This window comes from Hoplias malabaricus, chromosome 10 (assembly GCF_029633855.1).
Source record: "Hoplias malabaricus isolate fHopMal1 chromosome 10, fHopMal1.hap1, whole genome shotgun sequence".
Lineage (NCBI taxonomy): Eukaryota > Metazoa > Chordata > Actinopteri > Characiformes > Erythrinidae > Hoplias > Hoplias malabaricus.
This window is the reverse complement of record NC_089809.1, coordinates 30,230,687-30,519,044: the sequence shown is the minus strand read 5'-3', so window position 1 is coordinate 30,519,044 and position 288,358 is coordinate 30,230,687. Positions and strand designations below refer to the sequence as shown.

General features: G+C 40.6%; 2 protein-coding genes and 1 long non-coding RNA gene across 6 annotated transcripts in view; 1 reads left to right on the top strand and 2 right to left on the bottom strand.

The window, feature by feature from the left end:
* LOC136708075 (uncharacterized) overlaps positions 1-827 on the top strand; it is a 4,885-nt gene extending 4,058 nt beyond the window's left edge. The window contains exons 2-3 of the long non-coding RNA XR_010804311.1: positions 314-363; positions 530-827. This is a non-coding gene — a long non-coding RNA (uncharacterized lncRNA). The remainder of the gene's footprint in view (positions 1-313; positions 364-529) is intronic.
* A 2,321-nt stretch (positions 828-3,148) lies between these two features.
* tgfbr2b (transforming growth factor beta receptor 2b) lies at positions 3,149-53,716 on the bottom strand. Of its 2 annotated transcripts, none has more exons than XM_066683366.1 (8): positions 53,533-53,716; positions 23,960-24,110; positions 23,094-23,284; positions 12,305-12,609; positions 11,363-11,863; positions 9,978-10,119; positions 4,431-4,558; positions 3,149-4,077 (listed from the first exon to the last, which is right to left on the bottom strand). In XM_066683366.1, the coding sequence occupies exons 2-8, from the start codon at positions 24,103-24,105 to the stop codon at positions 3,889-3,891; spliced, it is 1,602 nt and encodes a 533-aa protein (XP_066539463.1). In that variant the 5' UTR covers positions 24,106-24,110; positions 53,533-53,716; the 3' UTR covers positions 3,149-3,888. The 2 variants fall into 2 exon arrangements, with proteins under 2 accessions (XP_066539463.1, XP_066539462.1); XM_066683365.1 differs by lacking the exon at positions 53,533-53,716 and adding an exon at positions 32,301-32,533.
* A 13,120-nt stretch (positions 53,717-66,836) lies between these two features.
* Positions 66,837-272,192, bottom strand: rbms3 (RNA binding motif, single stranded interacting protein). Of its 3 annotated transcripts, XM_066682765.1 has the most exons (14): positions 229,261-230,342; positions 192,919-193,076; positions 176,242-176,300; positions 171,744-171,835; positions 117,987-118,144; positions 116,401-116,480; positions 95,046-95,152; positions 91,950-91,993; positions 88,707-88,803; positions 84,863-84,913; positions 75,660-75,770; positions 74,985-75,074; positions 71,770-71,897; positions 66,837-71,285 (listed from the first exon to the last, which is right to left on the bottom strand). In XM_066682765.1, exons 1-14 carry the CDS (start codon positions 229,333-229,335, stop codon positions 71,282-71,284), a joined length of 1,254 nt encoding a protein of 417 aa, XP_066538862.1. In that variant the 5' UTR covers positions 229,336-230,342; the 3' UTR covers positions 66,837-71,281. The 3 variants fall into 3 exon arrangements, with proteins under 3 accessions (XP_066538862.1, XP_066538863.1, XP_066538864.1); XM_066682766.1 differs by lacking the exons at positions 66,837-71,285; positions 229,261-230,342 and adding an exon at positions 271,748-272,192 and having other exon boundaries at positions 71,766-71,897; XM_066682767.1 differs by lacking the exons at positions 66,837-71,285; positions 229,261-230,342 and adding an exon at positions 271,408-271,712 and having other exon boundaries at positions 71,766-71,897.
* Positions 272,193-288,358: the final 16,166 nt, after the last annotated feature.

Genomic DNA, 288,358 nt, shown 5'->3' with positions numbered 1-288,358 from the left:
TTGTGCCCCCTCCCACACCACAGTATCTTCACAGCCACGCTCCAGCATTTAGGATAAAGTCTTCTGAGACCACAGTTCTTTAGAATAAACATCAGTTGGGCAGATATCTACAGTCTTATGCCTATTCTCTAATATAAGTTAAAGGCAACATTCATGATTTTAATCCAAAAATAGTTTTAATAAAATTCAAATGTTTCCTCACCATTTGCTGCTCTCCGGTCTCTTGGCATGCTTGAAACTAGTGTGTTTATGAAGCCCCAGTGTTGAAAAGCATGCTCCTAGATGATGATATTACTCTATTCCTTCTCTATAGGTGGGCAACATTGACTTATTTTTGCTGGAGATGGAACTGAACCTAAAATGGTAAGAGCACCTACCACATGAAAGTAAACACAAACCTAAAATGCTACAAAACTAAACAACTCAAGGTGCAAAGTTTCTGTGGTAATTCAAACAATGTACGAAATGTACAGACAAGTTACATTTCAAACAACATTAATTAATTCATTGCCTATTTGCTCCACTGCAGGGCTGGAGCATACCAGGAATCACTGGGTGCAAGGCGAGAACACACCCTGGAGGCGTCAAACACTCACACATTCTGTATAAATAACAGTTGTTTTCAAACATTCCGTTCCACATTAAAATATGCAGAGCTTCCGAATATAAACAAATGAGAGAACACCATTTCCCAACTATCATATCGTTGTTGTCCACTAACAGCTCGAGTGTGACTGCTCCACGTGCAGTGATAATAGTTATATATGTAACTGCACTGCTGTCATGTATGATGTAATGCTGTCATTCAGGAATGTCCATACATTGAAACTGACAGTTGCTGTGAAATACCAGTGTATGTTAGTCACAATGGTAGAAATTCAGTAAGTAAGATGTCAGTAAGTTTGACATTCTGCTAACAGTTTCCCAGAACAGAGTGTGAGAATGCACCACTAAAATTAAAGTTCTGTCTTTCATTCACGCCTGAAGTCACTGACTACTCAGGAATGGAATGCTCTGTGAGACTCATCAAGCCCTTCAGGAACAGACAGCCAATCTGCAACTAGTCATTAATAACTGTCAGTCATTTCCTATGAGATACAGTGCAAACATTTAACACAATTACCAGAAAGTGAAAATAAATAAGGAATGCGGATATTAATACGATTTAATATAGATAAAGAGTGGTGGTAAAATAATATTTACTTTTCTATCAATCTGCAAACCACAGGGTAGAATCCACAGATCTATATATTATATAAGATCTATATATTTGAGGAAATTGAAAAATATTATGTGGTAAGTAGAATGTCAAAGGATAAATAATTCTAAAACTGGTGCTCAAAATAAACATGCAAATTGTCATAATCAAATATACAACACTTAATGCTTTCCTTGGTAATCTTAACAGTACTTAAAGATATTGGAGAAATGCACTATTTTGCCATAAGTCTTCACTCGTCTGCCTTTGCATGCATATTAACTTGAGTGACATCCTATTCTTAATCCATAGGGTTTAATATGTCGGCCCACCCTTTGCAGCTATAACAGCTTTTACTCTTCTGCAAAGGCTTTCCACAAGGTTTAGGAGTGTGTTTATGGAAATATGTGAGGTCAGACACTAATGTTGGATGAAAAGGCCTGGCTTGTAGTCTGCGCTCTAATTCATCCCAAAGTTGTGTGAGTTAAGGTCAGGACTCTGCGGAGGCCAGTTGAGTTCTTCCACACCAAACTCGTTCATTCATGTCTTTATGGACCTTGCTTTGTGCACTGGTGCACAGTCATGATGGAACAGGAAGGGGCCATCCTCAAACTGTGCTCACAAAGTTGGGAGCATGAAATAGTCCAAAATCTCTTGGTATGGTGAAGCATTAAGGGTTCCTTTCACTGGAACTAATGTTGTTTTCCACTGCATGGGTCTGGCTCGTCCAGCAAATTGCCAAATGGATAAGTTTGATTCGTAACTCCAGAGAACGTGTCTCTACTGTTCTAGAGTCCAGTGGTGGCATGCTTAACACCACTGCATTCAACGCTTTACATTGTGCTTGATGATGTAAGGCATGGATGCAGATGCTCAGCCATGGAAACCCATTCCATGAAGCTCCCTACCGACTGTTCTTGATCTAATCTGAAGGCCACAAAGTTTGGCTGTCTGTAGTGATTAACTCTGCAGAACGTTTGTGACCTCTGTGCATTATGCGCCTCAGCCCGCTGACCCCACTCTTGTCATTTTACGTGGCCTACCACTTTGTGGCTGAGTTGCTGTCGTTCCCAATTTCATCCACATTGTTATAATACCATTGACAGTTGACTGTGGAATATTTAGTAGGAAGGAAATTTTAATACTGGACATGCATTGGTGGCATCCTATCAGGGTACCACACTGGAATACAATGAGCTCCTGAGAGCCAACCATTCATTCACAAATTTTTGTAGAAGCAGTCTGCATATCTACAACTGTGGCCATGGAAGCGATTGGAACACCTCAATTCAATGATTTGGATGGTTGAGTGAATACATTTAACAATATTATTTTGAAAAATAATCAAGGTAGTTGTCCATGAAGACTCAAGGAAGTGTATCAAGTTCAGATTTCAGCATCACTGAATATGATTGGCATTACTTAAGATTGTGTAAAGCAGAAAAGCAATCTACGTGTAACCCAGCCAGACAACCAGTCATTTTCTATGAAAGCATGCAATCTGTGGACCCAGTTTGGTGGCAGGTGGAAAGCGACAAATCAAGCTGAGATTTTCCTACTCAAATGAGTTATAATTCAGATATGCAACCAAATATAATGATTGGTTTAAACAATTTCTCAGACCCACAAGTGATCCATCATGAGCAACCCTGGACATGCCCACAAGAGACAAATATGGGGTGTCATGAGTGACTTGGGTCAGACACTGGATCAGACTGAACATCTCTTAAATCATATTTGCAGAATTCTTGGAAAAACTACTTCTTGTGAAAGGAATTTTTCTCAATCCCCTTTTTTCATGAGTGAAACAATACAGAGCCTATGTTTTCAATGAAAGGCAGAAAAAGAGAATGTAGATAGCAGAACATGAAAAGCTTGAAATCCCCCAGAAATGAACCAAATCCAGGCATTAATAGACTAAATACTGTACATAAATGTATTTAATCATAAAAGATTACAATATATTACATACAAAACCATAAAAAGAAAGGCACAATATCCTTGTGTTCCTGACAGGTATAATATTACACCTTTGGAAATGCTTTAACAAAATACTGTCTCTTACACGTGATATTATAAGTAGGGTTCTGTTTTCTTTTTTGGCTTAGAAAATTGTAGTAATTTTTCACTTAAAATTATTTACAATGTGCTTATTTTCTCTGGCATACATGTAAAAAAAAGTCTTTGTTAAAACAATGACAACACACAATACTTACTCAGACAAGCCCAGACTGACACACACACACACACACACACACACTTTTATATAAACAGTGCTGAGTTGATATGTACAAGTTGTATAATCTCTTGTGAATACCTGCTCAGGTGGAGAAGTCCACAGAAATCCTTGGCATTAAAAACACCTGTGATGCATAGGTAATCTGATAAAGTGCATTAACTCTTTGGTTATGAGACATATGAAAAGCTTTAGGTTCTTCATTTCCCCACGGCCTTCACCCTGAGGCCCCTGAAACACACTCACTTGCCCTCCCCCTGACACATAAACGCATACAAAAACACATTAGCTGTAGCATACTGAATGTATCCTGACTTCCAGTTTCCACTCTTTGAAGGCAGAGCCTTTTCTTTGGGAATCACAAAAGCGGCGTGCAGATGCGCCCAGTTGGCCACCAGTCGGCGAGGCAGACAGAACAGTCCACAGAGGCTGTAACTGAGCTCCTCCATCTCCCTCACTTGTCATCGCTCACGCTCACAGAGCAGTCTTCCGGAATTTTCTCCGCGGAGCTGCTGCGGGTGGAAAGCTTGTCCAGCTCATCGTCCATCTCCCTGAAACGTTCGGCCACACACTGCGCCGTGAGCCGGGCCTCGGGGTCATGGTCCCAGCACTCATTGATGGTGGCACACACTAAGGCCACACCCTGAAGCACACACCACACACACACACACACAGAAAGAGAGAGGAAACAAAAGAGTAGGTCACATGCTTTTTCATTTATTCATTATTAAGGCCATATTAAAAAAAAACCTTTCAGTGAATTTAGCTTACACTGTTTTCCTTGAATAGTTATTGGTCAAAATAATGTAGTTAGGCCTATTACATACATTCATTCATTCATTCATTTATCTTCAATAACCTCTTCATTCTGGTCTGGAATTACTGAATGCAAATCAGGAACACACCCAAGAGGCTACAATACTTACAGCATTAAGAGACAATAATTGGCTGTACACTGGCTGTAAATGACCTGTAACTGTAACTGTGCTGTCTTACCGGGTGTTTGGTCCAGCTGTTGGGGATTTCAGGCCGGCCTCTGTCTCGGAGAACGTTGTCCTTCATGCTCTCCACACAGGGGTGCTCTCGCACTTTGGAGCCAAATGGAGGTTCATAGTCTTTCACCTCTGTTAAATACATAGACGTGCAATTAACATTTCACAGTGTAACTGTACATGTTTTAAAGAGATGTTTTGCTGTCTAAGCAGAGTAGAAATGCTGAGCTTTGGAAAATGATGAAGTTGAACAAGAATTCTCCTTTGGAAATAATGTTTGGTTTGCTCTGGCAACTCTCTTTACATGGGTAACCAAACAACAAATACAAAACAACACCAGAGAGATTGGTTTCTCCAGCCGAGAGCCAACTACAATAACAATAATGCGATGTTATGATGGTGCTTAGATTGTTTTCCTTATGAAAAACAAATTGGGGGAAATGTGCGCTAATCGCTGGACTGTGCCAAGGGAGCACGAACCAGCAGTGTTCCAGGGTAATTTCCCAAAACCCTGTGAAATGGAGCTCACAGCAGCTGCAAAGACCCATTCCTATAACTCTCTCCAGTTCACACACGCACATACCCATTTAGAAAACAGCCAATAATGTCAAATGCAGGGTGTTAGGCTGAAAACAAATGATAAATGGAAATGGAAATATTATAGCAAAAGAACAGAAAAAAGAGGGGAACATCTGCTATTTCAACACCGGTCAACATAAAATCCATTCCCACAAATGTAAGTGGAAGAGTGAGTTTACACTGGAGAGTGTGTTCTCAACAGGAGAGATTGCGGTATGTGGTTCTGCCCCACGTTGCAGGCCCAGAGGAAGAGGCTAGGCCAGCATGGTGTCCAGGAGAGGAAGTGCAGGCCTGTGATTGGGCCCCTGCAGAGTAGCTGACTCCACAAGCGGACACATCCTGTTTTTGACTAGTGGACTTCCCCTGTTTCAGTGCTTTAACAAAACACTCCCACCACATGTGCTATTTCTGCAAAGGATCTCAGCTCGGCATATTACACAGTAAAAGGTAACCTGGAAGAATCTGGACACCCACACAGACACCAGCTTGAGTGCAGAGGGAATAGCTTTCCCTGATCACCTTAAATGTACTGTTCAGTAATCGCGTCAGTAATTCACAGTGCAACATGAAGCTCTAGTAAAGACTTCTTCACTCTCTTCCCACTTTCTCTCTTACTCCTCTCTGTGCCGGGGGCTGATGCCTGAGTGATGTGAGTGTGCTTGCTATGTGAGGAATGCCGTGGTTTTGGGAACAGATGTCCCATGGACTGAGGCCTCCCTTTCTGGGCCCAGTCGGGCCGCTCTGGCAGAGCGAGCCGGGGGAAGCGCATTTTAACGACCTTTTCCCTTTCAGATTATCCGTCTGAAACCTCCACAGGCCTGGCTGTCTGACTCTGCGTCTGGGAAACACTGGATGAAAAACAAAACTTAATCCTTAGAAGTCCAGAGTGACTTCTAGGACTTGATGTTATTCAAACTGTAATGACAAAAACACAGATTTAATTACACTATAAATCCACCTTAGAAACGGACTAATATTGACCATCCACACTGAAAATTTTGCAACCGGCTGCACACTGCACACTTCAACACGCTTGGAGGAGAGTGTTGACTGCCCAGTTCCATTCAATTACCTAACAAACCACCTCATACTGAATACTGAAGCAACAGAACACGAGAGGGAGTGCTTTATTGTGAACACAGCTGAAGGTGAGTGCTGTTGGTAAATCCTTCCACCGAATTATAGTTCCTCAACACGTAGCTTGGGTGTATGTCACAGAAATGAGCTCTACTTCACTGCACAGACTCTTATCAGACTCAGGTCACTAACCCTCTCACAACACTATCGCTAACCTGCTGAGTAAACTACCCAGAACGCTAATCCTCTGAATCAACTACTCCAGATGTACTTACTTCTGCCCAAAATGTCTTTTTCTATCCCGGTGCCAGCTGACCTGCAAATATTTCAAATTTCTGTATGTTCCCCAAGTTGTGCACTAAGTAGAGAGGTAACTTTGTGGTTTCTACCAGCTTCTAATGTAACAATATACATATTGAACCACAGCTGCATGACTGAATTTTAAAAATCTGTGCTCAGTTGTAAACCCTTTCATGTAATGTTGGACTATGTAGGGAATGGGTATTGATTTGAGACCTGCCAAAAATGTGCAGCTGAAAGCTCCTCACAAATGCTTAAATGAAACTGTAAAAGGACTGTTAGAGCAAGTGCATCTCCAAGGAGCTTTCTCTCCTGGTAAGTGTTTTCTGACTGTTTTTCTTACTGTTTCTTTTGTATTCTCTGCATCAATTTAGTTTTGCATTAGTTTGTTAGCTCATAGTTTCTTGTTTACATATGTACTTACAGATTAAGGATAATACTAGATTAATTATATGTTTTTCACTTTAAACTACACTCTAAAAAAATATAAATCTTTCTTTAGTGCCAGTGACTACCCTCAGTCTCCATTTATTACAAGAAAGAAGTTAAAATAACGTTTTTATAACAGTGAAAATTAGTATTGTTGGAACATGTTTTTTATCTGTATTAGTATCCGTGTATAACCTCAAAGTAAACTGAATATAGTTTGCTGGTGTGAAACATGCCCTGGATGATATTTACTGGTGAAAAATGTTTGAAGGAGCGCTGCATCAAGAAAAGAATGGTTAGCTAAAGATCAGCAGAGTAATACAGTGGATGTGAAAAAAAAAATCACGTTATTGCAAAATAAATCCACAGTCAGAGCACTTCTCAACCCATCAGACTGCGTGGCCAGAACTAATAAATACTGACAAATAACTCTGTTATATGATGTTTAACTTCCACAAAACTGAGACTTTACACTGAATAACTTCTCATCAAACAGTTTCTAAAGTATCTCCTCTACCATGTATGATCACAAAGCTTGCTTTTGTTATTTCAACGGCCAACTGTGACTTCTGAATTTTAAATCCATATGAGAGCACTGCACACAGTTAGGAATAGGATTCCTGACCTATTTAACAGAACAAGATAAAGGGCCATAACATTGTTGCAGGATGGGAGGAACTAGGGTACTGAAGGACTGTTTTGGCATGAAGTCAAGTACACTGAGCTATTTGAGTGTGCCACAGAATGAAGCCTGTATGGCACTGCAGTAAACTTGAAACCTGTAGTGATGGATGGACTTGCCGTATGGGGTGCTGCCACCTGCCACACAGCTGCTATGCCCCCTCCTACCTCTGTGTGGAGAGGAGCAGTGGGGTGTTTCATAGACTGGCTGCCTCACAGCTCTCCACACTGCTTTGCTCTGTACCAGCCAGGGCCGCACCCCATGCTAATTCAGGACATGCTAACAACAACACAGCGAGCCAGAGCACAACAAATTGGCCGCAGGTTTCCAGCAACCCTTCATGGTCCATGCTGTTTCAGGGCAGGAGTGGCCAGTGAATTCGGGTGCTACATGAATACAGTTTCAAGTATGTCTCCGAAAATGGGAAAGGAGGAGCAATCCCTTCTTGCTGGGGTTTGATTGCATTTGAATTATTATGTAAAGTATTGGTCAGATTCAGCTTTCCCTTTTCTTAGATATGTCTACTAGCTCCGGTTTTTACAAGCTCCCACTACACTGTTACATTGTGATTAAAGGCTTCTTTCATTGTTGTTGTTTGTCGAAGCATCTTTACAGCTTACAGTAAAGATTGCAGTGCTTCTCTTTCTTACCTGATGTGCTAATGTGTACCACCTGGCTAACAAACAGCTAGGGGAAAACACATACGAAACCCACCTGCTACCCATTAAAACAGTCAAAACAAGGAAAGACACAGTGTCATTGATTTGAAGCAATAATTTAACACCCCTTTTGAAGTGAGTGAATGAGGTTTTTCACACGTAAAAATATAACTTTCTTTAAACAATATTAGGTAACACTTGGAGTTTCTGCTCCTGAGGCTCCACACAGTGTAATTTATTTAACCAGAACTGTGCTGAAAACAATAGAGAAGGGAGGGGGTAACAACGTGACTGAATTTAAGATGGCATAAAAATTTCAGGTCTGATTAAAACTCCATCCTATAAAGGGAGTGCAACTCTGGATGGTTCCTTCTGATAACACCCACCCTGACGCTGTGTGCCTGGCTGAAAATGTCTCAGGCTCTGCAGATAAACCCATAGTAGCAAAACAGTGAGGCTCCTGATGTCCCTCTCAATCACATTGGGAGCATGTTGGGGCATGTAGGTAACATAAACCCAACAGTGGGACAGAATGCTTAACAGCACACATACGCACATAGACACAACCACACACACACAAGGCCCATTAAAATTGCCAACACCAACACAGAAGCTCTACCCTGTGACCTGCGTGCTTGAATGCCAGCAGAATACATGGGAGCTACTGACTTCCACATGGAGCTAAGCAAAGCATGAATAATCAAGCAGTCGTAACGTCTTACACAATATCAGATAGCTCCTGTTTCAGTTAATACAACTTAAACACCAAAGGTTTCTAAATAGTTTGTTGCTTAGATAATTAGTTCTACAAAAAAGTATTTAGAGGGCATTTTGTACACCTTTTCTACAATAAAAGCCATGTTTCTGGGGTTTTAGTTAAAAAAACATCATATGCTTTGGTCAAAATACCACAAGGATCATGTAACAACATTTTTAACCTGTCTAAACAGCCCTGTTCAGAACAGTCGGTTTCAGCACCTGTATCCTTTAATGACCACAAGCCACTGTTGACCCCAGCAGAAGCTCTGGTTTTTAGTCATTTTTACTTGGTTCTCTTTATTCTATTCTTGTTTATGCTGTTTTGACTTGTTTTGAGTTATTTCACCACACTCCTGGTGTTTGTTTTACACAATTTAACCTTACTGTATGTAAACTGGACAAACTAAAACAAAATATAATGAGTTATTTGTTGAAAGAACTGGACAGAATTTGTCCTCCAAAAAAAGCAGAGCATCTTCATTTTTAAGAGTGTGCCTGATTACTATGTAATTTTTTTTCTTTTTTACAAAACTTTCACACATAAATGCTCCTGTGCAAGTGCAGTATGAAGAAACTTAGAGGTGTCTTTTTTCTACCTGACCAAAGAAGGATAAGTCTGACTGTCCATTTCACATTCTAAACATTCTTCACATTCCAGCAGAAGAGCAAACAGCATAGCTACACAACCACTTCTATTCTACTTCAGGGTGATATGGAGAGGCCTATGAATAACAGGAAATGGCAGATCGGTCAAATCCGTATATGGGTTACATTGGGTATACTGTGCAGAGCTCTGAGACAATAGCCTGACAGCAGAGGAAAAACAAAATGCCACAGCCTAATGGGAGAAATAGCTAACCTATTTCCATCCACTCTCTTCTTGTGGGGCAATGACTGACTCCATGGAAATAGAACTGCATTCTTTCAAGGTTGGTTTGGGAATGTTGACATGAATCTGCATTCACAAACCCTTTTCTCCACGCAGTGCCACAAATAGCACTACATGTCAGTGTTATCTTGCTACTTTATTGTCCAGCTGGTGAAGTGATGATATGTGAATGCTCACCTCCAATGGCGTTACACCTGGAGGTGATCTCCCACAGAACAAGAGCCATGGAGTACACATCTGTCTGCTTGAAGGATTCAATATTTTCCAGATTGATTCTTGACTCCAGCACCTCTGGAGCCATATACCTGGCTGTTCCAACCTGTAACAAGGAGACAGAAGCATGTGTTATTACAGTTCCTTTGTAGTCTAAACTCTAGGCTTTGATCTCCATCTTGGACTTCAAGTGTTATCGCTAAGAAGTTTAAGGTACAGAGACTTTAATCTCTAGTCTGGCGCGTCTTATAACTACACAGCTAAAGCCTCAGCCCTTTGTTTTGCACTCATAACATTGTTTGGCTCTGGTACTTGCAATGACGCTTTAGACAAGCTAGCAGATTTGTGTCATTAATATTCTGAGAAACATTTAAGTGTTTGAATAACACCATGACAGAAAAGGAAATCTTGTAACAAATAAATATTGTAATGTGGGTTTAAACCTCAAAGTACGTCAACCAATTTTTTATGTAGCTTCAGAGAAAGCTGAAGGAGTTTTGTGTAGTTGCTGACTCATTCACTTAACACCTTGTGTCTTTGCATTTTCAGCCTGTGAATCATAAATCAGCGCAAACACAAAGAACAAAGGTCACACATGCATCAGGACTAAGAGATGCTTGAGGGGATATTCCCTGCAAGTCAAAGCAAGGCCCTGCCCAAACTCTCACACTAACATTGTCAGCAGTCAGATTCACTTTAACTAGGCAGCACACCAGAACATCACACACTCCAGACACAGTGTGCACATGGTGTGAGAAAGAGATAAATACCTGTATGTCAGGTAGCAATTTTGAAAATACATATGCAGTGCTACATTCAGCTAGGAGAGTAAAATTATTTAGCAATTTTCTTGTAGGTAATGATGTGGAGTATATATTTTACCATTTAGATTTTAAACCAGCTAGTTTTTCACACAACATATTTACATCAAATTTCTGCAGAAACGATTTTGTCATTATAGGCACCTAAACACTTATAAATGTTTTAATAACAAGCCTGTTACTATATTGCAAAATATGAAATATGATGAGAGTCAAAATGTATATTCTGATCCCTGAGAATATTTCTGGGGTTGCCAACCATATGAGTTGGCTCTTGCATGCAGTGATGCTAGCATTGCAGATGAGTTATATGCAAATGAAAATTCCAGATTAGTTTTGAATGGGGTTTTCTGATAAATCACAATTTATCATTATTTTTTACTTTCTTTTTCTATGCTTTACTTCTACGAGTCCTTGTGTATTTTTAAACTCTTATGTTCATATTGTGTTCGGAATATGTAGAAATACAGTGGCAATGTGGTATTTCATATTTATCGTTCCTCCACCAGACATAAAATATAAACTTGCCTGTCCACTGTTGGCCAGGTCGTCCACAGACAGGGAGTTGTCCAGGCGCAGGCCCAGGCCAAAGTCACACAGGCAGCAGGTGAGGTCATTCTTCACCAGAATGTTGGAGCTCTTGAGGTCTCTGTGGACGATGGGCACTTTGGGCCTGCCGCAGGGCGTGTGGTCACTGTGGAGGTGGGCCACGCCTCGGACCAGCGAACTGCCCAGCAGCCGCAGGTCCTCCCAGCTGATCACGTGGCGCGTAAGATACTCCTGCAGGTTCCCGCGTGGATGGTATGCCGTGATCAGCCAGTACTGCTTCTCCACTTTTCTCTCCTCTGCCGTCAAGAAGTGCAGCACGTTCTCATGCTTCAGGTTAATGTCCGAGAAGATGTCTTTCTCGTTCTTCCAGGAAGCGTACTCCTCATATGGGAAGATCTTTACCGCAACAGTCTCAAACTGCTCTGATGAGCTCTGCTTCAGCTTAGCCTTGTAGACCTCTGCAAATCGCCCTTTGCCCACCTGTGGGCAATATAAATGTTTGTAGCATTACTGTAACACTGTTAAATTATTCAATTGTTCATTTTTTTTTCATCCCAAATGGATGTTAAATATTCTGATAATGAAAACAATAGCTTAATTAATAATTAATTAATGAATAAATCATTAAAATGATTCAAGCCAATTTTAGACCGTACAATTTCAATGTTTTTTTATGAACTTACTGCATGTCTGCCTTTTATTTTCTTTAAAATAATTACTTTTAAGAATTTTATCAAACTGCTTGCTTTTCCTTTGGAAATAAATTATTATTAACACATTTTTAATGTTATTGTGGTATTTTGGTACATTTTTCAAATATTTTACTTGTATATTTTTTCTCTATTTCATGGTAAACCTTAGAAATCTTAAAAAAACCCCTCTTCAAATATCATGAATTTCTACTGTACTGACTGCTCTTACCTGCAGGTCCAACTCTATGGGCAGTGGCTCAGTGTTGTGATTGAGGCTGTTGGCGTGTGTGGAGCTGCTGTCGGAGCGGTCATCATCCATCATTATGGCACAGGCGTCACTGCAGTCCAAAGGCCCTTTGGGACCTTTGCGCTTCAGTGGCTTTTTGGTCTCCCACTCATTGAGCTTGCGGCGCCGTTGGATGCGGTACCAGTAGAAGGAGGCAACCACGAGGACGGCCAAAACCAGCAGAGGCAGCAGGCTGACCAGAATCACAGACACCACTTGGTTCTCTATTACATCTTGGTCTTTTTTAGCTGGAGAAGAACAACAAATGTTAATTTTCAAAAACGCCTTATGCAGCACAATTAAATCCCCTACACTGCAATTTGTCTCACACCACCTACAAACACTGTTTCTGTGAAAGCTTTTTATCATTTTTAATGCCAACAAGTATCTGTGATTTGATCATTTTCTTAAAACTTTACTTGACTTATGAAGTATACACAGATTTACACTGTGATGACTGCTACACACAACCACAAGGGACAGAAGCAGAGTTACCACTATGGTACATCACCTTTCCTTTTAACTTTTTAATATTTTGCGATCTGAAGATTACTTATTGATAATGTTATTCAAGTGGAATTTTGAGCAATTGATACAATATGACTCCTGTGTCCATACCATCATTCATTCATTCATTCATTCATTCATTCATTATCTGTAAGCGCTTATCCAATTCAGGGTCGCGGTGGGTCCAGAGCCTACCTGGAATCATTGGTCGCAAGGTGGGAATACACCCTGGAGGGGGCCCATACCATCATAATTTTCCCAAAATAACTGAAACTTTTACTCATACCACACATTACCAAAGTTTTAAGATCAGATATGAGCTTGGGCCTAAAGACATCGCTTTGAAATTTGCGTGAATTTTTTTTTTTACTTTTTTAACTGCTTGAAAATTTAATAGTGGCTTTGTTTGTTACTTATTTTATATCTTTAATATTTATCTTCTTATAGTGGAATTTTTGGAAACTGGAAAACATTTTTCTCTTCGCACATTTATTTATGAGAAGTAGCTTATATTTCTTTTAAAAGTTTAATACATTCTTTGAACACAACAACTGTTCTTCACATCGTTTGATAATTTCATGATGAATGGACCAATAAAAATGCTCCAAAATCTTTTACACTGCCTTCCTTTGAAAGTTAAGAAGTTTGTTTCCTTTTATATTTACAAAACACAATCAATATGGTCAGTGAAAACATTGGAAATGGTTTCAAGTTTCAAGATTACTAATAAATCACATATTATTGTTTTTATTGCATTAAAAAAAAATAACCTATTCTCTTAAATTGTATTGTAAATGTTTACAAATGGTTCATTTGTTATGACAGCAACCAGACGAGTCTGCAGAGTGGAGATATTCTGACTTTAAAAAGGTTATCAGTTGGATAATAATAACTGTTGATATACAGCCCCACAGATTTCTGATTTCAACCAAAACCTTGCACATAAAATAACAGTATTTTATATCTGGCTTTATAACCCACAGAAGTGAACAGACACAACTAATGTGAGAAATATTTAGATGCTGCTGCTGACAATTACTCAATCTGAGCAACACACATGAAAACACGGTTTCAAAACAGAAAATCAATTCAATGACCTATGTCTAAAAACCCCACATTTCTTGCACAAGTACAATAGATTTTTATGATGACTCAGTGATTATTTTGTCTGTCTTAGTCAAAATGTTTAGAAAAGTCCATTGAGTCACTCTTTGAAACAGCTGCAAAGCATCTGGGTTCACATGGAAGTTTATAGAAGATAATCTGGTAAACTGTCAACCACTAACAACACAAAATACTAGTAGACTGTATATTTACACTATTTTTGTAAATATGTCTCTAGGATTTCATTTCGGCAACAAAATAGTGCCAACTGATAAAGGTACCAACAAGATATAAATATTCATACAAATACAAATAAAAATATGGCCTAATAACTGAAATTATTAGTTTACAAATAATCAGATCTGTTCACAAAATGTTGACATCTAATTTAAATTCTGCATATTAATATAGAATTTACACAAATATTCACATAAAACCACACTGTGCTTGAGTTTCTAAGGGGGGCGATGAGGAAAGGGCTACACACTACACTGTGCTTGAGTTTCTAAGGGGGGCGATGAGGAAAGGGCTACACACTGAGGCTCTGTTCTCAGGGACTGTCTCAGTTCTTCAAGGAAATTTACCATGCCCCTCTGTCTGCCTGCCAACCTAAGGTTTGGCATAGCACCTCAAGCATTGCAGGTTGAGTCTGGAAGCCTCCTGCCAGCTATCAGGCACAGAGGAAAGGACAAGCTCAGCCTGTCTACATTCCTCTGTCTATCTCTCTCTCTCTCTCTCTCTCTCTCTCTCTCTCTCTCTCACACACACATATAGCACTACGATCACTAAGAGACAGACATAAAACACTCTGAAATAGACTGCTTTCCCTGGAACATTTAACATGACAATAAAAGACAAGACTGTCTGGAAACAAGTGCAAAACAAAGTAAACCTAAAATTAAAAAGACTTACACAGGGTAGAGTCAAATTTGAAGATTTGTGCTTATTATAAAGTGTAATGCAGTCTCTCTCTCTCTCTCTCTCACACACACACACACACAGCCTAAGACCTAAAATAATTAGGAAAATAATGCTGCATTTTCTAGTAACATAAGTCAGAGTGCCAGCCACACTCTGGTGTGTAGAGAGAATATTAACTAATAAAAGCATATTTTGCTCCAGACATACAATTAAACACATGGCTGTGTGCACAAGTGTGTACGTGTGTGTGTGTGTGTGTGCGTGTGTGCCAAACTCTTTCTAACAGGCTGTAAGAAGCTCATGTTCTCCAAAGCCCCTGACTCACATGTTAGTCAAATAGAGGCTAATTGCTTCAACATTCTCAGCGGGTTCTGAATAAAACAGCTCAGAAAAAAGGGGAGAAAATGTGTCTCGTTTTTCATTAAAAGCAACATCATTCAGACATAATTTCACGTGAAAACTATGAAGACTAATTGGCAGACAAATGAACAGCTGCTAAGCACCTTCAATTTCAAAATATGGCAAGGTTTTCTGTGAATAAATATGACATTCCACACCCTGAAGCAGTGGACAAGCTTGTTTTTGTCTTTGAGCTGAATGGCTACACAGATGAAAACAGATAAATTATTAGATTCTTGGACTGAAGAAATTGGCAAAGATCCTGTTGTAAAGCAGGTCATGGCACTTTGTGTGGCAGATTATTGAAACATGATCTAGGGCTGTCACTACTTTTGAGTAATGTCCTTATTACATTTATGATAAACCAATGAATAAAGCCAAAAAAATCATCTTCAAACTGCATTTTCACACATTAACGTTCTGACCAAGGTCCAAACCAAGGTTGTTGATTTGTTTCCTTGTACACATTTGATCCGTTTCATTTTCACACTGCAATTAAGTGAGCACACTAAAGGACTTCCTATGCTATACCTGTCAACATTCCCTTTGTGGGCTACATTTCTTGACACTGACTGGTTTGTAGAGGGTGTGCATCTGAAAAATGAATAAATCCTACATTTCTACATTTTATTGTTTACTACCACTATCTATTTGTGGCTCAGGTCAAAGTTATACACAACACATAGGACATGTATTGCTTACATATGCAATGCTTATCGTACACATTTTCGGTTCCACTTTAAATGACTGTTAAATTCTGTGCCTCAAACCACACCCGATTGCAGTTCATTATCAACAACACACTGTGCCCTACTGATATTGGAGGAGTATTATTTTAGAGACTAGTGTGCGGTGTGGTATAAAGCAGAAGTAAGAGTGGGATTGACTGTTGTCAAATCTGAGCTTTAATTTAGTTTTCTACAGCAACAAACAACAAAAACAATCCATGTGTAAAACCGGAGAGAAGTGTTACTTTTCCCCTCATGTCTAAAACTATAAAAGTTAAAACATGCATAAACTGTGGAAAAGTGTTATATCACCTAATGTTCACTGATGACAAACAGTCTTCTCTTAAAGCAGCCTGGTACGGTTATGTTAACAAATTTACAGTAACAGTAAACGTTTCCATGTTTTGTTCTATTCATGAAGTGAAGGCAGTGCATAAATTGCCTAGTAACATCCATCTCTGTCATATACTGCTTCGACTTCCTATTATTGTTCCAAAAATTCCAAACCATGTTTTTCACACTGCACACAAACCAAACCCTGGTTTAGTTTGATCCGGACTGTGACCACCGCTTCTGGTCGGACCACATTTATGTCCTTTGTTCCGGACGGTGGCCTGAGGCACCTTTCACACTTGCTATTTTGGTTTGGAACAGACTGCACCCTTAGGGTAAGAATCAGAGTTGGTCAGACACATCCACTGACATGCAGTGTTGACACTTGTGCTATTCTGTATATTTTTTTGCATTTACAAAAGTTAGGATGTAAACAGAACATGTAAACAGAAGTGTGCCTGACAGGCTGTTTCATTCAGTTTTTCATTGAGAAGGTACATTTCAATCTATATATATTTATTGAGTAATCATTACAAGCCTAAAACAGTGTTACATTTGCATGATAAAAAAACATCACTTTTTACTACCAGATGTGCAAGTGACTGGCATTTAGACCTTTCTGATCTTCTTTTCGGAAAGAGCGAATGGGAGTTCTGCCAATGTGTGATTGGTAGCATGCATTCAAATGTGGTGGGGTCACTGTTATTTGTTTGTTATGGTTACAACTATGACTAGTTTCACAGCATGACTAGCACCATAAAAGTGTTCACCTCTTTTCTCTGCAAGTGAGTTCTTTCTCTCCCTGTACCCCTCACGCCTCTCTCTCTCTCTCTCTCTTATTCTAGCCAGCAGTGACTCAGTCATGTCTTTAAAGCATCTGCTGTGTGACTGGAGGCCTGGATTCCATAACGCTGGGGAAGAAAAAAAAATATCTTTGCAGTTGAGACCTGTCAAACACTTCCCAATTCTTCTTCTGGCTTTTCTTCTCTTTCTTTCCTTAAAAATAACCTGTGATGTAGGATCAACTGACTATGAACAATCCAACTTCACAACCTGACTCTTAGTAAGAATGACACATGCTGAGGTGTTCCTAATCCTGACTGAGAGCTACAGGAGAGTAATGTAAAGACACAGCTCTCAGTTTTGATAGCCTTGAGCATTTCCACTGCAACAAAGTGAAGAATCTGTTGTATCTTTCAGGAATAGTCTCAGAATTTAAGCAACGTTCAAAACAGATGAAAAGCAGAAAACAATTAAATGTGGAAAATCAATAGTAACACAGTATTGTGCCCATTCCTCAGAACAAAGAACAGAACAAAAGTTCTAAGCCAAACCAAAAATAGAAAGAGACAAAATGTGAGTTCAAAGAAAAACGTGAAGGAACGGAAAAAACAATGAAAATTACCAGCATGAAATCTATTTCACGCTTGTTGTAAGGGACTGTGACTACATGCACTAACTGGCTGCAAAAGCCAAGTGTGAAACTTGTTATGTGTGAAACTGTGACTATAAAAACAGTGCCGAATGCCACTTTAGAGGAACAGTCCTGAGGTGCTTCCAACAGCTGTAAATCAAGCGAGCTGCTGCAGTCCACATTTGTCACTCTCCCTGTTGAGACGATCAAATTTACAACTCCAAAAACAGAAAAACCTGTGTAACTGACACAGCACAACACTCACTCTCTGAAAAGCTTTATGAGTTCTTTATTAGAAACAAACGTATGTTTGGTGGAGCGCTAATCCTCATGATGCTATCACTAGAAAGAGAAAAACAGGGATGTGCTCACCATTCATTTCAATCATATCTGTCCAAAACATGCTGCCAAGAGGTGAATTAAGAGCCAGATTCAGAGCTGTTAATCATAATAATGAATCAGTGCTCAGCTATTTTCAAGACACAAGCAGCATTTGTCATGTGATATTACACTGCCCAACTAAACATTTTATCACCAATTTTGTGGCTGAAACATTATAAGTTCTCAGTAGCCACATGTGCTATATTCAAATGAACTCATAAAGTAGAAATATTAACATACCCACAGAGTGACACACACAAATTCACTCACACACACACATCTATGGACACTTTTGAGTCGCCAATCCACTTACCAACGTGTGTTTTTGGACTGTGGGAGGAAACCGGAGCACCCGGAGGAAACCAACATGGACACAGGGAGAACACACCAAACTCCTCACAGGCAGTCACCCGGAGCGGGACTCAAACCCACAACCTCCAGGTCCCTGGAGCTAGGTGAAATCCAACAATCCAGTCCATTTTTTGTGATCATCAAACAAACAAACAAACGTACAATCAGAGTTACTCTGATATTGTTCTGCATTTTGCATAGCCGGCAGGCATTTCAGAGATTTCCCACCTCCTCGTCTCTCCAATCACAGCATTAGAATTACATTTATATGACAGCGCAGAGGCAAGGTTAAATGGAGCATAACAAACACAACAAGTGCAGAGTAATAAGAGCACTACAAAAATTTGGAGAAAATGAGAATGGATGCCCTGTGGAGGGTCCACACCAGGGTGTAATACCGGCTTGTGCCCAGTTATTCCGGGTAGGCTCCGGACCCACCGCAACCCAGAACTTGACAAGTGGTTACAGACAATGAATGAATGAATGAATGAGGAAGGAGAAGAAACAGAGCCTCACTATTGTGTGCACTGTGTTTGGAATGCAGGGGCTAAAACTGGGATGTTTAGAAAGGGATGTGATCCTTGTAGTATCAACAATGCCATCATTATCACAAGGGCACTGGAAATAAGAATAAGAAGGTGGGTAAACAAACCTTTAACAACAAAGGTCTTTAGTGCGCTCGCTAAACTGAATTGTGCAACCAACACTTAAGGGATTAAATGAATTCAATGTAACAAAATCAAGAATGCTGGTTCAGAGCCTGGGCTGGACTTTCAGGTGTGAAAACTCTCTTCATCAAAAAGCCAGTGCATTGTTGATTCCTCTTGAGTCATTCTCTGCCGGAGGCATTTTACCCTGAAGAAAGTGTTTTTTTTCTGTGGGAAAATAATTTGTATATTTGCTTTTGTTTGAAAACGTTTCATATTACAATCCAGAATGTACAATGTTGTGTTTGCAGTCACTGGCTACGTTAACAGGCAAAGATTTCCTCCTATCAGATTGAATTCGTTCTGATTATAGATTCAGACTGAGGTGTTTATAAGTACACTCCACTCACCAAGCGGATTAAAATCTCAGTTTATATGCGTGCTACAAGTAATCCGATCCAAAAAATGTGCATGCACAGAATACCACTTAGTATATACGTCACTGGAGTTTACTGTCCTCGAGAGAAGAGTGATCTCGTTTCTCTCATCTGTAAAGACTGGTGGAAGAGAGGAGCACTGAAGGAATTCACAGACAGGGTGGAAGCAGAATTCCGTATCACACGGCAGTCTTTCATGATTTTATAAACATGCGAGTTGATGAAAGATTATTTTGCACCCCCTCCCCAGAACACACCATAAGACCCCTAGGTCAGTAATGTGTGCTGCTGTTGCCTTGCACAAGCTCAGCTCATGCACAGAATGTACACAAAATTTCCAAATAGGTGTGTGTAAATGGATACAGGTGTTTACATGGCTATTATTCTTCTATTTAACAGATTATTTAAAGGATTACACACCTCATTGAATCAGATAGAAAATGTAATCGGAATGACCCCCATCAGACTACTCTGTATAGCTGTATACATAAACATGTTTTATTTCAATTGAGATAATAGTTGGATTATTAATAGATTATCAGGCTGCATGCAAAACAAAATGCAAAACAAATTCTCTGCTCAGTGTAGTTTACACCACTATATATTTAAATTAAAATTAGTTGCTGGCTGCACCTGGCAGGGTAGTTATCAACTATCAAATCTGCAGAAAACATATAGACAAAAAAATTGTGTTCTGTGACCTTATGGTAATATGGGGATGAGTGGTCAGGAAGTTACCTGAGACACAAAAAAGCTTGAAAAGCAGTTAAGTCTTCCTTTTCAAGTGTTTATTTGTGACACCACCAGAAATTCGGAAATAAAATACAAAAATGGACAGAAACCATATTTACAATATTTACATTAATCACACTGGTAAGAGTTAACACTAATGCTGTGTTCGATTGATATCGGAAACTGGGAAATACCATTTTTCCGACTTGGGAACTGCACCCGAACGGTGGACAATGTCGTATTTACCACCGGTAAACTCGGGATTCTTAATGATACACGAGTTTACGAGATGTGACGTATATCGCAACCTTTTACTTCTTTCCCAGGAGAGAAAGGCAAATATGCATTTGAATAGTTTTATTATGCATGTTTTCTGTAAATAAAAGCCAAATATTATGATCAGTTTTGTTATTACTCAAAAACCGTTGAGTTGTTATTTAATGGTAAAACACTTTTTGGGGATATACTATGTACAGTGGGTGGATCTTTAGCCAAGCTCCCGAACGCAATGAAGTCGTATTTACTACTTAACCACCCAGTATATACAACCATCCAGTGAGCACCTGAAAGCAGCATAAGGTGGGATAGCTGCTACACAGCTGACTTTAAAAAGGAAAGTGCTAAAGTGCTCTTAAACCAGTAACACCCCTTTAGTGTGTTCCCCTGCCTCTAAATACACTAAAGCTTAAACTAGACCAACAGGTAATTTAGTTTACAAGCAGGTGGGCAAACTATAGAAACTGTTACCTACATTATATGCATTGTTATAAGGATATAAGCATGCATGCACTTGTGGAAGTCCAGGTAAGTTTATTTGTATACAGTGTTAGAATCTATTTATAGCCCCCTCTTTCTGTCTAATAACACTCTAATGCTTCATGCTAAGGCAATAAAAGCTTTGAAATCTGGATGATGCAAAACTCCACACACAGTTAATTTCACTAAGTTATTACGTCAGTGTAAAACAATGGCAGGCATTTCTGGATAAGTAAACTGTGGCACCATTCCAGTAAATAAACATAGATTTCCTGCACATCCTCACTAAGGGAAGAAAATACGCCTTCCTCTCTGTCAGAACCTCAAAGAGCATGGCCTGCTTTCACACATTTCACCCCTTACACACCTGCTTAAAAGGAGATCTAAACGCCTGTGCTCAGTGTGTACCAGTGTGAGCTATTTCAGTTACCTGTTGTGCTAGTGTTGTTTATATGCATTTTTGAGAACATTCAGAAGGTACTGGGAACAACACACGGTGTGTATACCTCCTCTGCCTTGTTTACTTAGGGAACACTGAGTCAGAGAGAGCGCCGTGCAGCCAGCTGCTTGGCTATGTGGTTGTGATGTCTCTGCTTTGAGTTAATAGGCAGGAAACCACATGTCTGAGATCCTCCGCTTGCTCGCCTCACAACACAGACTGAGCCAATCTGTCTGAAACAGGCCACAACACAGCTAGCAGTGCTGAAAATTGATGCACTTTTGTAAACATAGTTTTCACATGAATAAAACTTCAGTATCAACACGTTTCTTGCCAAAAAGTAGTAAAATGAACAACAAAACTTTGTTGACATTAGAAACAGAATACGAACAGCTCCAACAGAGCATTAAAGTAAGTCACCACCTCTTCATAATCAAATGAAAAGGTAGGTACACCGAAAAGAAGATATGCAATTTGTTTACATCATTTCCACAAATAAAATAGCAATAAACAGCAATAAAAACACAACTATTGCCAAAACCAAGTGAACTGAAAGACAAAATTGTTCTGATGTTAAAAGTGGGATTAGGATCATTAGAACATAACATTAAGCTTCCTCTTATCATGACCTTCTGTTGCTATTCAACCACAGATAAACTACAGATTATAACGAACCTTCATTCACAACGCCTCCGGCCAGTCAGATACAAGCTAGATATGACTCAGGAAAGAAGTGCTGTTATTGACATGACCAGTGTTTCAAAAAATAGAAAAAAAAAGAGCCCTTTCTACTCTCCTACACACACACTTTTACATACTGGGCCTTCTGTACATACTCTGCCCACCTATCAACAGCTTGGAAATACTGCTCCAGACTATCATAACCAACAGATAGACCAATACACTGCAGATAAAATGGCTTATTTATATAGTGCATATATTATGGAGACCACAGATCTTATAATTTACATTATAAACACAGCTCCAGGGACCTGGAGTGTCTCCGTGGGTTTCCTCCGGGTGCTCCGGTTTCCTCACATGGTCCAAAAAAACATATGTTGGTAGGTGGATTGGCGACTCAAAAGTATCAATAGGTGTCAGTGTGTGAGTGAATATGTGAGTGTGTGTAACCCTATGAAGGACTGGCGCCCCCTCCTGGGTGTGTTCCTGCCTTGCGCCCAGTGATTCCGGGTAGGTTCCGGACTCACCGCGACCCTGAACTTAACTGAATAAGTTTAGATCCCTGAATTGGATAAGTGATTGCAGACAATGAATGAATGAATGAATGAATAAATCAATAAATGAATAATGTGGCTTAATTTTTTAGGATGTGAAATCATTATTAATTTAATGTCTACACCACCTATAGTTCCAATGTCCTGGCCATCATCACTATATTTGTATTTCTTTCATGTATCAGCTTTCAGTAAAGGCCTTGGACCTCTGGTTTATAAAAGCATATTTATATCCTAATGATTTTGAGAAACAGGTGAAATTCCTTTTTAAGTAGCCTTAGCAGTTTTTTCAAAGCAGAAAAGCTAAGGGGAAAAAAAGGAATGGAAAAAAATGAAGGTGGAGCTCACAGTGAGGGAAGTACAGGATTTCGTTGCACTCGTCTTCCGTGCATGAGCACATGTAGAACTGACCACTGTCTGTTTTATACTCCTTCATCTCACATGTGGTGCTGTTATAGTCCTCCAGAATAATACCATACACAGGGTAGGACGGGAGGTGACACACTGTCTCAACTGTTTGGTTGACATCGTTCTTCCTCCTGAAGGAATGGGACACAGCCACAACAGTACACACACACACACACACACACACAATGATTAAAGGGATTATATAAAGTGGGAGGGACTCAGTACAAACAAAGTCATTCTAGAATGTTTCTATGTTTGTCCAAACATAATAAACCCATCAAATTCTCAGAACCCTCTAACATTAGTTTGGCTTTAACTTCTCAGAAACAAAATGACACACTGATGGGAAATAAACACTTTACTTGTGTTCATGATTTAAAGTAATAATTTGGCAAAATGATTTTACTAATTTAACACATTTTAGTTCAAGTTGTTTCTTACATCCAGTGTATTAGATCACACCAAACCAAACCAAACATACAACCAATTAGCATTAGCACAAATCATGGACTATCATAGTAGTAGTATTGTAGTACAAGTGAGTGAATGAAATGTGCCATACGATTATGCAGCAATGTTTTAAGTTATATATGCTGTATTTTAAGCAAAAGCTGTGCTTTATATGGTCCTGTTCTAAAGTTCTAATATCACAAGTCAGCAGATTAGCTTATTTACAAGGTCAGGTTTGTAGCAATCGGCTGATGTACAGGACTTAGTTTTGTAGCAATTTTAAACATCTTGGATGTGTGATTATGACCTGCTTGTTCTTATGCCTTATGATTATGAAAAGAAGAGCAGTGACGTACCAGACTGCCACGCAGATCTCATCAGGATTTTCACAAATAGACGTGAGGTTGCAGTTGGCCTGGCAGATGCCAGTTCCGTTACACAGTGAGGGTTTTACATCACAGAACTTGCACAATTGCGTCAGCTTAAATATCCCAGGAACCATCCCACCTGCAACAAAACAAACAATAAATCAGGGTACATATATCGAGACATTCATCAGTTTGGTTTTCTGACTGTATGAGGCTAAATCCAAAAATTGAAAACTTATTTAATACAGATTTCAATCGTGTTGCCAATTTTCTATGGAATTTTCATGGAAGAGATGGCATAAATAATTTGGTTTCATCAGCTGGGATCACATGCTGCTGTTTGTGGCAGGAAAATGTTGACAGGAAGGCTGAGAGCTGCTGGTTATAGGCTGGAAAGGCGTATTTGTCGTGTATTGATTGTACTCCCTCAATCTGATCTTACAGTCCTACCACTTTCTTTACAAAATGCAAAAACAGGAAAAAGGATCTTTCCTGAAATTCAGATTGTGAGGAGCAGAAATGAAAAACTAGAAAAAAGTGAAAAACAATACGTCCCATTTTGTTTATTAATGAAATAATGAGGATTTACACCCGATTTTCTGGTTTGGATTTAGCCTCAAACTCTCAGAAAACTAAACTGATAACTGTTACACGGACCCAATCCAAACTGAAGATGTGTGTTATTGAAGTCACAATCTGATGCTAAAACTTTCTAACTTTTGACCATAAGGATAATGACTCTAAATGGCATTTAAAAGAAAAAACTGTGCATTTGTTCCAATTCCAGTCCACATTTTCCTTCTGTTCCAGCTCCTGACAAGCTGGGCCAGGTAATTAGCAGTCTCAGGCCCTTAATTACCTCTCCTGAGTTGTGAGTCAGAACTGAAAAAATATTGTGCTCTGAGGATCCTGGATCATGAATCTTTGTTGTGTTATTACATTTCGGATCCCATTTCCTATCTTCAGAAAGCAGTAGATCAGCATGCAGGTGGAGGAATATATAGGGAGGGGCAGTGTGGCATTCTGGAGTGATCAGTATGATCTTGTGTGCTGATCTCCTGGGCCATCTTCTGTCTCTGACCTGTTCAGACCTGTTCTCCTCTCTAGAGCCCACTTCATACTGCTCCTTCATGCACTCCAGTCAAATAGTTCTAGTCTTGGATATAATGCTTTTGGAACAACTTAAGTTTTTAAACCCTAAGGATCCCATGTGGCCTACGCTTTCACCATTCATTTTATAGCAGCATTATGTAAGTTTGACTAATTTGGGGAACTGGTGACTTTCTGGTTGAAATATGTAATTGCACTAATGTTTGGAAGAACATTTTGTAATGTTATTCATGCTTCATTCATGTTATACATGCATTTAAAGAGAACTCAATCAGAACTCAGCGAAGGAAAATTTGAGGTAGAACAGAACATTATAATAAGAAGTTAGACTGTGTAAAGTGAGAGGTGGTGTGAGTTTGTAGCTTAAATGTGAACATTTTGGTTAAAAAACAGGAAAGCTAACCCAAAGCCTATGGCACAATTTGTGCCTTAAAGACATCCATTTAAGGTAGAAAGCAAATTTAGAATAAAGGCTTAAGGGACCACAAACATATGCCCATTTCAGATGAACCAGAAAAAAAAAATTTAAAACACTGAATTAGTTCCTTTTCTGACTGTAAAGTTTACAGTGGGAGCTTCAGTATTACTCTGCATATCGGCCAAACAAGCCTCATTTCATTTGTTCTCTCACAGGGACTGGGGAGTCGTGACCAAACAAGCTTCTTTTTGCCACACCAATCTGTTCCTCCTGAGGGAGCCTGATTCCTATTGCTACATATTCAGTAATATCTCTCTCCCGAATTCACTAAAAATCAGAGCTGTATAGATAGGCACTATGAGTCATGCCCCAACTAACATCACTCAGGTAACCAGGCCCTGAAGTCATACCCCCACTTTTTTTTCGCCTGTATGTGACTACTTTAACAACGACAGAACTCACACACTAGTTTCACTGCAGAAAACAAACATGACTGAGTATTTCCTGCATAATAAATCTTCAGATGCATAACTGAAAACAGTGTCTATGGTTATGGGCATATTGCTATTTAATGATCACATATTGTGGAGTGTCCTTAAACTTTTTAAAAAGTTAATGTCATGCCACATTGTGGAACCAAAAGTGCTTCTTCTATGCCATGATTTTGCACGTTTTTATTATTTTAACTCAAATTCAACATGATATGTTGCTAAGGTGGTGTTGGGCTGTGTGTTCAGTCATGTGCATTGTTCACTGCAATAATTAAAGACAAACTGGACTAAATGTTTTCTGAAATTGTTTAGTGGTGTGTTTTCTGATGGTATTCACAATATGCTCAAAACCTGGTGAAATAAGGTGTATTTTATTATGAAGTTGATAAATATTTTCTTGTTGCCCACACACAATTACACACTTTATTCCTAAAAGTTAAAATGTTAAAAGTAAATGACCACAAATTAGCTTCTATTGTGCCAATTATAAAGCAATTATACAGAATGCAGTGTTTAAAACAGGTGTAAATAAGAGGTGGAGAGCATTCTCTAATTTGGTGTGAATGGGTTTTATTTACTATAAATAAATGCCATGCACAGCCATGGTCAATCAAGGCATAAGCAACAGCTGACTACCCTGTTTTGCATGTGTGTGTGCAGGGAGGTGGGGGGCATATGCAGTCATTAAACAGTGTAATGTAGCCCTTTAGAACAGCTGTCAACTTGTGTAATAAGCATGCCACCCCTGATAAAAGCCTTCCTCTGCCCTGATAAAAGGTTTTCGCTGCTTCTGGCTGCCTGACAGCTGAACTAGTAGAGCAAAAAAAAACACTATGCTGGATAAATAAAAACTGTTGGAGCTGAGATAGAAACCACTAATGAATCATCAGACCTCAAATCTGACAGGAATTGTCATAACCCGCAAACGTAGCTGAAGCGCTCAATTTTCACTGTCAATTTTCAATATATATATATATATATATATATATATATATATTTAAAGGATACTGCCATGCAAAAATATAAGCAAGATTTAACTCTGGTCTTGTTAGACAGTTTCAGCCCCAGGCTGAATATACATCATGTGTCATTCATTCTCTAAACAAATAAATTAATTTTAAGACATGCAACACAGAAAATACTTCATATTTGCAAGTGGTGCTGTCACTGTAGAAAGGACAGTACAGAAGAGAGATGGCAAGAGTCTTATTTATGGCACTTTTCCACTTGGAATAATCCAAGTGGAACAATCTGGTACCAGGTCCCTGGAATAGAATACTTTTTTAGTCCCTTCTTGCACCTGGTATGAAGCTAATATTTTTAATTAACATTTTTAAAAATTAGCATAGATTATGAACACGTTTATTCTTTATTTTTGACTTAATCTGTTGGTTTCATTCATTTGCAGACAACAGCATAATAATCTAGTGTAATTCCATAAAGCCATAAATTGTAAGCATCATTACATCCTCCATGATGTCAGGTTTGGCTCCACAGTCATGCACTGAGAAAATAATTTGAGAGGTCCTCTCACCCACTGAAGTTCTGCACAGTTTCTGGGTTAATTCAAGGTGTCAATAAGATCCTTTTTGAACCCTCCCATCCTGGCCACACTTGGATAAGCTTTCACTGAATCAGCATGCGAGTTAGTACGATTTCCTTTCCAAAGCCATATTACTGAACATTTAGAAACCCAAACTGCCTGTACCCACATGTTCCTATTCTGCATCTGAATATGTAACACCGTCACTGTGCTGCTCTACACCCGACCTAAACGTCCACAAATCTTGTCTATAAAATTCCATGTGCATGACAAATCTAAATTGTAAACAGATATTGATTGCCAAAATTTCTTATTGTAAAAACACTAGAAACTATGGCCACTACATCCCCATGTCCCTCTAACTTGTGTTAGTGTTCTCTCTACTCCTCCCACTGAAGGATGAGGTGACCTGCAGCAGGAAGGAAGAACAGACAGTGTGGAAATGTGGCTTCCCTTCCACAGCTAGAATAATAAAGCAGGACAACTTTTACTGCTATTAAAGAAAGTTAGCAATGCACTGTACTTAGTATTTCAAACTTTGAACCTCTCAAGATTGTCTAGGAAACCTCTGAGAATGTAATATACAGTCAAGAAGTATTTGGAAATAGTCTTTTTTTTTTTTGAGTTCAGAGTGACAAAAGCACCATTCATTTTCTAGACCATCTCCCCTCAATCCCATGTGTTGGCCTCTACAGGAAGAGCATGTGGACGGTTTGGGGAAGCTGATCTCCAAGTCTCTGGGTCATTGAAGCGGGCCAAGATGGGATTGTGCCTGCCACGAGGAGAGGAAGACTAATATGGTCAAATCAGATTCAGCCACTTTGAGGTTACACGACCCCTCTTCTCATCCATAAATAGCTGTTTCTCAGCTCCGCACCCAGAGGCCCAGAGAGGCAAGAGTAAACATGGGCTCAGACTCACGCCCCCTTTCGAAATGCCCTGTTCCTTATGCTGCTCTAAAAGACCTACAAAAGAGCTCTTTCAGCCTGCAACCGCTGCTCTGCTGCCTTCACTGAAAACCCATTCACTCAAGTCCATCACTTCTAATCTTCTGATAGGAGAGCATAGTATAGTACTCCAGTGGCCGTGAGCTTCCTTTAGACATTTAACAGGTGTAGATAAGGCTTTTCAGGGCACTGGTGATTCAAAGGGTAGCACTTTATTTATGGTATAACTAAAAAGAAAGAAAACGGGTCCACAGAGGATACGCTTTCTGTTTGATTGTGTATTTAGGTCTTGAAGAGCTTGGCTATTGATGCAGAAGTTGCTGTGCTGTTGTAAAAGGTCAGTTCACACAAACTGTGCAGAGCTCCTGATAAGTGCGGAGGGAGTGGACACTGTCCCGTCACCCAAAGGTCAAACCAGGGGACACAAATAGTGGGGCATGTTATCTCAGAGAAACGTATGCTTATCAACACCAACACAGTTACGTCAGAATAAGTGCCAGACAGACAGACAGACAGACAGACAGACAAACAAGCAATCTTACAGACGAGCAGATAGCCATGTGCACACAAACTGGTAAGGTCACGCTTCCACAGGCAGGACAAAGAGCCTCCAAATATCTGTATCAGGCCTAAAAATGTTTGTGTGATTCTAGACTGCGTGGCTGTGTTTGAGTCCAAGCTCTAAATGGTCAGTGCTGAAGGTGGAAAAGGAGCAAACAGGTAAAGCAAATGGCAGAGCTTCAACGGAAGGCATTACGCCCACAACCAAGAGCTTTCTGATGTAATGTACTATATGTGAAGACTAAAGCAAGCCAAGACATTGCTACACTTGGGCACCGGCTATTACACTGGCACACACAAATGTATCTTTGTAAACTTGAGCTACACATTTGAATTCCTCCTGAAATAAAGTAGACTGGACTAAAATGAAAGTGTGGACTTTGTTTTCTCAGTGTAAAATGCATTGGTAACACTTATATTTTTGATCTGTAAGTCAAACAATTGCATGGGTTCCCTTTCATAGCAATGATTAGTTAATGGAGTTTACAGAGCTTGTCAACATGAAAAAGGAAAAGATCCACTAAGGGATGTCTGGGAACTGAAGTATTGAAAATAATTGCTTTTGACACCTAAAGCGTTGCAGCCCACCTAACATATGACTAAAGAATTCATGATTTACTTTATTATTTAACAACAATAATAAAATAGATGTAAACTTAGGTTTCAAATAACTGTCAACTGTTAAAAAAACTGTAAATAAACATACTGCCAGCTCAGATATCCGTTAAGTTCTTTACGTACACATTATTGTACAGTAGAGCATTTTACATAAATATACTGTAATTCTATAAAAATAAAATCCCAGTGTCATGTGTCAAATGTGACTTCTATCAGAGACTGAGACCCAGCTAACACCAGTAGCACTGACCCAACTTCAGCTTCATTCTAGATACTGTAGTTACAGCTCCACCCACAACAACAAGCCACTGATATACTGCCTCTACCTCTCATAGATTCACCATCAGACAAACACAGATCTACTTCATCTCTACTGTCTTTTCTGTTATTTTGAAAGCATTTACATTTCTAATTCGATACATTTTAATTTATTGTAATAATATTAGTAATATAATAATAATAATAATAATACTTTACTTGTGTTAATGCTCTTAGTTTTTTATTTATTACTTCTGTAGGGTTTGCAGGGAATTCTAGGAAAGATCCTTTTTCCATTAAGAATGAATGTGAGTATCAAGAGCTAACAGAAAAATAAGATAACAGACTAAATAATGAAAAGTGTGCTGCTGCAAAAATGTAATTTACAGAAAATAACAGAAAATGTTTAGAAAGTAGATTAGAAATATTAAGCACTTCTAATAATATTTTCCACTTATACGGATATATTGTAGATTCATACCTGTTTTCTTTGCACAGTGACTCTGTCAGGCCTTAACAAGGATATCAACAGGCTATCATTTCTGATAATCAATTCATATACATACAGACTGGGCCAAACCTTGCAAAATGCTTTGTAATAAACACATCATAACAGAAAGCATGATGTCTGAGCAACATAGGACAAAAAGACCCATCAGTCTCGTCTATCACAGACAGGTTGCTATTTAAGACGGGAGTCGAGGCAGGGAGGGCCTCATTTGATATAATTAGCGCCTAACTCACCTGTAATCATGGGGTAAAGAACTGAAATTAATGACAAGGGAGAGGAGAAGAAACAAACAGCTCACGCTGTTTGAAGGAAGGAAGGGGTGTCTGGCTGGAGCCAAAATGTTGCCCTCCTTAGATCCAAAGTACCAAAAACACCCACTAAACCCATCAGAGGGACGAAGAAACGTTTTGCTAACCCCCGGAACAGCTACTTCCACACTGACACACAGCAGAATGGTGATGACTTATTTTTACCTTTTTACCTTTTTACACGCCAGCCATGCACACTCAACTGTTTTTTTAATGGCAACATAAAGGAAAATCATAAATTTCCTATTAATTTTAGCAGCAAAACAGTAAAGAGCTCATTTCCATAAATCAGTCCAAATGACAGCAGCATGTTCAACAGTCTGTAAAATTCAAAACCTAAAGAGTTTGAAATATGGCCATGCAAAAAAGAAATGAAGACATACAAGAATACAATGTCATAAGTAGACAACATGTAACGCAGAAACACCAGAAAAAACAAACAAACAAAAAAGCTTGTAGCAAGCTCCTTGTGAATAAAAGCTGGGAATATACAAAACCAATGGGAAACCAAGGGTTTAGCTACATCACCTTCTTAAATACAATACAAACCTCTTCAAATCTCAACTTCATAAAGGACCATTTTAGAGACAAAGAATTTAAGAAAAGAGGGGTAAGAAAACAGTACTTTAAATATCTGTGAACCCATTAAGCTGTTGTTTAGCCTAGCGTTCTCCATGAACCCCAGTCACATAAACAACCTCAGGCCCACCACAGCAAGTAGCTACAGACATAGCACTAACGCCATTACTATGAAGCACCTGTGGAAATATGTGACTTATTACACGTTGCGCAACTTCACGGGTTTTGTGTCCCACTTTGAAACACAGCCACTTTGACCTATTATCAGAATAACCCAATAAAAGAACACCTGTTTAAACCTCGTTGGCAGTTTTCAACACTGAGCACTATCTACTGTACACAGAGACGTGGGGAGAGTCTCCTACACCCTCAGGTTTAGGTGTTTCTGCACAGCTGGTGGTTTTATTTAAAAACATAAAGGCCAGGTATATATGAGAAGATAAAGTGCTTCAGACTTGACTTATTTCAGTCGTTCGAACCTGGATACATGTCTAAGAGTTTCAAACGACCGTTTTAACGGTTACAATTCTGAGAGGAAAAACATTACCTCACAGTTTACTGCTTCTCGCTTCAGTCGTTACGTTACACTCTCGTTCAGTTCTGATTTCTGTTCACGGAAAACCTTTCGCTGTTTACCTTTAATCTTACATTCGGCTTTTATCGCTTTAAGTGTTAGGAAAATTATCGACAAAAAAAGTGTAAAACAGCTACAAACAGGCTTCAGTTCCTACGCTGACAGATGCTGAATGCACTTCACTTTCAACGGAGCTCTCCTTCACTCAGTACGAAAGTTTGTTTTTCCTGTGATACATGTCTGAAGATATTGTCTTGCTTTACTGAACATTTTGTTTACTCTTTTCTTTACTGGAAATGTGTACGTTTGCCTGGCTCTCGCCACCTCTGCTCGAGTGAAAAGTTAAAGCGGTGTTTAAAGAGTTTCGAGTCGAGCTCTGGGAACTGTAAGTTGTCAAAGAAAAGTACTCACCGACTCCAGCTGCAGACACGAAGAAAGTGGCCCACCACAAAACACTAGACCCACACAGCTCCATCAGCAAAGTCTCACCTCTCCGAGCCTTTCATTAATTGGAAGAGAAGCGCGGCGAGTAGTCTCACGTAAAGGACAGTGTGTGTGTGTGTGTGTGTGTGAGAGAGAGAGAGAGAGAGAGAGAGATAGAGAGAGAGAGAGCGCTCAGAATGTGAGCAGCTCTCCGAGGGAGAAGCTCAGTGCTCTGTGGGCTGAACCACTCCAGCCTGAGACAGGAAATCTTTCAGTAAGGGCAGGACTTTCCTCCTCCAGCCGCCCTCTCGCCCTCGGCAGCTACACACTTTTACCCCAGCCTGTAATTACACGCCTCGCAGTCTAATTTAGAGTACACTACTTTAAAATGACACGTTGACAGTAATGTACACATTGGACTTATTTTTTATGCAGATGATATAGTCTCATTTATGAAACACGCGTAACCCACAGCGGTATCATATTTCAGATTCAGGTGGACATTTGCTGAAGGAGAGGAGTAAGTTTGACTGATTTAAAAAAACTCAGATTAAATGACATTAGATCAGTCCAAGTATGTTTGATCATTTAAAAAAAATAATTATTGAGAGTGAGTGAGAGTGAGAGAGAGAGAGAGAGAGAGTGAGAGAGTGAGAAACCTTTGGTGACATTGATGACACTTGTTGATTCACAACTATTTATATAGAATTAGTAGTAATATGGGTGACCAGCCTGAGAGAGAGAGAGAGTGGAGAAACAACAATAAGTAAAAGAAGAGAGGAGAGAGTGAGAGGGAGAGAGAGAGAAAGATCATATAGACTGAAATATAGGGTGCCCTCCCACTCTGTTTTGGTTGAACGTAGCCAGACTGACAGATAGACATACTACAAGCCTAGACATGCACAAAACTGCAGGCCCACACACACACACACACACACACAACCTGGCGATGTGCCACCCAGCCTGCTGCATACACCCTTCTTCAGGAGATAAAGAAAAAAGAGGAGTCAAAGAGTCTGCGGCACAGAACACACGCCACAAAACCACAGCACTTGATGTTGAGACACATTAGAACAACGATCCAAACTGCTGCAGATAGGGCCGTGTTTCTCCACACAGACCCAAGGGTTCTGACCCTGAAGCCCTGATGATCATGTTGAAATATTTGCTATCCTTATATAACAGGTCAAACTGCACCACCCATGTCTTTCTCTTTCTTGCTTTCTCTCTCTCTCTCTCTCTCTGATTCTCTTTCCCTCTACATCTCAGGTTCTCTTTTTCACACATATCCACACAGTATAACCTCAATCTCTCCACCTTTACACTGTTTATACAGAGTGTCTCAAGACTGAGCCCCTAACAGAGTCAAACCCTGCACTCCCTCAGTGTCAAATCACCTGCACTGTATTCCTGCCCTCAGCTCCCTGCACTAGTCCTCATCTCCATTAAGACCCATTTGGCCTCAGTCATTATTCCTCACTGCAACTTATTTATCTCCACTCACTGCCAAGGGCACGTTCCCCTTTTATGCATTTCTTTGAAGTGAGCACAACCTCTTGGCATGGCCACGGCAGGTTCTGAAATATTTGGGGGATCTATTAATCTCTTCAAGAATGTTCATTTTAGAGATATATCTCATGTTCCTTATTAGATGTTCTCTCTTTCTTATGTTGGAACTGAGAAAGACCATGAATAGGAGAGAGAGAGAGAGAGAGAGAGAGAGAGAGAGATTAAAAATAATAAAATTTATATTAAAAATACTAGGGATGCAAAAAAATATTCATTTGAAAAAAGGCCCCAAATAAAGAGAGAAAATATATAATTAAACTATAGTTTCCTACCAATAGGTCTATTAACGGACCTATAGAGTCAATCAGCAGCATGTGTATCCTCAAAAGACACAACAAAGCTTCATGTACAAATGTTGCAGGCCTATCATATAATTCATTCATTCATTATCTGTAACTGCTTATCCAATTCAGGGTTGCGGTGGGTCCAGAGCCTACCTGGAATCATTGGGCGCAAGGCGGGAATACACCATGGAGGGGGCGCCAGTCCTTCACAGGGCAAGACAGACACACACACACACACACACACACACTCACTCACACTTATTAAGTCGCCAATCCACCTACCAACGTGTGTTTTTGGACTGTGGGAGGAAACCGGAGCACCCGGAGTAAACCCACGCGGACACGGGGAGAACACACCAACTCCTCACAGACAGTCACCCGGAGCGGGAATTGAACCCACAACCTCCAGGTCCCTGGAGCTGTGTGACTGTGACACTACCTGCTGCGCCACTGTACCGCCCTATTGTATAATAGTGTATTGAATTACTTTAAGGTAAGATTGTGAACACTGTCATTCAATTGAGCACATAGTGTGTAAGGTCACCATATTCAAGGTCAAGTGTCAGCTAGAGATTTTTAAAGACACCACAGCACAGTTCCACAGTCGAGGAACTCGGTTCTCTCAATGGAGTCACAAAGTAAATTTAATGCCAAAACCCATTTTACAGAGCTCAGGTAGAGAGCCCTCGTACCCTACAGTGAACAGTGCAGCCTCTAGAGTAGCTCCTCAAAAAGAAAGTAGATAGAGAGATAGATAGATAGATAGATAAATAGATAGAGAGAGAGAGAGAGAGAGAGAGAGAGAGAGAGAGAGAGAGAGAGAGAGAGAGAGAGAGAGAGAAAGAGACTCTAAAGCTCTCCCTTCCAGGCCTTGGGTTGAGTAACTTTGCGCTATGATGCCATAAGAGAAAATTATAAAGGTCTCCAGAGATCTCTAAAGAAGAGGACTGTGTTTAGTAGAAACTGATTTATCACTCTGTCTCCCGTGCTAATTTTATCTTCTGCAGAAAAGCCTCAGAATTAAGACGTTAGCCTATATTCTGACAAGAAAGTTATTAGCCTCTGATGATACACTGCTGTTTTATACTCTTTCAGCAGGTGCCCTTAGGCTGCCACACAGAAACCAACTTGACATTTTACACTTGATGACAGGGCTGCCACAAACACATCTAAACACATCAAATGCTTTCACTAAATGACTCAAAATAAGCATAGGCAACTACGCTGCTTCTATGGTTATATTACCCCTTATTTCATATCAAAGCCCTCGGAGGGTGCTGTGAACTTTATTCAGGTTTATTCTTGGCACTCAGGCAATGTTGAGGGGTTGGATTTCTTTTGGCACGCTTTGCTTTGACACAGGCACTGTGCCTCAGTGTCATCTGATCCAAGCCACTGTGGAAAATGCCAGCGGATGGGATGCATCATTCACACACACACACACACACACACACACACACACACACACACACACACACACTGCAGGTCACAGGAAAAATGGAGGCAATCTTACTTGCCATTGAAGGATCAGTCCTGTATTGTTAAAGGCTATTGTCAGAAGTGGCTCCTCACACAAAGTTCATTTGATTTCCTTACACTTTGTAAATGACCTGAACAGCTCTCTGCTCTCAAACCTTTTGAAGCAACATGTAACGTGAGAGTTAGCATGTTTACAACAGATGGGAATAGTTACAATGTTTAGTTTTGCCAAAGGGTAATTTCCAGTAGTCTTTGGATTTGACGGATGGTTCTAGGAAATCTTTTAGCTATAGAACCATTACATTATTTGGAGTCTCCTTCGGTTTTAAAGACATTTCCCACAATTTCCAAATATGCTCATCTCTAGACAAATCACTTTTGTAAGTTGCTCTGAGCAAGAGCCTCTGCTAAATGCCTGAAGTGAAAATGTAAATAACGATCAACAGAAACCAAAATGACATTAATAAAATCACGGTTTAACTCAGTTAAAATGTACCTCCAGCACAAAAAAAGAAAAGGAGAAAGAGAGAAATAATTAAAAGAAATTGCCCAGCAAACCCACATCTATTTTGTATAATGAAATGTTTAACACAAGATAATGGATGGTGTAAATGGAAAATATCTTATTGGGTGGTCTAGAAACTGGGCATGGAAAGATGTAGGTTGTGAGTCTACCCTGTATATGAACACCTTATGTGAACCTTCTTCGTGTAAGTTTGTTTATATTAACCCGATCACACAAATTTGATCATCAAAATCATCCAAAACGTGTAGGCTAACTGAATCAGTCTTATACATATGCTACAAATCTTCCTACGTACCCAAACATGTCTCTATATGGTACAGAGGTCTGCAAGAATCAAGCAGGATGCTGTTCTGCACATCCTTCAAACTCAGCTGAAGCTGCAGAATTTTAAACTAAGAATGCAGTCCACGTTTTTGCAAGCCTGTAAATCCAGGCCTCACATATTCACATTCACATTGCATCATATTCACACTCACTGCACCTATGCTGCACTCATTATCAGCTTCACAAACAATAGAGTCAGATAGACCTATAATATTCAACCTTACACACAGACAAACACATACCCAGAGAACACACTGTGCACATACACATGTAGACATAGGATTCATTTCATAAAGCTGGGTTTGTGCTGTTCATGTTAGAACATGCCTAGTGCTATATTAGTGTGCTGATGACATTCCACGGGATATCAGAATAAAAACAGGATATCAGTCCTCAAGGAGCACCTAGTATAAGATTTCATTTTGGTTTTTATACAGTTTGTTGTTCCCAGAATACAAATCAGTTCTTATAGCCATACAAATCCTGCATATAATAAAGGGGAATGGGACTTATGCTCACGTTGAGAGGGCTGTACAGAGTGTGAGAAGCCCAACCACGGGATATGGTTTGAGAGACTAGAAATTAAACATCTGTAATCAGTTCTAATTTGAATGAATATGATTTGAAATATGCTCCTTAATATAATACATTTTTATGGTGAGTCTGGAGTATACACAGAATCACTGGGCGCATGCCAGAAACACACTTAGACAGGGCACCACCCATTTAGTCACACCTATGGACAAATTTGCATAGCCAATCCAACTGCCAATGTGTTTTTGGACTGTGAGAATAAACCTATGCAGGCACAGGTAGAACACACAAACTGCTCACACACAGTGACCTAAGGCAAGGCTTGAACCCACAACTCCAGGACTTTGTGCCACCATCACTTTGGGTGAATCCCATGTTACCTTTAGCCTTACCCCTCTGTTAGTGTCTCAGTTCTTGTTGGGAAAGAAGGGTAGGGCTGAGAGGGAGGCCGATATACCCCTAACAACAAATTTGTATATAGGAGCACAGTTCAAAAATGGGCTATGAACTCCATGTTCATCACCAGCAAGATGACAACAGCAGGTGAACAAATAAAAAAAACACAAGTATTTTTACTGACAGTAAAATTGTAAAAAAAAAAAAAATCTTGTGGTTTTCAATTGCACAAACAGCCAATAAAAAAGCATTTGTAATAGGTTGATAAATCTACCATGCCTGATTCCAAGTGTGAGTTACAGAAATATAACCGCACCCAGCACTGGATTGTAGAGATGAACTGCATTCTCTGGAGTGATAGAGAACCATTCTTTACTTCTGAGAATAATTGAAGCAGCATTTCCAGACCTAATCGTCCAACATGAGTTCACTAATGTTATGAGGATGAATGTAATCAAATTCTATAAGCACTGTTATCTAGTGTAAATATCTATCTATCTATCTATCTAAACAATGCATGTGTATAACACTGTGAGGAGTTGGTGTGTTCTCCCCGTGTCCGCACGGGTTTCCTCCGGGTGCTCCGGTTTCCTCCCACAGTCCAAAAACACTAGTTGGTATGTGGATTGGTGACTCAAACAGGTGTCCGTAGGTGTGAGTGAATGTGTGTGTGTCTGTGTTGCCCTGTGAAGGCCTTGCGCCCAATGATTCCAGGTAGGCTCTGGACCCACCGCGACCCTGAAATGGATAAGCGGTTACAGATAATGAATGAATGAATGAATGTATGTGTATAACATCACTTTCCAGCAATTCCATCAAACACTCCCGACATGCTGACAGTTGCAGGAAAGAGCTCTGTGTTGTTCTCAACAGGAAACAAGTCAATTTATCCAAAGTCATAATGACTGTTTACTACACTGCAGAGTTATCTAGCTGGTGGTCACTGTACCCTTTTTATATAATTGTAGAGGCAGAGTGTTTTTAGTGAACTCAATCCAGCTGAAAGTAGTGACCTCCACACCGTGGATTAGGGTCAGCTTTGGCACAGACACAACATACCAGTAATAGTTCTTGGACAAGACTCCCAACGTAGCATTAGCAAATTTGAAAGTTACCCTGGACAAGGACATCTGACAAATGCCATAAACATGTTCTATTATGTTGGAACTCCAGTGGTTAGGGGACAATTAAAAATTTGCAAGACCACTTAAAACCACTTTAAATGTTTTTTAACCTTTGGCACGGATAAACTACAGAGCACAGATAAGCAAGAAGATGCCTTGCTTGTTATACAGCTCTATTGTTATAAGTTCTACAAATGCCTTGTGCCTTGTAATTATTTTGGGGAAATAATGAGACCACATACAAATTCTCTTTAAGCTCTGATGGATGAAAATATGTGCTGTGTGTGCATATGACTGTAACATTACCAAAACTTGCTCACAGTTACACAACTCATAAATATTTTGGGATGTAGTTAGATCATTCAGTTTTTCATCATTGTTACTCATGGAGGCTGGGTGGCCACTCTGCTCAGTTATCACTCGGCAAACACAAATGATTGTGATGGAAATGAGCAATTAGCTGAAAAACACCATTGTTCAGTGAGGAGGGGAAGCACTGAGAGAGAGAGAGAGAGAGAGAGAGAGAGAGAGAGCTATAGATTTTTTTTCCTATAACAGGGTACATAAGCCAAGACCTATTAAGAAGCCTTATTTCTAGGATTGCAAGTGTGTCATTATCTTCTTCCTCTCAGTGGCTTATTGTCTCCATCTGCTACCTGGGAAATTAAGGAGAATATACACTATAAGTCCAAAAGTTTGCAGACTAAATCTAATGAGAGACTCTGGCTCCTTTAGTGTGCAGTCAGTGCTGACACATGCACATATGCACACGTAACTTCTTTATTATCTTTATAGAATAAAGGGGATGAACTCTATCAGTAGCGTTCATTTAAAATGTGTTTCACATCCACAATGGCAAATAGTGGGGATTTTCTCTGTCCTCCATCACCCTTCACACACAGTCTGTGACTGTGACCCCATACGGAGCACGGAAACAGGCTTTTCTCAACAGTAAGCAGTTTGTGGAGGCAGGAGCACCGAACTTTGGTGCAGACAGGAAAGCAGGAAGTGGGACACTCCAGCTTCTGGACAGGAGGTGACCATGGTCGACCACTTCTTATCTTCGTATTCCTTGATCTCATTATCACTTGCTACAGAACTTCTAAACATGCAGAACAACTAGGCTTTATTTCTTTATTTGTAATTGACTTATAAATTAAAAGCAGAAAATATTACAACAACATTAAGGCAAGGTTAAAAGTACAGATATGTGGCCTTCAGGGACCGGGCTCTGGAAAATGTGCAGATGAGCCAGCAGTCACAGAGTTGTCCAGAGGGATATAAAAATGGAGTCGTATCCATGATGCAAACCTTTTGTGTATGAAATATGCATCTTAAAGAGAACATATTTTACCCTTTTGTATTCTGATGTAGGTAGACCACAATACACTTACTGGGTTGTTATATTTCACAGTTTATTTGCTGGAAAAAGATACCCAAATTATTATGCTCATGCACAATTTTACACTACGTCACTTTAAACGTTGCTAGAGACCTCTTTCCCATGAGCGCAATCCTGCCTTTCTGCTGAGAAGTAAAACCAGAGAGGTCTTCTTAGGGCCTATGCTACCACTATTAAATGGTTTCGGCCTTTTATGAAATGGTGTACTGATCCTTTTTTGGTGCATATGGCATAGAGCAGCTGGCCTAACCCTCCATATGTTCTGGGAGTGTCTCACTATCAATAGCCTTTGGTCAAATACTGCAGCTGTGATGGCACTGGGACTTTGCTCACAGTTTTCTCACTAATTTCCCTCTAATGGAAGCTTTATATTTCTTACTATAGAACCATATTCAAAAGGTGTTGTGAAACATACAATGATCCAATTTGATTTTTTGCTGTTGACTAAAGATGTGTGGAAAGTTTAAAGTTTCAGTGTTTTCCACAGCAGTTATTATATTGCTCAATTTTCTTTAGAACAGCTTCATGGGTAGATAATTCATTTAATTGTTTTGGTCAGTTTGAAAAGCACAAAGTAAACAACAGGAGTACTGCTGTAGTAAATGCGCATACAGGAACCAGTTTATTACCATTATATCCAAATGCCTTCCATTTATTTCAGGAGCACTGAAACACTACAATTCTCCCTGCGTCCGTGTGGGTTTCCTCCGAGTGCTCTGGTGTCCAAAGACACACGTTGGGAGGTGGATTGGCGACTCCAAATTGTCCATAGGTGTGAATGTGTGAGTGACTCTGTGAGTGTGTGTTGCCCTGTGAAAGACTGGCGCACCCTCCAGGGTGTGTTCCCGCCTTGTGCCCAGTGATTCCAGGTAGGTTCTGGACCCACCGCGACCCTGAACTGGATAAGCGGTTACAGATAATGAATGAATGAGTGAATTTAATGTTCTTTAATTTTACACATTTCTATAATTAAAAATGACAAACATTCATCTCTCCTTTTGGAGCAGAGAATGCAATGTACACAACTGCATTCTATGCCCAATGATGTACCCCTACCATATCTTTTTTCTGATAGTATATGTACGTGTGTGTGTGTGTGTGTTACCATTTCCCTTGCTTTCCCTTAATAAAGAGAGACTTCATGTTCCGCAAACCCGTTTGAGTTGCAGCCACACTGCGGCTTTTGCTGCAGTGATCACAGCGATCTGACTACATGAAAGAGGGTCTTAGATGGAAGGAAACTAGTCTTTAGAGTTGGGTGAGGACACAGGGCTGCTATGAACCCCATTTCCAGGCCTGATTCGCAGGAAGCTCTGCTGGAATGCAGTGGAATGCTTTACTGGGGCAAACCCTAGAGTCAGAGGAGAAACCCCCTTTAAAGGGTGGTGGTATGTGGCCACTTGGGTTAGGGATCTGGCAAAGGCTGAGCGTTCATAATGAGGAGCAGGTCTGTCATTACAGGATGAAAGCAGGAGGGCTCAAACCAGTGAGGGGATAATTACAGGGCCTGCTGACGATGGTTTGAGATACAAGACCCTCAATGTTAGGAAGCTCTGGATTTAGTGTTTATGATTTAGAACAAGAGCTTATAAAATGTGGTTGGAGTAATGTACATAGTTTAGAAAAGTCTATTCTTATGTTCTGTACAAAGAGAAAATGACTATTATGACAAAGGAAGCATATAAACCCAAGAAAAAATAAATCCTGAAATCTGCCCAAGCAGTCAGTAGCAGGAAAACAGTGCAGCTCATGAACTACAAGCCAATCAGATATGAGCTGCCACTACATATTAGGGTCATCAATACTGACAGAGCTTCTATTCATCTCTATAACATTTAATCAAGATAGTGATTAAGATATCAACTGATTATTTGATCAATTATGTTTAAAGTGCCCATATAACTTTATATGTAGATATTTCTGAGGCTCATAAATGACAAATTTATAATGTTTTATGTACCTAATATAGCTATATTTGTCTCATTAAAAAGCAGTCCAGGCTGAAACATTGCTCATAACCTAAACACGAACAAGTGGAGCTGTACTGCAATAGGCTGAATATATAGATGCATGTTTGATTTTTTTTCATGACCTCACAAACATTGTATTTACAACAGTCTATTTTTGCATTTTATTTTACCTGGACTGGTGAGGAGCCTTTAGTGTATTATTGTGATTATACCACAGTTTGTTATCACTGTTTATTATTAGGTTTTAAGATAAAGAACCGTGAAAAATATATATATATTTTTTTTAATCAACCTTCCATGAGGTAGAATAGTTCCATTCCATCAAACATTGTGCGATGTTGGACCCGTCCAGGATTTCTGAACTTTGGTTCTCTCCAGCGAGCCGATCCGTGTTCACACCAGATTTCTTGTGAAACAAGGATGCATTACACAGAGCTGCTCTCTGTCCAAATCAGGATAGAAGCAGAGATAAATGCATCAAGCCAATAAAATGTCATGGTTTAACCATTGTTTACAGGGGATCAGATCTTAGTGATATATATCATACACTAAACGATGCCAAGTTCAAGCTGAATATTTTGGAGTATCGCTCTAGAGCCGTGCTGCTGGTGAAAAAAGACGCGCCTCAACTTGAGTTAAACCCAATCATAAAAACCACATAAGTAATTGTCTACATCTTTTATTTATTTACAATTTTCTTTTGTTTACACATCAGAAAGAAGATAACGGTCCACTGCGCCATAACCATTTACTCTGTTCAAAATATTGTTCACGAACGGAGAATGAACTGGATCGCCATTGGGTGAAAACGTCCATGCAGAGCTCTGTTTTGTAAGCGTTGGCCTCGTTGCTAGGTTACATGTGTTTTGCGGAGTGATACCCGAAGAGCTTCGGTTAATGTAATGTGCAGTTACTTGTCACTGTATTGTCACTTGTCACTGATAAATTCTGAAACTCTAACAATATTTACATGTTATACCACAATTAGTTCCGACCCTACAATGTGACTGGCAACATTACACGAACATTACAGGAATGGCTGTCCACTGCTATGGGTGTGTGTTCACAGCACCTAGTGCACTAGTGTGTGTGTGTGTGTGTGTGTTCACTATCACAGATGGGTTAAATGCGTAACACACATTTCGTTGTACATTGTACAGTGACAAGTAACTGCACATTACATTAACCGAAGCTCTTCAGGTATCACTCTGCAAAACACATGTAACCTAGCAACGAGGCCAACGCTTACAAAACAGAGCTCTGCATGGACGTTTTCACCCAATGGCGATCCAGTTCATTCTCCGTTCGTGAACAATATTTTGAACAGAGTAAATGGTTATGGCGCAGTGGACCGTTATCTTCTTTCTGATGTGTAAACAAAAGAAAATTGTAAATAAATAAAAAGTAATTGTCTACATCTATGTGGTTTTTATGATTGGGTTTAACTCAAGTTGAGGCGCGTCTTTTTTCACCAGCAGCACGGCTCTAGAGCGATACTCCAAAATATTCAGCTTTAATTTAAACAGCAAGAACTTGGCATCGTTTAGTGCATGATATATATCACTAAGAACTGATCCCCTGTTAACAATGGTTAAACCATGACATTTTATTGGCTTGATGCATTTATCTCTGCTTCTATCCTGATTTGGACAGAGAGCAGCTCCGTGTAATGCATCCTTGTTTCACAAGAAATCTGGTGTGAACACGGATCGGCTCGCTGGAGAGAACCAAAGTTCAGAAATCCTGGACAGGTCCAACATCGCACAATGTTTGATGGAATGGAACTATTCTACCTCATGGAAGGTTGATTAAAAAAAAAAATTATTTTTCACGGTTCTTTATCTTAAAACCTAATAAACGGTGATAACAAACTGTGGTATAATCGCAATAATACACTAAAGGTTCCTGATATAATGAACCTCAAGTGTATTATTGCATAAATATATCATCATATTTTAAAAAGGATTATTAAGTTTCCTTAACTTAGGGTTTTAAAAAATGCAAGCAGTATATTCAATTTGACTAAGAAAGAAATGCATAGTCTTTTAGTGTCTGTGAAGTTCTTAAAAAAAACAAACAAAAAAAAAACCACAAGCCTGGAAGCTCTTAATCAGAATGAATGATCTTTAGAAATCAAGTGATCAGGTTGAATTCAGTATTGGCGACAGATCTACATTGAAACTAAACTGGGGTGAGTGAGTAGAGCTTTTCTCCTGGCTGTAGACGAGGCAGATCCCACCTCTCCTAAGAGCACCGGGCAGAAGAGAGCTGAATCTGAGCCATGGCATTTTTTGTGGGACAGGAAATCCCGTCAGGAAAGCGAGGATCCAATAACCCCAAGCCCAACTACACAGGCCTCGTCCCAGCTCAGCCACTGTCAGCTATTACACCATAATGATTTACTGCTGCTGAGGTCTCGGTCAGCCGGCCTTATCTACTACAGAGCGGGAGGATGGGCTCTAATCTCAGCCCAAGAAGAATAACAGCTGATAAGTCTTCTGCTGGGATGCTCTATGCAATGTGTGTGTGTGTGTGTGTGTGGGAACACACACATGAATGACATGTCTAAACTAAAAACCCCAGGGGGGCTTATGCTTTTGTGCCCCACAGGAATGAAGTGTAACTAGATACAATAACTAGTATCATATGCAGAAATACTAGCTCCACCACATGTTGCACACTACTCTCCACAGAACGGTGAAACCTGTGGTATGTACTACTACGAGTTACAGGAACTACGAGTTATAGAAACACTGAATGCTCCCAACTGATGAAGTGGGAGCCTTGATATAAATGCTTTGTCTTTAACTACACGTTTACAACATTACTGATGTGTCTCTGTGGCACAATCGTTTAATGGGTTTGGCCGTTAAACAAAACGCTGGCGGTGTGAGTCAATCCAGTCGAATCCCCAGCATGGGTTGGGGTGTCATAGTTATAATTGCCACATAGCCACAGGGTTCAGGGTCCTGGCTCAATGGGGTCCTCACCTTGGGTCACTGAGGAGATTGGTGTGTTCTCCCCTGTGTCTACTAATACGAGTGTCTGAGTGAATGTGTTATGCCCGGGGATGGACTGTCCATGGTGTGTTCCTGCCATGCACCCAAAGGTTCTTGGTGGGCTTCTGAACCACTGTAATCGGGTTTAAGCAGTTATAGAAGATGAATGAATTTATAAAAATGAACAAACATGGAATAGATACAAGTTTCTTTAATTAGGTCCTTGCAGCCACAAACCATATATGTGAAATTGTTCTGTTAACACTGTTTGAGGATGACAGAACTAGGGTTTGCCTCAAATTAAGATTTGGCCCCTTCATTTGGTGTATCTTTCAATTTAAACATACGCTCATGATGAGAAAGGATTTCCATTGCTAAAACTGGACAACAAGCAGTGCTACTAAAGAACAGAAATGGCTGATATGTGGTTTTTCATTGCAAGAGATTAAATGACCCTACTGTAGGTCAGAGTACAGACAGGCCAAGCTCAGATAGGCTGGTCATGTTGCACAGTTCACAGACAAACAGTGGACCCATGCAGTTGTTGAGTGGTATCCATGAGATCGAAGGAGACCACTCTGAAGACCTCCATCAAGAGGGAAGACGAGATGATCAAGACAATGGGAGTTACATGAAGAAGAATCACAAGATCTAGGAAGAAATGGACGCGATGTTGTGACCTGTCTGACAGTCTGGTCAAGGTGAAAGGGACTGCAAGTCAGAGTATGCCATTACATTATATCTCCTTTAAAAAAGCAAAAGCCCACTCATATATATATATTGTACTTTTCAAGATAATGACCTATTGAAAATGTATTACAACATATGACTAACGTAAAATCCTCCCAGGCGTAAGTACTGTACAGCAGTGTTTGTGGGTCAGAACGTTCATCATTAGGTAGGCTGAATATTATCTTGTATGCTCTCACTATCACATAATGATGCATGTGTCGCTGTAGAGTCAGGGGCGGCAGTCCTAGATGCTGATGATGTCATTGCAAATGGCTTGTGCAATCCCAGAAGGGCTGAGAAACACAATACTAACATTCGCTCACTCAGTGACTAAGAGCAAAACATACACACACAGGCCCAAGTGGACAGGAAGTGCTTCGTTTTCCCTGTCAGTTCAGGGCGAGGCCAGTGAGGCCGGGGATAATGTTGTTATCTCAGGGGAAAGACTTAAATAGGCCCTGGCAAATACACTGAGTGACTCAGGATTGTACAACTGTTCAGTACGAGAGTCCATGCTTCATTAGCTCCAGTTTGTAAGGCAAAGGAGAATACCGCCACAAACCTAACATAGCGCTGACTGATCAAAATAATGCTGAAAGGGGGCTTTCAGTGGTTGGAATCACAAGCAACTCATACTCATAGAACACTGCTGTACTGAAGTGCAACATTGCGACACAGTTTCATGTTATCAGTTTGTGAGTTAAATGCTAGTTGATCTGATGTCACCTTTTTCAGACGCCTTGAAAATGTAATGCAGGGTTTTTGATCATGACCTGAATGGTTTTGCTCTAACAAGGTACAGCAAAAGTATTGTATTAATTATTATTGAACCCACTTATTGCCTAATAGAGTTCCTTTATTTATTAAAGAAGATAGGCCGTTAATGAAATCATGTGGTTTGGTAAGAGCTCTTACACAGTAAAGCCTCTAAAAATTCAGCTGATTTTAACATGAGTCCTGCTTAAGAAGCAATGTGTTACACTTTGACATCTTACAAGTGCTCACACAATGTTTACTGGAACCATATATTGTCATTGTCCAATAAAAACATCTCCATTATTGACAGTTTTTAGTTTACTGCATCATTTGAACACAGCTGACTTCCACTAAAAGTCAAGGTTTTATTTTCCTTCCCCTGTAAAGTTGCTATTTTGGAGATACCCGTTTTTTTTCAATTAAATTAATATCTGGACATTTCCTTGTAGCCTATAATCATCACAGCATTTTGACTAGCCAAATCTCTTCACTTCCTATTTTAAGCCCGTCCAAATAATGATGAAGTGGTTTCGAATGGTCAAAAATGGCCAGTGGTCACATGCCTGCAGCAAGTCTAAAACCACAAAACCGATCAAGTCTGACAAAACAGCCAATCTGCATTTGACTCAGCTGTCCAAACAGAGCTGGAGATATGCAGCATGTTTTAACAGCTGTAAACAATGCAGCAGGACCGCTCTATTCACCAGAGTTGTACTGGACTCACAGGGAACAGGCTTTAGCCGAACAGTGACTGTGCACATATTGACTTTACACTTTTCCAGGATGACATGCCCAGGCCAGGCCCACAGCCAACACAAACGTTCTCTTCAGACTCAATCACTGTTTCCAATCACACCAATCCACACTGCTGCCCGCCGAAGACAGCTAAGGGCTAGGAATTAAGTCGGAGTCAATTAGGGACGTTCCCATCTGCAGCAGGGTGTGGACAGAACAAAAACATAGTTCATTTGCCAGCGATGCAGTAAGTCCCTCGCAGCTTTATGAAGGCTCTTCACCTAGGCAGCTTCTCCCAGCCCTCTATAATGAAATACTTGTGGTGATTAATGTGGGGAGAGGCCTCTGTGCAGGGGCTTCATATAGTCCTTTATGAGCTAAGTGTCGCATAGGTGTAGAAAGAGGGGCCAAACCTCTGTGAAGAATTCTAGCTTCATGTCATCAGTGTAGCCTGTAAATAAAGGGATAACAAAAAGTATCTTCCTCAAATTCTTGGCTTGGACATCTGGATTTAGGAGAACGGGTATAAAACTGTAATAAAAACCTTAATATTGTGAGGAGTTTAAAAGCATGCAGATGGTTCTTCAGTTTTGCATATCCTCACTATCAGGAAAAAAACCTGAACTGAACTGGTAACTTTACAGGAGATTGAAATACACCTTGTTACTTTTAATGGAAATTAATTAGCAATTATTAATACCACATTTTCTGTTGGTCTGTCCAAGATGTCATTTTTGTCAAAAGTGCAGACACATCTCTCATCAGTGAAATGTTCTATAGCATCACTCCACACCTCTGTTTTTAAGTGTATATTTTTTACATTTGTGCAATGAAATAAAATCCTGAGTCAAAACTAAGAGCAAAACACAAATCAAAGAATTTCTATCGGTTCAAACTTCAAGAACATTTACCACACTGTAAAGGGCTGTGGGTGGTTTAAAGAGTAGTATGACACAAAGTAAGAAACAAAAAAGTATAGTTATGAGAGTTTGATATCGCTGTAACATGTGGGAACATGGGTGGATATAATGAGCAGCAGCTAATTAATTAAAAAAGCAGTTTTGGAATTTACTGCAGAGATTAGGTGAGAGTGGAGCATGGAGTGAGGTACAAATGACGACAAAGTGAAAAAACAAATCCCAACATTGTTATCTAATAACAGATAAACATGGAGGCCCTAAATTCAGCTCCTGAAACAATTGGGAGAAAAATGACATCTGCTGCAGCACTCAGCAGAGTGGAAAACAGAGAGCATTGATATGAGGCTGGCAAGGAAGGGAGAGAGGTAATAAGTGATGGAGAGGGAGAACGCGAGAGGTCATATTTGAGAGAGAAATGGAGAGTAAGCAATCAGAGAGGCAGGGAAAGAGAATGAGACTAAGCAATGAGAGAGAGAGAGAATGTAGATAGATGGAATGTAATGAGAGAGTGAGAGTAGACAATGAGAGAATGAGAGCAAGAAAGAGAGAAAACGAGAGTAAGCAATGAGAGTAAGCAAAGGAGATAGAGTACTTCTGTCAGCACAATGTGATCTGTTTTGGTCACACCTAGAATTTCCCTAGTGAGACATTTCCTCGAAGCGCTCTTATACGAGTGATAAACTGTGTATGGGATTTAGTAAGAAAGAGGCTTGGGTGTATCTCTCTCTCTCCCACACACACGCTTATCTCATTGTCCCATTGCAAGGGAAACAGGAGATGTTTATTTGTTCATTCAAACACAAAAAGAGTAGTTAAATAATATTGTGTTTGTTCATGCAAATGAAGAAAACCATGTGCTTGTTTATGAAATCTGCATACATTTTCATACTGCACCAAAAACTGAAAAATGTGTCATACCAAGTTACCAAGGCCAGAGAGAGAGAGACAACCGTGAAAAAGAGAGAGAGTAATAGTAGACCTCAGTGCAGAGGAAGTGGGTTAAACCCAGTCTGAGGGGGTGTAGTGTGTTGCCTTTAGCTTGGCATCTGCAGAACAAGTGTTTGAACAGCTGGGCCACAGCCTGACAGTCTCAGCAGACAGTAAAAAATAGTTTCATATTTCACAAAAGTCACCTTCTTACATTAAAAACTCCACTTTCAACAATTGTGAGAGGCCTGAAAGGATGGACGTTTCTCAGTTAAAGCTGCAGTAACTGTAGGTAAGCAACTGACAGGCAAAATCAGACACGGTAGGGTGGCATACGAGTCATTTCAGACTGTTTTGTTTGGTTTAATGTTCATACCTTTAAAACTAAATGTGTTTTTTTATTGCATTTTTAAAATATTTTTAACTCAATATTCACAGACATTTCCACTGTCACTGCTTTTTTGCAAACTTGCTAACACAACATCACTGATATCTATAACTGCCCAGATTAGCTCTGCTAGCTAACAGACGCTAACAATGGCTAGCAGTGTGCTTGCATGCTGAGGGGAGATGATGGGCCATCCTACCAATCCAGAGAGAACAAGGTCAGTTGTGTTCTCCCTGACTATGGTTATGAATGGCAGAATTAAAAAAGACTTGTGTTCTCCAAACAAAGAGAAATTAGGCAAGCCTAGTTTTGCCACACCGCCATTAGCCATATAGCCATTCAATTCAACCCCCGTGCCTTCTGCTCACCTTTCAACAACGTCATCAAAGTGAGCATTTTAATGAAGGATTTAGGGCTTATGGCAAGAAATGGGACAGGGAAAAGCCTGCAGACAATTTTGGCGAGTTAGAAATCCCTGCCGGATGCATTTTTAGGTCCCAAGAAGAGGACTTGAAAAGAAAAGAAGATGTTTGGTCGCCGCAGAACAGTTCCAAATTCATTTCATGAACTGGAATGTGAAATACAGCTGAATTAACAGTTCCTACTCTCGCATGCACGCTTTAACATTAGGAGTCGGTCAGTAATCATTATTTTAAATCACATTGAAATAATACAAAGTACAAAAAGACACAGCAAGCTCTGGTTCCCAGTTGCCATTTTAAAGAAAAGCAGAGTTGGTAAGTTTCATTATAATGCATCACTTTACAGCAGACCACTCTGAATGCTTTTGTTTATGATCCAGGATTTGAATTATGCAGAATTTATTGAAAAATGAGTGGGATTCCTCTTACAGTGATATCTGAGCTCAGTCTAATTTATCTACAGCTGTAGACGCTGCATATTTTGTTAGAGAAGCTTTCTGCATTGTGCACATGGGTTCAGTCTTCGCTCTTCCTGCTGATGAATGACTGCATGTTGAACAGTCTGTTCTTGTTTAAATCAGAGTGTGTTTAATCAGTAACATATGATGCTGTTTTCCAGGAGCTGACTGATGGGGAAACGAATGAAGCACATCAGTCATGTTTTTTGGATGTATGAATAGTTAGATGTTAGATGATAGATGTTGGCTGTCTATGCTTTTTTAAAACCAATGTTTACATGTTATTTTATACTAGTTTAATAAAGCCTACCTGCTTTCTCTAGCCTCTTTTCATGCTCACCTTTATTCATTTTCAGAAAAGCTCTGGCAAAGTGCAGAAGGTTTTAGGTGTGTGTGTGTGTGTGCAATGAATCATGTGAGAAATTGTAAAGCATGTTTAGTGCAGTATGTTTTTCACTGACCCTAGTCCACCCTACCGGCTCTACCTCAGCACTCTGGTATGCAGTGTTCATAGCCTCCTCCTACTCTCTCTCTCTCAGCCTACAAGTTCATCTTTCCACTAGACAAATACAGCTTTTAAAATCAGTTTATTCCACTTCCTTCTTTTTTTGCTGTCTGTTTTGTGCTCTCTCAGACAGTGTGTGACAGAAGGTGACTTGTGGTCAAGTGCTTCATGCTTTACTCATGCATAGAATTGTCTTGGAAATGTGAGAGAACTCATGGGTGTGAATGAGAGACTGGAAGACTAAGAAACAGCAACAGTGAAATAGAGTGAGACAGGGTTAAAAAAAAAAAAAAAGATGGAGAAACAAAAAACTGCAGTGAGTGACAAATGAAAGTCTGATAAATAGAGAGAAGGAAAAAAAACAAGATGCAAAGACAAACTGGAGAATAAAAGACAGAGGGAGAATGAGGGGTGCTGCCACTGAGGAAAAACAAGTTGTTTACAGAGGCCTCTGAAGGAGCTACAGAATGTTATACAATATACAATTCCTGCCTCTAAAGTAGAGGCTCAGAGAAAGTGGAAAAGCACATGATTGTTTTTTCAGAGTCTGCCTCAGAGGCCGCTGCGCATTCTAACATTCTGCAGCTTCCTTTGAGGCAGCAAAACTAAAGACTAAGATTTTTGCAGCGCTTTTAACAAATTATAAAGCAGATCTTCAGGGAAAAAATAAATTAAATTATATCACACATTAATTTCTTCCAAAGTCAGTCAGAGCAGACAACAGCGGGGTTCTAGGTGAAGCTTTACCAGTTTATGACACAGTATGTGAAAATCTCGGCCCAGAGTGTGCTAACCAATCAGGTTCATCCTTGCCCTTTGGCTGGTGACCAAACTACATTATTTCTGTCTAGAAGGCAGCGCTGTCTCCAGAACCATTTTGAATAGTGATTGCACACAAGCATATTTTAGAGAGAGAGAGAGAGAGAGAGAGAGAGAGAGAGAAAGAAGGAGAATGAAGCACTTCTACACATGTGTATGTGCTGTGTGTGTGGTCAGTTCATAGGGAATTCAATCAGCCAAGCCACTGAACTCTAAACCATTTTTATGAGTGTTCCTTCAACAAGCACCATCTACACAGTCTAGACTGCTTATGACACTGTGTGTGTTTACACCAGAAGGGCAGCAAGGATAGCAGCATATGGAGACAGAAAGAAGAAGAAGAAAAAAAAGCGGTCATGGCTGTTACACAAGAGTAAGGAAGGTGAAACGGAGAGAGAGCGCAGGAATCCACACTGAACTCCTGAACTCCCTGTCTGAGGATACATTGCAGCTCAGGAACTGTAGAGTGTCAAGCTGCAAACTGTGGCTCATGAAAGCACGGCTTGATCAAACGCTCCTCTTAACTCAAGAGGACAAATCTGGTTTAATTAGTGGCCATCTTTAATGGTCAGGTGACTCCTGGTGTTTGCCAGAGAGTCAACCCGCTAATTAAAAATCCCCAGCCCCCCCAAATGTCATTTTCAGTGAGTGCAGGCAAATGAAGTGTGGCAGGCAGAGTGAGAGCCCTCTCAGTGTGTGTTTATGTGCGCGCGGTGTTTACATAGAAAGAAACCGTTGGACACTGCAAAAGGGACAGACAAAACTCAGGTATCCAAGCTCCGCCCACGAATTGTGCTCCATGTTCTAAGCTCTAATCTTTAGGTCTTCTCCTTACAGTACCACACTTCGGTTAATGTAGGTGACCTACATAAAGTTTCTATTTTAAAATGGGGGAAAAGAGTGGAATAACAAGTCGTCCCTGGTCTACGTATTTTATGGACCCTAGGGTTTGGGTTGTGAACCCAAGACACAAAACAATTACAAGGTAAGTCAATGTGATTTATGTAAAGTGGTAGAAATAATAAAAGACACATTAACAGTGCATGAACTGGGAGCATTGTGCAGACTCAGGTGTATAGTATTGTGGTGCCTAGGGCTGAACAATCTGTGGAAAATATGTAATTGTAATATTTCTCACCAGTATTGCAACTGTGATTTAAATAGTGATTATTGTCTAGAAAAAAAAAAGATGATTAATCTTTCCGGCCTAGCGGAGACCCTGAGCTCAGCATGGTCAGCAGTTTTGGATAAAGACATTGTTTCCCCCCTATAATTTTCTAGCTCTCATACCAACCAATATGCATGCTCAGCTACTATAAGGTGCACAAGCTAACACCAGCGCATTTCAATTACTAATTCATCTTATACAACTCCTTCATCCTGATTACTGTCGCTGATCACTTCCCTGAATTACTGGGATGCAACCTTGGGGTGGACAGGGTGTAAATCCATTGCATGGCATCTCACCCAGTTACTTACTCACTCTCACATCTGGACAATTTCACACAGTCAATACATCTACCACCGTGTGTTGTTGTATTGATGGAGGGAACTAAAACGCCCACTGGAAACCAGGGAAGAAAACACCAAACTCCTTATAAACACTGACTTGAGGCAAGGTCTGCATACATGAACACAAGACCCTTGAATTGTGTGTAAGCAATATTAGCCTAATGAACCACTGAGCATTTCAACTGGTTCAAAATGCCTTCTGCAGCATGGATAGTACCAGCTCCTCCTCAACACAACAGTATTATATTTCAGTGGACACTGAAGTATTTACAAAACCACCTTAGGGTACAAGTTCTTTACAGAGTCAAGATCAGTTATGTGAATCCAAATAGAAAAATTATTCATTCACAGCAAATTTAGGGGCAGCCCCTGCATTTCCTAGTCATTCTACTCTTCTACTATCAAGATGGTGCAAACTTGCATGAAAGAAATGACTCACCTTTGACCACGCATATCTTTTACCACAAGAGAAATCCAAAGCTTACTCTTACTGACTTTTCTTTTTGATTCTTAAACTGAATCAAAATTGTGGTGAGCAGACAACACATGCAGAGTAGCTTTATTATAGGTTAGTTTACAATCGCTATCAGGACAGTCATTGATCAAAACACAGGAAGTCACATGCTACGCTGGTAAATCCATAATCATCTTACTGAAATGAGAGGAGCTTAAATCTCTGAGTCAATGAGTGTCTAAATAGCTGTAGGTGTGAATCATTGCCAAGGGGTGGAGCTGAGGACGAGCCACAGCAGGAATGATCCATTCCCCAGATTCAATCCAGTCCACAGAGAAGCTGTGATAGAAAGCCTATACATTTTGAACAATATCAGATTTTCAGATCCACTGAAAACATGTGGATGAATAATGGATGGAAGCTTGACCAAGGTAATAATGGACAACAACAGTTAAGCTAAGCAGCGATTTTAAAACAAGGCTAGGAATGAATCAATTATGTCTTTAAAAAAAAAGCAGAGTCAATTTTACATTGACAACATGAAAGTCAGAGGTAATTATGCACTGATACAATTAGAAGCCAAGCTGATGTATGCCTTCCCACACCACCCTTCAGTAAAGCTCAAGCAACTTCATAACATTCATTCATTCATTCATTGTCTGTAACCGCTTATCCAGTTCAGGGTCGCGGTGGGTCCAGAGCCTACCTGGAATCATTGGGCGCAAGGTGGGAATACACCCTGGAGGGGGCGCCAGTCCTCCACAGGGCAACACACACACACACATCCACTCACACCTACGGACACTTTTTGAGTCGCCAATCCACCTACCAACGTGTGTTTTTGGACTGTGGGAGGAAACCGGAGCACCCAGAGGAAACCCACACAGACACGGGGAGAACACACCAACTCCTCACAGACAGTCACCCGGAACGGGACTTGACAACTTTATAATACTTGCAGCAAAAAGAACACTAATGATGGATCACAGATGGGTCAGTTTGGGTGGAGGGGAGTAGAAGGACGGTGGCATTGGAGCTACACAGTACACAGACTCATCCCAATTGAGAGCAGATGTGCTCTTGAGACACTGACTCACTTCACATACAAATAGAAAGTATGAACTAAAAAAACACCCCCATCACTCCATTAACACTAGTGTAGAGACAACAGTGCCAATGTATTGTTAATGTTTACAGGAACTCTTTTCTTGGAGGCACAGATGTGTAAAACTGCTTGGCCTTTGTACTTTGCTCTAGTGATAATTTGGATTGTCTTTTTATTCATTGATCTGGAATCTTAATTTTCCCACAAAGTCCAATATTCCCATAAACCCTCACCAGTCCACAATGTTCTCTTTCTGCATCAATCCATTTCAGAGGAACTTGGGCCCAAGGAATTTGGCGGTGTTGCTGGATATTGTTGATTTGTGGCTTCCACTGAGTACAGTACAGTCTTAACTTGCATTTGCAGATAATAAATTGTGTTTACTGACAACAGTTGTCAACGTGTTCCCAAAAAAGGCATGATGGTTTTTAATGCACTGTTCTCTGAAGGATAAAACATTACAAACCTTCAGTTGTGGTTTTGGGCCTTTTGGTTAATGCACAGAGATTTATTCTGATTCCTTGAATGTTTGGATGATATTATAAACTGTAAAGGGTGGAATACCAAAAAATCCTTGTTCGTAAATTGCTGGATTATTCACTGATGCAGTTTTTGGCAAAGCAGCAAGCCTCAACCCATGCCTTTCCTAGATGTGTATTCATTCTCAAGCTTGAATTCATCACAAGTGTAAGATGGTTTTTTCCAACATTTCACAACATTCCTTAAATGATGCAACTTTTTTGGGAATGTGTTGCAGGCAATCTCTTTCTCTCTCTCGCTCCAACAAAAAAAAATACTTAAATAAAACACTTGATATGGAAACTTTGTACTGTTTTTGTTTAAAAATATTTCTGTTCCTTCCTTTAAAAACTGAATATACCACGTGTAGCACTTTAGTTCTGCTCTTCAAACTGAAAGATTGAACCAGGTGCTTCTGTGAGATGCAGGAGAACATTTTTTTTGAGAATGACTGTGTATAACTAAACTGAAAGACTAAATCCATCAACATAAAATATCTAGTGTCTATTCTGACACTCAGTGATCAGACTACAGGTGCAGCATCAACCCGTCATGTTTTTTTTTTTAGTAGTGTTTCGATATTTTATATTCTCCAAAATGAAGGTTAATGTAGATTAGCATGCTGGCTTGCTCTGTTGGATTAGGCTATTTCTAACCAGCAAATGTTTTAGCTTGTATTTATTACATAAACAGTCTTCTCAGGTTTAATTTTGATTAAACACATAGAAAAGAAAAAACCCACCAGGAATCTTTTCTGGTGTATGCTGTTAAGGTCTGAGAGGTTGGTGCACTGTGAAAAGGCATTGGTGAAGCTCCTTGGTGTACTCCACCCTGGTTTTGTTACCTTCTGCAGTGTCTTCCTTATGTGAACCCAGACGCTTGCACAGCAGACCAGCATCATTCTGGTGCTGTGCTATGACAAGGGCAGACTGAAGGGTGGGGGTGTGGCTATAATGCTCCACAAGTCTGTCACTCTGTGATCGAGGTGGACTAGTCTTGGCTTTTCAGATGCCCAGTCAATAGCACGCCTCCACCAAGTCTGCTGACTCATATTTGCTCCCCTGATACCTGTGAAGCTACCCTGGCATGCTGACTATGTAGAAAAATAACCATCCACCAGATGCTCAAGTGTCATGGCTGCACTCTGGGACTGCATATGGCACGAGCCACTTAGTAAAATAATCCATCACTACAAGGACAGAGAGGTTTCCAGCATCTGTGATGGGGAAGAGGCCCTGGACATCCACAGCAATGCTCTCCATGGGTGTACCCATGCACAGAGACTGGACTGGGGTGTACAATTGTTGCGGCAGCCTTTTCTTAGCAGTGCACTGGTCACAGCAGTACACATGTCTAGCTGACAGCCCAGATAGTAGAATGTCAAAATGTCCATTTCCACAGAAAGCGTAAAAGTATAGTCTTTCTCAAGCTGAGGGGTTGCCTGAGATACTGGCTCCTCCCTCACCTGGCACAGTAATAAATTCTGAATGCAGAAGTTTGTCCCATTCAGCATGAAGGGCCTAGCCACCTGCCGCTGTGGTGTAGAGTCCATCCAGTTCAGCCTTTGTCTGTGATCCAGTCATTCAAGTGCCCGTAAAAGCTCTGTATCTGTTTCTTGGGGAATGCAGGCACCTTGAAGTCATCATTTGGTCTCTGCCCAAAGTGATGTGGTAGAGCTGCTGTTAGTGCTATGACATCACTGTGGTGCAACGATTGCCTCCGATCTGCCTCTGAGCGCTGACCACAGTGATTACTGCTAAATGCCAGAGTTGCTCTCCTTACGCTGCCACTGTCGCTGTGGTAGAACATTGCCATTGCTCTCCTCACACCACAGTTGCAGGTGCGCTGTTGCTGGGTTTCCAGTCTCTTTTCTACTGGCTGTCCAAGCCTTGGCTGATTGGCCCCATCTGGTAAGGGGCAGGCATGACTCCCACATCTTGCCACACACCAAAACCAAACACAAACACACACAAAACACTACCCTCCAAAATAACTGCATGTGGAGTCCAGGCCCCTCCCTAATCCACAGTGACTGATGCCAAATTATCTATAATCATTTAATCATTTTTATTTATTCCTTGTCTCCTGTTTGTCTGGTGCTATTTCTCCTATAAGGGACTTTAAGCTAATTATCCAAGCTAAGTGATCCAGCCAGCAAACCCATGTGAGGCTTAAATAAACAACTGGGTACAAGAAAGTGTTGTCCTTGGGTAGAACGCTGGCCTCAAATAAGGATGCCCTGAGTGGACAAAGTTTGGTAAAACCTATGTTTTATCTCATATTCACAGCCCATGTGAGCGTCACTAATAGCCCATGTAAGATCCTACCCATATCCATATCCTTCTTGAACCCAGCTAGCCAATGTTCCACCCAAGGTGGGCTGTTTGGGATGCAATAGGGAACAAAGCAATGCAGTAAATATTGGGCCAAACCCACCAAGAAATTTCACAAGTCTTAAGTCATGAGTTCTTCAGAATGACTTTGAGTACATCTGACTTGCTAAATCTGTGCTTATCTTTCCTGATTTCACAGTAGATTCCAGCACTTTTTGCACGTTATTGCATTCTTAATATACAAGAACGTTCATGGTTTTTTGCAAGAGTAGCATCGGCTGTGGTTGGTTAATAGTGGCTGAATCTCACACTAGACTGCAGTAATCAGGGGGCTCCTGGTGCTATTTGGCATATCAGTGAGCTTAAGTTAACATTCCATTTAATTAGCTCATTACCACACTGCTCAAACATTACCCTCCCCCAGGACCATTACACAGAACATACTTAATATGCTGCCAGTGCCAGTGGAATGTTCCAGCTACTCCTGAGAACACTTTGCATGCGTGCGTGCACACACACACGCACACACACAAATGAAATATACACACACACACACACACACATACACACAAACCCTGCTACACCACTGCTGTGATCTGCATGGAGTTACAGCGAAGGATGAGGCAATGGCGTAAGTGGGCCCATACTGTTCTGTGAGAAAACAAACAGAGGCCAGGGAACAGCTATAATTCTCTCATCTCCTCTCTCCCTCTGCTCAGCTCTGATCTTGATCATGCTTGGCCCCCTCTGCTCTGGTCTACATGGGAAATACGCATTCCTCCAACGTCATTGAGTTCTGGATAGAAGTTGTTGCAAGACCCGGGGCCATTTTGAAAACATACTTAGGAAGAACTTTAAGATTCATAAAGAAGTTCCTAATGTTTTTAAAGCGACACGCCATTGTTTTTCAGCCTTATCTCTCTCTGCCACATCTGCAGCACGCCATCCATTACTGCAGACAAGTACTGAAGCCCTGCTGACACAAAGTCAATAGCAATGTGCTGAAGGTGTGATCTGAGTCAACAAGCTTTGTTTAGTTTTTTTCTTTTTCTTTTTTTGACTAAGTGCAAGTGAACCGTATGCTACAGAAGTGGTTGGTTTATTTCATGTTATACAGTTCTCAAATAGAAAGCTCTTACTGTAAAGGGGAGACATAAACATTGCCGCTCACTTAAAGCAATAAATGAATAGTGTGTAAGAAAACTCCCTTCTGAAGACATATGTATTGACAGTGGGGTGAACATTAAAATATGTACAGTAGCTATGGACTTTTTTTTTGCACTGCATTGCACTCTGTATTTGGTAGTATGTGTCTTAAAATCATTGTTTCAAAGCACAGAAGATGCTGTATGAATTAAAATTCTCCTGTTCTCTAATTGAAAGGGGACAAAAATGATCATTCATTCATTTTCATAAAGGTTTTGACATTTTTTTAGATGACCAACTTATGATTAAAATTAGCAGTCCTTTGTGCACACAGTGCTATTAATGGAGAAGACAAAGTAGGGCCAGTATCTGGCAAGATCTGAAATTTAACAGTGTAGAAGTATATTCATTCATTCATTATCTGTAAGCGCTTATCGAGTTCAGAGTCACAGTGGGTCCAGAGCCTACCTGGAATCATTGGGCGCAAGGCGGGAATACACCCTGGAGGGGGCGCCAAGTCCTTCACAGGCACACACACACATTTACTCACTTCTACGTCACCAATCCACCTACCAACGTGTGTTTTTGGACTGTGGGAGGAAACCCACGCAGACACTGGGAGAACACACCAACTCCTCACAGACAGTCACCCGGCGCGGGAATCAAACCCACAACCTCCAGGTCCCTGGAGCTGTGTGACTGCAACATTACCTGCTGTGCCACCTCCTTTTAACTGATCAAATCAAGTGTTTTAACTGATTATTAATGAATATTAACAACATGATTAATGAGAATGTATTAAAAACATGATTAATAATTAAAAACCATTTATAAACCTTTGTAAGTGTAGCCTTATTCTAATGTAATACCCCTTCATTTTAGAAGAAATGTGGCATTTGCAGGTGTCCACAGACTTTTAGACATGTGCTAACTTTCCATTTCAGTGTGTTTTTCTTCCTTCCTTTCAAAGGGAGTATCTATGATTGTGAGGAAACACTGTATTCTGGTTTGCTCAGGTCCTCTGGAACGATATGTCTGAGAAAAAACGTCTGTTGTTTGTATGTAGGTTCTTATTCACCGTGATTTACCACAGAAACTCATTTGTAACTTGAGTTGTTTAGTTTTCTAGCACTTTGGGTCTGTGTTTACTTTCACACAGTTAGAGCTCTCCTGACTTTAGATCTACAGCAAAAAAAATAAGTCAATATTACCCACCTATGGAGCAGGAAGAGCAACATCCTCATCTAAGTTCACGCTTTTCAATCTTTGGAGCTCTCATCTTTGTCTAAAAACCTCCAAAATGTTACTGTTGTGAGCAGATCAAGACACAATGTGTTTTTTTTTACACATTTACTGACACCGAGGCTTCAAAAACACATAAGAACTGTAGCAGACTAGAGAGCTAGGAAATGTTAAGTAAACATTCTCAGATCTTTATAAAAAGTGAAAACAGAAAACAGAAGGGGCCCTTCAATGCAGCTAAACTGACAGCTAGATTAATAATCATATTACACTGTGTCTATAATGACATCAACATGTCTCTCAGTGGTGGTTAGAGATTAGCATGCGTGCTGTGTTCTGTGGCTTAGGATTTGTTTCAGCTAACTAATGTTTTACTTATGATTTATTATAACAATGCTCTTGTTGTTTCATACGAATCGTCAGGGGTAACATCAGCAGGAGCTGGGAACTCTATTTAATGAGGAATTGAACAGGACTCTGACACCAGGGATTCCCAAAATGATGAGTTCAGTCAGACTGAGGGACAAAATGCATTGTAAGTGCAAGTAAATTTGAGTGCCATAAACCAATCATGGGGACTGGACATCTGGTTTTAAGTTGGAATGCTTTATATGATAGTAGTCCAATGGGATATTTCATTTAAAAATCAAAACGGTAATCACTTATGGCGCAAGAAATAGTTTGATGTTGAGCTTTATTGATCTTTATTTTTTTCATTTTTGATTTAAGTCGCAACACTGTTCGACTGGAGAAGCTTGAAATCCTCTCACTGAGTGGGAGTTAGTGGAATGCCCTTCTCCTCTGTGTCAATACAGCGCCTACTCACCACACACACACACATTCACTTACTCACTCGCACTCACACACATATACACACACCCGTACACTCAGCGCCACTGTTTATGCCTGTTGTCAGGGCCGGAGCCATAGCAACGGCTCCAGCCATCTGAGCCTCCGTTTAGCTATCCATATCTGGAGAGAGAGCATGGAAACATGAGGAAAAAAATATGAGTGTCTGCGTAAAGTTCCACATTCCAGCTCTGGGGGAATATCAGAGGGGAAGAGAGAGAGAGGAAACAGCAGGAAAAGAGAAAGAGACAGAGACAGGGAGAGCGAGGAAAGATGATGTCTGTGTGAGAGAGAAAGAGAGAGAGAGAGAGAGAGAGAGAGAGAGAAAGAAAGAAAGAGAGAGAGAGAGAGAGAGAGAAACATTAAGGCCATTTAAAGATGAAGTTGGCGGTTAATGTGGTGGTTAAAACTGATGCCCTCCACATGGCAGACTAGGTTTCAATTCCCACCTTGGGCAGGAAAACTATGATATGATGCAAGTCCTTGAGTTACGCTCCTAACACTACTTTAGCTCTGTGATATCATTATGATTGATACAAATGCTGTAACGTGTAAATGTTCTGTACAGTTCTCAGTGCTAAACCAAGCTGTGGGTTTGGCTGGAAGCAATGAACTCGGAGGGGCCGATCGGTGGGAGGTCTGCCTCTCCTACTCACCTCCAGCCTCTTTCTGATGGAAACACAGCAAGCGTCCAAATCTCCTCACACTCACTTTATACACACTGTAACAGGGATCTGTGCAGGAGCATGTGGGAGGCTCAGTTAAATAAAGGGTTCAGTGTGTGTTTCAGCAGGTTTCACTAAAACATATAATATCTTTAACACACACACGTCTTCTGTAAACATTGTTCCTCTGTTTACCCATTTATAGCCCAGGGGAATACTAGGAGACGAGGTCCTCACAAGGATAGGAATGCAGTTAAAAACTGTGTTCAAACATTGTTTGGAAGCTTGAATAATAACTGATATTAACACTCCACTCCAGACATTTAGTTTTTAAAGGGACCTATTTTACACATTTTTTTAGAAATTGAAGGAACACTAGGTAGTATTTTTACCTTCAAATTACAGCTTGTGGTGCTCCCCTGACTTGAAGTAGGAAGAACAGGGCTGCAGTTATTGCAAATCTGAGCTGAGCACTGCAGAAAGCGCACTATGTAACTTTGGAGAACGGTAAGAAATCATCATTACCAACAGTCAGAAATCAGTCCACTGACTCAGGCTTTATTGTCTATCTTTGCTTTGCTCTCATTTTTGGGGTTCCTCATAGGAGAGAGAGAGAGAGAGAGAGAGACAGACAGACAGACAGACAGAGAGAGAGAGAGAGAGAGAGAGACAGACAGAGAGAGAGAGAGATGGGGTGGGGGTGACAATCTGACAAAGGACAGAGTTGTTCAGGCACATTGAAACGTATGGACAATGAACAGAGACATCTTGGCTTGTGCGAGTGTTCTTCTTCATGTTTCTCCTCGTTTTGCTGCATGCCAGAACACAGAGACAATACCAGTGATGGGCTTCATTAGGTCGGTCCAGGAGCTTGGCTGAGGTCCCTCACAATTCAGTGTGTTACCATAGAAACCTCTCCCTCAGGATCCAGAGTTTCTCCCAAGTCTGTGGTCTGCAGGTAACCGTAGAAACAGCTCTTCCAGCTGGCGAAGCACTCGGGCGAAGCTGCCAGTCCAAACCCCCTCCCTCACATACATACACACACACACACATTGGTTCATGCCTCAAGAAATTACTGCAGGGAACTACAGCCAGCTCCTAGAAGCTCCTCACTGCTCCAGTACACTGAGCTCTCTCTTAACAGAGGCCTTCAGCATTTTGGCCTGCTGTGTTTCCACTATAAAGACCAAAGAAGGTGAAGAACTGGATTAATCAACAGAATGAATGTGTCCAACTCAAACGTCTTAAATGGGATGACTCTCTGACTATTACAGATATCGCAGGAGGCCAGGAGATCAGTCATAACCTGTCATTAAAACCCAGCAGTGAGGGGCTAATGCTCTTGTGAGCTATGATGATTTAATCTCTAGAGCTCCGACCACTGAAGACTGACATTAATGCACTACGGTGCAGGTTTAATACAATAGAAGCAAATGGCCAAAAAGGCTAAAGACACTGCTGCTGGAGGTGGCAAATGTAATGGGTTATCTACAAAAAACCTGCAGATGATCACAGACACAGCTTTTAAAGTAGCATTATAGGCGTTATAATAATTTCCTCTCTTATGCTTTATGTAAAAGCTTGCTTCTAAAGTCTGTGTTTGTTCAAGATTAAACTGTGATGAACTAAGCTGTAATAATGACCTTGTGTCCCAGGGTTTTTAATGAACCAGTCAATGAGAAATCATGATCATTTCAAAATGTTACTGGCCATTATAGTCCTTTATGTTCAACGTTAAGTACTGATACGGACGGTGCCTTCTGTCCGTACTCTGCGTTCATTTTGTATGTAATTTGCACGTTTTCCGAAAGCTTTCGGATGCGGACAGGACAGAGCAATACCACTGGAGATTGTGGGGGCAGTGCTAGATGCTAATAGTGATGCTAATCTCTCTGCCTACCTCTCAGGAGCACTATGCGAGTTCCCATGCCTGATGTGCGGGGGTTATACCTGGCAAAGAAAGTTCTGGAATGCCCGGTCGGACATCTGAAGGTATTGGAAATCACGTTCGTCATCAATTTCCCTCATTGGTAAGAAAAGCGAATACAATTCTCCGTCCAAATGCCGCGCAGTGTTTAATTAGGGTGACAAGACGTCCTCTTTTTTAGACTTAAAAAATGTCCGGGCGGAATTTTGTTTTTCTAGAGCTTACATAGAATTTCGAGAAGCGTTTCGTTCACAAACTAGTCCCGCCCTCCCCTACTCCGATTGGTTCGCTTGAGTGAGAAGGGGGCGTGGTGAAGTAGCCTAAAATCTTCGCATTGGACGGTCTGACTGTAGAGCTACCGTTATTGGTCGAAATCTCTGTAAACATTTAATTGGTCAGTCTGCACGTCAGTAGTCGTCACCATCTCAGATATGGTCACCCTAGTTTAATGGCTCCACAGACCACCACCATCTAGAACTTTTTCATTGCTTTTGAATTAAATAAAGAACTAAACGTTTTTCTGCCATGTTTGGTTTTTACTCCGAACTGCCCTCTACTGGATGTGGTGGTCAAAAACCATGTCAACAGAGCTGAGGCGGAGCTGTATGTGGGCAGTGACGGTTATATCGCTTAAAGCATTTCCGTACGCAGAGGGAGTATTAATGAGGCTTTACTAGTGCTGAGATACATTCACCAAATATTAGGAGAGTAGACAACTGAGAACATCATTAGAATAATATATATTTCATTAAAAAATTATTATACTTCTATTTTCAAATTGCGAGTTCCTCTCATTCAAGAAAAAAAAACCTTTACTTTGTGCACAAATAATGACTGGCTAGCAGCGTTCACATAGGCGTCTTTATGAGCCCCGGGGAGATGACATACAGGAAACAGTGAGAGACAGAACACACGGACTGGAGTCTGGAACGAACTCTGGACTGGAACAAACTTCAGACCCTAGAAAATGACAGAAACAGAGGGAGAGAAAAAACATACACATAGATACACAGCGTAACTCTATATCTACACTAAAAATAAATAAAATGTTAATAATATAAATAATATTTGTATAGGTGTGAAATCAGTCTATATTTAATCACCAGCCTCAGTAAATAGGATTATTATCATTAATAATAATAATTCTTAATTTCCTATTAGTATTTTGCATGCTGAGAGAGAAACATGCAAACACGCCAAAGAATCGGATATCTGTGACATTCCCTTGGATCTATGTCCACTGTGGAACGTAAGGGGCTGTTGTGCCTGTTTAGTTATTGACATAAACCCTTAGTGAATGTGTCGCAGATGTTCCACAGTGTTTACACCAAGGGAAGAGAAGTGATCTTAAAGTAGATGATGTATTTTGTGATTAGGACCATATCACAATACACTGTGTGAGTGGTGGTCAAACAGCACAGCACTGTCATGGAGGTGCTCCTGAACCTTTCCATGTGGCAGCCTCATCATCTGACTGTATCCTGTCTTTCATGTTGTGTTTCTATTTTGAGAAGTTTATTGTGCCCTTTGAATAGCTCTGCTGTAACTTCCCCCCAAAATTCCCATAGGTTCTCCACACTGAAGTGAGCATGAAGGCGATGGATGAAGAAAGGGTGAGCTTGGGAAAGGGGGGAGATGGTGGATGGTGGGCAGTCACTGGATACAGGAAGCTGAGCTGGTGTGTGATTTATGAGGGACATATGTTCAACTTGTCAACAAGAGTGTAGTCTGTAGAGCCATAGCACACATACCACAACACTGCACAAGTCTACCCTCTGCAAACAGGCCTTGTTAAAGGATAACAGCTAGCTAGACATCCCTGTATTTAGGAAATGTGCAAAGCATATCAGTGGGTTTAGTGTGTGTGTGTGTGTGTGTGTGTGTGTTTAAGGCTTTAACACTTTAGCAAATAAAGTAAATAAGGGAATACGTAGGCTGCCAGCAGAGTTTTAAAAATCCAATTTCAGAAAAAAGAGAACAAATCCCCTACTGTAAGGAGAGGAATGGCTCTGCCTCTTTTGCCTCTCCAAATGTCAGAGATGAAGATGAGTATTGTATGGACCGCGTGGTGAGGGTGATGGGGTTCGTATGTAGGGAGGGAAGGACAGAGGTCAGCAGCAGAACTGAAACAGTCGCTTGTGCAGAAGAACAATCTCTCCATCGATCCGGCTCGGCCAAGTGGGAGGAGGCCAGGCGTGGAGGGTCACTGGCCACTGCGGCAAGGGGCAGGGTTTAGTGACCTCTCATTCTTTCCATCGGAGTGTCCTTTCTCTCTTTCTCCTCTCTCCGTACTCCCATAAACACTATATGTCCAGAAGTTTGAAGGCACTCCCAATAACGAGGGAAGCTACATGTAGAGTTGTAGAGTTGAAGGGTTGAATCTCCAACCAGTATCTCCGGAATGAGTTAAAGTGGAATTACTCATCCAAACCTGATCTTTTAATATCAGCACATAACTTCATTGATGCTATTGGGGCTGTATGCAATCAAATCCTCACAGACATGGTCCACAATAAACTGCATAATCCAAGAGTCATCGATCATACCCACAAAGGGTCGGTGTGGCTGCAGCTTTTCCCTCTGCCTGACCTTCTTAATTGGAACGAAAACCTGCAGCCACACCAGCCCTTTGAGGATTGGATTTGTGACCCGTAGCAGAATCAAACCGCTGATGTTATTTTCAATGTATAGACAGGTGCATTTTGTCCATTACACACTGCCCACAAAGAAATAAATACAGTGAAGAAGGTTTGCTAGTGTTTTAAGCAGTGAGCACTTATTCCACCATGTAGACTGTAACCCTATAACCTTTGACCCCAAGGGTATTTATAAGATTTTGAAGATATTTAAAAATTGAGAATATATAGATAGTGTAGAGTAGAACCTTGTGTTGGATTCAATGACTGCTTTTCAATTTATGGATTTTAATTAAATAATTAATTTGATTGTTTTACTTCCGAGTTTCATTAAGGAATCATCTACAGCTCTGTTCATATTTCTGGACAGGTTTTAAAATGTTTAATTCAAACAAGTTATATCTAAATTACTGTAAAATTTGCATTAGAATAGATCTTTACATCAGTTTTTAAAATAAAACCTTCAATTTAAAATAACGATTCCACACTGATTCTGAACTGTTGTTTCTATCACGGAAATGATACATTATTGCATTATATAATCATTCATAATTATATCATCACTACTGCCTTCCACCATTAACCCGCGGCTGTTTATATTCTAAGGAGTTTGGACAGCAGTGTCATTCTCCATTAGAAGGAACTTCCTTCAGCAGGCTTTACATCTGAGCACATGCTGCAACACATTTCATACAATTTCTGCATCTATGGTCCCCTCCACTGGCCTCCTAGTGAAATTACATGTAGATATCACTGCCTCTGACACGCAGCTCTGTCCCATCCGTCACGTAAAATACGGGAATATCATTTAACACATTATATAAACAAACGAAGAGCACAGACGGTCTCATGAAAATGAGATTCTTTAGACCTTTTTTATTGAAAGCTTCATTGAAAGAAAAATAATAAACAGAAGTTTAAACTGGACATCCACTGATTTACAGAAACTCTCAGGATCACGACTCAAACACACGGGAGGCATGAATGTGCAGCAAATAAAAAAAATAGCATCCTAGAACTGTTTCACTTTCATATTCCTTTCAATAACACTTGTACAAATAAAAAGGATTCCATAAATAGTTTTCTATTTCCTCTGTCAATAAGTTACTTTTAGAGGTTTTGATGTTTTGGCTGAATTTGGTAGAACATTGTTTGTTTGCTTGTTGTTTTTTTGTCTTGCTTTTTTTCCTATATGACCCTCCCATTGCTAAAGATGGAGATTTTGATAGGTCAATGAACATTTATACGCCATGATTATCTCCGATGGTCCGTCTGATCTGAAGACAGAATTTGAGACTCCATCCTAGTATCCGATATAATGTGTAGTGTTATGAAACAGGAGCACCGTCAAAGCCAGAAATGATCTTACTCAAATAACAGGAGGAGCTCCTTACTCTTATGGTCTTTCGTAATTTTGTAATATATTAATTATTTAAGGCTTTCTCTTTAATTTTACAGCGTGGAAACCACATTAGCGATCGCAGAGTACAATCCACTTACTGTAGGCTACAGCACAACAAACAGAATGAGATCTCTGTTCTACGGTTTAGAGCAGCTTCCTCCGTATCTGCTTATATTCTGTAATACAGGAGATATTTGGACCCTTTAAAACGCACGGACGTGCTCTGAGAGGTGAACACATGAAGCTGCGGACACTTTGAACACCCGCTAAGCTGGTGGTCCTTATGATTGTTTAGAAAGCAGCAGTCATTTAATCTCTTCCCCATCTGCCACTGTGGCCCTCCAATACTGAATGCTTGATAGCAGCAATTGCATGATAAATGAACTCTCCTGAAAGGCAGTAGGAAGGAAAAAAAACAGAAAACAAAACCCTTTGCTATAGACTTTGCTTTTCATTTTTTTTAATCCAAGAAATGAAAATGTGTAGCTAGCTTGACCTCCACATTGTAACAGAGCTTTGCTTAGTGTAGTCTTTATACTGGTGAGACACTACCATGTGGCCTACATACTGTCCTTGTGGAGACACATGGCAGAGAGGAATTCATATTCATTTAGCCTCTTTCATAAGAAAAAAGTCCAAACCCCACACACCAACCCAACCACTACATTTGAATTAGGTCACTGGATGGCAACATCGTTGGTAACATCAGTCTAACTCTACGGTAGTGTATCATCTCTCATTCAGGAGCGAGCAGTTTGCTTGAGCAACACCAACATATGGGAAAAATGCACCGAAGGCTCCAGCACCGCTGTTAATCTGACCTCTTGTGGCCCATTCAAACCACCCTTCGCTTCTTTAGGATGTTACTCAGTGCAGGCTGAGGAACCAAGAGTCTAGCACCCAGAGATCCCCTCTGTGAAGAGACAATGAGACATGAGCTTCTAGAAACAACAAACACAGATGAACAACCAACACTGAAACCAGTCCCTGGACTGAGGAACAAAAACATCTCAGGGTCTGAAATGGTCTACTTTTAATTTGGAGAGGAGGGGGAAAAAAAAACATTTATGAAAATGTCATGCCAAAGAGACTTCACGACCTCCTCCGAGGCCTGTCTGAATCTCACTATGTGTATTTAAACTCCATTTTGAGCAATGAATGTGTTATCAAACAAGGATCTATTCCAAAGCAAATCAAGAATCACAGCAGTCAAGCCTCTCTCAGATGAAAAGAAAAGGGCGCTTATGTTCTGCGAAGTTGAGACCATCAGGAACGATGGTCAAGTAGGTCTCTCTGTTTACACATATAGCTCTTCATTGCTTTGGAACAAGGCACTGGAGTAACCACCTGATCCTGCACTGAGAGGTAACCTTGGTTGCCCCTCTCTCTCTCCTTGAGTTCTTTACTTTGATCAAATGAACTTTGACTGGGGGTTTCAGCAGGTGGGAATGCTAACACTCAACCCTACAACACATACACATCCCCTACAGCGAACAACGGCACTGCTGCTGTTTATCTGAACTGATCGTAATGGGGACATATTAAACAGTAAAGCTGCAGTGTATAACTGGTGGGGATTTGGAGACCTCTCTGTTGGAAATTGCATGCAACATCTGGAAGAACATTTTGTAACATCAGCAGGGCTCTGGACACCTTCCTCCCCATCATTGGAGGACCTGCATCATTGGAGGACTGTCTAAAAAGCCAACTCTCATCTTGTCTTCACTAGACTTGTGCTGATTTTGTTCTTGAGACTCAAATCCCCACATTCCCAGCACGTCGAGCCCGATCTTAGTTTCTGAGAAAAGTCTTGCGTAATCTGACACCTGTACAACACTGTCACTGTCTTTAAGTTTTAACCAAATCATTTTAAGCCTGTTCCCTGTAGAGGATGTGTTACATGTTATCTCTTATTAAAGCAACAACGCATGTACCTTGACCAATGGTGTTCACACTTGCATACTGCTCTATAGTATAGTGGTATAAAAGTGGGGTGTTTGTTTAAAAGCTTAAAACAAACAGTAGCAAGAGAGCAAATGCAAATCATAGTTTTTTTTCCACTGGCTCCAAAGCATAGTTTGATCTTACGTGACCTGCTAGTAGTTCACAACCAGACGGTCATTCACAACTGGTAGTTTCCTTTTTCCTCACGGTGGAACCACTTGAATTTGAGGTAGCTAACTGCAGAGAGTTTAAACACACACAAGTGAAGACACATTCCTACTTTGGCAAAAGGTATGACATGTCAGCCACACTGAGATATAAGAGTTTTCTTAAAACAACTCTGTCACTAGGGAGACAAGCTTGTCATTTCAGAAACGCTGAATCTGAGGATCCATGCAGAATGTGTGAGAGTGTTGAGTCAGTGATCTGGGGGGGTGCTGGAACATAGATGTACAGTGTCCTATTTTCGCTGAGCTGAGAGACAGAGAAAACCCCACTGATGCCATCTGCTGGGGAGAAGTCACACTCAATACAAAGCCCACTGTCTGGAAGTCTCCACTGCTCTCCATCGAAGTCTGAATGATTGGCAGAAAAGCTGCAGCAGTGGAAGGAATTTTAAACTCACAGCCCCTACCCAACACCCGATGAAAAAGTACCGGTTTGGCCATCAAGGTCAAACTAATACTTCTGAGACACAGAGACTAGAACAACAAGGCCAAAAAATATCAAATAGAAAAGAAATCGATCTACTCCACTGTCTCTAAGGGGTTTTCTTCATCTTTGGTATAAAATATGCCATCCATGGGCTGCATTTGATCCACAGCTAAGAAAGACTAAAGAAATTGTCAACAATTTCCTATTACTATTGCTTTTTGCACACATTTTCTTTATTTTAATTCAAAAGCTCCTATCTACTTTTGCGCTGCCAATATTTTTAATTTTTTTTTTTCTGGTTTAAGTTTTTGATTTTTTTTTTGATGTTTTTTTCTCGCAATGAAACAAGCAAAGCAGGCTGAAAACACCTTAAAGCTCATAAAAAATATTGCAGATAAAAACAATAATGCCATTAAAAATGATCTGCACTACACAATAAACTGCATTTCCCAGGATGCAGTGGTTTACATTTTTCTTTTTTTTTTTTTTCTAAAAAATGCAACTCTCTTTTAAACACATCACTATATTTTGACTCATTAGTCCTTTCTTTTCAACACAACGTCGCCACTGATAACTTAAAATGTCTTCACAAGACCTCTCTCATTCCTCTGTACAGGTAATATCACAGACGTCCCCTCCGCCCCAGGCCTCGCGCCACTCCATTAGTCCGTTCAGACACCCCCCTTTTTTTTGTTGTTTTTTTTTTTGTTTTTTGTTTTTTTTTTGTTTTTTTGTTCCTTTTCAAGACGTTCAGCTGGGAAAAGTCTTAGACATTTCTCAAAATTAAGGCAACAAAGATGATAAAACATTGATATTCTCTAGAAAACTAAAATCTAACTCATAAAAAAAATTGAAAGTAAAGTAGCTTAGAATCCGAGGAAGACTTCTTTTTTTTCTCACTTTCTCGCTCACATTCTCTCTTTCGCAAAAAACGTGCTTCCTCATCTAATAGAAAACTTGCTGTAGCTGAAAACCTACCTGCACATTCAGAAAATAACTGGAAAACTTTGTACTTGTTTGAATTTCATCACTTCATGAAGGAAAAGTCTTGTAAAGTTGTAGATTTAGCCATTTAGCTCCACCTCCAGGACTGCATATCTCTCTTCTTTAACCATAATGGTGGCTTTCAGAGGCTCCTCTCGCTCTGCCCACATGTCTGATAAATTCTCTCTCTTTTTTTTTTTTGGTGCTTGTGCAAAGGTGGACACAAACGTTTTCTGTTCAGCTTTTCCTTTTTGTCCTCCTCGTCCCCAGCACAGTCCCCCAATCTCAAGGCAACACAGTCACCCCGACACCCCTCCTCCTCCTCTCGTTATCTGACCACAAGGGGGAACAGGAAAAGCAGGAGCCAGGGAGGAAGCGGCCAGGGCAGGAAGAAAGAGACAGAAAAAGAAATTTTAGGGACAATACTGATAGCAGTTGAAGAAATGAAATGAGCAAATACACTCTTAAAAATAAAGGTATAAAGAGACTTTGCTAGTTGGTGCTCAAGGTAGAACTATGGATGTGCATTTCATTTACATTTGTGGCAAGTAAAAATTGCACTAATTCACAGGGGCTTACGAGTTCAATAATTGTAGGTAGAGTTGTTGTCTTATAGGGTCTTGCCAGTGAACTAAGTTGGTTTAGTGAAGTTCAATAGCAGCAGCAGGATTTAAAGAATTTAAAGGATGTACCTAACATTGTACATGCTTTCCAATTTAGGAAGCTTAGGGAGCATTAAAACCCCAAAGAATGGCCTTTAATACAGTGTCTGAGGGGTGTGTTTATGTGTGTGTAGGTAGAGATGAAGTGTCTCACTTTGCAGGCTGGTAAGAGTAAGTGGGTGCGTGATCGCTGGTGCCGTCCACACATAGAGGCTGCTGCTGGCCACTGGCGTCCTGGGCAGAGGGAGGGACGCTCTGTGGGGATGCCTCAGTCACCACCCCCTGGAACAAGGGAGAGCCAAGTGAGTCATCATCATAAGACATGTCTCTGACAACTGTTTATTCAAAAGTCAAGACAGAAATCCAGAAGCTGAAACATTCAGTGAAGTGCTAATGTGTGAGATACAGATACAATGGATTTGTGGCTAGCTGCACATACACGGCACTGTTTTTAACCTTAAATAACTGGTCCATGGTTATTTCTGCCGATACTGTATGTCCAAATATTTATGCATACTCTTTCTAGTGAGTGAATCCAGCTGATAAAATGCCTACCCACTGCCTACACAGTTGTTCAATTGCACATACGGTTTTTATAGTCTTCACATTAAGGTGTTGACCAACAGAATGTGATGATGCCCATAGGTCTGGGTGGTATAACGGTAATACTGTATACCACAGTATTTAAAAATGTGGAGGATATCTCAAAATAAGGGCAGTATTTATGGCGCGTGTGTGGTGTGTCAAATTTCAGTTCTGTGTCTTTAAAGGTACACTATGTAGTATTTTTACCTAAAAATTACAGCTTCAAAAAGATTGTGAGGTTTCTCCGACCTGTAATAGGGAGAATAATGCCGTCTCACTGCTCCCAGAGCTTCTCCTCTAAAAACAACTTGGCCGTGCAACTTCAGAATCATGGGGCACAGATATCTCGCGAGAAATGCGTAACACTTTACTACAAGAAGAATCCAGCTTGGTTTTACGAGTACGAACATTATGGCAGAGAGTGCAAGGAGGAGAAAGAGAGGAAGGGAGTGCGGCTGTTGAAGAGTTAATGTTGGACTGACTTTACTCCGTAGAGTGAGCCGAAACAGACATGAAGACACAAGTTGGAATAGTATTTTGTTGCCCTTTCTTCATGTGTTGCTGTGTTAGTTTACTAAAGTGTTATAATCAGGTTTTGAGAGGTTTACTGTGCAGTGGGCCAGGGTTTGCAGCTGCTAACTTTAGCCAGATTAGTGCACATTTTAGCTTTAGACATCGATTCTGGTAATAAGTGCTCTTCACTGGTTGCTGTGTAGTTGATGGCCAGAGATACACTTTGTGTCAGTGGAAGGACAGTTGTTATAATCAACTTTCTAATCAGGTTTTTGAGTGTTACTGATGAACGAGGGCCAGTGGTAGCACCTGCTGACATTATTTAGTTTATTTTCAAACGTTTTTGTTCCTCCAGCACCAGTCGTTGAAATTTGCTCTCTCAAATTGAATGTGTTATTTTATCGTCGACACGTGTGCACTGTCGGGTTGTGCTGAGCTGAATTGCATAGTGCTGAAAACACTTTACTCAACCCACGCTCACAGATATGAGGCTCACGCAGCCCGACCTCCAATGCACGGTAATACCGCACACCATGTTAATATTTTGAGTAGGTATAATGGTATGAAAAATGTGCATACCGCCCATTCCTAGTTGCCTATTCTGCTGTGAGGCAGTGAAACTGTTCTTTGGATTGAAGGACACCATCCAATACTTTGGGAAGAGATTATTTAATACTATTGATTTCAGCAGAAATTTTGGATCAGCAGCTGACTACAGTGTAAACTGTAAAATTAATGAAGGAATAAAAATAAAATTCATATTATGCGTGTGTGTGTGTTCAGCTGAGTCTCAGCATGTGTCTCTCCTGGTTCATGGTCAGTGGTCCTGCTTGCAAATTCTATCAGTCATACTGCTTTCAAATCAGATTTAAGGCCAGCTGATTCTGGAAGGAGTCTCATTACCTGCCTACCGTCATTCATTAGCTAGCCGTTAGCATTGATTTTCCAGCAAAAGCTTGACCCTGATATTCCTAAACTAGCATTTGGCTCCTTATTTTGGTGAAGCAAAAGGACACTTGGAAAACATGTCTGTCATTTTACTTTGGAAAATTATATAACTGTACAGATATCACCACAGTATCCTTGACAACGGAAACCTACAATGACACATGTTCATGTCTAGCCCTGATTACGATTTATATTTCCAAGAAACTGTGTCAGACGGTTTGTGAAATTGAGACTATGACTGATTCGGTAATGTTCCGACTGGCGAAAGTCTCATTACAACTGCAGACACAATATTACAAATTACAACTGCAGACACCATACTGAACCCAGCGGGTCTTATTAACCCTTAGATGTCTGAAGCTATTACTGTAATCTTCCCACATTAAGTAAATACAATTACAAAATTACATTAGTAATACACAGTTGGATTCCAATTCAGTGTGCAGTGTGCCCATGTTCAAGTCTGCCCTTCTGACAATGTCCAAAACAAAAAAACCCATAAAAAATTTAAAGGATGTGCATGCAGGAAACTGCATATATATCAACAACTTAAATCACTGAATGTAACCACTTATTGAGTTCAGAGTCATAGTGGGTCCAGAGCCTACTTGGAATCATGGGAACACACCCTGGAGGGAGCACCAGTCCTTCGCAGGGCAACACAAACTCACTCACACACTCACACCTAAGGACAATTTTGTGTAGCCAGTCCACCCTCCAACCTGTGTTTCTGTACTGTGGGAGGAAGTCAGAGAACCTGGAAGAAACCCACAAAGACACAGGGAGAACACACCACACTCCTCACATTTTGTCACATACTGTCAAAATTGACAATAGATAAAAATTGATATAGTAAAAATAGATAAATTGAAAACAAATTGTGAGCACGGTGGTGCAGCAGGTAGTGTCGCAGTCACACAGCTCCAGGGGCCTGGAGGTTGTGGGTTCGAGTCCCGCTCCGGGTGACTGTCTGTGAGGAGTGTGGTGTGTTCTCCCTGTGTACGCGTGGGTTTCCTCCGGGTGCTCCGGTTTCCTCCCACAGTCCAAAAACACACATTGGTAGGTGGATTGGTGACTCAAAAGCATCCCTAGGTGTGAGTGTGCTCTGTGAAAAACTGGTGACCCCTCCAGGGCGTGTTCCTGCCTTGTGCCCAGTGATTCCAGGTAGGCTCGCTGCTTGTATGAGCAGATCTGACAATGAATGAATGAGTGAATGAGTGAATGAAAACAAATTGCCCATTTGTACCCATCATACTGGATGAAATGCTGGATGAAGTGGTTTGGTCATATGGTGTGTGAGCGCTGGAGCCTAGTGAGGCTTACCTCCACTGAGACGGCTGAGGCAGGCACCGGAGTGTACTGGGGAATGTAGGTTCCCTGCATAGGAGCCGCAGCAGCTGCCGCTGTCATGTACTGCAAACAGAGAGAGAATGCTGGTCAGTATTGGGGACAGGGTCAAATGTCCATACTTAACCAACTCTGCATCCTTTTAGGAAAACTGCCCAGGTTTGGTACATTGGATAACAGAGTGTGAGGGTGGGGCCAGGCTAGAGAACGCGAGACAAATAATGTTCTCTAGTGGCCTCCGAGTGCTGAGGCGTCACCAGGGATTCCTTTTATTTAAATTGATATCTGGCTGTCTTTCTGCTCAAAGTTCTTTGGTTTGTGTTGAGTGTAACCAAACTTATCATTCTAGCCTGAGACTTAGTTTTGGTGATGCCATTTCTAATGAATGTTTTTTACATGTTATTCAGCCATTAAAACTTGTATTAAGAAATTGTGTTAAGAATTACTAAGTAGGTGTGACTTAATTATACATAAATGAGCTGAAAGTGAGCCTTGGGTTTTAGACAGAACTTCAGAAGCAGCTGAATGTGATAATCAGGAACAAAGATAATGAACACTGTTTTAGCGTTACACCACTACCACAGACATTAAATCAAACTTTTCTTCTCTGTATATAAACAGAGAGGTATTCTATACACTGAAGTGACGTACTGTGCCAGCGGTGCCAAGGGACAGATGGTTCATCTGTTGGGTGAGGGGACCCATCATGTTGGCTGGCTGCATGGAGATGGTGTGGTCCATGGCTGGTGTGATCACAGCACCCTGTGGGTGGGCACACACACACACACACACACACACACACACACACACACACACACACACACACACAAAACAGCAAAGGTCAGACAACATGGAGAAGGTAAGAGGAAATTAGTAACAATTCAGTCCCAAGTCTGCATAACCTTCAGAGTTAATGCCCTTAATGTAATGCATTTACATTCTCCACATCCACAGATCTCTCTCATTCTCTCCTCCTCTCTTTCTCTTTCTCTCATTCAACAGAATGGTCCAGATCACCCCAGCTGGGGCCTATTATCGGGGCCAGACGTGTGTTGTTCCACTTCAACAAATGAAATAATGCGATCCAAATGCGCGTCATGCATACTTCTGCAGAGATGATGCATTGCTCACTTAGCGGCGGTGCTCACACACACTGCGGCTGTGTTTACGTTTCAGGCACGCTGCTCCACGAGTGTTAACACATGTGAGGTAAAAGACAGAACTAGCTGCTGCAATTTGTAACTGCTCACCCCAGACTTCAGCTGCCTCCGTTGCGTGACGTTGGATAAGAGATGCACACACACACACACACACACACACACGTCTTGGCCTGATTACGATTAATATATCCTTGGGGGCTCTGGTCAGGTAGTTCGTCAAAAAGAAGTACTGTACTGAAGTTTGTACAAAGTGCGCTGGTGCTGGAGAAACCACAGCCTCGTGTAAAATATTTCTTATTAGGTGTGGATTGCTATATGTCTAATCAGATAGTTTCTGCATGTGTTAATCAGGGGTCAGTGTCTCTCTCGTTCAATGAATAAGTCGGACCAATCCATAGTCTGGCTTCATTTAGTTGTTTAACTGTATAATTTTCATCATTAAACCAATGAAAGGATAAGTTTTAAACAATTACCGTTACACATTCTTGAACACGTTATATTTTTATTGGCCTCTTATGAAGGATCTAACTGTGAACAAACTATATGGTGAACCTCAGTTAATTACGAACAGCATTAGGATTAGGACAAGGCTCATGGACTGGATTAGGTTTTGATTTGTGATTGATGAATTTAATAGTCTTTCATTTTAAAGACTTCAACCATTTTCTGCAAAATTCAAATACAGTGGAACCTCTACCTACAAACTTGATCCGTTCCGTGACCCGCTTCGTAAGTGGAAAAGTTCGTTTCTCGAGTCAATTTTCTCCATTTAAAATAATGGAAAAGCAATTAATGCGTTCCAGCCCCCACCCCGAAAGTCACCCTTTTTGCACTGATATATGTTTACAACACTCTCAAATTAGTAAAAAAAATACATGTAGCGTTACTAAAAATAAAAGAGAAATACAGTGGTAACAGTGATAAAAAAGAAATAATAAAGCGGTTACACATCGCTACCTTGAAGACGTGACGACTGGCTGGAGGAGTAACACAGGCACTGGCTGTATGACGGGAGGTGGGGGTGGGTGGAATAACGGAGAGTAGGCGGGTGAATGTTGGGAGACGAAGCGTAGATACGGCTTAACTTAGCACGAATTTCGATGTCTGCTATTTACACTAATGCTAAATTGCTAAAGCTACAATTTGCTAATCTTAAAAGCTCACTCAAGTCTGGGCGCGCTGGGAGACTCGGGTTCATTTCTAGAGTCATGGTTCATTGGTGGAGGCAAAAAATATTCAAATGCCCGGTTCGTATCTTGGAAAGTTCGTTAGTAGAGGTTCCACTGTATTTGATTGTAATCGGTGTAATTTAAAGTAGCTGAAACCACACATTCTAGAAAAGCATATATTTGTACTTTACAATAGTGTTAAAAGTGACTAGTGAACCTACACATATTCACATATGTAGTGTTGATAATGGTAATACTGGGGTAAATCTAAGTGCCCAACTGCCTAAAACAAACTTCCAAACAACAAAATGAGTGTAAGAAAATAAAATAAAATAAAATTGCATTAGACAAACGTATCTGATGTTTGTACATGTTATTTTCACTTATATCCATCTACAGAGTGTGGCTGTGTAAATCAATAAATACACACTCCATGTGGTCTACACTCTGACCAACATCACCTGTCACTGCACTGAACAGAACAGACACATATGGCCACAGTCACCGGGTAATGCCAGAAGCTAATCTGGGAGATAATTCAGTGTTGGCTGCATAGTCATTTTTTAAAAACTAAACAAAACAAAACCTATTAAAAACCCAGATTGTACAATGTGAGCTTGAACATACAATGGGGGGGGGGTGACCTGCCAATACAAAGGAAGGGGCATTTCCTCTTCATTTATGTATACAGATGAGTATAAAAACCCATCACATTTTAGAACAGAAAAGTTCCTTCTTTCACGCGGTCTGTGAGCACACTGAAACAGGTTCTAGGCATATAGTCTGGTATCACTAGGCTTAGACTGGACAGTAGGACAGACACATGACTGCCAGTTTTGAATAGTTTCAGGCTGTGTGATAGCATCTGTTGTTTCTGGCTGTGATTGGTTGACCATGGCTTTCTGTAATCCAATCAGTGCAGTTCCCGTTATTAGGACTAACTTCATTATGACGTGGATGATGGGAAGTTTAAAAGAGCTGATTACACTGTGAGGCAAAAATCTGCCCCACACTGGTTCCAGGATACGAGATCACCTTGTGTAGTGGCATCATGTCTAATTATTTGCATAGAAAAAGTCAGAAATCTGGCTCATATATTGGTCATTCACTTGACACTGGAAGGACGCTAACATTTTAAAATTTCACATTAACATTAATAATAATTAAAGAAAGAAAATAGCTAATCTACTAAAATATTAAAAAAATGTAGTAGCTATAACTTCATAAAGGTTCATTCAGTCTTTGCAGAAGCTGTGTTTTTGGGTTGTCTCTTTGTTTCTGGAGTGCCTCTGTAAGAGCCCTTCACATACAAAAATACTGAGACATACACATACACCCTCTCTGTTCATCTCTGTGTGTGAGCGCGGCTCAGCGGTGCTTGTACTTTCAGAGCGTGTGTTTAAAGAATAAACTGTGCAGACACTTGGCGTCAGAAGAGCTGTGTCTTTATTCCAGGCGTCAGAGCTAAACTGCTGGAGCTGCGCAGTGTGAGCTGTGCCTGTCATCTCCACAGCGCCAGCAGCCTCCAGCTAACAGCTCAACCCCGCCCCCGACAAGCTCCCATAATGAGAGGAGGAAAAAAGAGATCCACTTCGAATAATTCTCCACTCTCATTTACAGCCATATCAGTGAGGGACTTAGATGATTAAGGGCTGCAGGGTTGTGTGTGTTGTGTGTGTGTGTGAGAATATGATTCCCCCAGGGCGTGCATGCAAACCTGAGACACACTCAGAGAACATTTCTGTAGAACAGAGACACAGTCTCACTCTCGTCCTTTTGCTTTTCTCAATGAAATCTTCTTAAAAAGCTTCTTTGGAGCAATGCCAGATCAGAACCAATTGAAGATTTATAAGTGGCACTCCTGCCAAAATTAATAATGTAACCATTGCACCCTGGTATCCCACAGTGGGGCTGGAATAATATCTGAGGTGAGATTTTCATGTTTAAAGAGTAGAACCCTCCACTGGTTTTATCTTGAAAGTGGGAGGAACTAATAAAAAACTGGTCTGAGATGGATATTTGGGGAGGGTGAGGGGGTGTTGTTTTTAATTATTATTATTATTTTTTCCATTAGCGAGCGAATAGCAAGGGCATACATAATTAGGAAGCCAAATACCAGATGAGGACAACTAAGTTAGCTGGCTGATGGGGACAGTATGCGAACACTGTGTTCAAGTGTGTACCTTTTTGTTTTGGATTTCTGGCACTGAAAACTGCCTTGCAAATATACATCATACATTTTTTAAAAATTTATTTAAACTTATTTAATTAGATAGCAGGGCGGCACGGTGGTGCAGCAGGTAGTGTCGCAGTCACACAGCTCCAGGGACCTGGAGGTTGTGGGTTCGATTCCCGCTCCGGGTGACTGTCTGTGAGCAGTTGGTGTGTTCTCCCCGTGTTTGCGTGGGTTTCCTCCGAGTGCTCCGGTTTCCTCCCACAGTCCAAAAACACACGTTGGTAGGTGGATTGGTGACTCCAAAGTGTGTGTGTGTCTGTGTTGCCCTGTGAAGGACAGGCACCCCCTCCAGGGTGTATTCCCCGCCTTGTACCCAATGATTCCAGGTAGGCTCTGGACCCACCGCGACTCTGAATTGGATAAGCGGTTACAGATAATGAATGAATGAATAATTAGATAGCAAATGTGTAAGTGTAAAGGCTAAGAAAGAAATCACTAAAATATATCCATTTATATTTTTTCCCTCTTTGGTCCAGGCCGAAAGAACCAAACTGCACATATATACGCACCCTAGCACTAGCTTGTTTGTATTATTTGCCAACAGATCTGTGGCTAGGCTCAGAACTTGCATTGGTTGCCACCATAGGCAACAAAATCTTAAACCAACATAAAATCCAGAATACTGTCAAACCAAAGAGGTAGACTAATATCATGTTTAACTAAAGATTGCAGTGAAATATATCACGTTACTTATTAAACTATAGATTTATGGTGGAATGCCCATATAACAATGGAGGAATGCCCCCTGTACCACATAATGTAGAGGCTCTGGACCAATTAAAGGTTTTCTTTCCAAGAGTACGTGAAGTCAGAGCCAAGGACCCATTAGGACCTTTTATATGGTAAGAGTGTACTAACGGATAACAGCTTGAATGTTCCTTTAGCAACAGGAACATAATATACATCTCTGGGCTTGACCGCTAACTTCAACTCCTTGATGTCAAAATGATTAGTTGCTTCGGGTCTGTAGCCTGGACATACAAACCAGTCTGGGAAGGGTCTCTAGTGACATCACAGGAAGGCAAGCGGATGCCAAGAGGAAAAGGAAGTGGCCCTGTTTGTCCCTTCGAGGCTGCGCTGTTGAAAAAAACAGACTTCTTGGAAGGATCTTTCATATCAATCTTAAATATGTTTGCTACAGAGATGCGCACGCACAGACCACAGAGCCTCAGAGGAAATAATGCCTAATAATACATATACTATCTGACTAATTACTATAATTGGGTATTGTGCGGTCGGTATGTTTAAGTGTTGTTCTGGCACCGAGTCTTTTGTCTTTTTTTCAAACAAATACATGTGCATATGCAAACAGTACAGTACCTGCCAAAGCACATTCACCTTTTCAAGCTCCTGCAAACAGAGTGCGTTCTGGGGAATGGCAGAGATAAAAGCCCTAAATCTTTATTCAAACATTTGTTCCTTTGTCTCAGCAAATGGCTGTGACTGGCAGCGACTTAGGGAAGTGTCTCATTTCTTTTCTTCCCCACTCCGTCGCCGTTTCGCTCTAAGCGGCTTTGCGGTAATGCACTACGGCGGTGATTTGTTAATGTTCATTTCCTGAGAGGGATTTGGGGACGATTCACATAGGCATTCTTCTCCTGAATAAGATGCAGTGGGAGGCTGCATGCGTGTGTGTGTGTGTGTGTGTGCGCTGGAAAGTAGATGGACTGCATGTATATGCATGGCGTGCATGTTTCTGTTTGTGTGGACAGTGTAGAGCGAGAGGTGTGTGGGCACGGTGCTAGAACACACACATATGCATACATTCATCTGTGGTGCTTTACTTTGACTGGAAAGTGACGCAGAACAGAAGCGATGGTAATTATCAAAGAGACACTGACACAGTGTCCGGAGAGTGGAGCGCACAGAGAGCCTCCATTGTCTGCTGATCTGCTTAAATCCTCATCTCCAGCTCCAGTCGCTATGGTCACGTGTCTCCACGGTAACAAGGTGCCAAACGCACAGCTCTCTCCGGTTACAATGCCTTCCTCTCTCAGACGCTTTTAATTGCCTGCCTTCTCTCTACACAAGAGCAGGAGGAGAGAGGAAAAAAGAGAAGGGAAACATTATTTCTCCCTCCGTCTTGTTTTCTTTCCAGGATTTTCAAACGAGACAGGGATCTTCACGCTGACTCCGACAGCCTTTCACAGGAAGTTGCTTTTTTTTTTTTTTTATTCTTTCCCAGGCGTCTAAGGTCTTATCTGACGACTTGCCAAATAATCAGACAAGAGGATTTTGTTACAAAACACATTTACACATTATCACCCACCCTCCCCACGCTGGAAAAAAGAGAAAACACCCAAGACAGGCCCTTTTCCAGAAAAGATCATTAGAGAGATAGACAGATGTTTGTCCATTTGTCTCTCTCTCTCTCTGGTGCTCTTTCTTTCCCATTTCCTCTCTCGTTCCCTCTGGATTGCGGAGACTAATTCCTTGTGTTTTGATTTCTTTTGCAGGTTACATCCTGAACCTCTGAAGCGGCGCACTGAACAATTTTAAGGAACATGCTTACATGCTAACATGGCAAACTGAAGACTCTCCAGGGCATTAAGACAGAGAAACTAAGGCCTGGGCTAATCTCTGAGTGGAGGGCAGATACAAGGCTGCCGGTCAGTGGGCAAATCTCCAAGCATGTGCTTGGGGTTACCTTCCCATTCAAAAACTTAATGAACAGAAGGTGAGGCTGTCTAAGTATGTGTGTGTGTGTGTGTGTGTGTGTTTGTGTGTGTGTGTGTGTTTGTGTGTGGTGAATTTTCCAAGCCTCGGGTGGCAGGTGTCCTTCCTGTATCCTCATTGTATGGCCAATCAAGACAAAGAGAAAAAGAGGCAGGGGAGAAAGGAAAGAGCGATAGAGATAGAGGCAATGCAGGGGAACGCAAGAATGAATTTGTGAAGTGAGAAAGAGGGAGAGAGAATGACAACGAGAGAAAGAAAGACAGATTGTGGGAGTACAATAGAAAAAGAAACAGAGAATATATAAAAGGAGAGAGGAGGAGAGGGACTGTAGGGACCGCATAAGGAGAGAGAGAGAGAGAGAGAGAGAGAGAGAGAGAAAGAGAGAGAGAGAGAGAGAGCAAAAGGAGGACTGAGTGGTAAAGAGAGAAGGAAAATGCTGAGAAAATGAGAGTGGGTGACTAGGTAAAATAAACAGCGACTCAGACTCGGGACCTGTATGACTCAAGTTCTAAGGGCTGCTTTAACACACAATCACTCTGACTCTGAAAATAAATGATCCACACATTGCCCACAAAATTACAATCTGCACGTGTTTCCTGATACTGCCACAGGGGGGCAGAGCCAGCACTCAGCTTCACATTCCCAAGGCCCTTAGAGACTCTTTTACCTGTCCACATTCCTCGTCCTTTCACCCTTAGGGTGCCTACACACCAGACAAAACACAGACGGAGCAGAAGCTGCATAAGCATTCAGATCTCGTCTGTCTAGAGGGAAGGAAGGGTAGGGTTTGTACAGTTCAAAACCAAGTGGGTGATTCAGATTTTGGAGCCTAACTATTGAATACTTCATGAAAAGAAAGAACTCACAGTTTATAAACGTAACATTCAAAACAGATGGTTACATACAGAAATATTCAGTTTGGAAAAACGTGATATAAATGTACAAATTTTAATTTCTAGGTTATGAATTTACTTTTTGGACTCATAAAATGTTTGAGAACCTTTAGTTCTGGTCTTATTTTGTCACCACAGACGTAGCTCTGTGTTGGAATTCAGCTAAAGTCAAAAAGTGTGCATTACTCTGATGCCCAGTAAAACATCTTTCCTCTGCATTCGGGCCTCTTTTAAGTCAGACAGAGATCAGAGAGAATGTTCTGAAATACACAGAGATTTTGACACTACATCACACACTGTACCCTGAAAACACACACACACGTGCACGGTCTTGTAAAACAGCACAATCTCTCGCTTGTTAATTGTATTACAGTATTGGCTTTGGAAATGCCAATATTGCAGTGCTGCAATATGCAAAAAAGCTTCTAACTAATTAGTTTCTAATCATGTGCCCTGTGCATTGACCAATCAGACACTCCAAATGAGTTTCTAACAGTGTTTTAAAGAATCAAGGTTTTCAAGGCATCCAAAAACATTTTCAAGCATGGCACGATGGAGGAGCAGATGGTGTTTCTGTCACAGCTCCAGAGTTCTGGGGTGTTGTGGGTTCAAAGCCTGCCTCAGGTCACTGTCTGTAAGGGGTTTTGTGTTCTCCCTGTGTCTGTGTTGGTTTCCTCCAGAGGCTCAGATTTCTCCCACAGTCCAAAAAACATGCCAGTGGGTGGATTAGCTTTTCAAAATTGTCCAGAGGTGTGAGTTTGTGAGTAAATGTGTGAGTGTGAAATGATGGACTGCTGCCATGTCCAGTGTGTGTCTAGCCAATGATTCTGAGTAGGCTTCAGACCCACTGCGGCCCTTAACAGGATAAACTGGGCATAGAAAAATGATGAAGGAATTATTTTGATCATGATTTCACCGGTTTGTTTTTAATGTACACTACAGTGCAAAAGTCAGAGACCACTTCCTTTAAATGTACAAGTTGTTCGTTTTGAGAGGATATGTCTGAGGAAGATTGCATATAAGATTACCTACCTGCATGAGAACAGCGAAAAATGTTTTTATTCAGAGCTTTATATAAATAATACATAAAGAAATATACAAAACAATGGGACTCAACCTTGCAAGATGACCTGGGAGAATTGTGGTTAAATTTTTCATGTGTTAGAACAGAAAATAAGGTGCCATGCTTATTTAAGATCTGGGGGAGGGGAGAAAAAATAAAAAGGCAGGTTAAATGGGTCTAAAAGTAAAGCTTTACTAAGAAAAGGGAAATCAAACAACACTCGTTGTGTCCTCAGAAACACTGTCTGGCCACATCAGAGCTCGGACCTCAGTGTGATTGACTGTGTTTGGAATTATTCTGGAGATATAGGACAAAACTAAACAAAACAACACAAAAAAACATGAAAGCACATTTGCTGAGACAAAAAAGTCTGAAAACTGGCGGAAGGTAGACATTGGGAAATGTGGTATTATATTATTACACGCTGAAGGCTTGAGTGATAAGTGGAAATGAAATAAAGGGAGAGTGTTTGTCTCTGTTTCGGTGCAGTACTTTAGGACAAAGCCTATTACAGCCACAGTATGAAGCCTATAGTAATAACACGGAACATTATCGGTGTCATACAGCAACATCATGTACACGAGTACACTAATACACTAACAGAACTTCTCACTCACTCACACTCAAACACAGACGTAACAGATGGGAAGGACTTACAGTAGGTTGCATAACGTACTGTTGGTGAGGCATCCAGGATGTACTCTGCACCTGTGGGGAGAAAGAGCATTTTCTCATTTTCCCTCCTCTTCCTCCTCCTTCTTCCAAAACCCCAGACCAGCGGAGGCAGTGGCCAGAAATACCGGCTGATAATTACAGTGGGATCGGAATGCCACGAGGAGCAATATTGTCTCCTAATTACAGCAGCGCGGCAGCGGTTTCATCATCAAAGCTCGGTCTGGCCCAAAATCTCAACTTTCATCTCCCTTGCCTCACCGCTCAGCTCATAAAGCCCTACACAAATATTCCTTATTATTGCACTTGCACTTCAACAAATGCCTCTATTGTTTTCACAACACGCAATCTAGTGAACAGCGGAAATCTCTGTAGCTATATGAGAAAATATGCATGAAAATGTGTTGTAGAAAGCTTATTTAAATGTGTGCGTGCCTTAAAATGTACATAGCTCATCAGTTTTCTGCATCGAGACGGAGAGTATAAGGAGGCTCTGTGGATCGGTACACTAGTGTGATCATCTGGCAGTAAGTCCTCTAAGGTGTGTAAGCACACACCTCATCTCTCTCCAGCTGCTGAAAGATTCATGCCCTCACACTAGCTCCCACTCTCTCTCTTTTTCTCTTTCTCTCTCTCTTTTTCCCATCCTTTCTCCCCCTCCCCCATTTATAAACCTGCAAGGGATATAGTTGTCTCTTGTTCCATTCTTTCAAAGTTTAGGGGAGAAATAGAGGTGGCATTGCATTGATTTCCCGTCAGTTCCAGTTGGAGTCATTTCTTTGTGTTCACTGCAGTGTGGGATTCAATATTAATTCACTAAGGCCGGGTGGGGCATATGCATATTATATCACAATACTCAATCAGGAGATACTCTAGCCCTGTGAGAAATACAGGGACATCAGCATACACATACTTTGTGCCCAAGCAGAAGCCTGTTAACTGTTTATACAGCATTTGGCACTGAATATTAGGTATTAGAATTAATATATAGATTATTTAATGGTTTTATGCAAATACTATGCCATTTTATTTATATGACCTAAGCATATATATATATATATATATATATATATATATATATATATATATATATATATATATGTGTGTGTGTGTGTGTTACTAATTTTTCAGCACCAGGAAAACCAAAGCATTAAAACTGTACATTTAATACACAATTAAACAGAAGCCTTCCATGTTTTTCAGGGGACTTGCTTGCAACATTTAAAGAGATATTTGTGCACATCCACAGTGTACTTTTAGATGTTTTTTATATTTTCTTGTTGTCCTCATACATTCAGTTATACAAAAACATTCAGTGATGTTTGGGACAGTGTTCTAATGTGGTCAGCCAAAAACCAGGAGCTTCTTTGTTTGATCTTCAGACTTATCCATAGGCGTGAGTGAATGTGTGTGTGTGTGTCATTCTGTGAAGAACTGGTGCCCCCTCCAGGGTGTGTTCCTGCCTTGCACCCAGTGATTCCGGGTAGGCTCCGGACCCACTGTGACCCCGAACTGGATAAACGTTTACAGACAATAAATGAATTCTTTCAGACCCACTTTTGTCTCCTCACAGATGGCAGAGATTCATTCATTCATTATCTGTAACTGTTTATCCAGTTCAGGGTTGTGGTGGGTCCAGAGCCTACCTGGAATCATTGGGTGCAAGGCGGGGATGGCAGAGATATGTTTAGTTATTTTCAGATCTGAAGTAACATTGGAGCTTGAATTCTCTCCTGTCTTTCAAAGACGCAAGCCTTAAATACTGTTTATCTGATGATGGTTTTGGAGGCCTATCAAGCCTTGCACGTTCGCTTGTGCACAGCTTCCCATTTTGTCTGTATTTTTTAAATATAATTTTCAAAATCAAATCCAGTTTTGAAAACTCTGGCATTTTTCACCCATTTTCTTTGACTTTGCCCTTCCTTACGTAAGAGGATTATCTTAATTCTAATCTCCTTTGTGATATCTCCCGAAAAATGAATAACTTGTGCTTAATGAGCATTTTGATCATAAATGAAATAAAGGAAGGTTGCTCTCTGACTTAGCCTTACATCTGTGTCTGGATACAGACGTGAAAACAGTATATACAGACTTGTCACAAATTAAAGGGTTTTTGGAAAATGTTGGGCGACCAAGAGCTCCAAGGACAGTTGCAGCACACATTGATATAGCGAGGTTTATATATTGCAACCCAACTGTAATCTCCCACTCAGTGACCTCTGCGGACACTATAGACTGCTCTTGCTGATACAGTCTGATCACGTCTTCCATTGACATTCAGTCACCTGAGGATCAGCTGCACTCCTGTTTTTTTCTCTATGTATCACACTGCTTCACAAGCTCCATGGTAACTGAATGTGGGCTTTAAACCACAGTCTCTAGCTATATTTACTGATGTGTCGTCCTAAGGCATTTAGGCAGTCACTGAGACTGAAGCTTATTCAGACTAATAAGGAATGTATTTCAATCACGTAGATTGTGTCCTCTTCTCATCCTGATCTATAATCTAGGCTTAATCTAGTCTAGATTTATTACTTTCTTAAAGGCTAAGCACCAGCTCTATGAAAGTGTCAAACAAATAAATACAGTGAAATTTGAGTTCCTAACTTGTTTACTGATAGTCAGAAAACATGATATTTCTTACTAATTCAAGGAATAAGGTTTAAAAGACCGTTGCCCCTCCCCCCAACGGTGTTCGGAAACTCTAATAGGCGTCTTGCATGTGACGAAGATGGTAGACAACAACTCTAGAAGTCGCACTTAATTTAATGTAAAAGGATGAAAAGGTGTGTTGTTTTTGGCTGCAACAATTCAATGTACAGTGGGACATCTGTGCACAAATGGCCCAAAGATCCCCAAATATCCAGAAAATGAACTAAATTTGTCAACTTTAAACGGGCACTTTGGAAAGAACCATCCGCTCACTCCGTTATCTGTAGTGCTCATTTCACTGGCACTTTTCCAACAATATGGGCATGTAAGGAAGCCAGCGAAAGGTGTTCAAGAGCCTCTGTAACATGGAGGTAAACTGTTTTAGTTGGTGTTAGTTAGCGTTAGCTTGACTTGCTAAACTCGGAGGCTCAGATTATACTCGGCTACGTAGCTGCATTACGGAGGTTTATAGTGTCGGATGAATTCGAGTTCGACTTCTATCACATTTACAAGAATAACGGTACCTCCATCAGTTTAATAAAATTGTCAGTTTTAAAGCAAATTAAGCTGCTATTTTCATTTTAATTCATACTTATATATGTCAGTAACTAAAATAATGTGAAATATTCATGGAGGACCATTAATTGGTGCTTAGCCTTTAACTGTACTATGCAATACACACAATAATCTGTGCCTGCACTGTTTCCCCACTCACTTATTCAAGTTTGTTGTGTGTAGTGTATGTGTGTTTATATGTTGTGTGTTTGTCTGTGTATGAGAGAGACCACTAAGGGCAGGTTGCCGTGATGACAGGAGGAGTTTCGGGATCTAAAGGGCTTTGCTTCTTCCCAGCTCAGCACTGTGTGTTGTTTAGTTTAGCTTAAGCCAAATCAATTAAGAATGCTCATTGCTCACAGTCAATGTTTGCTCTGCCTTTCCCTGACTCTGACTCTCTCTCTCTCTTGCTCTATCCCTCCCTCGTACTCCTTTTTGTTCAAGGCTGGAGCAGAGTGTTAATAAGCTTTCTCAACATGGCAAACAAAGGGAGAGATAGAAAAATATGTTTCGCCCCCTCCTGTGCTTGGTGTTTGTCTATAAGTGCATACATACTGTTGGGAGAGTGTGAGGGCCTTTTGTGCTTGTGTTTATGTGTCTCATCTAAAGCACATGACCTTACCTGATATGTGGAGACAGGAGAGGCAGCAATGAATGGTGTGATTGATGTCTGGGCGATCATGCGGTTGGTGGAGATGCTGTATGGTGAGGGGTAGAACCTGTAGGAAGACACACACACACACACACACACACAGACAACTACACATCAGCCGTGCCAATCAATCAAGGGTAATAGGCTGTTGATTTACAGCAGAATCAAGTAGAACTAAATTACTAAAAAGGCTTAGGGCTATCATTAGGAGAATACTCTCAAGCTCTTATTCATCATGGCAAACTCTGTATAGATATTTTAAATAGACAGTTGTTGCACTGTAGGTTGAAAGGTAACATCCTTTTTGAATGAATACATTCAGTTCCTTCAAAATGGATCTATTAAACCCCTTTCCCACAAGTTAACACAGTTCCCTGGTCTTAGGAAAATGACTGTGGCAAACTTTGGTAGAATCAAACAATACAGCACCATTCTCTTCCTGTGAAACCAACCAAATTTAGAACTACTAGTTTCAGTGCCTGTTCCTTTAAATGAGTCTGAGACACAACTCGGTTCAACACAAACCCAGGAGTGAGGAGAAGGGGTGCTATTTTTAAATTGTTTAAAGCTATTTTCACATCATTCTCTTTCTTGTTTGTTCTTGTTTACTACATATACGTATTCTTATGCCTCTGTTATCGTTGCATATTTTCTGATCCATTTAACCTCACCTTTGAGCTATAGTTAGAATTAATATCCACACAAAAATGGGACGTAAAATGTATCTACTGCTTACACTAGACAAATGCTCACAATACTGTTTAAAATGCACACATCCATTTTAGATATTCGTTAATGCACATATTTTGTACTTTACAAAACATCTACATAACTATCCCTTTAATTATTCCATTTGTAATTAACCTGTACTGTATAATGTGTTTATAATATTCATGTACAATATATTCCTGTACACTAACACACAACCATTAAAAGGATGGACTCACGTTATTAACTGCTCTTAATTTATTCATTAATACGACTGAAATACTTAAGTGTTAAGTTTTAGGCATTTTATAAACACAGTGATTACATCTTTGTCAGCCATTTTGTCTACGTTTGTTAAGATTAACAGTCACAGAGTGTTTCTTAATCATTTAGAGTGTTTATTATTAGGTATTATCCATTTGTAATATTTACACATTTTTAAATGATAAAAAAGAGTATAATTTTTCACTTGATATTTTAATGCAAATGAAGTTACAGTGTTTAAATGTGTGAAATCTCACTTGTCTAATAAACGATTATGATGATTTTAGCCGAAACAATGATATTTTTTATCTAACACTGTGTAGTGCACGTATGTAAGCATGCTTTATGGTGTGGTGTGGGCTTCCCTACGGCAGGTTTGGCAGTGGAACGCTGGGCCGTGACTTTATTTATCATTGTGTACCTAGAGCGGACATGTTTCATCTGCTAGGCCTGTTGCTATACTGTATCGATTGGCGTGCCTGGCGGCTGAGTAATGGAGCGTGGGGAGCAAAACGCTGTCTGGCCCGGAGTTTCCACTGCACACACCCAGCCGGCTTCGCACACCAGGACCAGAGTGACAACAGCATGTCACACACCATCCGGACACTAGCATGCAGCCAATTACGGGGATACAAATGCATAGGGAAGGAGGTCCCATGGCTTGTTTTTGTTTGTGTGCTAGCAGTACATGTGATTCTGCCTTGGATGTAAGGCTCTGCTGTAATTTACACCAGCCATTATCAGCAATGGCAAGTGGTCGGTAAGACGACATGGCCCATTAAGCAATTTACAAAGGTCTAATTGGGAACAGAACATTGGTAATATTACAGTGATAGCTAACAGGGTTGCAACATGGTCCGGCCATATTGGAAAAAACTAAATGAAGAAGAATGGGCCAAAAGCACATACAGAGACAAGGACTAATAAAAAAAGAAGCACCAAAACACTGTGTCCTGTTTCCCTTGAGTCAGAATCTGCTACACATCCTCCACTGCTTTCTATATAGAATTTTATATACTTAGATTTCAATGTCTTTCTTCATAAAATAATATATAATCTCTTAATGTTTATTAGTCATGAGAAAAAGAGAGACAGAGGTACATTGGATAATAGAGAACACACATTTCTCTGTTTTCTACTTTCCATTATGTTGTGTCATCACCCTAAAAACAGTTAAATTCACAACAGCTTCAGCCAAGTCTCAGCATTTATCACAATTTATGTTTATTATTGTAATCTACCTAATTATCTGTTTATATTGACTGTAATTAGTCATTAGCGTTGTTATTAGCTAGGGAGCTTTTATTTGGCACTGTACACTTGGCTAATACTCCTCAGCTTGTTTTATTGCAGAAAATAATAGTAAATTATTTTTTTTGTGATCTATTTTCTTTTAATTTCCTGTTAATCAAACAGTACTATCCCAAAATTTCAGAACTGAAAAGAAAAAAATACCCAAACATTTCCCATTCCACCATTTATGTCAGTAAATGTTACTGAAATAAGAAACTCAGGTGGAGCTCAGATCACCTGTAAATGTATAAAATGACTGAATGTCAGTGTAAGACTAATGCTGAGTGAAAAGCTGTTATGGAGATTCGCTAACTTGTGGTGGCCCCTGCTTTGTGTGAGCTGGTAAGTGCTGTGTCAGGCTGCAGAGAAAGTGTGTGTGGGCGAGAGAGGGAGAGTGAGTGAGAGAGAAAGAGAGAGAGAGAGAGAGGAGAGAGAGACAGAAAGAAAGAGAATAAAGAGACAGGCAGAGACAGAGAGAAAGAGGGAGAGTGATAGAAAGAAACAACAAGAACACAGAGAGAGAGAGTGAAAGAGAGAGACACAAAGAGAGGGCTGTATGTGTTCCCTGGAGGGCGCTATGGCTTGCAGGGCTGAGGGTGATGGGGCGAGAGCGGCACACACACACTCAGTCTCACATTTCCCTGACTCAAGCAGCCGCATCAGGCCTGCAACCCATACCTGACGAAACGCTTACACCCTGCAGTGCAACAGTGCCACAAACACAGATGGGACAGGACAGCTTCTTTGTGTGTGTGTGTGTGTGTGTTTGTTTGTGAGTGGGTTAGACTCGAGCATTAGTCATCATGCCTCAGACTTTGCTACCCTTTGCTATAAGACCAGCGTGACAGCAGAGGGGGAAAACTAATGAAACAAAGGCTTCTGGGGAAAATGAGTTAGTTTAAAAAAAAAAATCAAACAAACAAACAAAGAAAGAAGAAAACAACTCACCCATTCTGCATTGCAGCAGGGTCGTAGGGCAGGGCCATGCCACTCTGAAAAGCAAGACGCACATGAAAAATTGTGAGCGGCTGCTCTCATCCACACTGAGGCGAGACTAACATCAAGCCGTGACAGATGCTGTAAAATCTACTGAGTAATGCTGGCTGAAGAGCAGGGTTGTCTGATAGAGCCTGGCCAAATGCTCTTTATGTCTTTAAAAGCACAGGCCAGGCCTTGTAGTGGCGGATCTATTACCCCGGAGAGCGGACGGACGAGAGCGCCTCACTCGCCTTTGATACGCCACAAAGTTATTTGGTATTTACAAGGCTGCAGGAGGCATTGCTCATGTTGACACTGGCGCGCTGGCTAAGTGAATGAGAGCAGAGGGCTGTGCTACTCACCCTGCATTGGACTAGAGCAGATAAATAGGCCTCGTATACCGCAAGCTGCAGGGTGCCAAGCTCTCGGTGAGGGGGTAGGAAACATGCGGACTGATGGGATAGCCCATGTGTAAGTTACTGTAAGTCCTGAAGACCCCTGGAGTGCCAGTATTGAGCCTTCTGTGCAAACACAAACACCTGTGTTAGCCGCTCAAGCCAAATGTCCCACGGCTGCCAGCTTGTGGTAATGGGGCTAAACGTGGGTCCAGTTTGGGCTGGCATCTGGCATGTTTCCCTGAAGCGTCTGAATGCCCAGAAAATGCCAGTGCTCCCCCTTTTTGGCCATTCTTCCAAGGCCAGGCTGCTTGGAGGAACAGCCGAAGAGAGATTAAAGGACTGAAGCAGAGGCAGGGAACTTAAACAGGGCCAGATGTGCCCGTCAATCAAAACAGCACCCCCACCTCTCCTCTCTTCTCATCCCTCTTTGCCCTCTTCTTCTCTCCCCTCCAGCACAATCTGAGGGCACCCTCAGCAGCAGAAGCCTCTCATCTCTCTCATCTTCCTGTCTCCGATGCGGCTATCCACCTTGCTGCTTTTGTCCGTGAGCTGTTCCTGCCTTGTCAAGCTGAAGGCGTTTTTTTTTCTTTTCTTTTTTTTGAGTATTTTTTTTTGGAGAATGTGTATTGGATGCTTAACCCCTTAAAACACAAGGGCCTGGATGTAGGCCCACAGATACTCAAAATATCTAAAAATAAAGGCTCCTGTATTGTCTCATGCATGTTATTTTCCAAAGGGGGTGGGGGGGGGGGCACTGGCTCTTATCTGGGACCAACCTAAGAAGCCTGTTGGGCACTTTTAGATTTAAGAGTGGTCTCAAAACTACCATCTGAATACATGGTTGCTAAAACATTACAACAAATACAAATGGATATTGGGTAAATTGGGATTTTATGTGTGTGTGAGATAGTGTAACAGTTTGTAAACCTCTGCTGAAGGAGCCCAGTATTTGTGGTTACTTTAAAGTAACTTTTGCAGCTTGAATCCTTCAGTCTGTTCAAACATGTGTGCTGAGTATGCAATGAATGACCGCAACTAAACATGACAGAACATCTCTTCTAAAAAGACAGAAAGGTTTACAACTTGTTCATTACATTTACATTAATCTGTATAGCTTCTAATGATACATAGAGATTTTTTTGAGGGGAACAAAGCACATTTATAAAATGTTCTTTTAGAAGCACCTTGGAGTAGCTGATACCGATAATAACCGATAATTTTTTATTTTTTCCTAATTAAAGCATATTCATATTGGATTAAAACAAACTAAATGATTGTTGTCACAGGACACGCCTTTTCTGTACTTTTTAATTTTGTCCTTTAAGTTTATTAGGTGTAGTTCATTTATACCTTTATCAAAGATTTACTGCTGGTTCCGGATGAGTGGTTTCTAGAGGAGCGCTAATTAGTGCAGCACCGGTTTATTTTGGAGAGCGAGGGATAGTGCGGCATAAAGAAGCTCAGGGCAAGCGAGCGTGTTTGAGCAAGTGTTTGTAATCGCTATTGTATATCTATTTACATGTGTTTTATATAAGAAGGGCTCCTGCACTGTGGTGTTTGAGTATCTTATTGTCGTTAAACCTGCTGTGTGTGTGTGTTTACACCGCTATCTGTGTATGTGTGTGTGTACAGAGCGCCGCTCATATTTTAAATTAGTTTTCACCACAGAAAACTTTAATTTTAATCCCAGAGACTGCTCTCTGTAGAAACTGTGAAAAAAAAAACAAACAAAAAAAACACATTTACAGGTATCAGTGCATATGCACAAGCATGAAAAAGGCGCTAAGTTACCGTAGTGATATCAGCTAAAATTCCAATATCGGACCGATAAAAATAAATAAAATAAAAAATCCACATATCAGCAAATAATATATCGGCCACCAATATATCGTGCATCACTAAAATTAATGTATACTCTGGGTTGTAAAAGCAGCATCAATTTTGTCTCTGTTCGACACATCTGTGTTGCACCATCTGTTGTTATGGACAATAATTTTGACCTGTGTCTTTCTTATTAAAGAAACAACAGAAAAGCTGTTGACCCAAATCAAATGAGACGGCACTGTGCTGTGGCTTAACTCCACATCATTTTTCAGGAATCTTCCTTGAATTATCCAGGTATAAATCAAGCTGGATATGAAGTTTAATATAAGCTGTACATCTTGATCATTTGTTCTGTGATAGGACTGTTTTTTCCCAGGTTTTGTGGCGAATCCTTAGCAATGTAGAGGCTCCTGTTATTCTGCATGTAGACACCAGAAAAGTAAACGTAACAGGAGCTTTTTCTGGTTCTATCAAAACACTAACTTTCTAAAAGCATCTTGGCCAAAGTTTTCTGTCAAGAAAGTGTTCTGAAGTCTTGGTTTGTTTGAGAATAATGGTTAAAAATAGCAATTCCCCACAGTCTTTCCGTTATAAATGTGCTTTGAGTCAAAGAGTTTTCCGTCTTCTTTTATGTACGTGGAAATGTGTCTAAGGTACTGTACGTGGTAATCAGTGGTGTGATGCAGATGCCGGAGACAGGGATTAGGATAAAAGACACTGGACTATTCCTTAAATAACTATATGTGAAGAGTAGTAAGAAAAGAAGTGATAACAAATGTCAGCAATTTAGACGTCAATGGGCAGCGGGGGGGGAGTGGACCCAGTTGGACCAATCAGTGCTCACCTCTCCTTCCCGCGGCCATGGCCGGCCGTTCTGAGGATACTTGGTCTGACTCTGACGCTTCTTCTGTCCTCCATCTGCAAACTTACATAGCAGTGGCTCTGTCGGGGCTAGAGAGAGAGAGAGAGAGAGAGAGAGAGGAAAAAAGATCAGTCAGCTGGTCAGCAGAGTGAGAGAGCGAGTGAGCGTGACTGCTAAAGGTCAGCGGCAGTAAGCTGATGGAGGGGTGATGGCCTCAGCAGTGCCGGCCGTCAGTTGGTCCGAACAAAAAGGAAATGTTACACTTCGGGTATCCGCACAGACCCAGAGAACCCCCCTGGAGAAGAGAAGGCAAAGCAAGCCCCCGCTTTGAAGTCAGATTCCCATCGCATTTCTTTTCTCTTTCTTGCATTCATGCCCCTCACCCCCACTCCCCCTCTCTCTCTCTCTCTCTCTCTCTCTCTCCTGCCTAGATGCTGGGGCTCCAGTCTTGGCGTGTGTTTTCTCCAAAAACTGACATCAAAACAAGCTGGCTGGCAAGCCTTCAAAGCACCAGGCCTGATATTGTTGAAATAATAAGCGCCTTAATCGCGATGGTAAATAACTTAAACATTATAATGGCCCGCGCTCTGATGGCCAAAAGTGATATCTCCAAAAAACCGCAAAGCACTATTTGTTTTCTGTGCTCATGCAAGTGCAAATCTTGTGTAATAAAAGAGTGAGAAAAGCAGTGAGAGAAGGCATTTCCACAAGTTCAGATGGGTCAGTTCACTCCGCTGAATGTCAATCCGAACAATTCAAAAATGACTGGCTTGAAAATGACTGTATTCCAAAGGAGATCTGTGCACAAACACACCTTGGCTTTCTCTATCTCTTTTTATGTGCCTATTTCACAGACACATATCGCACATCAGTTATGATTATAACAGTGACTGGAGGCAGTAAAAGATACTATTATGAGTGTCTGGAATACTTCGAACCCTCCTATTTTTTTCCCTCGCTTTCTCTCTCTCAACAAATTTCTGCGAGCCATAGCTAAACTGATTTTGTTTCCCCAGCAACCAGCAAAAACTCATTTCGAGCGAACAAAACGTACAGTATGATATGATCTGGAAAGAGCACTGATAGATGCAGGAGAATCTTTTTTTTCTGCTTTGTGTGGTCCAGACAACTCCAATGACTAATCCAGCCTCACAGCTAAATGCCTTTACATTCACCTCTAAAAGAATCTCAGGCAGGGGGAGAAAACACTCGCCAGCTCCAGTGCCTCAAACACACTTTCACCTGTGCTTCTTCATTTACAAAGAGGCAGCAGTCCTAAGTAAGCTGCTTCAACAAAAGCATCGTCTCTCTTTTGGGATTTGTATTCTACTTCTTCCCTGATGAACATGCAAATGTATAATAAATACACCCTCAGCACTGCACCTGCTGGTGTCCTGACCTTTACAGAGCTTAACTATAGGATTATACATTTCTACAAGTATGACAGTACATTGCAGGATACACGCCTTCAGATACCATCTATCTATCTATCTATCTATCTATCTATCTAGACATTAAAAAACACTTGAAATACATCAGTCTGTGTGTAATGAATGAGTATAATATACAAGTTTCACCTTTGTATGGAATTACAGGATTGTTTTCATGATATTCAAATGTTATGACCAGCATAAAATACATACATACATGTATGTATATGAGAGAGAGAGAGAGAGAGAGAGAGAGAGAGAGAGTTTAGAAGAAGAGAAGTAAGGAGACAACAAGAGAAGAGATGATGAGACGAGAAGTGAGGAGACAACAAGACAAGAGAAGAGATGAGAATACTACTTAAGCTAAAAAAGAGAAGACCGGCAGACTAGAAAAGGCAAGATCCCTAATGAGAAGAAAAGACAAACGGGCAGAAAAAAGATGAGAAGAAATGAAGAGCAGATATGACAACAGCAGACATGAGGAGATATCTAGAAGAAGATGAAAAGAGAAGAGAATTTGGGAAGAGAAAATGAGAGATGATAAGGAGAGGAGATGAAAAGAGAAGACGATGTGAAGAAAATGGAAGATGAAATGAGAAGAGATGAGAATATGTGGAATCAAGGGAAGAGAAGAGAAGAGAAGAGAAGAGAAGAGAAGAGAAGAAAAGAGGTGTTTAGGGTCAGCTGGAGCCAGCAGATAAGAGCCCCTTGATCTCATATAGGTGTGTGTATGTGTGTGTGTGTGTGTGTGTGTGATGAGTGAGGAAACCTTTCTCCTTCACCTGTGCGGGGTGTTTTGGTCTACACCTGCAGCCCTGTCATCACTTTCATATTACCCATACACACACATACAAACACACACACACTGTCATGCGCTGATAAGACCTGTGCACAAGCACTTCCATTGTGGGCGAGAGACACTGAGGGAGGCAACAGAGCAGATCCCAGCTTTGGCAGAACGTTCAAAATGTTAGCGCAAGCAACTCTCCCACTGTCTCCCCTGGTCCATCTCAAACAATGGGACAATGAGAGTGAGAGAGAGAGAGAGAGAGAGAGAGAGAGAGAGACACACACACAGATTGTTGGGGGGATGAGAGAGGCAGAGTATGTGTTTGTTTCAGCTGAGAGAGTGAAAAAGCCAAAGCCTTCGCTTTAAACTCCTTTCCCAGCACTGTGGGAAAAGGGCTAACTCTGAAATAACAACCAACACTGTCATAAAGCAGCAAGGCCAAATAACTCAGGGAGTTGCACTACTCTTAGAGCCCAGAGAAATAATCGTGGCCATTTTATGAGCACAGTCTCTGCCTGGCTCTCACTGCGTTTGTTTTCTTAGTCAGGTTGCCCTGAACCTTAAACTGGTGATTGCCAGTCCAGCAGAGTGCATCTAAAACCTGCATCTCTGAGATCTGACTCACTAACACACTCTGGATATTATCCAGAGAAATCTTATACACACACACACACACACACACACTTCAATTTAAACAGTTTTATACTCGTTCCAGATGTAAACCATAAGTAGAAAGACACGTCTGGTTTCCTGCCTTAACGCTGCAGTGATGACCCTTACAAACAAAAGTTAACAAACACCCAAATCCTTTAAAGTACATTTCTAAACCTCCTCTTAGTGAGTTCAGACCACATTCAGGTCGTCATTAAGATCACAAAGGTGTGTTGATGTGGTCACCAGAGACAAATGCTCTCTAAAAATCAATATCCATGACCAAAGCATTCATTCTTTTTATGTAGGCAACACGTTTAGGCTACACGTTGTCATGTCACCTATCAATATCATGTGACCCACATATAATTTGAAGTGGAATGGACTGTTATTTGCTTTATCCAATTAAGCAACATGGAGGAAAGACAACAAGAAATACAAACCAGGCTTAATGGTGGAAGAAAGAGGAACTAGAAATAATCCTCTGTAGACTGTCTGAATAATTAGGTGTATATTACTTTTACATGTGTACATCTTCAACGCTTACATTTTAAGGACAGGAATAAACTTAAGAAGTAGAAGGGGTAGTTTCCCTAAGATACATTTAAATCCAGGCCTTTGTCTTGAAAGTGTATGAAAATGAAAACACACACACACACAGACAGTGGGACGTTGGCAGCAGGAGTGCACTGGGCTGGTGTTGGAGGAGGTGTAATGATGGCTGGGAGGTCGGCTGTGCTTTACTGGCAAAGACTTTAATAAATCTCACTGTTTTTCCAGTCTGCCCTCACTATCACACTTAATGAAGTAAACCATGACGTGATCTCTCCAACCACCGCAGGGCAACACACACACACAAGCACTATCATACACATGCCAAACACTCTCATTAAACTGTTTTTAGCAATAAGTGAATGGCAGCGTGTCCTGATGGAAGTGTCATAATAATATTGAATGACTCAAACTACGTGGAATGAACTGGGGGAAAAAAGAATGACAGAGAGAAATGTAATATTTTGCAGCTACGGTTATACAGTGAGCACATTTTATCAGCACAATGCACACGGTGTAAATGTCAGAGACCACCCTTCATTTACCTCATTTGCAGTCACAACATCATTGCGTACAAATTGTTCATTTTCATGATATATGTCTGAGGAGGGGCGGCACGGTGGTGCAGCAGGTAGTGTCGCAGTCACACAGCTCCAGGGACCTGGAGGTTGTGGGTTCGATTCCTGCTCCGGGTGACTGTCTGTGAGGAGTCGGTGTGTTCTCCCCTCCGGGTGCTCCGGTTTCCTCCCACAGTCCAAAAACACACGTTGGTAGGTGGATTGGCAACTCAAAAGTGTACGTAGGTGTGTGTGTGTGTGTGTGTGTGTGTGTGTGTGTGTGTTGCCCTGTGAAGGACTGGCGCCCCCTCCAGGGTGTATTCCCGCCTTGCGCCCAATGATTCCAGGTAGGCTCTGGACCCACTGCGACCCTGAGTTGGATAAGCGCTTACAGATAATGAATGAATGAATGTCTGAGGAGGTTTGAAATAAATATAAATAAATAAATATAACCGTACAATGAGGAAATGAGGCTCCTAAAAAAAACATGCAAGCCTCACATTCGGATAAACTGGCCCTAAAGCCTTCATCTTTGAGATTCAGGAGAAAATTAAACTCCGTTCTCACTTCATATTAGAGGGTGTGAGAGGACAATTCACTGCTGTGGGTCTGAAAGGATGTGAAGCTGTTAAAAGTCATTCATCTGAATAGGAATTTGTCCAGATAGATCTCAACATCCTTTGAAGCTGTTCAGGTTTTAATGCTGAAAAACGTACTCGGATATATGGACACACACACACACACACAAAGAAAACAGCATGTTGAGAAACTTACATAAGATACTGCCCTGCGTTAAATGTGCGTGTGAATGTATGTCGGTTGATAAGTGTTTCCATAACATTTACCCAAGCAGACAGCTTTAACCACATGTATTTCCAAGCTGTTTATTAACTGTGGGTCATGGCACAGTAGATATTCTAATGGAGAGCGGGAGAGAGAACAATCGTGAGGGAGAAAGAGCAAGAGAACGGAGCGAAGGCGGGTGGGGGGTCAGATGAGAAGATGGACATGTGTTTCTAATTTGAGGCCAGGCGTCTGGTCTGCCAGCACCCACTGCGCTCCCACAGACCTCCAGCTCTGTCTGTGTGCGGCACGAATTCCTGCAGCCACACCCGGCCCACGCTGGACACACACTAGATTCTCACTGGACACACAGGATGCTTACTGGATACATATGACTGACACACACAGAACACATACACACAAGGCTCTCACTGGAAACACACAGGAGCACATCTCCTCTGATCTCTGTCACTCATCGTTTATCCATCCTCCACCCCTTTTCATCAGTCCAAAACCAACTGTGGGCTGAGTGGTGGTGAGGGGATGAGCCCGGCTAACCGCTACAGCATCCAGAACGGATCACCCACTGAGAGACGGTCTTTTACAGGATCAGCTGCTGCTCCTCAACTGAAAGCTTTCAAAATGTGGAGAAACACTTCAGTTCCCCATTACCAACCAGGAAGTCTGATCAACTGCATAAGGAGCAGTTGTGTTTTATAAATGTTAATGTGATTCTTAAATCTGACTGCCTTAGCCTCTTACAAACACAGTGATGACTGCACACATTAGTTCAATTTTATATTACGTTAATAGTGAGTCACTATAACCATCCAATGAACTCATTAAAACCCTTCTGCTATAGCTGGAATCTCTGAGTGTGATGTTACTTAGTTACACTACCAAAACAAACCTGATGGCTTGGTTTGAAAAGTGAAAAAAATCTTAATATGGAAACTGCGTATTTTTCCGTTTATAAAAGTGTGGTGAAAGGTGTCACCACTCCATTTAACATAGGTAAAAAATCACTCTAAAATGTCCCCCAGTAGGTCCTTGCTTGGAATAAGTTAAGGTTAAGTCTGGTGTTTAATGTTTGCGTCTTTAGTGCACTGGAGGTATAAGGCTAATGTAATGTAACACTTTATACCCCACAATCAGTACTGAACTTATAGTCTAAAGGCTAATTTATTCTTCAGCATATCTTCAAACAATCATTCTTCTAGCCCTTAACACGAAGGTGTGCACTAGAGGGAGTGTAGAATGAAGTCTTTGGCTAGTGCACCACTACAGATTGGCATGGGGATTTTGAGGGTGTGCATTTTTGGCCTCTGTGAGGCTCTGCAGGCTACACTTATCCATAAACACCTCATCTGTGTTGAAATGCCTTAAATCATCAAAAACCTGCTTCAAACCATGTCAAGCTGACCAGAGTGCCTATTTCAACATTGCTGTTTCTGTTGTTTCAAAACAACATGCTTTTGCTAGATAACATATTTATAGACAACAGTAACCACAGCCACAAACAGTTACTTGTATAAAATAGCCTACGGTTTCTAGACTTGTCATCTTCAAACACATTTCCAAAAAAAAAAAAAAAAACTGGGATAGTTTGCAACATGAAACAGACAAAACAGACCATCCAAACTGTTATCAGTGAAAGGTGAAAATACCAACATCTGTAATGGCAAGGGGAGCATCAGTGCACATGAGAGAAGATACCTTGGGTGTGCAGGTGTTTATCAGAATTTTAGGGCTAAATATGCGCTACCAAGGTGATATCGTTTCCTGGGAAGTCCATGGTTATTTCAGTAAAATAGTAAGAACTCATTCTGCACATGCTACAACACAGTAGCTAGCCAGTGCGTGTGCTGGACTGACTGGTCTGCAGAACAGATCTGTCTCCTATAATGCATCAGAAAGTGAAGAATCTGACATTTTGAAATCTTGTATCAATCAAGATAATAAATCCACTTTAAAAAGTGCAGCACTTTGTTATCCTCAGCTCACAATTGATTCATTTATTCATTCATTATCTGTAACCGCTTATCCAATTCAGGGTCGCGGTGGGTCCAGGGCCTACCTGGAATCATTGGGCGCAAGGCGGGAATACACCCTGGAGGGGGCGCCAGTCCTTCACAGGGCAACACACACCCACACACACATTCACACCTACGGACACTTTTGAGTCGCCAATCCACCTACATACGTGTGTTTTTGGACTGTGGGAGGAAACCAGAGCACCCGGAGGAAACCCACGCGGACACAGTGAGAACACACCACACTCCTCACAGACAGTCACCCGGAGCGGGAAACGAACCCACAACCTCCAGGCCCCTGGAGCTGTGTGACTGCAACACTACCTGCTGCGCCACCGTGTCGACCCTCAGCTCCCAAATGATCAAAAAATGGAAATATATGAAGAATTTATTAAAACAGCAGTACACTTGCCCCTGTCCCAAACTTTTGGAGTGAGTTGCAAGCACTAAATTGTTAATTTCTTTATATTTACAAAATATAAATTTGTCTGTGAAAACTTTGGAAATCTTTCTTCATACTTTTTTCGGTGAAACAAATGTTCAAGACCAACAAATCATAGTTTTATTGCATTTTACAAAAAACATCCTGTCTATGTCTGATTCAATGTATTTAGAGAAAAGCATCAATATGTTCTTCCTGAAAACACACAAGGCTTGATCTCAGATCGGTGTGTAAGAAAGGTCATTCTCACAGAGCTTCCACTGCTCTGGTTCTAAAGAATTTGTGGCTGCAGAGAGAAGAAAATGGTCTGGTGTAGCTGAGGTTATCTGCAGACACAGGACTGGGAGAGGAGGCAGTGTGGAGTCAGATTCAGAGGGTGGAAAAAATGGCTGTGTTTACCAACAGGCAGAGTGGTGTTTGTCCTGGCACAGTGTGTTCTGTGTGTTCTCTCTTCTCCGCATGTGTGTGCGAGGCGTGGGTGGGAGGAGTGTGTGACCCTGACAACGCGGGTGTCTACACACCGCCCACACACTAATAGCAGCCGCTGCATGCCTCTGTTCCAATGCCAACACTTCCAAACACTGCACAGGCCGCGAAAGGGTGGTGCGCACAAGTTACAAAACACAAATCGTAACACACAAGCTACAATACACATGCAGGTCCAGTCTGTTACATGATACGGGGAGTTATGGCAGCAGCGGGTTTCATTGAACCAGGGGATGACAGATTAAAAAAAATAATAATAATAAAAGAAATAAAAAATTGCACTTCCCAATCTTGCCACAAAATGGTTATATTATTAAAAAAACATAGCCATATTAATAGGAACGTATTTATATGGTACTAAATGGTATTTATAATCATGTTAGGTACGACAGGTGTTGTTTTATACGCCCCCTACCCCATCCCTGATGCAGTTTACCAACGCAGGTTATGCCAATACGTAATTACAGATACATTTCATTAGCAAAGATCAGCCAGTGGAACAGCCTGCACGATAGAAAGACGACCAGCTTGGCAAACAATCAAAACATCATCCCGCTAGTTTAATCACACAGTGCTTGTGACATAATCTGATTGGATGCAACTAATTTTTTACTTGAGGAAAGTGGCCAAATGTGAAATATTGTGGCCAGTGGAACACAAAGAAATAGGCAATACTGACCTTTGCTCTCAACTATCCTAAACATCGAGTACAACAACAAATATAAATGTGTCTGTGTTTATTTATGTGTTCCTGCACTAGATAATGCTGTTCTGTGTATTTTGCTGCAATTACGTGTCTTACCCTGGTTATATTCAGCAACATCTTGAATTATAAAAGCAGTGCTGGTCCTGCATAACAACAGTTGCTTCTTTGTTTTTATTTATCCCCCTACAGACACTGAAGCACCCGTCTCACAGCTCAGGAATGCAGAACATACGTAGGACATTTGCAAACCCATCTGAAATACTCACGCTTCCTTTTGATGACCACAGTGCTTGTACCAGAATCCGTCGTAGAAATATCAAAGCAAGAACAAAGAAAAAGCTCACAGCTGCACTTGGCCTGTGAGCTGACCATCTGAGAATGGTGCTGTGCTGTCCCTGACCTTAACCATCTGCAATGTCCGCATGGATAAGATTTGTTGCATTCTTAAAGAAATGGTTTATCAAACGACAAAAAGTTCCCCTGGCTCTGTAGCTAATGAGCCAAGACACATTTGCTGTCTGAAGTTTGCTTCTGTAGATAAGTTCTGGGTGCACCAGAGTAAAATTAATATTCCATTGGGAAGAAAGGTAATGTACAAGTTCTGTAATGTTTATGACTGGGGTACACCGAGTTAAAAAAATGTGCATAATTTAGAGAGATGATAGAGGCTACTTGATTCCATCACACTGCAGTCGTTAGTCGTGTAACAGCGCTATGAAGGCATTTAGGGATTTAGATTACAGCACATACATAATATACACATATACATACAATAATATTCCACATTAGCCTGTCTCACTGTGTAAAACAGATCCTGTGTGAATAACTTATGACTAACAAAAAAGTTCATTCATTCATTCATTATCTGTAACCGCTTATCCAGTTCAGGGTCACGCCTACCTGGAATCATTGAGTGCAAGGCGGGAATACACCCTGGAGGGAACGCCAGTCCTTCACAGGGCAATACACACACATTCACTCACACATTCACACCTACGGACACTTTTGAGTCGCCAATCCACCTACCAACGTGTGTTTTTGGACTGTGGGAGGAAACCGGAGCACCCGGAGGAAACCCACACGGACATGGGGAGAACACACCAATTGCTCACAGACAGTCACCCGGAGCAGGAATCGAACCCACAACCTCCAGGCCCCTGGAGCTGTGTGACAGCGACACTACCTGCTGCGCCACCGTGCCAAAACTCTCAGCAGTATCACGTGACTTCTGTAGACACACCCACAATTTCACTAGACACTCTAGGCCAGAGAGCGACCTCAACAAAAAAGTTCTCTTACATTTTTCACTACTTTAGACTGGTGGTGCCAAGGAGGAAGGCTCAGACAGCTAACGTGTTTAGTAATGCTGTGTGATATGAGCTCAAATCAACATCACAATTAATTTAACATTTTATCATGATTATGATTAATGAACGATTATTTTGTTTTTGTATTTTTGACTCTCATAGTTCAGTGACGAGGCTTGTACTGTAAATATGCTCCAATATTAATGCTGGGGATATTTTTTCTAATGTTGCTGGGAGCTTGTTCCTCTCGTTTTTTCTCAGCATTTACATTTGACTACTTTTGCTCGGTGTCGTCTTAATTATTGTCAAACACAGCACATCCAAACCACAGACGCTGTGTTTTTCTTTGGTACCAACTGCTCGAGTCTCTCGGTCTGCCTCTGCGTTTAGGTTGCTTCCATGTGGCAGATAGGGGCAGAATCACATGACTACAGTTTGGTAACGTGGTTTTAAAGGGGCAGTACATATCAGAAAAAAAATAATCAATATTCAATAATCGTTATAGACAAGATTATGTCAATTTGAAGTTCTGATTTTCAATTAACTGCCCAGCCCCAACGTCTAGGCATGTCCACTACGCTTGGGGTAAGGGGAAAAGTGATGTGAATCGGAATCTGAAAGCTGGAACAAAAATGGAATCCTAAAGTCAGCAGCAAAATATGAATGGCAGAAGTCTGTTACAGTACAGACCACCTGCAGACACAGTGCTTAGAGTTTGAGAGCTAAATAAAAGAAAGATGGAACCCTAGTTCTGCCTGGCCTGTCTCTGAAAGCCTGGGTCCTGGATTGGGCCTGAGAGAGACAGCAGTTTGCTCTTAGCCTGGATTTGTTTGGTTTGGGCCAAAGAGGGTAAATACCAGTGGACTGTTTGACATCTCCTCTCTGTGGAGAGGCAGAGAACAGGAGATGGGAACTAGAGAGAGAGAGAGAGAGAGAGAGAGAGAGAGAGAGAGAGAGAGGGAAGTGGTGTGGGGGGGAGAGATGCCAGGCAGAATACAAACACTGCATAATCAGCTTAGCCTCCCTACTTCCTGCCTTTTAATGGGCTTTCCTCGGTTTGTCTGCCTGTTGTTTCGAGCTGAGAGACGTGTCCTATAGCTCTGCCTTCAGAACACACCATTGGAATGCACAGAGTTGCAGTGTGAAAAAAGAAAAAAAAAAAAAAAGAGAGAGAGAGGGCGACTGAAGGTAGGTGCACATCGTCTCTGTCCTCTTCTCAAAAAGTGCTATTTCCAAGCCAAGTCAGACGGACTCTCTCTCCATTAGGGCTTGGTTTATGTTGCTTTCGGAGGGAAATACATTACTGTCTGCCAGGAACAGAATAGAGACTTGTCATTAAAGAATGAGCTGTCTTGTCCAATTCACAGACCGGGAGTAAAAAGAACAGTAAAAAGCAAAGCTCCCCTAATTTGGCAGGTCATTGAGGATGAAGATGTGTGTGTGTGTGTGTATGTGTGTCTAATGTTTGTGTGTGTATGTGTGTGTGTGTGTGTGAAAATCAAATCAGTCTGTTTTAGACATGCATGAGTCATCCAGCAGCTTCAATTAAAGCTTCATAAAGAAAAGCACATTAGGACGTCTTAATGGACTCCCCTCTCAAAGGCTAAATCCCTCTGTTGTTGGTTGCTATCTCCTCCCAGGTCAGACACACGCACACACACAGCTATTAGAGCACTCTAGATCAGATAGTTCTCACCGAAGGATCATTTTTCTCCCTTCCTCACCCTGCCCCCTGCCTCCCCGTCCGCATTAGAATTCTATCTGCTATAAACGTGATAATCTCGACTCGCCTGTTTATGTCACAGCGCCGCTAAATCAATCACTTTACCTCTGAGGATAAATACAAAGAAAATAAATTCAAAAAGAAAGCAATTTTCAAAAATACTTCAAGAGATTTAGCGCATAAAGCCACGTCTTACATTGAGCTTCATTCTTTGCTTTTTTTTTAAATCTTTGAAGCACTTTGACAATGCTAAAATAAAAGAGATAAGTTTGGCCTTAAGGTTTAAATAAGGTTGAATAAACTATATACAATTCACAGATTTATTGGGCTGGTCAGGGGCCCAATAACTGATTCACTGAAAAAGAAAGTTGTAGAGTAGATGCACTGCTAGAGGGTAAAACTATTTATTACATATTACATCATACAGCCATCAACTTGGAGGTCAAGAGCTCAGTGGATTTTCAAAATTTTATGGACTTAAAAATAATGGATTCTAGACTTTCTAGTTATTTACTACACATTTTTTTTTTTTACAAAATAAATAACAGGGGTGGCACCAGACTGGCAAAGTCCGGGTGACTGTCTGTGAGGAGTTTGGTGTGTTCTCCCTGTGTCTGCGTGGGTTTCCTCCGGGTGACTGTCTGTGAGGAGTTTGGTGTGTTCTCCCTGTGTCTGCGTGGGTTTCCTCCGGGTGACTGTCTGTGAGGAGTGTGGTGTGTTCTCCCTGTGTCTGCGTGGGTTTCCTCCGGGTGACTGTCTGTGAGGAGTTTGGTGTGTTCTCCCTGTGTCTGCGTGGGTGTCCTCCGGGTGACTGTCTATGAGGAGTTTGGTGTGTTCTCCTTGTGTCTGCGTGGGTTTCCTCTGGGTGACTGTCTGTGAGGAGTTTGTTGTGTTCTCCCCGTGTCTGTGTGGGTTTCCTCCGGGTGCTCCGGTTTCCTCCCACACTCCAAAAACACATTGTCCATAGGTGTGAGTGAATATGTGTGTGTGTGTTTGCCCTGTGAAGGACTCGTGCCCCCTCCAGGGCAGTGCCGTGTCTCTGAACTGCATGAATGAATGAATAACAGAACAATGCAGCATTGATGCTTCCAAACGCCCAGTTCTCAATGCTGGGAGAGGTGTTTTTACATGTTTTATGGTTTTTATTCCCAATATTTTCCTGAAACTGCAGTGTTAGTACAGAATAAAACCTATTTTCATTTTCGTGGATGAACAAGTAAGATGTCAGCATGTCTTCACATTTACACTGGTTTTACATTGGTTTCACATTTGAACCCTGTGCTTTTTCTTGGCCATTTCAGGATTTCCACAAAATCCCTTGTCTACGAAACCTTCACGTGTGTCTGTGTGTAGATATATGAAACTAATCACAGAATCCTGATATATCAGCTCCAGAATTTGGCAGCGGTCAGCTTGCGATACCCACCCAAAGTGATGACATGCCCACTCATAGCAGGGGGTTTCTTTATCCCTCTATTTTATACTATTATTACAGACCTAAGAACTATGAAATACCTCCTACTGACGTTCTCCAGCCAGACAGGGTTGGCCTTCAACCAAACAGAGCTATCTAGACCCACTCTGTCGGCACAACACTACTGACAGGCTCAAACACATTAAGAACAACAGACAGTCCACTAATTAACTTTTAACGAGGCACACTGAGTAATTAGGATGATATAATGATGGCTGCTTCAGGAATTGCTCAGTAGTACAGAAATACCACATGGTCTTAACTGCCTTCTAAAAGTCAGACTGCAGTCTCTGTGTTTGAAGGCTGTTAGAATCAAAATGAAGCAGAGAAAGGCAGCCAACAAAACACCCCAGTCTCCTTTATCACCTTCTGTCACCCATAACTCTTTCTGCACACACACACATCCAAAAACACTGGGTTAATTTAGATTTGGATTAATGTAGTAGAAGAGATGGCACAGTATCTATCTGTCAAATACATAAATCATTCCAAACATAGTGTAAACGATTTCTATCTCAAGAGTTTGAGCACAAGGCTTTACATCATAGAATTACATCATATAATTAAGAAGAAAAACACAAAGCCAGGAACTGAACATTTGAACATCTGACAGGAACTTAACGTACCCTGAAAGTGTCAGCGTGCATTTAGTCTGAATTTAGACGGCTATTGTGATGTGGGTAAGGGAGGAGAAGCCAGCATTGGGTAAGAGCTCCTGCGCTATGTTTGGAGTTGTCCCCTCTGTACTAGTCTTTTTTTAAAAACATCGTAAACCGTGAACCATGTGTTCTGGCATGACGGGATCATGGAGGAATCACACAGGCTTAAAGGCCTTCCTGTGATCGTGGTTATGGGCGAAATATGTGTGCTTTTATGAGCCTTTTAAAAGCCATCCATCTGACTCACCAGCAGGGTCCCCAAAGCAGACCTGACCACAGCCAGAGTAGAGGTACTAGTCCTCACTCACTCAGAAGAGTGTGAGAGAGAAGTAGGAGAGGAGAAGAGAGCTGTAGAATGGGGGGCAGTAGAGAGAGGTTCACAATAGAGATCTCTCTCTACCGCAACCCCCTCTGTTAAACTCTCGCTCACTATCGCTCTCTGACTCCTGTCTCTCTCTCTCTCTCTCTCTCTCTCTCTCTCTCTCTCTCTCTCTCTCTCTCTCTCTCTCTCTCTCTCTCTCTTCACGTTGCCTAACACTCTGGCTCTCTGCTACAGTGCTAGAAACTGAAGTACCTAAACTGTATATTTTTAGAGCCTTCCACACTATGCCTTACCATATTGGGAGAAGTATATGAACAGCTGGGCAATGTATGCACACCCACACACACACGATTTGACGTATTTATGAGTGATTCTATGACCGAGGTACCATTTGTGTATAAAGCAAATGTTTTAGACATAGATCCTTCACAGTAAGCTATGGTCATGTTTCAGATAAACAATATATGACATTAATAAAAACCTATAAAACATATTTATTGCTACATTACATTTCCAAATTAGTAGATACCCCTTAAATTTGGTGAATTCAGCAAATGTAATGTTTAATCACTGGGGAAATGAACATGCACAGCTTTCATGGTGTCCGTAAAAGCATGAGGGGAAACGAGACTCTGGAGTAGCTTATGAGAGCAAAAGGTCACTATGCACAATGCTATAGTGTGTGTGTGTGTGTGTGGCCGGCTAAGGCTCTGTGTTTGTGCTCACTGTCAGGAATGGGTTAAATGAGACGATGTAGATAAATCTGATAAATCTCAATAGCTGACCTCATTAATGTGCTAAATCAGGGCTAAAAACCCACGTTCAATGCTTCAATGTACTTTTCAATGTTGTTGTCAAAGGAGTAAACCCATTTGTAAACTGCTCCATTCAATGATAAAAGGATAACGTTTAAAGTTTAATTTGAACATCTCAAAGAGCTAAATGGCGTCCCAATTATGCAATCATCCATATGTTGACCACCATCCTCACCACATTATCTTTCTTCTGTTTCCCCAGCTTGGATTAGTTTAGAGTGTGAATGGACAATTAGACTGCTCTTGAAATGAGGGCAGAAGGAAATAACATGCAAAAAATGCCTATGCAGTCAGTTCCTGCTCTATTGGCTGCAGGTGTTTTCTCTGTTGAAAGGAAAAGAGAAAGGAGAATGGGAGGGGGGGGGGGGGGTCTGAACGGGGTGGGGGTATCATGGCCCATTACACTTTGCAATAAGGCCAGGGAAAATAAACTGCTTCATTAGCACATCCCTACAACACAGACCCCCCTCCTCCTATCCCTCGCCAAAGTGTGAAGTGTGTGTCTTAAACACAGACTGTCCAAACAGCAGACGTCAGTCAGCAGCCAGAGTCCAGCGCTCATTAGCGCTTCAGACTACACACATACACACTCGGGGAAACTGATCTCAGCCTACAGGCCTTCACCGCACCCCTTGACATACATGGACCTCATGGACGTCACCATCTTTCTACTACTGTTACATTACAACATACACAAATGACTGGGTGTTCCACATCTGTCAATGGAAAAGCAACTAAACTATAATACCACCAGCTGCCTCGGGAGGGTCAAACAATGGTCAGCGGCATCTTCTTTTAATCGACTCAAAATATGCCTTAATGAAATAAACCAGGTATTGATTTTCTATAGAAAATGATTATTAAACATTGAATAATGACTGGATTATGAATGCTTACTTTGTATCTAAACTCACTGTGCATTTATTAGCTCCACTGTCTACAGTTCTACAATTACAGACTGTAGTCCACCTGTTTCTCTGCATACATTCTTATCCCCATTTCACTCTGTTCTTCAAGGATCAGGACCCACAAAGGACCCCCACAGAGCAGGTATCATCTGGGTGGTAGATCATTCTCATAGCTGCAGTGACACTGATGGAGTGGTACTGGTGTATTAATGTGTTTATGTGCTAGTACATGTGGCTCAGACACAGCAGTGCTGCTAGAGATTTAAAGCCCTCATTGTCACTGCTGGATTGAGAATAGTCCACCAAACAAAATATCAGGCTGACAGTGTCCTCTGTCCACTGATGTAGGACTAGAGGACGGTCAACACAAACTGAGCATCAACAGATGAGCTGCTGTCTCTGACTTTACATCTACAAGGTGAACCATATAGGTAGGTTTGTTTAACAGAGTGGACAGTCAGCGGACACAATACACAATATTTAAAAACTCTAGCTGCACTGCTGTGTCTGATCCACTAATACCAGCGCAACACATATGTCAGTGTCACACACCACCATGTCAGTGTCACTGCAGCGCAGCACCTGAATCATACCTGCTATGTGGGATGTAGTTCTGTGTCTTTCTACTCACCACCTCTCATTTCATATTCTCAGCACTGTTTACGGGTTAGTAGTTAGAGCTGCACGGCCTGTCTGATGTGCATTAGTTCTGTATTTATTGCTAAGCCTAGAAAGTACTGCACTGACTTGTCTGCACTCATTGTATTGTTTGCACTGTACTTTATGTTGTCTACATGCGTTTGGTGTTGCACCATAGTCACAAAGGACCGTTGTCGCATTTCTAGAGTGGGGTGGTGTATATTGTTGTCATTAACAAAATCTGCTTCGGACCCCTGTTACAGGGGATACAGATTTATAGTTGACCTCAAGTCTTGAAAACGCATCTGATGTGGTGTAGTCTGTCTGTGCACCCTCCTGTGTTATGCCAATAATGCTTTCACCATGGCAACATCGGCATGGCTGCACGCAGCTGTCAGTCGCATACTGTTGTTATTTGCATCAATTTTACCTTGAGGCATAAAACTGTGTTTTCCCAAAGTCATTTGAATATGCCATTATTCAGTAACTGCTAAAAAAAATATGGCTGTCTGCAAGTTAAACCGTTCTTAAGGTATGAAGTCTAAAAATATATAGAGATGTCCTGCAATATCAGGACTAGGCGGGTATTTCAGTTTGTTTTTATGAGCCAGATTACTCACTACATCTCAGTTTTGTGTTATAAATTATGAAGCATACATTATAGCCATAAACAATCCAAGGTTTGAAGTTTAAGGGTTAATAAGTTACTCACACTAATGTTCACGCCACAAACAAACACAAATACACACACAGTGCTTGAGAGGTTACCAACCCTGTGGATAGAGGTCTACCTTCACGTAGACTGTTAATGACATGAGATGTGTAAGTTTGACTCAGATGCGCAAGTGTTATATAAAAACAGGGGCAGTATCAGTAGCAGGATTAGTGTTTGTGTGTGTGTGTGTGAGAAAGAGAGATGATGGTGTTTTATTTAAAGTGTATAAAGGAGTCATAAAGCCCATAGATGGGGGATGTGAATGAGTTCCTGGTGTTGTATCAGCAGAACTGTGAGATTCCCAGACCTCCCCAAACACTAGCTAGAGGCATGTGATTTTGTGTGTGTGTGTGTGTGTAAAGGGTCATGGCATTGCACTGTCGTAATCATTATCTCCCCAGCATCAGCATGTTGCCTAAGTGCATGAGTAATTATGAGGACTAGGTGTGCAGTCCAACGACTCCACTGTGGCCTGTTAGAAGAGCCTGCGTAAGCTAGAGCTAGTAAAGCAGTGGAGAGAGAGAGGAGGGGGGTAGGGGGCTGGGCAGTGGTGTTTTTAGTGTGTATGGGGCATTGACTGCATACACACAGACATAGACAAAATATGTTTGTATTTATACCTTCGTTTTTCAGAACGTGGAGGTCATACATGTGCCTGGTACATGGTGGTCCGGTGGTCCTGAACTATTTAGTGCCTTTATTAAATTGTCCATGGTGTCCAAGGTGCCCACTGATTTAATGAAACTGAATAAAGCTGTAATTGAAACTACTTAAAATTACATTAACTTTAACATCAGAAAAAAAGTTGTAATTCCTTACATTTAATGAAAAGTCATTTACAAAATAAAAGGAAAAATAGATTCCATTAAAAAAGCATTCTACCCTCACATTTCTCTAAAGGGGTAGAATGTGTACGGCTATCATCTGTACAATTCACTCTTCCATCCATCTTCTCTAACTGCTCCATCCTGATCAGGTCATGGTGGGTCCACAGCCTTCACAAAGTCACTGGACGCAAAGGAACACAGGGCATCGCACACACACACAGGACATGACCGGAGCAAACACATGCAGACAAGGAAATTCCTCACTGACAGTGACCCGAGGATAGAACCCAGGACACAGGAGCTGTGCGGCAGTGACACTACTCGTTGAACAACCGCCCCTCATCTGTATTAGTGTAGCTACATGTTGCTGTGCTACACCTTATCCATCCCTTGCCTGTAATAATCAGTAATGACTGTTTATAATATTGTGTTGTAATTTAATTTCTTGCCAATCAAAGCTTATTTGTATAAACAAACAACAAACAAATAATAATTTTGAAAACTCCCCATGGTGACTAGTCCTGCAATGTCATCATTTTCTAATTTCCAATCCTTCTGAGGATAACTGCTCCCGAAAAATTAAGTTAAATACACAGACATGGGCTCACACCCCACACACACTTTCGCTGCAACACAGAGCCATTAGTATAGAGACGCAGAATGCTATACTGGATCTTAAAGCTGTCTATCCTAATCCAATGACTTCCAGATTCTGCAGTAGATGCGGGTGCTCAACATGCAGGGAAAGCATCTCTATCAGACGTAATTTAATAAAGTACGCATCTCTGAGAAGAACCTTCACTTGTGTACACTACACACACCGCGGTATGCTCCGACACAGAGCCGGAACACAAACACAACAGATCCATCATCATTTTGTGAAGCACAGCCACATCAGTTCCACTCGATGCCTAGCAGTCTCTCTGTTACATAGAGGCAGAGGGAAAATCAATGAAGTGCTATTTTTGAGCATTAAACCTGGATATCAATACATGCGGCGTTTCATTTTCAAGGCTGAATCCATTACAGTGCTGGAGGAGGATGGGTTTTTATCCCTGACTTTAGGAAGGCAGCACTTTTGGGCAGGGTTATAAATCATACCTCGCCGGCTCTCTTTCTGCTCGCGCCTTTTCATTTCAGGAGCTTATTGAAAAACTTTTTTTCATATTAATTCCTCCTGTAGGCCAACAAGCGTTTGTGTCAACTGACAACAAGTCACTGGGCATGATAACCTAACGCCTCCATCAAACACACACACACACACACACACACACACAAACACAAACACAAACACAAACAAACGTGGATAAAAGCCATAAATTGGAGGTTGATGGCAGGGGGAGGGTGAAGGCAGGGAGTCAGTTACAGAGAGAGAGAGAGAATGTGTGTGTGTGCGTGTGTGTGTGCGTGTGAGGGAGAGAAGAGATGAAGCCATCCATCATCCACCTGCCTCCGTCTCTGACACTGGTCGTCACTACACACTGCAAATCACACTCAGCTACTGCCAGAGTCACAGCTTGTGCTCGCTCACTCTCCCCCTCTCTCTCTCTCTGCATCTCTCGCACTCTCTCTCCCTCTCAGCTCTGTCATTTGCTTTCACACTGCTTCACTTACTTTCCCTGTTCCCTATAAAAATAAACACACACAACCATACATACAGACATCAGAGTCTCTATACACAACTCCCTCAGTTCTGTACATCTTCCTCTACCTGTCGTCAAAGCTGAACCCTTCCCACACCTCTTCCCCTCTCCTAAGCAACAACATGAAGCCTGGGAGAACTCATTTGAAGAGGTGTGTGTGTGTGTAAGAACATGAGTGTAGGTGTGACACACGTGGTCCATGGGGTTTACGTTTACAGAGTTGAGGACAATTTGCTGGCGTCAGAGAACTCTCTCAGACTCACACCAGACTCGTAACATTAACGCCTAGTAATCAAAGCTGCGCTCGGCTCATTGCTTAACTGTGACTAGGTCACAATGCTGGCTGAGGACCAAGTCAATGGACAATATCTGGCCCGATTTCTACATTTATTTTTCTTATTCTGGTTGATGTACTTTGGTATCAACACAGCTCTCCGTGCATCATCCATATCATTCTCTGTCCATGTTCCTGATGTGGCAACTGCTCTTAAGACCAGCGTCTTGGACACTCAGTCTAATAAGAAGTTGTTGTTTAGACAAACATTGAGACCTAGTGACAGCTAGTAATGACAACAGTGAATTTAGTGTGTGCTTGGTTTTACACGTGTATTCAATATCATTCATTCATTCATTCATTATCTGTAACCGCTTATCCAGTTCAGGGTCGCGGTGGGTCCAGAGCCTACCTGGAATCATTGGGCGCAAGGCAGGAATACACCCTGGTGGGGGCGCCAGTCCTTCACAGGGCAACACACACTCACACATTCACTCACACACTCACACCTACGGACACTTTTGAGTCGCCAATCCACCTACCAACGTGTGTTTTTTTTTTGGACTGTGGGAGGAAACTGGAGCACCCGGAGGAAACCCACGCGGACACGGGGAGAACACACCAACTCCTCACGGACAGTCACCCTGAGCGAGAATTGAATCCACAACCTCCACTACCTGCTGCACCACCGCGCCGCCCTATATTCAATATCATTTCAAGTAAAAAACATACTCTAATTTTAAATACTTTGGCAAACATAAGGTGAAGGGTCTACTACATTTCTTTCAGGACATTACCAATATTCTGTGAAGTGTGATCAGCCTTGTGAAAGCACCTAAAAATCTAGGCTCAGAAAATGAAGCTGCTTTGTTGATTCTCTCTCAGTGATGTTCATTACCAAGTGCAACTGTGAAAGTGAGTGAAGTGTGTTGTTTCAATGAAACACCGTGATTTGTCAGATTTACTGGCTAGGGATTTGTTTACTCTATGCAAACTTGTTGGTAAAACTCAACATCTTTCCACTGGCTCCTGGCATTATTTATTTGCACATGGTTCTTCTCGGTTTCCATGTCCCCTTTTTGTTATGTTTTCCCTGGTCTACATTCCCTTGTTTGTACGCACATCCTTCTAATCTTTCTACAGCACTGAAGTAACTAAAAGACACTGATTTAAAACCATTGTACTGCACTGCTTCTACTTTTCTTACTTAAACATAGCCACATTAAGTGGAACGTATAAATAAAACATAAAGGTTAGTTCGGATAATGACAAGTCAATTCAATGTTTCATATTCATCGTAGTCAGCGGGATAAAAAAATTGAATTGCTGAACTGCTTCCAGTTTCGACCTTCTGCAAGTCTATTTTTGAGCAGCTGTGTGAACACCTTACGCAGTCAGTAAGGATATCATCTAGGTATCGGAGAGACAGAATGACCCCTGCCGTTCTCTACTGGAACAGTGGTCAATTGCATTGCCTAAGGGCTCTGAGCCACAGGTGGCATATGGCACAGCTGGGATTTGATCTCTAGACCTCTGCAGTGTTTTACCGATGCAGCAATGTACAGTCGAAGCCCACAATAGAGTTCAGCTGTCAGTCGTACCTGGCACTCCTGGCGGGGTTTTGAGAAACTTGCCGTTGAAGTGCTGAATCACCACATCACATTTCTCAGTGGACTCCATCCTGAGAGAGAGAGAGAGAGAGAGAGAGAGAGAGAGAGAGAGAGATTGAAGGAGATTGTTCACTTCATTAAAAGCAGTGGTAATCTTCTTAAAAGTGTTGTCAGGTTGGATTCAAATAATTAGAGACAGTTACAAACCTGACCTTTACTTAGAAGCAAAGCAATTGGTCTCATATTTACATTCATCTTGGGAAATGATACACTAGAAAATGATGAGGCCATAGAGACAGAGAGAGAGAGAGAGAGAGAGAGAGTGTGTGTGAGAGTGAAAGAGAGAGAGAGAGAGAGTGTGAGAGAGTGAGAGAAAGATATTTAATGTTTGTCTCTAGCTGGCTGGAGTCTTGATTTAGCCTGGCTCTCTAGTGTGTATCCTCTCTTCTGTGAGGCCCCATTCAGCTCTGTTCACCCAATCATGGCTGAATGGCTAATTGCTTGGCTTGGTCGCAAACACGTTCACACACACACACACGCACACACACACACACCCACACACAGTGAGTGGTGGAGCATGAGTCTCTGTTGGGATCTCTTACACAGCCAGTGACCCTGAACACCAGCCAGCACGCCCCGCACGCGCCCCAGCCAGGAGAACGAGAGGAGAGTGAGAAAGAAAGAAAAAAAGATTGAAAAAAAAACAAAACAAAAACAAACGCATCCATATTTCCCACTCTACCGAGGCTGGAAAAACAAACGCAACCCAATAGGGACGAAAGAAAGTGTTTTAACGTAGAGCAGTTGAAATCTAAGCAGCATATATTATTCCCCTTATCTCAATTTTCTTTTTGTATAATTTACATAAACAGGGTTTATACACACAAAGAACTGACAGATCAAACCACTGCTGCAGACTCTGCTCTCTCTCTTATTCCCTCTGGACACATGTAATGCAAATGAGCTTAGCAGAGACCAATCAGAATATTGATATATGAATTAGGAGCCTATCATATCATGCCATGCTCACAGCAAAGCTACACACTCAGATTCAATACTCCATTTCACATGGAAAAAGAGATATATCAGGTTTTAAACCGTGGAATCAGGCCACTAAACTCGCTTCTCCAAGTGGCCGGCAGTTGGAGGAGGAGGTGGTTTGGCTTGTTTTTTTAATGAAAAATGCAGTGCACTGCCATGATTTTTTGTTTATTTATTTTATTTTTTTAAACTGCACTCATGTATATTCGCTTTTTATTTTTAATTATTTTTTTGCAGTGGCATTCAAACAATCTGAAATGTGGGTTTGCTGCACCCCCTCTCATCACTCTCACTTTCCCCGTCCATGCCTCCAAACAAAGCTTATTCCAACCCTAATCAACCACCTGCTCCCACTAATCAGTGTTTACTTCAGAGGGCCTTTACAAGCTGGATGGGATGTCTTCTGGGTTTGAGGTTTTTTTTTTGTTGGAACAGAACTTGGAATGAAAAAAAAATGTAGATCACTGGGATGAGGACTGGCGATTGGAGTGTGTTTGTGTTTCTAAGTGTGCGTGTGTGTGTTTGTCCATTCGTACCGGGCAAAGCCAACTCCTCGGCTGACTCCGCTGGCGTCTCTCAGTATCCGTGTGGAGATGACGTGGCCGAAAGGCTTCAGCATGTTCTCCAGCTCCTGCTCGTCCATGGACACAGGCAGGTTGGAGATGTACAGGTTAGTGGGGTCCTGCTCCTGTTGCTGTGGAGAAATACACACATTAGAGCCACAACCTGGATATCATAATGTATACCGCAATAATACATAATCACCAGTGACCAGTCAAATGTTTGCACATGCCAAATCCATTCATTCTCTGTAAGCGCTTATCCAGTTCAGGGTCGCAGTGGGTCCAGAGCCTACCTGGAATCATTGGGCGCAAGGCCAAAATACACCCTGGAGGGGGCGCCAGTCCTTCACAGGGCAACACACACACACACACACCCACTCACACCTACGGACACTTTTGAGTCACCAATCCACCTACCAACGTGTGTTTTTGGACTGTGGGAGGAAACCGGAGCACCCAGAGGAAACCCACGCAGACACAGGGAGAACACACCAACTCCTCACAGACAATCACCTGAGGAAACCCACGCGGACACGGGGAGAACACACCAACTCCTCACAGACAGTCACCCGGAGCGGGACTCGAACCCACAACCTCCAGGCCCCTAGAGCTGTGTAACTGCGACACTACCTGCTGCGCCACCGTGCCGCCCTATGCCAAATCCAGCGTTTATTTATATATTTTTTAAGTAAGGCTATGCTTAAGTGAATATAATCAAAATGAAATCAGTTTCCTTTGGTATGTTATTCATTCATTCATCTACATTTACATTTATTTACATTAATGCATTTGGCAGATGCTTTTATCCAAAGCGACTTACAAAAGAGGATCTAACATTCGAAGTACAGCACAAATTATACAAAATACCTTACATTAAGTGCAATATGCCAGGAAGTAATAAGTGCATTAAAGAAAGACATTCAGTGCAAAAGATACTCTTGGAAGAGCTGGGTTTTCAATGATTTCTTGAATGCAGAGAGGGAGTAAAAGTTCTACAGTAAATCTACAGTAAAAGTTTCACCACGCTGAAAGTCACAACCCGGGACAGGTGCCAGTCTATCACAGGGTGTCCCACACTCATACACTATGTCTTTAATGTTGTTAGCGCTGATGCCAACACATGTATAAAAATATTAAAGAAAAAGATAATAATTAAAATAATAATAATAATAATTATAACTAATTAAAACAAAAAATTTAAAAACTGCCCTTTTTCATCCTAATCCTGCTGTGGTTTGGGGTCTAGCTGTGGGAGCAGTGGAGAGGAGAGGAGTGGAGAAGAGAGGAGTGTGCTGTTGAAAGTGAAAGTGGTGGAAAGGAAGAGCAGGTGGCTTTTGTGCCAGGCTACACACTTTCACTCAGCTGTTGGAAAACGCTGCCTTCGTGAGGGTCTCTCACTGTGAAACCGCCAGGAAAGCTAATGGGGGAATGGACAGGGGAGAAGAGTGGATACCCACTCTGAGAGCTTTAGGGTCTAGTGAGTGTGTATGTACGTGTGTGTGTGTGTGTGTGTGTGAGAGAGAGACCGAGAGAGAGAGAGACAGAGAAAGAGTGTATAAGGGAGAGAGGGAAGAGAAGAGAATAAAAAAAAGTGCTAAGAGTGCTTGGACACAGATAGAGTGTCTCTCTGGGGGATGTAATCTAATGGGGGGTGGGAGACGTAGTCCTTCCCAATGCTGACAGTAATCAACTGCACCCAACAGCGCCATACACTGCCCAATATATGGATACAATTAAAAAACAACACATACTAGAAAGCATGTTCACTGAGGCACGTTGTGGGTCTAATGAAAACGACCCAACAGAAAAACACAAAGCGGAGGATGCTACTGTCCATATGCTCTGTACATTTTAAAGTGACAGTTTTAATAGATTGTGTTCTTCACTAATAAACTTCGATACTCAAGGGGGTGATAAAGAATTAATACCCACCCCAAACCCCACCTTGTTTAGCTGGAGGCAGCTGAAGGAGACTGTGCTGCGTGGCGTGTAAGCCCCAGCTCTCCCTGCTTTTCAGTCTGTTCCAATAACAACTCTAAGCGTGTTGACAGTTTTGTGTTTTATTTGTTGAATAGGTGACAAAAGAAAAGATTAAATACAATGTGGGATGTGCAGTTGCTGAATTGCTCTCAGAGGAAGGATGAGAGTTTGTCGTCTGACATAAACATGGGTTAGGGCCATAGCTGCGTGGCACAGTGCAGTTCTCGGAATGCAGTGTGAACTTTAAATACACTGAATTAAAACTCAAGCAGTGAGTGTTGTGTCTGATCCACTCCTACCAGCACAACACACACCAACACACCGTCAGTGTCACTGCAGTGCTGAGAATGATCCTAAACCCAAATCATACCTGCATCATTCCAGATCATCTCGTATATTTGAGAAGGTGGATATTATCCTCTTTGTTAACCTTTAACACTGAATGTGCCACATTAAATACCTTTACAACAATGTGAGGTCACAGCTGCAAAACCAGAGCCGCCGAGCTGTCCATCACTATGTGAGATGCAGTATTGTGTGTCATATTTCCTTCTAAAATCCCAAGACAGATCTAGACTACATCTGGAGAGTCATCAGTCTTGTCCGCCCATTAGATTACAGTGTGCACAGATCAATGTTCAGCTGCTATTTTCTTCTACATTTTTTGTGCTGCTGCTGTCATCACCCACTAACCAATCAGAGGATCAGACACGCCATCCAGCAGATCCAATCAAATCAGTGATTTTTAGTGACCCTATCACACTGCAGTGGTTTTGCTTCATAAAACATGGCAGACCATGGTGACAGATTAAAAAGTGACAAGCAGTTCTCGTATTATTCAACCACAATACTGAAATACTACGTGAATTTCGAGGGCAGTGATGATGAGGGCAGATACTCTTGAACAATGTTATGAAATGAGATGGGCCTTCCATGTCTAAAAATTAATACATAAAGGCATTTAAATCAAATACTAAACACCTACTAGTCTCAGCCACAGATGCTCCGCCCACAAGTTGATAGAGAGTCTGATACTGTCAGGATTCTGCCATTGAACTTCCATGTATCGTTTTGTACCGGCTCTTTTATTAGTCCGACATGAATTGCATCCTTTAACACATCATGTGAAAATAGCAGACTTGTGATTGGTCCTTTGGCGTGTCAGTTTTTTCCTGCAGTAATAGGCTGTTCTTGGCCATGTTTAAAAAATGGCTGCAAACCTGTAAATGCCTCGTAAAATAAATACAGATGACCTTGGTCTTATCCATGGGTTTAGAGTCTAAAATCAGAAAATAAATAAACAAAACTGTACTCAAAAGAGAACAAAGCAAATTGCCAACCAGTTTGGAGGTTGATCAAGAGCCAGAAAAACAAGGGGTTTAAGGACAGGCAAGAGAAATGGATTGATGAAGCTGAGCCGTGAATAAGAGCAGGGATTGAAGGGGTTAGTGAGACTGATGGCCTCCCATTGGGAGTTGAGAGCGCTGTTTGACGTGCTTGTCTGCAGATAGCAGATTGCGCTGTATTGCGGGTAAAGGTTCATATGCATCCCAGCCCTGCAGGGGACAATTACTCCTTTATTAAGTGAATGTGATTAAAAGAGCAACAGCAGTGCTTTTAATGCCACGTAAAATGGCACAGCGCTCTTCACAGGCCAACTGTTCCCCACGCCCACTCCCCCCTATCTATCACACCGTAATACACCGCTCCTCTCTAATAATCATATTTGAGCCAGAGCCTTAGAAATATATATATAAAATCTAATATATTTGTCACTCTATTCAAATCTTAGGCCTGAAGAAGAGTGACAGGTTGGAGGATCATGCCAGTTATGAGGAAGGGAAATACATTCTGAATGTCAATATAAAGGAGAGCAAAGAATCCTTAAAGAACCGACTTTGCCAGGAGTATGAATGATTTATGAATTTGAAATGAAAACACCGCCTCTTCCCTCAAGGCCCCTGAACACGATTTCAAAAAGGTTTTGAGTTATGCCTGGGCCTTTAAAAAAGACAACAACCTTCTGAAGATCAGAAAGCTTCTTATGTTACTCCTAAACGTTCCAGCACGATCATGCTTTGGTTCATAGCCATCTTACGTTCTTCTTCTGAAACCGGGCGTGAACAAACCGCATGCAGGTTACGATTCTAGCCTGGACAAAGGCCACTCCTATTCCTCCTTGGCTATAATGTGCCTCACACCAAAAAATATAAACCATGACTTCCATCTCAGAATGAAAGGGAGAGTGATTGTTTTTTAACTTATCCAATTCTCAGAAGACACCTCCAACGAATAACCTTCTCTTCTATAAAGGACTCTGCAGTAATCACACTTGTGCTGTGTGTGAGGAGTACATCGGTTTTCCTCTGGGAATACAGTCTGGATTCTGTCTTACGGCACATCATCTGTGTGTGTGTGTTTAATGCTGACAGCCATGAGTGTGGACATGTATTTCCTCACGCACACACACATGCAAACTTTTATACACTGATCAAACGTGTTGCTCAGTGGAGCTGACATGACATCCACATGAAACCAATCAAAACAATCTAAAACTATCTGACACTCACGTACTTTAGTATCATTTGTTTACTATCTTTAGGGACTGGACTAATGCTGTAACAATAGAGAAAGATGAACATAAACCTTACCTTAACTAGAAATAGATAAGAATTCTCTATACATTAAAAACAATTAAACTCTCAACATGAATTACTGCAATCAAATTATATTAATAGTAAAATAAACAACCCCAAACTGAGAAGAAATGTGTAAAGTCACTAATAGGTCTGTTTTAGGGGGCTGTAATCTGGTCTCCAGCTGATATTTTAGCATTAAACATTTATATAATCAATACATATTTCTCATTCATTTTTTCCTTATTCAGTACACCCATGTATCCAAATTCACAACACACACATGTATTAAAAAGGGAGGCACTAGGACCTTGGGGAAGTAAGTCACAATAGTGGCTACTCCAATAGAGCGACTTCCAACAAAGAAGTAAAGAAGCTATGCTACAGGAATGTCCATTAGGCTTCGTTTGCTCAAAACCTAACCTCAGCAAATGAAGAGATTCTGATTCATAAATCATCAAAACTACACTGAGATATTATAATTAAAAAAACTTCCTCCAGCCAGTTTGTCATGCATTCCGGACCACAAATGTATTTGTTTTATCTCCCTCCCAAAACGACTAGAATTTTAACGTGAGATTAATCGTGATTAATCACTGAATATTGTTGTGACTAACAAGATCATTTTTTAAAATCAATTGACATAAGTAGAAAAAATCTAGTTTGTGATCTTCTGCTGATTCTTTAATTTCACATTTAAATATCCATTATAAAAAGCTTCAGTCTTAAGGAGAAGAAGAAAAATGGCCATTAATCACGATTAATCACAGCAAATTGTGTGATTAATCAGTTACATTTATCAACCGATCAGCTTCCCCAATAAAGACAAATTTTGGGGCACATTTTTTCAAATCTCAGGTGGGTATTCCCCAAGACCCCTCTTGTAAACGCTTAGCTCCCCTGTTCATAAATCACTAGTGACATCCCTGAGCTGAACAAAAAAGAGAGAAGTTTGACTGTGGGACTGGACACGGCCTGTACACTGAAGATGTGGAAAAGGAAAAAATGTTAATGCAATCATTACCGCACACTGACAGAACATAAACAGAATGGCAATGTGTGCAGATATTTAAAAATTACAGCTGACTCTGGCATCACAGAGTTAGCACCGTCCTTGCCTCTGTTTTTCAGGAGATTTCAGTGAGCACCTGTGAATGTCATTAGGCCCTGGACATTAGCTGGACCTTCGTCTGCCCTGACTGGCCTGACTGCACCTATTTTAAACTCCATTAAGCAGTCACCACTCTATGTAGCACTGCTTCTTCTAGTAAACAGGCTTACATACACAGATGCTGCACGTCCTCGAGTCATTTGTAATGGTACTAGAAAAGGGATTCGCTCTCTAAATAACCTATTAATAGTTTATGAATGATTAAAGAGTGTGTTATAAATACTTAATAACACCTAAACCCATCTGCCCCCACTGGAATTGCATTATAAATATCTGCACAGAGGTGAAGCCAAGGTCAGATATTTTCATGATGGATTAAATATGGTTTAGATCAGTATTTCTCAAACTGATGGAAAGACCTGACTAGGCTTATGCACTGCAGGCTAATATTTCAGGAATTAATTTCTATTTCAGAGTACATAAATCACCAATAATATAACTAAATGATTAGAAGATAAAACAGAAAATGAATGCTTGAGTATGTGCACATTACACCAGAGAAACGGTTCCTTGTACTAATGCGAGATTTGCTGGAATGGATTAAGTGATCTAAAACTAATCAACCACCATCAGTACCTGACCTCAGAAATGTAACATCAACGAGTGTAAAGTCTTCCCAGAAAAACAGTCTGTAGCTGAGTTCCAAAACCTAGGCTGCGGCCGAGCTTGGCTGCATTTCTCGGCCACTACGTCACAGAAGGCTGTTCCAACGTGAAGGATCCTTCGTATACAGCCGAGAAATGCAGCCTACGTTAGGAGCGATGTGAAGGGCGCAACAGACGTATCCTTCATGTCCCTCGGTTACCCATAATTCTATGCGTATGTTGGAGAAAATAAATAAGACTAGGCTAATAAAAAGAGCTTCACTTGCTTGTAAAGTGTAAAACATGTGGTTAATTGAAATATTTGTCTCTAAACCTTATTTAATGAATACATTTATTAGCATATCACTGTACAATTGAAAACATAGATTTTATTTAGTAGTATTTTATTGTTATTCATCATTTGAGTTGGAAATTAAATGTTTAAAGTTCAAGTATGAGGCAGATCATACTTGTGTGACCTAGGTTACTAAGGAGTCTTCATAGGACAGTCTTACGGGTGACACGTCCTACCTCGGCTGCAGCCTAGGCTTTGGAACTCAGCGTGTAACTGTAGAAAAGGTGAGGAACTACCTATTAATTAACTCCTTTAAGCTGATGAGCAAGTGTCCTTAAACTTAACTATATGCTGGATGTTCCAATTCTGTTACTTTCCAACCTGGCTGCACAGAAAGCTTGTGTGTAAGGGAGGGTGGGGGAGGTCATGGGTCAAAAAAGGCAGAGATATACTGAACTAGAATACTGCAAAATATATATTTTTTAAGAACTGTCATAGAATAAACACTTTTGCTAAAGGAAATACAAGTAGACAGTGAAAGAGATGTGGGAGTGTGACAAAGCTTTTTAATGTCTGAAGAACCTCCCAGACTCCATATCCACTGAAGGTATGTCCAAGCCAAGAACAATTCAGAAAGCTCAACGTCAGTAGATGTAGACTTTACAGCAGGTCTGTCCGTGTTCTTGATATTGAACAGTGTGTGTGATTTGGACTCCAGGGCTGCTCCAAGAGTGAGTGTTCGTATTCGGAGCCATGTCCTGAGCCATGTTTCACACTGCCTCACTCCCTGAGGATGGAAAAAGCTCCACCACGCCCGGCTATCTCCCACACTGCTCTATTCATCCTGCCTGGGTTACAACCAGCGCTAACAATCCTCACAAGAGGCCCATGCTGAGCCCATTAGCCGAGAGGGACTGCGCGCTCTAGTTGGAGCGCTGCCGGAGGAGGCCAATGGGGAGGATTTGGAGGCAGAGCTAGAGAGCCATACAAACATTACAGACACAATTGAGAAGAGGGGAAAAAAGCTGATTCAACCTATTAACTCTCATTATAGCAGAGTGTGAACATTTCCTGCTCTAGCTGGGTCCTGTGTGGAGGTGTCTCGTTTAATGAGGCATGTCTTTGTGTCGTTCATTTCTGATCTCAGTGTTTTAAAAGCATAACCACCATGATCCATTTAACAAATCTGGATCTTTGTGTAATTAATGAGGAGTAATAGGACAGAAAAACACAAAGCTTTTGGGGCTTGCAATGCACAAATGCAGAAGCGTTTTAATATAATAAATTATTGTGATTTTATGCTGCATCTTACGTACATAGCAGGCGTGTATGAATAGCCCCACCTCGTATCTGCATCTCTCCAATCACAGCGCTGGATTGTGTTTATGTTGGAGTACAAAGACAGGTTTAAACAGATCAAAACAAACACAGCAAGCCCATTGAAACAAGGGTACTGAGTCAAAATGGTGAAAAGGAGAACGGTGAATAAAGAGAGCTGAGTGAAAACGGCTAAAATCCAGAGTTCTACACCTCACTCCACGGCTCTCGTGTTGAACTGAGCTGTGGTTCATTTTTCATTTAAAGGAACAGGTGCTGAATGGGGAGAATGGGGCTGTGTTGTTGAGTCTGCACTCTACAAAAAAATCCATAAAATTTATGGTAAACATGTATATGATATTACAGTATTTTTTTTTTTGGCAATAATACATTTTATTTTTTAGCTATATTGTGTATATAGCTATACTTACTGAGCTGCAAGGCATGCTGGGAGCTCCCAAATGAGTCTCAGCTCCTAACCGTCCTGGGCCACTTGTACAGCCCCTAATTGTTTGTGCATTTAACAGTGAAATAATATATTTTTTACAGTAAAGAGATGTAAAAATGAGTGTTTTGGTGTAAATATGATATTTCACTATTACAGAAACCTTTTTCAAACTTTTTTAGAGTTTAGAGTCATTTCCTGTCATGGTTTTACAGTTTTTCACTGTAATAATTACAGACATTTTTTACAGTGTGTGTGGTACTTTTAATCAAAGCATGAGCCAGGCATTGCATTGTATAGTGTTTACAGTGTGTACAGTGTATAATGTGATCCTTTAACAAATGCAAGACCTCTTTTTGGTGCTATTCATAATCTTTTTAAAAGCCGGACCATATGCAACAGGTTTTGAACCATTTGAACGGACAAACTTTTTTTCATTGATGTTGAAAATCAGTTGCATATGGCCCTGCTTTTAAAAATGTTACAAATAGCAAAGAAAACAAAAATGGACATATTATATGCAATGTACATTTTTAAGACCAGCTACAGATGTTCCAGATGAGTTTCTGTGATGAATAAAGGCACTGACAATTAACAGAGAAACATTTTTAGTCAAAATAATAATGGTCATTCTTTAAGCATGTCAAATTATGGGCCCGTTTCCCAGATCCAGATTAGGCCTAAGCCTAGACTTAAAATAATTTCCAATGATAAATCATCAATGACAATGAAATCAAGTCCAAGATTATGATTAATACATGCCTGGTAAAAACAATAATACATGTTTCCCAATGTGCTTTAACATAGTGTGAGCCAGATCCCTGCTATTTAATAGTTTTATTGTTTTTGTGTGTATTCCTATTACAAAAATAAATAAAATATATTATATATATTTATTATTTGTCCGTTCATTCATTCAGTCCCTCATTTTTCTTTTTTAACTGCTTTAGGGGACCCTGCCTGGAATCACTGGGCAAAATCAGTCTCCCTAGGTCCTACCTGGAGTCACTGGGCAAAATCAGTAACAAATCCTGTACACACTGCCAGGTCATCAAACTGCAGACTCACTCACCAAATCAAAAATAAATCACTCACAATCTATACGCAAAAACGAATGGAAAATCCAGTCTGAAAAGCCTAACCCCTGTGTTTGACCAGTGTGCTTTCATCAAGTATTGGGACTGAGTAGTGGGAAAAATGCATAGAAACATGCCACTCTTTATTACGTTCTCAAGAAATGCACCTGCGGTAAGCAATGTGTCAATGTCATGTCACAGCATGTAACATGCCTGTAATTAATGATAGCTCTGTTTTCCTGCTCCTGCTTTTGAATGATGACTCTGCAGTGTGTCTCAAGCTGCCAAATCCTTTATTCGACCTTAATGGCAGGAGAAAATACACTGCATCTACAGTTACAGAACACAGGCGTTTCTAATGGACTGACTGATGCAGTGAATGAGCGCTCGTCTTTAGGCTTAGTGTCAGTAGCAACGAGCTGTAGCGGCTGGTATATACATTCTAATTCTAAATGTAATTATTTTAATTCTGAAGGAGAACTTCATATAAGGCTCTAACCAATCTGAACGTTGTTTTACTGAGTAGGGATTGATTGTGATGGGTAAAGCAAACTTAATTCAGGGTGATAATAAAAGCCAAGTACATGAACTAATGGAGCTGACACACACGGCTGGGAAACAGCTCATGTTTCTATCCCATGTTTAAGAAAGCGGTAAAAGATGAACCTTTACTGCTCTGCTATTGATTCTTGGTAAATGAACGCCTGAAACTATAATTAGAGCTGCCATCAACAGCTGTTCTCTCATTTGGACCTAATCACCACATCAGTGCCATGAGCCTGCTTTAGGGGCAGGAAAAAGAGCAGAGTCATTAATGTGTGTGGAAATGATAGGTGTGTAATGCGGAGAAGGAGATGGTGATGACTTCAGTGCACCTGGACAGTGACCTAGAGGAGTGTAGCTACTGTGAGCAAATGTGTGTGAGTGTGTATGACAGAGAGAGAGAGAGAGAGAGAGAAGTGAAGGGTTACTGTAAGTGTGCATGTAAAGGTGCTGACACTCTGTAGCTTCACTGCAAACCCAGCTGCATCCAAAAATGGAAGGCACAATTCTTTGCTGTTTACGCAAATGTGGTAGAGAGCTATAACACCATTTCTTGCACCTCCTCTCTCTCTCTCTCTCTCTCTCTCTCTCTCTCTCTCTCTCTCTCTCTCTCTCTCTCTCTTTGAACTCCTTTCTTCACCTCCTTCAGTCTCTCAAGCTCTCCCTGTGGCATTCTCACCAAATGGTCACCATAAAGATTAGCAGCCCATGACCCACAAAACATGTGTGTGACTCAATGACTCAATGACTTCAAGCACTCCCTCACTCTCTCTCTCTCCCTGTCCCTCTCTCTCTCATACTTTCTCTGCCTCATTTGTCTTTTCCTCTCTCTCCCCTTTATCCCACTTTCACAATCTGTGCTGTTTCTCACATTCATGGCATTGTTCTCTCTTTCTCTCTCTCTCTCTCTCTCTCTCTCTCTCTCTCTCTCTCTCTCTCTCTGTGTGTGTATGGCACTCACCCATCACTCTCATTTCTCTGCCATGTTTGCTTGGAGCCAGATGAATTTATGATGCATTACCTTGTTAAAGAGGCACAGCCAGCGAGGGGGGAGTGTGTGTGTCTAAAAATATTTGCACATGCAATTCAGCATACAATGCCAATGACTGTGTGAAAGTGTTGTACAGTATGGGGGTGTTCTATTGTTTTCGAAAATCATCATAAAAGGAGTCTATAGATGTTATACAGAGCACAAGAAACGGATTTACATTTTACATTTCCAGCACTTAGCAGATACTCTTCAGAATGACTTACAGAAGAGCCTTTATGTATTCACAGAATGCACTTTGGCCACAGTCTTATCAAAAAGGGTTCTATATTTCACTGAAAAAAGGGATCTTTGACTCTTAAATGTTGTATATTCTAAAAAGTCTTTTTCATTTTAAAAAGATTCAAACAAAAAAGGCTTTTTAAAGAACCATTTCAAGAGATTTTGCACCTTACAGATAAACCATTAAACGTGTACCAACCGACCATTTGAGCGTTTCATTTTTGAGTGCTCACGGTCTTTTTAGTTACGTGCCTTCACCTCGAGTGACTTCAATAAGGAACACATGCTGAACCACTTTTAAGAGTTTTATAGAGATAAATGAATATTTCAAATATTCTTCAGTTATGATACCGACAAAACGAAATGTACAACCAAGAAAGATACACAGTGCACAAACCAGACAGGCCGTAAGTGAAAAACAAGATACTGCAATAAGTACAAGACTAGTTCAAATAAATGCCTCATGAAGAGATGGGTCTTCAGTGAGTGTTTGAAGACATTATTAGAAAAGTTTAATTTGAAACAATCTATCAATATTTACAACTGTATCGCTGATAATCCGCACTTTTCAGAGAACGTCTCATTTATGTTTCATTATAAAAATATCTGTGATCAAAGCTAGTCATCTGGCCACATCCCGACAGAGGAAAGTGAGCAGGGCTTTTGAAATGTTGATGACTGGGATTATTTTTTGGGTTCAGAATTTGTAAAAGCTGCTTAAAAATGTGGTGGATATCATTTATGGGTTGGGGTTAAACCAAAATACGCAGCGCTCTGTACAGACATCTACCAAATATCAAAAAACGGAATCAAATCCAAGGCTAAAGCACAAATTATACACGTCAAAACGAACCCTACACTTGACGCACACCTCAGAAAAGTAACTACACGTCACTTCGACGCAGACCCCAGCGACTGTGATTGGTCAGTAGTCGGACGGACATTGTTTATACAGAACTGAAGAAGTACAGAAACATGAACTCCTCTCCTCCACACGTAGACAGCAGCACATTCACAGCAAGATATTTCCTCAGACATGGTGTGGGATTCAGGGACGAATAAAAACGTTGAACAAAGGAAAAATACGGCGGTCTCTGGGGAAACAAAAGAACTCGACGAGAAGCGATACCACGTGAGGAAAACGTGCTGGCCTCATGTAAACTATGCTCTGTCCCAAACAATGACCTACTCTCTGAATAGTGCACGTTAAAGATTAATACAAGTAATTCTACTACACCACTGCATAGTGTAGAGGAAGAGGTTTGAGATTCACCCTAGTGGTGTGGTGGTGTAATTGCAGAGTGGCACAGACACAAATGCAGGAGTATAAACGCTCACAGCGGCGTAGGCAGAAATATAAATCGGCCTTAACCTTGGAGGTACATGCCTGGTCATGTCCTTAAAGTATATTGATAAAGCAAGACATCGTAGTGCATTTACCACAATACGTAATATATGTCTGTTTACTGTTACACTCTTACACAACTAAGACCTGGTGATAATCTCTTTTGTACCTTAAAGTACTGCAGTGAAAGCCGATCCGTATTTGAAGCTTGAGAGGCTGGAGGTGCGGATTGGGCTGCCATTGGTTAGGGAGGGGCTGCTTCATTTTTGGATTTGTGAGCATCAGGGTCTTAAATCTAATGCGGGGCCGCTGCAGGAAACCACAAGGAAGCACTCTATGTGTTTGCATGTGAATTTATTCATACCAACATGGGTGTGACCGTGTTTTCTTACACTCATGAATGTGTATGTCTTTGAGAGAGAGAGAGAGAGAGAGAGAGAGAGAGAGAGAGAGGGAGGGAGGGGGGGGGGCAGATAGAGGGAAAATGAGAGAGAGAAAGATGCACCCAGTCCAGAGTAATCCATCACAGAGCAGCGGTGGCGGCCCATCCAGAACAGCGCTGTCTATCAAGAACAGGCCGGTGAATTAAGGCTAGAAACAGACACACGCTGCCACAAGAGCTGGAATCAATCACAAAATGACAGAGAAAAAGCAAACACTCAAACAACAAATGCAAAGGAAGACAGTGGCAGAAAGAAGTGAAACAACTGGCCCTTCTTTCGCTCTCAAAGCTAGTTCTGTTCAAGACGCACACTTTTACTCAAAGCTTACACCAAAGTGCACTCCATATGAAATGTTCATTTCAGAAAGAGAGTTTGGCAGAAATGAGGCAGGATTGTTTTACATGTAATTACAGACAACATGTGCTTCCGCTGAGCGTACGTTCGACTGCGCGTGACCCAATACTGAACCACACATGCAAACAGCACTCTGGATTAACAGAGAGAGAGAGAGAGAGATAGAGAGGGGAGAAGAAATCATTGTGACAGTTCTGGGTGAGGGACTGCAGCAGGGAGAGACTTAAGCGAACGGAGCAGGGAGCATTTTAAAAATGACACCCAAGGAGGCCTTTTATTTGACATATTGCGGAGAGACTGCAACAGAAAGCAAAGCTTGTTCCCGAGATCAAAATGAAATGATTTTCGAAGGCAAAGCAAAGCCCCTAAAAGGATTATATTTTGGAATTATGCTGCTATTCAATCTCCTCAAGCCCGGTGCGCAGACACATCTGAACAAATGTGAACATTAAATACAGGTATTATCCGCAAATCAAACTCGCTGCATACATGTGTACTGTTTGTGTGTGTGTGTGTGTGAGGGCCAGTGTTTGTGTGCGAGAGCAGTGTTGTGTAAATGCCTCTGTAGATCACTTACAGCTGTCTTACTGTAAAATCATCTCTGGATTGAAGTCTGTAATAAAGCCGAGTTCTAATAGCAATCACTTTGTAGCACTCTGCTCTCTTAGGAAGCCTCAGTACAGTTGACAAGAAAATGAACAGAACGTCAAACCGAGAGAGTATTCAAGACGCAGAACGGTTCTGGTGACAGTCTGCCGCAGCCAGTGGGAACACTCAGAGCTGGTGCCATGTGGAGTGCCGAGCTCCTCTCTGATGTCAAGCAGGCTTATTCCGAGAGCTCTCAGATGGCGGCAAAATCACTACGAATGACATCACGGCTCCCAAGTCCTGCCAGAATGTACTCCACTTTCATTTGTGAGTAACTGGCATCGCAGCGGGTGGCGCTCAGGATGTTATATTCACTTTACAGGGCTGAAGTGCCACAAATCAGATTTTCTGTGTCTAAATGAGGCCTGATTCTAGAGGTGTGAGAAACATCTCTAAATCAGATATATATCAGACATGTGGTCAGTCATGTGATTACAGCTTATCTGGAATAAATCACTGATAATGATATTTATAATATAATGCTATGAGGAACAGATTTGTGGATGGAAGATATATATAAAAAGAAAAAAACACCCCACTGCTGTCTTTAAAGGTTGTGTTAATGACTGTTCTGAGGCCATATGGGTGGTGAACCTGTCAGCACCAGCCTGAATCACGACCTTCGTAACATGCCCCCCCTCACACACACACAGAGAGCCCCCTGTGTGCACCCTTGCCATGGTGGACCTGTGATGAGGGCTAATGGGAGTCAGCTGTGTGGTGTAATTGGTTAGGAATGCAGACTGGATGCTGGGCGACAGAGCTTTTCCACACCACATTGGCCGACTGCAGAGAGCAGGGCTGAGCAGCAGCAGCAGCAGTGTATGCTTGGTCCTTGCAGAGGACCACAATCTCTCTACGGACTTTCCTTATCCGCCCCGTGACTGAAACAACACAGCGACACTGTTTGGCTGGACATCCAGTTCCAAGCCTGCCTCGCAAATAACGTAAGGGCTTGGCAGCCTCCGCTCTGCTCACAGCGACCAAACAGCCTCTGGCGCAGTCACAGTGAGGTCAGAATCCTCAGAGGAAGCATTCAGCAACACTGATTTACCGGAAAGCCAACAATGATAAGAACAGTTCTCATATTCTGGAGGAGCTGAACGTTTCAAGAACTACAAGAACGCTCTCGGAACAGCTGCACGGCTACTAAGTGTATCATCGATTTGCTCAGACCAAAACTTTGATCTCTGCTGTGAGCAGTGTCTGTAGAATCTGCTTCATCTGCAGCTCCTACTCTTAGTCGTCACAAAAGGAAAGTTCAAAATTGGCCTGAGGTCAGAGTTTGAAGAATGTGAGGGTTGAATATTTCCAATAAATAAATAACCTATATCCTGGTTTTTGCAGAAATTATCCAAACGTTAGTATTCTCCTCAACACCCCATTAGCTATTATCTGAACTCCCCATGAGCCCTGCTCCAGGTGACTGTCTGAGGAGTTCTCCCTATGTCTGTGTGGGTTTCCTCCGGGTGCTCCAGGTTCCTCCCACGGTCCAAAGACATGCATTGGTAGGTGGATTGGCGACTCAAAAGTGCCCATAGCTGTGAGTGTGTGAGTGAATGTATGAGTGTGTGTCGCCCTGTAAAGGACTGGCGCCTCCTTCCAGGATGTGTTCCCTCCTTGCACCCAGTGATTCCAGGCAGCCTCTGGACTCTGGACTCAAATGATGCTTACAATAATGGGAGGTTGAGGAAATTAATGTGCTACTAATGCAGTGTCATTGGACTGTGATATAGCTCTTTATTTGAGGCTCTGTGCTGTTTCTACAGCTTCTTTAGCTCGACACGATCACAAATGCTGTCACAGTTCACGCTGGTTCAGGAACCAACTGATGTTGGTGGAAAAGGTTTGTGAACGGGAACCAAACCAGTTCCTCGTTGTTGGAAAAGGGCCATTAGAACTGCTGGCCTCTCAGGCATCACCAGAGATTGAAATGGATCCCACAAAGATGGGGCCAACACCAGTGGTTTTAGCCCATTTTAAACTCATCATGCTTTAGAAGTTATAGCCTTGAACATATTTACATATGACCACCCATTCCCAAACCACAGGGGGTTCTCCAAAGAGCCTGTAGCAGAAGAACTAAATGAAATAAAAGATATGGTGACAAACTATTAAAAGCTTTCTTGTTCCTGGCCATCGACAAACAACTGCATAACTGTATAGTCCTCCAAAGTGACTGGTTCCAACTTCACTGAGGTGGTGAAGCCAACCTTAACAGTTTGTTCCGTACATTCCCACCTGGGAAAACCCATCAGAATTGAGGTCATCTACATATATCACGCTTAAATCACAGCATGTTTGATTTTAGGAAGGCTGGAAGAGAGACTGGAAAGTGGGCACGTAAATATAAATGATGGCTGTATTGGGTACATAAAACCTCACAGCCACATAAAACTGGATTTCGGTGGAGGGAAAGAATAAAATACAAGAGAAACGTAAATTAGAATATGGAATAGCATAAAGGCATTTACCCTGGTTTTATAGCCCTGAGAGTGTTTGTGGAAGGTAAATTTAGTGAGCTTTCCATCTTTGTCTTTTATCTCAGGTAAAGGAGCAGGGAGTAAATGGCGGCAGGTTATCTGCTTGCCAGCACCGTGAGGTATTTCCAGGAGGAGACACAGGTCACGAGTGAGAGGACTGGGGAGGTGTGGGGGGGGCCTGTGAAACACCTGGCCAGGGGCCGAGACTCGGGCAGGCCGGGGCCGCTAAATGATTCATGCTGTTGAGGTAGGAGAGGAGAAGCTGTCTCCATCTCTGCGTCTCTGTCTCTGCCAGCGTCTGCAGGTAGCCTTGTTATGCTAATGTCTGGGGAGGCTCTTTGAAGCCGCACTCATCTCGGAGATGGCTGATGAGAGGCCCTTTTTATGCTTGTCCAGAGGGACTCATTAGCGGTGAAAGGCGGGGGGTGGGGGTGGGGGGTGTTTCGGGGGGTGCAATCACACCGGGAGAGATGGAATGATGGAGTAGTGAGAGACAGAGAGAGGGAGAGAGAGAGAGAGAGGGAGAGGGCAAAGAGGAGATGAGAGAAGGACGAGGGGGGCTTAGGAAGGCCAAACTAACAGAGTGTCCTCCCTCAGCATATGTGGACAGATTATTATCATGCAGCCTATTGGCACAGATACAGACCAAGTCAAAGATGTCTTTCTCTCTCTCTCCCTCTCTCTCTTTCTCTCCTCCTCTATCCCTCTCTCTCGACGGACTTCTCAGTGTGGTGTGATGCTCTGCTGACGCCAGGCCAGCTCTGGAATGAAATGCGATTCTCAGCGAGTGCTCCCAAAAACAGCACTGTTAGAGAATACTCACAAGAGCGCAGTAAACGCTGCCAGCCATTTACAGAGTTGCGTGCGCTTACATTTGACAAGGTCACTTGAGGTAACTCTAACTGTAGGCCGACGCACGGGTCTTAGCCAAAGCTGCATCTATCTCTCCTTCTAGACAAAGACTAGTGGAGCTTTCACATAGTTTGTAGCTGGTGTTGCAGGCCAGCTCAGGCCTAGCTGATGATTGAAGCCCAGGGAACAGGCATAGGAGAGAGAGAGCAAGGGATAAGGAAGAGAGAGAGAGAGAAGGAGAGAAAGTGAGAGAGGAGGGTTATGAGGGGAGGAGGGGTATGGGGAGGGGGGAGCAGAGAGAGAGTGAGAGAGCAAGCGAGAAGGGGATATCTGGGTGAAATCGCCTCAGCCTGAGCTGCTTTAATAACAAGCCTAGGGCCAAAGGAACACAGCCTCAGTTCCACACCATCGCCACACTTAATAACACTGGCCTCCATCACGGACACTCCAAGATACCTCGCAATTCTCCTTTCACTACCTCCTCTCTCTCTCTCTCTCTCTCTCTCTGCAACTCTGCCTCTTCGTCTTCCAGGGAGCCTGGATTTTTCATTAAATAAATGCAATAACCAACGAGCCTAGTGGATTATCACTGAAAAAACACTTTTTGAGATATGAGAGCAAAAATGAAAAATGAAAAAAAAATTTGGAGGGTGAAGGAGAGCTAGAGAGAGAAAGTGAGAGACAACGAGAGACAACGAGAGAGAGAGAGAGAGAGAGAGAGAGAGAGTGATACATGGCTAGTGATAAAAAAAAAACAATGCCATGGAGGTATTTCAATCAAACGGCATCTGGTGTCTGCTCAGACGATCCTGAAGGGCCTGAAAGTTAAAGGAGAGAAACTTAATAAAAGCACTGGAGAGGGGGCAGTCGGCTAAGGAGAGATTCATGAGGAAAAAATTTCCCACACAGCAAGGGGACACTTACATAAACATCACATCCTGGACCAGAGTGCCGGGGCTCAGAAGTCGGACAACGGGCCGAGAGGCTGGGGGTTGCGGAGAGAGCAATGCATCCTGGGACGGCTCATTGGTAACCAGAGAGGATGACTCAAACCCCCTTGGGCTACATACGAAGTGTGTTTGTGTGTGTGTGTGTGTGTACGTAAGCTACGCAGCTGGCTGAAGAATCTCAAACATCCAAGGTTAGCTTTACTTTGGTTACACTTTGGCTGGATAAAGCCCGTACAGCATATCATTTACTAAGGAGATATTTTAATGAAATCCAAGCTCAGATATGATATACGGGTTACACAGGGTCGGGGAAGCAAAGGCTTGAGCTATTTACTCGTACATGGCTGCATGGGAAAGCACTCAGTGACCCAGAAAATTCATACTGTACATATGCATTTTAATGTGTCTATATGAATGATCTGATCCAGAGAGACGTACAGCACCAGCTGCAGATGGCTTATCTTTTTAGACAGGACTCGGCATTGGGCCAATATCAGTGGAAATGATGGATCGGGTATTAGAGGTAAAATAGACGAAGCAAGTCATTTAACAAATCTCCTGTACTGTGAGTCAAATGTACCGTTAGTCTGTAAAGGCACTTTATGATGCAATGTTCGCATAGTTATTAAAAGTGGTATCAGCCCTACACTAATACCAACTACATGTTTGGAAAGATGTGACTGAACACACTTGCTTATGCTTATTGGGTTGATGCCCTATAAATGCACTTGTAAATAATAAACAGATTCATGGTTTGCCCCTTGGAGATCCACATGTTGTGAGTTAGAAGAAGAACTGGCCTGAATCAATGATTTTAACCTCATCCATCATCACTGGTGATGTAGCAGTGCCAAGAATAGGAAGGAAGGGGCTCCCAGCATGCTCAGGGGCCACCCTTTTTGTTAATTCAGGTTTCCTCCGAAAGATTATTTCTTCTGTTGGGGCCATTTGTTGTGTTGTTGTGTGTTTGTCTGTACTTTGGGCTTGGGACCTTCGCTGTCCAATTAAAAGCATGTATCTCCATTTTTGTGGATATTTAGGTTACTAGATTATCTTTTGAACACAGCAGCTGTTCTTCACATTGATTGAAAATTCAATGATTTGAATGAATTGACCAATAGAAAGGCTCCAAAATTATTTGAAATATTTTGACCTTCACTGAAAGTTAAGAAGGTTAATTTCCTTCTCCTGAAGTTACTATTATGGAAGATACATGCTTTTCACTGGCCAGCAATGATATATAGATGGGTTGAAGGTAGATAGGGGCTCTGCCGGTTCCGCCACATATCAAGCCCAAAATACAAGGGGCCTCCTTGTTGCAGTATGACTGTCTTATTTGCCCGCGTCCAGTGACATCACAGTATGAAGTGGAAAGTAAACCGTGAGGCCTATCAACCTCACTAATGCTCTTGTGGCTGAGTAGAGATGGATACATGTAGTAGTGTTCCAGAATCAACTGGAAAGTCTGTCATGGACAAACAAAATTGTATTGTTTTTTTCAGTAAAAGGGGAATCAAATTCAAATTAAGGTCTAACAATTAAATGTTAGACAAGCGCAATAGGATGTGATACATAGGTGTCCATGTTGTGGTTCCCATACGATACATTTGATTTGTTTCAAAGGTAAACCATGACTATAACAAAGTACACTCTGGTCCATGAGTTTTCAAATGAGATACTTCTATGATAATGCTTAAGTTTGCTAGCACCCTCATGCGATCAAAAATATATATTTCAGCAGTAGGCTAACAATGAAAAATATTAGCATTTTTCTCCTTGAAGGTGGATGTTCAGTTTTTGGACTGACATTGTTCAAATGACCTAAGTGATAGGACGCTTATTAAAAACGGAACTGGAAAACTTGTAATGTTCAATATAGCATGTTTATTAGTCAAGTCCTGGCCTAAAATATAAAGGAGCCTTCTGGCTTCCTCATAAATCTGCAAGGGGAAAAAAAGGGGGAAAAAAGTCCAACCTTGTTGTGGAGAAATGTGCAATAGATAGAACAAGTAAAACAAATGGTGTTTTGCATTATGAGCAAAACAAACTACAAATGACTTATGCAGGCTTTCTGTCAGATTTGACCGTGGTTTTAGCTTTGGGGTTACACGCCTAACATCATTCACAAAGATAACAGTAGTATGAGTTAAATTAATTGCCCGGGGCATTGGCAAGATGGCCACAGAGTGGACAGGCTTCCTTTTAAGGACTATGTTCTAATTGCCCAATGTAATAAGAATACAATGTGCAAGTCCTTCTCTACTCTATTTGAAAATCAGAGTGTGTGTCTCAGGCCCGATGGTCCAGCACTGAGCAGCCAACCAGGTGAAATCCCCCAGGACTGATATTTCTCTGCTGCATCCTGCATGACATGCAGGCATTTCACAAACACCGGGGCATCTCCTGTTCCTGCACCATGTCCACAACCTTATTTTTCACGCTCTTCTTTAGAATGCCAAGGTGCAGGGTGCTGTATATTGCTGCTGGGTACGTGTATGTCTTGTTAAAGGGCCGTGTGGGTTAAAGGGTGAAAAGGTGATACGTGCCACTACTTCAGCCTGATCGATGGCTTTATCCGGTGGCCCAAGGATAACCTGTTGCCATGGTTATTTCTGTGTGGAAAGCAAAAGGTTTAACCTCTTGGGAAAGAGATGGCTCTTACTCGCTCAGTAGCAAGGCAATCAAAGAAAAAAGAACAGAGAGAAAGAGGGGGGTCTTGATGTTCTGTCCGTCTTTGTACAACTCCCCTCCCATGTGATCCCCTGAGTCCTCACTTGGTTTGGCACTAGATGTGTGTGAAGGACTGACATTTTATAACTCTTACCACATAAACCTAATCAATGAATACCCCTCATATATGTGCGGAGACATAACTCAACGTCAGTGACATACTTTAAAAGTGCGTCAAGAACATTTCAGTCTGCAACATGCCTTGTACTATTTTAAAATCCACCTGTGACACCTTGATAGATCTTAACACAGGAAGCGCCACCTTTTGTTGAACTATCTAGAAGCGCTGAGCACTAGTCACTTGACCACAGCGTAATCTGCATTTGATGGAATTCCAGAGTCCGACTTTCATGATATTTTTAGAACTGTATTTTATATAACTTAGGATTCTTTATATTTTTTTAAATCATGCCTGTGTAGGCAGGTATAAACTGTTGTGCTCCTACATGCTGGAAAATTTTTTAAATTACAAAATGTACATTTTAAAAATGTAATTAATTCAATGCATTTCCAATACAAATAAACAAATAAAGAAATATTTGCATAAATATAAGTATATAAAATATATATATATATTAATCCAAGTTCCAATATAAAGCCCAATCATTAAAAAACTATAAATTAAAAGTTTCAATAAATAAATCAACATAATAAAACGTAAAACAAATAATAAAGTAATAAAGGAGAAAAATATTATTAAAAATAAAATAAAATAAACTTAAACAATATAAATAAACATACAATAAATGTATAAATAAATATAGAAACATAGTGGCATTCTATCTGTCTATACTGAAGTAAAACGAAATTAAAACCCCATTCAAGATTACGGAGGGTTGCCAGTTGCCAATTTCCGGGACCGGCAAGGAAAAATTCATTCACGACTTTCCCTTGAGCAAGGCACCTTCCAAACAGCTCCCCTGGTGGCAGCAGGTTGGCAGCACCCTGCTCCGGTTGTGTGTGTGTTCACTGCCCCTAGTGTTTGTGAAGAACAGCTCACTAGTGTGTGTTTGTGTATTCACTACCACGGATGGGTCAAATGCAGAGAAGAAATTTCCCTAAGGAGATGTTCTATCTTCTTCTTTTTAAACGTATACATTTATTTATTTTTATTCAATTTACAGAACTCTGTGTATCACACCCAGCCTGCACAGATGAGCCCTGTCTGTGAATGATGTATAATTTTAACAGAAAAGTGCATTGGCCAGTATGTATATAATAATGTAGTGATTCGTTAGAGGCTCATAAATACTGCACTCCTCCATGAAATCAGTATTGTACAGACCAAAATCAGACTCGTTACAAGTACTGCATAGCTCCAGACTTCATAGGCAATGCTGGAGGAGAAGGTTCTACATGACTACATGAGTATGGCTATGACTTGTGGTTAAAATAAACGCTTTAAGCAGAAAAACAATAGATATGCACTTGAGCATTCACACCAATCTTCCAAGTCTCACTTCAGCCACCTGAGAATCTCACTCCAGGCGCTTCACCATAGTTGCCAGCCTTGTTTGTGTATTGCAAGAGCTTGACCCACTTTATGCACCCCGAGTGTCATGGTATCACAGAAGGCTTTGACTTTTATGTAAATCTCTGTCTTTTCACCAGTGCCTGTGAAGGAGCAGCAGTCCCGACAAGAATTCAGTATTTTTTTTTGTGTCGACAAGATGTGCCTACATTCCTCCCAATCGGTCGTCCTCTGTGTGTAGCAGGCCTATCAACATGAGCAGGAGAGGACTCAAACTGCTCAATCTGTGCAGGCATGAAGGCTAAATCAGAGCGAATAATCTTGTTTCCTTTTTTCTTACGTCCCCCATTGGAGGAGCCATTATGCGCGCCACAGTGGAAACTCAAATGAGTAATGTTCAATTTACCACAGTCATTCTCATGCTCATTCAAAAGTGAAGCCTGTGCCTGTTAGCAACAAAGCTGCAGCATGCATCGTTATGTGTAGATAGAGAGATGCACTCACTGGCTGGCAGGAGTCTCACTCTCGGTCTGTCTCTCTCCTTTTCCCTCCCTCTCTTTCTCAGCAGGACTGGTATCAGCTTGGCAGTACAAGGTTATTTAGAAGTTGTGTGGAGAGGGCGAGAGTTGGGCGAGTCAGCGAAACGCGCACAGCACCGCGGCTAAATGGGCTCAGATCACCACAGAGCCAATGAATTCAGTCTCATTACCATCCCACCCAGCCCCCTGACCAAGGACAACACATGCAAATCCAATCCCCCTCCTCACCACATACACACAGGCGATCTAATAAACACAACCTCAACAACATTTATGTGCAAGCACAGGTGTGCACATTTGTGAGCACACCGTCTACGGATGGGCAAAACCCTCAAAAATTGTTCCCGATTTATTGCTCAGTCAGTATCGATGCTGTTCGTTGTACGCGTTTCTGAATGCCTGATTCTATGCCTGTCTTTTAAATCTTAAATAAAAATAAACACACTGAAGCCTGCAGTATTCTTTGCTCAGAATTTAATAAGTGAATGTCTAGACTTCTAAGTATCATTCTTGAAGGACACACTAATGAAAAAAAAATAACTATATTAAAAATCATCCTTTTTTTTTACTACCCAGCTGAATTTTCTCCCTAATTATTAGTGGTGTCCAGTTCCAGCCTTTCAGTCAAACTCCCCCAGCTTCCCACATTGTTACCAGCCTCTTGCGCAGGAGGCAAATCCTTGCTTCCTCTGAGAAACATGAGGCAAGCTGAGTACTTCCTTTTTAAAATCTTTCTAATGCAAAACCACAGAAGTGTTAAACACATTTGAGGAGAATGCAAACTACCCAGTCATGTCACATCAGCAGGCGGATAAGGCTAATGGATATACAGAATTATTTACATATCTATACCGCAGTATGATCACATAAGGTATAGACAGTGCAAATAAATGATTTAAAGAAAGTAAATCTGGAAATGTACTGGTAGAAATCCGTCAGAACCTGCTGTTACATGGTCAGTTGTGTTATGTTGTAGATGACTGATGTGCTGTTCTTGTGCGAGCTTGATATCTTAATCGAGTGTTTGAATAACAGAGGGTTACAAGCAAACATTTGCATCCTGCTGGCTGAAAAGAGAATTACAGCTTTTGAAATGCCAATTTCTAGTAACTATAAAATATGAACTATCAATTCTTGAATGATTTCAAGAATTTAGGGATCTCAAGTTAAAAAGAAAAGGAACACAGTGCCAAGATTTATTTGTTTATTTTGGGTGTTATGTTGCTGTTAAATGGCCGGTGCTCTGTGCTTCTAGTGAAAAAAACACAGCCTGTTACTCCAGCCTCTTCCCCCCCATCCTCCACTTCTGGAATCATAGTCACTACGCCTGTAGAAATGCCCCTGAAATGGGTATCAGGTGTAGTAAAGCCTCAGGCTCATGGTTTTACTGCCAAAAACCCAAAAAGTGAATAAAACTTTTGCACGAATAGTAAGAATTAAATTGAAAAAGTGGTCCCTCATTATATTAATGGTGTAGTTACACATGAACACACAAACAACATATGCAACAACAATGTAACTACTGATTAATTAGTACCTGTTACACATGGATCACAGTAGTAAAGCTTGTGTAATTACATTAATGTATATGTATCAATATGCAGTTACAACTATGAAGATCCACTTGTGTAATTACAAAAGACAAAAATTTAGTTGATGCACAAAAGTAATTACATAAGCTTTACTACTGTAATCCATCTGTAACTGGTAGTAATTCATCAGTAGTTACATTGTTGTTGCATATGTTTTTTGTGTGTAACTACACAGTTATTAGAGACACATAATATAAAGTGGGACCGAAAAAGTTGTATAAAGCTGTTGCTGTTTACAGTGTTTTGAGGCATTGTTTCTCTAGTTTGGTTTTGTTTTGTGTCTGGTTTTATAGCAAAATTAAATAGACGAATATGCACTGAAAATGAGAATTATTTCCAGGCCACTTTTCAGTTTTCACTTGTCACAGTGCATAATAAAATATTTCTGAAAGAAACTACATATTCCACTTTCATTTATATGTAAGCATCACTTAAAAATCAAGAGTAAAACCATAGCCACATTCAGGTATTGAGCATAAATACAGATTTTCTATTTTTTTTTTTTTTTGCCTATATTATACAGCCCTACTAGTGTGCAGTGATGGGGAGAAAGAGCTCTCCTACCCACCATGAGAGTAAGGCAAACTGTGCTCTTTGTGTATTTGTATTATACTATTATTATTTTTATCATAGCTATAGAGACCCTATAATGTACAAAACACATAGATATAAACATTATATTGAAATATTACAAATGAAAAACATTCTATTAAAAAAATTAAGGCAATAAAATAAAAACAAATATAAAAAATAACAAATAAGCTCATACTTCATCAAACACAAAAATGTAGGATACAAACATGGAGCTCTGCTCACTTTTACCCCACATGTCATAAATGTATAACTGAGCAACCCTCACCTAACACTCACACACACACACACACACACACACACACACACACACACACACACACACACAGCGGGTGCTGTGGTGTGATGGTAGAGGTCAGGGCTCCTTCAGCTGGTGTTGTGTGGGTGGGTGTTGAGGTTGTCAGGTCAGAGCAGAAGCGTGAGGGCTCATCTGCTCCGGCCTTTTTCCAGCCATATTCATTCTAATCAGTGATAGACAGCTGAAGCTTAGCCATTAACACACATTTATTCTAATGGATGCAGAGGAGCGGTTAGCCCGCATGCTAATGGGCAGTGTGTGTGACAGCACCGTGCGCCAATGGGCCAGCAGGGACGCCTGTGTGTCAGTGTGTGTGTCAACCCTGTCTCACTATCAAGGCCACCATCACAAGTCATAAATGTTAATGCATTCTTCCTCAGATTGACACACATGAGCGCCCTCGTGCAACTGCATGTGTGTGTGTGTGGGTGTGAGAGTGCACAGCAATTGAGATCTGTTTCATGGGAGAAGGTTGAGGTCAAAATGAGAGGAAAAGAGAGAGAGAGAGAGAGAGAGAGAGAGGCGAGAGAAAGGTGACCAGAGAGGGATGAAATAAAAGAGAGGATGAGAGGGGGTGAGAGATGAGAACGAAAGGTTACAGCTGTTGATTTGTGCTGTGATGTTCTGAAGGTCTTTCTCTCTCTCTCCCTCTCTCTCTCTCTCTGTGTGTGTGTGTGTGTGTGTGTGTGTTTAGAGATACTCAGGACACTGCTGTCCTCAAACTTTGATCAATGGCTTGTGCTTCCGCCTGTAAATCTCCTCTACAGTGTGCAATCAGGAGAGCAGACTAGGTGCAATCACACTGTCCTGCAAAATGCCAGCCACTCACACACCGCATGTGCTAGCAATCACCTGCAGCAGAAAAACACCCAAAACACCATAATACACACACCCCTTTATGCTCAACATTGTTTCCCAGGATCATTTTTAATGGGTAAATAAAAGTGATGCTGGGGTTCTATTAGATAAATGAAGGCCTGTTGTCAGTGGAAATGTTGCAAAGCTGGTGGTATAGAAGCTTTTCCTTTCATCTTCATTATGGAGACTAGCGCCCCTCTCAGTCTTGACTGGACAAAAGGGTACGTTATTGAGTCCCTGAGAAATGAACTCCTTTTTCATCACTTACTCCTTTCTCTCTCTCTCTCTCTCTCTCTCTCCCTCACACACACACACACACACTGTTACTTCCTCTAATGCTTCCGCTAACTCTCGACATGAGTGCTCAGATATTTCTCAGTTATTGTGACCCTGATAGAGTCTTTTTCAGAGTGCGTGCCCACACACACACACACACACACACACAAGCGCACATTGCTCTGAGGCTTATCTGTCATGACCTCGGATTTAGAGGCAATAGAAAATGATAAAGGATATGAAGGACGTGCTGAGAGGCAGTGAAGGATCACACTGCTGCTATTGAACCATGTCACCAAGCAAATCACACACACACACACACACACACACACGCACATCAATCAAAATGACAGTACTAAAAATATTTACACATTAAGCTCAGAGAAAAATAGAAAGATAAACAAAGAATTATGTTTACAGAAAAATAAACAATAACATTATCTAATCAGGGGCGGCACGGTGGCGCAGCAGGTAGTGTCGCAGTCACACAGCTCCAGGGACCTGGAGGTTGTGGGTTCAATTCCCGCTCCGGGTGACTGTCTGTGAGGAGTTGGTGTGTTCTCCCTGTGTCTGTGTGGGTTTCCTCCGGGGGCTCCGGTTTCCTCCCACAGCCCAAAACACACGTTGGTAGGTGGATTGGTGACTCAAATGTGTCCGTAGGTGTGAGTGAATGTGTGAGTGTGTGTGTCTGTGTTGCCCTGTGAAGGACTGGCGCCCCCTCCAGGGTGTATTCCCGCCTTGCGCCCAATGATTCCAGGTAGGCTCTGGACCCACCACGACCCTGAACTGGATAAGCGCTTACAGATAATGAATGAATGAATGAATTATCCAATCAGGACAATCTAATCTAAATAATTTCTTATTGCTGGACACTCTCTGCAACCGATGACTTCAATAACTCATGAGGTAATGTGCATAAACTGTCCGATATTTCCTTAATCAATACTGGTCAGTTTAATTCCTTCATTGTCCAGTTCAGAGTCATGGAGGGCTTGGAGGCTACCTGGAATCACTGAGTGCAAGGCAGGAACACACCCGGGTTACTTGTATGTCTTGTATGTAATGTGAAGAGCTATTAATCTGATCCTCAAAAACATTGTTGATTGAATTTTGATCTGAGCACCAGGAGGAAAGCTACGCAGACACAGGGAGAACACACCAAACATCTCACAGACAGTGACCTGAGGCAGGGCTCGAACCCACAAACCCAGAGCTGTGTGACTGTGTACCTGTTGCATATTGGTGCTGCCACTCTAACTTTATAACCAATCAAAATCAATCTCAAAATTCTACACACCTGAGTGGCTACATTTCATAAAGTAAACTAGATGTAGCAAGTTGCTATATTAGAGGACATACACAAAAACCACAGTCTAATGAAAGCTCTCCAGATGTACTCTATGTTCACAGGGAGAAACCAAAAGAACCCACATCCTAGCGGGACCAGGCCCAGAAGTCCTTCAGAACTCAGGTCAGATTCTATTACCATCTCTCTTACCCACTCCATTGTTTTAAGCTTGCTTTGGGCACATTACGAATACTGATGTAATGTTGATCAAAGGGCCAGAATGATATAGTGTTCTTCAGCATCCCTTCCACTATAAACACACTCCTATCAGTTCCTACACAGTCTCACAGTAGGATTTCAGCATGCATCCAGAATAGCAGTGAGCTCATGAGTGGTTTAAAGCCAGAAGAGTTACCCAAGCCCCTGCTGGAACGCCCTGAGGCAGACATTAGTCAAGAAGGGGCAAACACTAAGCCAGAACTACAGTGAGTTCATGTGAGCTCTGGTGCCAGAAGGCCACCACTGCCTTCGCAATAATGTCTGCAGCCTCTGGCAGGTATGCAGAAGAACACAGGAAAAAAAATTTAAATAAAAAAATTAAAAAATACATATATCTGCTTGTATATACATGTAAGGAATACCAAGGCTATTAATAAAGAGCTTGTCCCTTCATGGAACTTCTAAATAATGGAGCTTCATTTCAGAAGACACAGTTCCACATCCACAGCCCAATGCAGAGAGCCTTATAAACAAAACAAGAGCAAAGAGAAACTAGGCAAGGCTAATTTTGCTGGACCTCCATTAGCCATATAGCCATTGTCACAGAGGTGTTTCTGGTATTTCAAAAACAGGAAAGCCCAAAATACATCCCTTGTCATTGGAAGGTCTGGAGAGGCTTTGGTGCTTCATATCAATGGCTTTGTTTACATGTTTACAATGTCCTCGTTTATTTTGAGTAACATCTCGCTCTGGTGTTCTGGCTTTAATAATTTTGTGCGTTTTCGTGTAAAGTTAAACAAAAACTGTGCAGATGTAATTTACTCGTCAGAAAGTTAGTAGCGGTGATGTGTGTCCTTGTATTCGTGTCGTTATAGGGACAGACAAGATGACGTTCGGTTTGTTAAATTCAGCTCTCAACACTGTAAACCCTTGAACACGCATTTTTAGGTCCAAAAAAGAGTACTTGTCCAGGGAAAAGAGGACCTCTGGTCACCACCGAACGGTTCTCTTGGAGAGTTCACAAACTGGAACGTGAAATATGGCTGAACTAACAACAGACGACGTAGTGGCACCACCTTAAGTTCTCCCTGTGTCTGTTTATGTTTCCTCCAGGTGCTCAGGTTTCCTCTCACACTCCAAAAACTCATGTTGGTAGGTGGATATCTCCCTCATGTGTGTTTCTCCTGCCATCCCTGGTGTTGCCCTGATCCAGCCTGCTCTCATGGATCCTGTTCCAGATCTTGGCCTTATCTCTGCTAAAGCAGCCTGCATGGCCATACAAGGAGCTGTGTTAGCACAAATGGACCTTGCACCAGTTTTCACTCTCCCACAGAATCAACGAGCACCTGCCCTGCTCCCTCATACATCTTCATAACTTATATTTTCCCTTCACATTACCTACACCTCATCTGTATCACTTCATTTTTACTGCTGTGTTGTAATTTGTTGTGCTCGCCGGTGTCAACCAGAGAAGGACATGTTCCACCGTGTGCACTGAAGGTGTTTTTCCTGGGATGGCTGGGATCTCTGTAAAGCTGCTTTGTAATGTCATCTTGTTGCGAAAAGCGCTATATAAATCAATTTGACTGACTGATGGATTGGTTGTGCAGAATTGTCAATGGGTGCGAGTGTGTGTGTGACTGTGCGGTGCCCTGTGGTGGACTCACGCTCTGTTCAGGGTGTGCCACTGCCATGCACCCAGTCATTCTGGGTGGACACACCGCAACCCTAAACAGGCTGAAGCGGATACAAAGTAAATGAATGATTAAACTAATATGGTATGAGCCTTCATATTTATCTTAGTTTACTTAATTGGGTATTCGAATAAGGAATTATAAATGATCTAGTAAATTTTAAATAGATTTTTGACTGAGGGGTTCAACCAATATAGGGCCACAGAGGATGTGGGGACACAGGCAGTCGCTATCGCATGTTAAGTTACTCCACAGAGCAAACTCTAACGTGCTGAAGCTATACAGAAATATTTTGAACATATATACTGAAGTTTCTGTTGCGCAGATCAGTTGAGTTGTTTGGACAGCGTCGCAGTGACAGACAGCGCTTTACTCACTGCATATCGTCCTCTGGTTTGTGGACTAACTGTCCAGCTGCCCGCATTGTCCAAACTGACGTGATGTCTGGAAGAGGAGCAGCTGGGTTCTGGCACGTACGGTGTGGGATTTGTTGTGGCTGTCCATACCGCGCCCTCAGAATCAGGCTGACCGGCAGAGCCCTGACCTAGCCAGGGTGGGTAAGAAGAGGTTTCCTGCCCACTTCCCCATCAAAACCCCATCCATCAGCCTGTCCATCAGATGCGCCCTCGTATCGGCACCATCAGTAAGCTCGCCGTTTTTAGATCAAATAAAAACCGCCCTGGCCTTGTTTCTGTGCATGTGGAGTAGACCGGAGCCAGGAGATCAAGCGCCAGCCCAGGCATTAATCACCCGCTGCTGGCTTTCCTGCTGCTGACTTCCTGATCTACTGGGAAACACCCATTTCTGAATTATATAACAACTGATTTATAGAAAGCAAGAAATCAAGTTTTAATGCTTTGTCTTTTTCATCTCTCCTGAGGGTGTGTTTAGAGAAGAACAGCATTTTGGGTTTATATTTGAGAGCGAGAAAGAGAGAGAGAGAGAGAGAGAGAGAGAGAGAGAGGGAGCGCTAAGATCCTTCATTTGTCTTTGTTTAGTGCCAGATGCTCTTTGGAGGCAATCGATGCGCCTCTTACCCAAGAATCAGTTCTGGAGCTGCGGCGGTCTGGGAAAAGACAGCAGAGTTAAGAGGGGAGTGCGATCGTCCCAGAGTTAGCTCATCAAAGCTGCCCTTTGTAGCAGACGTGCTGTCCTCTCAGCAGCTTGACCCCAGCCTCATTCAGCGCAGGAGACAGGAAGTGGAGTAAGTCTGGCTGTGCCACAGACTGGACTCTTCCAGACTGTTCCGTAACACTCCCTCCTTCCCTCTCTCTCTCACTCTGTCTGTCTCTCTCTCTCTCTCTCTCTCTCTCTCTCCCTCTCTCAGCCTGAAAGAACATGCTGTTCCGCCAGCAGCAGCTGTTTCCACAATGCAATCCCACACGGAGAGATAACCACTCACAATCTCTCTCTCTCTCTCTCTCTCTCTCTCTCTCTCGCTTTCTCTGTCATGTGTTCACATTCATTCTTTATCCCTCCATCACCCTCCAGTCACTTCAAACAAACTTAGACTCAAAGGGATATGAAATGTTGCAAACAAACCTGCCACTTTGCGCTCATTCACGGGGCTTCTTAAGGAGTGCTCCACTGATGATGTGAAAAGTTTACTAATCTGAAAGTTAGTGATACATGAAACACACTCTGCACACAAACATATAAACACACAATGTGAAATAAAAAGGCCAAGGTATTTTCAAAAGAACACGTTGAATATGTTTCACAGCTTGAGAATCGAGTCAAAAGAATACAAATAAAACAAATATTGTCCTATTTTTCTAAAGCACTCAGAGGCTCCACATTCCCCATGGATTTTAAGCTTCATGAGTAAATCAGTAAGTAAAGGCTCCACTGAGGGCATCCAGAGGTACAGCAAGAGATACGGGTAATTTCACTCCAGACACATGGGCCCTTTTTGAACGTGCATGACTGGTAGGAACCAACAGAAATGGTGGGTCACATTGGAGCCATTGTACTAAGGGGGGCTTTCGAGACTGGACACCAAAACATACAGATACTAGTCCTAGTCCCAAGAGTGCAAATACTTTTTATACTTTTTGAAATACCAGCATCTCAGTGGTAAATCATAGTTTCCCCATGCTCAGTGCCCGGTGTTAGAGGACTACACCCTCCACTTCAGCACTGGGCTGTGAAGCAATGGAACTACACTCTTTCACGCTTTTGTGATCCAAAACTAATAATTTAAAATTACCACCTTCATTCATTCATACATTCATTCATAGTCTGTTACCGCTTATCCAGTTCAGGGTCGTGGTGAGTCCAGAGTCTACCTGGAAGCTCTTAGATAGAACTCATGTTAGCACCATGTCCCCATTTTTTTTCAATATATTTTTATTCTCCTATGAAAATTTCTGGTACCCGTCATCCTTTCCAAATATACTGTTGTGTTGGTATTGGCCTCTTTGACCTCTACATCAAAAACTAAAAGAGAAGTTAAATCATGTTCTTTCTTCATGTTGTATCGAAAATGTATTGTATCATGGAGCAAAAACAACAAAAAAACATGGGAGGCTGGAACAAAATCTGTAATTCACATATAAAGCAAGCACCATCCATAATGATTTTGACACTATATAAATAACAGCAATAAATATAATCCACACTTTCAGACGTTCAGGACAGAATCTGCTGTAAAGGAGAAAAATCTATTTACAACAAATCAGCCAAAATCCACCAATGCATCAAATGTCTGCAAGAATAATGCTCCCATAACATGCAGCAATTTCTAAAATGCAGCCAATACAGAGTGATGCACATAAACCTTTCTGTGCTCATCAAATACAGAGTGAGTGTGGCAGGGGAACCAGCAGTGCATGCAGCTTACTTTTATTTTGATTTCCATTTCTTAATGTTATAGAACTATATTTGAATAGTGTGTTTAATGAGGAATGATGATTGGTTTGTGGGTCTGTACAGGATAACTAATCCTGTTGTAACTAATCCTGTCGTATTGTGGAGCAAAAACAGCAATATGTAAATATGTATTGTATTGTGAAATTTGTGTATAGTTGCACACCTACTGACAAGATATACACTATGCTACAACACTGATAAAAATACACTATACTATAACACTGATAACAAATACAATATACTACAACACAGATAACATATACAATATACTACAACACTGATAACATATACACTATATTACAACACTGATAACAAATACACTATATTACAACACTGATCACAAATACACTATACTACAACAAAGATAACATATACACTATACTATAACACTGATAATAAATACACTATACTATAACACTGATAACAAATACACTATATTACAACACTGATAACAAATACACTATAATACAACTCTGATAAACTATACATTATACTACAACACTGATAACAAATACACTATACTACAACACTGATAACAAATACACTATATTACAACACTGATAACATATACACTATACTACAACACTGATAACAAATACACTATACTAAAAAACTGATGATAAATACACAATACTACAACACAGATAACATATACACTATGCTACAACACTGATAAAAAATACACTATACTATAACACTGATAACAAATACAATATACTACAACACAGATAACATATACACTATACTACAACACTGATAACATATACATTAAACTACAACTCTGATAATATATACACTATACTACAGCACTGATAATGTGTACACTATACTACAACTCAGGTAACATATACCCTATACTACAACGCTGATAACATATACATTATACTACAACGCTGATAACGTATACATTTTACTACAACACTGATAACTTTTACACTATAACACTGATATCTAGGAAAATAATATATTTTAACATTTAGCCTAAATTAGAGCACAAAATTGGCTCAGAAATTAAACTCATTATTTTTTTGGATATTTGCAAAGCTTGTTAGAGTGCCAGCTCCCCGCACTGTCTGGCCATCACCATCTGCATCATCTGTGGGCACAGCAGGGCTGCAGGATATGGAAAAATACCCTATTGAAATGGTGTACTGCTACATATTGTTACAAACTGCTTTAGGCCTTGCAATATATCAAAAGATAGACAACCTTTAATGTAAAAGACTGGCTTGTATAACTTTGAAGCAAAATAATTTGCATCTGGATTTAGTCCCAACATCTTAAGACACTCATCTTACACAATAAGAATACAGGGCAGAATTATGCAATATCAGCACAGAAATGGCTGGTTTTACCATATGGATTTGCAAATGATGTACACTCCGGCATTTACCAAGTGACATACTGGGGATGATGAGCAAACAATTGAAGCTTTTGGGATTAGCAAACAAGAGACTGTGCACAAAGAGTAAACAATAGATTATGATTTGTAAATCATATACTATAGAAAACTGGCCAACAATATACTGTTCCCAACTGTGAAGTGATAAGAGTATATGACAACCAGAAAATGACACTGCGGTGATTAGCAAACATTAAAGTGTACAGAGTAATTCAACAAGACAGGGTTTCTGAACCTCTTTTTGGTGCAGCCAGTGACCTTTGTGCTGATATCAGTAAACTGGTCAGCGACTTACAATATTGCACAAATTTTATTGGTGCTGCAACACAGAAAAAGACATGGGAGGCTGGAACAAAATCTATCATTCACATATAAAGCAAGCACCATCCATAATGATTTTGACACTGTAGAAATAACAGAGGAAAATAAAAACCACACTTTCAGGCGTTCAGGATAGAATCTGCTGTAAAGAACGAAAAAACTATTTACAACAAATCAGGCAAAATTCACCAATGCTGCAAATGTCTGCAAGATTAATCCTCCCATAACATAGAGCAATCTCTAAAATGCAGCCAATACAGAGTGATGCACATAAACCTTTCTGTGCTCATCAAATACAGAGTGAGTGTGGCAGGGGAACCAGCAGTGCATGCAGCTTAATTTTATATTGATTTCTATATTGGACTAATGTGTTTAATGAGGAATGATGATTGGTTGGTGGGTCTGTACTAATCATGACACCCAGGTTAACACCACCTTGAAATGGATTTTGATGACATAAGGTGAATGATCAGCAAACAATACATTTTTCAAAATTAGCAAACACCAAAGTGCAAAATTATTAAAAGCAAGAGATCATAAGCATTTGCAAACTATAAATTGTGCATGATTGGGAAATGATATAAGGTCTTGGTAGTTGGACACAACAGATATGTTTAGAAATCAATATATTTTAAATAATTAGCAAATGCTATGTGCTATTACGGTTGGCAAATCATATACTGTGCATAACTAAAAACAAATACTTGAGATTATAAACCTTATTTTGTGCAGGATTAGTGAGCAATATATTGTAAGTGATTAGCAACCGATATGTTGTGCACAATAAGCAAATAGCACAGGCTCTGGGGATTAGTGCATGATTAGCAAATGATATATAGTACAGCCCTGGGGTACAGCGGTGTGCAGTCAGTGTGGCAGGGCCTTCTGTGTACACAGAGGTGAGAGAGAAACTCTGGCAAACCGCAAGCACCCCAATGTGTCTGAGCCATGAGAGAAATCACAGAGGACAGGAGCAGCTATGAGCCGAGACTAACAGATGAGAGACAGGGCGAGACGCCAGGGTGAAGACGGCGAGATGAGTCACAGTGATTCTCTCTCTCTCTCATATTTAAACTGAGACGTTTGCAAGATTGGATTCTCGTGCTAACACCTGGATGGAGACGTATGGCCGTCAGCTCAGCGGTGCAGTGGAGTCTGCTTGCCTTGATTGCGCTCAAGGAAAAGGCATAGATGATGAGTCCCACACCTTTTCCTCCATTTCCTGTTCTGTCTGTACAGCCTATCTCTGTGTGCAGCCTCCACCCCATCACACACACACACACACACACACACACACACACACACACACACACACACACACAAACACTTAGGTCTAAGGCACCCCCATACACACACAACTTCCTGAGTGCGTCCACTAAAAGCCCTTCCTTCCTCACACAGCTGCTAATGCACAACTAATGAGATTGGTGAGAGGCTGATGGAGGCTCAGAGATACTCACATTCAGACTACATCACCCATAATTCAATTGGCTCTCTTCCTACTCTTTGAGAACCAGAGGTTTTAAGGGCATACTGCTCCAACATACAAAGCCCTTACTCACAATCTTTCCTCACTGTTCACAACATAGAAATGTAATAACCAGAAAAACAGTGATAAAAAATTGCCGCTGTGTCCTTCACTCTCACACTGGTCAGTTCAGAGATGTTCCCTCAGCTAGTCAGTGGTGTGGAACTGTTTCACAGGTTCTATAAGGGCTACAACACCCATCTTTTGTGGCATATATTATCAGACACCCTTCCTAATTGTTTTAGAGTGTATTTTTTATTTGTTTTGTGTCCTGAATTTCAATTTAAATTTCGTTTAAGGGTCTTCATATCATATGATCAATCCTTTGCACACATAAATCAAGTTATAACACCTGTTTTTTGCCCTTTCTTTTGTCTCCTTATACTTCATCTTTCTTTCCTGGAGATAAAAAGCGGTGTTCTTCCAAAAGAGTGGCTCATCTTTCTCCAAAGTGCTATGATTAACATTCACCAATGATTAAAGTGACACAGTCACATTTCGCTGCTTCTTGTTTCTGAGGTGAATTAATTGTATTAGCACATTGCAATGAGCCAAAGTGAACACGAAAATCATTCAGCACCGCGGAAAGCATGACACTGCAATATTCTCAAACAAAGCAGCAATCAACAGCTAAATATTTGAATTACAAAATCACCAGAGATGCAAGACAACAGTAGGTTTGTCGAGTTTCATTTCATACGGAAACATGCCGCAGCACCATGGACCAAAGAAGCCACATTATGTTATACAAACCATCAGAGAGCGAAGGGGAGAGAGGGGCCACCATTTTGCACAACCGGAATGCGCCTGGCGCTTATTGCTTCCCGGACTCATTTCATCGTGTCGCAATAGATCTCCTTTATGTTTTCCTTGTCCTGATTTCTGTTTTCTCCATTACTTCTCCCGGCTAGACGACTACAAAAGACAAGGCATCTGTTTTCAATCACAAAGAGCCCCCACCAAACCAAGCGGCAACAACACGCGTGCTTACATGCACATAACACACATACACATACACACACACACACACACACAAACAGCAATTCCAAGAAGAAGGAAATACACTTCACTTGGTATTTAGGGAATGGGAATTTGATGTCAGTGTAGGGAAAGGAAGGGTAATCACATCTTTTTCTTTTGTTCTCTTTCACTCCCTCCCTCTTTCCGGACCCTTCGTGGGAAGAATAATTTAGCCGCAGCAGTGGTTGGATTTCAAAACACCGCACGGTTTTAGATTTCATTGGTTTGCAGCTATCACACATGAAGCAGAGGCACTTTGGGGAAACACGCTAGTTTCTTGGCTCATGTAATTTTAACATGGCCTGATGAGTGGTAATGAGAGCAGCCGTGACTCCTGCATGAGGCGTCCTGTGCACTGGTGTTTGTAAGTAGGAGTGTTTAGCGTTATGGTCTGTTAACTAAAGAACGGAGGTAATTCTCATTCCAATAAGCCTTACACTCGCTGTTTGTCTTCAGCCGACTGTGCCATGCCCTCAGGCGCACTTTGAGATGGAAAATAAGCCTCTGCTGTCCCAAACGTACTAAGAGTCTCTGAGTGAGTGCGCCGACCTTGGCTTAGCTCCTTCCCGTCCACATAACGAAGTTGAGCAATTAACAGGAATTGCGATTGCGGAATTCAAAAAGGCAGCGAGAGATTCATTCCTTTCAGTGTTTTGCCTGTTACAACTGAGCTTTTCTACTATTAAAAGCTCTCCTCGGGAAATGACCCGTGCACGGCATGCTCTTTTATCGCTGTGTATAAACCCCTCTGGTCTGCTTGAAAGTACCGGAAACTTTAAGACTAAAGCTGGCTTGACATAGCAAAGCTTCTGGTTGCATGCTGGTAGTTTTGTGATTGTAATTTCATGCAACACACTTTGTGATTGTAATTTCATGCAACACACTTTACTCAACAGGCAAATTTGCACATGAACCATCCTATTACTCCACTAGCTTTTACTGACTTGTATTTTTACACATAGCACGTTTGCTACATATGTCATGTGCTACAGAGTGCCACAAAAGGTCTTTGAGGGATGCCATTGATGCCATAAAGAACCATCTATAACATCAAGATTGAGTGGTGGATTTTAAAATATTTAAAAGATTCTTCACATTCACACACACCTCCTAAAAACCAGGGTTCTTTATGGAACCAAAAGTGGCACTTCAATGGCATCTTTTAAAGAGGTCTTTGCAGCACCTTTATGTTAAGAGTCTATCTATCTATCTATCTATCTATCTATCTATCTATCTATCTATCTATCTATCTATCTTATATTACTGCAGATTTTGAAAAGTAATGTTAAGTATCTATAGTGGTTGAAGGTGATTTCCCACTGTGCTCATTGAGAACCATATCTCAGTTATTTCCTCTGTAGTAACAGCTGTTACTTTCAGCTGGATACTCCCATGTTTTTCAGAAACATTGGATTGTGTATTTGTGGCTCTGGTATCTCAAAATATGCAAAGCGACCAGAATATTAATCAACAGAATATCCTTTTGATCCACTGAGCTAGTGAAACTGATGAGATGATTGGCTATTTCCTGAAGGTTGTGAACTTCTGCAGCTGAGTTTCAGTGAACCTTTAAGAACGTTCAGTTATGGTGCAAATGACATGCAGAATATTTTATGATATCCAACCAAAATGAAACTATTTACAAGAAGGTTATGACCAAGTAAATATATCTGAGGTTTAATAATATGAAGGCAGCATTATACATTTTATTTTGTGGTACTATTACAACATTGTATATGTAATTAGGCCTAGCTTATAGATACATCACAATAAAATAAATAATAATAACTAAATAACTAAAAATAACTAAAAACCCGTTTAACACAAGCACTATTCAGAAAACATTTCTTTGTTTTCTTGAGCTGTGAGTGACAAAACAATTCAAATTAAATTCCACAACTCTTTTAGAATCACCACAATCATTTTTAGGGGTTAAAAAAACAGAGTTCTTGAAGTCAGAGAAACACAGGTATAATCACACAGTGTGCTGAGACTCACACAACGGACTAATAATTGTTGATTGCTATTAATAATAGGTGACAACTGTTCAGCCTGCGTATCATGTGACCTCAGAGTGGCACAGAAGCGCTGATCTAGCGTGTGTTTTCAGAAGGGAGCTCATGCTAATTACTGCTAATTAAGTGCAGAAGCAAGCCTACATGCTGAATTCTCATAAGTCAGGGTTTTACAGTGGACTGAATGATGCTGCAGTAATCAAAGTGCCGCAATTACTAATCAATACCACAGGCACCATAAACCAGCTAAATGTTCCGTAACTCCTCGGCCTGAAGAATCACAAATCTGACGTTAAAGCCGTCTAATGTGAAATGGCCCTGTGTAATTTGGAACAGATATGTGATAATAAGCCATACGTGCAGTGAGTAACTGGATGAAAATGGATCTCTGTATATCAACTGATTTCCCCAGTGAGCTCAGTGTACTCTGAAAACATTCAGCCTCAAAAGACTCAGCCTAGATCAGCACTCTGTCTGTAGATTTATTATACTGCTCCCTGTTCCAGTCTGTAGAGTGTTTTCATATGTTTTTTTTTAAGACAAAAAATTCTTAACATCAGAGCAACAATGTGAGATCCAACTAAATGTTTTTCTAACTTTGTAAAACACTTTTTATCAAAATCATATTTCATTATTTATAAAAACTAAAAAGCAAAAATATTAATTTGCAAATATAAAAAATCCTCCAAAAATGACTGTTTAAGCTTAGTGTTAGGTATAAAAGCAAATGTGTGTGTGTTTATTGGACATGCCAATCACCCAGCAGTAGGAGTCTCGACGACAGGTGCAGCGCCGACTCCCACAGCGTAATTTACTTCTGTGCTCATGGTGTTAGAAGCTCTCACTTTCCCTCGTTCTTTCACTCTCTCACACACACACTTTCACACACTTTAGACTCACTTTCTCCCTCTTCCAGTCTGACCTTGGCTGGGTTATTATAAATGCCTTTAACTGCACTGACCTCTTTCTCTTAATTTTCCAACTTCTTTTAAAGTCTCTTCACAGAATAAATGTCTAGACACACACACACGCACACACATATACACAAACTTGTTGGTTGTTACAGGGGCACAGCTACCTCTCTTGGAAAACAGAAGACCCTCACACAGATATTTCTAACTACTAAAAGAAATCATCACATGCTAATAAATATGTCCTAAGCAACTTTATTAATTTTCCCTCCACCTTAAATAAATAAAATTAACTGCCAAAATGGTCCTCCCCAATTTTTGGCAGCAGCTATAACCATGGCAATATTTACAAGGCTTCATGCCACCACTGGTCGTATACTATAACTGTTTAACCCCAGTTCAGGAATGGGTAACAGAAGTATTTTTTACATTCCATCATATAAACACCACATTTCTCAGCTTAACTCTTTCAGCAGATGGCATGGATTAAGCTGTGAAACAACTAACCTAGCTAGAAAGTTGTGTAAGCACAAAACTGGGGTAAAGAAAACAAAAATTGTTGGAAATGGAAAATACATGATGAGAACATTGAATTAGAGTGGAGCTACAGTTAGTGTTGCGCCCACAAAGCGCCATGGTTCTAAGGTTGTGGGTTCAATCCCTGCTTCAGGTCACTGTTTGTAAGGAGTTTGGAGAGTTCTCTCGGTGTGGGTTTCCTTTGTGTGCTCTGGGGAATTGGCTATGCAAAGTATCAACAGGTGTGAGTGAATGGGCGAGTGTGTGGTGTCCAGTGGTTACCCTGTCCAGGGTAAATCATTCATGCTGAACAGGATGAAGCAGTTACAGTAAATACACAAAGGAAACGAGAACCAAGTCTTTACAATGTCATATTCCACACATAATATTATTAAAATTATAAAGCCAACTAACACTGTGGATTGTTGTGAGTTCCTAAAGTAACTACACCTCTTAGAAAAACTGTTACTGTGTATGTAACTGTACAATATTTTTTTTTCTGAGAGTGTAAGCAGATAATATATAGTCAGCTATTGTGACTCTCTGGTTCGCAAGGCTACATTGTGGTAGGTAGATGTGTAGCTTTTGGTGGTCATCAATATAATGATGTACTAGCTTTTAAACTGCCACCAAATCTATCCCCAAAGTTATAACAAGGCCACCATGAAACAAAACGCGAGCTCTGCCACTGACATTTACAGGGTTGAGTAAAAGACCCTGAGTCTCTGCAAACGTAGTAAAAAAACACATACTTATACATACACACAAAGTGCACAATAGCAAAAAAACAGTAGCACTTCAGCAGTGGAGAGAAGGGCTGGTACTTTATTAGCGTGGCTGATCCCCTTTCATTGTGCACTACTCAGCAAAACATGACCAACACTTCAATGCTGAACTGTATTTCAGGATACCAAGCCCACATCACAAAGAACACACACAGAGCTCAATGGTCTCTAACACATCAGAACATCCGGCAGGAGCTGCTGAGGCCAGATATGACAAATGTATTTAAATTAGTCATTAATATCGAAATATTTTGTTTGTGTTAATGCAAACATGTGCGAGTTCTACACGTTAATGGTGCTGGGATATTGAGATATCTGATGTGTTCTGTGAGATAAACATACGTATCCACAGGGAGCCAGAAAACACCAGAGACAGCTTCCTGTTCCTACGGTGACTGGTCATGTGACAAGTCCCCCCCCAATACACACACACATAGCCTGAACATTGGCACAAAAACCCTGAAACTAGAATTTCACATAGTAAGACTGCTTCATCTACGGATGCAGGAGACAGGAGTTAGAATGGTCGCCTCTTTTAAAAAGCAATTCTTCACCCCCAATTGCTTCTTCTATAAGGCTGTGACATGTGGAGAATTAACAAGCGTATTTTCCACACTCCTATATTGCTATATAACAGCCCAGGGGGATAGTTCTTTGCTGCTTTGCAGCGAGAACAAAAAGCATTAGGGTACACGAGCGCATACTGAAAGTAATCAGCTGCACTAATTAACAGACGTGAGATGTGCTGCACAGTAAACACACACACACACACAAACAACTGTGCATACATGCAACACATGCACTCACACGTGTGTCACATCAACATGTTTACTTGTGGTATCCAACAATGCATGAAAGAACGTATGAGTGTATATTGATACATATTTCTGTATAAATACACACAAAGCCACACCCACACACACCCCTGGTCTAATTACAAGTTTGTTTTCCAAAGAATAACTTGCAGAAAAATTAAGCTCTCTGCAGAGGACACAGTATTTTACAAGGGCTGTGTAAACACAAGCTTATGACTGTACACACACATACACCATTTCGCAAACAGGAGCCCTACCACTCAGAAGTTAATGGTAAGAGGTTTTAAAAAAAGCTACATGCTTAACAGACATTACATATCAAATGCAACCAATAAATTACAAGAGTAAAAGTGAATAAATGTGGAATTAGTTAGAATTCATGGTATTCTTCAGTAGGTTTGGCAAACATCTGTATGATTTAAAACAGGATTCTCACATTCATAAGCAAGTATCACTGTTTCTCCCGGCTGGATAAACGTATGAAACCATTTCACCGGCTCCAGCTTCCTGGTTCTCTCCATTGACAATGACTCTCACCTGCAGCTACTCTGAGGGTCATTAATTCTAGTACTTTGTATGAGTCAGTGTTTGCAAAGACATTTTCCTCTTCCTGAGTTCTGGGTCTTGTTATTGTGGTCAAGTTGAATTGTTACTGACCTTAGACTGTGTTGTAAATTAAGAAATGAAGCTTAACACAATAAAACTAGTATGCACATGCATCCTGCCTACTCACATCCTTCTTCACATCCAGCAAGCAAGTTAACATTTATAGAAGTGATTATATGGCACGGTGGCGCAGCAGGTAGTGTCGCAGTCACACAGCTCCAGGGGCCTGGAGGTTGTGGGTTCGATTCCTGCTCCGGGTGACTGTCTGTGAGGAGTTGGTGTGTTCTCCCCGTGTCCGCGTGGGTTTCCTCCGGGTGCTCCGGTTTCCTCCCACAGTCCAACGACACACGTTGGTAGGTGGACTGGCGACTCAAAAGTGTCCGTAGGGGTGTGTGTGTCTGTGTTGCCCTGTGAAGGACTGGCGCCCCCTCCAGGTTGTATTCCCACCTTGCGCCCAATGATTCCAGGTAGGCTCTGGACCTACCGCGATCCTGAACTGGATAAGTGGTTACAGATAATGAATGAACTATATATTAGGTTTAAACACTATGGAAATTTTATTATAACTGTTGTAAATACTTTGATATCAAAAAAGCTGCATGTGTCTGTTTTACAGAGAAATGTTTGAACTGATTTCACAGCAAGGTATTTTCACCTATCTCCATTTCACCCCTCACTGCTCGTTAACACATTTCACACAAAAACAGTCAAAAGCATCCATATCATCCATGTCTGATGAACAGTAGTCTATTTGATTATATTCAAGGATTACTTCATATCCATATTGTTGACAGAATCCAACAGAGATGACACAGTTTGACTCCTGGTATGCAGAATATAGTGAAAATGAAGATAATGAGGTAGATACCTCCAAATAGTTGAATAATATACAAAGACACGTATGGTATTAACCTGCTCACAAACCTATGTATTAATATCTATGCGTATTTGCTTGGAGACAAACACACACACACACACAGGAACAAAACACATATATACCTGCACACACACCTCCTGTCCTCCTCTCTTATTATATCTCAGAATCCACAAAGCAGTTTTTCTGCCTGCAGGAAGAAGTCACAATGAAAGGCGAAGATACAGCTCTACCTGTCAAATTACCTTACTGCTGCTTAGAGAGGAAAAACTGCACTGGACACAGAACACTGAAAACACAGTCACACAGACACACAGACACACACACACACACACACACACACAGAAGAATGTAATCCTTTCATACCAAGTTAATTGGCATGACTGATGAGCACAAATTGAAACAGTGAAGGTCTGCTGCAGCAGAAGCAGATGAGTACAGTGAGGAACTCAAAGCGTGATTCCATTAGAAATGCTCCACATTTTGGATTCTGAACCCTCCACAGTGTTAGCTCACTGTGGACAGGAAGCGTCTGTAATGCTGAATGTGATATTCACTGTGCACATAACAGGTAAAGTATCAAAAGCACCAGAGTGCTTAGTAAGCTTTTCTCTCCCTCACATTCTTCTTTCACGACTCACGACTGGGACTGTCTGCTCTGTACTCTCTGGCGTTTATAGGAGACGCTGTGCTGCAGACGACAGATTGTCTGGAGCATCAGAGCAGCAAGCTGAAGGTATACTGATGCAAACACACACAGGTTGGTTTGTATACAATGTTGGGTAACATAAATGTCAAAATCATACGAGTGTTCTGCGATGGACCAGTACTCTGTCCATGGTGTGTTCCTATGTTTGCACCCAGTCCCATGCCTGGATGCAATCAGAGTGAAGCAGTTGGACAAGATAAATTAATTAATTTAAAATAATCTAAGTGTTGGCCGTTTCATCAGGAAATTGCTTGTTTGCCTCAGCCATCTGATTTCCCCTATCAATACAGGGATGTGTTAACTAACGTAACAATGTTGTGCAATTAATGTCCTCTGTGTTCTCCTCCCAGAGTGTTGAACTGTGTCAGCCACAGTTTGAAATGAAGCAGTCTTATGAGTCGTTTCTCAAGTCTTAGAAAAAATATTTGCAAGCCTTCACCTTCCCAGCTTTGTAGAATCCTATAATTGGGGGAGTCTTAGCAAGTGGGTGAATTTGGTAATGACTAAAACTGAGGAGTAAATGAGGTATAGGTATGGAAGTAATCATAATGAAAAACTGTATGTGCCCCATCTGTAAGAATTCTCTTAACCTCATCCTTTTTCATCCTCAGTAGCCTGAAAGTACTTGAAAAAAAAATGAAGTGCTTTAGACGTTCATACATCCACTGGAAGCCAAAGTACAAACAGAAGGTGCTACCCACTACAACGACTTTGTATAGCTTTATTGCGGTTATTGTTTTTTTCTATTTAAATAAGACTTGACATGAGATATGCTTCTGCCCACTTCGAATGACCTCCTCATACATTCTCTCTTGCTCTCTACCGCTCTCTCTACAAGGTAAAAATAAGAAATTCACAAATAATTTGGAGCATTATAAGTCTTTTTGTCATATGATTAATATATTAATGTTATTTGCTGAGATTTTAATCTGGTGGGTATATATGACAATGTTGTTATGTTAAAGTGCATCTATATATTCCCAAAGTACATGATATATTAGCAACGCTTGGGTTTAACAATGTGAGAACAAAATGCTTTACAAAGAAATGTACACATCCGAACACACACACATACAGTGTAAGGAAGATGAAGGAAGTGAATTAGATTTGTAGATATGGGGGAGACATGACCTAGAAGAATCTCTCTCTCTCTCTCTCTATATTTCTCTCACTCTCTTTTTTTATTCATTTTTTAAAAATAATCAAAACCCCCAAAGATTAATTCCACCCAGACAGTCAAAATCTAAAACTGCACTATTTTCATTGGTAATTGAAATGAGAAATAATCATTAAAAACACTGTTTGTTCTCCTTGCTCTTTTATTCTGATTAGAGCAGGGGCATTCCTAATGTTTGAGCAGCAGCAGATGAAGGTACATTACAAAAGTGATTTATAATATCTGATCCGGTTCCATTTTTAACCCGACTGTCATTCGAATTTAGCCACTGCCGATTTGACTCTTTATTCAGAACTCCTCCAATCACATTTTGCAACAAAGCCAATGTCACCTAACAGACACCCAGGAAACATCTTCTGTGTTTTTACCCCAGGGTGTCCTGAATTTGGTTTCACTAACAGCTAAAGGTTTACATTTCCATGTAACATGATATCAATTTACAATATACACACTGAAAAAAATACATTCCAAAATGTCCATGTTTATAAAATATACTACAACAATATACAGGGTGGGCCATTTATAAGGATACACCTTAATAAAATGGGAATGGTTGGTGATATTAACTTCCTGTTTGTGGCACATTAGTATATGGGAGGGGGGAAAATTTTCAAGATGGGTGGTGACCATGGCGGCCATTTTGAAGTCGGCCATTTTGGATCCAACTTTTGTTTTTTCAATGTGAAGAGGGTCATGTGACACATCAAACTTGTGAAAACAATGGTGTGCTTCCAGTATCCGTAGTTTCAGGTGCTACACATCTTGATGGTATGGTGTGGTATATGGGGTACAAAGATAGTGGGGCCAACTACGGATACTGGAAGCCTCTGCTAGCATTTCTCCTGCGATGTTGCTATCAATGTGTGAAGAGTGGGAGAAGAGGGTTGCATTGACAATCCAACACAATGGACAGTACTTTGAACACATTTTACAAGTGGTCAGAAACTTCTAAATAACTCATGAAAGAATACAATTATATTTAAACCAAGAACACCATTGTTTTTATTGTGAAATTCCCAATAGGTCTGATGTGTCACATGACCCTTGTCCCATTGAAAAAACAAAAGTTGGATCCAAAATGGCCGCCATGGTCACCACTCATCTTGAAAAGTTTCCTCCCTCCCATATACTAATGTTTAAGGTGTATCCATATAAATGGCCCACCCTGTAATTTATATATCAGTTAGTGTCAGCAAGAATTGTGTAAATGTACACAAAAATTTTAGCACAGGGAAATACCGTACAGTACATTAATGCAGCTAAATTCAGGACTCTACCACCAATGAAACCTCTTTTATAACAAAGTGCAGTAAGGACCCTTGTCCAAAACTTCAGGAGGGGACAATGTTATCTGTTTGTGGAGTGCAAAAAGCTCTGTGCTAAATCACTTTGGGACAGCACTGAAACAATAAGATACTGACAGAAAGAGAAATTACTACCCAGCCAGCGAAGGGCTTACTGGCCGGTAGTTCATGTTCTTACCACTCTCTTAATGCATTTCACAACCCGATACAAGAAGGAACAGTAGCCACAGTATGAAAGAACCTTCCTTCTGGTTAAAAAACTATTTTAAAATAATAAAAAAGCAGCCAAGAAAGTTTCTAATGCTTCTTCTCTTCCTCAAGTCACTTTACACCCCATCTTTCCTTGTTGAAGCAATACAGAACCGTACACATATCATGTGATGCACCTAGTCAATGTCTATCTGCATGGTTAAAAATTGCTCCCAGTTGTTCCTTGTTCTTCTAATGTGTATTTTTAACACTTGTCTTTATCGTTTCCTCTGCCTTGCACTGTGTTGTGTGTCGTAGTTGTTTGTTGTATTTGTTTCATGGCTGTTGTGTTCTGTGCAACTTCACTGTGTTAGTATCAGTGTTCATAGCAATTTTCTAGTCTTGTGTTTCTTTGTTCACTTTTTAGATTTCTTTGTTACTTTGTTTCTTTTGATGTTGTTCATCACAGACACTGTAAACAAAACCAACGTGCATCCTTCCTCCTTGCCTGCATTAATGTTACAATATATTTTAATGAATTTATAAACTGCCGTAGGGCGGCACAGTGGCACAGCTCCAGGGACCTTGAGGTTGTGGGTTCAATTCACGCTCCGGGTGACTGTCTGTGAGGAGCTTGGTGTGTTCTCCCCATGTCCACGTGTGTTTCCTCTGGGTGCTCAGGTTTCCTCCCATAGTCCAAAAACACACATATTGGTAGGTGGATTAGCGACTCAAAAAGTGTCCGTAGGTGTGAATGTGTGTCGCCCTGTGAAGGACTGGCGCCCCCCCTCCAGGGTGTATTCCCACCTTGCGCCCAATGATTCCAGGTAGGCTCTGGACCCACTGCGACCCTGAACTGGATAAGCGGTTACAGATAATGAATGAATGAATGAAGACACTGCCATTTGGATTAAAATGTGCTTCATAAATAATTTGCACTGTTATTTGTTTATTAAGGTTTGGTTGATGGCTTCTCAAAAAATACAGAATCCTGATTTTACAAACTTAATATTAATACAAAGAAGCTCATACTGTTACTACATAAAAAATCTAGCATTGTGTGTAATGCATTCAAATTTATTAGTTTAACAAAATGTATTTATTTGAATCGTTACACTACATGTTTATTGTTCAGTTAATAAGTTATAGACTTCAGTGTTCACTTTACATTACTTGGTAAATACTATCAATGTTGTATAATGCAGTTATAGAGAAATAGAAGCTGAAGCCACTTAACAGCATTTATTTATTCTAGGACAGGTTGTTAATCATCTGGACATATTGCTCCTCTCTTCCACAGTGTCCACTGTGACATGTTTTCTACTGCATTTTAACCCCAAGTATGCCTTTCTCTTTTAAAGTTTAGTTAGTATCAGTTACTGTTTGCAACTGAGCACACTGCAGTGCTGAATTTTGTTGTTCTGGTTTTGATCTACACTATATGCCCGGAAGTTTGCAGACACCCCATTGTGGACACAGATGTTCAATTGTGCAGGCACAGCTTGTATAATCTCCACAGAAAAACATAAAATGAAAAGAGACGCTTTGGAGCAGCTGCAGTTGGGCCTAAGGTCACCATGCACAATGCCAGTCATTGGTTAGAGGGGTATAAATCCACAACGCCTGACCCCACCCCTTCCCCCTCCAAACCCCTGAAACATTAGGCTGCACTCTGTGGGGTGATGGAATCACATTCAAAACCACTGAGATGAGATGGAGTGATGTATGTGTTCCAGCACTAACCATCCAACACCAGAACCTGCCCTTAATACTGTTAAGAATAAATGCCATCAAATCTTCACAGCAGCTGTTCCAAAATCTAGTGTAGAGCCTACCTAGAATAAATGAAACAAGGTCTGCAGTAACAGAGGGGACACATTCCTTATTATTATCCATTGGATCAGAAGAAACACTGGATGAGCAGGTGTGTACCATAAAAATATTTGGCCAAACTCTGTATCAGGTTTGAATGAGAATATGCAAAAACATGCAAATTCTGCGGTTGGGTTTGAGTGAGAAAAGAATGTGGAAAAGTGGAAAGTTCACTTAATGCTTAATGCATTTTGAATCAAAAAGTTACAAACATCACTCATATTTTCGTACTAGAAAAAAGAAAAATATGCTGCTGTGCAAACAGTTTTGGAAAAGTGTACTTGGGACTGAAAAATGCTTGTTAGCAATAGTAAGGGAAAAAAATAATAATCGTACATCACTACAGACAGTACACTCAATCTGCTTCTACAGAAGGATACACAAGGATGAGAAAATATAATTGCATCTGTGTCACCAGCTCAGCCTCAATTTCTTGTCCATATGGCGTTATTACCTGGACATGATGCATAAGCAGACCGACATAGACTCGTCATTTTTTTGGAAGGATGAGCAAGTCAGATATTCTCTACCAGCAAATTCAAGGGGGGATTTACAGATGTCAATCAAGCCTCCTTTCAGCGTTTTTGGTGACCACAGTTAATCATATTCACTCTGCTTGTAGGATTCTGCAATGAAACAGGATCCAGACATCTTTGCCAAACTCAAGATGGCTCGAATCTGGGTTAGGGGACATGTGCGGTCACTTTGGTCAGGGACAGACTTATTTTAAACACTAGATAAAGGCAAGCAAACTGTCAGGTTTAAAGAATACTTGAGGCATGAGATTAAAATAAAGGGTTAGGCATTACTGTCCAAAGGGCATCCAAACACGAATGATAAACAGCCTGAAGTCAAACAGAAACGGGGTAGAAATGAAATAAACATGAATCGTGAAAGATGTTCAGAAAGGCACAACAGATTTGTAGCGATACGTCGCATGGAAGTAACTGAAAACACTGATCAGAAAAACTTTAATGATGAACTGGCCTCTGATAGGCTGCCGAAGTGTCACATGTTCCCTGCAGGACCCTGGACAGCTGAGGCAGGAGGTGGCAAGACACAACCACCTCAGGCTCCCAGAAGCCAAAGGCCTTTTAGACCATTTTAGACACTTGTTTTTAGACTGTCTGTCATTCAGTGTTCACAAAACATAATGGAAATGTAGCTCTGGCTGCAGTATGGCATTTGGCGTGGCAAGGTGCAAAAACATATTGAATTACAAAACATGGTGTGATGGTATGTTTTAGTCTCCGAATAAGAAACTATAAAGAGATACCTATAATGTTTTTTTTTGAAAAACAACTGCTGAGAAAAACAAGTAAATATGCTTTTTAATTAAAGCCATTTGTTAAAATCTGTCGCTACATGAAACTGGGCAGTTTTACACAACCATTCTTATGTGTGTGGTATATATTGTTCTGCTCTTATACTCATATCGGGTTCTAGGCAGTGGGACGTTTAGCAATTTCTGCAATGTGTCTTAAGGTTTTGTGGATTTGGGTCACTGGAGCTGGTCATGCATCAGCAAAAACAGGCCACTTCTCCTTACAGTTCACAACCACACACCTTCAAACTATTCAGACCACTCTCGCTCAGACAAATATGACAGTAATTTACTCTAAATGCACAGCCCGGCCACCACCAAATGTGCATTCTGTTCAATGAGGTATGCAGCTGTCTAAGAAAGCAACAAGTCCTGTTGTTACCTCTGGGAAGCAGACAGCAATATAAAGAAAACACCTTGTAATTCAGCATAATAGGCTGAAGGGGCAAGAGCACTGTGATCACCAATCAGAAGCAAATCGGGGGACAGCAAAAAGAGGGAGGGTGGGATTTTATCGTCCTCTGAGCCTTAGGCATCAACAGCTCGGTCACAGTGGACAGGCATGAGATGATTGCCCAAGTTATCCTCTCCTCTCCCGTGTAAACACACGCTGTCCTCACTAACAGCGCACTCCACAGTTCAGACAAAGGCTGACCAACAATGCAACCCAGCAGTCATTCCACCCTCAGTGGCTTTAGTTCAGCTCTGTGGCTGTCTTTTCCTGGAAACACTTTCTTCACTTTGGTTTTATATGTTTTATCAGAACTAAATTTTACAATTGAATTTTGCCCTTTATGCCGTATTAAAAAATAAAAAAAACAGCTGTGAAAACGAGGGTCAAACCTTCACGCTACTTAGACCAGTACTTACAGTCCCAACTGACCAAAATATGAACATTTAATAGATTTCAGCTAAAGGTTTTTCCATTTTTTAGAGTCTTTGTTCTGACATCTATGTTATAATAGTTATTATTTCTTTATATGTGAGCACCCTCTAATAAAGTATGTAATTATTTGATTGTATTCTATGTTTGTCTATAAGATTAGACAAACACATTCATGCAAGCATTACTAATTAAACCATTAAGATATTGGCTCATCTCTTTATATTATATAGAATGAATAAAAGAACCAATAAAATAGCTGTTACATAAAGGCTCCTTCATAATATTATGATAGCATTTCTCGCTTACTCTTGCCTGCTGCTCTCCAACCTAATAAATAAAGCTTCTTCAAGCTAAATATTCAAGGTTTGACTGTATACAGGTTCAACGCTGTTTTCTTTCTGCATTTGAATATTCTTTTCAGCATGTTTAGTACTGTCATGTTATTACAAATAAAAGCATTGATAGAGAGGGTTATGAATACAAAGGGCAGATCTGAGTGGTTGGGCATGTTTTGGAGAGCATGTTTAACTGTGCTTTAGCTGCTTGCAGGGAGTGTTAAAACAAGAGAAGTGCCCTTAATGAAAACAGCTTCAACAGGACTAAGCTGGAGTGCTTGTATTTAATTCAGTGAGCCTTAAGCCAGGCCATTTAGCTCTTTTAATTGTGTTTCTCTTGTTGTTGGGAAGATGCATGTGGCAATCTACAGCACAACGTCCTCAGAACAACAGCTCGGCTTCAAGGTGACTCCTGCATTAGCCACCGAGACTCTTCCTGACCATTCTTACTACTACTAATCGTAATAATAATAATAATAATAATAATAATAATAATAATAATAAACAGCAATCATTATTATAGTAAGTATTTTAATCATAAACATTAGTAGAGTTAGGGTGCTTACACACTAGACAATGCAAGGACAGCAGACGCATGGGCAAGCAGCTTTTGTCCATCTAGAATGTGTGTACATGACTTTGTAGTGAGTTCGAAATTCATAGGAAAACGAGACATTTTACAACTGGCAGGAAATATGGACCGTCCAAAACCAGACAAAGCAGAATACACAGGCACACTTTACCAGTCTGCAGTAAATGTTTATATTCATATAGAACTGGAAAAATGTACACTGCCCTGAATAGCCTTTCCTCCATTTTGGGTTTTCATCTGTCGTCATTCTGTGCCCGCCCATCCTCATTTGTATTAGTTGACGTGCATCCATTTCAGAGTCCATTGCAGCAAAAGCTAAATTGGCTTGAACTTTGATTCTTGCCGCAGAGTTGTTAACTGCATAGAGGCACGTTTGTTGTCCATAAGAGTTGACGCAGAGTTCTATCTGAAATATATTTGAGGAACCTTGGCCCCAAACCAGAATATGAAACGTATTTTAAGCTTCGTCCAGATGCCAATGACAACAGTATCTTCAGATGGTGTTAATGTTTCAGGATCAGTCGAGAGTGTATAGGGGCAGGTGAAATTTAGTTGTTTCATCAGAGATCTATCTTTCTTTTTGTCCATCTGTCTGTCTGTCTTTCTTCCTAATGGCCTGTGTGGTTTATTAGAGAGAGGAGACGGTCACTAGTGGGCGTTTGGCTGTGAATGCTGACAGGCGTGCATTTAAATGGGATTTATGATATATAAACCATCTGCATCCTGACAGCCCAAATCTTATGAATAAGATACAAGACAGAAGCTTTGAACATCTCACTCTCCCTCCCTCCCTCCTTCAAACCTCCATTTCTGCCTCTCACTCTTTCTTTTATCTTCATGTATCTTCATCTCCAATATATGGTCAAAGATTTGCTTATTCAGTGTTTGCAAATGCAACATTTCTTGTGGAACGATGAATACTGTCTCAAAAGTTCCCTCTTAGTTGCAGTAACACCTTTCATTTTTCTAGGATGCTGGAACATTTCAGTGAGTATTTGATGGAGGTAGAGGTTCCAAAGTTTCCTGTTTTATTTTATGGTCTATTTTAAGGATTATGTAGCAGTGGGCACAGCTTAATGTATGTGTCCATAGTGCCATACAGTAGCTGATGCAAAGAGGTATTTCCAATGGTCCTTTCCTTAAGATTAATATTTTTCTACAACATCAAGATCATATTCCATACTGTGGAAGGAGGAAAACCGCCAGATTATGTTTGTCATATTAGTGAAAGTTATATTTCCCAGTTCAATGCAGCAATAAAGAGTACAGGATCGGGCTCCATTTAAAAAATCAGTTTATCTTCAGCGATTTGTGTAAAACATCTTTATATTTAGAGTTTTTGGCTTCAAAACTGAATTCCAAGATGCTGCTAAGATACAGTCCAGTTCCCTCAAGAATTTCTAAAAGCTCTGGCAGCAGACCATCCCCCAGTGCTCCCCTGCCAGTGCTTTTTATAAGATTACATCTCCTCACAGTTGTATAGGTTTGTTTACGGTCATTTGCAGTATTTAAATGCTAATATTAAAATGTCACATCTTGTCCATGTTGGCTATGTATGTAAAAATTCATGTGAAGTGTGTTAGGTTACGGATAAAAATAAAACCTTTTGATGAACGACTGGTCACTGATCACAGTCAACAGCATCTTCACCATCCTCCTCATCCATACGACCCATCAGTAGCAGCTACAGCATAAAGTGTACTATGTGTGCATAGCTCTGAGAAACTTACCTTGGCCATCTGGGCCTGCACTCCACTGGCCTTGAGGGAGGCCACTGCTTTCTGAGCTGCTGCAGGACTGTCGAAATCCACAAAGCCATAACCTACAAACACACACACACAGCAGAAAGGGCAGAGAGAAGAAAGTCAAATCTTACTACATCTTTTGTGCAGACCATAATTACAAAGTTACAAAATGTGTGTCTTAGAGAGAGAGAGAGAGAGAGAGAGAGAGAGAGAGAGAAATACAGATTTAGAGAGAGAGAGAGAGAGAGAGAATGAGAGAGAGAGAGAGAGAGAAAGACAGAGCGAGAGAGAGAGAGAGAGAGAGAGAGAGAGAGAGAGAGAGAGAGAGAGAGAGAGAGAAGGGTGGGGGAGGGAGGTAGGGAGAGAGAGAGGGAAGTGATTAGGGGGCTACAGTAGGGAAAATCTTTGGCTCAAGGCTCATGCTTGTCAAGTATTTCTTCAGTAAAACGTCAAAAGGATCCGGCCAGGCTTTACACAGGACACTCAGCTAAATACATTCATTTGTGCTAGCTCTCTCTCTCTCTCTCTCTCCTACTCTCTTTTTTTTTCAATCTCTTTGTCTCTTTTGGTCTATTCTTTCTCTTGGTCTTTGTTTTGCGCTCTCTCTCTCTTTCTTATGTGTGTGTGTGTAAAAACATACGATCTTGTCCTGTTTTTGTATTTTTTTTATTCTTTTTGAAAGTCTTTTTTAGATTTTGAATTTTTGAATGTTCGGAGTGTAAAAAGTCAAAAAAAGTCTCTCTCTTCTTCTACATGCATCTTACTCTCGTCTTATTTTTTGCAGTCTTTTCCTGTCTCTATCGCCTTTTCCCAGAATCCCCCTCTTCCCCTCTCCCACCTCCTCCTTCTCACTCATAAACAAAAACATACATACACACACACACAAAAAGAGTAATTTGGAGTTCAGAACACATGGTGTAAACTTTCATAAGCACAGCACATATAAATACTGAGAGAGAAGGCAATATACAGAAATGAGCAGATGTTCTAGAGACTGCAGATGTTTTAAAAGCTTTTTAAAAGTGTGTACAAGAGAGACAGAATACCGCAGGCCAGGACAGCCCTGCTTCTGGTTAGAAAGAGCAGTGACCGTTTCTGTGTTTCTGAGGCCATTGACCTCCCGGGTGGAGCAGCGGTCACCAGGAAGTTGGCAGGGACAGAAGGTCCGAGTTTAAGAATGCAGAGATGTGAACTGTACACACAGCGATACGCCCAGTTTAACCGCACACAGGAATGAGAGTGAGCGAGAGAGAGAGAGAGAGAGAGAGCAGACATTCGGAGGAGAAAAAGCAGACGCACACATGCATGTGCAGAAATCACAGTTATGAGCGTTTGGCTTACAGGGTCCATTTGGAGACATTCCCTAATTAAAAGCATAAATGCAATGCTTTGAGTGACCACACACACACACTCTCTCTTTCTAATCTCTGTTCCAACCCCCCATTCCCCTCTCTCAAAAAAAGCTACAGAACTTTAGCAAAAGTATTTGGACACACACAGTATGCTGGGCTGCCTTCAATTTTAGTTCCAAAACAGGGAAAAGTGGGCCAAGAGAGCGAGAGAGAAAGAGAGAGAGAGAGACAGACAGACAGAAAGAGAAAGAGAGAGAGAGAGAGAGAGAGAGAGGTCTGTGTAATTGCACTAGTGTCATATTCAACATACAAAAATATTTACACTCACTCTCTAATGAGGGGTCTACTTTTGAGCCAAGTATGAATTAAACTTTTACACCTCTTTTTTTTCTCTCCATCTCATTCTCTCACACTCTAGCTGGAAAAAAAAACAATGCTTTGAAACTGAAATTATACTTTTTTGTTATTGTTTCTTTCATTTTCATCTTGCAAACCAATATATAATTAATACTTCCTATAGCAAAAAAGCTGCTGATCTGAGGATTGCTTGATGCAGAGCATATGCGGGGAACACCAGGACGGAGGCGTTTATGAGCATATGTTATTATATAGCTCCATGTAATTAAGAATGCTAGCACAGCAGGACACCACTGTGACCGGCCTAGTGTCTTCTTGCATAAACAGTGAGAATAAAAAGGCAGAACAATGTTTCTGGAGCTCAGATGTGCAGAGAAGAGCTTTGAACTTTGACATCAGTGAAGGAGGCGTAGCGGCGACTTCCTCGTACACAAAGGAGAGAAATCAATGAGCGTCAGGGTGGCCATGTGATCCCCTCGAGACTATGCTTATGAAAACCAGTTCCAGTTGTTCTGAAAGGCCCTCTATATGTGCATAACTCTTACTTACAGTTGGTCTTCAGCAGGCATCTGCTTTTAAAGCTGGACATACTAACATCAGCAAATTCACACGGCTCAGTCGAGCATGACAGAAATGTAAAGTGAATGAAATTATCTTATATATATATATATATATATATATTTACTTCCATTCCCTTAACTCTTCTGTAATGGGCCTGGCTCCCATGTCTGTTGGCTCTGAGCCCATCAGGGTGGAGGGGGTTGGCTGGGTGGGGAGGCCGAGGAGGGGAGGCTATCTCTGGGAAAAGGAAGTCCTCTAAAGCCTGGAGTGATTTCCTCTGTTTCCTCACTGCTCTGGCTCGTACTCTGTCTCTGTCTCTCTCTCACACACACACACACACAGAGTTGTGATTGCATGTTGTGGTTGTATTGAACTAGATAAAAATGAATGTGAACGCAGGTTCAACTGAAGGGGAACAGTCACATTCAGCTATTTTTTGTGTCAGAAGGTGCTGCCCTTTCCCAGTCTTTCAGCAGTGTGTGAAAATGACTGACTTTCATTCCGGCTCATTCTTCAGCTGCACCAGTCAGCGCAGAGTGATTCAGAAGAAATACGTTTATTAATTTCACCGAAAATTCACAAATCTAAACGGGTGGCGGATGACGGAACACTGCCCTGCAGTTCAGTGCACACTTGGTCGGCACCCTCATTACAAACTGAAGCAGTGCTGTTGAACTCTGCGAGGTGGAGGAATCGGGCTTTATGGGTTCGGAAATAAATGTTTTCAATATCTCCCCAACTCCAATAAAATGTCAGGATTTGTGTTGGGAACGCTTATTTAGAAGGCCTGAAAAAAGATCAGAGCTATTGGACAGGATGACTGGTCCCCTGTATCTCTCACACTTTCTCCCTAAAAACCTGTTGACGCAGCTCAGTAATGTTTATTTCATACACTCCGTGTTATGTTCTACTCATTTCACTAGTCACAAGAATTTTGGTTCTACTGAATTGTCTGTAACTCTCTAAATCAGTGGCCATTAATCTTGGGCCTGGAGATTTACTTTCTTGGTAAATTTAGTGCACACCACTGTCTGCTCCTCCACACCTGCTCCAGTTGCTTACATTATGAAGCTGTAGCTCGACCTGGATGCGTTTGAGCTGGGTAAAGGGTCAACGTGTTAGATGATGGTTAGATCTAAACTCTGCAGGAAGAAGTCCATAGGGAGATGGTTGGTGACCACTGCTCTCAACAATTGAACCCTTAGATATCTAATTCAGTACTAATTATGTTCTCTGTAATGACACAGTGTTCCCAAGTACTCAAGATTTTTAATATATTCTCAGAAAAGCATTGTTAAATTCATTCATTGCCTTGTAAAGGCTTATCGTGAACCTATTCATATAATTAAATACATAGTAATAATGTGCAGAATTATATTTCCTCAGAGCAATAACGTTACTTCTTTTTTCTTCTTATATATCAACTAAAATGTGATATGGACAGTGCTGAAATACTGTAATTTCAAGACTTCGAATAAAATCTTGTCCCATAAACTCAAAGGTTGAGCTTTTTCATTTCTGTGAAGCTGCCTTTTTTGGATTTACAAGGCTTTGTTCCAACAGCAATGACATCTAAGGGGTAAAACTCTTTATTCATTACACAATTAAACTCTCTTAACATGCATGAAGTGAAGAGTAGAACCATATGTTCTACACACACTCACAAACATGTAACATCAAGCTGGAGAAGCTAGTCGGCAGCAGATTGTATCCATGGCAGAGTGTCTCCTGAAAAGCGGATGTCTGCCAAATCATCGATTTCAGTCAGACACCTCCCTTGCCCTGTGGCTATTTTTAACACCCCCTGCCTCCTGCTCCCACCCTCTCCCCCTTGGCCTGCACTTTTTACATCAACACAGGAGAAACCCTGCTCTATTTCATGCCATCGCTAACCCTTTTAGTCACGCTAACTCTTATCCGGCTGGAAGGGCTACTCTGACAAGCACTCGAGCGCTCATCCTGTTGTAAAGATTATCCCAACAATCACCCACACACTTCTGCTGCTCCAGAAGCCTCTCTCGACATCATGTAAACGTTTATCGCTTTCTGAAGACGAACGATGATCTCACACCGGTGCTGCAACCTTCTGAATACATCAACTGCCTTAAATATTTGGTTCAACTGACAGAGTCTGTCACCTTTAGACGGCCGTGAAATGCCACGGAAGATCACAAGCTTATCTTCAGCGTCAGTTCTTCAGTAACATCACTTACCTTTGCACTGGTTGGTGTTTTTGTCCAGGATCGCCTTTGTTGACACTATTTTCCCATATCTGGAAAGAAACAGAAGAATAAACACAATCAGCGAACCGTACAGTACTGCACCAAAGACAGCGACCACCCAGAAGTTATAACATTTTCAGCATTTATCTCAAACAGTCATTAACTAAAAATAAGTCAGGAAAATCAGATATATGAATGCAATTGCATAAGGGAGAAAAATATATATTTATTATTATAATGTTTTCAAATGTAAAAGCAGGTGTTTCCAAAAAACTATATAAAAAAAAACCCTATAAAAAGCCCACAGATCACTTCGATCATCATCAGATCAACAGAAGTTAAAGGATTCCTTTTGTTGCAGACAGGAAAAAGAAATCAGACTCTAATTGGGGGGTAAAACAAATAGTTTTTCTACTTATCTATCCACTGTGAGAAACCAAAATGCTATGGGTCTAAAAAGATTACTGGCTTTCGATAAACTTTTGCTAAGTGAAGGAAAGACTGAAAACATGCAAATTAAAAAAGAAGCTGCTGGTGAGCTTAGAAAACTGCAATAACCACCATGCGCCCAAATATCAAGAAAAAAAGAAATCTCGGTTTTAAATCTCTGACATTTCCTCTGTGCGAAAAGTCTGATAATGATTTAATGGCAGATTTATACTAATATGTATCTACTATACGCTGTGTGTGCTGTATGTCTGTGCGATTGCAAGTGTAATTGCTTTAGAGCTTTATGTTAAAGACAGCATATCGAAGCTTCCTCACACTCTTGCTCATTAAAAGTTTGGACCAATCTCCAGAGGGAGGAAGGAAGTAGGGTTTGGGATGGGTCTAAATCCCCCACCCCCTCTTCATTAAGACCTTTACCAGGGACTGTTTATCAATATATTCTTATACAGTCCAGAGAAGAAAACTTTAAAGCGAGAGTAAACAAGGGATGAGGGGAGGAATAGTTTGGGCACAAGGCTTAAGCTGCAGACCCATGTGAATTAATTAGATGCTGTAAAGCACTAAAGCTGCGTGAGAGACTCCCTGCTTTCTTTTCACTTTTTCACCTCGGCTGCAGAATACAGCTCTACACAGCCACGTCATTCCTTGTCGAACACTATAACCGGTGTCTCAGGCCCTGGCAGGCGAATCATTTGACTGATAAAGTTAGCCAGGATTAAAGTTTAAATAATTAATCAGCATCGGTGGGAGTCCTGCAGATAGAAGACATAATAAATCATTACATATATCACAGGAATATGATATTTCTCTTGTACGATATTTCAGCATTTTGCGAGTTTATGGGCTGTGGTTTATTTTTTATTTTATATTTTGGGTGTTTACTTTATCCGGAGTTCATATATTAATCTTTCAAATTTAACGCCTTCCGTTTCCCATTTTTAATCTTGGTTCCTGTTAATGTTTATTCCTCTTGTTCTGAGTGAGTGTTTCCCGGATTTATGTAACGCTGCATTGTTACAATCCTAGCTGTAAAAAGCACACTGTGAATAGAACTAAATTGTATTGAATGTCAATGTGCAAAATAAATAACAAAAAAAATAAAATATCTAATCCCCTAGAAAATTGAAACCGTGTTTTTTTAGTGTAGGAGCATGTGCAGAATACACCTCTGTCCTAACATGAGACTCTCTTAACTACGAACATAACAGACAGTGGTTTGCATAAAAGGTGGCTCGGAAGAGACAGAAAGGCATATTAACATTTGGATACACTGTTTAAAAGTTAAAATCGTTTTAGTTCTGTTTCATCTTTAAATCATAACTTATAACTCAAATAATCAGTGCCGTTCTCAACAATTCGCCATTAATTACAAATGATAAATATATAAAGGTATCCACATGATGGGTAAAGGATGGCACACCCTCCCCCTCGCTCCCTTCCCTCCCTCCTCCATCAGAAAGGTAATAAAGTTCCTTATCTGCTCCGTATCCGCCAGCAGAAAGGGATGAATGATATAAGAAAGGCACTCCCAATGTGACTTTTAATTAATGTTTAATGCGTCTCCTTCCTCCAGGTAAGACGAGAGAGTATATTACCCCACTTTTATAGGGATGGAGGCGTTTAATAAAGGAGGGATCATTTCACTGTCACCATGAACAGCGGCGGCCCATCAGGCTTTCATGCCACCGACGTCGGCGAAACGGCAGCTAATTCATCTGAATCTCACAAATCTCCGGCGAGGAGGCTTAGGGCGAACGACAGCGATCGACTGGGAAGAGAAGTCTCAAGACATTTTACATGTCGGAATCATATGAGGTTCAGCTGTTGACATTTTTTTGTCCTCAAAACACAATAGAAAATATAAAGCGATGTGTACAGAGCTGCGTTTCGCATAAATATCAGGCTGTACCATCGCACAATCTGCAGCAGTGGCTGAGTGTTTCTGAAAATGTGGATATTCACAACTCGAGTATGGTGGGGAATGTTTACAGGAACAATGCTGATGTTTGGATTTTTGCTACATATAATATGGTGTGTCAGTAAACAAAGCAGCTGCCTGGAGGACTGGCTGTGACCACATAACAGAGACCCAGAGACAGGAAAACAAGTGGCTGTGTGGGGACAGAATGCTCCAAAACAACGGGAGAGGAACACCAGCCAACATCTGACCACTCTGCTGGGGCTGCTGTCATTCTCTCACGCCAAGCAAGACTTACCCATAACTCTCAGATTTAGATCTTAGAAAAGGTGGGAAGGGCCTTGGGCCAAGCTGTAAACTTATGTTATTTACTAATCACTGTCAGAGTTAGGTGTAGGAGGAGGTGGAAGTTGTGTTGGATTTAAGGTTAAAGCTGGATTTAATAGCAACATTCAAACTCAGTTGCTGGTTAAAAACGTTAAGCTGAATATTAATTAAACGTAGACTGAGCAGCAGTTTGGGACTATCAAAGTAAAACACCTTCGATTTTCATATACATACTTATGTTTATACATTTTACTAAATGTACAAGACTGGCTTCATTGCCAAAGCAGTTAAGAATGGGGTCATGTGTCTAAATGTCTCTGTTAAAAGTAGCCCTTCCAAAAAAAATTGCATCCTGTCCTGCAAAGAGCCAACGAACAAAGACTCAAAGACCATGTAGACTTTATAAATGGCACATGGACAAAAGTCCTTGGCACTCATATTTATGCTGGACAATGACCTCTAGCTTCCTGTTTTGGTATTTTCATTGCACAAGCTTGACACTACGTCCTGATCTGGAAGGCTTGGTGGAAAAAAATAGGGAGGAATTAAGAATTGCAATTAAAAACTGAAACTGGAATTTAATGCATGATGTTGACTCTGAGTGGGAAAGAGCAGCTACAGAAGAGTCTGGGGCTGTTGTGCGGTGCTGTGCTGGGGAAGCAATTATTTCCTGCCTTAAAAACATAAAATGAAGAAAATTCAGAATGAGAAACACACTGGTGGCTAAATGGTAATCTGAAAAGCAAAGTTGGAAGAGTTCAAAATAGTGCGGAAAATTAATGTTTATAAAAAATATGTAAATATAACTTTACATTTACCTAAGTATGTGGAAACCAATGCCATCTGGGTGTAGCCTATCAGAGCAGAGATTGTGGGAAAATGGGAGGGGCTTATTATTCCAAATATAGTGAAATAATACTGCAGCACAGTTAATGAAACAGTAATTAACAAACGTAACTGTAGGAACATCCTCTCTCTAATATCTGGTCCAGAGTGCACATTATTTAAGTCAGATATTGGTTTAATAGACAGTGACATGTTCCAGGGAACAACAATCTGTCTGCAACTGCCTCTTTGGAAATTGTGTTTAGAACTCTGGAGCACCAAACAATTCCACCACAGTGAGACCAAGCCCCCAGAGAACAGACAGACAGACAGACAGACAGACTCGAGCCTGGCCCTGGCTGTACCCTGCCTACCTGGAAAAAAGAGAGAAATGTCCTTAAAGGAGGCAGAGCTCAAAGTAAAAGTCTTAGTCACACAAACTGAGATATGGCAGTGATCACAAATATCTCCTCACTGTTTCTACCCTGAGTACCAACTGGCATGCTCTCAGTGAGAAACATGTGGCAAAGACATGCTAATAGGTGTGACGGGCCAGAGAGGGTGGAGAAGATCGCAAGGGGGAAAGAAAGATTTTTTTTGTTTGATGTTGACCTGAAAGGCTGTTCATTGTTTTTAAGAAGATGATTCTATTTGTTAATAAAGAGCTAGAAGGCCGAACAACTCCTACCTCCAGGGTCCTCTGCACAGGGGTGGCAAACAGCTCGACACACTCAAACAGAAACATGCCACCACACATATTCCAACTTCCAAAAAGGAATAAAATCTCCTTTGTTTCCACTCTGTTATTTTTCATTTCACTTTATTTTTCAGAGGGTTCATGTTGGGCACGGGGTCATCACACAAAGGAGACATGAGACACAGCCGGTACATTCAAATACCTAAGGTCACCAAAATAATCTTATTATCCAAACAGTGAGAGTGCTCATTAGGTAATCTAATGTCTTCAGGCACAAAGGTCACTTTTCTGTTGAACAGTCTGACATCTTGGACAACGGTACCGCTGACCAAAAGGCGACGGTTTGAATTTGAAATAAAGGGCATGCGATGGATTACTAATAAGAGAGTGTGCTTTTTCAGGATTGTTTGTCTGTCCAATACATTCTGGAACATATGGATACACAATAGTGTAAGTGATTTTTAATGATTTGAACTCAGGCTGAAACCAACCAGTAAGAGAGGATGTAAAAACAGTCTCAATAAAAGTAAGCAATAAAGTAAGCAAAGTCGATGGATTAACACAGAAAGGCTCAAGCATCCTAAGAAAATAAATGCACTGCAGGCCCTTTTTGAAAATGGCCTCCGTGTAATCCTTAAATTTTAAATTATCAGCAAAAACTCTTCCCAAGCACTTGCAAATCCTAACACTCTTTTCTACATCATTTAAACACTAGACGTGTAGTTTGCATTGTATGAAACTTTTTAACTACTTGCACAGCAATGTCAATACATTAACTCACTGTTGTGATTTACTTTTTGGTGTGTGTGTTATTTACACGTATTTAAATGTAGCCACGTTTGATGAGAATGATGAAATATTTACCTTAAGGTTTTAAAGCTCACTCAGAGATTACCTCAACTCGTTACAGTATTAAAAATCCGACTGACATTGCATCAAAACACTAAAATGCTTACTGTGTCTTTCAATCAAACACTATGTAAATGAGATTTAAAAAAGGCAGAACCAAAGAACTTACTTCTAAACATCTTTCTTGGCTAGAACATAAAGGAATGTGGAGTGGATTTTTTTCCCCTAAACACCTCTTAAACCACAGATGGCCTGGGGTGCACAAGTTTGCCTTATAGAATGTCACTCTCACTGTCTCACACACACACACACACACACACACCTGTCCTGAGGGGATACAACAGAATTCAGTTTAAGGAGGATCAGTATGTTCTTGTGATCTAGTTCCACATGGGCCCAGAGGAAGTTTCCTTTCATAATGAGTTGAAGAGAAGAGTAGAGAGGACAGAGTGAAGGAGAAGAGAGGAAGCAGGAGAGGAGATAAGTGGAGGGGGGAGAGTTAAGGAGGACAGAGCAGGGGTAAAGAGAGAAAACGAGGAGAAGGGAAGAGAAGTTAATCACCTATGCATGTCTCACACTGAGAAATCTACTCCCTTTATAGGGTCATGTCATGAATAATTAAAACAAAAAAATCATTCATTCATTTTCTGTAACTGTTTCATCATGTTCAGGGTTACTGGCGCTACCCAGAATCATTGAGTGCGAGGAAGGAACACACCCTGGACAGGGCTTCAGTCCATCAGAGGGCATCACAAACTCACCCAGTGACTCACACCTATGGACATTTTTCCACCCAGCACCATGTGTTTTTCGACTGCGGGAGGAAACACACCAAACTCCACACAGACAGTGATCTGAGGCAGGGACTGAACCCACAATCCAAGCCCCTGGGGCTGTGTGTCAGTGAAACAACCTGTTTGCCACCAAACCGCCCCAAACGGTATTTAAAAATGGAAATTAAAAGTTTTGTTTAACATTTTATATAAATACAAATGTAAAAGTGTATATAATAATTAAATGTTTAAAATGTAAAAAATTCAAAATGTTTGTGTTTTACCTTTTTTAAAAATGAAATAATTTAGAAAATATTAAAAATAGCACTGAAAGAAAGGTTATTACATTTATATTTATTGTTGAGCCTTTGAAAAAAAGGTCTGATCACTTACTGATCATCAAGATCATTTGTAGATTACTGAATTATTAATATATTTGACAGTGAGAACACTAGATTATTTATTAATGAAGATGTGGATGACACAGTATACCAACAGATTCAGCGTCACCCCGAGTCATTCTCAAACTGGAAATGATGTTTGTTTGTGCTCTGCTTGGTTGTTAAAGAGACAATTTATTCATGTTTGCTGTTCCAATATCCAGATTTACATGGTACTCAAACGGCCCATTTTTACAAAAAATACAAAAACAAAAAAGATTAAAAAAATACTACTTAAAGAAAGCAGACCTTATCTGAGAACAGGTAGCATCAGAGAGCACTCCTACACTTTCCAAGGTACAGCAGTGGTTTTAAAGCCCAACTGTTTGGATATAAACTACTTAATATTAATTCTTTTTTTTTTCTTTTTCTAGAAGGACAGGCATGTATTTTTAAGATTTTAATTTCAAATCTATTTTTTAAATAGAAAAACAATTGAAAAGTAATGTATAAATAAATAAAAATCTCTATTTGTATTTCATTGGATGTTCCCTGACTACCTATACGAAACATGTACCCTTGCGGTTACCACCCCAGTGACAACATTCTGAGTGTGTACCTGGCAAGTGGCTCCGCAGGTCGGGTCTATGTAATTTAATTAGTGAAATACAATATTAGTATAAAATCACAGGATGAAGATTATTACCTTATTCAAATACCTGCTTAAATAGCTATAAATATTAGAGTATTAGAATAAACAAACACAGCCCTTTTTACAGGGCAGTAATAGCTGATAGGTTAAAGAAGAGTCTCAGCTAGACGCCCAGTTGAATGAGATACAAACCCAATATACAGCATAAAATAAGTTTTCATTTAACGGTTCCGCTCTCAAACCAATGGGGGGTGGACGACGACTACGTGCAGACTGACCAATTAAATGTTTACAGAGAAGGTTATCGACCAATAACGGTAGCTCTACAGTCAGACCGTCCAATCAGAAGATTTTAGGCTACTTCACCACTCCCCCTTCTCACTCAAGCGAACCAATCAGAGTAGGGGAGTGCGGGGCTAGTTTGTGAATGAAATGCTTCTTGAAGTTCTGTGTAAGCTCTAGAAAAACAAACGTTTGTGAAATTCCGCTCGGACATTTTTTTACGTCTAAAAAAGAGGACATGTCTGGGTAAAAGAGGACGTCTGGTCACCCTAGGAGTACCTCACCAGAGTACTGACTGGGAACACCTGCAGCTGGGCCTATTCAAAAGCCTCAGTAAGGCAGTAAGGTTTTGGCCAAGCTAGTCAAGTTGCACAAGAAGTGATAAAAGCTGATCAAAAAGCATAACAATCTTAACTAGTTTAGTCAACAAAAACTGAAGTATCTCTGCCTAAATGCTCTAGGGCCCTGGGGTTGTGGGTTCAATCCCTGCCTCAGGTCACTGTCTGTGGAGAGTTCTGTCATGTGTTCTCCTTGTGTCTGTGCCCCCAAGAAATCTGGGTACATCCCAAACAGAATGAAGTGGTTATTGAAGATGAAACGAATGTAACTAACTTGACTAGCTTGACCGGGTTAATCAACTAGCCTTCAACAATTAGGTCTCAGCAGCTTAACCAGCTTGAGCTGGATAGGCAGAAACCTGGTAAATATTTTCAAATTTTCACATGCTTTAAGAAGAATATGACATGCCTGAACCCAACATGTTATGACAGACCAAGCTAGGAACAAATCCCAGTTGGTTCTGTGCATCACCAAGACCAAAATTGTGTTTTTTTGTGCGGCGCTCTCAGCTGACGTGTGAAGTGCTAATGATAGCTCTCAAAGGGCTCTCACACACTCTGATCTGTGTGTTTATGTCTCCTAGAATGCTGCCAGCCGCGGGTGCCGGGCTGTTTGATGTCTCGTGCCGCGAGATGTGAACCGACATCCTCCCATGTCTTTCAACTCGCATCCAGGTGTGTGTGTGGTATCTCCTAATTGGCTACCAATGCAGCTGTCTTGTCTGACGCTGCGCTCATCATTTGTGCGCACAGATGAGCATATGTCTGATGTTTGTGCATTCGTTCTCTCTGAGGGGGATTTCTGACATTGCAAGTGTTCACAGATGGACAGCTATGCACAGGGCACCATATTCTTTGGATTTGTCTTGTGCTTGTGCTTGTGATGGTCTTCATAAATGATTATTCCTCAATAGTACGAAATATGACTCTTCTCTTTGCTCTGGCCCAGGAGGCAGAAGACTGTACTTGTGTTGAGCAGAAGGCCAGTGTGAAGGTGATTTCAACTAAGGCCACTTCAACCTCTTTCTCTTTTTCTCTCTCATAGAGCGGCTACCTGCGAGCAGAGTGGCAATCATCACTTTCAGGTCAGGTTTAGAATGGCAGGGAGGTTCTGCACTTGAGTCAAAAATAACCCCAGCACAGAAGCTGCCTTGAATCAATTCCTGTGATCCCTCCAGGCACCTTTGAATTGAAGCTTCATTATGTAGTTATAGGGGTGCAGCTAAAAAGCGTTTCAAGAGTGGAAAGTCATTCCCCAAACATTCTTAGGTGCTGAAAACCTAGGACCATGCAAACATCCTGTTTTACACCTTTGTTTTTCTTCTTCATGTTTTGACCAATAAAACAAAGGTTAAATGATTAAAACAGAAGTGTCTAATGGTCTTCAAAATTATTTATCTGATAAGCAAAACTTTGTCTGTTAAAAAGCACAGGCTGAGAATAAAATTTAGTGATATACAGTGATTTTATGTCCGTTAGTGAGTCTGCTTCCAAAATTCCAAGCCTCTTTCAAAAGAAGCCCATTACCGTCACCTTTCAACAATATCAAAAGGGTAATGAACAACACTGATGTCTAAGAGCAATTATGGATCATTAAAAATAGTGCAGCGATAGCACATAAATACTCACAACCTGATAAACAATGACGGTAAAATCCTATCTGTTATCACATTAGTGAAATGTGACATGACTTTGCCAATCCTAAGTCTACAAACAAGAGCAGACTTGTCCAGTGAAAATTCTGCCTTGTCACTGGCCATGGCACTAGCAGCAACAACAACTCCCATTCCTTAGAAGCCTCGGTGAATGATGTAGCCATGTATTTCTGAAGTCCGCATGTGAGAACACCCCCCAACCCCTGGTCAGGCTATGGCAGCAAAGCACATGAGGGAAATTCCTCCAGTCAGTCAGTTAGTCAATCAAGCTGAGAGAGAGAGAGAGAGAGAGAGAGAGAGAGAGAGAGAGAGGGAGAGAGACACAGAGAGCAAGAGCGAGAGAGAGAGAAAAAGAGAGAGAGAAAGAGGAGAAAGAGAGAGAGAAATAGAGAGAGAAAAAGGAGAAAGAGAGAGAGAGAGAGAGAGAGAGAGATTATGTCCTTTATTTCAAGTTCAAAGGAAGTGTCATACATCACAATCCAATTCTAAAAGCTAGCTGTATTTTTGAATAAGGTGTTTATATTTAGACTTTAAAGCAATTTGATGGAACATGTATAAAATCTCTTTCAACACACACACACACACACACACAAAACATCAAGGATAAAATAACAAAGAAATAATAAATCTCTCGTTTACATAATAATTACATGCAATTATACAAAAGCTCTATTTTATAAAGAGATCTGATAAAAATTTATAAAATGAAGAGGTTCAGAAAAAAAAGGTACGTTAGAGCTACATTATGGGCCACTAAAGATACACAGAGTAAATGTACCTTTAAAAGGAGCAACAGTGGTTTTAATGTCCAGTTTTGTTCATTACATTCTCTTCTTCAGAAGGAGAGGTGAATATTTGTAACCTTTCATTATACGTTTAGAATCTCCATTTATAATAGAAAAAGGTCAAATTACCTTCCCTAACAAAATGTACAGAATATTTTAACCACAGTGAAGTTACCAACACAGTGACAATTTTTCTGACAGTGTACAAATACAGCACAACTGCAAAATATTGTAGGCTCCACCCCCTGCAATATAGATATAGGCTTTATATTACATAAGACATCATTGAAGATATCATGTTAAGCAGGCACAGTATCCTAAAGGTAAATCACTCTGAATCATGGTTTAAGAATGTCTAGGGGTTTATTCATTCTGGTGACTTAGCTTCTCCAAGAATTTATGGAAAAAGTACATCCCCCTCCAACCAGTTCTACTGTTTCTTAATGAAGACTCATGCACACTCTCAGCTCAGTGAGAAACAACATAAGAATCCACCTGCTGCTTTAACAGCAGCCAAAAAGATGACAGTACAGCACTGGGTGTCCCTGCATGAGCTGCTTATTAAAAAGCGGTTATTTTTTTTACAACCGTGATCATTCTGCCATTTATTGCTCATTACTGAAATAAGAAAAAGAAGCTCAAGGACAAAAGAATGAATTTTTCAGAAACTTAGATCCAGCAAAGTTAGGTTTAGACAAAAAACTGAAGTGTAAAATAAAAATGTTATAATTATATGTAAATATATTTAGCCTTTATCATTATCAGCCCTGGCCACAATATTAGATCAGTAATATCTCTCAGCTCCACAAACACAAGCATTAATTCTATAGTGTGGAGAGTTAGTGAGTGTGGTTGGCAGTTTGCTGAAGGCAAACGGCAAGCAGCAGCAGTTACTGACATAAAACCACTGAACACAATTAGCCAGTGACTGCTCTAGCGCTGCACTGTGTTAGATTAGAATCAAACCCGTAATGAGGGTCTCCAGAACAACATTGTTTGACATGTGAAATCAGAAATAGTGCTATGTCTAAGGGTTAATTCAATATGACATACAGTCACAGAGAGGAAAAGCAAAGGCTTCTGAATGTGCGATAAAACATGGCTATTTCTCTCAGTCTCTCCATCTTTCCTTTCTCAAACACACACACACACACGACTCTAGCTGTATAATGAGAAAACACAAACGTGATGAGAAGCACATGTTCACCCAAGGCTCATATTAAAAATTCATAATTCATATTCAGACCTTTTATGATGTGGCGGTGGCATGTTTTCAGGGTTGTTTGTCTTAGTAACTCAGTAATGCTCCCAAAACCTGACCTCTGCTCGCTTTTTATTTTTTGCAGCAAGTAAAGGAATGCCCTTAAAGGGAACGTCTACCATTGTGGGGAAATGCAGTACTGTCTGGTTGTTCACATTCAGACGATCGGCGTCTTTTAAGGTGGAACAGTATATCTGAGTGAAAAAAACGGATATTTGTTCACGCTGAAGCTTAACATGTCTAAGTTTCTATTTACTGTGTGAATTACCACAGAAACTCATTCGTAACTCGAGTTGTTTAGTTATGTAGCACTTTCGGTTATGTAGTTACCCGTCTTCTGATTTTGGAGACATTTCCAACATAAATGATCAAAAACAACATTTTATCTATTCATTATATCATCGCAGCAGGTAATGCCGCAGTCACACAGCTCCAGGGGCCTGGAGGTTGTGGGTTCGATTCCTGCTCCGGGTGACTGTCTGTGAGGAGTTGGTGTGTTCTCCCCGTGTCCGCATGGGTTTCCTCCGGGTGCTCCGGTTTCCTCCCACAGTCCAAAAACACACGTTGCAGGTGGATTGGCGACTCAAAAGTGTCCGTGTGTGTGAGTGAATGTGTGTGTGTGTGTGTTGCCCTGTGAAGGACTGGCGCCCCCTCCAGGGTGTATTCCTGCCTTGCGCCCAATGATTCCAGGTAGGCTCTGGACCCACTGCGACCCTGAACTGGATAAGGGTTACAGATAATGAATGAATATATATTCATTCATTCATTATCTGTAACCACTTTGCCAATCTAAAGGACGCCTCAATAATAGGATACAGAATCTGAGCACTTAGCCGATAACTCAGGTCATAAACAACTCAGATTCATTCATGCGTTTGTGGAAAATGTCAGATTCATGATGCAAAGCAAAAACTCTATAATTCAGGAGAGAAATTACTGAGCCATAAACTGAAGGAAAATAAATTTAGGGCTTTCTCTTTTTTACAGTGGTAGATTAATGCTACTCTCAGTGTAAGAGTGGAAAGGCTAAATTAAATAAGAAAACTGCATATTCACCATGTAAGGTTCAAGCAAACACATATCCTACAGAATAATCTGAGAAAACGTTCCTATTAACCATTTACTAGTTTGGTTTCAATTGTAATCATTCATTCATTGTCTGTAACCGCTTATGAAGCTGGGTCTGGAGCCTACCCGGGAACACACTATGGAGGGGGGCACCAGTCCATCTCAGGACACCACACACTCACACATTCACTCACATCTATGGACACTTTTAAGTAGCCAATCCACCTATCAATATGTGTTTTGGGGCTGTGGGAGGAAACCGGAGAATCTACCACTACTTGGACACCAATTTCAATCAGCTATAGGATATTAAACACTCCAATCTTCACCTACCACAGAAAAGCTGCTTTAGTGCACTGCCCCAAGGTCACTAAAGTGCATTAGCGTAAAATATGAAAGAAAGACTCCTTACTTAGGATACAGTCCAACTGCAAACTAGTCAGATCAGGTACTCTACATCAGTGCTCTCTCACTGCAATGGTTTGTAGGCAAACACCTGATATAACCAGAGGACATCCCTGTGGAATCAAACAATCCTGCCTACTAACCAAGCCTCTGGTCTATAGAGAAATGTAACTTAGTTAGTAATCGTGTAACTCACTTTAGTCACTCTATGAATAAAACTATGAACTTGTATTTATTTGAGCAAAATTGAAGTCACAGAAAAGCTTTTACAGATTCAGAAATTTCAGCAAAAATATTAAACTAATTTTAACTGTAATTTTAACAGTTAAATCATTTACCACCATTAAAAAGCTTGAATATCATACTTGGTCTCATAGCAGTAAAACTCTAATATTGAAAGTAGAGAAGACATCTGCACCTCTGCTGTAGGGCTTTATTAGGTGTACTTAACACAGACGTAAAAGTGGTTATGTTTTTACTTTTGGCCAGTGTCCCTCTGCACAAGGTGGTTTACATTCAACTCAGAAGTTCTGTGTTAGCTAGAAACATGTTTGAGAAACTACATTAGAATACAAGTGCTCTACATAATCATCGAATTTACAGTAAAGGGGAAAATATCTGATTAAATGTGCCAACGAAACTTTGAATCACATGTTGCCCAAGTTACATTTTAAAAGAACCACAGTGTTGTTTGATCAATTTAGTCTCATATTAACTCTCGAGGAAGAGGTGTGCACAGACTCCTAAAATGGCTCATTTCAATATCAGAGCACTTAAAGGCAAACCCTCCTTTATGAATGACCTTATTTCTGAGTGTAGTTTAGATTTTATGCTTTGAACTGAAGGCTGACTGGAGCAGCCTGAATAACTGAGCCTTGTTCAACACAGAGTTCTACACGGTCTTAAGGATAAAAAAGGGCCTGAATTAGCCACTATAGCAGCTATTAAAACATTACTCTTTGAATCTTTTCTGTTTTCAAGTAACAAAGTGTCAACCCCCAAAGCACGCACGCACACACACACACACACACACACACCTCTATTAGTTGTTATTTCCATTACTGAATGGAAGTCCAGCTAATTTAAATGTAAAGAAGAAGAAATGAGAAACATAAATACTTCCCAGCAGCACATGATAATTGCTAACAATGCTCTCTAAAAGAGACTGTCATTCAGCTGAAGTCTAGATTCAAATTATAGTTCCATATGAATTACTTATAAAGTGCACCGGTATCTGTAACAGCGGTGAGTATTTATCTCTTTAAGCCCATTATAGTCCTTTAAAGCTTTTAGTGGGCCATCAAGCTGTAAGGAAACTTGAAAAAATAAACTCAGTATTTGCAGTTGCAGTCACACTGATGTGATTTCACGGTGGGGCTATGGTGGTAGTCTATCTTTTGCACAGAAATTCAAACAACTATTGTGTCAAACTAATATGAACAGTTCAGCGCTTTCACTTGGCCAATCAGCAAAAAGTCTACATAACTATAACAACACTTAATGCTTTAAAAATGAGAAGTCGGTGCTGAAATATACTGGGAATTTTAAAATACACAAATGTAATTTGAGAAAAAGCCTGAATCAAGAACTACACACATGTAACCACTTTCTGCTGAGCCCTCAGCTCATTCTTTTGGCAGAAAAACTTTGACTGCGATATTTTCAATCAATATAATCAATTTGTTTTTTGTCAAGTAACTCTGATATAAAAAATTGGACACAGGTGGCTCAGTGTGTGTGAAATGTTGTGACTGTGTTGAGCTGCTAAGGAACAATGGGCTGTACACCTCCTGCTATAAAACTAACTCTCCACAAAGATGGGAGCTTCAAGAAAATACCTACAGCACAACTGAAGGTTCATATAAGAAACTGCCACAATAAAGTTTAGTGTTTTAACTAGGGCTGTTAATCGAAAATTAGAAAAACAAATTATAATAATAAAATAAAAATATATACAAAAACTAATTAATCACAAAATTTGCTGCAATTAAACTGTTCTTTTTCTGTTTATTTAAATATCTCTGTGGTGTTTTAATAAATAAAATCCTGAATTAGAATCTCTCCATTTGCTGAGTAAAATTTCAGAGAGGTTTAGCATCGGGCACACAAGCTTTAGTGGATAAAACAAACACTGCCGAGCAGCTTGCAGTAAACACCTCGGTGTTCCAGTTTTAACAAATTTTTATAAGATAAATGGAAGGATTAAGTGTGGTGGAAGACAGAACCAGAGCTCTCTGTGTGTGTGTGTCTGTGTCTGTGTGTGTGTGTGTGTGTGTGTGTGTATAAAGATACATAAAATTCTTTAAATCCTGCAGAATGGAGAGGAGCTTGTCCAAAGCAGAAATTCATTTCAATTAATTCCTTCCAAGAAAAATTTAAATAACCATAAGGAATTACTAACAAACAGTACTGTTGTAGCACATCTGAAAATGACACTGACCATTTGATACTAGTATTTCTGACTGAGACCTACTTTTCAGAAAGATTTTACTAATGTAACTTTATTTTCTCTACTTTATTATTAATATAAAATTTTATTTAGATGTTAAGCTTTCTATTTCAGTTCACTTTTAAATACATATTGGCTGTGTGCTGCCAGCTCTTGATTTATAATGAGATAGAAAAGTGCTGAGGACACTGAGATTTCTCCTTTAGATTCTGGACCTTTTGTAGCTCTCTACATCCAAGGGGAATCACAAAAGAAGATCTCCAAAATGTCAGCCTGACAACAGCACTTCACACGGCCTTCTTTGCCACCAAGAAGAAGCCACTAGAGGACACTGGGTGTCACTGGACTATCTGTAAATGTGTGTGTGTGTGTGTGTGAGCATGCTAGAGGACACAGTTTAGAGCTTTACAATAGAGCCTGGTGCTTGGTGTCCAAAGATCTCTGTGGGGTTATGGGAAAAGAAAAGTGGCGTTTTGGAGACTTTTTCGCTGAGCCATGGAGGAAGAGAACCCTGAGGCAAACCCCTTTGACCTTTCCAAAATGTTACTGCCCGTTTGGCACGCCGGCCGCACCTAATGAAACTTTTATTGCCATGAATATTTTATTCCAATCCTGCTCCAGGCCTGGGGCAAACCCAGACCACAGCAGACTAAGACCTTGGAGAGAAGGGGTGGCCAGGCTGGGCAACAGAGCTCAGGAGAGCAGATGAAATTAGCAGGGTTATGGCTAATGTGCATAACAGGTAAATTCAGCTGCACTTTCTTGTTTCAGTGAACTCACTTTGCGAGGAGTAAGGCACATCTAATATGCTCAAGATTTCAAGCACATTTTTTAGGCTAAATTCTAGCCAAATTACGGCTCTCACAGGACGTTTGTGACTCAAGAGCGAAATTAATGCTGTCCTTCAGCTGTAACGCTGGCTACGCTCAAAGCCAAAACATATTAATCAAATAATGACAGAATTCTGCTGGAATTTCTCTGTCACAAGCGATCTCACATTCACCCCACTCTAGGCCCAGCTTTGGCCCCCTTCACTCTGGGAATATGTGATGTTGAGAAATACACTCAGGGTCGTGTAATGCTGGACAAAGTGTCTTGGCTTTACAGGCCACTTACCCCCCGCTTTACACACACACACACACACACACACACACACACAAATATATCTGTATGATTCATTATAAGAACAGATTATGCAAGCTGCCCTCTGGTCTCCATACACAGTTTCACAACGACTTATCTCTCAAGACTAATGAGGCTGACCCTTCACTGCCTTATATGGGCCAAGATATTCTTGGAATTTTCGCTCATCCATGAGCTTTTCTCTGCTCTGCTTGGATTGAAACAGAAAGCATATGTGTATGTGTGTGCGTGTGTGTGTGTGTGTGTGTGTATGTGTGTTTGTCTGTAAGAGAGTGTGTATGTGTGTTTGTCTTTGTAACTGTAAATGGGCACAGAGTACCTGGAGGGCAGAAAGGGGACAGAGAAGATGACAGGCGAGAGGGGTAGAGAGAGAGAGAGAGAGAGAGAGAGAGGAGAGAGAGAGAGACTCACGGTTGGCAGAGTTTGATGAGGTCCTGGTCTGTAGTGCCAGGCGGCAGGCCTCGGATGTACAGGTTGGTTTTGCTGAGTTGCTCCGCTGCACTGTGGCTGCTGCTGTTGGTGCTGGGACTGGGCGGAGCCATGGGAGGAGGGGGTGGGGCATATGACTGCTGTAGAAGAGAAGAGGCAGGGTTGGGGGAGAGACAAAATAAATGTCGGTTAAAACATTTTCTAATCCGTAAAAATTCAATACAAAAAAAAGACATCAGCAACGCGCTACATCAGCTTTTTTCAACCGGGGTCCCAAAAATATTCTGACATTTTTGTCCCAAAAATGAAAATTCCAAATTGTATCAGGAAAAAACAGCTATGATGGCTTCAATATTGAGGTCAGAAACTTCTGAGAGCGAAGTCATAATATTTTGAGAAATTAAGTCATAATGTTTGGAGAATAATGTCAGAACATTTAAAGAAAAAAGTCAAAATATTCTGAGCTCATTTCTCAGCGTCTGATTATTATCGGACACAGAAGATGCAGCCAAAAAAACACTTCATTCTTAATCAAATTATTCAATGAAAAATCCAATTGTTTGGCAAATGTCTTTCAGAAATTTTTTTTTTAAACCTACAGCTGATTATGCCTTCTGCCACCTTTGTGTGTGTGTGTGTGTGTTTTGGCTGTCAGAGGGATAATACATTTATATTTAGATGACTTGACATTTTTCATACCTTTAAACCTTATTTACATTAAATAAATTGTGCCGTGATTGAAAATTATCACTGAATTTACCTTTTTTATATACACACACATCACAAGTCTCTCCAAAGCCACTTAGAGCAACATTGCTCTGGCAGAATCTGTACTACAAGAGTGAGTAAGAACATTGTTTACTTGAGTATGTATGTGTGTGTGTGTGTGTGTGTGTGTGTGTGTGTGAGTGTGTGTGAGAGAGAGAGAGAGAGAGAGAGAGAGAGAGAGAGAGAGAGAGAATGCCGAACGTGTGTGTGAGAACGTTCCATTGAGATACAGTGTAAATAAATCAAACTGCTATATTTGAACCTCCTGCTATATATAAATCCACCCATTCACATCAGTAGCATCAGCATCACAGCACAAGAGGCACAGGAAGAAAAACCCTTTATGGAAAATGACATTCTGACATTTGGACAAACTTCAAATGCTACTAAATTTGTGTCTCAACAGAATAAACACGAGAGAATACGTGCAGAGAAGCGTTCGTAACTCTACTGCTGTGATGTATAAAGCAGTAACAAAGCAGCGATGCTCCATTCCATGCCCATGTGCTTTGAAAGACAGACTCCTGAGTAAGGCATTGCTGTAACATAAAAGAAGAGTAGATGTTAAATACGAAATTTCATGCTATGTCATTTAAATCTGAGTAAATTGCTAGTTTGAATGGACGTCATTGAGGATGCATGCCTTTTAGAGAATCTTATTTCCTTATGATAATATACCAGAGCTAGAGGCTATTGAGCTTCATTCTGTCCAGCTGGTGTACATCTAGAGAGTGTCATTAACGTATGTATGTGTGTGCGTGTCTACTGATGTATTTTCATGGTGGAATTGCTTCCCTGGCTGTGTATCAAACCCAGAGAAAATATGTAACCGACGGTAACAAAACACGTCTTGCTTTAAAGGAGACATATGACAAGAATGTTTTCAGTGCATTAGAACATTATTTTGGGGATGCTGAGTGTACACAAAACCACAAACTGTGAAGCAGAACAATCCAGTGGTCTGACTAAGTCTGAAAATATGGTATTAACCTCACTCCTCATTCCTGGGCCCTCATGATTAACTGATCTGTGGCTCATTCTCATTTAAAGGAACAATCACTGAAACTGCTGGAAAAAACTTGTGGAAAAGGGCTATAACATGCCCCCTTTAAAATTTGTTCAAACATTTTAGGCAGTTCTTAAAATGAGTAAATTCAGCTACGCTCAGTTGCACCCATCATGGACAGAGGTGTTCAGTTGTGCACACACAGCTTGTATAATCTCCAAAGGAATATATGAAATGAAATGGGATGCTCTGGAGCAGCTGCACAAAAGATTACGTTCATATGGTCAATGCCATGCAGGCATGGGCTACAGGAGTATCATGCTCCTCAGCACTGGGCTGTAGAACAGTGAGCCTGTTCTCTGGAGTGATGAAGTTCCAATCAAATCCTTTGGGATGAGTTGGAATGGCTCTTGTGATCCAGAACTAATCATCCAACATCAGTATCTGGCCACGCTATTGTTCTTGTGATTGAATGCCATTCTTACAGATATGCTCCAATATCTAATTTTACAATAGCTGCATAGTTTTAGCCTCCTTTCACACGCACTTACACACCACCTCCCAAATAACACCTGCTCTGATGGTTTAACGCAGGTCCCTACCATTGAAGAGGAACAGAGTAAATTAGGGCTGTGCCGTATTGTTTCATTCGCAATAATATTGCTATAATTTTTTAACAATAAAAAAAGATCAATAACGTGATAATAGTAATAATCTGTCTTGTTTATGTAATGACTCCATGCAGTAACACGAAACAGTGAGGTGTGGTGAAACTGGCTTCTGAATTCCTCTGAGTTGCTCAGTTGTGTGAATGTACAATATATATCAGATGTACAATAAGCCATGATAATTGTAAGATATGAAAGAAGCCTGTAACAACAGAAGGGGGAATCACAACTAATCTGTTTCACCACCTCGAGCAGAAGCACCCAGCTGAATACGAAGAATGTCAAAAAGGCCACAAGGAGAGTTCAATGGTTAATGTAAGCTCTAACCCAGGCAGACTGACAACACTGACTCAGCACAGCAACTATTGCGTATATATTTTCTTATTTACTGGGAAGTTTTAAGGGTATTTTTAATATAAAAGTTTACATTTGCAGTTTATATGCACACATGGCATTTTCTGCACTTTTTGGTGTGGTAGATTTCTATGCTACGATATTTTATACAATGTTGGAATCTTATACTTACTTTTTACGTTGATTACAAATTTTTTTAATTAATTTTTTTATTTTTATTTAATTTGATTAAATTTGGCAGCACGGTGGCGCAGCAGGTAGTGTCGCAGTCACACAGCTCCAGGGGCCTGGAGTTCGATTCCCGCTCCGGGTGACTGTGTGTGAGGAGTTGGTGTGTTCTCCCCGTGTCCGCGTGGGTTTTCTCCGGGTGCTCCGGTTTCCTCCCACAGTCCAAAAACACATGTTGGTAGGTGGATTGGTGACTCAAAAGTGTCCGTAGGTGTGAGTGAATGTGTGTGTGTCTGTGTTGCCCTGTGAAGGACTGGCGCCCCCTCCAGGGTGTATTCCCGCCTTGTGCCCAATGATTCCAGGTAGGCTCTGGACCCACCGTGACCCTGAACTGGATAAGCGGTTACAGATAATGAATGAATGAATGATTAAATTTGGCCGCAAATTTGCTGCAATAGTGTGTTCCTGAAATTAATAAAAGTATGCAAACAAAGTATGCAGAGCAACAGAAGAACTACAGTCTGACATTCATTGAAGTTTTCCTTCTACTATAAAGTTACAATTTTGCAGATTTTGCAGACAAAAGGCAGTCCTCAGAGAGTATATAAACCAGTGTGTGTTCATGTGTGTGTATGTGTGTGAGAGAGTGAGAGAGAGAGAGAGAGAGAGAGAGAGAGAGAGAGAGAGAGAGAGAGATGAAGCCTCTGTCTTTGTTTGCGATAATCATTGGCTGTCACAGCGCTGCACACTGGCAAGTCTAGCCTGATATTAATCTATTACCTGTACTTCCCCACAGCCTACAATTACCACAGCCTGAGACAGACAGCCCTATCACAAAGAAAGACTGGCACGCTCTGCATCAACGTTATTCCCACACTACTGCGCCTCAGGCTACAGCCATGAATGAAAGCATTGAGCTCTCACGAATATAACACACACAGAGGCTTATACCTGAGGAGAGACATGAAATACAGGACAAACACACAGCAGTGAGGATGTAAAATGAAAGTCTGATAAGATCTTGGAATCGTGAAGAAAGGGGATGCCCGTCCTTAAGAATGTTTCTATTAAACAAAGGCATATTCACATGGAATCCTGGAATCATTGGGCGCAAGGCGGGAATACACCCTGGAGGGGACGCCAGTCCTTCACAGGGCAACACAGACACACACACATTCACTCACACACTCATACCTACGGACACTTTCAAGTCGCCAATCCACCTGCAACGTGTGTTTTTTTTGGACTGTGGGAGGAAACCTGAGCACCCGGAGGAAACCCATAAAGACACGGGGAGAACACACCAACTCCATACAGACAGTCACCCAGAGCGGGACTTGAACCCACAACCTCCAGGCCCCTGGAAACGTGCCTGTGACACTACCTGCTGCACCACTGTGCCGCTCAAGAGAATAACCACCAAAAAAAAAAAAAAATCAAATAATCGTCTGAAGGGAAAATAGAAGACTAAATAAATAGTCTTTAAAATGTCCCAAATGCCTCAGAGAATAAACAGGTTTTAAAAATAATGTGGGGGATGCCTTTATGAAAGAATGGATGAACAGGTAGTTTAAAAAAAGTCTTTTATGTAAAATGTTTCTGCTTTTGTCTTGTCATGAAAAGAGTTGTTTTTGTGCTGTAAAATGCTGCCCTTTGCTAATGGTTAGGTTTGGATGCATTCTACTTGTTTCATTATTGGAGGGGGCGGGGGCGGGGGGTGGTGTTAAATGTACTAGTTCAACCTGCACGGCTACAGCAGCAGTAAAATGTAGTCAGCTCATGTGGCCAGTTTCAAGTGCACACTGTATGCCATTCAAAATCTGTGTATCACTGTACTGTTCACACTTTATGGTTTGTGTCATTTGTGGACCCAGAAGAACTTCAAAGCAAGGTTCCCATTATCCCACATTTGGAGAGCCATAAATGATCCAGGGAAAAAAAAACACACCTTGATAAACAATAAATTTAAATAACACTATTTAAATATCCTAACTGTTATTATCCACCACTTGGTATTTCAGTCCTCCCCCTCTTCTTACAAGTAGCTCTTGTGTAAATCTCAGGTGTATGTAATTCAGGTGGAATTCATGAGTACCACATGTCCGGAACTATAGAGACAGACATGACTGACGTGCCAGAGACGAGTGAGAATGTGCACACACACTCCCCGCTACCACATGCACCTGATTTCACAGCTGAGAAAAAAAAAAAAAAACCTTGTGAGTGTGGAGTCTTATCGGACTCAACCGGCCTCATTTTACACAGCAGGCCAGGGCCCGGCCTCCTCTACGTGACGGCGGGATGGAGGGAAGGAAAGAAAGAGAGAGCAAAAGAGGGTCTGATCAAAGAGCTCGCCTAGGAAACCTCTTTCAGCCAATTTGTGCAGCTGTCAGGGTCCCGGCGATAGCACATCGGCGTGTGTAATATGTCAGGAGGCGTGATGGGGGAAGCCTTTGAAACGTCAAAAGCGCTCAATGCTCCCCCCCCAGCACACAGGCCAGGATTAGTGACAGAGGGGAAGAGTACGCTACCACTACGACGGGTTGACATAAGGCTCACATGTGCACACACACACACTCTCTCACTTACACACACGTACAGCACTGTGCCCAGGTCTTAAACCAGTCAACCAAAGTATTTATCTGAGCAGGATGTGTGTTTATTTGCCGAAGCACTGCATTTCTGCAAACGTTAAGTTCAGAGTTTCTGTAGGTTTTAGCATTGTCTGTTTCACTGAACACTAACTACTGTACGCGTTAAGCACTAGATACTAAAGTACAAGAAAATGGCTTATTTATTACTAAAGTGCAAGAAAATGGCTCATTGTTCCTGGGAAATGGCCCTGTGTGGGAGCACTCGTTGCGCAATAGCATTTTACAGTAAAATAGGAGTATACTGTATGCTTTAAAAAAGTGCCAGAGCTGGAGAGGTTAAACACTACATCTGATCACTGTCAGAACAAAACCTTGCATCACCATATGGAGACTTTACACGAGAAGGAAAAAGCATTGTTTAGTTTTAATGAAAGTTAAAGCAGCAAATATTTACTCCAAGTACGTCTGGACCTCTACTGCTGTGCCATTTATCAGGACATTCTGACACAACATAAAGGGCAGCTGGTATTTTTTAAATTATGTCAAACTTATGACAAATGAGATACAAGACTTTGACCCGAACGTGATGTTATTTATTATTTATTTATTAGCCTTTTTGAGATGAGGGCTAAGAAATATCCCCCAGTCAAAGATAAGCACACAGTAATACATTCAAAATAAAACGAAGGCCTAGTCTTCTTATGAGTTGTTGTTCTATTCTGTGACCACGGCAACATGTGTTGTTCTTCTCCTCCTTGATACACAGCAGTAATGGTCATGGGTCATGGGTGTGTTAGCATCCATTACTTGACAATCAGACATAAAAGATAAAATGTAAACTGATGATTAATTGGTCTATGATTAATTGCGAAAAATTTCTTTGCATGCAATAAAGACATTACAGGCATGAAGAGTGCAAACTGACTGACCTTATGCTGATGTCGTCGTAGCTCCTGATCCCCAATCAGACCCAACTCAAGCTCAAATAAAGTATCATTTCTCCGTGTTGCACGAGTTAGAAGTTCTGCTGATTTTTAAAAATTAATAACAAATCTCAACAAATGTTTTTTTCTTGCCTTTTTTACTTACATGCTTTTTTTTGGGTTTGCTTCAACCAAACTGATGAAAACTGATGCAACAACTATGGCATCTTTGTATATACCACAAGCTATGGTCCCTTTAAATGATTACGATTAGCTCAAACGAAGCATTTAACAGGGACAAGCCTCATGATCTGAGCTAACTGAACAGAACGAGCCAGGTATTGATGGTAAAACACAGAGCTCTAGAAGAGGGTTGGACATGGTTAATCCAATAAGAACTCACTGTACAAATGTTGAATTGTATTTACCGCCCATACTGAGTCTATACCCATTTGCATTGCTGCATTTGTCTGGACTGACACTAGAAGTGAAGGAACTGCAATGTTTTTTGTTTTTTAGATGGTAAAAGAAGGATTAGTTATTGTTTAAACAGTAATTAAGGCATTAGCTGCATTTACATCTCACTGAGAAAATGATGATGGCTCTTTGTAACTGATACTCTTCCTCTCCTTCAGACCCACGTGTGTTCCTCCCCACCTCTGTGTTCCACTCCTCCTCCCCCCTCATCCTCGGGCTGTTTAAATCAACCCAATCCTCCTCCTCCTGTTCCCTCCCTCTCTCTCTCTCAGCCAGGCTACTACAAACACTCTCCTCCCCTCCACTCCCCCCTCTCCTCCTCTGAGGATGACTATACCTCTCCCTCTCTCCCTCCCCCTGTCCTCAGCTTCGGTCGCCTGCTCCGCTGCCCTGCGTCTGTCTCTATTTAAGAGTGAATGATGGGCGCACGCATTATCTCCTCTTCGCACACTCAGATAGCCCCTCATTTCCCTAAAGAGTCCTCCAGTCACCAAACAATTAGTAGTTCCTGGAGAGCACTCTCAAATGGGTTTCCAATGGCCGCTTCTCTATCCCTCCCTCTCCCACTCCTACTGTCCCTCCGCCTGCATCCTTTCCTTTATTACTAAGAGAGAGGAGAGGAGAGAGAGAGAGAGAGAGAGAGAGAGAGAGAGAGAGAGAGAGCAAGAAAAAAGAGCTAAAGATAGGGAAACAGTAACAGAGAGAGGTACTGGGAGAAAGACACAAGGAAAGAAGGTGGCAAACAGAAGTAGAAGTAAGAGAGACAGATAAATGGAAACGAGAAAGGAATGAAAAGAAAGACAAAGAAAACAGATAGAAAGAAAGACTGAAAATGCTGAGAATTGAAAGAATGTCAGGTGGATAAAGAGAAGCTTACTGAACTGAACTAAAATTTAAGACAAAGGTTTAGAATAAGAAAAAAGGGTGATGAGTTTGTTGGCAAACAACGTTAAAAATAAGAGAGGAATGGCAATAAGGACTCAAGGTGAGTAAAAGTAGAGATGGGGAATGGAAAAAGGCTATGAAAAAGAAGAGAAACATGGAAAATATTAAAGAAAGCAAGAGAAAGACAGACATTTAAGTAAGCAATAAAGAGCAAAGAGGGATAGGAAATATTTGAAGATTCATACAGACAGACAAGGAAAGATGGAAAAAGGAGAAGGGTAAAAGGACAAAGACAGAGAGAGAGATAGAAAGAAAGAAAGAAAGAAAGAAAGAAAGAAAAAAGGAAAGAGAGAGAGAGAAAGAGAGAGCAGATTTTTAAGAGAGCTCATAGTGTACAATGTAGAAACAATTTCTGTTTCCGCCGTTTTATCTCTTCTTCGTCACCTGAGGTGTCATTCTGAAACATCTTCATCTTGTGCGGTAGAACTACAGCTGATGATTATATCAGTGCTCCATTAACCTATTGCTTATTACTGGATTAACTGTTAAACTAACTTAATATGACTCTAAGACTTACTTTCGCGCAGCAGGTACACAGCTCCAGGGACCTGGAGGTTGTGGGTTTGAGTCCCGCTCCGGGTGGTGTGTGAGGAGTGTTTTCCCCGTGTCCGTGTGGGTTTCCTCCAGGTGCTCCGGTTTCCTCCCACAGTCCAAAAACACACTTTGATAGGGGGATTGCTGACTTAAAAGTGTCCATAGATGTGAATGTGTGTGTAAGCCCTGTGAAGGACTGGCGCCCCCTCCAGGGTGTGTTCCCGCAATGATTCTGGGTAGACCCTGAACTGGATAAATGGTTACAGATAATGAATGAATAATACTTACTCTCCCCTTTGCTGCCAACATCATTCAAAGCTTTGTTTGTGCAACAAGCTATTTCTTCTTATAATGCTGCAAAGAGCAGGAGCCATAGCACCCCCAGTGCTTCCTGTGGTGTACTGTATCTGTCAGAAGGTTTGCAGCAATTACATGAACGATGGGTAAATACTGCATATTAGCTGTGCTTTACTTTCATTTTCCTACAAAGTTTCAGGACTTTACTTGGAAATAACCCCCCCCCCCACACACACACACACGTACACTCTCAGGCTTTTTCCAGAGGTCACTGATGGACAGTGCACACTGGAGACTGCTGGAGACAGTAGGGACAGAGGCAGCTGTGCTCCCCACTGTTCCACTCTACCCGCGGGCTTCCTGGGGCAGGGGAAAGAATGCTGTCTATTTTGGGAGCAGGGCTGAGATCCCTTCCTTCCGGACAACAGTAGCCTGGAGGCTTGAGGAAATCCCAAAGACCAGACTGTGCGGAACACACACATCAGAGCCTGCATTCAGTCCATTTATACGCACGACACTGTCTGACCCAATGATCCATTACTGCACACATGAGCCCATTAGCCCCTGGTTAATGGCTGCACAGCGTCGGTAGCAAAGCTGCTGGGAGTGGCCATTAAGGCCTATAGTCAATATTCTCCTGCATTATGGTCCACATCTTTGAACAGATCTTGTAAACATCAGGTTTCAGTATCAGGTGTAGCAGGAAAATGTGAAAAACAGGCATTGGTCTAACAGCAGAGGCCAAATAACATAGGAAGTCCCTGTCAATAACAACAAAGCAGTTTGTTTAGTAAACAATGGTAAAAAGGCATTGAATAATAAATTAATTTTCCTACATTCTAATCACCAACCTGTGTGTCTTCCCGAGTCATGCAAGAAAAACAACGAGTTGCTTGAACATGGCCTCTGATTCATAATGGCAGACTGAAAAGAGCAGAAAATCCAAGAAAATGAAAAAGGAAAAAAAATTCCCCACTTGCTTTTTGCGTTATGACGAGCAGCAGGCAGTATCCACTGTAGGGAATAGTTTTTTTAGCTGTACAAAGCTGCAGTTTTAACATTACTTCACCAGAAAGTCAAGAGAGACTGCTATCTTTCATTTTTCAATCGCTCTCATAGGTTGAGCTACTGTTGCTCTAGGATTTATTTAATGATTCTTTTAAACCCTTTTCCACACGTTAAACCTGTTCTCCTTAATGAAATGTAAGTGATGTGATTTGGACAAAACAGCACAGGTATCCAACAACACAGCCACAATCAGACCCTGTCTAAACAGCCTAGTTCAGAGCGACCCGTGTCAGCGCCTGTTCCTTTAAATAAAAACGAGCCACAGCTCAGTTCAGTGCGAGAGCCCCGGAGTGAGGAGCAGAAGCCATTTATGTTGTTATAGTTCTCTTTCTTCTCCATTCTCACATTTGCAATATTTAATCACTTGTCTCTCAGTATTCGTTGTGTTTGTTTTTCAAAATCTGACCTAATTTCTGGACTCTCACCTGAGTGTAGAAGCCCCCTATGACTGGAGAGACGTAGACTAAGAGGCGGGATATTGAGTCCAGGCTGTCTGAAGTCTCTGCCCTCTACACAAGAAGCAACACTATATTAGAATGGTTTGGTTTGTCCCGTGTTTACTGACTTAGGCAGACCACAAAAAACCCATTGGGTTGTTTTATTTCACAGTTTATGGCTTGGTAGGAGCTCCAGAACCCTGAAGTAATGTTGAAATGCACTCAAAAGTTTTTTTTTTCATATTTCTCATTGAATAACAAGTGGCCTAAAGTATACTTCAGTATGCAATCTACTGATGGTATGATCTATGGCTTTAGATACTAGTTGTGTACTGTGGCAGACTACCGTGCCCCTTTCAATTGGTTTGGAGCACATTTTACAATTCCAACACTAAATTAATAGGTGAAAAAAATTGTCCTTAAAAGTACATTAAGAGCCATGTTGGCTACAGTTGGGCAGGTGACCTTTCCATGCTTTACAGAGTCTTTCAGAGCATTTATGTGAGGCTACTTTTATTAGCTTATATAACCATTCACCTGATTCGATATTAAATACATCTGGCTGAGTTTCCAGTTCAAAATGTTGCTTACTGAGCTGGATTATGTTTTGGCAGCTAACTGAAACAAGCTGGAAACAACAATGAATGTGTAATCATACTGACACTAGTTAGGCTACATCACAAGCACTTGTTCTGTACTACAGCATGGCCTTCCGCAAGAATACAGAGTGATGTGAAATTAATAACACTCCAAATAAAGGTAATTTGACTAAACCTGAGCTGTGTGCTCCAGCTTCTCATTAGAGTGAATAGGAGTTTTGCCAACGTTCTGAAAGTTTAACCAAGCATAACAGTTGCTCTGAAGGAATGTGTCTGTGGATGGGGCACGATGGATCAATTGCAAATGAACAGGCCCAGAAGAAAATAAATACATTATATAAAATGGATCACAAAAACGGCAGTGTGTAATATGTAGCTATTATCTTACATTTTTCCTCAGTGTCTGGAGGTGGGATAGTTGTAGCTAGGTTAGCGTTAGAGTTTCTTTTCTCTGGTAGTGTATGTTAATGAAGCATTACTAATTAGCGCTGGGCGGGTGGGCATTATTAAGCGTGGGCAGATTTATTATTATTTTTTTTTTGCGTATGGGAGAATGCCGGTTGTATCAAAAGCTGCCTCCCACCCAGCCTTTCACTTTCTGACCTTTGGAAGGACTTACGCAGTGCATTAGACCACACACACACACTCATACTGTGAGAGCACCTGAGTAGAGGTCTGCCCTCCTCCACTTGCTCTTTCTCTCTTTCTCTTGCTCTTTCTCTCCCTCTTTCAATCTCAGCAGGAATGCTGGGACAAACAGACTGGCTTTAATTTCGGTGGAGCACGCAGTTCCAGAGGCTCAAACCACACTCCAGCTCGTTAGCGTCAGGCCCACGCTCCTTTAATGTCATAAACAAGTTACACAAACATTCGCCCAAACAGGACTAACATCCTCCACTCCAGACTCTCTCACGGCAGCGGGAAGAAAGAGAGAGGGAGGGAGGGATATAGAGAAAGATGTGTTTGTCTAGCACACATTCACACTCTCTGTGCTATCAAATTCACCCCTCCCACACAATAAATGACAATCTGCGCCTCATTCCACACTGACTCATTCACATCTGTGACTTCACAACGGTTATGCGACACTGGAATTACCCCCCCTCAACACCCCACAATGTATTCCCAAGGCATGAATAATCAATGGATAACTGTTATTAAGAATATACATACATATGCAAATAGCACTTAAATACATTCAACATGTAAGCCCACCTCCTTTGTCGCAGAGGTCACGGTTTTACTGGGCTGGCACGTATAGAAAGTAGGAATGTTTAAGCTCTTTTAAAGCTGTAATGTGAATTCCTCCAGGAACTTCCCACCAAGTCGGCAGGGAATTAAAACCATCAAGAGGTTAGCGTGAAGGCAGAGTTAATTTCTGCGGTAGCCGAAACCTTCGAATATTTCCATATGTAGATATCTCTCGTTCTGTGATACCCCCCCCCCCCAAATATCCACCCCCTCGGGGGCAAGAACCTCATATTCAAATGTGAGGAAACAATCAGTGTCTTCCTCATTTACATATGAACGGGAGATGGAAAGCTAGCAAATCTGCAGCAGTCCATTTTAATCCGAGAATGACTTCTTCCTGCATTGTTATGAGAAACAGTCCGGTGGTGCTCGCCTCTCTCCTCCTCTCTCTCCCTCTCTCGATCTCTCTGCTCCCAATCTTCCGGCTGAAATTAACATCAGAATATGAAGCTTCCTCTGACCACAGCACCAGCCGAGTCCTCACGGGCACCAGCACTCCACAGACCACTGTTGCCCCGGCAACAAAGAGAAGGACAAGGAAGGGCCTTATCAATCAATTAGAAATGTCTCTGTATCTGCCCGGGACAATGAGCTACAGGGTTATGACTCCTCCTTAGTTTATCAAATTCATTACGGCCGTGCCCGGAGAGCTATCACTTTTACTTTGGAGAGTAGCAGCCTTTCCTCTGGAAGGGATTTTTTTTTACGTGTGTTCCTGATTACATTATCTTTTAATAAAATGCACGATTTGTAATACTAATGAATACAAAATCAAAATACAGTTGTGAGTTAATGACTCTATGGTCTTGCAAGGACATGATTATTATTCTAAATCTCTGGGAAATCAGTGAAGACAGAGTTAGCGAGGCTTAATTTATTCCCCTTTCTTTTGAAATCTAGGGTCATATACAATTCATTTAGCCCAAGGAGAGTTTACTTTCTGACTTTATTAAAATTCCTCCTTCAGGCTCACTTTTACAGCCAGCTTTCCAAGAATTCCAGACAGATCCAATCCAGGGAATTTCTCTATACTTCTTTTTTATACATATAAATATATATATATATTTTTGATGCTGACTGAGGATCAAGTTAATTGTCATCACATGGCGTTTTTGGGTGGATCTGCATCACAGCCTCATATTAATTCAATTTGATGGAGACAGGCACAAGTAAAGTCGTATAGGTCTGAAGCCACTGGTGGCCCATTGCGAGATTCAGTGGAGCAGTTTGAAACCAGCTGCAGAAGTCGTAAAACTTAAACCCTCAGCCTTTTTACGTTATGGATTTATCGACACTGACATTTAAGACACATTAAGTGACGGCCCAGTGATTTTGCAGAAACATGTGGCCAAAGATACACTTGGGAGTGTTGGACTGTTAACTGTAATCTGAATAATACTCGTACACCATACTCACAAACCATTGCAGTGCGCTCAGGTGGTACCCTTGAATTCGATCTACACCGCACCCTTCAGCATGCACACATGATGAAGTGTTGCTAGCACACCGCCTGTGCTTGTCCTTCTCACCGCATTGAGTCATCAGCTTTCCAGTCCATTAGTCACGCGCCATCAAGCGCTGTCATATCATGTCACTGAAATATATGTATGCGTTTGTGTCTGCAAATGCTGATCTATATGGCAAGGACCAGCCACAGCCTCTCACCTTTGCACTCATTCAAACAGACAGAACCCTGACCTCCACACACATGTTCAGGTTTCAATGTCACTCTCTGTGTGTTAGAATAGCGGCAGCAGATTACACAGCTCAGCTTGAGATGGGAAAGGACATGCGGTACATGCAGAGCCCATTACACCCAACAAATACAACACTGAGGGCCTGTAATCAATCAGCCACTTTCCATAGCTAACTTTTCATCACCCTGCTAAATACGTGTCCATATTTTAAACAAAGCAAGCATATTAAGTGCACTTCTCAGGAACAGAATTTATTGGGTGGCGATTGATTTAATGGACGTATCGAATTACCGTGAAAGGTTAGAACTATCCATTTCCCCCACCTTGCCTTTTTATCATATGCGGAGGGGCGCTGAAAGAATGAATGAAAGACAGAGGGGAAAGTGAGTAATATTTTCACTCCTGAAACATGAAGCAGTAATGCAGCAGACACCTGGGAGTAACACTTTAACGAACACTGAGGCTTGTACCAAATGCTCAAGTTTGGGGGAGACACGTTTGGTGACGTGATGTGGTCACTGTGATAAAACACATCAGTATCAGCTTTTTATGAGGAAACCTTTTATTTTATTTATTTATGTTTCATTAAAAAGGGCAGCCCTCCCAAATAGTCCCGATATCTAGGCTGTGGTACTGTCAGACGATCCCAATGGTGGGAAAACCAAGAACGACTGTGTGGTGTTAAATTGGAAACAGTAAAGTACAGTATGTGAAATGTTGAATAAAACAAAAACTGTGCTGAGTTTATCTGACAAATAGCAGCACTGCTGTTTTGTCTGGTGGTGTCTGTTCCAATAGATCAAATCTCAGAAAAATGAAACATCATGATATAATCACAAAAATATCTGATATTATTTTCTTGACACACTGCCCTCCCCTGCTGAGTGCTGTTTTAGTGTGTGATGCAGAGAGCTGGGAGGACTGCCCACACACTCAGCCATCATTCAGACACTCAGAGGACTGAGTCAAACACATGGAGATGGTTAAGGAACATTCCACCAATAGAGTACCATTTAATCAAACCATTAAATTTAAAAGAATAATAAACAGATCCACAAGTTTAAAAAGGTCAGAAATAAATGCAGATTCTTTTCTTTGAAAGCCACTATTTGCATTATTAGCTTGTTAAAATAACAAGTTACATCCCAATGTGTGTTCAACACAAAAGGGAAATTTATTCAAGTCCACTGCAGATCCTTTGCAGATGTTGTTTTAAACAACACTTAAAAAAAACCCAATTAAACCTAACACTATATCAAATACACTGATTCTAATCCAGTTCTATTCTAACTCCAACCCTGAATTCTACTCAAAGCCCAAGCATTACTCGGTGTTGTAGGGTGTGTTAATGTTTTGTTGAGCATTCGTGGAAAATCTTTAGGGGATTCTTAAAGTAAAATGTCACCAAAGCCTAATTACCCTGTAAAATGCAGTGAAAAAACAACAAGCAAAGAATCTTAAAGACTGTCTAACCTTGGGGGACAGGATAGAATTGACAACAAGGCTGCACACATGTTGTGGACTGTAATCATTGACAAGAGGATAGTTATCACTACTACTAACTATTCAAAGTGGCTCTTAGGATCCTCAGGCCATGTTCCTCTAACTGTGTGATGGGAGTTCAGATGCTGACCGTCTGGGGTCTATGTACAACCACTACCTTTTACATATTTTTACATTTACTTTGCATTTATGTATTTGTTTTATATGTTCAACGCAAGCGTGCTATGAAAACACGATAAAAGATCTCCAAGATATCGGCCATGGAGGAACAACACAAAATCTCCTCTTGCGTGCAAAGCCAGGACACCTTTGAATAAACACAGGAAACGAAGTGATTAGTATCCCTATCAAAATACAGAGCAAAACACATAATTAGAGCAGAGCACGGCATAATTAAATTCAAGCTTCTCCTTCCCACTGCTAATTGCTAATGTGTGGTGAGAAAATTGACTGATGTCAGAGTACCAATCAGACCGTGCTGTACATCTGTACAAATTTGGGTAAGCTCTACTAAAGGGCAGGCATTTTCTGACTGAACAAAACAGGCTTATTTAATATCATCCATTACTAGGGGAGTGCATCGCTGACCTAAATGCAACCTCAGGTTTTAGTGATATCGATATGACTCAGAATTATTAAAATAATACACTGAATACCTGCAGAAAATACACAGTATTGAAGCATAAAATATATGGAAATACACAAAATGTCATGGCACACAAGCTCTTTGTTCTGCAGCTGTGACAATGAACCAATTGAATGAACTAAAGAAGACACTGACAATACAGTTCAACAAAAATGATGGGGTCTGAAAGGCTTTAGATATGGTCTGGAATAAAATTACATTCAGGTTAATATGACACAGCTAATCCTCACAACACTTTCAAAGCTGTCTATTGCAAACGCCTAATACTTTTTTTTCAATGCATATTACATCTTATTTGATGTAACATTCAGGTTCTCCTTTACTTTAATCTCTCATTGTTTTGCAGAACTGTTGTCTTTATGCAAAAGAACACTCATGGCTGATATTATTCATGATATCATGCTCCCTTTCGTATTGCTTACATTCATAATCAATGCAGTTAAATCCCAATAAACCATTGCTGTTTACTACACACTGGTTTTCCAGTTTTACGGTGTGAGCGCACTGGTTTCTATCAACATATTTACCAATTTAACTCCAATGTCTGACATGCTCCATGTTCAACACCACAATAACGGTGAATCATTCAAATTCACTGCTGGTCACATTATTAATTTCACCCATCCAAGTACCTGCTTCCTAAGGGTTAAAGACAAAGCCTGCTGATTCCTGGACTGTACTCACACTGTATTCAATTCAGGCTGTTTGTCCACCCACTCAATGTAATTATCTCCAGAAATATTTGTGTTCCTGGACACAATGTGATCAGTCAGACATACAATCAGGCCTGAATCTTCACTTAATACAACCACAGCTTGCCTCTGTTTTAAATGCTTGATGGAGAAGAGGAGAGGGAGAAAGGAGTGTAGGGGGGACAATTATTATTTTTTGCATAATAACACACACACACACACACACAAGCAGCTCCTAGTAACAGCACTTTCCCACTCAGTCTCTCCCTTACTGTCAGAGTGCCAATTACTGTACAGGCAGGTAACATCCGTTTGAGCCAGGCTTCATTCCACACAGCCCATTATGAGTTACACACAGCATGATAGCCCTCTTTATTGCCCTGATGAGACACCGCTCCAATGCACAGATGCACCTAAATACATAGGCTACATAAAAACACACATTTCATTCATACAAACTTACTACATTAATTATTATTTACTACAGCTTTGGGTATAGTTTCACATTTTGATAAATGTTCAAGCAAATGTTGGTTTTAAAATTGCTCAAAGAGGTGGTACAGTTATTCATAACTGAAAATCTAAAGTTTTTTTGTGTGTAAATTACATAATCTTTCACAGTTTTCATTATTTTGCCCAAATGGAATTCATTCATTCATTATCTGTAACCACGTAGGTCCAGAGTCTACCTGGAATCATTGGGCGCAAGGCGGGAATACACCCTGGAGGGTGCACCAGTCCTTCACAGGGCAACACAGACACACACACACATTCACTCACACCTACGGACACTTTTGAGTCGTCAATCCACCTACCAACATGTGTTTTTGGACTGTGGGAGGAAACCGGAGCACCCGGAGGAAACCCACGCGGATACAGGGAGAACACACCAACTCCTCACAGACAGTCACTAGGAGCAGGACTCGAACCCACAACCTCCAGGCCCCTGGAGCTGTGTGACTGCGACACTACCTGCTGCGTCACCGTGCCGCCAGCGAATGGAATTCATTTGTGTTAAAAAATACAACATGTTACACATACACCATAACTGCTTACATCTGTAAGGGGGAAAGTTTTTATTTTTTTTGAGAATTCCATGTAAATTAAAAAAGCGTAGTTTCAGTTGCTTACTGGAAGAACAAGAAATAAGAAAAACAAGCCGTGAGGAAATATTTTGAAGCCCAGAAAGACTAATACCATAGGCAAATATAGAGAGAAACCAAGAGCAAATTCTGTTCACGTGAAGGAAAATAGAATAAAACGTTATAGACAGCAGTGGTCTGTAAGGTCATTAAATATTCAATTAATAACCTCTCTTCAAAACGTTCCGCCATTTTTTCTTCATGTCAATATGGAAGTGGTCGCATCTTTCACTGCCCCCATGGTCTCCAGTGGTATTGCTCCGTCCTGTCCGCATCCGTAAGCTTTCAGAAAACATGCCAATTACGTACTAAATGAACGCAGACTACGGACAGAAGGCTCTGTCCGTTTCCATATTAACGATGAGCATAAATGAACCTTAACACAGCATCGCAACTCCTTTACCTGCTGATACAAGGGCAAGAGCTTCAGTGAGCACCTGCTCCAAACGCTGTGCTGTTTTCACCCTATTAAAGCACATATTTCATATTAAATTAAATTAAAGTAATCAAAGTACGCCATACAGTATTGTAAACTGGCAGGCATTGCTTTTGGACAGTGTCAACCTATAAACCCATTGTCCAAACCTGATATATCTACAACAGTATATAAACTCTTCCTAAAATATTAAAAGAAAAAGAAAAGGTCCAAAAGGTTATTTTTATAAATTTTAAAAATATATGGAGCTGCTGGTGTTTACACAAGTCAAAAATAACAAAAGAAAAACTGGAAATAGTTTTGATCTGATAGACATCATGCCTGTCTTTATATGTGATAATATCATTAGTAAAACGCACTGACTGATTCATGACAGACAAACCAGAAAGAGTGGCTTCTTAGGAAATAAACTCTGAGAGGTTCACAGAAGCGAGTTAGAGACAAAAGAAAAAGTTCCTGCTGCTGTTAATAATTGATCTGGTTTTAATTGGTGGTAAGGGGTAATCTTAGCACACACTTCTGGGACTCTCTCTGTATCCAGATTCCAGGAACTGAGGCTGCAGAGGGCTGAGGGTGAGGCATCCTCCCTCCTCCCTCCCCCTTTTTAGTAAGACAGTCTGAAAGCATCTGAAATCGAAACTTACCTGGAACCACTCAAGCTGTGTGTGCAATCTGCAACACCAAGTGTGTTTGTAGATACATCACACCCTTCCAACTTAATCAGGGTCTCTCTGAGAATCTGTTTTTGGGCCACATCCAGCAACTTTTATTTATATTCCATAGCCATTTAATTTCTTCCCGCTCTGTTATTCATATTTTCAATCTGTGCTTGTCATCTAACTGTATTATATAATAACTTTTTGAAATAGCCTCAGTTTTCTTCTAGAACCTTCTATTCACTCTTGTGTAGTGCAGTTTCTCTGCTTTGGGCCCAAGCAGAACATCATACTCTGGTGCATTTCACACATATCACACCACATATCAAATGAAAAGATGTTAGCAAAGAGAACATGGAGGAAAAATTCACAACAAATTTTCAGATACGCATTTGGGAGTAATAACGGTGATAATATACACCAAACTCTCACAATCACGTTGCTCACTGTTCTAACTGAGCTCATGGGATTTATGTGTGTCTTGTTTTATCTGGCAAACGTTCTAGATCAATAACAGCACATTTTCAGACTTTACCACAAAATGAAAAGGAGTAAATCCGTGTAACACACAGCCTCCAGTGGTTTTCTACATGCTGCATTAATACATAATAAAACTGAAGTGTGTGTCCATATATGAGCATACAGAGTGTTTTAAACTGAACACACCTCAGTCTCCTATTAAAATCAAAAGTAGCAGTTCCATAAATACCCGTGAACTCCTGAAAAGACGATAAAACACATCTGCACATCAAAAGAGCACCAGAAAATGGAAGTGTCTTTTCTGAAAACCAAAGCAGAGATGATAGTCCATTCTGTCTTTGTTTAGACATATTTGATTCTGTTTGGTGTTCATACTTCAACCGAACCGCACCAGATTTTCTTTGGAAGTGGACTGCATCATGGTTTGGACAGCAGTGTTCACAGCTGTTCTAAAGAGCAGGACGAATACAACAACAGCATCAGGGTTCCTTTTAATCGGATCAAACAAAAGCAGTCAAAGGTAAACATAACCACAATCAGATAACATTATTAACACAGATTTCCCTGATTTGATATGAAAGGCAGCTCAGTTTCATGAGACTATTCTTATTCAAGCACCACATGTGAAAGCAACAAAAGGAAGAAAAAAAAAAACACGCACACACTAAAGACTAGGATAAAGACCAGGCCTGATATGGTCCAGATAACATCTTGGAAGAGCCAGAGAGGCTTTGAAGATTCTCGGTCCTAATAAGTTAAAACCTATTCTAAGGAGCAACAGAGAAGCCTCAGGTGCATCTGATTCCACACACTAGCCAAAAGCAGATGTCTTGTGCAACACCTGGCAAAAAAAGCAACAACAACATCAACTAAAACTGTGCTGTATGCAAGAATGGGCATCAAAACCTAGAGGGCCAACTGTCCCTTAAAAAAACAGGCTGAAATAAGTTCAGTAGACTTAAAAGACACACCAGCAAAGCTAGGGCTGGACAACAATTCAATATCAATAGACACTGCAATATAAAATGTTACAATGACATGATTTTTCAAAATACACTAAAATATATTCAGAACAATCTGGCACTGACTGATGTTCATTACAAGTCACTGTCGTCAGTTCAGCACAGTCAGTTTAAAATGTTGCATAATAATTATCAAAGCCAGTAGGTTTAGATTCGAAGGTTATGTCATGTGGGCGGCAAGGTGGCGCAGCAGGTAGTGTCGCAGTCACACAGCTCCAGGGGCTGCGCCACCTTGCCGCCCACATGACATAACCTTCGAATCTAAACCTACTGGCTTTGATAATTATTATGCAACATTTTAAACTGACTGTGCTGAACTGACGGCCTGGAGGTTGTGGGTTCGATTCCCGCTCCGGGTGACTGTCTGTGAGGTGTTTGGTGTGTTCTCCCTGTGTCCGCGTGGGTTTCCTCCGGATGCTCCGGTTTCCTCCCACAGTCCAAAAACACACGTTGGTAGGTGGATTGGCGACTCAAAAGTGTGTGTCTGTGTTGCCCTGTGAAGGACTGGCGCCCCCTCCAGGGCGCCCAATGATTCCAGGTAGGCTCTGGACCCGCCGCGACCCTGAACTGGATAAGCGGTTACAGATAATGAATGTTATGTTTCTTGTTTGTTCTTGGAAGCTTTTCAGTGAATCTTTTACTGTTCATGTCCATATCTGAATTCTATCGTATCGACCAAATGAAGAAATATATAGTGATGTAAATTTTGGCCGTATCATCAAGGTCTAAGCAAAGGAACAAAGGAACACTTTATTGTAAAATAAAGCACAGAACGTACCTCAAAATGCATTTTACTTAATTTATTAATTAATTTATGCCACCATTTGGCCCGGAAATACTTCTGTATGCTGTGTGCATAAACGCCATCACTAGACAAAATACCGCTCTGTCAGCAGTGTTGAAGCATGTGTGTGCCCTTGCATCTGAGCGCTTTGTTTCTTTGCTTCTGCCTCCCCTCTTTGTCTTTACGCTGTTAGCCATGATAATCTGCAGAAGTGGATTGGCCCACCCTGCTGAATTATGCAAACCCAGCTCAGCCTGGGCTCAGTAGTGTAACGGGGCTGACGGAGGGAGACAGCTTGTGGCCTCTCTTTTGAAGACGCGAGCCTACTACCAAACCTGCCTCTCTCTCTCTCTCTCTCTCTCTCTCTCTCTCTCTCTGTTGTCCACTACACCACCATTCATCCAGCTTCCATGAAATATGAAACACGGACCCTCGGCCTTGTTGCCAGGATGCCATGCCCTCACTCTGTATTTTCTCCGCCTCCCCCTACCTCTGTTTTCTCATTTTATTCATCATTCTGCATCTCCACCTTGTAGTACACATGACTTAGCTGGCCCCCTGCACAGTGTGTAAGTCTGACCCAGATCCTTCCTGTGCTCAGGCTCTGAAAGGCAGGGATAAACACCCGTTCCATGTGATCGAGCCTGACACGCTTGTAAAATGCATTCTGAAGGGTGCGTGTCAAAGAAAGGACGTTCAAGTGCACAGCAAAAAGATCAAAGACATAACCGAGACCACTGACACTGACCTGCTGAAGAACATCATTATATCCTTGAATACAGTGGTTGGTTTGAAGAGTTATCTGTGAATATTGCTTCTATTTGAGGCACCATTTGCCAGTCTTGCATCAGGTCTGAGCTATAAGGCTGGGGCATTTCAATTTTGCAAAAGACTATTGCAAAAAGGCTGAGAAAAAAAAAACACTTAAGAATTGTTCATGCAACAATTAACTGTATAAAAATATAGGTTTTCTTTTACTGATTATTGTTTAAACAGATATTTTTTTATCTACGCATAATGGAAGTGGTATTTTGAGTCAAGATTTTAGTATCCGTATGTAGATTTGTTGAACAATACCCAGCGCCCAACTGTAGTAAATTACTGGTAGATGGTCAGGGAAAGGAGAAAAAAATCTGGTTGGTTGGATTAAGAGGATTGTTTGAAATCATCTGGTTTAAATCACTGGTGAAATGAGCCATGGAAAGGGTCAGGTCAGGCTGTCTTGATAATGGGGTGCAATAAAAAAACAATTCCTAACTCAGATGCTGGGTGATGATAATGTGTGAGTAACAGAGATATACACCCTAAGCTAAAGGAGCCTTCCATCACCGAGCTTACCGACTGACATCTCAGCGTGTTAGATACAAAAAATAAAATGCCGACATTGCCACATTAAGTTAATCTTATTGTTGAACTTGATGAATTAAAACAGCATTCTAATCTCAGTGTAGTTGGATTGTATAACCCTGAATGAAATCATGCTCCCTGAGAATCCACAGCCCTGATTTATTTCCACATCTTAATGTAATACCACATAGCTATGCAGCATGTTACTGCTATTAACCCTGGGACGTACATCCAGGCAATTTGGGGAAATTACTCAGAAACTTTATTTAGTTCAAACTGGCCAATCAGATCCTTTACGGATCACATTGGAGTATCCTCTCTGGTAAAACAAATCCAGACTGAATAGTGCATACGATGACAGACTGTACTATTCAATGTGCCTTAACAACATCTCAGGAAAGGATTTATTTTCTAAAATTTAATGTGAGCTTGCTTTTCTGAGCTTTCATTGGCTGGCTGAAAATTGTTGACCGCAAAGCAGTTGAACTTCATTTGGCTGTAATAGCTGGACACTGTAAACTGACTTGTAGGCTGAACTCATTTATTCCCAAGCTGCAGGTTAAGTTCCCTGGGTTGCTGGAATAAACATGGCAAAGTTCCAGCCGTTCTACGATTAGTTACACAAGAGTTACTGCTGACCCAAAGCACTTCTAGTGCAATAGCCAGCTATTGGAATCTCTTTTGCACTGGTTTAAAAGCATCCTACAAATGAAAGAGCAAAGATAAAAGAATGTTATGTAATGATAGAATTAATTGCTGACTAAATATATATTTATTAAAAAAGCTAACCCTTTGAAAATGTGTGCGCATTTAAGCTAGCTCTCTAAGCAGATCAACCAAGGCTGCCATGAAAGACGTCATGACCTTGATTTTTCATGATTCTAAAAATGTTTAACTAAGCATTGTGTGAACAGATAAAAGGGAAAAAGTGTTAAAGCATAAAATAAAAAGTGCATGAGTGAAACCGTATTGGATCAGGTTTCAGTAGATATTTAGACATCCTGGAGCTGTTTCTGAATGAATAAATAAATAAAAGATCTTAGCATTTGTTTCAATTTTTTGTTGTACATACATTTACTTCTTGTCCAAAATAACTTGAAGAAGGATATGCTTTATATAAAGAAGAATTATCCACAGGTTCACACGGTTCTCTGGGGTCTTAATGCTATAAGAATCAACCCAGCTCCATTCTCCCGGTTTAAACAGCCCTGTACAGAACGACCTGTTTCAAATGAGCCACAACTCGCATTCAGTGTGAGAGCCCATGAGTGGGGGGCAACAAGCAGACGCTCTGGTTTTTGTCATTTTCACTGACTTCTTTGTTCTTCAATATGTTTTTGCCAAATTTAATTAGTACACTTACGTCTCCATGCTAATTGTGTCTGTTGTGCACTGTATAACCTTATCTTCTTGCTGTCACATAATCACAGGTACAGCACGGTGTCTGGAGAAACTCAGATGGGGAGCCAGGGCAATTCTAAATGTTCTGCTCTCTACGTAAGATCCAGCACAAAAGCAAAGCATCTTGTTGTATCCCATAATTTCAGAAGTAGGCAGACCAGTTTGTGCGAGGGAACTTTCAGATACACTAGTGTGCAAATGTCCAGGGAAAAAAATGGATTACTTCTGTCCTTTGATAGCAGCAATAAAATGCCCTTTATATACCACTCCACTATGAATAGCTTTTTAGATTTCTTTGTTAGTTTAAAACCTTCTCTCAAATCTATTGTAAAACACTGTCTCAAACATCACTCAACATGAAACCATTTTGTGTAATAGCTTTCTACCAGGTAGCTTATATTAAAGCCTTAATTAGACCCTTCAGGCATCTGGTTCCTATCGCCACCACTGTGAACAAATCTGACTCAGAACACTTTGAAGCCAAACCATTCAAAATGACGTTGTTTACATTACAATAATAGAATTACACTGGAATATACTTACTTCAACATAACATTGGGTGATCTATTACTGAGCATCAACCTCATCACTATATGTATTACTGATAAGAACAGGTTGCATATTATAGGCACTCATACTTCATTGAGTCTAGTCTTGGAGCCTGTCTAAAAGTGAATATGAGTGGACAAAGCATTCTGCCTCAGGACATTTTCTTAGAGGAACAGTGGCCAAAAGCGAGTAGGTTCATCACCCCTACCCCCTCCCACTGTGACTGCATGTGTTTGTGTGTGTCTTCTGTATCCCCAGACAGTGATAGGCTCATTAGTAGGGCCGGGCATTGCTGACTTTCTGCATTGGCTGGGATGTGTTTGTAGTCTAATTAGGGTTGGGAAGTTAAACCTAAGACTTTTGCTGACCTCTGCTTCAGCCCTGCCAGTTGGCACTTTCAAGGTCGAATCCAGCTCAACACACATCCACACCCACACATAAGAACAGAGAGACAGCTCTCCCTGAATTTCAATACAGGCTCTAATTGGCTCATATGGGCTTTATGTCCATATTATAAGGTGTGAGGTAATTTGAATTTGACTCAGGTGTGCAGCAGTAACACACTTATGGGCGCGCACTCTCGTGGCTGAGCTCTCTGTGTAAGCTCTCTTATGTGCCCTGTGTTTCCACCCCACTCATGCTCGTTCAATTCAACAAACTAGCCATCACTGTGGCCATGAAAACACCACCACAGCCCCATTAGGCGAGCCACCAGCCTGCTGTACGTGATAGTCTCTGTCTGTATGTCCTCCTGCTTTTTTTGAAGTGTGTGATGGGCCTGATGGAACATCAGATAAACAAGGAGCAAGACACAGACGTGCCTTGTAGAAAGTGCTGGGAACTGTAAAAGAAAAGTGCATGAAAAGTTTAACAATCTCTCCAAACCTGCTTCCTGTTCCCTGCTTCCACACGAGCAGATGAAAGGACTGTGCTCGTACAAAGGCTCAAAAAAAAAAAAAAAAAGGTTCTTCTTTGTGCATGCCACCACTTTGGCCAAGGAAATGCATCTCATCTCTGCTGCAGCATAAAGGAATGACAAGCAGGGTGTGGATGTCACATTGCTACGAATTAGACGCCCTCCATAAAGCACACCACAGGGAACACGGTGGACGAGGATTGTGAAAAATACAATTAACATGAATGGGAATTTTAATATAGAAAATGTATTGCAATGATTTTGGCATTAATTAATCCATCCTTTCCCTATCTCTCTTCTCCAGGTTCTAGCTAGCACTGGCGTCTGTTAACTGGGAAAAGAATTGGCATAAATAAATACATAAATAAATAAATAAATCATTCTTAAAATAAATAAAAAGTCTATTATACACTGCCTTCTGCTACTGTATTTCTCCCAGTTTAAAATCCTATAGAAATAATCACAGACAACACTTTTTTAAAAATATATTGTTTCAATGTTCAACACAAAACCCAGTGAAGCAGGACAATAACATTGACAGAGTAGGTTACTGCAGTGAGGTGTCCACTGAAATCAAATCAAAATTTGGTCAGAGATTTACAGATACACTATGCCACTACTTATACACACACACACACACACACACACACACACACAGACAGACAGACAGACACAGGAGGGACAGCTATATGACCTGGCTACAGAGCAGTGGGACTGAGGGCAGTTGAGCACACAAAGGAGCTTAATCATTCATAAAAGTAGCGAGGTTAATAAAATATGCAGGGCCACTCACCAGCATACTGGCAAAGTGCCCCTGTACAGCCTTAGCTTTTAAAACTCGGCACAGCAAATCAAATGAACATGTCTATTGTGTGGGCTGCTTTGTGTGTGCGTCGGCCTGACAGAGCGGTATGAGAGAGCGAGAGAGCAAATGAGAGAGAGACGGAGAGAGGGAGAGAGAGAGAGTGAGAGAACGAGAGAGAGCTGTGCTCTCACCCCAAGTGCCACACTGTGTGTGTTGCAGCTTAGAGGACAATGTCACACAGCCTGTAGTGTCTGTAAGACTAATCCTGTCAGGCTTTTATCTTCCCCTTCCTCTGCCACTTAAACATACACCCCTCACTCGCTTTTTCTCTCATCCTGTCTCTCTCTCTCTCTCTCTCTGGCTGTCTCACTTCCCACTCTCTTTCTCTGATTATTCCCTCTCTCTCTCTCTCTCTCTCTCTCTCTCTCTCTCTCTCAACCTCAAGACTAGTGCAGGATTTGAATAGCCCTGCATCATAAACGCTTATTTAAATTACGCTCACTACTGCAATGTGTGTGTCTGTCTGTGTGTGTGTGTGTATGTGAGAGAGAGAGAGAGCGAGAGAGAGAGAGAGAGGTGGAAGAGAGAAACAGTGCGAGTTTGCAATCAGGGGTGGTGTTATGTGACAGATAGGCTGGCTAATAAGTCATAAGTCTAGTCTGGCACTTTCCACCGCCTACCACCTCCAAGAGTGAGAGAATGAAGTGAAGTCAACCAAGACAAAACACCACTGCTGGCTCGGACACTACAGGCTAGTTTCTGGACATGTACTAAGCTTCATTTCAGACTAAACAGCTGCACCAATGATGTTCCTTATTAAAAATTCAATTCCACCTAGGATAGAGATTTAATTGGGCCCGGAAATTTGGTCCAAATCCAAATAAAGCCTGAAAACTGTCAGTCCAAACACATCACATCTCGTTTTGAGTCAGAAAATTCACAAAATTCTGCCCAAACCTGAAGCAGTTCATTATCAACCATAGTGACTGCCAAAACCTGACATTTCTAATGAGAACTGCAGTAAAACTATTGTGTAGTGACAACTATAGCTGTCTTTAGACTATGGATCAATAAAATAACTAAACATTATGATGCAGAACAAATGTATTAATCAAACAATCATTTTAAGCAAACACACCAATTGTTTTTAATCTGAATAAACTGTCTATCAGGCACTGTTTTCACACCATGCAGGGCAGATTACACATTGAGATATAGCCTTCACTGATATAATGCTTTAAGTCTTTCAATTTTATTTCACCCTTAAAATATAAAAATATATACAGTACTCTGCAGAAGTCTAAGATAATGACATAGAGTTAAACTAATGCCTTCTCAGTGAATGTGGTGCTTGTATAAATTTATATATAATCACATTAAATACAAAAAAATATATACAAAACAAATAAGAAATAAGATCCTCTTGTTTTATATAACGTAGTAGTTGTGAATGAGTTTGAAGAACAATGTTTTGTTTAGATTCTACTTGATTGCATGAATTTGTTAAATCAACAGCGCACACATTTAAAATGATTATTTATTGCCCGGTAAAACTAGGTATTGGCTGATGACCTCAAATAATTTCTTTTGTGATTCCCTTTATGTAAAGTGTCCTTTGGTTTGGGAAAGGCGCTATGTAAGTTGAACTTTTGTTTGTTTGTTTATAAAAAAACACTTATTGCTCAGATAAATAGCTTTTTAATTCACATAATTTCTGGTATATCCGAATTATATGACATAAAACATTTTGGACCAAATATTTAATAAAAGAAAAGACTTTACGCAATTAACTGTTTTTTTTTTAAATTGCCTTCAAAACCCTTACACAAAAGCATGAACCTCTTAGACCTCAGAACTAAATTCTGAGATACGAGTGATAACAGTAGCCCCAGTGTGCCAGATCAAAATCTGTGTTAAGATAAGAAAAGTAGGTTTGAAGTATAAAATAAAAAGAAAAATTACAATTGCAATACATGGAAATGCAGGATACAATTTTTGAAATGTGGGGGAAGCTTGTGAAGGCATTTGAAAAATGGCATTTAAACTGCACTAAGCTCAACATAAACATCTGGGTCCTCACTAATACTTCAAACACTAGGTAAGGGTTAAACATGCACTCTGTCTAGGAAACTAGACCTTTAACAACCCATCTCCTTCTTCCACAAGATCTCACATAAAACACAAGCAAAACATTTAAGCTTAACGTTTAAACTAACTCAGTGTTCCACCATCCAAACTAAAACTATACCCAACATTCCGACATGTGCTAACAGCCCTAAAGGCAGCAACTATGAGAGGAGAGGCTCATATTGAGTGTCTTTAGCCACTCTCTTTGTAGCCTCGAGCCTTTGAGATGTGTTTGGACAAGAGTTTGAGAGCCCACCACACAAATTAGCCCAAATAAAAGCATGCGGGCTGAGCAAATTAATTCGAGCTGAACGCAACAAAAGCACTGTTTACATAAGCTAATCCCAGGCAGTGTGCTAGCTTTCAGGCTAGCTCCAGTAGGCTCTGCTGGTACATGGGTATCTGTAGTTATTAATCAGCCACCCCTGGAGCGCTCACAAAGTCTTTATCTTATTGAGAAAACAACAAGAGCAGTCCTTTCAGATGGCATCTTCAGCAGTCTTCAGAGGGTGAACAAAAGGTGCCAAAGGAAATGGTCTTCCCTAAAGCCTTCTATAATATATACGTTTGACGCACGCACATTTCCGTGCCCATGCATGGAGAATTGGACACGGTTATGGCAGGTTAAGAGAACTGTGTCTATATCTGATTAGGGTAGCGTCTCTCGTGGCCTTTGCTGCAGAAAAGGTGTGCATAAATTGGAAGGAAGAGAGAGGGATAGAGAGGGCTAGAGAGAGTGAGAGAGAGAGCGAGAGAGAGGCAAGCGGGGAGGTTGGACAGTGAAATCCCTCAGGAGCGTGTACTCAAGGATTTATGACGCTGTACCTCGCCTGCTCTGTCCTTGGCTTTGACTGGGCTGTTTTCCGAGGGAAAAGGTTTCCAGTGTGTGTCTCCTGATTAAAACGCAGGGGAAGGAGAGAGGAGGGAGGAAGGGAGGGAGGGAGAAAGGGAGTGACAGGAGAGAATGAAAAGCCCCATACTGGAGTGCATTCGAAGGGTGCCATCACCATCCTTCCTCTCACCACCACCGCCACCACCTCCTTCCCCCAAACCCCCCCGTCTGCTTCCTGTGCGGTCCTGGCGCACCAGGAACAGCAGATACGCTCGTGTTTATTTTCTGCACAGATGACAGGGCCTGTCAAAATCTGTCGCCGTGTGACATGATTAGCGCAGATTGCTAAATACGTTTAATCATCTCCAAATGAAAACCGATCTATGATAGCTTTCAGAGAATTTCAAATGTACCTGTAGCACAGCACCTGCACACACCTACGCTTAGAGGTGTCCATCACCAAACACTCCTGCTCACAATCCTAAAAGGGGACATAATTATACTCCTTTTCCACAAGTGAACACAGTTCTGGGCCAATAATGAAACGCCAGTAACATACTTTGATCAAAATGTCACAGGAGTCCAACAACACAACACCATTCCCATCAACTCTAAAAACCCTGCTCCAGCACCTGTTCCTTTAAATGAGAATGAGCCACAGCTTAGTTCAGCATGAGCAGTAGGGGTGGGCGATATGGCCCTAAAAAATGTATCATGATATTTCAGGGTATTTGACGATAATGAGATTCTTGGAGATATGACCAAACTCTGAAAAATTCATTCATTCATTCATTATCTGTAACCGCTTATCCAATTCAGGGTCGCAGTGGGTCCAGAGCCTACCTGGATCATTGGGCGCAAGGCGGGAATACACCCTGGAGGGGGGCACCAGTCCTTCACAGGGCAACACACACATTCACACACACACACACACACACACACACACACAGCAAGGCCTACTTTTGATTCGCCAATCCAAGGAAACCGGAGCACCCCGAGGAAACCCACACGGACACAGGGAGAACACACCAACTCCTCACAGACAGTCACCCGGAGCGGGAATCGAACCCACAACCTCCAGGTCCCTTAATTAATAAATGTTCATCTGTAAACATTTGCTTATTTTATATCAACAACAATTTATCAACAATTTATCAAGAGCCAAAATGTAGAAAGTCTTAGCACTCCATACAGCACAAAATCAGAACAATGCATTGTATCCCATGTTTTCTGACATCCAACTTTTAACTAACTTTTATTTAATTGTTTGTGGGATGGTAGGAGCTATGTGCAAATGCAATAAAAAGCTAAAATTTCATTAAACACTTTTCCATATTATAACCCTATTTCACACTTGTATTAGTCTAGCTTCCTACTCACTGTCCCAATTTCGTCCCCTCGTGTTAAAGCGCATGTCATTTTTAGGAACAAGATTAATCACAATACATTATTTCATTGATCTCACAGCTGTAGTGTATTTAGAATGAGAGATATTATGAACATAGGCCTGGGACCACAGTAGCTTTAGGCCCTTTGATACAGAAAAGAAGAACAATGCCGATTGACTCTGATCAGTCCTGCACTGCTTCTATACTCATGGCTTTAGGTTACTCCCCAGTCTTTGCCTCTTATCCCCACTGAACAGACTTTGCTGAGCACTTACTCGGAAAGCCTAAAAGCAAGCTGTGTGTAAAAATCCAAAAGTCAGGCCATTTAAAGGGCGAGAATCCATCAGGCCATAGTTGTTACAAAGTGGTCCTTTATTAAAAATGCAGTAGGTCCATTATTCTAGGACCAGGGCTTCTCTCCTGCTCACCAGCTCTCACACAGAGATTGTGGCCAGGATCCTTTAGTCCAGAGCCATTCACTGGCTTTAGTTACATATAAATCTATATGTGCAAATGACAACAGATACGAGATCTCAGTTAAATTTAGCCAAGTGCCAGATGAATGTGTTATATGTCAATCAGAATCCCAGTAAATCGGGGTAAAATGTGACTATATGCTTCCTAGCAGCTATTTCAGAACTCAGAAAGACAACATCCAGTGGCTAATGATATTAGCTTGGTTTTATAACAGTGTTTTGTCCACTATTCTTGGACTGATGATACTTTAATAAATAAAATAAAATAGAGTTGTTTTTACATGCGAATTTAAGCTTTTCTACACTAGCCATAACCCTCTGATATGTTACGCTAAACACTTCTCACTACTCACTCTTTTTCAATCACGCCTTTATTCGGCACCAAGGACAGTCTTATATCCTTCTATAAGCGTATGCTAGTATGTTCCTATTTTCTGAGTCAACCCCACCCCTCTGAACAGATGGCTGAAGAGAATGCCCAGGACACAGTGGGAGATCGCGATCGAGAGGAGAGAGGGAGAGAGAGGGAGAGAGAGAGAGAGAGAGAGAAAGAGAGTCTAGAAAGCAGACAATGCAAGAAAAAGAGAGAAATATTATAATTAATTTGTTCCATTGCATTATTAGTATTGTGTGATTTGTGCAGGGTTTGAACATGACCTGTAAACTGGTTAGTAAAGCGTGAAAGGTAAAGGTATGCAACACAGCTAGAACATCATGTGACGCTTTCCACCCCCCCACCAAGAAAATGCTGCTGTAAGTAACAAGATTTGCATAATTCATGATTATTTATTTTTCTCTGCTGTTATTGATGTACAACATTAAAGACAAGCTTCAAAGCAGGCCAAACATTTCCTCTCCTGCGCATTCACAAAGGAAGTAGAGCAGGAATGACTGACAGTAAGAGACAGAGAGTGCAAGAGTGAGAGAGTCAAACAGACAGAAAGAGAAGGAGAGAGAAAGACAAAGAAAGAGAAAATTAATTAATATTTTCTCCTTCCCAAAAAAAATGTACAGCTATATTTTGCACATACACATTTTTGCAGTTAGTCAGTGAAAAGCTGTCTTTTGTGGAATTATTGTACTGAAATTGCACTAAGGATTTTACATTTTATAGGTATTTGCTATTTATTCCAGTAATTCCAAATCTTAAAACCCATGAAAACATCCCTCATGTAAAGTGAATGCCAGACTAGAAGGATGAAAATGATGTAAAAAGTCTGGGTGTGTAGCATTTTAATCATCTGTACAGATCGATATCATTACTGCGTGAAATCTGTGACTAAAACTCTGAAGGATCATGTGTCTTATCTCAGTGAGAGGCCTGTGAACTGTCAGGTCCAACACTCATACCCTTCAACCCTCCACCAGCTCTTAACACACAGCTACACAGGAAGCATTTTACTCTGCAAACGTCACAGCTGTCCCACTGGAACAAGGTACATTTATAATTCAAACAGCACACATGTTAACTGCATGTCAGTGCAATGAAATAACACCTGTGCAGAAAATTCTCATTTATTCCAATTAGTTCTGTCAAAATGATCCAAACAATGAATCAAAAGATGAATCAATGAAGTTTGACGTCACTCTTTAAAGCAGAACATTTAGCTATAGCTATCAAAATGGACAACATTGCAATGTATTTTTTACATTTTAGTAATGGACGTAAACAAACAGAATTACATAAAGGCAGAGTGAAGCACTTCCAGGGAAACTGAGAGCCATCAACAAAACTTTTTGCCATTTAAAAGCTATATTTTTGACAGAATGGGCTACTGCCATGAAATTAAAGCACACAATACATAGGCATTTGGCCTTCAAAGTGGTCAGAAATTATTGGCATAAAACAAATGGATTCAAATATACGTCATTCATTCAGACACAGTAAAATGAGATATAGCAAGGTTTTTTTTGCTTTGTTTTGTTTAATCCACAGATAAAAGTGCTGGCTAGTGCAGGTAAGGCTTAATTTAAGCAGTAGCCACCAATGGACCATACTCACAAAGAGACTTATGTCATTCAACGCATGTCTGAGTAATGTGTGTAAAGGTGAAAATCTCATTTCTTGACCATGGAGATTTAAATATCTCAGATGATCGTTACTACCTTCTAACCTAGCATGCATTGATGAGCCTAATGAATTAACACGAATATGTACATGAAAGTAAAAGAATGATAAATCTGAAGTCTTATGATAGGAACACAGTGAATCAGTCTCCTAATTATCCACTTGAAGAGTAAATACCACGTTGCCGTGCAATAATCCTAAGTGACATGGTGAGCAGGAGAAATGTAATGAGCCCCCTACACAACATTCTCCTAACGCTGTGGGAATGTTGCTGACATGCTGTGTGTCATCCCACTGCAGGCCAGTTAGCGTGCACTCACACTGAGAGCAGAGATTTAAACGGACCACTGGATGTTATTTCTGCTACACAGAAACTGACCCCTTTGAGTGTTAATGTAAACACACACACACACACACACACACACACACAGTCCTGAATGTCAGAGCTGTAAAAAATAACATCTGGAATTTATAAAGTTAATAGAAATCATGGCATTAATCAAAATCAGGTTTGATGCATGTGCTTTGTCCACTGGGGGAAAAAATATTAATGAAAGTGCATTAAATGTGTAGAAAAACAGAAATGCATATAAATTAAACACAAAGCTCAACAACTAAATCAATAATAAATGTCAACAATAATATGAATTTTATAAAAGTTCTAAGCGTCTAATTTCTCAATATTTCCTTCCAATATTTCAAATAAATCAGCTAATTATTTTAACAAACGTCCAACATCCAAGCTTTTGATTGCATTTTCTGAACCAGTATACGTAAACACTCATTTATTTCTAATTTATTTAATAATTATTATTATTAAATAATAATTTTCTTGTTCTTTAATTAATTACTTGTTCTTAGTGACCTTTTATTATCTACAAATTAAATAACCAACAAGATGAGTCTTGCATAGTACTATATGATTTATTTATTTTTTCTGATTCTAATTCAGTAATTTATATATTACCTCACTCTAATAATTCTACACACACACACACACACACTACAGTCTTGACTTCATGCTGCTGATTGAATAGTTGAGGGCCCCTTCTACTGATACAATACCAGGGGGGAATTACTTCCCTTTAAATGTATTTCATATCCCACTGGTGTATAACTGCTGTCATGGATACCATCCTATGCATGCACTGTGCATGACCACACACACACACACACAAATCCTAACACTCACACCTCTTCATGCATCCGTCTATGCTCCAATAAGTTAAAAGATTAAAGTGCTACAAATTAGAAACTAAACATTGGTTTGATTATAATAAAACCCAGTGTAAATGTGGTCATTTAACTCCAGCTTGATACAAATTCCTCTTAATACAGTCTAATACCCACTGTCTGCTATTCTTTATGGTAAGAGAGGTGAAGAGTACATGGGAGAGAGCAACAATATATGAGAGAGAGAGAGAAAGCGAGAACAAGAGAGAGAAAGAGAGAGAGAGAAAGCGAGAACAAGAGAGAGAGAGAGAGAGAGAGAGAGAGAGAGAGAGAGAGAGAGGAAGAACAGAATTTGAGAGAAAGTTAGGAAGAGAAATGAGTGTTTGAGAGAGTGAGATGTATGGAGAGAGAGATGTATGGAGAGTGAAAGAGAGACAGAGAGAGAGAGAGAGAGAGAGCAGAGAGAGAGAGAGATGTATGTAGAGTGAAAGAGAGAGAGACAGTGAGAGAGTGAGAGTGTGTGAGAGAGACAGTGAGAGAGTGAAAGAGAGTGAGAGAGTGTGTGTGAGAGAGAGAGAGAGAGAGAGAGAGAGAGAGAGAGAGAGAGAGAGCAGTGAGCAGTGATTGTGTGTCAGCTGCTTCTCTTCCCCCCACATGATTGATTTCCCCTGGAGGAATGCCTCCACTCTGAGAGCATGCCGGAATCAAGATTAATAAGAGGCCATTTAAATCTCCAGTCTCCCTCTCAAATACATGCACACACACACACACACACACACACACACACACACACACACACACTCACACACAGGCCTACAGTCATGCACACTAACATGGGGCCCTCATCTTTCACAGGCAAAGGCAAGTATCTGAAATCTGAAGCGTAACGCAGCTCTGTGCCAAAAGCACTCCCCTTCTCCTCCAATAATCTGCAAATCAACAATCATTCCCAGACCACGCTATTCTCCCCCTGCTAATGCTGGTACTTGCCTCATACAATGTATGTTGTAAGAAATAACTCTACCAATAAAATCATAATGCACATTAAGTGTACATTATATCTCTGACATGTTCTTCTGTTGTAGCAGTACTTTATTTTTCCTCAAATAAAACAAGGAAGACAAACGGATGACTCCAGGGAACAGGCCTCTCATGGAGAGGTTCTGGGAAATTCATTAGAAAGCGGAAGAGGGTGAGATCTAATTTGACATGACCTTGAAGACAGCGTGAAACAATAAATACTCAGCCTTTGAAAAAGGCCAGTAATGGAGAAGATGATTTTGTAGACGTTTGCATCAGACAGAGACAATAAGAGGTCAATAACAGTGTTTACAAATACATTCATCAGGTAGAACATCCGTGTTTTCACCTAAAAACACTGTATGCTCATCTCTCAAGCACAGAACCTAACCACTTTCCTTCCCAGACTCTCTCCCTGTCTAAACTTTCTCCACCTTGATAGTGAAGAAAAGCATCACATCACACGCTTGTTCACGCCCTTGGCCTTGCCAGCTTTCCTCTCACTCAAAGCAACACACTCACTCTCTCTCTCTCTCACACACACACACACTCTCTCTCTCTCTCTCTCACACACACACACACTGACTCGTGCATCGCAGGTGCCAACTTTTTTTTTTTCCCCAAGGTTGATGAGAGATAAAGACATGCGTAAAGCAGCACAGAGCCAGGTAGGGATCACCAGCAGTGTAACAGCGTCTCGATCAATGCACGGCAATCAATTCTCCACTTCAGAGTGGTGTAGGGCTTCAAGAGATGGATGTTATTATTCAAGTCCACCATTAGAGCCTCACTGTGGTGCTGAGGGGACAGATTTTGTGTGTCTGTGAATGGATTTGTGTAGGTGTTAATGTGTATGGCAAGCAATTGCACATGTTCCTTCCCCTCTTAGCTGCTAAAGTCTGGTCCAACAATAAAGCAGAACATCAAACATTATAGACATTCAACTACATGTTGTTGTTAAATGCTGCCGAATGGGTGAAGATAGAGAAAGAAGAGGGACAGAGTCTGGCGAGAAATAAAACGGGAATATGAAGTGAACCCCAAAAAGAATCTGGAAGAAGAGAAAGCACTGTACCTTAGTCTGGAGATAGTGAGGGTAGTAGTAGGTGTACTGGGGGTACATTGGTTGCTGTTCCAAACGTTTGCCCATGTAGCTGGAATCACTCTGGCCGTGGCAGGATACGGATACTCGCACTCGTGTCCAAAAAACTCCAAATTGCCCCCTTGCTTCCTGGGCCAGGGGGGAGATCCGAGCAGGGAAAAGAGGATGAGAGAGAATGAAAGAGAAAGAGAAAGAAAGCAAGAGACGATAGATAAAGAGACAGAGAGAGGGAGAGAGAGAGAGAGAGAGAGAGAGAGAGAGAGAGAGTAATGGGGAGTGTCACAGGACCTCTGGTTGTCCTTCTGTCTGTCACTGTGTAGGAGTTGCACTCTGTTCTTCTCTAACAGGGGAGAAAAGGAGTAGAAGATGGAGGGAGAACGGAGAGCTGAGGAATGGGACAGCCGTAAAGAGTGAGAGAGAGGGAAGGAGCAGCGGTACAAGAGGAAAGAGAAAGGAGACGATGAGGGAAAGAGCAGGAGGAGGGGAGGTATAAAGGTTTTTTGTTTTTTTTCGCAGCGTTCACTTCTTCGAAAAGCCAGTCGTTAGTGTCCGGCTCATGCCTTGACTTTGTCTCCCACTCCGTTTCTGTCTCTCTGGCTCTCTCACTCGTCTGTTCAGTGTCAGATCCTGCAGGAGGCTGTCAGATATCCCAGGCGCGCACGCACACATACACACACACACGCTCGGTGCGCTCTGTTCTGGCCGACACACACAAAGAAGCGATGCAGACGGAGGATGTGGATGCACTGTTGACACACAGTCAGTGGGACCGAACCCTCCAGCTTCAATCAGTGAGGGGGAAAAAAAACAGCGCAGAAACTCCTCAAAGGGAAAATCCGCCACTTATCCCAGACCCCCAAACCCACACGAGCACACGACTCTTTTCTTCTCTCAGCGTCTGCCTGGCTGAGCTCTTCTTTTCCCACGGCCTCCTCGCCTCTGTTCGCCTGCGCCGCGAGTGTGAATATGCAAGTGTGAGTGAGTGAGTGTGTGTGTATGTGGCTGTGTGTAAGTGTGAGTGTGTGTATATGAAAGTATATGTGTGTGTGAGTGAGTGTGTGTGTGAGTGCGCGCTGCCGGCTGCTCCACACTGTGGTGAAGAGTTAAAGCTCTGCTCGGGCAGCACTCAGATCCCGCCTCCGCCTCCTCCTCGGTCTGGTGGGCGGGGCTAAGAGCAGGCTGTAGCTCAGTCTGACTGGGAGGTGTGTCTTAAACAGCCTCTCTCTTTCTCCCTCTCCTTGGCTCGGCCAGGCCTCCACAAAGCCTCTGAAGGGCAGGAGGAGCCAGGAAGGAGGGGAGGGGATGAGAGAAAGAGGGAGAGAGAGGGAGAGAGAGAGTGTGGCAAGGAGCCGAGGCCCCCTACTGGTCATGCACAGATTGCACATTTCCTTGTCCTTTCAAAACACATTCAGCTTTTTCTTTAATTCGGTTTGCCCTGTTGTTGTTGTTTTTTTTCCCCTAGCACTTTCACCTCATTGTAAATTAGAAGTGAAAGAGTGAAAGAGAGAAAGGGCATAGGTGATTCGCTCCCTGTCCTCTAACACCCAGTTACCTGTGCCCTAGAGCAGTGGCTGATGTGGTGACATACTGACACACTGGCATCCATGCATACTTGAGCAGAGAAGCTTGGCCCTAAATAGCACTTACATAAGACTCTATGCTCTACCGCTTTAGTCTGAACACAGTCCAAAGCTTCTGGTGGAGGTTTGGCTTGCTGTTCTCTTTCTGCTTCTGCTTTTAAAACAGCAATAATATAAGTGTTTGAATAGTCACCAAAATTGCAAGCCTTTACTAAATACTAATTACTTTTTACAAACTGCACAAGAATTATTTTACTATACTCTTAACTCTCCACTAATTACTGTATAATAATTCTCTATACTCTCAAAAACCTGCACAACTATGTACCAACTGGAATATACAAACAAGACAATAGACAAATAGACAAATGATTTCATTCAGAATAGACAAAATGATTTCATTAACCCTTCTCTTGCTCTACTTCCCTCAATGAAAACATGGCTGTTGCGCTTGATTATAATATTGAGTGAATATTGCTATTCGAAACCCAAGAAGCCTGCAGAAACATCTGCCTTTAAGGATGGTCAAAGGGGACATATGAAAAAAAATTCAAAGCATTAACACATTAACTAGGGCTTATAGAGACTACCAGCCCCTGAACTAACCTCCACGTCTGTTTAATTGTAGACTCCCTAAATCAGTAAAACTTGAGACAAAATGAGGCAGCTTGGTTTTGTTCTGTATCTTATGCAGAGTGTAAACATTTTGGGATTGTCCTCATCTATAATATGTCCCCTTTAAAATGTAAATAAGTTTTGACCTGTGTAGCTGAGGGTGGGCCTTCTTCAGTTTTTATCTCCTAATGCCATGATTACATGCTTTTAAACACGTTTCATTGGGTAAATGGCATTCTCTCACAGTCAAAATCAACTATAATTCATTCATTGTCTGTAACCACTTATGCAGCTCAGGTTGCGGTGGGTCCAGAGACTCACCAGAATCACTGGGTGAAAAGCAGGAACACACCCTGGAGGGGGCGCCAGTCCCCTGTAGGGCAACACTCACTCACACCTATGGACACTTCTGAAGCACTAATCCACCTACCAGTGTATGTTTTTGGACCACGGGGAGGAACACGGCACACCCGGAGGAAACCTACACTGACACTGAATGAACACACCAAACTCCTCACAGACATTCACTCAAGAGGATGACTCGAACCCACAACCCCAGGAGCAGGAGCTGTGTGAGAGCAACACTACCTGCTCTGCTTCAACTATAATATATTTGAAAAATATTCAGCTGTATTCCATAACACCATGTACATAAGTAATGATTAACATGTAACATCTATCCATATTTCTCCTAACACTAATAGTGGCATTAATGATGCTAACGGTATTAACTTAAATATGATGCCTATTGCATTCTTTATGCTTTGATTTTAGGCTCCACTGGTAAAATATCTGGTGAAGCACCAATCAATACATTTCATATGTTGAAGTAGATAAAGTTCCATCCTAGACCTGTCAATGCTTCTCTCTCACTGTGTCTCTCTCACTCTCTATCTCTCTGTTTCACACAACTACTGCAATCACAAGTAATCATATCAACCCATGTGGGAAGGCTTTACAACTGTGTGTCTTTGATCAAAATCGTAAAAATGTGATCTTTGCCACTGTGTCAGGATCACGGGACGGACTGACGGAGACGGACGCACTTGCTAAAACACAGTGATGTTTATTTAAACAAAAGATACCAAAACAGAGACAGACAGACTTGGATGACACAACAGCATACTTAGACAAAGAAGGACCTAGACAGGGTGACTTAGACAGGCAGATTTAAACAGAGACCTACACTAAAGAGACAGATACAGACTAAACCCATACAGAGGGAACTAGACAGACAGATAGCTAAAGAGACAAACCTTGATAATGAGAGCTTATACAGAGACCTGAACAGAGAGAGCTAAACAGACAAAAACTGGACAGAGAGCTAAACAGAGAACTAAACAGACAAACCTAGACAGAAAGCTAAAACAGACAAATCTAATAGAAACACAAAGTACATCAGAGAAACAGATAGACCAGACAGATACACATGGAGGTGAACCAATCAAAGAACCAAGACAGACATTCAAACATAGACTGATTCAAAGCACCAACAAGACAGACATGCAAACATGGAACGTCCAACAAACACACACAGAGACCAGGGAACTTAAATGCACACCACAGACAAGAAACACCTGGGACAGCTAATGAGAGGGCAGGGTAACAAATGAGACACAGACGAGGAGGCGGAACAAAGGTGGGACTAGGGCAACAACAAACAGAGCCATGTGCTGATAGAGCACATGGCCGGGAAAACAGACATGACAGGACGAGGGCGTGACACACTGGATGAAAATGAAAAAGCGCACTGGTTTTCTGCATTTGTTATTCATTAATTAACCTTTAACTAGGGATGCACCGATATGTAATTTATGGGGCCGATACTATAACTGATAATTAACACCTTGGAGTAGCCAATACTGATATTAATAACCAATAGTTTTATCTGGATTTGGATTATAACAAAAATAATACTTAATTTCTGCACTTTTTAATTGTATCTTTAAGTTTATTAGCTGTAGTTCATTTTTACTTCACCAAAGATTTACTGATGGGTCCACATGAATGATTTCGACAGGGGTGCTATCTGAGAGTCGCTGACACTTCACATTAGATTTTAAACCAGCAAACCGGCAATAAAAATAAAATCTGTTCTCTGTAGAAAATGTGAAATACATCCAGACAGGAGACATAATTGTGTAGTTACAAGCGCAAGTACATATGTGCAAGCACAAAAAGTCATTAAGTTATTGTTTGTAATATCGGCTAAAAGTTCAATGTCAGACCGAAAACAATAACTAAAAATATCCACATATCGGCAAATAATATATCAGTCTAGGATACATCGTGCATTACTATCTGTAATCATTCATTAGTCTGTAAAGGCTTTTTCAGTTCAGGGTCTCAGTGGATCCAGAGCCTACCCGGAAACACTGGGAGCAAGGTGGGAACCCAGCATGAATGAGGCATCAAGCCGTCACAGGGCACCACACACTCACCTGCATAGTCACTTGCACTTTTGCACAGTCAATCCATCTGACAGAATGGGTTTTTGTATGGTGAGAAGAAACAGAGGAAACCCACACAGAGACAGGGAGAACTCGCCAAACTGGACTGTTTACACCTGCAGCACAACAGCCTTTTAAACTTAAATATTTGTATCCACTGTAAACATGTAAGATCACTTCAGATTCTGTATTTAAAAATCACACTCACAAAAGAGGTTTCATGTGCCACTAAAAAGCTCTTAAAATATTGGTAAAGTTCCGTATTCCGTTGCTCACCACGGCACAAGAAACAATTGCTGGGCGATACAACCATATCTATTTGTTTTGTGATTCATTTTTGCTCGATAACAATGATAAGCTTTGGGTAATAGAGCTCGATAAACCTTTATTTCCATTCCCGGTTAGCACAGCCAGCTGCACGCTATCAGGCGCGTATACTCATGCTATTACGGTAAACAAACAGAGGAGAACACATGAGCGTGAGAACATAAACAAGACTATAATAGGTTTCATTCAAGTGCTTGTGTGTTTGCATGGAATTTATATACTAAAAATGTTATAATCTCCTGTTCACTCTGTGTTTCGGGGTGTATTTGGTCTTGTATGGGGACCCCCTGTCAGAACACATGTGGAGAAGCTTTCTCTTGTGCACAAGGAGAACATGAGTGCAGTGAGTTTGGGGAACTCTCTTGACTGTTTTCTTCCTCCAGGAGGAAAATACACTTTAAGGCTGCACTGTTCACAAAAATATTTTCTCAGCTCGTGAACTTTTAATTGTATCCGAGGACAAAGATCAGGCTGCTCCTCTTAAATAAACACGGCCAATATAATCTTAGCACAAAAAGTAGGGAAATTTGTGTTTGGCAGATTATTTCTTTGTTTTCTGGCAATAAATCTTATACCATTGGAAAGCCTGTTAATGTCCTTTTTAATTGGTGCCACATTTGTAAGGAACATGAATATGTGGGATGAGTAGTAGAGCCGAGTATGTGGGTTGCACCAATGCCAAACAGCTTATTCTGCCAATGATTCGTTTGGTGGACTGGATGATTGAAGTTTGAAAACAAAAGACATATTGGCAATTTAACAATTTATTCATTTAAAAAACAGGAGCCTTAATAGCGTGTGGAAGAACCATACACAGCCACAACAGCCTGGCACCTCCTCCGTATGCTGGTCACCAGCCTGGTTACACATGGCTGTGGGATGGAATCCCACTTTTAAACCAGCATTTGTTACAAGTCAGCCAACGTGGTTGTGTTGGTCACTCTGGCACGAACCGCACGCCCAAGCTGATCCCACAAGTGTTCAATGGGGTTGAGGTTTGGACGCTGGCAGGCCATTCCATCCTCTCCACTCCCAAATTCTCGAGGTAGTTTCTGATAAACTCCATTCTGTGCGGGAGAGCTTTGTCAGCTTGGAGGATAGAGTTCGGTCCCAGACCGTGGAGATATGGGATTGCCACTAGTGTTGCACACACAGTATGTTGATACTAGAAAAGTATCTCAATACTTTTTCATTAAAAACGGTACAATACCCCACGTAAATAGTACTGGTACTTTAAGAAGGAGTGTTTTAAAATAAGGGTCGTATTTCCAGGGTGTGCCTGCAGTGCTTTGCCTCCTCTACCTCCCTTAATTATTTTGCCACTAGTTTTAGCAACTTTTCAGACCTTCTAGCGAGTTATTAAAAAAAACAAAAGCCCAACTAGCACAGGCGACTTTCTGTACAAACCTACTTTTTATAAAAAAGAATCACCGGCAGCACAACTCGTTAGAACACCGGGACTGACCGTGAATGGGAGAGACATCTCTCTCTTCACGGCTTCTCTGTGAAGCACAGTTGGTCCACACGGCAGCTCACAGAGATCAGAATGAGCTGCGAATGTGCAAAAAGTTCTGCCAAAGATATGCTTGCTTACTTTTATGTTAAATGTATTCCGTTTTCTGAACTCCTGAACTGAGATCCCATAATTGATTGGGGCATGCAGCTTTATTCAGCTGCCTCCACCAAAAAATGTTTCTCTATCAGTGCATCAATCAGCATAGCATTTGCCGCGTCTTCTCCACACTTTGACCTTACGATCCAACTGCCGTAGGCAGAATCTGGACTCATCGCTGAACATAACGTTCCTCCACATGTTCAGGTTCTAGTGCATGTGTTGCCGACACCAGCGCAAACAGGCCTGACGGTGAAAGACAGTCATGACAGGCCTCCTGGCAGTCGGATGAGATCGGAGATTGGCTGTGTGCAGTCTGTTCCGGATTATCTGGGCAGAGAGCTGTTGGCCATATCAACCTGCAAACCTTGACTGCAAATCTGTAGAAGACAGCCTACGGTTCCTAAGTGCTGACAGGGTGAGGAAACAATCTTCTTGCGGTGTCGTCTTCTCGGGACGCCCAGTTCGCTGCCTGTCTCTGACATCCCCTGTTATATGGAGCTTGGCTTTCAATTTGGAGATGGTACTAGGGCTCACTCCAAATAATGCTGCAACTTGGTTTTGCGGAACACCAACTTGAAGTTGCCCTATCGCACAGGCCCTATACAGATCAGTCATCTGTTTGGCAATACAGAGAAGATTTGGCAAATTTTTTTTGGGTGCAACCCACATACTCAGCTCTACTGCTCATCCCACAAATGCATGTTGCTTATAAATGTGGCACCATTTAAAAGGGAATTTTTTAAAAAATTGTTGACTACCAAAATGATAATTGGAAGGAATCCTAATGCAAAAACATAGCTAATATTTCTTATACATTTCCTAACTTGTTGTTTATGGTAGCTAGCTTTTAACATCAAGGTCTAGTGACCTCAATGGAATGAGACTCTACCTAAAGATGACCAAATTTGCCTGTCTGTATCATTAGTCATCTGCAGTTTCTCTTTTTTTTTTTTTTACACATCAGAAGGATTGTCACTGTGGTGATAACCTTTAGTTAAGGAACATAATTGTACAATTTTCTATATTATTTCTATATTATAGTTTTTAAAACTGAGTCATATTCAACACTCATTTTCATCTCCAGGACATATATTATGTTCTTTTATTTTACAAAGTTCTATAATGAAAGATTACAAATATTCACCTCTTCTACTTGAGAAGAGAATGTAATGTACCTTTGGGGAACACAACAGTACTTTAATATCACTGTTGTACCTTTAAAGGTACATTTACACACCTTGTCCATGAGAATTTGTCAAAATTATATCAGCTTCCGCAGCTGCATAATTTTTCATGAAACAAAATGTACATAAAGAGGACCCAATGAAAACCATTCTATTAAATGAAAAATCTTTACCCAAAACTCAACACAAATTACGAAAGTTGAACATATATTGAACATTATTTGTAAAACTAAAACCACTAACATATGCAATAATATTTCACCTTCACAGAACATCTCAAACAGGCCCAAGTACACAAAGCAAATGGACATATGTCTGCAATACCAGGCAAATGCCAAGCAAATGTCTTACTGACTTGTAGACCTCGGTGAATTATGGGTGAAGAGAGCACACAATAAGACACACCTGATCTTGTGTCAGCAGAAACTTTCCAATTAGCACACATTTCAAACTTCCATTTTTTGATATTCATCAAAATGAATAGTTAAAATGGTGGGATAAAAAAAGGCTTTTAATAAAAAAGCAGAAGCAGCCAAGTCTACTTTTCACGTACTCAACTCTCAGAAAAATGTCTTCAGGAAAAGAACTCCCAGGAGGAGGCCAGAAATGTTAGCCTTTACAGTATAATTTTGCTTAACCTGCAGAAAATTATACTATGCAATTTTGCTGTAGAGCTCAGACCAAATATAAAAGATATTGATATTCAAGACAATTTCAGTTAATAAGTCTCAAAAATGATACTGACACAGACCGAATAAGGCACCTCTTCGCTGCCATGACATATGGGTTGCCCAGGAATTTAAGGATATTAAAAGGACTTTGAAGAGTTTCATTATCCTTAAATCCCATCCACACAGAGCTGAGCCGCAAAAAATCTCTTGACAAAGAAATAAGATAAATGCTGTCATTTTTGACATTTATTAATATGCATTCATTTTCATTAATATTAATATTAGCAACGACAGAACAAATGTAACTGAACACAAGATTATAACATTTTAAAAGAGTGAGCTGAGTGTTGGAAGAATATAGTGTTATAGTGAGAGGGGTGCATGACTGCAGTGCACTCATCACTATGTCTGGAATGCTGGGGCGCACAGGGAGGGAAAGAATGATCAAGAGAGGAAGAGAGAGAGGGAGGGAGGTTAGTAGGGAGAGAGAGAGTGAGAGAGAGAGAGTGAAATACTATGGAAAGGATCCAAAAAAAACCATGGCACACCAATGCCAGCAGAAAATGCTGATAAAATTCTCTGAGATTACAGGAAGACAAGCCTGGCAAAAATCCCTTCTAGAGATCAGACATTCTGAGTGTTCAAAGCAGAACACAAACATATCAGTCAATATAATAATAATAATAACAATAATAATAATAATATGAAAAAAACCTTTGAAAAAGATATCTTTTATCTGGAGCATAAAATATGCAACAACACACTTTATGCCTTCCACATCTACCACACTGTAGCTATATAAGCATCTGTAAACACTGAAAGCCCTCTCTAGTGAAAGAGACCAGCTTCAGAGGTCTGCTGTCACTGCAAAGGCGTTCATGTGCACACACTTAGATTAAGACAAGCTATGTCTGTATTGGTTGCAGCTAGCTGTGCTCCTCAAAGTGCCTTCCAAAGAAGCAGGAAATGGTGTCTGTGACTAGAGTGTACCGTTTTCAGCAGCCCAAAGAAAAAAAAAAAGGAAAAAAAAAGCCCTTCTCATCTGGTTAATGCACAGCTGGGAAAAGAGAACATGGTGGCAGCTCCCAGCAAAAACTTTCTGTGCCACAGAAAGCAATATGGAAGTCTATTCCTGGTTAAAAACCTGCTTAAAAATACGATTTTAAGAACAAAATTATACATGCAACCCCACTCCTAGAAAAGCTAGGACAGTTACTAAAAAGAGCAATAAAACCAAAAATCTGTATTAATAATTAACTTTAACAGACAACAGACCAAAGAAACTATTTAACAAATTTAATTGTATTGGTTAAATATAAACAAATTTAAAACTTGGTGCCTGCACTTAAAATGTTGGAACAGAGGTATGTTTATCAATGGGTCACATCACATTTTCTTTTAACTGTAGTTTTTAAAACATTTGAGAATTGAAGATACAAATTGCTGCAGTTTAGCGAGTGGATTTTTTTACCAGTTCTTGCTGTAAACAAGACTGGAGCTGCTCAACAGTCTGTGGCCACTGTTGATAGATTCTCCTCTTTATGATACACCTTACACCTCAATAGGACAGAGCAGGACTGCAGGCAGGACAGTCAGGTACACACACTCTATGACTATGAAGCCACATTGTTGTAACTCGTAAAGAACAAGGCTTTGCATTTTACTGAAGAAAAGATCCTGGGATCTAGTTCCTGGGAAAATACTTATCTTGATGGTACCGTCACATTTATGCAGATCAGTGAGTGCTAATGACCCCCACAAAGCCATCACTGATTCTGGTTTTGGCACTGGACTTTTTTGCACTGGTACATGGACATGTCTGACCACAGTATGTGTTTCCACTGTCTTTCAGACCATCTCAGATTAAATGGGCCAAGAAGATCTGCGTCTCTATGCAAAAGTAATATACGGCATGCTCTTTACATATCAGTTTCAGGTTGCATTTCCTGATGCAGAGTTGGACTATGTTTCTTGACAAAGATTTTCAAAAAACTCCTGAGCCTATGGAGATAATGTCCATCATGGTAGAATGATGGTTTCTCAAACAGTACAGCCTGAGGACTCAATGGACCTTACACATGTAATGCTTCAGGACATGAATGTGACATGAATTTTCTATAAAACCTTGACTTTTATTTGCTCCTGTCCCAAATTTTGAAGTGTGTTGCAGGTATCAGATTCTAAATTAGATTCTTTTAACGAAATGCTATCAAGTTGCTATAAGAAAACATTGGAAATCTATTATTTGTACATTTGTCTGTTAATAGAATTAAGTGTCTGAGTTCTTGAAAAGCGATATATAAGTATAATGTATCATTATTATTATTATTAACTTGCACTCAAGTTTGGACTGGTAGGTTTCTTGCATCTCCAGCAGAATTAAAAATGACACACTTAAATCTAGCTCATTGTTAGTTATATTCTTACTGTTCTGGTATTCATGCTGCACTTTTCCACTGCATGTAACCTTCACGACTCTACTCCATTCAACACGACTATTTTGCTTCACCACTGGCCAAATCTGGTAACTAGTCCCTGGAACAGAGTAAGTTTTCAATGGCAGACCATGGCAGGCGAAAATCTCCAGTGAAAGCCGAACATGCAACAAGTAAAACTGATCCGTGAGAACTGGGGCACAGAGCCGTGTTGATCCCAAAAAACTAAAATAACACATGAATACACGATGAGTAAATTGCACTTAAATACACAGCCGCTGTTGTTGTGGTTTTCAAAGCCAGCGATTCCTTTAGAAACAGGGTTTTTCAAAGTCATCGGCTCCATTACACGGGGGAGCCCTGGCAGTGGAAAAGCGACAAGCTTTAAGCCTGCTGAGTCAAGATGTGTGGAGTCGAGCCGTGTAGAGCCGGACGCAAGAAGTGGAAAATCACCAATAGTGTTCCAGTCTTGATGTCTTCCTGGGTGGACTGCTGTGAGTCTATGTGAGTCAATGGACATTCAGCTAATTTTAAGCTGTTAGGAAGAACTAGTTCGCTCTCTAAGATGGATCCTAAGCTTTAGCTCACCAGTCTCTTCAACACAGAGAGGAGGTGTGGCTATGGTAGCCTTGTGGTGATTGGTCAGGGTAATAGTGACATAAGCATTACCCATTTTAGGACTGCCCATTTTACATAGAGAGAAGAGCAGTACTTGTCATATTGAAGAGAGATTTATGATGTTTTTTTATTTGAACTTTGCTGAATGTTCAAATAAACATAACATAAAAAGTTTAGCATTATATAAAAAATAAATAAATAAATAAAAAATAAACTAAATGAGTTCCCAGGGGCTTTAAATGCCATTGAACCTTTAAAAGTACATTTACACTGTTTGTACCTTTAGTAACCAATAATGTACCTCTATAGTACCTTTTTTTTCTGAGAGTGCAGAATATGTATTTTAATCGCTCTGCAGTGTAGTGCTGGGTTTTACACCCCTGCAGCAAAACCTGGCATTAAGCAGGTATGTATCATACTATTTAGCAACATTTTTCTATAAACACTATAAAGTTGAACATGATAGACTACAAGTGTAAGCAATAGATGCACCTTAAAGTATCTCAAATGAAATGTCTATGTAGGAAAGACTTATTGACACCAGAGAACAACACACGGCAGGATGCCTTCAATCCACCCACTGAGTGCTCTCAAATGAAGCATAATATTTAAATAATAAAAAGAAAAAAAATTCCATACCTTTTATTCCCTCAGTTGTTTGCAAACAGCAAGCAGCAGATGTGAAATACTTCAGAATGGGATAAACCACAGATTGTTGTAGGCGGGTGAGTTTGATAGCAAAATATGTTTGAAGCCAAGGTAGACAAATGAAGTGTATTTCTTTGGAGCTCTCTCTCTCTCTTTCTCTCTCTGATGCACTGATTGATGGCACAGTGACTCTGACCTAGGAACAGTTCGGTTGTTTAATGAAGTCATTAGAAAAGTCCACGACTGATGCGAAAGAAAATGCCCCTACTCCTACAAAACTAGTTGGAACCATGCAATATTCACAACCAAGCCACCTTCTACTCGGGATAGGGTGGGTAAAGTATTTACAGCAAAAGCAGCCTGAAAAGTATCTTCAGAAATGCAGCACAAGTTTGAAAGCTGACAACTGTAAACACTTTATGGCCAGAGCCAAATTCTTTCATTGAAAACGATATCTGCTGCATGCTCTAGAGTATGCTTGCCTTGTCTCACAGCATCTACAAAATGAAATTACATCTTTCCTTCAAGCAAGATTCCTAAGCATCTTGTCAAATGTTAGCCCTCTCTACTGAAAAGTTAGAATGCATTTTATCTCTTATCACGGCTTGTTAAGTCTGGGGGGTAGTCAGGGTTCATTTCTCTAAGCTTTGTTCCCCATGCATAGAATAAGAGCCATAAAGTTTAATAGAGTTCCTCTAATGTTGTACAAGGCGACCCATACTGCCACACTTCACTAACATAGACGCACATAAAGTCACTGCAGACATAAGCATCTTGAGAGCACTTTGTTCCTCTTATAATGCTCAAATCCATTTTTATTTCCTACAGTATGTCTCTTAACTGGCATTAAAGCGGGTGGTGGAATGGGTCAGAAAGTGCGTGAGCGTGTATGTGTGGGCAGTGTATGTGTGGGAATCTGCATGTGTATATGTTTAAGAATAATGAATATGAGAAATGTGGTCTGGTGGATGGTGTTTATAATTACTCTAATAATGAATTACATCAGACATGTCTTTGCAATAATCCAACAACTCACTGTCATATAGAGGAATGTCTATCACAATTATAGAGCATACATTTTAATTATTTTACAAACGACAGACTATCTATTAGCAGAAATGTGCCATTTTCTCATGTGCTGCATTCATTAAACTAGCCAAGCTCAGCTGAACTTATCATTTGGGTGTAAAGATGGCATCCAACAGATCCCATTAGCTAACTGCAGATTAATGAATGTAACTCAATTTGTTTCTGGGGGAAAAAAAACATTTGTACAAACAGCAAACAAGTATGACTTTCCATTCACACTTCTTATATAATCCAGCATCCCCCAAAATCCTGGTTTCTGAAGAACTGCGAAGAGTCCTCTCGACTCTCACAGTCTCTGCTGTCAGGTAGAGGTGTCTCTGGTGGAGGCAGCGGGCCTGGTCTAGCGTGACTGACAGGAGGGGCTCCAGACACTGGAAGGTAATTAATTTCTGTAAACGACCGCCACGTCTGTCAGATTTTATAAACGAGCGTTTATGCGTTATGGACGATTTAACCACCCCACTGAGGGGAGCTGACAGAGATGAGTGGAACGGGAAGAGATTGAGGTGAATACAGCACAATGGCGGTGTGAATAGAACTCCAGTGATGGAACGATACGAGCACTCCATTCCAGTACTAACGCAGACAATGTTTAACATTCATCAATCACTTCCAAATCATGACGTCCCATACGCTCAAACATTCATCACACAACAGCAGTGTCTCCAGTGAGCCATCTTTAAAGGAAGAGCATGACGTGTGAGCTGTTTTGTGAACACTGCAGATGGAGAACACTGGGGAACAGAGTAAGGAACAGTAAGGAAAATGTTCATTTTGAGCTGCCAACTGTGGATACTTAGAACATAAAATATAAAAACTATACTCCAAATAAATACTGCACTGCATTGGTAAACTATAATACAATAGGTTCATAATATAGCAACAAGTTCTTTTTATTCATTGTCCCACCATTTTTGCACATATGTAATTTGTAGTTTGCTACTAAAGATCAGTCAGGATTAGGGATGGGCAGTATCTTCATTTTTTGTATCTTCATACCGTCTCAAAATATTATCGTGGTATACGTTTAGATATCGTTGGTATATATGGAATATGTTTAGAAGCACAGCTGGCACTAACAAGCACTTGTGGCAGACAATGGAAAACCAGATATAAAGTATATTTTCAATATATTTTTAAAAAATGCATAAAAATAAATATTGACCTGTTCAAGAACACAGTACAAGATATCAGGCAGAAATGTGTCAAAGGTATACATCTGGTTTACGTGTCTGCGAAAAAGACCAATTCCTGAGACAGAATCTAACGAAAAGACAAGATAAAGATATAGAGTGATGGAAAGAAGAAAATGTGGAGAAAAACCAAGCTATACTGCCTCATCTGTGAAAAATAGTGGCATGGACATGTATTGCTGCCAGTGGAAGCAACTTGTCTTTATTAGTGATGTGACTGCCAACGGCAGCAGCAAGATGAACTCTGAAATGCACAGAAGCATCTTAACTGCTCACATCCAACCAAACGGCTCCAAACTCAGATACAGCTTTACTTGAAACTAGACAATGACCCAGAACATACTAAAGAGTTTTCTGAGGCTACATGGTGGATTTTTCAAGAGTGGTCAAGGCAAACACTTAACCTGAATCCCAGTGAGCATGCATTACAACTTACTCTAGACATGACTGAATGAAAAAGGACAGCAGTACCTAGAAATGGCTGAGTAACATGTCTAAAAGAAAAACAACAGTGAAGACACCACACGTCTGGTGGAAACGAGGTGCCTATGGATAACAAACTATAGCCAGTAACCAAAATCTAACAACTGGCAGCAGGTGGTAAACATTTTCAAACATTTTCTCACCTTTGAATCAGAAGAACCAACATCACATATATTTTTGAAGAACTTTTTGACTGAACACTAGATATCTTACACTACACCAGTTTCAATTAACAGCTATAATTATGCTCCCTTTGACATGACACATGCAGTTGATAGTCACAATAAGGCTACTTTATGCACATATAATGTGTGTATGCATAAATAAAGTTTTAAATTAGGAAAGCCTGAAAACTAGATGGAATCAATGCAATGTATATAACATGCAATTTTGAAATCAATAAAACCTAAAAAATATAATTGCAATGGAATATAATACAAATATCCTCTCCTTCTAAAAATAATTAAATATGTACCCTGAGGCTACCGACACAGGAGCACTCTTAAATTCTCAATTCTACATTTTATCTGCGGGTTTAAGATGGCTTTTCATTTATTCACCCTCTGTAACCACTCATCCTGACCAGGAGTGCTGACCAGTGGTGAGTCCAAAGCGCACCCAAAACCCACTGGGCGCAAAGCAGGAACAAATCCCAGCCTGGTGCCAGTCTATTTCAGGATAGGACATACCCATCCAGTTACTCACACACACTTAACCTTGTGACTATGCATAGCCAAATCACCTACCAGCAAGTTTTTGTGGGAGGAAGCTGGAGTATCTGGAGGAAACCCATGAAGATATACTGAGAACACAATGCAAGGATTAAATCCAAGACCCTGAGAACCTGGAGCAGTGTGGCAGCAACACAACTACTACTGTCTAATGCTTCATCAGTCATGCAAAACTGTTGGTGCCTCCCCCAACTATCAATGAAAGTACCAAATTTAATTCACCCAGATAGCAGACATTTTGTGCCCAATTTGCACCACTTTTGGCACTTACGGCTCAGCTACGGCACTGGCAAGAGTTGTGTGGGCCAGACATGGTAATTGTGATTACCAAATATAAGTGCTAATGCACTCAACATGTGATTTGTTTATATTGTCCCCTTTAAAATATATAAATTCACCATCTTGTCAACTCCTCATGAATGCTGAAGTCTGAGTTTGCCAGAATTTCAACCCTGTAATACTTTCCCAGAAATAATAATTACTAATAATAAAGACATCACTCAGTTCTATACAACAGAAGGACTAAAAGAACATACTCTGGAAACACAGTAAGAGCAGGCAGGGAGTTATTAAGGAATGGAAACAAGCCGATTTGCTGACACTAAGAAAGACCTAGTGCCACTGTGATAATATCTAGTAGTGGGATATTACTCTTAAAAAAACACTCAGTTACGGGAATACAGTAATATTACTGAAATGTATCACTCCCAAATGTGACATATAACACTGCCACCCTCATAGGTGCCTGCCGCAGAGTCCTGTGAGTTCAAGCATTTGCTTGGGTTCTCTCTTTTTAAGTCTGCTGGAAGGAGCTTTGATGAGGGGCTCACACAGCAGCTCCTCTTAAACAGGAGAAGAGTAAAAAGAGAAAGGCTGGCCCCGGTCCTCCCCCTGTGCAGGCGCCCGGGGTAATCAGGCCCGTGAAATGTGTTTTCCCTGCTGATTACTGAACAGCAGGGGAGAGAGAGCAGAGCAGAGGCCATGCTTGCAGTCCTTCACTCCTGAACAAGAGAGGGAGCAGAGGGAGACAGTGAAAGAGAGAGAGAGAGAGAGAGAGAGAGAGAGAGAGAGAGAGAGAGAGAGAAAGAGAGAGAGAGAAGGAGGATAGAGGGAAATATAATCCACTCGAAACATGAAAAGGGCAGCTATTGAGGAAATACACTGCACAGCTGGGCTGCATACAGCAGGAAGACGAGGACGTATAATAAACTGTCCTTTATATTTTTCTATATTAGCCAGACAGGAGGATAGCAGTGGATGAAAAAAGCAGTCTTTCTTTAGAAACCCAAAAATAAACTGCTGAATGAAAATGGCTTTCTGATGGTAATAACATGCAGACAAGTCAGCTGAACAGCACAGCTACTCACTATATGCTCAGTGCAAGAAAGATGGGACCATGGATGTAGTTCAATACTACATCAAATAATAAATTAGCTAGATACTTTATGCCTTTCAAGAAAGTAAATATATTGTCATATGTCTGTATATTTCAAAATAGCCATGAATGATATTGCAACATATTTCAGTTATGGTACTCCTTGCTGTGGAACAATTTGATAACTGTGCCTTAAAATAGACCATTCAGCTTTCCACAGTTATTTTTCTAGGTCTATCTGTTAATAGCTAGGAAGATCCGCTCCACAACCCAAACAGCAAAGAACAGCTCTTTACTGAATGTCTCTGCTTTTCCACTTGATGGGTTTAACAACAGGGTAGAGACTCCAAAGGCCCTGTAGAACAGGAAATAAACTTCTCCCCTACAGGATGTTGTGAACTTAAACATCCTTTCCCTGCAATATTATTTTCCCATTTACATAACCCACAGAATTCCCTGCTCAATAAACCTGTAACTCCGCCAATGTCTGGTGGAAGTGTATCACAACACACAGACTAATAATAATGAAAATGTGTCAGATCCAGACCCTATATTATTGCTAGAATACTAACTTGAAATCTACTGATGATAGTGGACAATCTTACAGACACTGAAATGTGTCACCTGCTTTTAATATATCATCATGATCAAAAGAAATAGAAAAGAAATTAAATAAATGAAAAATAATATCTAAAATGTATCCTTACCTTTTATTACAAGCTACCTTTCAAAATAAACAAATGAAAAGTAAACAAAATATTCAACAGAACAGAACCAAACCTAAAAATACTGATAGGTTTCTTCTTAAGACTGAGAGATTAAAACAAAAAGTTACTCTAAATGGCTAAACTCATTAGTCATTCTACAGCAGTTAGTTCCAACTAAGTCAATTGATTAGACAAGCTATATTCCATGAATGCTGATATACAGTATAACAGCACTGGGACTTTTAACTTCTCATGTATCACTTTACGTTACAGGAGTGTTCTATTAACTGACATCAATATCACACTGAAGGGAGTTTTAAAGAGGAGCTTAGCAGCATAAGTAGCTACATTGGGCTTGGGGCTGGGCTGCTCTCTCAGCTCGTACCGCCGCTAAGTGCATTTGTTTTGTTGTTTGTTTTGTCAGGGATCTTCACAGATTGTGTTGAGAGATTTTAGGCTTGAGTCCATAAGCACTGCCCATAAAAACCTGCTCTGCTCCTTCTCTGTTTGCAAATGCTACCCATCTATCCAAATTAGCAAGTTACTATGAAGGAAACTGTTTATGTGTTGATTGGCAACAGTTCAAATTGTGGAAATATTTGTGTGGGAGGAGCAAAAAAAAGTAATTCGTTAATTAAGAAAAGGGTAAATTAAAACTTAGAATCTGTTTTTGTTTATTACTGAAAATAAATGGTGCATGTAGGACTGTTGTGTAAAAGTAATATCACACTGTACAAGGGTTGGACAATGAAACTGAAACACCTGTCATTTTAGAGTGGGAAGTTTCATGGCTAAATTGGACCAGCCTGGTGGCCAATCTTCATTAATTGCACATTGCACCAGTAAGAGAAGATTGTGAAGGTTCAGTTAGCAGGGTAAGAGCACAGTTTTGTTCAAAATATTGCAATGCACACAACATTATGGGTGACTATGGGAGATATTGGTCACTCATGCCAATGCCAAATGTCGGTTTCAATGGTGCAAGGAGCGCAAATCTTGGGCTATGGACAATGTGAAACATGTATTGTTCTCTGATGAGTCCACCTTTACTGTTTTCCCCACATCCGGGAGAGTTACAGTGTGGAGAAGCCCCAAAGAAGCGTACCACCCAGACTGTTGCATGCCCAGAGTGAAGCATGGGGGTGGATCAGTGATGGTTTGGGCTGCCATATCATGGCATTCCCTTGGCCCAATACTTGTGCTAGATGGGCGCGTCACTGCCAAGGACTACCAAACCATTCTGGAGGACCATGTGCATCCAATGGTTCAAACATTGTATCCTGAAGGCGGTGCCGTGTATCAGGATGACAATGCACCAATACACACAGCAAGACTGGTGAAAGATTGGTTTGATGAACATGAAAGTGAAGTTGAACATCTCCCATGGCCTGCACAGTCACCAGATCTAAACATTATTGAGCCACTTTGGGGTGTTTTGAAGAAGCGACTCAGGAAATGTTTTCCTCCACGAGCAAGTGACCTGGCCACTATCCTGCAAGAAGAAAGGCTTAAAATCCCTCTGACCACTGTGCAGGACTTGTATATGTCATTCCCAAAACGGATTGACGCTGTATTGGCCGCAAAAGGAGGGCCTACACCATACTAATAAATTATAGTGGTCTAAAAACAGGTTTTTCAGTTTCATTGTCCAACCCCTGTACGTTCTTGGCTTATAGCCTTGCGCCTACGACTGAATCACAGCCACACCGATATACAGAATAACAGCACTCCACCTCATGTTTTTGCTTAAGTAAAATAATACATAAACTATTACAAATGTTTATTAAAATATGTAGTATATATAAATACTGCCCAATATAATGTTATCAGAAGGATTTATTATTAGTGAAAAAAGCATGTTACATTCTGTAAATTATGCTTTTCTTACCAACACTGCTTTAGAGCACAGACTTTATATTGGCAATTGGCAATTTTAAAATGTATAAAAAATGTATATTATATTTCGACATTCTTTCAAGTCTGTCCACCTTTCAAAGGACAAATATGTTTAAGGGCTTGCATCCAACCAGAATGATATTTTTCCGCAGGAGCAGAGAATTGAAATTTTGATCAGTGCTGACTCCCCATGCTGCTTTGTTTTGTGGATATTTGACAGCTCCCCCAGGGACCTTCATGCCATATTAATGGCAAGAAATATGGCCACTTCCAGTGTAATTATAAAAGCACTCCAGGCAGACACACTGCACCATAATTCACCCAAGCTCCCTTCATGTTCCGTACTGTTTTTACTTCAGGGCAAGGAAAAGCATTATCAGTTTCATCAATGTCTTAATCCTTATCTTTTTCATTTAACATACCTCAGCTAAGCTACTCTAACGGGAAAGAGGATTGCTGGAAATGGAAGCAAATATGTTGGAGTTTGAAAGAATATTATGAGGGATTGCTTTTGGTCTCCAGGAAATTGTGTGCAACTCAAACACTCACTGATATTCACTAAGGAGAAAGCTTTTAGGAGCAGAACAGAAATGGGGCATCAGAGTGCTTGGCATTTGTGCTGAGACAGAGCAATTACTGGATGTGTTCCCCTGTTTTCTGACAGTGCATGAGAAACAACGAGTCCACAGGAAAGCCTTGAGGCTTTGTGGAGAAACCACCACTGTCAAGAGGAATAGAGCTGTGCTCCAGCTGGACCAGGAATAGAACCTGAGAGACAAAGAGAAAGGAGCCGACTGGTAAGCACTTACACAGAATGAGCTTCATTTTGCCTTCCAACACTTCACATCTTTCTCCCACACATTCTCTCACCTCTCTCTATCCATCCAGCAGGAACAGGCACTATCCATCACTTCTATCTCACCAAAAGAGCTCCTGTTTTTTTATATTAATGCACATTTTCACTCACTTCCTCTAAGCTCTTCTGCCATTTTGAAAAAAGATAAATGCCATTATGGTTTTTTCCCCCCTTTCTTTCCTGAAGAACTGACCAAAACTCCAGGGAGGAAGTTCAGTGGTGATGGCTTTCATGTTCACAGCCAGAGGAGCTTTATTTCATTATTTCTCCATTTGGTTTCCTCCAGGCTCACAATTACAGAAAAACAGATAGGGTCATTCATTTTCCAAGCAAGAAGAAGAAGAAAAAAAAAACTCTCTCATTTCATCTGAAGGTTTCAAAACTTCCTGAGTCCTTTATGTAATCTTCTCTTGTCTTTGAAGTGACTCTGATTAATAAGTATCAGAAGCCTTTTGGGGTTAGTGTGCAGCGTATGTTGAAGCAATCATCAAAATACTCCTAACTGGTAAAGTTGTTCTCCTCTCAGAGGAATTCATGTTGTTTCCTTCCTCCTGAGCTAAAATGTGCAGCTTTATGTGGCACAGAAGTTAATGAAGAGCACTCAGATTCAGTGCTCTCTGGAATTAATGCCACCCTTGGAAGAGATGAACAAGACATGCTGTTCCACAGCTTAATCTTGCCTATAAGTTATACTTAACATAACAGAAACCTAACCAACAATTAAGTTACAACAGCTCAAGGAACACAACTGTTAAAAAACAACATCTAAATAAGATCTAACATTACTGATTCTCTCAAATACATGTTGTACGCCAAGTCTGGCATCTGAATCTTCCAACAGGTTCATGGTTTAAAGCATTTCTCCAGATCCACATAAAAATGACTCACTGACCACGTTATCAAGCTTATGAAAACACTGAATTTTGGTTTAGCCTTCCTTTTACTCCAAACTAAATAACAGAGATATGTTTAATTCTAAATAATTAACTGTATCATGTGTAATCAATCAATCAATCAATCAATCAAATTTTATTTATATAGCGCTTTTCACAAGAAAAAGTCATCACAAAGCAGCTTTACAGAGATCCGGGTCCAAGCCTCCTATGAGGAGCCTGAGGCAACAGTGGCAAGTAAAAACTCCCTCAGCACACGAGGAAGAAACCTTGGAAGGAACCAAGATTCATACGGGGAACCCATCCTCCTCGGGTCGACACCAGTGTGCACAACAGTAAACAGAACAGAAGTAAAAATGAACTGATGACAGATGAAGGGGCTATAGTAATGTGAATGTAGAATATTAGTGATATATGAGTCTGCGGAAGGAGGTGGTCAGTGATTCTGTAATGTATGCTGTATGTAGCTGAAATCACAATGAAATCCAGTATTTGCTCAAGAATAAAGGGGTTTCTTTCCGGTTTTCCAAGGTTTCATGTGTACTATCAAAATTAAAACCTGGTGTTTAATAATTTAAAAAACATATATGACACTGGAGTGTGTATTAAATATTGAAATCAGACACTGAAATTAACCTTTGATTAACTGATACTGCAGCTTATCACACAAAGCTATATCGCTTATATCGATATTTTAAGTTTTGAAAAGTCTTAATCCTATACAGGGCCATTCTGTGCTCTGCTCAGCTCGTCTGCTTCGCTCTGATCACAGCCCTGCCCCTACCAGGGCTCTCTCTCTCTCTCTCTCTCTCCCTCTCACACACACACAATGGATCCAAGTGTGAAAAAGAATGTACTATACGTAAATGGTTATATGTATGAATGTTATATGTAAATGGTTCAGATTTTACCGGTCAGATGAGTAGTAGAAACGGGTATCTGCAGGGAATGCCGAAAGAAGGTAGTATCAAAATGCGGGGGGTACTCCCAGCCTATTTCACCACTTACAACAGCAGCACAAACTTCTGTATGAAGCTGTTAAACTCCGAGGTGCTGCTGCTACTGTTCTGAAGTATTCATGTCCCAGTACAGTTCCCGTAAACCAGTTCAGACAGCTTTGAAAGCCTCTTTAGCTAAAGCTGTGCCTTACGAAAAGAAAAGTGAAGTGGTGTGGTATTACTAAAGCAGTAGTTTACTACAGCGCAAAAGGGTATGATCCCTGTCTCAACAGTAGAGAAAAAGGGCTCCAAAAGGCTGATAAAAAACTCCCGACCCACGATACCAGTTGTCCAGTTGCAATTTCTTTGCATGTACATCTACAGATGAATGTTAATAAAAGTTACTATGTGACATTTGGGACATGTAGCTTTGACTCCATAGTGCCTTTTTGTTATTATCTCATGAGAAGAAAAATATCGAGATATACAGGGGTTGGACAATGAATCTGAAACCACAATGATTTATTAGTATGGTGTAGGGCCTCCTTTTGTGGCCAATACAGCATCAATTCGTCTTGGGAATGACATATACAAGTCCTGCACAGTGGTCAGAGGGATTTTAAGCCATTCTTCTTGCAGGATAGTGGCCAGGTCACTACGTGATGCTGGTGGAGGAAAACGTTCCTCGCTCCTCCAAAACACCCCAAAGTGGCTCCATAATATTTAGATCTGGTGACTGTGCAGGCCATGGGAGATGTTCAATTTCACTTTCATGTTCATCAAACCAATCTTTCACCAGTTTTGCTGTGTGTATTGGTGCATTGTCATCCTGATACACGGCACCGTGCATCCAATGTTTGAACCATTGGATGCACATGTCCTCCAGAATGGTTCAGTAGTCCTTGGCAGTGACGCGCCAATCTAGCACAAGTATTGGGCCAAGGGAATGCCATTATATGGCAGCCCAAACCATCACTGATCCACCTCCATGCTTCACTCTGGGCATGCAACAGTCTGGGTGGTATGCTTCTTTAGAGCTTCTCCATACCTTAACTCTCTTGGATGTGGGGAAAACCGTAAAGGTGGACTCATCAGAGAACAATACATGTTTCACATTGTCCACAGCCCAAGATTTGCGCTCCTTGCACCATTGAAACCGACGTTTGGCATTGGCATGAGTGACCAAAGGTTTAGCTATAGCAGCCCGGCTGTGTATATTGACCCTGTGGAGCTCCCGACTGAGAGTTCTGGTGGAAACAGGAGAGTTGAGGTGCACATTTAATTCTGCCGTGATTTGGGCAGCCGTGGTTTTATGATTTTTGGATACAATCCGGGTCAGCACCCGAGCATCCCTTTCAGACAGCTTCCTCTTGCGTCCACGGTTAATCCTGTTGAATGTGTTTCGTCCTTCTTGGAGGTATGCTGACATTACCCTGGATACTGTGGCTCTTGATACATCACAAAGACTTGCTGTCTTGGTCACAGATGCGCCAGCAAGACGTGCACCAACAATTTGTCCTCTTTTGAACTCTGGTATGTCACCCATAATGTTGTGTGCATTGCAATATTTTGAGCAAAACTGTACTCTTACCCTCTGCTAACTGAACCTTCACACTCTGCTCTTACTGGTGCAATGTGCAATTAATGAAGATTGGCCACCAGGCTGGTCCAATTTAGCCATGAAACCTCCCACACTAAAATGACAGGTGTTTCTGTTTCATTGTCCAACCCCTGTATATTGTATATCGCCACTCAGCTAAGAAATATCTCCCAGCACTAGCTGTTATAACTAAGGAGTTTTCAACACACCTAAGGAAAAACAAAAAAAGATTAGTTTGCCAAAAATACAAACATAGATATATTTCAAAACATAATACAGGGGTGTTATTCTAAATATGGAATTTAACAAGCAATAATGATCTGTACACATGCATAATGTTTTTTGTAGCCTCAGTGTCTGCAGTCAGTAAGATCCAGAAAGGATTACTTTTCCATTGAGAGGTGGGATAATGCAATTTTACCAAAGAATATTTGACTATTTCCATGGGATATAAGATACTGGCATGATTTACAGAGATGGAAATGGCAACTCGGTTGATGCACTGTCAATATGCCAAAAAAATAATATTCTACACCAAATGTCCTCAGCTGCATATGAATATAGTTAATTTAAATTTTAAGTTAATTTAATTTACACAGACCAGCACATGCTTTCTTAAGATAACTCAGTTTTTCACTAACACTGTCATTTACAGCCAACAGAAAACTTTGCTGTATTACTGGAGTTAGACAAAAGGTATGAAAGACTTCTCTGCTTATTTTGTGTCAAAGACTATACATGTAAATGTTTCCACATTTATTATATATTACATAACACTATATAATAATAAATGCAGTGTTTAGTGTAGTCAAAACATATGAAATATATACACAATCACATACAAAAGCTGATTTTTTTTTTGTATTTTTTCTAAAATAGAAATGGCCTTTCAGACATCCCAGGGTTGAGTCCCAATTGTGTACTACACACCAATACTAGTACATACTATGTACTAACCTTAAAAGTGTGAGTTTGGAAGGCTAGTACACAAAAAAGATATTACACTGTTTGTTACTAGCAGGACAAGATGAACTGTTGCAATGACAAGACACATTATACCAGGTTGCATATGAAATGCAGTCCAGCCATTCTTTTAAAAGTCTGAATCTCAAAATATCTCCTTTCACATTTTGTAGTGCACAATTTGGTTTACAAAATAATGGGTTCTGCATTAAAATATTGCATGGTGTGTCAGATAATATAACAATTTATATTCAATATAAGATGGCTAACATTCAGTGCACTGTTTGGGTGAAGTTGTATTACTGTTATAATCTATGAAGTGCACTATGTAGGAACAGAGCCAAAATGTTCCATACGTGAGAAACTCTCCCCTATTCCTTCCAAGAGTGTCCACTGTTAACAAACCTGAATACTGACTGGTTATAAATTAGCACTGTGAACTTTTGAAAGTACTTCCACTTTGACACTTGTGAATATACTACATTCTAGATACAATTAGTATTAAGTAGGGCTGGGCAATTAATCGAAAATTAATCGAAATGGACATCTTACCTATATTGATTATATCATTTTTATTTATTTTTTAAATATATTTTTTACTGTGTGTTCATGCACTGTTTTAAAATCTATCAGGCTGTTGTCATGTGATTCTGCCCCTATCTGCAACATGGAAGCAACCGAAACACCGAGGCCGACCAAGTGACTTGAGCAGCTAGGACCAAAAAAAACACAGCATCTCTGGTTTGGACATGCTGTGTGTTGACTGTAATTACACAGATGACACTGAACAAAAAGAAGTCAAATGTAAAAGCTGAAAAAACTGTTTCAGCGACCAAAGCACAATCACACATCAAATAAAAACAGTGCTCAACAAACAAGAGAGAAACAAGCTCCCAGCCATATTAGAAAAAATATTTATTCATTATCTGTAAGCGCTTATCCAGTTCAGGGTCCAGAGCCTACCTGGATTCATTCGGCGCCAGTCCTTCACAGAGCAATACACACATTCACACACTCACATCTACAGACACTTTAGGAGTCGCCAATCCACCTACCAACGTGGTTTTTTTTTTTTGGACTGTGGGAGGAAACCCACGCGGACACAGGGAGAACACACCAAACTCCTCACAGACAGTCAGTCGGAGCGGGATTCGAGCCCACAACCTCCAGGTCCCTGGAGCTGTGTGACTGCAACACTACATGCTGCACCACCATACGGTACAAGCCTTGTCACTGAACAATGAGGGTCAAAAATACAAAAACAAAATAATCGTTCATTAATCGTAATCATGGTAAATCGTGTAAAATGAAATGAATCGTGATATTGATTTGTGCTGATATCGCACCAGCACTAGAATTAAGCGAAAAAATTGGGATGCAGGTTTCCATAATCACTTTGTTATTATGGGTATACATATCAATGTTTAACATGATAGATGTAAAAAAAAAGCCTGCTATAGGGAAGGGGCTGGATCAGTAGTATTGCTACATCCCATAATCACAGCCAGTGGTCTGATCTAATCAGAAAGAACTTGACAGAATGGCAGATGGTTGAATTACAAAAAAACAGAACTCAAACTCTTTCAGGCTTTTTGCTGCAGCAAAGAGCTTGCTCTGTGGGGTTGCCAGGCTGCCAACTTTGCCACTGAAAATGTGTTTCTTGGTAATGCAAAATAAGGAATAATTTTTCTACTTAGATGTAACTTTGTCTACTGCCACTGACATGTGATTTTGTTTGTTGTAGTAAAAAAGAGCCTTTTATCTTTGGCATAATACCATGCTACTTTTAAAGAATAGATTTACTTTTTATATTAAAAAAAAGCATTATATATATAAACATAGACAGGCACAAGAACACAAGTCTTTTTTTTTTTTGCTTTAGAAATATAAGGTGTGAACTTAGCAGTAGTAGGAGTGATATAAAACAAGGCATGCTGTTAGCCTGAAGGCACAAAAGTGGTTATCTGAGGAGTGAGGAAGAGTCATGGGGAGATAGAATGGCAGAGACGAGACAGAGTGACAGGAGAAAGATGAAGAGTTAAAGGGAAGGAGGAAAAGATTTAGGAGCATGTCAGGAATGTCAAGCACAATGAATATCTGAGGAGCCTCTGCCGGAACAGGGCTAAAACAGCTCTATCGAGGCATACAGGCAACATAGCCCCCGTTTACATGCTAGTTTAGCTCTAGGAATTAAATCACTTCATGATTAGCACAGAATTTAACCCTGTCAGAGGAGATTAGCTAAGGGACGATTTAAGAGCATATTCGGTTTAGTGGGACCTTGGGCTTCTGCACTGCAAACAGACCTCCTACATTAAGAGTGTGGTTACACTCCTCTTATTATTTCACTGGGTAATGCACACAGGAAAGAGAGGAGAGCAGATGCATAAATCAGACTTCAAACAGGGGGGAAACGACGCTGGCAGCTAGCTGGAGGAGAGCATGAGAAAGCCCCGAAATGTCCTCTCGTGAAGTAGCTCATTCATCAAGCAACGAGAGGGCTGGCTTCAGCCCGAGGCTTCTGCAGTAACAGCCCAGTCATGCCACTTTCCCAACTTTGTGTTTTGAGGAATTTCAGGGCTAGGCTCATATTAGTGTGGTTGATTTTTGAAGGTGTTTAATTAAAACACCCCGGAACAACCTGAAAATGACTGAACTGTGAGTAGCTGCCATGAATCACGCTGTGCTGCACTTGGGGCTCCTGCTGTGTGCAGTGGGCTGGCTCAGCTTCAGCCAGGCTCATAACCTGGCCTCGCTTTCACATAGCCCACACCTGCCATCTCACCCACGCTGCACTTGGACAGCAGCACTGCTGGCCCTGCTGGGCACAGTTCATCACCACTGAACTGGTCGTCACCAACCCATCCAAGCATCTCTGACAGGAGGAGCTCATGCAGAATGTGCCCCAAACAAAGTAAAGTTTTTTTTACAGCTTTGTTAAAAGAAAGGCAGAACAGTTATTTTCTTATTGAAGCTGCTGGATTTTTACTGGAAGCAAGGCATCTTTTGTTGGAACAAGATTTAACAGAGATATATTCTCCAAGGTTTCCTTCTCAATGCTAGTCTTCCCACCAAACAGTTCCCACGCATTATCTAAGCTTCTCATCATATTACCAGGGCCAGCACGTGCCATTTTGCCGCTCTAGGCAAAACATAACTTTGCTGTACAATAATTCATACCAACGCCACAACTGTATGTAGTAGTCAGACAGACCCAGTGAAAACAGTATATTTGAACTGAGTCTTCCCTATGGATATGCAATAAATACATTTAAAAAAGCATAGAAAACAAGCAATGCCTACATATTTAGTTAAAAAACACTGTAGATGAAAGAAAAAAAATCAGCACTGTTCCTATAGTACAAGATATATACACAGATCAGCCATAACATTTCTACCACCTCCTTGTTTCTACTCTCATTCAGCTTCACTGACCATACAGGAGAATTCTGTAGTGACTCTGCATACTTTATTAGCCCCTATTTATGTTGTTCATGAATGGTCAGAACCCCCACAGCATCACCAAAGAGCAGGCATTATTTGGCTGTGGATCTTTCTCAGTGCTGCAGTGACAGTGATGTGGTGGTGTTTAACTTGTGTTGCGTTGTAAGATTGGATCAGAGACAGCAGTGCTGCTGGAGTTTTCAAACCCCTCAGTGTCACCAACCTTAAAGTATACACTAACCAACTAATACCTGCTCTTTGTTGGTCCTGTGGGGGGTCCTGATCATCAAACAACACAGAGCGGAGCAACAGATGGACTACAGTCTTTTACAGTATGACTACAAAGCACCCATATGCAGTCATTGGAAAGTGAGGGCACAAACAAGGAGGCAGTAGAAATGTTACGGCTGATCAGTGTTTATAAAACGAATTTCAAGCATGACAGCATGTATGCTCCATTAGATCTTGTGAGATACCTCTTTGGTAGAGACCATGGTAAAATGATATATTCTGCAATTAAATGTGACTCTTGCTCAAGTACTGATTTACACAATGGTCTAAATCAGGGTGAACACCCTCACCCTGATGTTAAAAGACTAAGATTATGAGATTACTGAAACAATTATGAGATTCATCTACATACAGCCAAATGCAGCATTTGTTTCTGCTGCTGCTCATAAAGTGTTGTAGGGCATGTAAATGAAGGAGGACTGTGCTAAATGCAAAGTACTGCCTTACTGACTGTACTTTGAATTGGCAAAGAGAGGTATTAAGCCATTTCTGTGCTATTAGAGAACTTAATCAACAACTGGAACAAGGATACCAACTTTAGATTCAGTGTAAGAGGAAAGCTGTGCTTAAAGGGGACATTATACTCCCACTTCCAGAAGTTAACAGAGTTTCCTGATGTCTTAAAGAATCATGTGTGACATGCTTCAAAACACCACAAAAATGAAGTACCACAGAACTGCAAACTGAGAGCACAGCAGCAAGAAGCCAGTGAGCAGATGCTTTAACCATTTGTCTTTAGTTCTCTTTATTATCTGTTAAGGTTTTTGGTGTTTGTGTCTTTGTGTCTGTTTTACACACTTTAATTTTTTTCATTGCACTCTCACATAAACGCATGATCAGCATGGTTACTGGAGTTGCTTAGATGAGGAAGTGGCACTATTGTTAAATATCTACACGCGATGTCAGAAGCAGAGCAAATTAAAATGTCTCAGTTTATCTCATGTTTTCTGACTTGGACAGTCCAGATAAAACAGACTGGATTGTATTGGTTAATACCAATCACCAAAATTAATGTGCAAATGCACTGTAAAAGTAATTCTCTCATAATAAGCCCTCTTTAAGAACTCATATGATAGATTATTCTAAGAAGGTATTCTGAAAAAAGCAGGACAGGATCCCTGATAGTATTTTAGTATGACGCTTTAAACAAGACATTGTACGTACCCTAAATGCTGTTAATATTACAAATGTTCAACATGAGAAAATTTCAAATTTACAGTTTGATGGTTGTGAAGAGGGGCATCACTAGGGCTGGATGATAAATAAAAAAAAAATTAATAATAATTATATATATATATATATATTAACTTTTGCTCAATAGAAATGATAAGCTTTGGGTAATAGAGCTCAATAAACCTTCATTTCTACTCCTGGATGGAACAGCCAGCTGCACACTATCAGGCGCGTATACTCATGCTATTACCATAAATCAGTGGTTCTCAGACTTTTTTTTAATCATTCCCCACCTCGGACGAAGGGGAATTTCTGCACCCCACCTGTACCATATTGCCCCCCAGAAAATGGTAATAGAACACACATGCAGTTTACAATTTTCAAATGTATTTAAGTAACATCAACTTCTAATTCCAAATCAGTAGCTTAACGTTATAACACCAGATACAATGTTAACATCAATGTTCAAAAATACACAAAATTGGCCTACTAATGAAACTGTGCTCACTTTTCAATCTGTGCAAAAATTAGCAAAGGCAAGTGCAAGGGCACAGGAGTAGTTTGATATTGGTGGGGACATATTTACTGAGTCAAAGCCCACCTCATACCCAAAATATTAGATATATATTAGCACTGTTAAGGGTGGTATATATATTTTCATACTATTCAGTGCAGCAGTATGCAGTCTGGAACACAGCCAGAGACTAACATTAACTTGCTGGCATATTTAGAGTGCTTTCTCACAACCCGAACACAGCTAATATTAATGTTGACTAACTCTCAGATCCTCCTCTGTTACACTAACAGTAATATACAAGCCGCTTTCATAGCTGTAATTAGCTGTCATTGTTATTTGTTGTGCTCTCGTTACTGACCTCAAGCCCAGAGCTGGTAAAAAGTAACTTAATAAACCAGACTCTGACTGTGAATCGGAGGCTGATGATTTCAGCATTATATTTGAACAGGCGCTTTAATGAAGGTTGAAAGAAGACCCATCTTGTCTGACTCACTGCCAAAATACAATAATCTCTGTGGCACATTATAAAAATAAAAGTTTGCAAATGAAAGCATATTTTGATTCCAGGTAAAATTTTTCTGGTCTCATATCTAATGTTCTTTTAATATGTTTAAGGGCTATTAATGAATACATTGTGAGTGGGTGCTTTTTACTGAGTAAGCTTTATAGGATCCGAAAGCAGAGTTTGGCACACTGTTTTAACTGTCCTCACACAAGGTGGGTTTTTCTTCACTCAAAGTGTATTTTCCTCCCGGGAAATGTTTTCCTGTTTGTGAGGGCACTGTTCATTGCCTGACGTGGTTTTTCCTCACTAAATTATTTTCTCCACTCGTGAAATTTGAATTGGACCTGACACCATAGATGAGGCTTCTTCTCTTAAGTAAACACGGCCAATAAATAAACACTCCCAAGTGTGGAACTGTTCTCACCTTGTGTCCAGTGATTCTGGGTAGGCTCCAGACCCACCACAACCCTGACCTGGATAAGCGCTTACTGACAATGAATAAGCAAAACTGAAATCGTTCTAGCTTTCCCACTGTTACAAGCACTGTTCTAAGCCTACTAATTGGTTAAATGCAATATGTTTACAGTACAGCTCTTGGGGGTGTTTATTTAGGTATTACATATTTTTAACTTTTCTTAATCTGTCTTTTTACTTGTTCAGCTTCTTGAATGTTTCCATGAAACAAGATCTAGATATCATTATTTGAAAATGTTAATGTTCCAGTGAAATCTTTCCTTGTGAATTTGAGTAATGTGCATACTATGTGCATATATATATGTCTTTTGTCACAGTTTGAAAAACATTAAATAATGTGATAAATATTGAGATCAATCAACATAGAAAAACTTATCGTTTGTGAAGTGAGGACCACGCCTGATGTAAGCAGGGCAAGGAAGGGGAACTCAGAAGGACTTGGGCTGGAGTTCTGGGTTGTTTCGGCTAGTGGAGAGTGAAGCCAGACCCCCCTTGCCTGGCAAATTCATTGGTGAAAGAGAAGGAGTAGGGGTGGAGGTGGGGTGCAAATTTCGTCACGAGAAGGTGAGGAGAGAAGAGTGGTTTTTATAGGGTGCGTAATGGTGAAGAGGAGTCTGGGCATGGTCCTTCTCCCAAATTTAAGTTATTTCATAACGCCATTGATAACATTTTTGGCCATATCGCCCAGCTCTAGGATCCACACAATCTATCTAACAGAGCCCTTTTTGACCAAATAAACTCTGGTTCTTGAATTGTTTGCATTCAGCATTCTTAGAACCTGCACAAGTTTGCACAAGTTTTGATGGGAAACAGTTTTAATCACGACAGCACTAGAGTGGAACGTGTCATGGTTTATCCACTGTTTACAGCAGGTTCAGATCATAATGAACATGCCTCTAGTCACACTGACCACAGCCCCAGAAAAGAAAAACAAAAACATGGTTTTTATTTCCATTCAATTTTCTTCTCTGTTTTCAAATCAGAAAGCTGAAATCTGCTCCACTGCACTGTAACTCTTTTGTCTCTTTCTTGATCTTTATTTGGACATGCCCATGGATGTCATCACAGTTCATGCTACAAAACCTACTTTCTTTGGTTCCAGCTGGGAACGAACCTTTCAAACGAACTGGTTTGTTGGTGGAAAAGCACCAAACACGTCAATATTAGGCGCATGAACTGGAATGAAACAAGGTCGACAGTGGTGGAAACGTAAGTCCCTGGTGCCAAATTGTGGAGACTTGGCAGGCTAACAGTACCTGAGTGAGATAGTACTTATCTATAGCGTGTGAGTATACGAGTGAATGTGTGAATTATAAGCAGGTTCTATGGGTGCTCTGAATTAATAAAAACAACAACAACAAAGAATTATTAGCCTAAATAGAGTTATGAAATAACTGAGGCAAGTGGTATGTACTTCATAAGCAACAGCCTGACTAAAAAAAACCATATCAGCTTTCTCAAAACTGAGTTTCATTTTAAAAAGTTCCATTTGAATATCTGGACATACAAGCTTGCTTTTCACTGGATTGGTTAAGCGATTGTAAGCAATAGGCTGAGCCAACAAGTTCAGTGGGAAATCATTCCCTTGTGTCCTTAACACATTTTCCTGACATGTTTGACAGAAAAATTCAAAAACATGAATAAATTTGCCAGCTGCCTGTTGGCAGTTCATTGAAGCTGATGTGCTATGGCAAGATTTTATCAGGAAAGACATATATAACATAAATAAATTGACCACTTTAGGCCTGATTGAAAAGAACGCTGATAATGTATGAATGAGTGCACTTTTAGAAAATTGAAAATTAATATGAAGGGCAAATGACAAGACTATCGAAGATTCTGATGCAATCCAGTGCAATGCAGTCACAGCCTCAGTTATTGTCTGATCACCTCCAATCTTCCCAGAAGAGATGGTCTACCTGTGTGTACTGTGGTCCACAGGAAGCAAATGCTAAGTTGTTTTAAAGTAGTGTCATTAACCAACCTACATACACTTAAATCACCTGTTTTATGTGCTATGAGAATTCTCACACTGAAGGCAAATTGAAGCTGCCTCCCTTGCATTCAGCTGAAACTCCAGACTGGTGATGAAATGAGCTGTGGTGAGCTCATTTTTCACTGGTTAAGCTGTTCAGCTGCCCCTCTTCCCCCTGCTGGTGCCAGAGATTTAAGTGCTGTGCAGGAAAATAACACACATGATAAATTAGGAAAGCTCTTGCTTTGTGTGATGAATTAAGGAGAGGCAAGGCCCTCACGTGCATGTGTGTCCTCCAGTGTGTCAGTGTTTCTCTCCATGCTCTGCCAGGGCACAGGCAGCAGCATGGGGCTGACTGATCACCTGTCTTAGAGTCTGCTGGAGGGGTCTCCTCCTGTTTCACATAAGGTCATTCAGTGACTTCAGAAGTTTGGAGGTGCCTCTAACGTGACTAAGCAGTTTTACTCCCCATTCTGCACTAATTCATTTTAATAAAAGAAATGTCCTCAGAGCATGTCATGATATTGTAATTATAATGAATTATTATGAACATGGAATAACAGTAAAACCAAGCAGCACATTCTCTCTTGTCATTCTCTACAGGGTCACAATTAACGCATCATCACATCCCATGCATTAGGCAATGTGCCATGTTTTTATAAGAATTCCTGTTCCTGTGGCTAAATTTCCATTCAGGATGGTCTGTTTCCTACAACATCAATAACAGCTACAATGCCTGATGTTAAGACCCAGCTTCATGTAAGGAAGAGAAACAAACAATTTGAGGCCAGTGACACCAGACAAATTAGCAAAGCCACAGAGGGAAGCTATTTACAGAACAAACTGACATGATTTGTGCAGCGTGCCAGACAGGACGGTGAACCAGTGGAAGGAAGTTAAGGGCAACAAACTTCCTTATTAATTCCCATCTCCTGCATCATCCAAGGTCAGAATGGAGCACCAGAAGTCAGGGTGAAAAAATAATAATAATGCTATTACAGTTTCTATGCAGTGAATTACTAGCATTCATTTCTTAGATTCATAAACCCTGCCTTCTATACTGGACTCTGTTACATTATTTGACAGCCGTGTATAATGCAAAATGCTTTTGTTAAATCAACATTAAAAAATAATGTCTCGAATTGGAAGTCTTCCATCTCGTTTAATTATGTCCTAATCACTGTACTAATTACATGCTCAAATTCTAAGCAAGGCACTCATTGTCAAACCATTGTTACAAACTATAAATCATGTATATGTTTATTTATTATTTTAACACCGGACCAACTTCAAAAAGCATACAAAGACATGTCAAAGCTTTCAGTAGAGATAAACAGCTCAGAGGACAGGGGCAAAGCTTGGATTTACTGCCAAGCTGAGAAAACTTCAAAACTGAATAAAACCTTACAATGAATTCCACACACCACTTACAAAACAAGTTAACAGTCATAGTCTTATGATAAAACCATGCAACATATAAGGGGTGTGCAATCTTCCCAAAAAATTCATATCACAATCTTTGCTGCATGCAATCACAATCTATGATTTGATCCATGAATTTGAATTGATCTTCTCCCATTTAGGAATTTGTACTGTTGAGAATATCCATATTCATAGTAGCCTATGGCCTCATTTATTTGCACCATTTAAATCACAAATTTTGAATGAAGATACTGTTTTCAAAATTATCATTAAAAGCTAGGTTAAAATTTAAATAACAATTTTCAATTATTTTTTTTAATTCTGCTGGCCACCATAGCGGACATACTTCTTTTATTACTTACTTCTGACTGTTCAGCACAAATACACATTCCCGCGAGTCAGATTCAGAGCTGGAGCGTGAGGGGACATGATTAGAATCGCCAAAAGTCCCGCATTTGGACATTAAATGCCGTGTTGTGTTTTGGACCCAGACGCGACAAGTTTTACCCGTATTTTTGAGGTGAGGCTGTTAAGATTACGATTTGTTTGAGAAACGCAGCTCTCTCTTAGCTGGAGCGAGGGGCAGATACTCATCAGCTCCTAAACATTGGATGCACTTCTCATTGGTTTTCACTTTAATTAAGCCAATCAGCAGCCAGAGTTAGCTGGCCATCATTCAGTGCTGCAGCGAATGGAGTCACAGTCCCGCCTACAGGGGGTTTGTTTTGCGGCTGCGCTGAGACAAGTTTAAAGAAATACATAACCGCACAATCTATAAACAGCAGCGCATCTGTGAAATCTTTGTGAGGACTAAAGGCCTTCTCCACTGATTCCAAAACATCAAAATCTTGTCATGTTATCACAAGGTGTCTTGCTTTCCTATCAGCTTTCAAAACTCTTGTAATGGCTGCTTCCTGTTCAAGGACTCTTTCAATCACCTTGAGTCTGGACCCCTGTCGTGATGGAGACTCCGTTATTAGCTTCCACCGAGGCAGGTTGAGCTCAATTTGTGCTGCCATTAGCTCGCTCTGCTGTTTCCAACTGAAGCGATCACAGCTTTTTCTGCATAGTGATATTGCAAGCTGAAATGGGAAACACTCATTTGGGGGGGGGGGTCTAAAAAATATTTTGTGGAATTTTACAAGTATCTAGTTATATAACTACATAATAATATTGTGATTTTAAGTAACCCGTCATCAGACCCCATCAACTCATCTGGAACACAGCAGCATGGATGGTCCTCAATCATCCTAAGTGCTCTCATGTGACCGTACTGCTGTTTTTCCTTCACTGGCTTCCAGTACCTGCTCGCATCAGATTTAAAACCCTGATGCTCATCTACGAAGCAAAGACAAGAAACGCCCCTCCCTATATTATGGCAATGGTCAAACCTAATTCATACCAGTGTTTCGAGCTTTAAGTACAGCTATTTTATATTTTTGTCATTAGAGTTCAACATTAACTCTGGTATAGCTATGTTGTACTTCAATGGTATTTAAACTCTAATCCTCCTGTTCCGCTATTTTGCATTCTCCATCTATGTCAAAATTAAGTCTATGCCAAGGGCACGGCAGGTAAGTCCTGGCAGCTTTTGACCTTCAAGGCCTTCACCATTCTTGTGTCAGTTTCTGTTTTCATGCAAGCAATTTGCTCTTCATTTAGACTTCAAGACTCTTGTGCCTTCTTCAGGTTCTGGGCGATTAGCTCCCCAGTGTGATCTTCAATGCACTACTTTGTTTTTAAACAATTTCACTATAGCTTCCAGTTATCAATATGGACACAAGGCATTCTCGGTTGTGCGACTAGACCATAAGTCAATCTTTATTGCTAAATAAATAAATATGCTTTTTTTTGAGCAGCAATTCTGTTTTGGCATTTGCTACACATTTAAGGAATGAAATTATAAATATTTTAAACTATTTGCATCTGAAATGTACATCATTCCCACTTTTTCCACAGCTTTGAACGCCAACTTATCCTTAGCTAGACAGAGTGTAAGCATTTTAACCATCTCGTTCCAACATTACAACATCAGTTGTACTTATTCAGCTGCTCTGATACATCAATGATTCGGGACCCCTAGAGAAACACATGATTTGTACCAACCTGAGGGAGACACTCATATTGCTTCCTTTTAAGGTGGCTGAACAGATTTGTCACATTACCCCAGAGGCGCTGGCCATTGCTCAATGTTTACAGATAATTTGCTTAGAGAAATATCTGACAGTGCATGGCCAAAACTGCCACTCTGCTGAAACTGAGCCCTATATTTTGGCCAATCAACAGAGCCATCTGGTAGGGAATCGTTTAAGGCTGGCCCCAAATATTTAGCTATTCGTACGTTGGGTAGGAATTCCGTTTATAATTTTGAGATTCGAATATTCGTTTTTTTTTCATTCGATAAATGTGGCAAAATGGCAACCACGCCACATGAATTCAGCACTGTCAACATAAATTTCTTGAACAAAGCCTAGAACAGCCTAACACACTACAGCAAGCAACTTAAAACGAAGCATGGTAAAGCTACAGTAACAGCTTTACACCTCAAATTAGAACACCTACACGAAGTTCTGTGATCCGCAGTGCAGCATTAATTTTAAAGCAGGTGCTGAGCACTGATTTTCTGAAAAATAGGGCTGGCTCCAAGTATTCTGGTATTTAGATATTTGTTCATTGGGTATGTATTTGGTTTCTAATTTTGAGATTCGGATATTCAGTTTTTTGGATAAATGTGGTTATTAATAAAGGCAACACTCCACCATATTCAGGCTCCAGCAGTAAAAACAGCGCTCCCCCCATTCCACCCATATTCAGGCTCATCAACATAAAAGTCTTTGTGCAAATAAAGCCTACATCTCAGTCATATAAAACAGCCTAACATGCTAAAACAACACACTTACAACGAAGCAAGGCCACAGTTCATTTTGTGAGCTTTGTGCCTGAAATTAAAGCACCTCCGCTCAAAACGGGTCAAATTGTGTATACTCTGTGCCCTTAGTTAGCGAGCTAATTACCAGGTTAGTGAGTATAGCTAGGGAGCGAATCCGCGCTGTGAGCCATAGCACAGCCTGGAGAGAGGGATATTAAAGTAAGGGTCAGAATATCCCAGCCGACACTTGGAAGCCCTAAAAATGGTATTCAGGACAGCCCTAAAATCTTTCTGTTGGTTTGTGTATGTATCATGCATTCAAGTTATTACTAGGCAGCAAAGTTTAATGTAAACATTGGAAAGATGAGTATCAGGAAAATAAAATCTCACAATCTCTACAGTTTGCTTAAAAAAGTAGATCACTACAGGATCACTGTAAATAAGCGGTTCCCAACCACCGGGTCGTGACCCAATACCGGGCCGTGGGTCATTAGGTACCGGGTCGCACAGAATGTTTGAATTTTTCTTTTTGTAAAATTGATTATCAGTCTAAATGTTGATGTTTTATTTTGAAAAGTGACTTCTGTGCGGAATGATGAACAGACGCATACATGCGTAACCAGCCGTTACCCCAAAAGCTAGCAAAAATGAGTGAAAAACAAACATCTTTGGCAAGCTTCTTTGGAAAAGGGAAAAGGCCCAATGAGGAGACAGAAGAAGAGCCTACGACTTCCAAGAAAACGAAATCTGCATTTAAAAAACAATATCAGGATTCCTACTTAAAATACGGGTTTATTCCTACAGGTGATCTGCAACCAAAACGAAACTACAGAACAGGCTGGACGTACAGAACACACTTCGGGAGTCACTGTCTCCCATTACTCCGAGATGGGACCGGCTCGTTGCAGAGAAACAAGCTCAGGGCTCTCACTAATTGACATTATTATTATTTGATTGACTTGTTCGCCCTTTTATATAGAAATGACCAGTATTGTCACTTGAATCGAGTTTAGTTTTTTATTATAATTATTTTTTATTAGAAAGGATTTTTGTTCTAAAATAAATATTTTCGTTTACAGAGATGTTGTTGATTATTAATTTATGAACAAAGGTTGTTTATTTTCTGTTGATGTTTGCATTTGACATAAGACCACTGCGGATGATTTATTACTAGATTACGTCATTAACAATTATTGAGCAAATGTAGGCCTGAACATATGAAGGCCGGTCTGTGAAAATATTGTCTTAGATGAAACCAGTCCGTGGCACAAAAAAAGTTGGGGACCGCTGCTGTAAATCACACACCCATTTACCCATACTCTACAGATATTGAATTCTATTTTTGGTCAATTATCACATCCATCTGGTAGAGAATCATTCCATTGTTAGTGAAAACAGCATGGATTGAAGTTATTATTCTCCATCAGAATTTAATGTGAAGTTTGGAAACATTACTAGTAGCACATGAAAAGTCACATCCTCTACAATTCACTTGAAAAGAAACCATGGTCATCTTCAAGATCAATCATGATATACAACTGCCAGATCAAACATCCCTACTACAATCCCAAATAATAAATACTGAAACAGTACATATGCAAATAAGAAATATAAGAATAATACTTTACACATGCATTTTTTGCCAAAGTGCCGATACTCTGCCTATTTTTGCACCTGAAAGACTAGTCTTTTCCAAGATCAGGTTTTTGTACTAAATTGTGATTACACTCACTTGTTGACAATACCTCTTTCAATTCACATCATTATTTAATTATTTGACCTCATTACCTGGCCTAAGGCCTGGAGCCAGAATTGAGGTATTACAAATGAATTAAGCACACCACAAAAACACAATTCTTTCTTGTGTTTCAAGCAGCGTCAATAAAATTCAAGCCAAAGTAATTTCAGAATGAATTGCTTTTTTCCCTTCGCAGTTTCCAGACAATCTATATTAAGGTTTTGAATCCTTTTTTTTTTTTTACTAAATTGAGGTTGTACTTAGTTGCAATTTCTCTAGTAATTATAGGCTTAACAAGCCTTACATTTTCAAATAAGGACAGCAATGTCAAATGACATTGAACTTTGTATGTATAAAACTCTATGGTCTTGTAAACTGGCAAATATCTCATTCAAATATTCCATATTCCATCAGTACTAAACATGACAGTTTTGAGTGTGCCTTTTGAACAGTTGTGTACTGATGATGCCATTAACCCATTAATCTAATCTATTAATGGAATTGTTAATAAACTACACATTTATAGGATACTGACCTGACCAGTTTCCAGTTATGCATTTTTAAGAAAAAAGGAGTGGTCATCTTGTCATGGTCTCCTTAAATATTTAAGCAAATGACCAGATTAATTTGGGCGAACAACTAGTTTGTGTATAACTCCCATGCATCTCATTTGAAAAAAGCAGTAGAAGTAAAACAGGAGTCTACTTGTTGAGCGCTAAAGTACAACGTCCTAAACATTGTGATTAATAGACCAACACCTAAAGCTGATGAACAGTTAAAAGGGAATAAAAGGGAATAATTCAAGAAATGACCATGTACATAAATAACACAAGACAGGAAACTTCAGCAAAAACATATCAATTGCCCATTTTAAAACGTGATTGCAGCATTTTTATAAAATTGTGAAAGGGGTATGCTTAACACTGTGTTACATCACCCCTTCTTTTAGCACCACTCTGTAAACACCTGGGAGCTGAGGAGACTAATAGCTATAGTTCATTAATTCATTGTCTGTAACCGCTTGTCCAGTTCAGAGCCTACCTGGAATCACTGGGTGCAAGGCAGGAACACACTCCACCAGATCTTAATAGCTGTAGGTTTGGAAGTGAAATGTTTTCAAATATTTCTTGATATAGGATTTTAGCTGCTCAACAGCTCGGGTCACCTCTGTCATGTATTTTGTTTCATTATGCGCTAAATGTTGTCAATGTGTGAGAGATCTAGACAGCAGTTACAAAACTTTTATCCTTCTATAAGTGGCCTTTATGTTATTATATATTATTATAGTATAGTATATTATTATAGTATATATTATTATATATACTATATATTAAATATAGTGTTTAAATGATTTTCACATCACTACGTATTGAATTCATTTGCATTTGGCAGAGCACCCCACATTTTTGAAATCATGTTGTAAAATGTGGAACAGCCGTAAAACAGACATGACTCAAACGTTCAAGGGATTGTGACAACAATGGCAAGAGTGGTAGCACGTGACCGTGACCAGCTGTAGGAATGAAAATATGGACCAAGGCATGCTGCCATAAAAAATAAATAAAAAATGTAATAAATAAATAAACACAGTGCTACAAGATGCACTGAGGAATGTTTCGAAAAAAAAAAAAACACCAAATTAAACACCCAATTACTTTATACATATAAAGTACAGGGGTTGGACAATGAAACAGAAACACCTGTCATTTTAGTGTGGGAGGTTTCATGGCTAAATTGGACCAGCCTCGTGGCCAATCTTCATTAATTGCACATTGCACCAGTAAGAGCAGGGTGTGAGGGTTCAGTTAGCAGAGGGTAAGGGCACAGTTTTGCTCAAAATATTGCAATGCACACAACATTATGGGTGACGTACCAGAGTTCAAAAGAGGACAAATTGTTGGTGCACGTCTTGCTGGCGCATCTGTGACCAATACAGCAAGTCTTTGTGATGTATCAAGAGCCACTGTATCCAGGGTAATGTCAGCATACCTCCAAGAAGGACGAAACACATCCAACAGGATTAACTGTGGACGCAAGAGGAAGCTGTCTGAAAGGGATGCTCGGGTGCTGACCCGGATTATATCCAAAAAACATAAAACCACGGCTGTCCAAATCACGGCAGAACTAAATGTGCACCTCAACTCTCCTGTTTCCACCAGAACTCTCAGTTGGGAGCTCCACAGGGTCAATATACACGGCCGGGCTGCTATAGCCAAACATTTGGTCACTCATGCCAATGCCAAACGTCGGTTTCAATGGTGCAAAAAGCACAAATCTTGAAGTTGAAGATTTGTTAAAGAAGTTGAACATCTCCCATGGCCTGCACAGTCACCAGATCTAAATATTATTGAGCCACTTTGGGGTGTTTAGGAAGAGCGAGCCAGGAAACGTTTTCCTCCACCAGCATCACGTAGTGACCTGGCCACTATCCTGCAAGAAGAATGGCTTAAAATCACTCTGACCACTGTGCAGGACTTGTATATGTCATTCCCAAGACGAATTGATGCTGTATTGGCCGCAAAAGTAGGCTCTACACCATACTAATTAATTATTGTGGTCTAAAACCAGGAGTTTCAGTTTCATTGTCCAACCCCTGTAGGTGCCTCATGTTATGTTATATTTTAAATAAGACAAAAAACAATTCCATGTCCAAAAACCACCATGGCCTAAATGGTCCTTTGATAGCTAGCATTGGCGCTAGTGTTAGCTATAACAATGAAAACCACTTTACCGCTTCTCTCCGCTTTAGACATTAAAAAGCAGACGCTCAATTCAGCTCAAAATTAAACCCAATAAAACTTTAGATAACTAATGTTACCCATGATTAACAGTTAAACAAACTTACCGTGGGGCGCCTTACAGTGGACCTAACGGACAGTGTTTCTATGTAGAAAACTAGTTCCTTTGCATTTCTGGAAAATTCCACTTAGACTGGTAGAGCTAAATCCCCGATCCTTCGCAGTGTTACTCTTCAGCAGCAACCAACAACTACCATCTCGTTCTCCGCTTCATACAGAAATAAAAAATATATACTGGAACATACAGAACTTCACTTTGTGTGGAAGCTGTTGAACTGAGGACACACAGTGCCATGGTTTGTTGGAGTAGCACTTGTCGCTGTTGTCAGATAGCGATACCTAGCATAGCTACAGTAAACTCTCCGAACCCCCTGGATGATACTCTACCTTCAAGCGCTCCTGAGTTTCCCGCTTTAGTCTTCGGAGGTCGTGGGTTTGACGTGAGAAATACCTACTGAGGTAATTTTGGTTAGAAACCAAATGGACGTGCTTAGAAAAAGAACTGTCAAACTGCGAGTCCTTTTTGGGGTACTGTAATGAAATAAAAGCTCCGGGTGGACATTAAAAAGCTTTAGTGCATTTTGAATCACACGCATAATTCAGAAAATAAAGGCTTATCTAAAAAGCCATAGCTTTGACTGAAATTGTTTACTCTTTTACTAAACACTGCTGAGATTCTGCAGCTGCAATTTACTTCTCACCACTTCGCACAAGAAGAGTACTCCACAAGACTACACAAGAAAAGAGAACTGCCGCGAAGGAAAATCACCCCTGAAGACTCCTGCAGTCACTGAATAGAGCGCGTTAAATTAATCCATCAGTCCAGTTCTGACCATTCCGTCTTTCTGGAACAGTCCCACCGACATTTAAAAACAGCACTTGTTGCATATGGTCAACAAAAGCATTAAACATTTTTTATTTATTTAAAAATATTTTGTAAATTAAAAAATAAACCCATTGAGTATTTAATAAATAAATCCATTGACTGGTTGAGTATATATATATATAAACAAACAAAAAAAGTAAATAAAATAAACATTTAAAAATAATATTTACTTAATTTATATGCATTGTTTTACCTTGTGATTAAACCTTTTTCACTTTTGAATGACAATATTTAATACCTGTAAAAAAAGTATTTGTGTTAAAAATATTATGAATTAACTCAAAATTTTAATACACATTCCAAGTTAAATATGGTATATATGTTTTTTTTAATTGTTTAAATAATAAAAAATATTTGTCCAGTCATACATTAGGCACAAAAAAAGAACATTACAATTCTAGTAAGTTTAAATTAACATTGTTACACGGCTAACATCGTTTCACACTTCTTTTATTTGCCATTATCTTAGTTATACTGGCAGTTTTTCTTATGTTGGAGATAGAGGTGTGCCCTATTAAAGAACCTGAGCCAAATTGAAACAGTTGAATCCGAGTCATTAAAAAAGAAATCTGTCAGGAAAATGTTCTAATTTTGAGACTGCTACGCATTGTGAAACATTCGTCTGTTGCTACATTGCAGCTTTTGTTGACTGGTTTAAACAGTGCCCTGTATGGGAATTCTAATTGTCCTCAGTTTTCAGACAAAACTACAAAATGGCTGTCAGTGTAAATCAATGTAAATCTGACACAGCTGATGTTTCACACTAATAACTGCATGTAAAAAAATATAGAAAATAAGGTCATAATGTGCTGTCGATATAAAAACCCTAAATGTGAGCGTGTGAGAAATAATGCCCCTTGTGGTGCAATTCATACTCATGAATGAAAAATAAATAGTAACTCAGACTGCCTGAAATCTCATTGAACAGTTAACTTATGTTAGCCTGCTGGCTACAGTAGGCTAACAAATGCCACAGAACTTGGCTTTGGTCTTTACAGGTGTCTCCACAGATTTAGTGTTGGATAGCGTCTATCACTGGAGATTACAATCACTCCTGTGAACAAAGTTCTTCTGTTCCACAGCACAAAATGGCATTTTTTTACCCTTCCACTCTATGCTTGTAAATGGGTATGGTGACCTCATGTGCAGCTGCATCAGCACCCTCAAATTCATCATTCTTTTCTACAGAGATACAAAGTGTGTGCACAGCTTTACATCTTCACCCACACTGAGGGCTCCTTAAAGCTGCTGAATGTATTCTCTATAAAGAATATACACATTCCTGGAAATAAAAGTATTAGTCCAGTATTGGAGTGTGCCACCTGCCAAGCAAACACTTTTGTTTCACCTATATCTAAAAATGACTCTTCTATTTGAAGTTACAAGCTGTTGCAATAGACCAGCTCCCAGCTTGGACAAATAACACAGGATTTTCTTATTTGTTTCTCATCCTCTTGCCTTTGACCCCATCTCAAACTGCCTGTGTAGTTCTGCCAATATTGTGGTTACTCGGAATTCCTGTGGGTGAGTAACGTTGTGCACCATGTCTTATGGGATATTGTCTTCCCAAAAATTTCCCTACAGCTTGGAGCCTATTTGGCCGCCCATGAAAGAGTGCATGTGTGAAGCCTTACTCACATCCACCCTGATTCACTTCCTGAGAACCCATGCAACAGCGTGAAATGACCTAACTGCCTTCAGTCCCAACCCAACAGCTTTGCCTCCCGATCTAACTGTAGTAAAACACACACACACACAAACACACACACACATACACATAATCTGGATCAAGAATGATGCTTCACTTGTGCCAGTCCAAGTATCCAAGTGTTAAAACGTAATGTCAGAGGAATTCCAAAAAACACACAATTTCAAGGAGCTTAAAATGAATAAGAAGGGGATAACAAACTTAACCCGTCTGTAGCAACAGCATATAGACTTAGATTCTTGTATTTTTGGTATTTTTTGTATTTTCTCTGAAATGCCGCCAGTTCTGAGGAGGCAATGACCACAAACACCTGTTATTCTAAAAACCAGGCATTCCCAGCCCAGTCTGCTTCCAACCCAAATCAAGCCACATTGCTCTGTTCAAGCCAGGTAATCACAGACTGTGCAAGCCACACACTATACACCCCTAACACAAATGTGCTCGCGTAGAGAGTCACTAGGGATCCCTTATGATTGGCTTGACAGCCTCTGAGCATATTACTCCACAAATAACCTTACCTCCTTCTGATCTACACGTCCTGTGAGGAGTCTTTTTGACACAAGCTGATTATTTCAGTTCTTGGTACGTTTCTTGACTCATAAAGGAGTCATTGCTGCAGCTGCTGTGACTGCTTTAATTACTAGTCAAACCAAACTCATGATCACTGAATAACTCCATGACAGTTCAAAGCCTGCAGAGAAGTGGACCAGCCTTTCCTGCAAATCCTGTACACTCATGGATGTGGAATGAAAGGAGATTATTAGCAAACATTTCCAGATAAAAGCATGATCAGGAAAGCAAATAGGAGTAGGAAATCCTAATATATCCTGAAACTAATTCATATGAGACCTAGAAGTAGACCATTTTGTTGCACCGATACTGTATTTGCATCTGCCCACAAACGGGCACTCAAATGCAGTTTCAGTGTCAGCAATAGAAAACAGAGATACCGCAAAGCAAGTACTGAGTGGCGCTTGCATGCATGCCATTAAATGGAGCTTAACCGATGTGAGAAATATGTCAGCACCATGGGATACTTTCAGATGAGACACTTGTATTAAAACACTCAAAAATGTAGTTCCAGCATTGCAAGGAGAGAAGGGACTTGCAAGGACTTATATACATGAAATTTAAGTTTATATTTAAAGATAAACCTTGGCAAAAACCACAGTGGCTTTCAAAGCTGTGAAATCATTTAAATGTGAAGTTAAATCCAAATCAAGCTTAGTATGTTTTATTGGTGACATATAACACTTATAGCACAATTGGATGGTGCGGCATGGTGGTGCAGCAGGTAGTGTCGCAGTCACACTGCTCCAGGGACCTGGAGGTTTTGGGTTCGATTACCGCTCCTGGTGACTGTCTGTGAGGAGTTGGTGTGTTCTCCCTGTGTCTGCGTGGGTTTCCTCCGGGTGCTCCGGTTTCCTCCCACAGTCCAAAAACACACGTTGGTAGGTGGATTGGCGACTCAAAAGTGTCCATAGGTGTGTGTGTGTGTGTCTGTGTTGCCCTGTGAAGGACTGGAGTCCCCTCCAGGGTGTAAGCCCAATGATTCAAGGTAGGCTCTGGACCCACTGCGACCCTGAACTGGATAAGCGCTTACAGATAATGAATGAATAAATTTGATGGTATGGAATGGATATAGAGGTCCTGATAAATATTAGAGTATTAGTGTGTTCCTCGTTTAAACTGAACTCAGCTCTAAACTGTTTAACCGACATTGTGTTCAACCAAATGTAATGCAAAAAAAACACTCTACAATTAAAGTCTTTTTCGTTATTTTTTTCGTGATATACATCCGTAAACACAAAATCTGTGTTGCTTTAGTCTTTTAAGAGATGGGTACTGTGTGTTCCAGGTTCACACAGTGCAGCAACTGTTATCTCTGCTGTGAGGTGCTCTGGCCCACCCCAATGAAAGTGAAGCGTTTCAGCTATGTGGGAAAAGGTGGAAAATAACATTCTGACAGAGTTGGTGTAATGAGGCAACAAGAAGGACGTCAAAGCAGGCTGTGGGTCACAGTGAAGTGGAGTCTATTAAGTGGAAGAGTGGCAAAATAGAGAGGAGTTAAAGGTCACAGTCACCCTGTACTGGAAGTCTTGTCACTTTCTGTATGAAGCTATGAAACCACCTACTCCCCCCATCTTCAATGTTCTGCTTTAATAGGATTGGATCTACCCACAAGCACAAAATTACATGGATCTTTTATTGCTATCTTAAACACCAGCCTCTGAGAATACAGTCAGAGTGTGCAAAAAGAGAGTGGGAGAGAAGGATAAAGAAGAAAATGAAGAAAATCAATAATGAACAGCTAACACAAACATAATCAGAAGAGCAGGCCAATATATTACTCATGACTAATACACGCATCGGAGGGTTCAATTCAATTTACGGTGGGGAGAGGGAAAAAAAATAAATAATACATGGAAAATAAATAGAGCGGCTCATTCAAATTCATTAGAACCTGTCCCAGAGTGCCTTCAGAATATTCCCTTTATAAAACACAAACGCCCAACACGACTCCATATTCTCAGGCAGGGGTGGAGTGGACACTAACTCAGAACAGATGAAGCTCGCACACCGCTGCCTCCTAACCGTGTGCCTCAGCCCCAGCAAAACAGATTTGTCAGAATAATGATGATAATAAAAGAAATTCAAATCAATGAGAGGCAGCGTTGCGCGAAACTGCGAGCGGTGACGTGTGGGCCTGGCAGAGCTGTTGGTGCTGGCTCCTCTCCATACTGATGTTTTAATAGGTGCTATCCCTCTACACTCCCACCCCCCTTGTCCAACCCGGTGTCTGGATTACTTCATAATCCACACTACATTATGCCGCTTACGTTAATTGAAAGACAAATGAGTTTATTTCGGCTTAATCCATCACTTTGACACATGGCTTGAGAAGAGGAGGGGAGGGGAGGGGAGTGGAATGGGGAGAAGGGAGGGTGGGGATGTTTGACTTGTGCTTTTGCACAACACCCAGACTCCTGAGCCAGCTGGAACTTCTGCTGCAAGTATATTCGCCTGTGCACACACATATGCACATATGACACACACTGAAAAACATACAGACTTACACACATTAATTAACATCTACTCTGTATAGCATGCAGCTTTAGGTATCTGGTTCAAGTCAGTAATAAGAGTCTGGGGTAGGCAGAGATATATTTATCAATATATATGTACCAATTAAGTAAATGCAATTGATAGGAAATTCATCAAACCGTGTTATTGTATTCAGTTATCATTCAGATATTCTGTCAGGGGTGACACAGTGGTGCTACAGGTGTCACACTGTGGTCACACAACTTTTTTGTAAACCTTACCATTTGCTATCTCTCCTGTCTGTTTGTGCTCGGAAAACAGGTCTGATGTGTTTACGAAGCTTCAGTGTTAGTAAACAAGTAAAAAAACAGTGTCTCTGGTTGGCTTGGCTTTCTGTCTCTTTCTGGTAACAGAAGTTGTTTAGACAGCTGAGAGACCTCTAAACATTGAAAAGCATGACAAGGCATTGCCTTATGCTTCCTCCATAGGTGGGTAAAATGTATTTATTTTTGTTGTTTCAGATTACTTAAGGTATATAACTGCAGAAATGTAAACACATATTGAAAATGCTAGAGTTACAAATGAGTTTCTGTGATAATCCAAACAGTGAATAAAAACGTACAGACAAGTTAAATTTTAGTCGCATAAAAACATGTTCCACCTTAAAAGAGCATCTGAATGTAAACAAATGAGATTAGAAGCGCCCCAGAATCATCGATGTAGACTTTAATCTTGAGGTCACTGTCTGTGAAGGATTTGGTGTGTTCTCCCGATGTCTGCTTGAGTTTTCTCTGGATGGTCCAGTTGCCTTCCACAGTGGACTGACTGTACAAAATTAGGCAACACTTAAAATTACAGCCTGCTAATTACTGGGTAAGTACAGAATAAGTACATATTAAGTAAGCCGTAAGATAAAATAAGTACTGAGTAAGTAAAGGGTACAATACTAGAAATATGTGGTAATTACTGAGTATATTACAAACACTTTACAAATAAGGCACACAGCTACGTTCCAAATCCATCATCATCCATTCAGTCAGCATCTTCACACAAGAGGTCCTCATTCCTTTTATATATTTAACATCCTTTGAACAACCCAGAATATAGAATTAGAATTAGAATTAATATTTAAATATTTAGAATTAGAATGATATATTTAACATCTTTTGAACAACCCAGAAAATAAAGTAAATGTGCACTCAAAATATGCCCTGTTGACATTTTATATGAAAATTTTGTGAGAAATGGTACAGGTTTACACAAACAATTTTAGGCTTTCAAGGGTCTACTTGACCCTAAAGACACTTTAGGATTGTGGCAAAACTATAGCCTATTTCGTGGTAGTGGTGTTAGATATACACGATACAATCTATAGCAAGCCAATAAAAGAGCTCTAATCACAAGCAAAAGTTCAAACCTGGGTGCAATTGCAAAACAGGCCTTGCATTACCTGCAACCTGCCCTAAACGGTTGCCTGTAGTGCCCAGCTCATTTTATTTACTTTGAGTATTTCCTTCGCAGGTCCATTTACTTAGAATTTTCCCAAATATAAAGCTTGTGCTTGTGCAAAACAAGAAAATTGACAAGTATAATCACAAATGTAGCATTTTAATTAGCATGTTAAAACAGTTAAAGCATTTATTTAGCTTAGCATTAGTTGCAGATGTAGATAAGGTTACATGTGGCTTAGGTATAAAATCAAACTATAATAAGGAACTGCAGTAGGTTAAAGCTACATATTTTAATTAAATATATCTCACCAGTTGCGGAAACAGCACCAGATAGAGAATACTGAGCTCAGAGTGACTTGTTCATTTGTCCTTGCATTGCACATGTTCCACTCGCTTTGATCCTCTGAATCATGGCCACTCCAGGATCAGATTCACTCCCGAACGAGTCTATGACCACTGCAGATTCTCAGTGTTGTTTTAGGGTTTCATAACTATTACCTTTTTAAGTGTGTCATTTTAAATTAAAAAGGGTCATTTTGCATGTATTTTGTTTGTTAATGTGTCTAAAAAATAAAAAAAATGTGAATACCAGGAAAGTATGTCAGCTGAAAAATAAATTGAGATTTTAAATGAATTCTTTTTTACTACTGACAATATGAAGTAATATAACAGTTTCATTATATATACTTGGTTTGTCATGCTCAGTACTCAGGGCTCATGCTTCCCTGTTCAGAAGCTACACACAGCTCACACAGACTAATACAATATACAAGGTACTAAGTGTACTTATACCTTACCTAGCAGTTAGTTACAGAAAAGAATAGGGTACTAAACTATTTAAACCATAATTAGCAGCTAGTTACAAGAAAATAGAGGGTACAAAAGCTGCACTTCAAATTACTTCCTGTATTACAGGGAATGGCAATACAGGAAAGTACAGGGTACTAAACTATATGACTATATGCATGCTTAGAATTTCAACAGATTCAGAATTGTAGTTTGATGGATTATTTGTAAAATATTTGTAATATACCTGGTAATAATAGAATACATCTGCTCTCATACCTTAAACTGTACTTATTTTTACACATAAGAGGTACTTAGAGGGCTTTAATTTAAAGTGTTACACAAAATTGTCCATAGGTTTGTGTTTTGAGGTACTGTGTGAGTGTGTGATGTCCAGTGATGGACTGGCACATTGTCTAGTGTGTGTTCCTGCCTTTTGTCCAATGATCCAGACCCACCGCAAACATGTACAATATGAAGCAGTACAGAAGACGATTGAGATACCCTATCAGTTATGAGTATATGCATGTATACTGTGTGATTGCATGTCAGTGAGACCTGATAAAATCATTTCAACTTTTACATTTTTGACATCTGGACCTGACTGGACTTAGGTTTGTGTTCTAATACAGCCTCAGATTTCATATAGAGGACATTTATTTTGAATGCATATTTCAGTGGAACTTTGTGCACTCCCAAGCATTTTCTCTTTTTGGCCAGAATTATATCCCATGCAGTGTTGAGAACAGTGATGAGTCAGTGCTAACACTTGGAGCTATGCAAATATGGTTTTGCATGTTACTGTACTCTAAAATGCGTCCCACGGCATTTTATAATGTTATGCAAGCCCAAAGTGCATTCAGCTTTTAATTGCAGCATGGGGGCGCTACAGTGACAGCAAAGCCTGGTCAAGCTGTCAAATGTCAGTCAACTGTATCCAATATTAACATGCACAACATTTATCGCTGTTTCTATGCACCACTTAAAATGAATTGATTCAGCCACTCCATGTTCACAGATGTTCAACTGAGCACACCCAGGTTTTGTAACCTATGGAAAGGAACAATAGGGTGAAGTTGCCCATAAGCCTAGGTTTACCATGTTCAATTCGAAGCATTACCCTGAGGAGTATGAAAATCACACAACATTGGGCTGTGGAAAAGTGGAACATTGCTCTCTGGAGTGATGGAGCACCACCCAACATCAGTATCTGACTTCACTAATATTTTTGTGGCTGAATATTCTTCTGGTACAAGTGTTCCAGCGTATGGTTTAAAGCACTCTCAGAAGTGTGGAGGTAGTAATTGCAGCAAAATGCTATAAACTTAACATTTCATATCCTGTATTTTTACAAAAAAAGTATAATGTTGAATGAACAAGTGTATAATTTTTGACATATAGTGTATATAGTAAAGTATATACTTTCAAATACAAGTAATATTACATGCAGAATTTTTAAATCAAATAATGACTTTTGTAGTTTAATTATTCCAAACATTACCAACAGAGATAAGATAGTATTTCAAGGTGTAAGCATGTTTGTGCTCTCTCTCTCTCTCTCTCTCTCTCTCTCTCTCTCTCTGTGTGTGTGTGTGTGTGTGTGCATATGATGTGTGTGAACAGCAGTCTCTTGTGGGTTCTTTTCTCATCCTTTTAGCTGTGCTCTCAGCTTGAGAAGCAGCACTCTCCGGAGCCTAGTTTGGAGCCTTTATTTTTTTCACTCTTAATAAAACATAATCAAATACAACAAACAGCCTAAAATTCAGCTCCATCTGCAGATTGCAGTTATGAGGATATAAACTATAGTTTGCGAAATAACATATTACGAATGCTATATAATCTTTTTTTTAGCTTTAAAGCTGTTTCATACAGATATTATAACATTCTACACTTGAAATGAGAGAGGATGCATTACAGAATGTGCATGTGTGTGAGATGCTTATATTTACAAATTATTGGTAAGGGAAATCTTTGGGAATCTTTTTCTTGTACTTCTTCTCAGTTAAATAAAGGTTCAGGGAAAGACTGCCTCACTAAATCTGATTACTGAGGCTATTAGCCATGCAGGATGCAATGCTTCAATACAGATAAAATGATGTAAATGATTTAAAATTGTGAACATTTTTTTTTATTGTTTTAGCATAACTTGACATGGGTGTGTGTGTGTGTGTGTGTGTGTGTGTGTGCAAGAGAGACTTATTTGGTAATTATTTGCAGATTTTCTGAATCTGAGAGAGAGAGAGAGAGAGAGAGAGAGAGAGAGAGAGAGAGAGAGAGAGAGAGAGAGAGAGAGAGAGAGAGAATCAGCCTACCTACCTACCTTTCATACCTGAGTGGTGGTTTTCCATTTCAATGGTATGGGGAGAAAACCTTACTTTAAATAGAATTAACTGAGAAAATATTCAATTAGTAGTTAATATTGAAGTTTGAACATTGATGATTTTGATCCAGTCATCATGAAGCACTAATAAAATTTAAAGAGTGCATAGGTGACTCAAAATATTTCATAAATAAAATAAAAAAAAACATAAATATATATATATATATATATATATATATATATATATATATATATATATATATATATATATATATATATATATATATAAACAGCACCATATATATATATATATATATATAATTTTACATATTATATTTTGTCCTGACTGCAACAGTATGTGCAGGTATTTTTGTGAGTATTTGTGTATATAAGTGCATTCTCTTCACAACCACTAAAGAAAATCATGCCAAGAAGTAAATAATAATGTTTACATATTTAAAAAAGTAAAAAAGTAAGCTGCATTATAAATTCAGCATTAAAGCCAGTTAAGTCCTTAATTACAACCACTGAACTTGTAAACTGAATTTCTGAGCATATTTTTTTTTAATGCCTGATCCTCTGCAGATAGAAGAGAAGTAAATGGTTTATCTCACTGATTTAGAGCCACAGGTGTAGCTTTTCTACCACATTAGCCACCCTTTGTACTTCATAAAAATCACATAGGCAACACATAACGCTATAATGAGCCATAGTCAAATTAAATATTTATACTTTTATATTGTGAAGCAGTTTGATATATCAATATATCAATAGAATATAAAAGATATACAAAGACAGAACAAATCAGAAATTAGATCCTTCCCCTGGAACTCTGAATGCTCTATTTTTTGTGTTTATATTTTGTATTTATATTCTATTTAACCCTCCATCACTGTCCAAAATTCTTTTTCAATTTTAAGTTTACTACATCATTTGAACACAGCAGCTGTCTTCACACTGTGTGAAACATTCATGATGAATAGACCAATATAAATACTCCAAAATGACTGGAATAAAATGTTATTACATTGACTTCCACTGAAAGTTAAGAAGGTTCTTTTCCTTCCCTTATTAGTATCTTTTTCTTTCTTTTTAGTATCTATTTTTCCTTTAGACATCAATGATTTGCTTCTATGCATTTGCATCTATCTTTCACAAAGGCTTAGAACTATTTGCCAAGCCCTTGTCATGCCTCTTAATGCATAGTGTTGGTTTCACATGCCCAGGGTCCTCTTCATGTACATGTTTTGATGGTCTTCACCAGATTTATGACACAGACACAGATACAGCAAAAGGTACCACAACAGTGATTGTCTGAGAGTGTACCAATGTAGCTTTCAGGTCATAGTTTTGGACTATGAGGTTTGGAGAAGAACTTCACTGAAAATAATGTCCCAGGCACAGAATGACCTATATATACTTGATCTGGTGTGGATTTGCATTTTTATTTTATATATCTTATTTGTATATTATATGATCAAAATTCGGGCGGCACGGTGGTGCAGCAGGTAGTGTCGCAGTCACACAGTTCCAGGGACCTGGAGGTTGTGGGTTTGAGTCCCACTCCAGGTGACTGTCTGTGAGGAGTTGCCGTGGTTTTCCTCTGGGTGCTCCTGTTTCCTCCCATGGTCCAAAAATACACATTGGTAGGTGGATTGGTGACTCAGAAGTGTCTCTAGGTGTGAGTGTGTGTGTAGCCCTGTGAAGGATTGGCGCCCCCTCCAGGGTGTGTTCCTGCCCTCTGCCCACTGATTCCGGGTAGGCTCCAGACCCACCGCAACCCTGAACTGGACAAACAGTTACAGACAATGAATGAATGAATGATCAAAAGTCTGTAGAAATCTGCTCATCCAGCATTACTTTCGAAATGAAGGCTATTTACATGAAGTTTTTTTTTCTATTTGCTGCAGTAACAGAATCTAATACTCTAAGTCTACCAGATGGTGGAAAATGTCAGTAAAGATTTGAAGATATTCAGCCACGAGAACATTAGTGATGTCAAGCACTGATGTTCAATGATTATTTTTGGAAAAAACACTCCAGCTCATGCAAACGGTATTAGCAAGAGTTCCATCCAGCTATGCACTTCCTCTTTTCCACCGTCCAAATGTTGGGGTAAACCCCACATCATTAAAAACTTCAGGGACGTGTGGTGTTTGTGATCCAGAACTAACTGACCTCACTGATGTTCTTGAGGCTAAATCAGTCATATCTGTAATCAGTATATATACCACTGTTTCATATGGTTTATTTGGGGCGATGGCAGATTGAATGCTCCCATAAAGTTGCAAGGGGAAGTACTCCTTGGCTCTGTTTGGACCCAGATACACTGACTAGCAATGCAATGCTTAATGCTTTATTCTTCCAGAAATGTTTCAGAGCCAGCTGAAATGAACCATGGCTTATTACCTGTCAATGGGTGGCTTAGTGAGGTGGCTGAAAAATGGATGGAGAGAATGAAGTTGTCAGGAGTAGTTGTGAGGGCAAAGAGAGCTACCTCTGGCCACTTAATCTAATAATCCTGAGTGTGTAATGGCAAATCTGTAGGTTGGTGTTGCAGTTTCAAATGGAAGAACAGTATTAATTGTCAGCTCCTGTCTGGGCTTTTTTGGCAGCAATACAGGCCGAGGAGGAGCAGAACAAGGTTCACTTAGTTAGGCAGTCAGCAGCTAGCAGCTAAATGACTTGACAGACACTGACATAGAGCAGCACTTTTCTAACTTTTTGCATATTAAGAGCCATTGTGCCTTTCTTTTTAAATTGAGACTGAATAGCACCAATTGTGTTTGGTGAACTCGCACTATATGGCCAAAATTATTTCACCTACAGGAGATTGTTTGACATCCCATTCTAAATATATAGACAGTAATATGGATTTGGTCCTTCCTTTGCACCTTTAAATGTTTCCACCAGCTTTATACAAGATTTTGGAGTCCATCTGTGGATGTTTTGCCTAGAAAAGCATTTGTGAGGCCAGTCACTGATGTTGGATGAGAGGGCCTGCCTTGCAATCTCCATTCTAGTTCACTTCAAATGTGTTCAAGGGGGTTGATGTCAGAGGTCTCTGCAGGCCAGGCAAGTTATTCTACACCAAACTCACCAAATCTTGTCTTTATAGACATTGCTTTATGCACAGGGGCACAGGCATTCTGGAACAGAATTTGTGTTTCATACAAAGTTGTAAGTTTACATTTGTCCACACTGGATCTAAAGGGCCTAGGCCAACCCAGGAAAAACAACCCCATAACATGATTCCTCCTCCACCAAACTTTACAGTTGTCCTGGTCAGGCAGGTAACAATCTTCTGACATTCACAAACCCATGAGACTCGTCCACAAACAGACACTGCCAAACAGTGAAGTATGATTCATCACTCCACAGAACATGTGTCTGCTGCTTCAGAGTCCAGTGGCATCTTCTTATAATACAATGTAAAAAAAATATGGTAAAATACTGGTAGCATTGGTTGCTACATACAGTCACAATGTATAAGAGATTGCTGGGTAATGTTTTGGCAACCACAGATTATTATTTTATGTTCACGAACTGTTTTGTATACAATACTGTGGAAGATTTTGATATAAATTGTCAAAAACCCATTGTGTTTACATTAAACCAGCAAGAAAGGAACAGTTGCCATACATTTAACATGTAAATGTTATGACATACAGTGGAATCTCTACTAACAGTGGAAATGGCCACTGACCCCAATAGGCGAGTCTCCTAGCGCACCCAGACTTGAGTGAGCTTTTGAAGATTAGCAAATTGTAGTTTTAGCAATTTAACATTAGTGTAAATAGCAGACATCGAAATTCGTGCTAAGTTAAGCCGTATCTACGCTTCGTCTCCCCACATTCACCCGCCTGCTCTCCGTTATTCCACCCACCCCCACCTCCCGTCATACAGCCAGTGCCTGTGTTACTCCTCCAGCCAGTCGTCACATCTTCAAGGTAGCGATGTGTTACCACTTAAACCTTTTTTATTTCTTTTTTATTACTGTTTCCACTGTATTTCTTTTTTATTTTTAGTAACGCTACATGTATTTTTTTACTAATTTGAGAGTCTTGTAAACATTTATCAGTGCAAAAAGGGTGAGTTTCGGGGTGGGGGCTGGAACGCATTAAATGCTTTTCCATTATTTTAAATGGGGAAAATTGACTCGAGAAACGAACTTTTCCACTTACGAACCGGGTCACAGAACGGATCAAGTTTGTAGGTAGAGGTTCCACTGTATATGAAAATGGAGATTGAGATAGTCAAGAAATGCGTGTGTTCATGTGCTTGTTTAGATTTTCAGTTTCTCTATCCCGTGTTCTAGCTTGTATATCTAAAATGTTACTGTTGATTGTGTTTTCTCAGATTTCTTGTGATGCCACTTCTTCTAAGTGCACTGTTCAGATTCTAAGCAATAAAGAAGTGTTTTTTAATTAATTATTGGCTACGTTCCTGTCATTTAATCATTTACACAACAATATTAAAGAAGGATTATTTCACCACTTTCCTTTGAGGGCCACAAACATCATGAAAACATGATGAAGTAATGATTTAGTACTGCATAATGTACTTTGTCTTTGAGGTGTTGGCCTCAAAGTGTTTACTACAATTTACCTGAAGACTACCACAATTGCCTGTATGAACATCATTAAGAAATCAAGTCATCTGATCAAATTTGTACTCTAATTACTACATTAATTAATATATTGCTCCAGCATTAAGGCATGTATGAGACATGCTGACTGCAGGCATATTTAGATGACTCCTGATCTATTACCTGTAGGAATGAATGATTACTCACTCATGAAATAATGCATGAATTAATGCTATTTCATGAATCCTTATTCTAAAGTGTTACCAGAGCGATTCTTTCACAAATGTGTGTAAAGGCAGATGGCGTGCCTAAGTGATGGATTTGATACACACGTGGCACTGGGACTGAATAAAACACCGTTTAATGATTATAGGATGATTGTCTCAGTACTTTTGTCCATACAGAACTACATCTGCTCTTTGGGAAGGCATTATACTACATCTTGGGACATATCTGTGATGAGCTGATATAACTGGGCCATGGTGGCTTTAGGCTCATGCGGCTTCTTCAGAGCATTTTCAGTTGTGTGCACAACTGAACCATCAACAAATATCTAATCTTTTTAAACAATTATGACTTTTTTAAGATATGGCCAAGTCAATTTAATGAATAGATATAGCTTCGTAAAAATGTATACGGTCCACATAGCACCTCCCTGCAGCCTCAGGGAACAATGACCCGTCGTTTAAAAGCTGCTGAAACAGGGAATGTAAGAATGTACAAGTCAGACAATAAGTGGAGATCACCAAAGCCAAAAAATGTGTCTTGTGAAATATGTTTGATCCACAGTAAACTATCTGTGACTCTAGTGTGTAAAAGTAGACACAATACAATGTTGCTTGGCTCATTGCCCTGCTGTACTGTCGCCTGTTGAAACATGTTGTTTGTAATTCAAAGTTCAGGGCTGTGACTGAAATTGGGCAGGGTGTCAATGTTTATGTCTTTAGACAAAAGCTAGCAGAGCAGAATATGAGGGCGCAGTGCACTCAGTGACTTGGGAATCCGACTGTAGGATCATTTTCAATCCACTGAAAATTCCACTATTTTCATAAAAGTGAAGTGTTTATGTAATTATCAAAGTAATTTTTTATTTCAAACAACAAATATAGTTATGAGAAATCTCTATATATTTTATGAGTGTTCAATAGAATAGGCACAGAAATGGTGCAGCTCAGAGCCATAAAATGTTAAATAAAGCAATGAAATATGCTTCTCGTCATTTGAATCTAGCAACAAAATTATTGTTACAAAAGTCCTTATAACATTCATTCATTCATTATCTGTAACCACTTATTCAGTTCAGGGTCGCGGTTCCTTATAACACGTTATACACAAGTCACACAAACAGTACTTTCTATTGTTAGGGTTTATGATTTTTTTTTTTTTTATATTTTCAAGATAACTTTTGTTAAAATAAATAAAATAAATGATCTGTTATCTCTATAAAATAATATTCCTGTCACAATGATATAAAAAGTAATTAATTTTCTCAATAAAACAATATTTATGATTTCATAATGAAATGAATATTTCGTATATATCTCAAATGAAAACAAATAAAATTAACTTATGTCAATAATATATACACATATCATGGCCTTTTAGGGTTCCCATACTCAAAATGTCACGATGTATTATTTATTTAAAACTATATTTACACGTCTTTGCTGTAGAAGTAATTGCCGCTTCTTTGCACATCTTTGCTGTTGTACCACTGAATAATACTGTTCTACATTTGCACATGCAGGTTATATATTTGTATTATTAATTTATTATTGTTATAACATCTATGAAAGAATGTAGTTGTATTTGTTCAATAACAATGAAAATATTCCATAAAAAGTTTCCTTTAGTTTACACATGCTCTAAAGACCCAGGGCATGTTTATTTTTGGAACCCAAACCTCTCTGGGGATTGTATCTTTAAGAGAGTGGAAGGCATTAAAATGAATCAGGAGCTGAAATGCTGAAGTTAAAAAATATATACCAAGAATCAAGGAAAGAAGAAGATAAAGAAGTGTTAATTTATTAATCCCTTCGGGGAAGCTGTTTTTCTGCATTTAACCCATCAATGGTACTGAATATACACACACGTTAGTGAGCAATTTTCAGCACACACACTAGGGGCTGTGTTGCCAGCCATAGTGCCCAGGAGCAGTTGGGGTTTAGGTGCCTTGATCAAGGGCACTTCAGCTCTATACTGAGGGAGGAGAAA

Bases quoted from the DNA above. Each gene is read 5' to 3' on its own strand.
- tgfbr2b (XM_066683365.1), bottom strand. From the start codon at position 32,364: ATGGAGCTGTGTGGGTCTAGTGTTTTGTGGTGGGCCACTTTCTTCGTG. The intron at 23,285-23,959 runs GTACGTCACTGC...CCATTCCTTCAG, and splicing joins GAGATCTGCGTGGCAGTCTG to GAGGAAGAACGATGTCAACC. The intron at 4,078-4,430 runs GTAAGACAGCAC...TGTGTGCTTCAG, and splicing joins ACAGCTGGACCAAACACCCG to GGTGTGGCCTTAGTGTGTGC.
- rbms3 (XM_066682765.1), bottom strand. From the start codon at position 229,335: ATGGGCAAACGTTTGGAACAGCAACCAATGTACCCCCAGTACACCTAC. The intron at 171,836-176,241 runs GTAAGTGATGTT...GTGTGTTTGTAG, and splicing joins AAACACCAACCAGTGCAAAG to GTTATGGCTTTGTGGATTTC. The intron at 116,481-117,986 runs GTACGAATGGAC...TCTCTCTCTCAG, and splicing joins CGAGGAGTTGGCTTTGCCCG to GATGGAGTCCACTGAGAAAT.